This window comes from Rhinoraja longicauda, chromosome 8 (genome assembly GCF_053455715.1).
Source record: "Rhinoraja longicauda isolate Sanriku21f chromosome 8, sRhiLon1.1, whole genome shotgun sequence".
Taxonomy (NCBI): Eukaryota; Metazoa; Chordata; class Chondrichthyes; order Rajiformes; family Arhynchobatidae; genus Rhinoraja; species Rhinoraja longicauda.
Genome location: NC_135960.1, coordinates 1,307,118 through 1,553,575, shown reverse-complemented (window position 1 = coordinate 1,553,575; position 246,458 = coordinate 1,307,118). Strand labels below are relative to the sequence as shown.

At 45.7% G+C, this 246,458-nt stretch overlaps 3 protein-coding genes across 5 annotated transcripts; 2 read left to right on the top strand and 1 right to left on the bottom strand.

The window, feature by feature from the left end:
* Positions 1-6,198: 6,198 nt before the first annotated feature.
* Positions 6,199-20,382, top strand: LOC144596166 (uncharacterized). Its single transcript, XM_078404344.1, has 6 exons — positions 6,199-6,949; positions 8,756-8,926; positions 11,169-11,300; positions 13,287-13,459; positions 16,657-16,911; positions 19,919-20,382. Exons 1-6 carry the CDS (start codon positions 6,208-6,210, stop codon positions 20,117-20,119), a joined length of 1,674 nt encoding a protein of 557 aa, XP_078260470.1. The 5' UTR covers positions 6,199-6,207; the 3' UTR covers positions 20,120-20,382.
* A 15,114-nt stretch (positions 20,383-35,496) lies between these two features.
* Positions 35,497-200,176, bottom strand: abcb6a (ATP binding cassette subfamily B member 6 (LAN blood group) a). 2 transcript variants are annotated; one of them, XM_078403249.1, is made up of 20 exons: positions 200,102-200,176; positions 191,094-191,625; positions 178,017-178,154; positions 169,929-170,115; positions 161,479-161,571; positions 157,631-157,823; positions 156,716-156,837; positions 148,755-148,864; positions 140,096-140,161; positions 138,246-138,371; positions 137,261-137,337; positions 130,973-131,036; positions 128,946-129,031; positions 123,639-123,696; positions 121,137-121,241; positions 78,898-79,072; positions 77,472-77,584; positions 76,683-76,777; positions 48,269-48,337; positions 35,497-41,275 (listed from the first exon to the last, which is right to left on the bottom strand). In XM_078403249.1, the coding sequence occupies exons 2-20, from the start codon at positions 191,607-191,609 to the stop codon at positions 41,125-41,127; spliced, it is 2,544 nt and encodes an 847-aa protein (XP_078259375.1). In that variant the 5' UTR covers positions 191,610-191,625; positions 200,102-200,176; the 3' UTR covers positions 35,497-41,124. The 2 variants fall into 2 exon arrangements, with proteins under 2 accessions (XP_078259375.1, XP_078259374.1); XM_078403248.1 differs by lacking the exon at positions 200,102-200,176 and adding an exon at positions 198,880-199,131.
* Positions 200,177-210,905: 10,729 nt separating this feature from the next.
* On the top strand, positions 210,906-241,459 carry LOC144596165 (desmin-like). 2 transcript variants are annotated; one of them, XM_078404342.1, is made up of 9 exons: positions 210,906-211,624; positions 216,990-217,050; positions 224,434-224,529; positions 225,559-225,717; positions 228,371-228,457; positions 229,879-230,072; positions 236,281-236,315; positions 237,201-237,268; positions 241,209-241,459. In XM_078404342.1, the coding sequence occupies exons 1-9, from the start codon at positions 211,293-211,295 to the stop codon at positions 241,242-241,244; spliced, it is 1,068 nt and encodes a 355-aa protein (XP_078260468.1). In that variant the 5' UTR covers positions 210,906-211,292; the 3' UTR covers positions 241,245-241,459. The 2 variants fall into 2 exon arrangements, with proteins under 2 accessions (XP_078260468.1, XP_078260469.1); XM_078404343.1 differs by lacking the exon at positions 225,559-225,717.
* The last annotated feature ends 4,999 nt before the right edge of the window (positions 241,460-246,458 follow it).

The window sequence follows — 246,458 nt, the reverse complement described above, 5'->3', positions numbered from 1 at the left end:
TGACCCGCTGAGTTACTCCAGCATTTTGTGTCCAGTGCATTTGGGCAGCACAGTAACGCAACTGTAGAGTTGCTGCCTCACAACACCAACCTACAGCCTCTCAGTGCAAGGTAAAGTCTCACAAGAGATAGTCTCTTCAATCAGGTAGATACGGCTGAGTTTATTGTCACGTTCATCTCGAGTATTGTGTGCAGTTTTGGTCTCCTAATTCGAGGAAGGACGTCCTTGCTATTGAGGCAGTGCAGCGTAGGTTCACCAGGTTAATCCCCGGGATGGCGGGACTGTCACACGAGGAAAGATTGAAAAGACTAGGCTTGTATTCACTGGAGTTTAGAAGGATGAGAGGGGATCTTATAGAGACGTATAAAATTATAAATGGACTGGACAAGCTAGATGCAGGAAAAATGTTCCCAATGTTGGGGGAGTCCAGAACCAGAATAAAGAGGAGGCCATTTAAAACTGAGGTGAGAAAAAACTTTTTCACCCAGAGAGTTGTGAATCTGTGGAATTCTCTGCCACAGAGGGCAGTGGAGGCCGATTCACTGGATGGATTTAAAAGAGAGTTAGATAGAGCTCTAAAGGGCTAGTGGAATCAAGGGATATGGGGAGAAGGCAGGCACGGGTTACTGATTGTGGATGATCAGCCGTGATCACAATGAATGGCGGTGCTGGCTTGAAGGGCCGAATGGCCTCCTCCTGCACCTATTTTCTATGTTTCTATGTGTACAGTGAAAAGCTTTTTGTTGTGTGCTAACTCTCTACCATCTATATATTTATAATATATATTAATGATTCGGATGATGGAATTAGAAGTAACACTAGCAAGTTTGCAGATCACACAAAGCTAGGTGGCAGTGTGAACTGCGAAGAGGATGTTAGGAGGTTGCAGGGTGACGTACAGGTTGAGTGAGTGGGCAGATGCGTGGCAGTTGCAGTATAATGTAGATAAATGTGAGGTTATCCACCTTGGCGGCATAAACAAGGAGGCAGTGGCCAGCGGGTAGTCCTGTTGCCACAGCACCACCCTGCACCCTGTTAGGGAATAGAAACATTGAAAATAGGTGCAGCGGGAGGCCATTCGGCCCTTCGAGCCAGCACCGCCATTCATTGTGATCATGGCTGATCATCCACAATCAGTAACCCGTGCCTGCCTTCTCCCCATATCCCTTGATTCCACTAGCCCCTAGAGCTCTATGTAACTCTCTTTTAAATTCATCCAGTGAATTGGCCTCCACTGCCCTCTGTGGCAGAGAATTCCACAAATTCACAACTCTCTGGGTGAAAATGTTTTTTCCCACCTCAGTTTTAAATGGCCTTCCCTTTATTCTTAGACTGTGTGGCCCCTGGTTCTGGACTCCCCCAACATTGGGAACATTTTTCCTGCATCTAGCTTGTCCAGTCCTTTTATAATTTTAAACGTCTCTATAAGATCCCCTCTCATCCTTCTAAACTCCAGCGAATACAAGCCCAGTCTTTCCTCATATGACAGTCCCGTCATCCCGGGGATGTTTAGTGCAAGGTAAAGTCTCGTTTGGGCGGTCACGGTAGAGTTGCTGCCACACAGCATCAACCTACAGCCTCTTAGAGGGAATAACGTACAGTGCAAGACTGGAATTTAGAAGGATGAGAGGGGAAGATTATTGAGGGATTGGACACGTTAGAGGCAGGAAACATGTTCCCAATGTTGGGGGAGTCCAGAACAAGGGGCCACACAGTTTAAGAATAATGGGTAGGCCATTTAGAACGGAGATGAGGAAAAACCTTTCCACTCAGAGAGTATTGAATCTGTGGAATTCTCTGCCACAGAAGGCAGTGGAGGCCAGTTCTCTGGATGCTTTCAAGAGAGAGTTAGATAGAGCTCTTAACGATAGCGGAGTCAGGGGGTATGGGGAGAAGGCAGGAACGGGGTACTGATTGTGGATGATCAGCCGTGATCACGGTGAATGGCGTTGCTGGCTTGAAGGGCTGAATGGCCTCCTCCTGCACCTATCGTCTATTGTCTATAAGATAAAGTCTCATTCGAGATAGTCTCTTCAATGAGGTAGATACGGCTTAGTTTATTGTCACGTGTACCGAGGTACAGTGAAAAGCTTTTTGTTGCGTGCTAACTCCCTACTGTCTAACTATTCTACCATCTATAATCAGGCTTTACCTTGCCCTAAACGTTATTCCCTTATCGTGTACCTGCACACTGTGGACGGCTCGATTGTAACCATGTATTGTCTTTCCGCTGACTGGTTAGCGCGCAACACAAGCTTCTCACTGTACCACGGTACACGGGACAATGAACGAAACTATCTACCTCATTGGAGACCCTCGGACGATGTCTAATCAGACTTTACTGGCTTTAACTTGCACTCCCTGGAGCACCTGTTCAGCCTACGATGCCTCAGTAGAGCAGGCAAAATAATAAAAGATCCATCCCACCCCGGCCGGCCACCGTCTGTTTGTTCATCTGCCCTCTGGTCGACGTTTCAGGTCGATCAAATCCCGAACAAACAGACTTAAGAACAGTTTTTACCCCAGGGCCATACGAGAACTGAACACTACCTTTGCACTAGGCAACACCGTTAAAAAATCTTGTACCTAATATAATTGTATTTAATTGTATTTATGTATTTATTTGTTTTTGCATTTATTGCATATATGTTTGTACGCACCGTCAGGATTGGCTATTTTTTTAATTTCGTTGTACTCGTTGCAATGACAATAAATGAATATTATTATTATTATATTATTATTATAAACGTTATTCCCTTATGTGTAAGAAGGAACTAAAGATGCTGGTTTTAATGGAAGATATCCACAAAATGCTGTTTTGTGATGTTTCAGGTCGAGACACTTCTTCAGACAGAAGCAGCTTTTTGTGTCTATCTTCCCCTAATCCTGTATCTACACTGTGGACAGAATAAATGTAATGGTGTATTGTCTTTCCGCTGACTGGTTAGCGCGCAACAAAAGCTTTTCACTGTACCTTGGTGCACGGGACAATACACTAAATGATCTACCTCAATGGAGACCCTCGGACTATCTTTAATCAGACTTTCCCGGCTTTACCTTGCACGGAACGTTATTCCCTTATCATGTGTAGGATGAAACTACAGATGCTGATTGAAACTGAAGATAGACACAGAGTGCTGGAGTAACTCAGTGGGTCGGGCAGCATCTCTGGAGAGAAGGAATGGGTGACGTTTCGTGTCGAGACCCTTCTTCAGACTTTAGGCTATAGTTCAGACTTTAGTTTATTGAGTTTCAGTCTAGTTTATTGTCCCGTGTACCGAGGTACAGTGAACAGCTTGTGTTGCGCGCTAACCAGTCAGCGGAAAGACAATACATGATTACAATCGAGCCGTCCACAGTGTACAGATACTGGATAAAGGGAATAACGTTCAGTGCAAGGTAAAGCCGGCAAAGTCCGATCAAGGATAGTCCGAGGGTCTCCAATGAGGTGGATGGGAGGTCAGGACCGCTCTCTAGTTGGTGAGAGGACGGTTCAGTTGCCTGATAACAGCCGGGAAGAAACTGCCCCTGAATCTGGAGGTGTGCGTTTTCACACTTCTGTACCTCTTGCCCGATGGGAGAGGGGAGAAGAGGGAGTGACCGGGGTGAGACTGGTCCTTGATGATGCTGCTGGCCTTGCCGAGGCAGCGTGAGGTGTAGATGGAGTCACGGAATACAGAAATGGGGGTTGGTGGGGGGAAAGTCTACAGTATTATGACACAATAATGTCAATTCCAGTCAGTTAACGATATCAAACTGTAAATGGGTAAACCTTAGTCTAGTTTATCAATTTAGTTTAGAGATACAGTGCGGAAACAGGCCCTTCGGCCCACCGAGTCCACACCGACCAGCGATCCCCGCACACTAACACTATCCTACACACACTGGGGACAATTTACATTTACACCAAGCCAATTAACCTACAAACCTGCACGTCTTTGGAGTGCGGGAGAAAACCGGAGCGCCCGGAGAAAACCCACACAGGTCACGGGGAGAACGTACAAACTCCGTACAGACAGCGCCCGTAGTCGGGATGGAACCCGGGTCTCTGGCGCTGCATTCGCTGTAAGGCGGCAACTCTACCGCCGCGCCACCGTGACCGCCCTTATTTTAGTTTAGTTGAGTCTAGTTTATTGTGCCGTGTACCGAGGTACAGTGAACAGCTTGTGTTGCGCGCTAACCAGTCAGCGGAAAGACAATGCATGATTACAATCGAGCCGTCCACAGTGTACAGATACTGGATAAAGGGAATAACGTTCAGTGCAAGGTAAAGCCGGCAAAGTCCGATCAAGGATAGTCCGCGGGTCTCCAATGAGGTGGATGGGAGGTCAGGACCGCTCTCTGGTTGAGTTAGATGCAATGATCAGGAGAGACATTAGGTTGGATGCTGTAGAATCTGTAGGAAATAAACTGCAGATGCTGGTTAAAATCGAAGGTAGACACAAAATGCTGGAGTAACTGAGCGGGACAGGCAGCATCTCTGGAGAGAAGGAATGCGTGACGTTTCAGGTCGAGACCCGAAACGTCACCCATTCCTTCTCTCCAGAGATGCTGCCTGTCCCGCTCAGTTACTCCAGCATTTTGTCTCTACCTTTGCTGTAGAAACTGCATGTAGGAGTTGGATACAGTTCACCAAACAGCAGTGGTGAGGCTGGGGATAGCGGCAAACAAGAATAATACCAAATCGGTGCAGGAGGCCATTCAGCCCTTCGGCCCTTCGAGCCAGCACCGCCATTCATTGTGATCATGGCTGATCATCCACAATCAGTAACCCGTGCCTGCCTTCTCCCCATATCCCTTGATTCCACTAGCCCCTAGAGCTCTATCTAACTCTCTTTTAAATCCATCCGGTGAATCGGCCTCCACTGCCCTCTGTGGCAGAGAATTCCACAAATTCACAACTCTGGGTGAAAAAGATTTTTTCTCATCTCAGTTTTAAATGGCCTCCCCTTTATTCTTAGACTGTGTGCCCCCTGGTTCTGGACTCCCCCAACATTGGGAACATTTTTCCTGCATCTAGCTTGTCCAGTCCTTTTATAATTTTATATGTCTCTATAAGATCCCCTCTCATCCTTCTAAACTCCAGTGAATACAAGCCCAGTCTTTCCAGTCGTTGGGAACATTTTTCCTGTGTGTAACAAAGGTGCAACAGTTATCATGGGGGACTTTAATCTACATATCGATTGGGTTAACAAAATGATTCAGTTGTCTGATGACAGTATCATCCTACCACAACCAGAGGGCAGCACTGAGGAGGGTAAGATGGTGTCATGTGTGTGTGTGTGTGGCACCTCCTTGTCCACCCAATCTAGATGAAAGAATGGGTCGACTGGGCTTGTATTCACTGGAGTTTAGAAGGACGAGAGGGGATCTGATAGAAACATATAACATTCTTAAGGGATTGGACAGACTAGATGCAGGAAAAATGTCCCCCATGTTGGGGGAGTCCAGAACCAGAGGCCACACACAGATTAAGAATAAGGGGTCGGCCATTTGGGACTGAGATGAGGAAAAACCTTTTCACCCAGAGAGTTGTGAATCTGTGGAATTCTCTGCCACAGAACGGCAGTGGAGGCCGATTCACTGGATGTTTTCAAGAGTGAGCTAGATTTAGCTCTTAGGGAGAATGTAATCAAGGGATATGGGGACAAACGGGCTACTGATTTTGGATGATCAGCCAGGATCATATTGGCTCGAAGGGCTGAATGGCCTCCTCCTGCACCTATTTTCCGTTTCCATGTTTCATGTTTCTATGTTTCCATGTCTAAGTGTCTACGTGGATATGTGTCTATGTTTACATGCTTCTATGACGTGTCTATGACGTGTCTATGATGTGTCTGTCTATGACGTGTCTGTCAATGACGTGTCTATGATGTGTCTATGATGTGTCTATGTTTCTGTGTCTATGATGTGTCTGTTGTGTCTACGTGTGTCTATGGTGTGTCTATGTTTCTGTCTATGATGTTTCTACGTGTCTATGACGTGTCTATGACGTGTCTATGACGTGTCTATGACGTGTCTATGATGTGTCTATGATGTGTCTATGTTTCTATGAGTGTCTATGTGTGTCTATGATGTGTCTATGAGTGTCTATATGTGTCTGAGTGTCTATGAGTGTCATGGTGTGTCCATATGTGTCTATGCGTGTCCATGCCGTGTCCATATTTCCATGTTTCTATGTCCACTGCTCCAGGTGACCACGAGTGCATGACGTTGGCGTTGAAGAGCCGCTGTGAGAACGTGCTGAAGCGGCGAACCAGCCGTGCCGAGCGCCAGAACGCCCGGGGCCGCGGGAGGAAGAGGCCGGTGGGGCCGCGGGACGCCGGGAGACCGCGGAGAGAGAACGCCGGCACGGTGGGACCGGGACACACCGGGAGACCGCGGAGAGAGAGCGCCGGCACGGTGGGACCGGGACACACCGGGAGACCGCGGAGAGAGAACGCCGGCACGGTGGGACCGGGACGCACCGGGAGACCGCGGAGAGAGAGCGCCGGCACGGTGGGACCGGGACGCACCGGGAGACCGCGGAGAGAGAGCGCCGGCACGGTGGGACCGGGACGCACCGGGAGACCGTGGAGAGAGAACGCCGGCACGGTGGGACCGGGACGCACTGGGAGACCGCGGAGAGAGAGCGCCGGCACGGTGGGACCGGGACACACCGGGAGACCGCGGAGAGAGAGCGCCGGCACGGTGGGACCGGGACACACCGGGAGATCGTGGAGAGAGAACGCCGGCACGGTGGGGCCGGGACGCACCGGGAGACCGCGGAGAGAGAGCGCCGGCACGGTGGGGCCGGGACGCACCGGGAGACCGCGGAGAGAGAGCGCCGGCACGGTGGCGGAGAGGGCTCGGCGGGAGGACCGGCTGGTGGGCCTGTGTGAGATACACTTCGTGCCGCTGGTCGTGGGGCAGAGGGACGAGAACAAGGAGCAGCGGCTCCACTGTGTAGGTGGGTCCCTCACACCCAACCCTCTGAACCCATCTCCCCCCCAGCACACCACGCACCCACGCACACCAACGCACCCACGCACAAACGCACCAACGCATCAACGCACCAATGCACCCACGCACCCACGCACCAATGCACCCACGCACCAATGCACCCACGCGCACCAACGCACCCACGCACAAACGCACCCACGCACAAACGCACCAATGCATCTGTGTGGCTGCTGGGGCTTGTAGATGGATTTAGACACACACGAGCACACACACATTTACACACACACACAGATATAAACATACGCGCGCACACACACACAGATATACACACACAAACACAGATATACACACACAAACACAGATATATATACACACACACACAGATATATACATATATATACACACACACACACAGATATATACGCACACACACACACACACACACATATATACAAACAAACACACACACAGATATCTACATACACACACTCGCACACACAAATATATATACACACACACTCATATATATATATACATACATACACACACACACACAGATATATATACACACACACACAGATATATACATATATATACACACACACACACACACAGATATATACATATTACCACACACATATACATACACACACACACACAGATATATACGCGCACACACACACACACACACACACATATATACAAACAAACACACACACAGATATCTACATACACACACTCGCACACACAAATATATATACACACACACTCATATATATACAATATATATATACACATACAAATACAGAGAAGGGTCTCGACCCGAAACGCCACCCATTCCTTCCCTCCAGAGATGCTGCCCGACCCGCTGAGTTACTCCAGCCCTCCGTGTGTGTGTGTGTGTATTATCTGAATGGTGGCCGATTAGGAGAAGGGGAGATGCAACGGGACCTGGGTGTCGTGGTACACCAGTCATTGAAAGTAGGCATGCAGGTACAGCAGGCAGTGAAGAAAGTGAATGGTATGTTGGCATTCATAGCGAGGGGATTTGAGTTTAGGAGCAGGGAGGTTCTACTGCAGTTGTACAGGGCATTGGTGAGACCACACCTGGAGTATTGCGTACAGTTTTGGTCTCATAATCTGAGGATAGACATTCTTGCCATAGAGGGAGTACAGAGAAGGTTCACCAGATTGATTCCTGGGATGGCAGGACTTTCATATGATGAAAGACTGGATAGACTCGGCTTGTACTCGCTGGAATTTAGAAGATTGAGGAGGGATCTTATAGAAACTTACAAAATTCTTAAGGGGTTGGACAGGCTAGATGCGGGAAGATTGTTCCCGATGTTGGGGAAGTCCAGAACAAGAGGTCACAGTTTAAGGATAAGGGGGAAGTCATTTAGGACCGAGATGAGAAAGTTTTTTTTCACACAGAGAGTGGTGAATCTGTGGAATTCTCTGCCACAGAAGGTAGTTGAGGCCAGTTCATTGGCTATATTTAAGAGGGAGTTAGATGTGGCCCTTGTGGCTAAAGGGATCAGGGGGTATGGAGAGAAGGCAGGTACAGGTTACTGAGCTGGATGATCAGCCATGATCATATTGAATGGCGGTGCGTACAGGCTCGAAGGGCCGAATGGCCTACTCCTGCACCTATTTTCTATGTTTCTATGTGTCTGCCTTCGGTGTAAACCAGCGTCTGCAGTTCCTTTCCTACACACGCTCGTCTCCAAATGCGCAGGCCCTTCGGCCCGTCTCTGCTACCCCATCCCCCATGGTGGCCGCCCGGCAGTAACCGCCTGCCTTCTTGTTGCAGAACAGAAGGGTTTTGCCCCGTGCCCGCGGCCCCTGGCGATGGGCGGCCCCCATCCAGCCTCTGCCCACTGCGAGCTGAACAAGAACACGCAGCGCTGCCACCGACAGCAACTCTCCTCACGGCAATCATGCCGTGTGTACCAGACATGTGACCACGGCCTGCTGCTCTCCGGTCAGTGGGTGGGGGGGGGGGGCAGGGGGGAGGGGATGGGGGGAGAGGGGGAGAGATGGGGGGAGGGAGGAGGAAGGGGGGAGGGAGGGGGGAATGGGGGGAGAGAGGGGAGGGAAAGGGGGCAGGGAGGGAGGGGGAGAGAAAGAGGGGGAGTAAGGGAGAGGGGGGACGGGGAGAGGGAAGGGGGAGGGAGAGAGATGGGCAGAGAGATAAAAAAAGACAACGACCTGTCAGAGAGAGAGATCCTCATACGTTTCCCAGAGAGATGGAGAGAGGGGGAGAGATAGAGGGGGGGAGCAGAGGGGGGAGGGAGAGAGGGGTGTGAGTGAAAGGGTGAGAGGGCTCAGGAGGAAGATCAGGAGATCTTATAGAGGTGTACAAGATCATGAGAGGAATAGATCGGGTAGATGCACAGAGTCTCTTGCCCAGAGTAGGGGAATCGAGGACCAGAGGACATGGGTTCAAGGTGAAGGGGTAACCGAGGGGAAAAGATTTAATAGGAATCTGAGGGGTAACTTTTCCACACAGAAGGTGGTGGGTGTATGGAACGAGCAGCCAGAGGAGGTAGTTGAGGCTGGGACTATCTCAACGTTTAAGAAACAGTTGGACAGGTACATGGATAGGACAGGTTTGGAGGGATATGGACCAAACGCGGGCAGGTGGGACTAGTGTAGCTGGGACATTGTTGGCCGGTGTGGGCAAGTTGAGTCGAATGTTTATCCGAAATATTCCTCTCATGTACTTGCGTCTGCTCGCTGTGATCGGCTGGGTTTGGGTCACACGAGGGTTGCCAACTGTCCCGTATTAGCCGGGACATCCCGTATTTTGGGGAAAATTTGTTTGTCCCGTACGGGACCGCCCTTGTCCCGTACTAGGCCCGAGGGGGTGCTTTCGGCCCGGACGCTGTAGGCCCAGAGGCAGCTGCAGGCCCGGACACTGTAGGTCCGGACACTGTAGGTCCGGACGCTGTAGGCCACGACACTGCAGGCCCGGACACTGCAGGCCCGGACACTGCAGGCCCGGACGCTGTAGGCCCGGACGCTGCAGGCCCGGACACTGCAGGCCCGGACACTGCAGGCCCCGACACTGCAGGCCCCGACACTGCAGGCCCCGACACTGCAGGCCCCGACACTGCAGGCCCCGACACTGCCGGCCCCGACACTGCAGGCCCCGACACTGCAGGCCCCGACGCTGCAGGCCCGGACGCTGCAGGCCCCGACGCTGTAGGCCCGGACACTGCAGGCCCCGACACTGCAGGCCCCGACACTGCAGGCCCCGACACTGCAGGCCCCGACACTGCAGGCCCCGACACTGCAGGCCCCGACACTGCAGGCCCCGACACTGCAGGCCCCGACACTGCAGGCCCCGACACTGCAGGCCCCGACACTGCAGGCCCCGACACTGCAGGCCCCGACACTGCAGGCCCCGACACTGCAGGCCCCGACACTGCAGGCCCCGACACTGCAGGCCCGGACAGTGCAGGCCCGGACAGTGCAGGCCCGGACAGTGCAGGCCCGGACAGTGCAGGCCCGGACAGTGCAGGCCCGGACAGTGCAGGCCCCGACACTGCAGGCCCCGACACTGCAGGCCCCGACACTGCAGGCCCCGACACTGCAGGCCCCGACACTGCAGGCCCGGACACTGCAGGCCCGGACAGTGCAGGCCCGGACAGTGCAGGCCCGGACACTGCAGGCCCGGACACTGCAGGCCCGGACACTGCAGGCCCGGACACTGCAGGCCCGGACACTGCAGGCCCGGACACTGCAGGCCCGGACACTGCAGGCCCGGACACTGCAGGCCCGGACACTGCAGGCCCGGACACTGCAGGCCCGGGCACTGCAGGCCCGGACACTGCAGGCCCGGACACTACAGGCCCGGACACTGCAGGCCCGGACACTGCAGGCCCGGACACTGTAGGCCCGGACACTGCAGGCCCAGACACTCTCGGCCCGGAAAGTGTAGGCTAACGGAATGTGTTCGGGGTGCGGGGCTGAGTGCATTCGCCTAACGGTGGTTGCGTAGCAACCCGCCTCCCGGCCCGGGCGGCCACCATTGGTGGAGCGGGAGCACGTGGCCGCTGGCTGGGTGAGGTCACATGGGGCGCGGGGCGGTGACGTCACCTTGTCCCGTATTTGGGAGTGAGGAAGTTGGCAACCCTAGGCAGCAGGGCCAGAGGAAAGCCCCCTGTATGTAGCTCGGCCCTGCCTGACGCACGGTGCTAACTCCACTTGTTGGTTTCCAGGGGGTTGGAAGGAACACCTGACCAATCAGCAACACGTCAACAACCTGGTCCGTTTCCAGCGCATGCTCCGAACCAACGGCTTCCGATCCGAGAACATCAAGACCTTCTTCGCCGGAGACGGGCAACTTCCCGGTAACTGGAACACCGGCGCAGCATTCCCAACACACTCAGCACCCAGACAGTCTGAGGAAGGGTCTGGACCCGAAACGTCACCCATTCCTTCTCTCCAGAGATGCTGCCTGACCCGCTGAGTTACTCCAGCACTCTGTGAAACGTCACCTTCGAGCTAGCACCGCCATTCAATATGATCATTCCTGATCATCCAAAATCAGTACTACGTTCCTGCCTTCTCCCCATACCCCCTGACTCCGCTATCCTTAAGAGCTCTATCTAGCTCTCTCTTGAATGCATTCAGAGATTTAGCCTCCACTGCCTTCTGAGGCAGAGAATTCCACAGACTCACCACTCTCTGTGCGAAAAAATGTTTTCTCATCTCGGTCCTAAAAGACTTCCCTCTTATCCTTAAGCTGTGACCCCTGGTTCTGGACTCCCCCAACATCGGGAACAATCTTCCCGCATCTAGCCTCTCCAACCCCTTAAGAATTTTATATGTTTCTATAAGATCCCCCCTCAGTCTTCTAAATTCCAGCGAGTATAAGCCGAGTCTATCCAGTCTTTCTTCATATGAAAGTCCCGCCATCCCAGGGATCAATCTAGTGAACCTTCTCTGTACTCCCTCTAAGGCAAGAACGTCTTTCCTCAGATTAGGAGACCAAAACTGCACACAATACTCCAGGTGCGGTCTCACCAAGGCCCTGTACAACTGCAGTAGAACCTCCCTGCTCCTAAACTCAAATCCTCTTGCTATGAATGCCAACATACCATTCCTTCTCTCCATAGATGCCGCCTGACCCGATGAGTTACTCCAGCAATCTGTGAAACGTCACCTATCCATGTTCTCCACAGATGCTGCCTGACCCGCTGAGTTACTCCAGCACTCTGTGAAACGTCACCTATCCATGTTCTCCACAGATGCTGCCTGACCCGCTGAGTTACTCTAGCACTCTGTGAAACGTCACCTTCGAGCCAGCACCGCCATTCAATATGATCATGGCTGATCATCCAAAATCAGTACTACGTTCCTGCTTTCTCCCCATATCCCTTGATTCCGTTAGCCCTAAGAGCTAAATCTAACTCTCTCTTGAAAACATCCAGTGAATTGGCCTCCACTGCCTTCTGAGGCGGAGATTTCCACAGGTTCACAACTCTCTGAGTGAAAAAGTTTTTCCTCATCTCCGTTCTAAATGGCCTACCCCTTATTCGTAAACTGTGGCCCCTGGTTCTGGACTCCCCCAACATCGGGAACATGTTTCCTGCCTCTAACGTGTCCAACCCCTTAATAATCTTATATGTTTCGATAAGATCCCCTCTCATCCTTCTAAACTCCAGTGAATACAAGTCCATTCTTTCATCAAAGGTCATTCCCGCCATCTTGGGGATTAACCTGGTGAACCTACGCTGCACACCCTCAATAGCAAGGATGTCCTTCCTCAACTTAGGAGACCAAAAATGCACACAGTTTTGACAGGGACAGGCAGCATCTCTGGAGAGAAGGAATGGGTGACGTTTCGGGTCGAGACCCTTCTTCAGGTTCACCACCCTGACTTGGGCTACAATGGTTCTTTATTTGTCATGTGTAACGAGGTGCAGTGAAAGTCATTATTGTACACAGTTCAGTACAAGTATCAATTGTACATAAGCACAGATGCACCTGAGAGAAGCTTCTCAGATACTGTGTGCAGTTTTGGTCTCCTAATTTGAGTAAGGGCGTCCTTGCTATTGAGGCAGTGCAGCGTAGGTTCACCAGGTTAATCCATGGGATGGCGGGACTGTCATGAGGAAAGATTGGAAAGACCGGGCTTGTATTCACTGGAGTTTAGAAGGATGAGAGGGGGATCTTATCGAATCTGCGCGAGGATCGCCGAGCCTGCTAAGGAAGTGGAAGCGTTGGTGTTGCATTCTTGGTGGTTGCTTGAGTATGGCCAAGTTGCTGGTGATGTGTGCTCCTGGAATGTTTGATGCTTCCACAAACGTGATCTTTCTCCTTGTTCCTTGCAGTGGGCGAGGAGAACGAGGGGGTCTACCCAGCCACGGAGAAGGTGATGATTCGTAGCCATCTCTCCTACATCTGTCGAGCTACCAACTGTGCAGACTCCCTGGTCCTGTATCTCAACAGCCCCACCAGGAATGATGGCACCATGCTGCTGTGGGACGTCAACAACAACGGAATAGTAGGTCTCCACACTGAGCGAGTGGGAACCCTCCCTCACCCCTCTGGGTAGCGCAGCGGGTAGAGCTGCTGCCTCACAGCGGGTAGAGCTGCTGCCTCACAGCGCCGGAGACCCGGGTTCCATCCCGACTACGGGCGCCGTCTGTACAGAGTTTGTACGTTCTCCCCGTGACCTGCGAGGGTTTTCTCCGAGATTTTCGGTTTCCTCCCACACTCCAAAGACGTGCAGGTTTGTAGGTTAATTGGCTTGGTGCAAATGTGTAAATTGTCCCCAGTATGTGTAGGCTTGTGTTAATGTGTGCGGGGATCGCTGGTCGGCGCGGACCTGGTGGGCCGAAGGGCCTGTTTCCACGCTGTATCTCTAAACTAAACTCTGTCGGTCTGGGCTCAGACCACACTCCATCACAAAGCGTGATGGAAGGAACTGGTTTTATGCCAAAGACAGACACAAAATGCTGGAGTAACTCAGCGGGTCAGGCAGCATCTGTGGAGAACATGGATAGGTGACGTTTCACAGAGTGCTGGAGTAACTCAGCGGGTCAGGCAGCATCTGTGGAGAACATGGATAGGTGACGTTTCAGGTCGAGTCTCTTCTTCAGACTGTACTGTTCTATGTTTCTTATCTTGTTGACCCGTGCTTTGTTGGGGGGGGGGATCTTTCTCGGCAGGAGACATCAGTTATTGGTTCAATAGTGCTTTATTGTCACGTGTAGCCACGTACAGTGAAATCGTAGGAAACCGGAGCACCCGGAGAAAACCCACGCAGGTCATGTATCAACCCCGTACAGACAGCACCCGGGATCGAACCCGGGTCTCTGGCGCTGTGAGGCAGCGACTCTACCGCTGCGCAACCGTGCCGCCCCTAATGCCAGTGGGTGGGGGTGGGGGCAGATACGATAGTGGTGTGTAAGAGGCTTTTGGACAGGCACACGGATATGGAGGGAATGGAGGGGTATGGATCATGTGCGGGCAGGGGAGATTAGTTTAACAGCATCATGCTCAGCACGGACATTGTGGGCCGAAGGGCCTGTTCTTGTGCAGTACTGTTCCATGTGTAGAAAAGAACTGCAGATGTTGGTTTACACCAAAGATAGACACAGAGTGCTGGAGTAACTCAGCGGGTCAGGCAGCATCTGTGGAGAGAAGGAATGGGTGACGTTTTGGGTCGAGATCCCTCTTCAGACTGAGAGTCAGGGTAACATGAGATGTAGATGGTACTTAGGACAAATGAATGGGAGATATGCAGAAAGCAAGGATGATCAAAGAAATGTGGAGCCCACAAGGGTCCATTGTTGGTTGTGGGGTGGGTGATAATGTGTGAATGCAGACAGAGGAACTCAACATGTGCGTGCAGACTGTGGCTGTGTCTTCAGTCAGAGGGTGGTGAATCTGTGGGATTCTTTGCCACAGACGGCTGTGGAGGCCACAAGTCAGTGGGTATTTTTAAGGCAGAGATAGATAGATTGTTGATCAGTGCGGGTGTCAGGGGTTATGGGGAGAAGGCAGGAGAATGGGGTTAGAAACATAGAAACATAGAAAATAGGTGCAGGAGTAGGCCATTCGGCCCTTCGAGCCTGCACCGCCATTGAATATGATCATGGCTGATCATCCAACTCAGTATCCCGTACCTGCCTTTTCTCCATACCCCCTGATCCCTTTAGCCACAAGGGCCACATCTAACTCCCTCGTAAATATAGCCAATGAACTGGCCTCAACTACCTTCTGTGGCAGAGAATTCCACAGATTCACCACTCTCTGTGTGAAAAAAAACTTTCTCATCTCGGTCTTAAAAGACTTCCCCCTTATCCTTAAACTGTGACCCCTTGTTCTGGACTTCCCCAACATCAGGAACAATCTTCCTGCATCTAGCCTGTCCAACCCCTTAAGAATTTTGTAAGTTTCTATAAGATCCCCCCTCAATCTTCTAAATTCCAGTGAGTACAAGCCGAGTCTATCCAGTCTTTCTTCATATGAAAGTCCTGCCATCCCAGGGAGAGATAGATCAGCCATGATTGAATGGCGGAGTAGACTTGATGGGTCGAATGGCCTAATTCTACTCCTATCACTTATGACCCTATGACTGGCCTTCTCCCCATAACCCCTGACACCCGCACTGATCAAGAATCTATCTATCTCTGCCTTGAAAATACCCATTGACTTGTGGCCTCCACAGCCGTCTGTGGCAAAGAATCCCACAGATTCACCGCCCTCTGACTAAAGAAATTCCTCCTCATCTCCTTCCTAAAGGAACGTCCTTTAATTCTGAGGCTGTGCCCTCTGGTCCTAGACTCTCCCACTAGTGGAAACATCCTCCCCACATCCACTCTATCCAGGCCGCTCATTATTCGCAGAGTCACCTTTCCCCAAGTCTAAAGTAAAGACATGCCAGTATGCCCTCGAACCCCCTGTAGGAAATAAACTGCAGATGCTGGTTTAAATCAAAAAGCTGGAGTAACTCAGCGGGTCAGGCAGCTTCTCGGGAGAGAAGGAATGGGTGACGTTTGTGGTCTGAAGAAGGGTCTCGACCTGAAACTTCACCCATTCCTTCTCTCCCGAGATGCTGCCTGACCCCCTGAGTTACTGCAGCACTCTGTGAAACGTCACCTATTCATGTTCTCCAGAGATAATAGACAATAGGTGCAGGAGGAGGCCATTCTGCCCTTTGAGCCAGCATCACCATTCAATGTGATCATGGCTGATCATTCTCAATCTGTACCCAGTTCCTGCCTTCTCCCCATACCCCCTGACTCCGCTATCCTTAAGAGCTCTATCTAGCTCTCTCTTGAATGCATTCAGAAAATTGGCCTACACTGCCTTCTGAGGCAGAGAATTCCACAGATTTACAACTCTCTGACTGAAAACGTTTTTCCTCATCTCCGTTCTATATGAACCACTGAGTTACTCCAGCACTCTGTGAAACGTCACCTATCCATGTTCTCCAGAGATGCTGCCTGACCCACTGAGTTACTCCAGCACTCTGTGAAACGTCACCTATCCATGTTCTCCACAGATGCTGCCTGACCCGCTGAGTTACTCCAGCACTCTGTGAAACGTCACCTATCCATGTTCTCCACAGATGCTGCCTGACCCGCTGAGTTACTCTTGCATTTTGCGTCTGCCTTTCGCTCTCATCGAGCAGCAAGGATGGATGGCGAGTTGGGGTTGTGTGGGTGACTCTGTGCATGTCCAACTTCCCAGGCTGACCAGAAGGAGAAGTACTCAGTGGGCGAGCTGCTGACGGACCTGGAAGGATGCAAAGCCAACAGGGTCTTCATCTTCATCGACCAGAGTTACCCTGGGACACTGGTGAAGAGGCTGCGATCGTCCAACAAGCACCCCAACGTCGCCATCATCGGCAACAGCCAAGGCTCGGACTTCACCTGGGCCCCCAGCTTCACCGAGCTCTGGGCAGGACTTCAACCCAACCAATGCATCAGTGATTACATCCTCAAGGTCAGTTCATCAGCTCATAGTTTTCAAGAGAGAGTTAGATTTACATCTCAGGGCCAAGGGAATCTAGGGATATGGGGGAAAAGCAGGAACGGGTCGACTGGGCTTGTATTCACTGGAATTTGGAAGGATGAGAGGGGATCTTATAGAAACATATTAAATTCTTAAAGGATTGCACAGGCTAGAAGCAGGAAACATGTTCCCCATGTTGGAGGAGTCCAGAGCCAGGGGCCACACAGTTTAAGAATATGGGGTCGGCCATTTAGGACTGAGATGAGGAAAAACTTCTTCACCCAGAGAGTTGTGAATCTGTGGAATTCTCTGCCACAGAGGGCAGTGGAGGCCAATTCACTGGATGTTTTCAAGAGAGAGTTAGATTTAGCTCTTAGGCTAAAGGAATCAAGGGATATGGGGAGAAGGCAGGCACGGGTTACTGATTGTGGATGATCAGCCATGATCATATTGAATGGCGGTGCCGGCTCGAAGGGCCGAAGGGCCTCCTCCTGCACCTATATTCTATGTTTCTATGTTATAGGAGCAGTTTCAGTTTCAGTTTAGTTCATTGTCCCGTGTACCGAGGTACAGTGAACAGCTTGTGTTGCGCGCTAACCAGTCAGCGGAAAGACAATACATGATTACAATCGAGCCGTCCACAGCGTACAGATACTGGATAAAGGGAATAACGTTCAGTGCAAGGTAAAGCCAAGGATAGTCCGATCAAGGATAGTCCGAGGGTCTCCAATGAGGTGGATGGGAGGTCAGGACAGCTGTCTGGTTGTGGTCTAGCAGAATTAGGCCATTTGGCCCATCAAGTCTATCTCTCCCTCATTCTCCTGCCTTCTCCCCATAACCCCTGACACCCGCACTAATCAAGAATCTATCTATCTCTGCCTTAAAAATGTCCACTGACTTGTGGCTTCCACTTCCTTCCCCTCAGCCAACAATGATCCATTCTACATTTCCTTATCATCGTCAACATTGATCTGTTGTTTTCACACCTTACCATTCCATATCTCCAGAGTCCTTCTCCCCTGATTCAGTCTGAAGAAGGGTCTCGACCCGAAACGCCACCCATTCCATCTCATCAGAGATGCTGCCTGCCCCTCAGGCAACTGAACCATCCTACCACAACCAGAGAGCGGTCCTGACCTCCCATCTACCTCATTGGAGACCCACGGATTATCCTTGATTGGACTTTGCTGGCTTTACCTCGCACTAAACGTTATTCCCTTTACCCTGTATCTGTACACTGTGGGCGGCTCCAGTATGGAAACAGGCCCTTCGGCCCAACTTGCCCACACCGGCCAACATGTCCCAGCTACACTAGTCCCACCTGCCTGTCTTTGGCCCATAACCCTCCAAACCTGTCCTGTCCATTTGTTGTCCATGTGACAGTCCCAGCCTCAACTACCTCCTCCAGCAGCTCGTTCCACACACCCACCACCCTCTGTGTGGAAAAGTTACCCCTCAGATTCCTCATATTTCCCCTTCACCTTGAACCTATGTCCTCCGCTGACTGGTTAGCGCGCAACACAAGCTATTCACTGTACCTCGGGGCAACTCTGGGTGGATGCAGGAGACTCTGTGCATCTACCCGATCGACTGGGCTTGTATTCACTGGAATTTAGAAGGATGAGAGGGGATCTTATCGAAACATATAAGATTATTAAGGGGTTGGACACGTTAGAGGCAGGAAACATGTTCCCGATGTTGGGGGAGTCCAGAACCAGGGGCCACAGTTTACGAATAAGGGGTCGGCCATTTAGAACGGAGATGAGGAGAAACTTTTTCACTCAGAGAGTTGTGAACCTGTGGAAATCTCCGCCTCAGAAGGCAGTGGAGGCCAATTCTCTGGATGTTTTCAAGAGAGAGCTAGATAGAGCTCTTAAAGATAGCGGAGTCAGGGGGATTATGGGGAGAAGGCAGGAACGGGGTACTGATTGTGGATGATCAGCCATGATCACAATGAATGGTGGTGCTGGCTCGAAGGGCCGAATGGCCTCCTCCTGCACCTATTGTCTATTGTCTATAACTAAAGGGCCTGTTGCTGTGCTTTATTGTTCTACGTTTCATGTTGTAGTTTATATGGATTATCGGTCTCTCCTCTTGGGGCAGCAATGTACCACTGTACTCTAGTGATTTCTTAAGTTGTCCTTCTCTAGGCAGGCAAGGGGTTATTGATTGTGGACAATCAGCCATGATCACAGTGAATGGTGGTGTAAGAAAATAACTGCAGATGCTGGTACAAATCGAAGGTATTTATTTCACAAAATGCTGGAGTAACTCAGCAGGTCAGGCAGCATCTCGGGAGGGAAGGAATGGGTGACGTTTCAGGTCGAGACTCTTCTTCAGACTGATCAGTGAATGGTGGTGTTGGCTCGTAGGGCTGAATGGCCTCCTCCTGCACCTATTTTTCTGTGTTTCTAAACTGTATCTCTGATAGGGCGTGCAGCGTAGGTTTACTAGGTTAATTCCCGGAATGGCGGGACTATCATATGTTAAAAGACTGGAGCGACTAGGCTTGTATACACTGGAATTTAGAAGGATGAGAGGAGATCTTATCGAAACGTGTAAGATTATTAAGGGGTTGGACACGTTAGAGGTAGGAAACATGTTCCCAATGTTGGGGGAGTCCAGAACAAGGGGCCACAGTTTAAGAATAAGGGGTAGGCCATTTAGAACTGGGATGAGGAAAAACCTTTTCAGTCAGAGAGTTGTGAATCTGTGCAATTATCTGCCTCAGAAGGCAGTGGAGGCCAATTCTCTGAATGCATTCAAGAGAGAGCTAGATAGAGCTCTTAAGGATAGCAGAGTCAGGGGGTATGGGGAGAAGGCAGGAATGGGGTACTGATTGTGAATGATCAGCCATGATCACATTGAATGGTGGTGCTGGCTCGAAGGGTAGAATGGCCTCCTCCTGCACCTATTTTTCTGTGTTTCTAAACTGTATCTCTGATTGAGTTGTGGGACTTCATCCTGTAACCTTTACATTTTTGGTTTGATCTGGCAGAACTTTGCCTGGGCGGCTTCTTCGAGCGTCGGAGTAGTGGAAGCCACTCCCGGGCTGGTGAACAGCACAATCTACGGAGGCCCGTGCCGTAACAACCCACCCCTGACTCCGGAAGAGATGAAGAGGGAGTTTATGGGTTGCCAGAACCTGCCAACGGCAGTGTGGTACCAGACTGTGCAGAGAAAGGATCCCACACCTTAGCTGCTCCACATGGGCACAACACAGACTGTTGGTTCAGTGGGACAGGGGTCTGTCTCACAGAGAGCAAGACCTGTGGATATTTTAACCATCCCCTTCCGGGGACCGATTGTGCTAAAAGTTCAACTTTACTCTGAATGGAGCGGCCAGCGAGATCTCACTGCACAGATCTACGCCGATACCTTGTGTAGGGAGGAACTACAGACGCTGGTTTACAGCGAAGATAGTCACACAAAAACGGCTGACCCACTGAGTTTTAGTTTAGTTTAGAGTTTAGTTTAATTTAGAGATACAGCGCGGAAACAGGCCCTTCGGCCCACCGGGTCCGTGCCGCCCAGCGATCCCCGCACACTAACACTATCCCACACACACTGGGGACAATTTTTACATTTACCCAGCCAATTAACCTAAATACCGGCACGACTTTGGAGTGTGGGAGGAAACCGAAGATCTCGGAGAAAACCCACACAGGTCACGGGGAGAACGTACAAACTCCGTACAGACGGCGCCCGTAGTCAGGATGGAACCTGAGTCTCCGGCGTTGCATTTGCTGTAAGGCAGCAACTCTACCGCTGCGCCACCGTGCCGCCCGTTACAGGCCCTTCGGCCCACCGAGTCCGCACCGACCAGCGATCCCCGCACACTAACACTATCCTACTCACGCACACTAGAAACAATTATACCGAACCAATTAGCTTACAAACCCGCACGTCTTTGGAGTGTGGGAGGAAACCGGAGCGCCCGGAGAAAACCCACGCGGGTTACGGGGAGAACGTACAAACTCCGTACAGACAGCACCCGTAGTCGGGATGGAACCCGGGTCTCTGGCGCCGTGAGGCAGCAGCTCTACCCGCTGCACCACTGTGCCGCCCTGTCTTACTCCAGCTCTCGTGCCTGTGGTTATAGAGTGGTGGAGCGGGTAAACAAGGATCTTGTGCCTTGTTGAAGATCCCAGTATCTGCAGTCTCTTGACCCTCTCTCTGAATTCCAATTGAACATCAAGTGAGGAAATCTGCCTTTCATCCTCTCCTGGTGAATGTAGGCCCTGACTGTTGTACAGACCCTGAGATCACATCAGGACTAACCCCCCCCAGCACAACGACGGAGTACTCTTGAGAAAACCCATTGCTATGAATGCTTGGCAGTAACAAGCATAAAAAATATTAATTCTCTATCGTTCAAAAAAAAAAGTGCGGTCACGGTGGCGCAGCGGTAGAGTTGCCGCCTTACAGCGAATGCAGCGCCAGAGACCCAGGTTCCATCCCGACTACGGGCGCCGTCTGTACGGAGTTTGTACGTTCTCCCCGTGACCTGCGTGGGTTTTCTCCGAGATCTTCGGTTTCCTCCCACACTCCAAAGACGTGCAGGTTTGTAGGTTAATTGGCTGGGCAAATGTAAAAATGATCCCTAGTGGGTGTAGGATAGTGTTAGTGTACGGGGATCGCTGGTCGGCGCGGACCCGGTGGGCCGAAGGGCCTGTTTCCGCGCTTTATCTCTAAACTCTATCTCTATACTAAATCCAGTTATCCTTGTGGTAACCTCTCTGACATGTTCAAGCAGTTTTGTGCCCTGTATCCATCAAGGCTGATCTATCTCTCCCTCCTAACCCCATTCTCCTGCCTTCTCCCCATAACCCCTGACACCCGCACTGATCAAGAATCTATCTATCTCTGTCTTAAAAATACCCACTGACTTGTGGCCTCCACAGCCGTCTGTGGCAAAGAATCCCACAGATTCACCACCCTCTGACTAAAGAAATTCCTCCTCATCTCCTTCCTAAAGGAACGTCTTTTAATTCTGAGACTGTGCCCTCTGGTCCTAGATTTCTTAAATTAAATAAACCCGGAGGATTATATACAACTTGTATTTGCATTTCAGGTACTCTGAAGTTAATAAACAGACTTGCATAGATGATGTACCCACACGTACAGTACTCTCTGGATAGCTATTCACCCACAGGGTCATAGAGTGATACAGTGTGGAAACAGGCCCTTCAGCCCAACTTGCCCACACCGGTCAACATGCCCCATCTACACTAGTCCCACCTGCCTGCATTTGGTCCATATCCCTCCAAACCTGTCCTATCCATGTACCTGTCTAAATGTTAAACGTTGGGATAGTCCCAGCCTCAACTACCTCCTCTGGCAGCTCATTCTATACACCCACCACCCTTTGTATGAAAAAGTTACCCCTCAGATCCCTATTAAATCTTTTCCTCTTCACCATAAACCTATGTCCTCTGGTCCTCGATTCCCCTACTCTGGGCATCCACCCGATCTATTCCTCTCATCATTTTGTACACCTCTGTAAGATCAATTCTCACCCTCCTGCGCTCCATGGAATAGAGACCCAGCCTGCTCAACCTCTCGCTGGAGCTCAGGCCTTCGAATCCTGGCAACATCCTCGTAAATCTTCTCTGCGCCCTTTCCAGCTTGACAATATCTTTCCTATAACAGAACTGAACAAAATATTCTAAATGCCGCCTCACCAACGTCTTATACCACTGCAACATGACCTCCCAAGTTGTATACTTGACTCCACTGGTTGCAAGTAGATGTGAGCACAGTGGGTGTTAGGACTGTAAACAACTGTATGGGCGTGCATGGCCGATATACTTGGAGAGGAGTCCACCATGCAGTTAGGCTACTCTATTTATGCTAACTCTAGATGTTATTCATTGGATTGTAAGTGACTGTATATATTTATAATAAAATAACTTTTGTATGAAAAATAACAGTGAAGAGTATCATTCAGAAGAAACAACTTATGGTGAAGATGGGCACAAAATACTGGAGTAACTCGACACGCCAGGCAGCTTCTCTGGAGAAAAGGAATGGGGTGATGTTTCATAGAAACAGAGAAACATAGAAAATAGGTGCAGGAGGAGGCCATTTGGCCCTTTGAGCCAGCACCGCCATTCACTGTGATCAAGGCTGATCATCCACAATCAGTAACCCGTGCCTGCCTTCTCCCCATATCCCTTGATTCCGCTAGCCCCTAGAGCTCTATCTAACTCTCTTTTAAATTCATCCAGTGAATCGGCCTCCACTGCCCTCTGTGGCAGAGAATTCCACAGATTCACAACTCTCTGGGTGAAAAGGTTCCTTCTCACCTCAGTTTTAAATGGCCTCCCCTTTATTCTTAGACTGTGTGGCCCCTGGTTCTGGACTCCCCCAACATTGGGAACATTTTTCCTGCATCTAGCTTGTCCAGTCCTTTTATAATTTTATACGTTTTGAGTCGAGACCCTTTAGTTTATTTCAGAGATAAAGCGCGGGATCCGGGTCCCCACCGGGTCCGTGCCGCCCAGCGATCCCCGCACACTAACACTATCCTACACCCACCAGGGACAATTTTTACATTTACCAAGCCAATTAACCTACAAACCTGCACGTCTTTGGAGTGTGGGAGGAAACCGAAGATCTCGGAGAAAACCCACGTTGGTCAAGGGGAGAACGTACAAACTCCGTACAGACAGCACCCGTGGTAAGGATCAAACCCGAGTCTCCGGCGCTGCATTCGCTGTAAAGCCCACACGGTCATGGGGAGAATAGACAATAGACAATAGGTGCAGGAGGAGGCCATTCAGCCCTTCGAGGCAGCACCGCCATTCAATGTGATCATGGCTGATCATTCTCAATCAGTACCCCGCTCCTGCCTTCTCCCCATACCCTCTGACTCCGCTATCCTTAATAGACAATAGACAATAGGTGCAGGATTAGGCCATTCGGCCCTTCAAGCCAGCACCGCCATTCAATGTGATCATGGCTGATCAATCTCAATCAGTACCCCGTTCCTGCTTTCTCCCCATACCCCCTGACTCCGCTATCCTTAAGAGCTCTATCTAGCTCTCTCTTGAATGTATTCAGAGAATTGGCCTCCACTGCCCTCTGAGGCAAAGAATTCCACAGATTCACAACTCTCTGACTTAAAAACGTTTTTCCTCATCTCTGTTCTAAATGGCCTACCCCTTATTCTTAAACTGCGGCCCCTGGTTCTGGACTCCCCCAACATTGGGAACATGTTTCCTGCCTCTAACATGTCCAACCCTTTAATAATCTTATACGTTTCGATAAGATCCCCTCTCATCCTTCTAAATTCCAATGTATACAAGCCTAGTCGCTCCAGTCTTTCAACATACGACAGTCCCGCCATTCCGGGAATTAACCTAGTAAACCTACGCTGCACGCCCTCAATAGCAAGAATATCCTTCCTCAAATTTGGAGACCAAAACTGCACACAGTACTCCAGGTGCGGTCTCACTAGGGCCCTGTACAACTGCAGAAGGACCTCTTTGCTCCTATACTCAACTCCTCTTGTTATGAAGGCCAACATTCCATTGGCTTTCTTCACTGCCTGCTTCCTTTCAGTGACTGATGCACTAAGACACCCAGATCACGTTGTACGTCCCCTTTCCCTAACTTGACACCATTCAAATAATAATCTGCCTTCCTATTCTTACCACCGAAGTGGATAACCTCACACTTATCCACATTAAACTGCATCTGCCATGCATCCGCCCACTCACACAACCTGTCCAAGTCACCCTGCAACCTCATAGCATCTTCCTCACAGTTCACAGCTCTATCTAGCTCTCTCTTGAACGCATTCAGAGAATTGGCCTCCACTGCCTTCTGAGGCAGAGAATTCCACAGATTCACAACTCTCTGACTGAAAAAGTTTTTCCTCATCTCAGTTCTAAATGGCCTACCCCTTATTCTTAAACTGTGGCCCCTGGTTCTGGACTCCCCCAACATTGGGAAAATGTTTCCTGCCTCTAACGTGTCCTACCCCTTAATAATCTTATACGTTCCTCCCGTGGTGGGGGAGGGGGAGGGGATTTATTAAAGTTTCTGCTCGATGGCTCAGCGGCAGCTATTTACCACTATTTCTCTCGGAACCTCCAGCGACCTCTCGAGGAACCCTCGCGTACCGGGGAGCCACCGTTGGGAAACTCTGCTCGACAGCAAAGGTTTAAGGTGTCAATGGAATAACGCAAGATATTTATGACGAGCAATTTTTTCTGACCGCCAAAGCTCTCTCACTCCTTCAATTCCAGCTGCCAGCTTCATTGGTAGCGCACACAAAAGCTTTCCACTGTACCTCGGCAACCGTGACAATAAGCTGCACTAAACCGGAGAATCCTTTGTCGTTAAATACTGGAATCCTAAGCTGGACATTGTGCAGAGAACAGGAACAAGGATGTTGCCAGGACCCGAGGGCCTGAGCTATAGGGAAAAGTTAAACATGTGGTGCAGCGGTAGAACCACTGCCTCACAGCGCCAGAGACCCGGGTTCCATCCTGACTACGGGTGCTGTCTGTACAGAGTTTGTCATTCTCCCCGTGACCTGCGTGGGTTTTCTCCAGGTACTCCAGTTTCCTCCCACACTCTAAAGACCTACAGGTTTGTAGGTTAATTGGCTTGATATGAATGTAAAGTGTCCCTGGTGTGTGTAGGATAGTGTTAGTGTGCGGGGATCGCTGGTCGGTGCGGACTCGGTTGGCCGATGGGCCTGTTTCCGCGCTGTATCTCTAAACTAAACTAAGATTGGTGTGCAGGAAGGAACTGCAGATGCTGGTTTACACCAAAAATAGACACCAAACGCTGGAGTAACTCAGCGGGTCAGGCAGCATCTGTGGAGAACATGGATAGGTGACGTTTCACAGAGTGCTGGAGTAACTCAGCGGGTCAGGCAGCATCTGTGGAGAGAAGGAATGGGTGACGTTTCGGATCGCGACCCTTCTTCAGACTGCGATCCAGGGGAGAGGGAGACACAGAGATAAGGAAGTGTAAGGTGTGAAAACAAGACATGATCAAAAGAGATGTGGATCAAGGAAAATGTAGAATAGATCATTGTTAGCTAGGAAAAGGTGACAACAAAGCAAATTAAACTAAGATAAAATAAACTAAGGTTCGGTCTTTATTCCTTGGAGCACTGGAGGCTGAGGGGTGACCTTATCGAGGTGTATAAAATCATGAGTGGACTAAATGGAAGGAGGGACCTGCCGGGGGGCTGCTGAGAATGAAGAGGGTATCCGGCGTGGGCAGTCGCCAGCTGTCCTGTATTAGCCGGGACATCCTTCTAAATTCCATATGTTTCGATAAGATCCCCTCTCATCCTTCTAAATTCCAGTATATACAAGCCTAGCCAATCCAGTCTTTCAACATATGACAGTCCAGCCATTCCGGGAATTAACCTAGTAAACCTACGCTGCACGCCCTCAATAGCAAGAATATCCTTCCTCAAATTTGGAGACCAAAACTGCACACAGTACTCCAGATGCGGTCTCACGAGGGCCCTGTACAACTGCAGAAGGACCTCATTGATCCTATACTCAACTCCTCTTGTTATGAAGGCCAACATTCCATTGGCTTTCTTCACTGCCTGCTGCACCTGCATGCTTCCTTCCAGTGACTGATGCACTAGGACATCCAGATCTCGTTGTACGTCCCCTTTTCCTAACTTGGGACATTCTTTCCACACGGAGGGTGGTGGGTATTTGTAACGAGCTGTCAGAGGAGGTAGGTATAATAAAAGCTTTGAAAAGACAGTTGGGCAGGTACATGGAGAGGAAAGGTTTATTCATAATCATACGTTATTAGCCAAGTGTGTTTTGCAACATACGAGGAATTTCATTTGCCGTACAGTCATCCCAATAAAAAGCAACAGGACACACAAAATACATTTTAACATGAAACATAGAAACATAGAAAATAGGTGCAGGAGTAGGCCATTCGGCCCTTCGAGCCTGCACCGCCATTCAATGCGATCATGGCTGATCTTCCAGCTCATTAGCCTGTACCTGCCTTCTCTCCATACCCCCTGATCCCTTTAGCAAAAAGGGCCACATCTAACTCCCTCTTAAATATAGCCAATGAACTGGCCTCAACTACCTTCTGTGGCAGAGAATTCCACAGACTCACCACTCTCTGTGTGAAGAAATGTTTTCTCATCTCGGTCCTAAAAGACTTCCCCCTTATCCTTAAGCTGTGACCCCTGGTTCTGGACTTCCCCAACATCGGGAACAATCTTCCCGCATCTAGCCTGTCCAACCCATTTCAGAATTTTATATGTTTCTATAAGATCCCCCCTCAGTCTTCTAAATTCCAGCGAGTACAAGCCCAGTCTATCCAGTCTTTCCTCATATGAAAGTCCCGCCATTCCAGGGAACATCCATGAACCCATGAACATCCACCACAGTGACCCCTCCACATTCCTCACTGTGATGGAAGGTGAAAAGAAAGTTCAATCTCTTCCCTTCTTTGTCCTCCAGCGGTCGGGGGCCTCGAACCGTCCGTTGACGGGACGATCTTGCCTCCCGTAGCCGGCGGTCAAGCCTTCCTCGTCGGGGCGATCAAGCTCCCCCGCGTCGGGCGATCTTCCCCGGGTCGGGGCTTGTCAAACCTCGTGCGGCTTTAGGAGCTTCCCGACGTCGGTCTCAACCCGAGACTGCGATCTCCACGATGTTAAAGTCCACAGGCCGCGCGGTTAGAGCATACATCCCAGGCAAGGGATCGCAGGTAAGTCCAGGCCCCGCGGTGGGGCTCAAAGTCAGTCCCGGGCAAGGCCGCCAGATCCACAATGTTAGGCCCCAGAGCGACCGGAGATACAATCTGGAAAACAATCGCATCTCCAGCAAGGTAAGAGATTGGAAAAAGGTTTCCCCGACCCCCTCCCCCACCCCCCACATAAAACAAACCAGAAAACATTAACACAAACTTTTACATCTCACTAAAAATAACAACAAAAGACGAAAAGAACAGACAGACCGTTGGCGAGGCTGCCATCGCTGATGGCACCACCCGGTGGAAAATTTGCCAAACGTGGACTGGTGGGACTTGTGTAGATGGGGCATTTTGGTGGGCATGGACATTGGTGAGCATGGACATTGGCTGAAAGGCCAGTTTCCATGCTGTATGGCCCCAAGCTCTGGATTGAACTCTTTGAATCTCACCATCTCGTTATAAGTCACTCCATAAAACCTGCCGCTTTGATCAAACGTTTGTTCACCTGCACGCACATCCCCCTACTTGTCTGGCTCTGACCCCCCCCACCATTGAAGGGATCTACGGGAGTCGCTGCCTCAAAAAGGCAGCCAGCATCATCAGAGACCCACACCACCCTGGCCACACTCTCACTGACCCACACCACCCTGGCCACACTCTCACTGACCCACACCACCCTGGCCACACTCTCACTGACCCACACCACCCTGACCCACACTCTCACTGACCCACACCCCCCCCCCCACACTCTCACTGACCCACACTCTCACTGACCCACACCACCCTGGCCACACTCTCACTGACCCACACCACCCTGGCCACACTCTCACTGACCCACACCACCCTGGCCACACTCTCACTGACCCACACTCTCACTGACCACACTCTCACTGACCCACACCACCCTGGCCACACTCTCACTGACCCACACCACCCTGGCCACACTCTCATCTCGCCCCTGCCACCGGGGAGAAGTTACAGGAGCCTGAAAACTGTAACGTCCAGGTTCAGGAACAGCTTCTTCCCAACAGCCATCAGGCTGTTAAACACCACAACCTCAAATGAGCTCTGAACTACAATAGACTATTATTATTATTGTTATTATTATTCTAGTACTATTATTGTTTGTTTTCTGTGTGTACGTATATGTGCGTGTGTGCATGTGTACATGTATATATGATCAGCCTAAACATTATGTAAGAAAATGTAAGCCAAAACATTCTGATCACTGACAGGCGAAGTGAATAACTTTGATGATCTTGTTACAATGGCACCTGTCAAGGGGTGGGATATATTAGGCAGCAAGTGAACAGTCAGTTCTTGAAGTTGATGTGTTGGATGCAGGAGAAATGGGCAGGAGTAAAGACCTGAGCGACTTTGACAAGGGCCAAATTGTTCTGGCCAGACGACTGGGTCAGAGCATCTGTGAAACGGCAAGGCTTGTGGGGTGCTCCCGGTCAGCAGTGGTGAGTACCGACCGACCGACAGTGGTCCGAGGAGGGACAAACCACAAACCGGCGACAGGCAGGGTGTTGGGCGCCCAAGGCTCATCGATGCTTGAGGGCAACGAAGGCTATCCCGTCTGGTCCGAACCGACAGAAGGTCGACTGTGGCACAAGTCACAGAAAATGTTAATGGTGGTCACGGGAGGAATGTGTCACAACACACAGTGCATCGCACCCTGCTGCGTATGGGGCTGCACACGGAGGACCAACAGCATATTAGGCAGGTGGGCATAATGTTTCGGCTCATCAGGTCATAATAGACAATAGACAATAGACAATAGGTGCAGGAGGAGGCCATTCAGCCCTTCGAGCCAGCACCGCCATTCAATGCGATCATGGCTGATCACTCTCAATCAGTACCCCATTCCTGCCTTCTCCCCATACCCCCTCACTCCGCTATCCTTAAGAGCTCTAACTAGCTCTCTCTTGAAAGCATCCAACGAACTGGCCTCCACTGCCTTCTGAGGCAGAGAATTCCACACCTTCACCACTCTCTGACTGAAAAAGTTCTTCCTCATCTCCGTTCTAAATGGCCTACCCCTTATTCTTAAACTGTGGCCCCTTGTTCTGAACTCCCCCAACATTGGGAACATGTTTCCTGCCTCTAATGTGTCCAATCCCCTAATTATCTTATATGTTTCAATAAGACCCCCCCTCATCCTTCTAAATTCCAGTGTATACAAGCCTAATTGCTCCAGCCTTTCAACATACGACAGTCCCGCCATTCCGGGAATTAACCTAGTGAACCTACGCTGCACGCCCTCAATAGCAAGAATATCCTTCCTCAAATTTGGAGACCAAAACTGCACACAGTACTCCAGGTGCGGTCTCACCAGGGCCCGGTACAACTGTAGAAGGACCTCTTTGATCCTATACTCAACTCCTCTTGTTATGAAGGCCAACATTCCATTGGCTTTCTTCACTGCCTGCTGTACCTGCATGCTTCCTTTCAGTGACTGATGCACTAGGACACCCAGATCTCGTTGAACATCCCCTCTTCCTAACTTGACACCATTCAGATAATAATCTGCCTTTCTATTCTTACTTCCAAAGTGAATAACCTCACACTTATCTACATTAAACTGCATCTGCCATGTATCCGCCCATTCACACAACCTGTCCAAGTCACCCTGCAGCCTTATTGCATCTTCCTCACAATTCACACTACCACCCAGCTTAGTATCATCTGCAAATTTGCTAATGGTACTTTTAATCCCTTCATCTAAGTCATTAATGTATATCGTAAATAGCTGGGGTCCCAGCACCGAACCTTGCGGTACCCCACTGGTCACTGCCTGCCATTCCGAAAGGGACCCATTTATCCCCACTCTTTGCTTTCTGTCTGTCAACCAATTTTCTATCCATGTCAGTACCCTACCCCCAATACCATGGGCTCTAATTTTGCCCACTAATCTCCTATGTGGGACCTTGTCGAAGGCTTTCTGAAAGTCGAGGTATACCACATCCACTGACTCTCCCCTGTCAATTTTCCTAGTTACATCCTCAAAAAATTCCAGTAGTTGTGACCAGTAGGTATCAACCAGTTTTGGCTGATTGGTGTATGTGTGAGTGTGTCATTGTGTGTGTATATACTCACACTGAACTTTTTTTTCTCTCATTTATTATATTATTTACAGTGTACTATGTTTACATATTCGTGTAAGAAAATAACTGCAGATGCTGGTACAAATCGAAGGTGTTTATTTCACAAAATGCTGGAGTAACTCAGCAGGTCAGGCAGCATCTCAGGAGAGAATGAGATCCCAAGGGTCTCGACCCGAAACGTCACCCATTCCTTCTCTCCTGAGATGTTGCTTGACCTGCTGAGTTACTCCAGCATTTTGTGAAATAAATGTTTACATATTCTGTTGTGCTGCAGCAAGTAAGAATTGCATTGTTCTATCTGGGACATTTGACAATAAAACACTCTCTCTCCCTCTCTAGTTGTGACTCAGTACCAGATTCTATCTAACGACATTCCTACAAAGTGCCTTGGCATGATGCATTGAAACAACTTTCTTTGATCGCTGCCACTTGAATAGAAATATTTTGTTCTTCCAAGGCAGTCTGCTGGGATTATAATCATATCTTGCTAATTAATTCCAGGCAGCCCTTTATTCAAATGCTGTATGATCAACCCCAATTAGATAGAGCATCCTTCGTGCACAACTTTAGATCAGTTTAGTTTCGAGATACTGCTCAGAAACAGGCCCTTCGGCCCACCGAGCCCTCACCAACCAATGATCCCCGCACACTAACACTATCCTACACACACTAGGGGACAATTTACAATTTCACTGTAGCCAATAAACCTACAAACCTGCACGTCTTTGGACTGTGGGAGGAAACCGGAGCACCCGGAGAAAACCCATGCAGGTCACGGGGAGAACATACAAACTTCGTACAGACAGCGCCCGTAGTCAGGATGGAACCCGGGTCCCTGGCACTGTGAGGCAGCAGCTCTACCCGCTATATACCACCGTGCCGCCCAAGTTCTTGAAATTATACACGAGACTACCTTTAATCCCCCTCTAGAGCTGCTCTCAGAGCTATGATGCAGATAGGCAATGTTCTTTGGTTAATAAGTTGCAATAGAACATGAGGTCTAACAATAAACCACCCTCAGTTGAAACAAAAGGTTGGAAGAATTGACTAAAACTTACAGCATGGAAACAGGCCATTCGGCCCATCGAGTCAGCACCGCCCAGCGATCACAATTAACCAACAAACCCTCTTTGAGATGTGGGGACGAAGGTGCAGAACCTGGAAGAATCTCACTCGGTTACAGTGAGAATGTGCAAACTCTTAAAGGAAATGCCTTTAGAAAGATGAGAAGAAATCTCTTTAGTCAGAGGGTGGTGAATCTGTGGAATTCATCGCCACAGACGGCTGTGGAGGCCACAAGTCAGTGGATATTTCTAAGGCTGAGATAGATAGATTCTTGATTAGTGCGGGTGTCAGGGGTTATGTGGAGAAGGCAGGAGAATGGGGTTAGGAGGGAGAGATAGATCAGCCATGGTTGAATGGCGGAGTAGACTTGATGGGCCGAATAAGATTATTAAGGGGTTGGACACTTTAGAGGCAGGAAACATGTTCCCAATGTTGGGGGAGTCCAGAACCAGGGGCCACAGTTTAAGAATAAGGGGTAGGCCATTTAGAACAGAGATGAGGAAAAACCTTTTCAGTCAGAGAGTTGTAAAACTGTGGAATTCACTGCCTCAGAAGGCAGTGGAGGCCAAGTCTCTGAATGCATTCAAGAGAGAGCTAGATAGAGCTCTTAAAGATAGCGGAGTCAGGGGGTATGGGGAGAAGGCAGGAACGGGGTACTGATTGAGAATGATCAGCCATGATTACATTGAATGGTGGTGCTGGCTCGAAGGGCCGAATGGCCTAGTTCTGCACCTATTGTCTATTGTCTAAATGGCCTAATTGTGCTCCTAGAACTCTTACTGAAACGCAGAGTAACAGTCTGAGAGTCTGGTTCCAAGGATTCCCTTCCACAGCACAAACTCCCTCATTACAGAGAGTAAGTTGTGGAGCTGTATGGAATAATGAGGGGGCAATACGATTTAGGGCTCCAGCCGTGGATTGTCACCTTGTCGTGGTGGAGAAGCTTGTGTGATCCTGAGATCCTGAGAGCGATGCCGTCTGGAGCTACGCTCCTGGTAGGGTCACCCATGGCGGTAAGGTCGAGGGGGAAGGTCCTTGACAAAGAGCGATCCAACCAAGACCTCAACGGTCGAACAGGCGGAGGATGAAGGCTGACTTCAGTGGAGCGTCACAACGGCTGGGAAGGCGGATGGATGAAGGCTGCAGCAGAAAAGGGTCCCCGGTCGTCTTGGACTCCATGCCACTGGATCCTGACCCAGATCTGTCAAGGACCGTGTGGTGGCTGTCTGTGCACCAGTCTCCCCACGTTAAACAGGCGTCCTCACAAGAGGACAGTCATACCCGCTTCGAGTGACCGCCTATGATGATGGTGATGATGATGGGGCTCAAGCTAATGTTGATATTGGGGGAAGATAGACACAAAACGCTGGAGTAACTCTGTGGGTCTGGCAGCATCTCTGGAGAGGAATAGGTGATGCTTCTGATCGAGACCCTTCTTCAGATGATGGAGAATGGTTCCTTTGGCTGGAGGGAGTGGAACTGCAGGGAACGTCTCAGTTTAAGGTGTTAGTATTTAGTATTGAGGTGAATGGGCAAATTATCAATAGCGGTGAATCTTTTGAATTCTTCACCTCAATGTAAGGGCTCATTTGTCAAGCTTACTCCAAGATGCATGTTGACAACTCTCAGAATAGAAAGAAAAATCATGAGTGGAATAGATCATGTAGGTAGATGCACAGAGTCTCTTGCCCAGAGTAGGTGAATCGAGGACCAGAGGACATAGGTTCAAGATGAAGAGGAAAAGATTTAATAGGAATCTGAGGGGTAAATTTTTCTCACAAAGGGGGGTGGGTGTATGGAACGAGCTGCCTGAGGAGGTTTTTGAGGCTGGGACTAACCCAACATTTAAAAAAGTTAGACAGGTACGTGGATAGGACAGGTATGGAGGGATATGGACCAAGTGCAGGCAATTGGGGCTAATGTAGCTAGGACATGTTGGCCGGTGTGGGCAAGTTGGGCCAGTTTCCACGCTGCATCACTCTCTGACTCCATTAATGAATTGAAGGAATATGGAGATTGGGTGAGAAAGTGGCACTGAAATTGCAGATGGATCACAACCCCTTAGTCCTGCACCTTTCCCCTATGGAAGGCAGCTCAGATCAGCACACTAGATCCAATATTCAGTTGGTACTGTCGCTCAGCATCCTCAAATGTTTTGTTTCATTGGAGACTTGGTTCCTCTGGTGCTGATAAAGGCACTATGTTTTTTTCTGTAGAAACAAGGAACTACAGACGAAATATGTAGGAGTGAACAGCAGATGCTGGTTTACACCGAAGATAGACGCAAAATGCTGCAGTAACTCAGCGGGACAGGCATCTCTGGAGAGAAGGAATGGGTGACTTTTTGGGTCAAGACCCTTCTTCACAATCTGTAGGGTCTTGACCTGAAACGTCACCCATTCCTCTCCAGAGATGCTGCCTGACCCGCTGAGTTACTTCGGAGTAACATGGATTGGTGACGTTTCACAGAGTGCTGGAGTAACTCAGCAGGTCAGGCAGCATCTCTGGATAACATAGATTGGTGATGTTTCACAGAGTGCTGGAGTAACTCAGCGGGTCAGGCAGCATCTCTGGAGAACATGGATTGGTGACGTTTCACAGAGTGCTGGAGTAACTCAGCGGGTCAGGCAGCATCCCTGGAGAACATGGATAGGTGACATTTTGAGTCAGGAGTCCGAAGAAGGGTCCCGACCCAAAATGTCACCTATCAATGTTCTCCAGAGATGCTGCCTGACCTGCCAAGTTACTCCAGCACTTCGTGGTTTTCTCTACGTCAAAGTCATACAGTGTGGAAACAGACCCTTCGGCCCAACTTACCCATACCGACCATGTCCCATCTAAACTAGTCTCATCTGCCTACGTTTGGCCCATATCCCTCTAAACCTGTCCTATCCATATACCTGTCTAATTGCTTCTTAAATGTTGCGATAGTCCCTGCTTCAACTTCCCATCTGGCAGCTTGTTCCATACACCTTGTGTGAAAGTTACCCCTCAGATTCCCATTAAATCTTTTCCCCTTTACCTGAAAAAATCAAGACTCATTTACCCTCATGTTCTCAGCTGATCACTGAACAGATTCATGATCTATTTGTCAACCACAAAGTTCCTGCCCCAGGATAGACACAAAAAGCTGGAGTAACTCTGGGGCATCTCTGGAGAGAAGGAATGGGTGACGTTTCGGGTTGACTCCCTTGTTCAGATTGTTCCTGCCCCAGGGATGCCCTTCCATACATAGCTCAAACTCCTCACACTACAGAGAGAGAAAAAAAAGGTAGGATATCAGAAAAATAAGGGGAATGAACACTGGGCAGCTCGGTAGTGCAGCGATAGAGCTGCTGCTTTACAGCGCCAGAGACCCAGGTTCCATCCCGACCATGAGTGCTGTCTGTACGGAGTTTGTACGTTCTCCCCGTGACCGTATGGGATTTCTCCAGGTGCTTCGGTTTCCTCCCACACTCCGAAGACATACAGGTTTGTAGGTTAATTGGCTTGGTAGAAATGTAAAATTTCCCTTAGTGTGTGTGTCGGATAGTGTTAATGCGCTGGGATCGCTGATTGGCACGGACTCGGTAGGCCGAAGGGCCTGTTTCCACACTGTATCTCTAAAACTTCTGGGAGCTGATGTGGAAACCGTGAGTCGAATGGCCTCTTCAAAGTCGTAATAAGTGAATTCTTCCAACGTCTTTAAAACCTTTAACTTTATTCCTTTGTTACATTATGACTACATAATTGTTACATAAACAGTAGGAGCTCTATAACAAGCCAAGCCTGTATCGAATGATCCTAACCAGCTACATTAGATATTTTCCCTTCACAAAACTCAAAGGTATGAAGCTCTTCCATCTTCTGCACTGTCCTCCGTCCCCCTGGTGGAGGGGTAGACCTCACGGCCCTTGACAGCAGCACATTGCACTGGCTACAGCGCCTGGAGGGCATTACATAATGTCTGCTGCCTCAAACGCAAGAAGAAGATCTTCTGCTGTAGAGTTTAACTCCAGTGGTGGTATGTAGCTGTTGTACAGTGGGATTATTTAATCTACTGATTTTAAATACACCTTTGCTTTACTTCCCACGGGCACTTAGCAAAGAAGGAGTAGACACAAAGAGATGGAGTAACTCAGCAGGTCAGGCAGCATCTCTGGAGAACATGGATAGGTGACGTCTCGGGTCGAGACCCTTCTTCAGATCTTGGAGGTGTGTAGAGGAAACAACTCCTGAAGCATCAAAATACATTATTTATACTTAACCTGAGAAATAGCATATCACAAAGGAAAAAAACCCATGTGTACACAGGTAATCACCAATGCAACCAGTTTTCCAAATAAACTGATGTAAATTAAATAAAATATATACCCATAAACATGAAGCGTACTACACACGTAGAGTATGATTTACTTGGTTAGCACGCAAAATAAAGTTTTTCAGTGTATCCCGGTACCCGTGGCAACAATAAACCAATACCTCATGAGGTGGCCCAATGAGAAGCTTGGCTCATTTGAGAGATCGTTTCGCTGAACACCTACGCTCAGTCCGTCTTAACCTACTTGATCTCCCGGTGGCTCAGCACTTCAACTCCCCCTCCCATTCCCAATCTGACCTTTCTGTCCTGAGCCTCCTCCATTGTCAGAGTGAGGCCCAGCGCAAATTGGAGGAACAGCACCTCATATTTCGCTTGCGTAGCTTACACTCCAGCGGTATGAACATTGACTTCTCTAACTTCAGATAGTCCCTGCTTTCCCTCTCTATCCCCTCCCCCTTCCCAGTTCTCCCACTAGTCTTCCTGTCGCCAACTACATTCTATCTTTGTCCCACCCCCTCCCCTGACATTAGTTTGAAGAAGGGGCTCGACCCGAAACGTCACCCATTCCTTCTCACCTCATCAGTTACTCCAGCATTTTGGAGTCTACCTTGAGAAGCTTGGCTTGTTTGCTGGCACTGTGTATTTTGGGGCTGAAGGTTACGGGCCAATCCAAGATATGAGCGGGAGAGTGCTGTGTTGTTGAAGTGACTGCTATCAGATGCAACGATAAGCCGAGGATCCAAGTGCATTGGAGCCTGAAGATACTGAAGCTTCATCAGTAAACATCTCAGCGGAGTCAACAGCCCAGCGGAGGCAACAGCCCCTTGGCCAAGAATGACAAAGGTCCATACATTATGGGTTGGTGTCACACTCCTACGAGGAGCGGTTGTGCAGACTTTACCTATATTCTCAAGCAGTTGGAAAAAATGAAGTATATGTTGAAAACTGACCCTGATATATGAAAATTATGCATGTCTGGGGAAACAGTATATCAGAAAAATACATTTCTACAAACATTCAGCCATTTCCCGTTGAACTATATAAACTAAGTACAGTGACATACGCTGAAACAGTGATCTAACTGAGGCAAATGAATTTCTATTAGGGGAAATAGAAGGATGAGCGGGGACCTCAATGAAATAGTGAGGGGCCTGGACAGTGGATGTGGAGAGGATGTTTCCACTAGTGGGAGAGTCTAGGACCAGAGGGCACAGCCTCAGAATTAAAGGACGTTCCTTTAGGAAGGAGATGAGGAGGAATTTCTTTAGTCAGAGGGTGGTGAATCTGTGGAATTCTTTGCAATAGAAGGCTGTGGAGGCCAAGCCAATGGATATTTTTAAGGTGGAGATTGACAGATTCTTGATTAGTACGGATGCAATGAGGTGAAGTCAGGAGAATGGGGTTGAGAGGGAAAGATCGATCAGACATGATTGAATGGTGGAGTAGATGCGATAGGCCGAATGGCCAAATTCTGCTCCTACAACTGATGAACATGCCAATACTTCTAATGGATGGGGTGGCCAGAATTGGGGAAAGGGTGTCGAAAAAAGAGATGTCCAATCAGGACAGGGATGAGGAGAAATTCCTTGGATCAAAGAGTAGTGAGACTTTAGAATTTCCAGCCAACAGGCTTAGTCGCTGAGTATATCCAGTTCAGCACATTATTTTGTAAACCAGCATCTACAGTTCCTTGTTTCAAACTTTTTTAGACATATCCTAAACCCTCTGTTCTTGCAAAGTGGTACAGAGGTGAAAGATCAGTCTTAATCTAAATTGTGCAGCAGGCACAGGGGGCTAAATAGCCTTCCCCTGATCTATTTGTAACGTTCTTGTCAGCTGTCAGTGTACCTACTGGACAGCAAGTGCTAAGTGTTCCTGAGTGTTCTTATGGATCACTAAGAAATACCATGCCAACAGATTGTGACTTCCAGTCTCAGTCTGGTGTCTAGACTGCAATAGCTAGACGCTCACTATTGTACCAATGATAACATGGCTGATAAAATGTTAAACCCAGACCCCGTCTGGAGTCTTAGATGAATTTGTAAAATCAGGAATAGATCGGGTAGACGCACGGAATCTTTTGCCCAGAGTAGGGGAATTGAGGACCAGAGGACATAGGTTCAAGGTGAAGGGGAAAAGATTTAATAGGAATCCGAGGGGTAACTTTTTCACACAACGAGCTGCCGGAGGAGGTAGTTGAGGCTGGGACTATCACAACGTTTAAGAAACAGTTGGATAGGTACATGGATAGGACAGGTTTGGAGAGATAAGGACCAAGCGCAGGCAGGTGAGACTTGTGTAACTGGGACATATTGGCCAGTGTGGGCAAGTTGGGCCGAAGAATCTGTTTCCATGCTGTTTCACTCTATGACTCTATGAACTTAAAAGAAGCTACAGCCATTGCTCTAGTAGAAGAGAATTCCATTGTCTACTGAATGAATATTTAGCAACGATCACTAAAAACAGATGAACTAATCCTCATCTCATTAATGTGTATGGGAGCTAGCTGTGAAATAATTATCTGCTATGTTTGCTGCTTTACAACAATGGCATTTTAAAATATTCCACCGGAGCCAAGGGTTTTGGAGATGGGGAAAGGATGCAAACATATTTCTGCAATTTTTCTTGTTTAGTACAGGTGTCGGAGGTTATGGGGAGAAGGCAGGAGAAAGGGGTTAGGAGGGAGAGATAGATCAGCCATGATTGAATGGCGGAGTAGACTTGATGGGCCAAATGGCCTAATTCTACTCCTATTCCTTATGACCTAATACTGTCAATGTTATGCCACCAGTTTTTAAAGTTTTTAGCTTTTTAGTTTTTGAGATGCAGCGCGGAAACAGGCCCTTTGGCTTACCGAGTCCACGCCGACCAGCGACCCCCGCACATTAACACTACCTTAAGGACAATTTTACATTTACACCAAGCCAATTAACCTACAAACCTGCACGTCTTTGGAATTTGGGAAGAAACTGAAGATCTCGGGAGAAAACCCACGTGGTCACGGGGAGAACGTACAAACTCCGTACAGATGGCACCCGTGGTCGGGATCAAAACCGGGTCTCTAGCGCTGTAAGGCAGCAACTCTACCGCTGCATCACCGTGCCGCCAAGTTGTTCTTAGAACGGAGGGTTGCCAGTTCGTTCTCACCAGCTCTCAGAATGAGCTTCACTGCAAACCTTTGGCTCTTTGTTTTTTGTGAAAACCAATTTCTGATCAGGATCAGGAATACATGAACAGTATCAGGGGTGATCTTATAGAGTTGTGCAAGATCATGAGGGCAATAGATAGGGTGAATGCACAGAGTCTTTTACCTAAAGTTGGGGAATTTAAAAAAAAACAAAGGACACAGGTTTAATGTGAGAGGGGAAAGATTTAACAGGAACCTGAGGGGCACCTTTCACACACAGAAGGTGGGGGGGTGTATGGAACAAGCTGTCCGAGGAAGTAGTTGAGGTAGGTACTATCCCAATGTTTAAAAGATATTTGGACAGGTACATGGATAGGAAAGGTTTAGAGGATATGGGCCAAGTGCAAGCAGGTGGGACTTGTGTAGATGGGGCATCTTGGTCAGCCTGGGCAAGTTGGGCTGAAGGGCCCGTTTCACTCCATGACGTGAACCTGATGTTTCAGGTCTCGACCCAAAACATCACCCATTCCTTCTCTCCAGAGATGCTGCCTGCCCCACTGAGTTACTCCAGCATTTTGTGTCTACGTAGTATTATAGCAACTGCCCATTCTAATCCCCAGCCAATATTCTAACTTATTGACTTTCATAGAATTGAAATTTGGGTGAGCCAAGCAATGGGCTGATTGACTTTTAGGCTTTAGAGATACAGCACGTAAACAGGCCTTTAGTGCCGACCAGCGATTATCCTGTACACTAGCACTATCCTACACACTAGGGACAATTTACAAAAGTCAATTAACCTACAAACCTGTATGACTTTGGAGTGTGGGTGGAATCCGGAGCACCCTGAGAAAACCCATGCAGTCACAGGGAGAATGTACAAACTCCGTACAGACAGCACCCGTAGTCGGGATCGACCCCGGGTCTCTGGCGCTGTGAGGCAGTAACTCTACCGCTGCGCCACTTCAGCTGATGGCAAAATAAATTTCAGGCCTACAGAATCTGCCCCTCTTAATGGTAGCAACCACGAGAGAAGAATAAAGCCTCACACCTGAGAAACACTACCAGCCAAGGCCTTTGATGGGGCAGCTAAACAAGACACACATGTTCTTTTACTAGCCTGATGTCTGTGTGAAAGCACTTTCTGACAAGGTCACAGAAGATCAATGAAGCTGGATTCACAATCCTTTCCCCATGCCCAGGAATGCTGAGTAACAGGTTCCCTTCCCCGAGCTGAGATTAACCAAGTCAGCACACACACTGACGTTGGGGTGACTGCTTTTGGATAGTTTAGCTGGGCAGTGCATTAAGCACTTTAGTTTCAGACACCACTTGGTAAGGTATTCAATCATAATTACACGGTTTCAACAGAAGACAGCTCCTTGGCCTGTCCTTTGTGTCTTAGAGCTAGATAGAGCTCTTAAAGATAGCGGAGTCAAGGGATATGGGGAGAAGGCAGGAACGGGATATTGATTGTGGATGTTCAGCCATGATCACAGCGAATGGCGGTGCTGGCGTGAAGGGCCGAATAGCCTCCTCCTGCACCAATTGTCTTCTTACCACTTGCCATACTTTACAAACTTTCCAAGAAGCCTCTTCTCATAACGGACAAATACACATCCTAAGTCCAATCACGAAACACATGGGATAAATGTCTGAGTATACAAATTAAACGATAGAGCTTTAAACTACTTCCCAAAACCTATAAAGAAAATGATGTAATCAGTGGGATCTTTTCTTCCTCTTGGAGACCGATCGGTTTCTCTGGGAGTCTGTATCCACGTGATGAGTGTTCGGGTCAATCGTGTGACCCAGCGCGCTGAGCACACGGGCTCAGTACATTGACGGCATCGATGGTGAGATAACCTTGATCAGCTTGCTGTTGGGACGGCTGGCTTTCAGTCCTTCTTGCTGCTGGGTGGCTGCAGTTTCTCAGTGCTCCTGTCTTTGGCTTCAGTGTCAGATGATGAGTCTACTGTCTCCGACTGCTGCTGCTGTTTCATCCACATCTCAGCGTAAGCTCCCCCTTTAGCGAGCAGCTCCTCGTGTCTGAAACAGAATCGGAAAACTGTTTGCATGACGTTCATCTTTGATGATGATCTCTGATGATTCTGGCTGCCTTTTCAGAGACCCAAACCACCTGGCCACACACTCACTTCGCCCTTGCCATCGGGAAGAAGGTACAGGAGCTTAAAAACTGTAACGTTCAGGTTCAGGAACAACTGCTTCCCTGCAGCCATCAGGCTATTAAACACAACAACCTCACATAAGCTCTGAACCACAATAGACTGTTACTGTTATATTTTGCACTATTAGACAATAGACAATAGACAATAGGTGCAGGAGTAGGCCATTCGGCCCTTCGAGCCAGCCATAACTGCAGATGCTGGTTCAAATTGAAGGTATCACAAAATGCTGGAGGAACTCAGCGGGTCATCTCAGGAGAGAAGGAATGGGTGATGTTTCGGGTCGGGACCCTTCTTCAGACTGATGTCAGGGGATGGGGCGGGACAGAGATAGAATGTAGTGGGAGACAGGAAGACTGTGGGAGAACTAGGAAGGGGGAGGGACAGAGGAACTATCTGAAGTTTTGTTATTATTATGATATTTACAGAGTAATTTTATGGTATTTACAGTTTACATATCTGTTGTGCCACTGTATACGAATTTAACTGTTCCATTTCGGGACAAATATGACAATAAAACACTTGATTCCTGTGCAAAACACAAAGTGCTGCAGGAACTCAGTGTGTCAATAGACAATAGGTGCAGGAGTAGGCCATTCAGCCCTTCGAGCCAGCACCGCCATTCAATGCGATCATGGCTGATCACTCTCAATCAGTACCCCGTTCCTGCCTTCTCCCCATACCCCCTCACTCCGCTATCTTTAAGAGCTCTATCCAGCTCTCTTGAAAGCATCCAACGAACTGGCCTCCACTGCCTTCTGAGGCAGAGAATTCCACACCTTCACCACTCTCTGACTGAAAAAGTTCTTCCTCATCTCCGTTCTAAATGGCCTACCCCTTATTCTTAAACTGTGGCCCCTTGTTCTGGACTCCCCCAACATTGGGAACATGTTTCCTGCCTCTAATGTGTCCAATCCCCTAATTATCTTATATGTTTCAATAAGATCCCCTCTCATCCTTCTAAATTCCAGTGTATACAAGCCTAATTGCTCTAGCCTTTCAACATACGACAGTCCCGCCATTCCGGGAATTAACCTAGTGAACCTATGCTGCACGCCCTCAATAGCAAGAATATCCTTCCTCAAATTTGGAGACCAAAACTGCACACAGTACTCCAGGTGCGGTCTCACCAGGGCCCGGTACAACTGTAGAAGTACCTCTTTGCTCCTACACTCAACTCCTCTTGTTATAAAGGCAAACATTCCATTGGCTTTCTTCACTGCCTGCTGTACCTGCATGCTTCCTTTCAGTGACTGATGCACTAGGACACCCAGATCTCGTTGAACATCCCCTCTTCCTAACTTGACACCATTCAGATAATAATCTGCCTTTCTATTCTTACTTCCAAAGTGAATAACCTCACACTTATCTACATTAAACTGCATCTGCCATGTATCCGCCCACTCACACAACCTGTCCAAGTCACCCTACAGCCTTATTGCATCTTCCTCACAATTCACACTACCCCCCAGCTTAGTATCATCTGCAAATTTGCTAATGGTACTTTTAATCCCTTCATCTAAGTCATGCAGCATCTGTGGAGGGAATAGACAGAAGACAATTTGGTAGAGGTCAGTCTGAAGAAGGGTCTCGACTCCAAATGTTGTGTGTCAATCGCCTCCACAGCTGCTGCCTGACGTACTGAGTGCTACCAGTTGTTTTTTTATGCTCAAGATTCTAGCATCTGCAACTTCCTGCATTCTAATTATTTATAGTTCTTTAAAAATACTAATTACCGGCTTTGGAAGGTCAACCAGTTTTGAGACCATTTCAAATGTCTGAAGAAGGGTCTCGACCCGAAACATCACCCATTCCTTCCCTCCAGAGATGTTGCCTGACCCGCTGAGTTACTCCAGCATCTTGTGTCTACTTTCATTTCAAATTATACTTTAGATGAATCGAAAAATAATCTTGAGAAGTTAAAACTTCTGAGGAGTGGTTGCAAACGGGGAAGAGAACAAGGGAAAGAAAACATGAGTGTGTGAGAGATGTTTAACTAGAAGTAATTACTGAGGAGAGGGATGAAGAGGGTTCTCTCAGGCTCCAAGGCAATAGGTATCTCAGTCAATCCCATCAATGATGTTAAGCCAAGTGTGATGTTTACTTTCTGCACTATGTGCTAAAGCAAATACTAAACCCATTAAGGTGGTGAAGGGAAGGATAATGATCTGTCTGACGGAACAAGGGGCTGAGACAGGAAGAAACTAAATCCTCAATCTCAGGCAGGCCTTTCACAGCACCAGAAAACATATAATTCCTAAAACCATTCAGCAGAGATAGAGGCAAAGATGTTCAGCGGGGTCTTAGTTTAGTTTATTGTCACGTGCACCAAGATACAGTGAAAAGCTTTTGATTTGGGAGTCTAATTATGGTGTGAGGGGTAACCTCACTGGTAAGTCATTCAAGGAAGGAACAGGGAAAGCAATGGCAATAGTAATATTGGAGTCATGTAGAGTCATAGAATCATACAGCGTGGAAACAGGCCCAACTCACCCACACCGGCCAACATGTCCCAGCTACACTAGTCCCACCTGGCTGCATTTTGTCCATATCCCTCCAAACCTGTCCTATCCATGTACCTGTCTATGTTACTTTCCACTGGGGATGGATTTGTGAGGAGAATAAACTTGATCTAGGAAAATTAGTAAATTCTGAAAGAATTGAATCCCAGATACATGGCTCTAAGATCCCAATTAAAATACCAAAAACTCTCATTATTTTAAAGGTGAATTCCTCTTTAAGCTCTGCTCTCTGAAATTATATTGTCTGCAGCAGGAGAGACATTTGACGCGAGGGTTGCCAACTTTCTCACTCCCAAATAAAGGACAAGGTGATGTCACCGCCCCGCGCCCCACGTGACCTCACCCAGCCAGCGGCCACGTGCTCCCGCTCCACCAATGGCGGCCGCCCGGGCTGGGAGGCGGGTTGCTATGCAACCTCTGTTAGGCGAACACACTCCGTTAGCTTACAGTGTCCAGGTCTACAGCGGGCCCCGGGCCTATAGTGTCCGGGCCTACAGCGGCCCCATGGCGTATAGTGTCTGGGCCTACAGCGCCCCTCCCCCCCCACGGGCCCCGGGCCTAATACGGGACAAGGGCGGACCCGTACAGGACAAACCAATTTAGCCCAAAATACGGGCTGTCTCGGCTAATACTTGACAGTTGGCAACTCTATTTGCCGCACACAAGCATCCACTTGCCCTTCTTACTTTACCCTACCAGCACACCTTTCCATCTTGTTTTCCTCTCCTCCTCCATGTAAGAATTCCATTGTTCCATAGCGGGACATACAGTATAACAATCAAACAATCTTGACTATTTTTCCAAGTTCCCTTTAACTGTATTTGTGGCACTTGACTCAAATTTTCTGATGGGAGTATTATTGTTTCATATGTTGATAAAGTCTAGGAGAAGAATTAGGCCTTTCGGCCCATCAAGGGGCAGAGAGATCGGGGATATGAATGTATGGCTGAGGGGCTGGTGCAGGGAGCAGGGATTTAGATTTCTAGACCACTGGGATCTCTTCTGGAGTAGGGGTGACCTGTACAAAAGGGACGGATTACACCTTAACAGCAGGGGGACCAACATTCTGGCAGGTAGGTTTGCTAGTGCTACACGTGTGTCTTTAAACTAAGTAGTGGGGGGGAGGGGTTGACAAATTGGGAATATGAAGATGGAGTTAAAGGAGAAGCGAATACAGGAGAAATTGCAAAGGACTCTCGAATAAATGGGAAGGGAAGTTCTAGATGGGATAAGAGAGTACGGTCAGGGCCAATTGTGACCGGTGTGAGAGGGGAGGTGAATACCGAAGTTAAAGTGTTGTATTTAAATGCGCGAAGTATAAAAAATAAAGTGGATGAGCTTGAGGCTCAGTTAGACATTGGCAAGTATGATGTTGTGGGAATTACAGAGACATGGCTACAAGAGGACCAGGGCTGGGAACTGAATATTCAGGGGTACACAGCATATAGAATAGACAGACAGGTGGGCAGAGGGGGTGGGGTCGCTCTGTTGGTAAGGAATGATATTCACTCCCTTGCAAGGGGTGACATAGAATCAGGAGATGTAGAATCAGTATGGATAGAAATGAGGAATTGTAAGGGTAAAAAGACCCTAATGGGAGTTATCTACAGACCCTCAAACAGTAGCCTTGACATAGGGTGCAAGTTGAATCAAGAGCTAAAATTGGCATGTCGCAAATGTAATGCTACGGTGGTTATGGGAGATTTCAACATGCAGGTAGTCTGGGAAAATCAGGTTGGTAATGGACCCCAGGAAAGAGAGTTTGTGGAGTGCCTCCGAGATGGATTCTTAGAACAGCTTGTACTGGAGCCTACCAGGGAGAAGGCAATTCTGGATTTAGTGTTGTGTAATGAACCTGATCTGATAAGGGGAATCAAGGTAAAAGAGCCATTAGGAGGCAGTGATCACAATATGATAAGTTTTACTCCACAAATTGAGAGGGAGAAGGGAAAATCGGAAGTGTCAGTGTTACAGTACAGCAAAGGGGATTACGGAGGCATGAAGCAGGAGCTGGCCAGATTTGACTGGAAGGAGGCCCTAGCAGGGAAGACGGTGGAACAGCAATGGCAGGTATTCCTGGGAATAATGCAGAAGTTGCAGGATCAATTTATCCCAAAGAGGAGGAAAGATTCTAAGGGGAGTAAGAGGCACCCGTGGCTGACAAGGGAAGTCAAGGACAGCATAAAAATAAAAGGGAAGAGGTATAACATAGCAAAGAAGAGTGGGAAGCCAGAGGATTGGGACTCTTTTAAAGAGCAACAGAAGATAACTAAAAAGGCAATACGGGGAGAAAAGATGAGGTACGAGGGTAAACTAGCCAATAATATAAAGGAGGATAGTAAAAGCTTTTTTAGGTATGTGAAGAGGAAAAAAATAGTCAAGGCAAATGTGGGTCCCTTGAAGACAGAAGCAGGGGAATTTATTATGGGGAACAAGGAAATGGCAGACGAGTTGAACCGGTACTTTGGATCTATCTTCACTAAGGAATCTCCCAGATGTTCTAGTTTGCAACATCTCTAAGTTTGCGGATGACACGAAGCTGGGTGGCAGTGTTAGCTGCGAGGAGGATGCTAGGAGGCTGCAGAGTGACTTGGATAGATTAGGCGAGTGGGCAAATGCATGGCAGTTGCAATATAATGTGGATAAATGTGAGGTTATCCACTTTGGCGGCAAGAACAGGCAAGCAGAGTATTACCTGAATGGTGGCCGATTAGGAAAAGGGATGATGCAACGTGACCTGGGTGGCATGGTGCACCAGTCATTGAAAACAAGCGTGCAGGTGCAGCAGGCAGTGAAGAAAGCGAATGGTATGTTAGCATTCGTGGCAAAAGGATTTGAGTATAGGAGCAGGGAGGTTCTGCTGCAGTTGTACAGGGCCTTGATGAGACCGCACCTGGAGTATTGTGTACAGTTTTGGTCTCCTAATCTGAGGAAAGACATTCTAGCCTTAGAGGGAGTACAGAGAAGGTTCACCAGATTGATCCCTGGGATGGCAGGACATTCATATGAAGAAAGACTGGATAGACTAGGCTTATACTCGCTGGAATTTAGAAGACTGAGGGGGGATCTTATTGAAACATATAAAATTCTTAAGGGGTTGGAGAGGCTAGATGCGGGAAGATTGTTCCCGATGTTGGGGGAGTCCAGAACCAGGGGTCACAGCTTAAGGATAAGGGAGAAGTCTTTTAGGACCGAGATGAGAAAACATTTCTTCACACAGACAGTGGTTAGTCTGTGGAATTCTCTGCCACAGAAGGTAGTTGAGGCCAGTTCATTGGCTATATTTAAGAGGGAGTTAGATGTGGCCCTTGTGGCTAAAGGGATCAGGGGGTATGGAGAGAAGGCAGGTACAGGTTACTGAGCTGGATGATCAGCCATGATCATATTGAATGGCGGTGAAGGCTCGAAGGGCCGAATGGCCTACTCCTGCACCTATTTTTCTATGTTTCTATGTTTCTACACAGCCAATTACCTACAAACCTGTACGTCTTTGGAGAATAGTGAAAGGCTTGGGTAGAGTGGATGTGGAGAGGATGTTTCCAATAATGGGAGAGTGTAGGACTAGAGGTCATAGCCTCAGAATCAAAGGACGTTCTTTTCGGAAGGAGATGAAGAGAAATTTATTTAGTCAGAGGGTGGTGAATCTGTGTTATTCTTTGCCACAGACGGCTGTGGAGGCCAAGTCAGTGGATATTTTTAAGGCAGAGATAGATAGATTCTTGATTAGTACAGGTGTCAGAAGTTATGGGGAGAAGGCAGGAGAATGGGGTTGGGATGGAGAGATAGATCAGCCATGATTGAATGGCAGAGTAGACATGATGGGCTGAATGGCTTAATTCTACTCCTATTCCTTATGAGCTTCTGAGTGTGTGAGGAAACCGAAGATCCTGGAGAAACTGAAGCGGTCACAGGGAGATCGTACAAACACCATACAGACAGCACCCGTAGTCAGGATCGAACCCAGGTCTCTGGCGCTGTAAGGCAGCAACTCTACCGCTGCGTTACCGAGCCGCCCAGATGTGTTATGAAAGTGCAAGCAGATTTCCCATCAATTTGTCCAGAAAGATTACTACAAGACAAAATATTCCTGTTCTTGGGTCACATGTGTGATCAAAGAATATGTGGCTAGTTACTGTCTCTCCAATCTTTAATGCTACAGCCAGCAACAGCACCTTTGTGGAAGCCCTAGACTGATGAAAAGGTCTCTTCCTTGTCGTTAAATACTGTGTAAGACAAACAAATCCTTTTTTTTTAAAGCAGAACCGCAAAAAATAAAGCTCCCTCTAGGATTGAGGTTAAATGGGTGGGAAAGTCCCTGACAGTGGACCGCATACCTTCCTCTCTCCACTATCTGTCCGTCCCGAAGCACGAGGATCTGATCTGCGTGGATCACTGTTGACATTCTGAAAGAGAAGGAAATTGTTAAACCTCTCCGTTGGAATGCAGGGATGACAGCACTCTGCGCTGGCTATCCACAGAACTGTATCCAGCGCAAGTCAACATTCAGATACTGACTTGCAAAGCACGCTTTTCAACGACAGTCCCTTTGCAAGTTTTTAAGTAAGTTTTAGAAATTTGACCCCTTGATTTAGTTTAGTTTAGAGATACAGCGCAAAAACAGGCCCCTCGGCCCACCGGGTCTGCACCGACCAGCGATCCCTGCACATTAACACTATCCAACACCCATTAGGGACAATTTTTACATTTACCAAGCCAATTAACCTACAAACCTGCAAGTTTTTGGAGTGTGGGACGAAGCCGAAGATCTCGGAGAAAACCCACGCAGGTCACGAGGAGAACGTACAAACTCTGTACAGACAGCGCCCGTAGTCGGGATAGAACCCGTGTCTCCGGCGTTGCATTCACTGTGAGGAAGCAACTCTCCCGCTGTGCACCGTGACCGCCCTGAGGATGCTAGTGGGAGAGTCTAGGACCGGAATAACCATAGCCTCAGAATAAAACAACGTACATTTGGAGGAGAGATGAGGAGGAGTCTCTTTGGTTAGAGGGTGTTGTGTCTATGGAGTTCATTGCCACAGTTGGATGTGGAGGCAAATTCAATGGATATAGTTTAGGCAGAGATAGATAGATTCTTGATTAGTCTGGATGTCACGGGTTAAAGGCAGGAGAATGGGGTTAGGAGGGAGAGATAGATCAGCCATAATTGAATAGCGGAGTAGACTTGACGGGCCAAACGGCCTAATTCTGCTCCTATCATTTATGAACCTGACAATTTAAGACCATACCTACGTCTCCTACATATTTCAACAAGCAGAAATAGTTTCTATCTAACATTAGTTACCATTAATATTTTGAGAATGTCAATATATCCCCCCTTTCCAGTCCCGGCAACATTCTTGTGAACCTTTTCTGCATCCTTTCTAGATTTATCACATCCTTCCTATAGTTTGGCGACAAAACTGCTCACACTATTTCAACGTGCAGGAAGGAACTGCAGAGGCTGGTTTAAACCCAAGATAGACACCAAATGCTGGAGTAAATCAGCGGGTCAGGCAGCATCTCTGGAGAGAAGGAATGATATCATTGTTACTTTTTTGCATTTGTTCTACTTCTCTCTACATCACAGTCTATATCTCTTGTTTCCCTTTCCCCTGACTCTGAGGAATGGTCTTGACCCGAACCGTCACCCATTCCTTCTCTCCAGAGATGCTGCCTGTCTCGCTGAGTTACTCCAGCATTTTGTATCTATCTTCACACTATTTCAATGGTGGTCTCACCATTGAGCTGCAACACTCTTGAACTCAATGCCCTAACCGATGAAGGCCAGCATGCCACCACCCTACCTCTGTCTATTCTTTACCAACTCGTCTGGCAGTACATATTCTTTTTCTACATTTACCCTTTGTAAAACTCATGCTTATGATCACCCTGATTAAATTCCTCATAACCTTGTCTTATAAGGCTAACAACCATTCTTCAAACTCTCCATGTAAAAAAAATCACAGATTTTTGGTACACATCCAGTAGATCTCTTCTGCATGCTCTCTGAAGTTCTGACATACTTTCAAAAGTGTAGTGCTTGAGATTGGCCCCAACATTCCAACTGAGGTCACTGTAATGAAATATTAATTGCTTTCACTATCCACAACACTTCTGGACCTGCTGAATATTTACAGCATTTAGTTCTAATTGAGTTAGCAGCTGCAAATTCAAGGGGAGGTGCAGCGAGACCTGGGTGTCCTTGTACACCAATCACCGAAAGTTGGCGTGCAGGTACAGCAGGCAGTGAAGAAAGCTAACGTCATGTTGGCCTTCATAACGAGAGGATTTCAGTATAGGAGTAAAGAGGTTCTTCTGCAGTTGTATAGGGCCCTGGTAAGACCACATCTGGAGTATTGTGTACAGTTTTGGTCTCCTAATTTGAGAAAGGACATCCTTATAATTGAGGCAGTGCAGCGTAGGTTCACGAGATTGATCCCTGGGATGGCGGGACTGTCACATGAGGAAAGACTGGAAAGACTGGGCTTGTATTCGCTGGAGTTTAGAAGGATGAGAGGGGATCTTACAGAGATATATAAAATTATAAAAGGACTGGACAAGCTAGATGCAGGAAAAATGTTCCCAATGTTGGGCGAGTCCAGAACCAGGGGCCACACAGTCTAAGAATAAAGGGGAGGCCACTTAAAACTGAGGTGAGAAGGAACTTTTTCACCCAGAGAGTTGTGAATTTGTGGAATTCTCTGCCACAGAGGGCAGTGGAAGCCAAATCACTGGATGGATTTAAGAGAGAGTTAGGTAGAGCTCTAGGGGCTAGCGGAATCAAGGGATATGGGAAGAAGGCAGGCACGGGTTATTCATTATGGATGATCAGCCATGGTCACAATGAATGGCGGTGCTGGCTCGAAGGGCCGAATGGCCTCCTCCTGCACCTATTTTCTGTTTCTATGTTTCAAGTCAAGATTATTGTCATATGCACACCAATGGTGAGGTACATTTAGTTTTAATTTTTAGAGGTACAGCTTGGAAACAGGCCCTTCGGCCCACCAAGCCTGCGCAGACCAGTGATCGCCCGTACACTAGTTCTATCCTACACACTAGCAACAATTTACAGAAGCCAATTAACCTATAAACACTGCACATCTTTGGGATGTGGGAGGAAACCAGAGCACCCGGAGGAAACCCATGTGGTCACAGGGAGAACGTGAAAACTCTGTACCGACGGCACTCATGCTCAATCTAAAGAAGGGTCTCGACCCGAAATGTCACCCATTGCTTCTGTCCAGAGATGCTGCCTGATCCGCTGAGTTACTCCAGCATTTTGTGTCTGCCTTCGATTGAAACCAGCATCTGCAGTTCTTTCCTACACTCGTGGTCAGGATTGAACCCGGGTCTCTGGCGCTCTGAGTCCGCAACTCTACCGCATCACGACGGTGCAGTCCTGATACAATGAAAATCTTGCATGTAGCAGCACCACAGGCACATGGACACATAAACATGAATCATTCAAGATGGTGAAAAAAAACACTACGCAAAATAAAGGCATGAATCCAAAATGACACTATTAAAAGTACACGGTCATGCAAGAGGTGGCCCATAGTATACCATTGCCGCGGTAGGATTACGGTTATGTAGGTTGGTTCAAGAAGCTGATATTGCAGGAAAGTAGCTGTTCCTGAACTTGGTGGATAATTATAGAAATTAGAAACATAGAAAATAGGTGCAGGAGCAGGCCATTTAGCCCTTTGAGCCAGCACCACCATTCATTGTGATCATGGCTGATCATCCACAATCAGTAACCCGTGCCTGCCTTCTCCCCATATCCCTTGATTCCGCTAGCCCCTAGAGCTCTATCCAACTCTCTATTAAATTCATCCAGTGAATTGGTCTCCACTGCCTTCTGTGGCAGCAAATTCCATAAATTCACAACTCTCTGGGTGAAAAAGTTTTTTCTCACCTCAGTTTTAAATGGCCTTCTCTTTATTCTTAGACTGTGGCCCCCTGGTTCTGGACTTCCCCAACATTGGGAACATTTTCCCTGCATCTAGCTTATCCAGTACTTTTATAATTTTATACGTTTCTATAAGATCCCCTCTCATCCTTCTAAATTCCAGTGAATACATGCCCAGTCATTCCAATCTTTCCTCATATAGCTCCGCCATCCCGGGGATTAACCTGGTGAACCTACGCTGCACCTCCTCAATAGCAAGGATGTCCTTCCTCAAATTAGGAGACCAAAACTGCACACAATACTCCAGATGTGGTCTCACCAGGGCTCTGCATAACTGCAGAAGGACCTCTTTACTCCTATACTCAAATCCTCTCTTTATGAAGGCCAACATGCCATTAGCTTTCAGACTGAAGAAGGGTCTCGACCCGAAAAACGTCTCCCATTCCTTCTCTCCACAGATGCTGCCTGTCCCGCTGAGTTACTCCAGCATTTTGTGTCTACCTTCCACACTAGTTCCATTTTATTCCACTTTCGCATCTACTCCCTGCACACTAGGGGCAATTTACAGAAGCCAATTAACCCAGAAACCCGCAAGTCTTTGGGATGTGGGAGGAAACCGGAGCACCTGGACAAAATCCATGCGGTCACAGGGAGAATATGCAAGCTCCACACAGACAGCCCCCGGGGTCAGGGTGGAACACGGGTCTCCGGCACTGTGCGGCAGCAGCTTTACCACTGCTCCACTGCTCCAATTACAATAGACAATAGGTGCAGGAGGAGGCCATTCAGTCCTTCGAGCCGGCACCGCCATTCAATGCGATCATGGCTGATCACTCTCAATCAGTACCCCGTTCCTGCCTTCTCCCCATACCCCCTCACCCCGCTATCCTTAAGAGCTCTATCCAGCTCTCTCTTGAAAGCATCCAACGAACTGGCCTCCACTGCCTTCTGAGGCAGAGAATTCCACACCTTCACCACTCTCTGACTGAAAAAGTTCTTCCTCATCTCCGTTCTAAATGGCCTACCCCTTATTCTTAAACTGTGGTCCCTTGTTCTGGACTCCCCCAACATTGGGAACATGTTTCCTGCCTCTAATGTGTCCAATCCCCTAATTATCTTATATGTTTCAATAAGATCCCCCCTCATCCTTCTATATTCCAGTGTATACAAGCCTAATTGCTCTAGCCTTTCAACATACGACAGTCCCGCCATTCCGGGAATTAACCTAGTGAACCTATGCTGCACGCCCTCAATAGCAAGAATATCCTTCCTCAAATTTGGAGACCAAAACTGCACACAGTACTCCAGGTGCGGTCTCACCAGGGCCCGGTACAACAGTAGAAGGACCTCTTTGCTCCTATACTCAACTCCTCTTGTTATAAAGGCAAACATTCCATTGGCTTTCTTCACTGCCTGCTGTACCTGCATGCTTCCTTTCAGTGACTGATGCACTAGGACACCCAGATCTCGTTGAACATCCCCTCTTCCTAACTTGACACCATTCAGATAATAATCTGCCTTTCTATTCTTACTTCCAAAGTGAATAACCTCACACTTATCTACATTAAACTGCATCTGCCATGTATCCGCCCACTCACACAACCTGTCCAAGTCACCCTGCAGCCTTATTGCATCTTCCTCACAATTCACACTACCCCCCAGCTTAGTATCATCTGCAAATTTGCTAATGGTACTTTTAATCCCTTCATCTAAGTCATTAATGTATATCGTAAATAGCTGGGGTCCCAGCACCGAACCTTGCGGTACCCCACTGGTCACTGCCTGCCATTCCGAAAGGGACCCATTTATCCCCACTCTTTGCTTTCTGTCTGTCAACCAATTTTCTATCCATGTCAGTACCCTACCCCCAATACCATGTGCTCTAATTTTGCCCACTAATCTCCTATGTGGGACCTTGTCGAAGGCTTTCTGAAAGTCGAGGTACACCACATCCACTGACTCTCCCCTGTCAATTTTCCTAGTTACATCCTCAAAAAATTCCAGTAGATTTGTCAAGCATGATTTCCCCTTCGTAAATCCATGCTGACTCGGAACGATCCTGTTACTGCGATCCAAATGCTCAGCAATTTCGTCTTTTATAATTGTCTCCAGCATCTTCCCCACCACTGATGTCAGACTAACTGGTCTATTACTGATAACTTTTCATTCCATTTTCATCTTCTTTTGGATTTCACCTGATCCTTATTCTATTACGTTTATTTAATTTCCAAAATTGGTGAAATTTAAAATGATCCAGGATTTATAGAAGATGTCCCAGAAATTAACCACCATGTTACTGTATCTTTGAACGTGAGTATTTCAAGGCTCTCTCTCTACTCCTATACAGGTGCTCCCCACCTTACGATGCTTTGGCTTACGACATTTCAACTTTGCGATGGTGCAAACGGCAGTGACCTGTAGCAGGCCACAGCTCGCTTCTGACCACATGACCACGTGTATTCAATGCATTTCGACTTACGATATTTTCGGTTTCCGATGGGTTTCTCGGAACGAACCTGCTATCTTGTAAAAAATTTAAGAAGTGTGACCAAACTAAAACAGGCTTGCCGGCCTGAAGATCACGATTTGTTCATGTTTCAGCACTGTTTTGAAACATGTTTGGTTGGAAAGCACAGAAAATAAATCTGGGAAGAACTGGAGAATAGGAATGCTAATAATGTAATCCGGTGGCTCACACATTTAGTTTAGCTTTGTTTATTGTCACGTGTACCGAGGTACAGTGAATAGCTTTTGTTGCATGCTATTCAGTCAGCAGAAAAACAATACATGATTACAATCGAGCCATTTACAGTGTACAGATACACGATAAAGGGAATAACGTTTGATCATATGTATGACGTTTATTCTAAATATAATTCATGACAATAAGAAGCTATTATTAGTTTTACTGTTTGTTACATGCTAACCAGCCAGCAGAAAGACAATACATGATTACAATCGAGCCGGTCAGAGTTCAAATACGTCTTTCTACCCACATGGTGCTTCAATACTCCTGTTTATTTCATTCATTAAAAGCTCGAGGCATGTTTTAACTCCTGCATCTTTCTGACTGGATTGAAAATCACTGCACATTGAGAGCACAGAACACAACGTAACTAATCTTAGAAATGCCTTGAACAAAAGCAACTCAAGAGGGAGTCTGTCCAGTTAATTATCTTTCAATGGGGCTAAGGAGTGGGAGAGAATCATTTCTGGAATGCAGGGTATCCCTGCCAATCTCTGGGTCTTTGGTCTTTACTAAATGGCTGGTCCCAGAAGGTTATTTCTGCTGCGTTCCTCACTTCCCCTCCCCTTGATCATTTATTGCATTAATGCACTTACTGTTGAACTCTCTCAAATGCAAAGAGGCAATTAGCCTCACGTCTGAAGTGTTTACAGCCAGGGAAATTAACGCTTTTAGACTATTAGCTGATTGCTCTCTCTGGGACAATTTCCACTCCAGGAGGGTTCCCTAAGAAGCAAGGATTTAGCTCTGGCCTCACACACGACAAAAACACAAACAGGGAACTCAGGCTATAGCCAAGATCACTCGTTTAGAGTTTTCACAATGATGTACAACAAGCAGGATTTGTATCTCATTTGTAGGAAAACAACTGCAGATGCTGGTTTAAATCGAAGGTAGACACAAAGAGCTGGAGTAACTCAGCGGGACAGGCAGCATCTCGGAAGAGAAGAAATGGGTGACGTTTCCGGTCGAGACCCTTCTTCAGACTGATGCGGTCTAGACCCGAAACGTCACCGATTCCTTCTCTCCCGAGATGCTGCTTGACTCGATGAGTTACTCCAGCTTTTTGTGTCTACCTTTGTATCTCATTTATTACTTTAGTTTAGAGATATAACATGGAAACAGGCATTTTGGCCTACTGAGTCCGTGCCAACCAGCGATCCCCGCACATTAACACTGTTCTACACACTAGGGACAATTTTACATTTATACCAAGCCAATTAACCTACAAACCTGTACGTCTTTGGAGTGTGGGAGGAAACCGAAGATCTCGGAGAAAACCTCCCACGCAGGTCACGGGGTGAATGTAAAGACTATGTACAGTCAAGCACCCGTAGTCAGGATCGAACTGGCGCTGCAGTGCAAGACGTGGTCTGTGGTGTTCCAATGTCGAGGTAGAATTAGGGTTGTTTCAGGAACCTGATAATTGTAGGAAAGTAGCTGTTCCTGAACCTGGTCCATTGTTGGCTGTGGGGTAGGTAGGATTGCTAACTTTCTCACTCCCAAATAAGGGACGTCACCGCCCAGCGCCCCACGTGACCTCACCCAGCCAACGGCCACGTGCTCCTGTTCCACCAATGGCGGCCGCCTAGGCCGGGAGGTGGGTTGCTACACAACCTCTGTTAGGCAACGCCCGGGCCTCCGGACCTACAGCCTCCGGGCCTACAGCGGCCCCCGGGCCTACAGTGTCCGGGCCTACAGCGCCCCCTGGGCCTAATACGGGACAAGGGTGGTCCCGTACGGGACAAACCAATTTAGCCCAATGTACGGGATGTCCAGGCTAATAAGGGACAGTTGGCAACCCTAGAGGTAGGTGATAACAAGTATAACTGTGTAACTCGTTATCACCTACCCCATAGCCAACAATGGACCATTGTGCACTCCACCTTTCCTTGACCATCGATGCTTTTGGCAAATCTTTCATTCATTTAGTCATAAGAAATAGGAGTAAAATTAGGTAATTCGGGCCCATCAAGTCTACTCCGCATTCAATCATAGCTGATCTATCTCTCCCTCCTAACCCCATTCTCCTGCCTTCTCCCCATAACCCCTGACACCTGTATTAATCAAGAATCTGCCTTAAATATATCCACTGACTTGGCCTCCACAGCCTTCTGTGGCAAAGAATCCCACAGATTCACCAATCTCTGACTAAAGAAATTTCTCCTCATCTCCTTCCTAAAAGAAGGTCCTTTAATTCTGAGGCTGTGCCCTCTGGTCCTAGACTCTCCCACTAGTGGAAACATCCTCTCCACATCCACTCTATCCAGGCCGCTCACTATTCTAGATTTATTCTATTTATCTTCTATATCTCTCGTTTCCTTTTCTCTCGTCTGAAGAAGTGTCTCGACCCGAAATGTCACCTTTTCTTTTTCTCCACAGATACTGCCTGACCCGCTGAGTTCCTCCAGCTTTTTGTGTCTAAGCGCAGGCAATGTTTGACATGTTGGCAGTATTGCCTTTGAGTAAGGGAGGGAGGGGAGCATGGTTGATATTTCTTGCTGGTAATCTAGGGCATTGCTTCTGTTTCTCCCGCTGTGGATGCAACTTGACCTGCTGAGTGTTTCTTGCAATTATTTATTTTTCTTTCAGATTTACTGCAGATTTTTGCTGCATAATTTTTCTCCTTTGTTCATTTTTTTTACCCCTCGGCATCTTAAGTTTAAGAATGCTTTGTGAACCGAACATGTGAACACAATATAAGCGCTTACCAATTTTGCCATCATTAATTTGGAGCACACCTGAACATCATCTCAGTTCTATCAAATGCTTCTGAAACTCCTGATCCAACACAGAGTTCCGATTAAGGTCACTGATCTGAACCACGCATTCTGTTTCCCTCTCCACCTGCAGATTTTTAGCATCTACAGTTTATTGCTTCACACGCTACTGGAGCTCAGGCATGGCCTTGATATCTGAGCTAAGATTCCGTGCTCAGGTCTGTGGGTCGGGGCGGGAACCCACAACAAAGTGGTGGAGACTCGCGGTGACGGGGCCTTATGGTGATGAAGGCTCACGGCGCCAGCGAAGCCTCGTGGGTCGACTCGCGGTCGATGAGAGTGCCGGGGAACCGGCATGAGGGGGGGGGGGGGGGGGGGGGGAGAGGGGAACAACAACGTGGCCCCGGTGTGGCAGGACCGCCGTGAGGGAGGGGGAGAACAAAGGAGGATCCGATGTGGGGGAAGGGAGGAAGGAGAGAACGTAGCAGGATCCGGCGTACTTTGTAACTTTGTAAGCGCCATAGGCTGCCGCTATTTGTATACAGTGCCCTCCATAATGTTTGGGACAAAGACCCATCGTTTATTTATTTGCCTCTGTACTCCACAATTTGAGATTTGTAATAGGAAAAAAATCACATGTGGTTAAAGTGCACATTGTCAGATTTTAATAAAGGTTATTTTTATACATTTTGGTTTCACCATGTAGTGTTTATATACAAAGTCACCCCATTTCAGGGCACCATAATGTTTGGGACACAGCAATGTCATGTAAATGAAAGTAGTCATGTTTAGTATTTTGTTGCATATCCTTTGCATGCAATGACTGCTTGAAGTCTGCAATTCATGGACATCACCAGTTGCTGGGTGTCTTCTCTGGTGATGCTCTGCCAGGCCTGTATTGCAGCCATCTTTAGCTTATGCTTGTTTTGGGGGCTAGTCCCCTTCATTTTTATCTTCAGCATATAAAAGGCATGCTCAATTGGCTTCAGTTCGGGTGATTGACTTGGCCACTCAAGAATTGACCATTTTTTAGCTTTAAAAAACTCCTTTGTTGCTTTACCAGTATGTTTGGCATCATTGTCTTGCTGTAGAATGAACCGCCGGAGCATGAGTTTTGAGCTTGAGCAGATGGGATGTGTCTATACACTTCAGAATTCATTATTCTATTACCATCAGCAGTTAGACAATAGACAATAGGTGCAGGAGGAGGCCATTCGGCCCTTCGAGCCAGCACCGCCATTCGATGTGATCATGGCTGATCATTCTCAATCAGTACCCCGTTCTTGCCTTCTCCCCATACCCCCAGTTGTATCATCAATGAAGATAAGTGAGCCAGTACGTTCAGCAGCCATACATGCCCAGGCCATAACACCCCCACCACCGTGTTTCACAGATGAGGTGGTATGCTTCGGATCTTGGACAGTTCCTTCTCTCCTCCATACTTTGCTCTTGCTATCACTCTGATATAAGTTAATCTTTGTCTCATCTGTCCACAAGACCTTTTTCCAGAACTGTGGTTGCTCTTTTAAGTACTTCTTGGCAAACTGTAACGGGCCATCCTATTTTCGCGGCTAACCAGTGGTTTGCATCTTGCAGTGTAGCCTCTGTATTTTTGTTCATGAATTCTTCTGCGGACAGTGGTCATTGACAAATCCACACCTGACTCCTGAAGAGTGTTTCTGATCTGTCGTACAGGTGTTTGGGGATTTCTCTTTATTAGAGAGAGAATTCTTCTGTCATCAGCTGTGGAGGTCTTCCTTGGCCTATCAGTTCTTTTGCAATTAGTAAGCTCACCAGTGGTCTCTTTCTTCCTAATGATGTTCCAAACAGTTGATATTGGTAAACCTAAGGTTTGGCTGATGTCTCTAACAGTTTTATTCTTGATTCTCATTCTCATAATGACTTTGTTGACTTTCATTGGCACAACTTTGGTCCTCATGTTGAAAAACAGCAATAAAGTTTCCAAAGGTGATGGAAAGACTGGAGAAAAGACTAGGTGCTGAGAGCTCTCTTATACCTGCATTCGCAAACAGAGACAGCAGAAGCAGCTTCATAACTTCTGCTGCCTCAAACGCAAGAAGATTAAGGAGGCAATTAAACACACCTGAGCAATTAAACACACCTGTGAAGCCTTGTGCCCCAAACATTATGGTGCCCTGAAATGGGGGGACTAGGTATAAACACAGCTGTAATTTCTACATGGTGAAACCAAAATGTATAAAAATGGCGTTTAATAAAATCTGACAATGTGCACTTTAACCATGTGTGATTTTTTCCATTACAAATCTCAAATTGTGGAGTACAGTGGCAAATAAATAAATGATGGGTCTTTGTCCCAAACATTATGGAGGGAGCTGTACATTGAGCATGCAAGCAAAGAATTTCACTGTGCCTTGTCACGTGCCAATAACGTAGTCCATTCCATTCTGACTCTTGTCACTTACCTCGTGTCACAAGAAGCAGAATTTGTAAAGGTGCAAAGAGCCGTTCAGTACCATCAGCTACTGATACATAGGTTAAAAAAAACTTTTTTTCCTTTGCCAAGTAGACATGGAGAAAATGTAGCTCATTTAAAGAGGCAATATCCTTTGCAAATCTGCATCCCAGTATTTTGAGGATATCAAAGGTAGACACAAAAAGCTGGAGTGACTCAGCGGGTCAGGCACCTTTTCGGGAATGAAGGAATGGGTGACGTTTCGGGTGTCGACTGCCTGACCCGCTGAGTTACTCCAGCTTTTTGTGTCTACCTTCAATTTTAACCAGTATCTGCAGTTCTTTTCCTACACATTACGATGATATCAACTGGGTTCCTTAGTTGACGAGCTCTGTGGTTTTCTTGCACGCAGAACTTTTACACAGTGTGTAATGTGACTATGGTGGAGAGTCCTCTGGGGGCTAATGGTGTTTTTTTTCCCAATAACTAATTGCTATATGAACAAAGACTTGGAAGCCTGCAGTGGAATCCTTCCTGCCCTCTTTGTGATAACATTGTAAATACATATCCTGCTCTTTGATCGCCCACTAAATGTGTGTCTGTCAGATACTTTGATCCTCAACCCTACAGAGCTATAAAGCCGTGCCCCCACCCACTTTTTTGATGTGGGTAGGGTCCGTTTATGAGGAGTGTGTGTGAGATTGAGAAAGGAACAGCCAGGGCCCTGGCAATTGGCACAGGCGACAACCACTTCCCATCAGGCTTAAGTGAAATAGAAAAGATAATAGAAACCATTTTTAATGATTTGTGGCATAAAGATGTTTTCAATCGATTGATCTTTTTGAAGTGGAGAAGCCCCAGCTGGTGGGCGTGCCATGTGCCACATGCTCCACACACTGGTTTCCTGTTTTCAGCGGCTGCAAAGAATATGGAAATGGAAAGGCAGTTCTTGCAGAATGTCTTAAATGAAAGGCCTGGTGGGAGCTTGAAGCAGATTAAACGCTGCTGGAATCGTTTCTGTGAAAAGACCTTGGGATCCAGCTACAGGCAGTGTGTTCCTAATGGTGTGGATCAGAGGTAGCAATGATATGAGCTACCTGACCCTGCAGATGATGGCAACTAAGAAGAACAAATAGTGTCAATCCCATTCTGGGAGATCGGTCCTCGGCAGCAAGTGATTGCCAAAATATTTAATCTGCAAAAGGGTTATGATTAACTTGCAAAGGAACAACTTATTTGAGCAATGATCTATTCTACATTTTCCTTGATCTCCATCCCCTTTGTCTCATTTTCACACCTTACACTTCCTTATCTCTGTATCCCCCTCTCACTTGACTCAGTCTGAAGAAGAGTCTCGACCCGAAACGTCACCCTTTCCTTCTCTCTAGAGATGCCGTAGTTTAGAGATACAGCGCAGAAACAGGCCCTTCGGCCAACCCGGTCCGCGCCGACCAGCAATCCCCGCACATTAACACTATCGTACACACACTAAGGACAATTTTTACATTTACCAAGCCAATTAACCTACATACCTGTATGTCTTTGGAGTCAGGGAGGAAACCGAAGATCTCGGAGAAAACCCGTGCAGGTCACGGGGAGAACGTACAAACTCCGTACAGACAGCACCCGTAGTCGGGATGGAACCCGGGTCTCCGGCGTTGCATTTGCTGTAAGGCAGCAACTCTACCGCTGCGCCACCGTGTTCCTACACAACTTATTTTAAAATCTATATACCCATAGCTGATGTCACTGAGTGACTCCGTGCACAAACTCCATCTTTGTGTGACGTGACAAAAGTAACTGCCATGGCTCAGAGTCAGAAGGTTGGAGTTCGAGCCCACCACGTTTTTATTTCTAATGGGACCTCTTGGTTATCTCTCTTCAATATTACCAGAGATTAGGCTCACTTGCGATGTGCAAGTAAGTATATTATCTTTTAATTCTAATGAACCTTGTCATATTGACTCCACTTATACCTCACGCTGCCTCGGCAAGGTCAGCAGCATAATCAAGGACCCTGGCCATTAACTCTTCTCCCCTCTCCCATCAGGCAAAAGGTACAGAAGTGTGAAAACGCTCACCTCCAGATTCAGGGACAGTTTCTTCCCGGCTGTTACCAGGCAACTGAATCATTCTACCACAACCAGAGAGCAGTGCTGAACTACTATCCACCTCATTGGTGACCCTCGGACTATCCTTGATTGGACTTTGCTGGCTTAACCTTGCACTAAACGTCATTCCCTTTATCATGTATCTGTACACTGTAAACGGCTCGATTGTAAGCATGTATTGTCTCTCTGCTGATTGGATAGCACGCAACAAAAACTTTTCACTGTACTTCGGTACACATGACAATAAACTAAATTGAAATGTTTTCAGCTCAAAATGAAACATTCATTTTCCACAACAGCCTGCACAACCTCAAAATGTATCAGATTCAATAAGATGCTGCAGAGTGTAATTATTAGTAGAAACAACGAACTGCAGGTGCTGGTTTGCACAAAGTGCTGGAGTAACTCAGCGGGTCAGGCAGCATCTCTGGAGAACATGAATAGGTGATGTTTCACAGAGTGCTGGAGTAACTCAGTGGGTCAGGCAGCATCTCTGGGGAACATGGATAGGTGACGTTTCGGGTCGGGACTCTTCTTCAGACTGTTAGCACTTATCAGTGTTAGTTACGTAAGAAACAAGGCACACATTTGTACACAGCACAACATTATATTCTGTTTTGGTGCTGGTTGGGGAATAAATCATTTACTGATACCCTGTGTGAACCAAAGTGGATTTGATTAAAGATTATAATGTTATAAATCTTATGGGGAACATTAAAGAAATAGGAAAGGCAAAATAAACTAACTGAGGCAAAAGTCTTAAAAGGTGTTGGTTGTGTATTATAACAGCAGGAATCATGCCTCTCAATGGAATATAACTCTGGTCTGACAAAGTGCATCTATATTTAATTCACAAAATGCTGGAGTAACTCAGCGGGTCAGGCAGCATCTCAGGAGAGAATGGGTGACGTTTCGGGTTGAGACCCTTCTTCAGACCGCTCACTTTAAGGTGACAAATGAATTATTGTAAACAAAGTCTATCACAGGATTATTGATATGCAAGGTGGAAAGTTGCAAAGTAAAACATTTCTGGCATAAGATGTGGGGTAAATAAAAGGTAATATCGTCTACTCTTTTGTTGCTTTTTGCCGTTGATATTTAATGTGTGGCCTGATGAGTACTCTCAAAACTATTTTTAATAATAAAAACATAAATAGTTGGAAATACAGTATGGTAGTTTAAGCAGCAACAGAAACAAAGTTAACATTTCAGGTTGGTGACCACTTGGCAAGGTTTCAGAGGAAGGGGTGTGGGATTGGAGGAGAGGGCCAAGGAGTTCCTTAGAGATGGTGAATTGCTTTGGGGCTGAGAGATGTATTTGGTGATGCAAAATCTTGTTGAAGCTGTTTGACAAAGGGTCTTGCATCCGAAAAGTAATGAGCGAAAAGTGAAACATAGAAAAATAGGTGCAGGAGTAGGCCATTCGGCCCTTTTAGCCAGCACCACTATTCAATATGATCATGGCTGATCATCTAAAATCAGTATCCTGTTCCTGCTTTTACCCCATTTACCTTGATTCCGTTAGCCCTAAGAGCTAAATCTAATTCTCTCTTGAAAACATCCAGTGAATTGGCCTTCACTGCCTTCCGTGGCAGAGAATTCCACAGATTCACAATTCTCTGGGAGAAAAAGTTTTTTCCTCATCTCAGTCCTAAATGGCCTACCCTTATTCTTAAACTTCTCAAGACTCCAACACCGAGGACATTTTTCCTGTATCTAGCCTGTCTAATCCTTTAAGAATTTTATATGTGAACCTACGCTGCACTCCCTCAATAGCAAGAATGTCCTTCCCCAAATTAGGAGACCAAAATTGCACACAATACTCCAGGTGCGGTCTCACCAGGGTCCTGTACAACTGCAGTAGGACCTCCTTGCTCCTAAACTCAAATCCTCTCGCAATGAAGGCCAACATGCCATTGGCTTTCTTCACTGACTGCTGTATCTGCATGCTCACTTTCAGTGACTGATGTACAAGCACACCCAGGTCTTGTTGCACCTCCCCTTTTCTTAATCTGACACCATTCAGATAATAATCTGCCTTCCTGTTCTTGCCACTAAAGTGGATAACCTTACATTTATCCACATTAAACTGCATCTGCCATGCATCTGCCCACTCACCCAACCTATCCAAGTCACCCTGCAACCTCATAGCATCCTCCTCACAGCTCACACTGCCACCCAGCTTTGTGTCATCCGCAAACTTTGAGATGTTACATTTAATTCCCTCGTCTAAATCGTTAATATATATTGTAAATAACTGGGGTCCCAGCACCGAGCCTTGCGGCACCCCACTAGTCACTGCCTGCCATTCTGAAAAGGACCCGTTAATTCCTACTCTTTGCTTCCTGTCTGCCAACCAGTTCTCTATCCATGTCAATACCTTACTCCCAATACCATGTGCTCTAATTTTGCCCACTAATCTCTTGTGTGGGACCATGTCAAAGTCCAGATACACCACATCCACTGGCTCTTCCTTTTCCATTCTACTTGTTATATCCTCAAAAAATCCCAGAAGATTAGTCAAGCATGATGCAGGGTAATAAGTGTGAAGTGATAATGTACGAACTGATAAATGGATCAATGTAGAATTAATGTTGATGGTTCGTACACACTCAGTGGACCAAAGTGTCCGTACGAGTGCTAAATCTCTCTAGAAACACTAATTTACTGCAAACTCAATAAATATTGGGATTAAACCTTTTAGAGTCATTGAGTCATACAGCATGGAAACAGGCCCTGCTGCCCAACTTACCCACTACAGACAACATGGCCCAGCTACACTAGTCCCATCTGCCTACGTTTGGCCCATATCCCTCCAAACATGTCGTATCCATGTACCTGTCTAACTGTTTCTTAAATGTTGGGACAGTCCCTGCCTCAACTACCTCCCCCTGGCAGCTCGTTCCATACACCCACCACCCTCTGAGTGAAAATGTTACCCCTCAGATTCCTATTAAATCATTTCCCCTTCACCTCAAACCTATGTCCTCCGATCCTCGATTCATCTACTCTGTGCGTCTACCCGATCTATTCCCCTCATGATTTTATACACCTCTATAAGATCACCCCTCATCCTCTTGCGCTCCAAGGAATAGAGTCCCAGGCTACTCAACCTCTCCCTGTAGCTCACACCCTCCAGTCCTGGCAACATCCTTGTAAATTTTCTCTGTACCCTTTCCAGCTTGACAACATCTTTCCTATAACAGGGTACCCAGAACTGAACACAATTCTCTAAATGCGGCCTCACCAACATCTTAAAAGTCATAAAATTGTCACATCACCAACACGAGCCGTTCGGCCCATCATATCCACGATGATCCTTTTGCTTCTCCACATTAATCCCATTTGCTTTCATTGGTACCGTCGCTTTCCCACACCTTGCCTTCTTAACTGCCGGTCTGAATGTCTCCGGAACGTAGTGATGTCTTTCTGCTGACTGGTTAGCACACAACAAAAGCTTTTCACTGTACCTTGGTACACGTGACAATAAACTAAACTGATTGTATCTGACTCCACCACCTCCACAGGTGGCACTGAGGTGCAGCGGTAGAGCTAGTGTCTTACAGAGCCAGAGACCCGGGTTCCAACCTGTAGGACTGAGTGACAAAAGTTCAGTTTAGTTTAGAGATACAGCGCAGAAACTGGCTCTTCGGCCCACTGAGTCCGTGCCGACTAGCGATCACCCGTACACTAACACTATCCTACACACACTAGGGACAATTTACAATTTTACCAACGCCAATCAACCTACAAACCTGCAAGTCTTTGGAGTGTCAGTGGGTCAGGCAGCATCTGTGGAGAACATGGATAGGTGACGTTTCACAGAGTGCTGGAGTAACTCAGTGGGTCAGGCAGCATCTGTGGAGAACATGGATAGGTGATGTTTCACAGAGTGCTGGAGTAACTCAGCGGGTCAGGCAGCATCTCTGGAGAATATCGATAGGTGACGTTTCACAGAGTGCTGGTGTAACTCAGCGGGTCAGGCAGCATCATTGGAGAACATGGATAGGTGACGTTTCACAGAGTGCTGGAGTAACTCAGCGGGTCAGGCAGCATCTCTGGAGAACATGGATAGGTGACGTTTCACAGAGTGCTGGAGTAACTCAGCGGGTCAGGCAGCATCTCTGGAGATAGGTGACGTTTCACAGAGTGCTGGAGTAACTCAGCGGGTCAGACAGCATCTGTGGAGAACATGGATAGGTGACGTTTCACAGAATGCTGGAGTAACTCAGCGGGTCAGGCAGCATCTCTGGAGAACATGGATAGGTGACGTTTCACAGAGTGCTGGAGTAACTCAGCGGGTCAGGCAGCATCTCTGGAGAACATGGATAGGTGACGTTTCACAGAGTGCTGGAGTAACTCAGCGGGTCAGGCAGCATCTCTGGAGAACATGGATAGGTGACGTTTCACAGAGTGCTGGAGTAACTCAGCGGGTCAGGCAGCATCTGTGGAGAACATGGATAGGTGACGTTTCACAGAGTGCTGGAGTAACTCAGCGGGTCAGGCAGCATCTGTGGAGAACATGGATAGGTGACGTTTCACAGAGTGCTGGAGTAACTCAGTGGGTCAGGCAGCATCTGTGGAGAACATGGATAGGTGACGTTTCACAGAGTGCTGGAGTAACTCAGCGGGTCAGGCAGCATCTGTGGAGAACATGGATAGGTGACGTTTCACAGAGTGCTGGAGTAACTCAGCGGGTCAGGCAGCATCTCTGGAGAACATGGATAGGTGACGTTTCACAGAGTGCTGGAGTAACTCAGTGGGTCAGGCAGCATCTGTGGAGAACATGGATAGGTGACGTTTCAGAGTGCTGGAGTTACTCAGCGGGTCAGGCAGCATCTGTGGAGAACATGGATAGGTGACGTTTCACAGAGTGCTGGAGTAACTCAGCGGGTCAGGCAGCATCTGTGGAGAACATGGATAGGTGCTACTTCAAGTTGGGACATTTCTTCAGACCTCGCAATCGAACACCCGGCCATCATTTCCAAGATCTCAGCACCTCTGCCAATCTTGCCTGCACAGCTGCCAACCTGATATTTTCCCAGTCCCACAGTGCCCGCTCTTCCATGGATAACCAGTCGTTCGATCCCCCACCTGTAGGTTTAGTTTGCTTATTGTTACGTGTACCGAGGTACAGTGAAAAGCTTTTGTTGCGTGCTAACCTCCAGTTTAAATTCCATTTGGAATATTTTGGAGGACCAAGAACCAAGAAGAACTAACCAGTCAGTGGAAAGGCAATACATGATTACAATCGAGCCATTCACAGTGTGCAGACAAATGATGAGGGAATGAAGTTTAGTTCAAGGTAAAGCTAGTAAAGTCCGATCAAGGATAGTTCGAGGGTCTCCAATGAGGTAGATGGTAGTTTGGGAATGAGGTAGATAGTTGTTCAGGACCGCTGTAGGATGGTTCAGTTGCCTGATAACAGCTAGGAAGAAACTGTCCCTGAATCTGGAGGTCTCAATGCCCTCCAGTTCTTCCTTGTACAGAGACACAATCAGAGACTGTTGCTCTCTCCATAGATGCTGGCTGATCTGTTGAGTATTTTCAGTATTTTGTCTTTCTATTTCAGATGTTCATCATCTTCTCCTTTTGCTTTTATAATAACCAAGTAATTTATTTGAATGATTTGGTTTCAGGAATAAATATTTCATGGAGTCATACAGCATGAAAACAGGTCCTTTGACCCACCGAGTTGCGCTGATCATCAATCATCTGTTCACACTAGTTCTGGCATCCCATTGTCGCATTCACACCTATAACAATAGGGGCAATTTACAGAGGACCAATCAACCCACTGGCCTTGGGGATGTGGAGGAAACCGGAGCACCCGGATGAAACCCATGTAGTCACAGGGAGAATGTGCTATTCTCCACACAGACAGCACCCGAGATCATGATCGAACCCAAATCTCTGGCAGCGACTCTGGCAGTTGCACTACTATGTCTCTGCTAAATATTGGCCCAGGAATCAGACAGAAATGCCCTGGTTGTCTTCTAAACTGAGTGGAGAGAGCTTTTACATCGAGCGGCATGGCAGTGCAGTGGTAGAGTTGCTGCCTTACATCGCCAATGACTCGGGTTCAATCCTGACTACGGGTGCTGTCTGAACGTAGTTTGTACATTTTCCCTTTTCTCCGGGTGCTCTGATTTCCTCTCACACTTTAAGGCATACAGGTTTGTAGGTTCATTGGCTTTTGTAAATTGTCCCTAGTGTGTAGGATAGTCCTAGTGTATAGGTTGATCGCTGGTCGGCACAGACTCGGTGGGCCAAAGGGCCTGTTTCCATGATGTTTCTCTAACGTAAACGATCTCTCTGAGAGGTCCATTTAACACTTTATGCCATTTCCAATAATTTCACTCAATCAATTTGACAGTAATGTATCAACTTAAGGGTTGATATTTCTTGAATAAAACTTATGACATTCACAACTCACAAGTATGAATTCTGTGAAATGAGCCTTGGCTGATGTTTGTCCAGGTCAGATCAGAATCAAACCGAGCATATATATCTTTCCAAAAGCATTACTGATGATCTGGACAAGTACTTCACCCCAAAACTTCACCTTAACACAAATTCTGCATGATGTTTTCAAGACACTGACAGCAGGTTACGTATTTTGACAATGGTCTAGTCAAGGAGAAGTCTGGAACAATCTGATGTCAGAAACATCTGCTTCACACACGGTCAATTATGGCATGAAACAGTCGGCATCTTTCATCAGTCCTCATAATGTTGATTGGATCAATGTGGGGCGTGGCATGATCAAGGCAAACTGAAACAAACAATCCCATCTGGGTTAAACAGATGAAGCGAGGATGGACTACAACCTGCAGGTGTTTAGTTTAGGTTAGTTCAGAGACACAGCGTAGAAGCAGGCCCTTCGGCCCACCGAGTCCGTGGTGACCAGCGATCCCCGCACACTAACACTATCCTAAACACACTAGGGACAATTTACATTTATACCAAGCCAATTAGCCAACAAACCCATACGTCTTTGGAATGTGGAAGAAAGCCGGAGATCCTGGAGAAAACCCACGCAGGTCATGGGGCAAATATGCAAACTCCGCACAGTCAACGCCCGTAGTCAGGATCGAACCCGGGTCTCTGGCGCTGTAAGGCAGCAACTCTACTGCTACGTGCCGCCCTAACAAGGTCATAAACCGGCCCAGTTGGAACCCATGACTTTCTGGATACAGAATTGGCTATACAAATTGCAGAGGTCATTCCTGGGCTTAGTCTTGTTTCTAACAGTAAGGGACAGAGCAGCAACTGCAATATGTTTAATTAAGAGCTATCGTTCATTCAGGGGGTTCTAAACATTATCACCCACCTTGAACCACGAGTCAATGGTTGCATCACTGGACCACCAACATGATAGGAAAGGTTTAGAGAAATATGAGCCAAAAATGGGAGACCGACACAAAAAGCTGAAGTAACTCAATGGGTCAGGCAGCATCTCTGGGGAAAAGGAATGGGTGATGTTTTGGGTTGAGACCCTTCTTCAGTCTGATGACTTTTTATGTCTGTCTTCGGTTTAAACCAACATCTGCAGTTCCTCCCTACACAGGTAAATGGGACTAAGTTAGAAGCAGAAGAGGGATCTTGGTCATTTCTATACTAGTATCAGAAGAGCAAGTTGTGGGATTGTTGTAAATACAAAACTAATTCCCCAAAGCCTGCAAGGTAGGAGTCTGCCACTTTACCTATTGACTGATTAGTTGCATTTCATGGGGTGATCTTATAGAGGTGTATAAAATCATGAGAGGAATAGATCGGGTAGATGCACAAAGTCTCTTGCCCAGAGTGGGTGAATCGAGGACCAAAGGACATAGGTTTAGGGTGATGGGGAAAAGATTTAATAGGAATCAGAGGGGTAACTTTTTCACACAAAGGGTGGTGGGTGTGTGGAACAAGCTGCAGAGGAGGCAGTTGAGGCTGGGACTATCCCAACGTTTAAGAACAGTTCAACAGGTACATGGATAGGACAAGTTTGGAGGGATATGGGCCAAACGCAGGCAGGTGGGACTAGTGTAGCTGGGACATATTGGTCAGGTTGGGCTGAAGGGCCTGTTTCCACGCTGAATCACTCTATGACTCTAATGATCACGTGATGGAGCAGATCTCAATGCAGATCACATCCCAAGGACAAACAAAGTTTAGTCAATGTCCATTCAAGGAGGTTTTGACTTTTGAAACCATCTTTCATTTTGAAGCCAAGAACCACTGGAACTAAATGTTTCAATAGACAATAGACAATAGGTGCAGGAGTAGGCCATTCGGCCCTTCGAGCTAGCACCACCATTCAATGTGATCATGGCTGATCATTCTCAATCAGTACCCCGTTCCTGCCTTCTCCCCATACCCCCTGACTCCGCTATCCTTAAGAGCTCTATCTAGCTCTCTCTTGAATGCATTCAGAGAATTGGCCTCCACTGCATTCTATAGACAATAGACAATAGGTGCAGGAGTAGGCCATTCAGCCCTTCGAGCCAGCACCGCCATTCAATGCGATCATGGCTGATCACTCTCAATCAGTACCCCGTTCCTGCCTTCTCCCCATACCCCCTCACTCCGCTATCCTTAAGAGCTCTATCCAGCTCTCTCTTGAAAGCATCCAACGAACTGGCCTCCACTGCCTTCTGAGGCAGAGAATTCCACACCTTCACCACTCTCTGACTGAAAAAGTTCTTCCTCATCTCCGTTCTAAATGGCCTACCCCTTATTCTTAAACTGTGGCCCCTGGTTCTGGACTCCCCCAAAATTGGGAACATGTTTCCTGCCTCTAACGTGTCCAACCCTTTAATAATCTTATATGTTTCAATAAGATCCCCTCTCATCCTTCTAAATTCCAGTGTATACAAGCCTAGTCGCTCCAGTCTTTCAACATACGACAGTCCCGCCATTCCGGGAATTAACCCAGTAAACCTACGCTGCATGCACTCAATAGCAAGAATATCCTTCCTCAAATTTGGAGACCAAAATTGCACACAGTATTCCAGGTGCGGTCTCACTAGGGCCCTGTACAACTGCAGAAGGACCTCTTTGCTCCTTTACTCAACTCCTCTTGTTATGAAGGCCAACATTCCATTGACTTTCTTCACTGCCTGCTGTACCTGCATGCTTCCTTTCAGTGACTGATGCACTAGGACACCCGGATCTCGTTGTACGCCCCTTTTTCCTAACTTGACACCATTCAGATAATAATCTGCCTTCCTATTCTTACCACCAAAGTGGATAACCTCACACTTATCCACATTAAACTGCATCTGCCATGCATCCGCCCACTCACACAACCTGTCCAAGTCACCCTGCAACCTCATAGCATCTTCCTCACAGTTCACAATGCCACCCAGCTTTGTGTCATCTACAAATTTGCTAATGTTACTATTAATCCCTTCATCCAAGTCATTAATGTATATTGTAAATAGCTGCGGTCCCAGCACCGAGCCTTGCGGTATCCCACTAGTTACTGCCTGCCATTCCGAAAGGGACCCATTTATCCCCACTCTCTGCATTCTGTCTGCCAACCAATTTTCTATCCATGTCAGTACCATACCCCCAATACCATGTGCTCTAATTTTGCCCACTAATCTCCTAATGAGGCTTTCTGAAAGTCAAGGTACACCTCATCCACCGGCTCTCCCCTGTCCATTTTCCTAGTTACATCCTCAAAAAAGTCCAGAAGATTAGTCAAGCATGATTTCCCCTTCGTAAGTCCATGCTGACTCAGAACAATCCTGTTACTGCTATCCAAATGCTCCGCAATTTATTTTTTTATAATTGACTCCAGCATCTTCCCCACCACTAATGTCAGACTAACTGGTCTATAATTTCCTGTTTTCTTTCTCCCTCCTTTCTTAAAAAGTGGGATAACATTAGCTACCCTCCAATCCACAGGAACTGATCCTGAATCTATAGAACATTGGAAAATGATCACCAATGCGTCCATGATTTCTAGAGCCACCTCCTTAAGTACTCTGGGATGCAGACCATTAGGCCTGGGGATTTATCAGCCTTCAGTCCCATCAGTCTACCCAACACCATTTCCTGCCTAATGTTAATATCCTTCAGTTCCTCCGTCACCCTAGGATCTCTGGCCACTGGCACATCTGGGATATTGTTTGCATCTTCCTTAGTGAAGACAGATCCAAAATACTGGTTCAACTCGTCTGCCATTTCCTTGTTCCCCGTAATAAATTCCCCTGCTTCTGTCTTCAAGGGACCCACATTTGCCTTGACTATTTTTTTCCTCTTCACATATCTAAAAAAGCTTTTACTATCCTCCTTTATATTATTGGCCAGCTTACCCTCGTACCTCATCTTTTCTCCCCGTATTGCCTTTTTACTTATCTTCTGTTGCTCTTTAAAAGAGTTCCAATCCTCTGGCTTCCCACTCTTCTTTGCTATGTTATACTTATTCTCTTTTATGCTGTCCTCAACTTCCCTTGTCAGCCACGTGTGCCTCTTACTCCCCTTAGAATCTTTCCTCCTGTTTGGGATGAATTGATCCTGCAACTTCTGCATTATTCCCAGGAATACCTGCCATTGCTGTTCCACCGTCTTCCCTGCGAGGGTCTCCTTTCAGTCAATTCTGGCCAGCTCCTGCCTCATGCCTCTGTAATCCCCTTTGCTATACTGTAATACTGACACTTCCGATTTTCCCTTCTCCCTCTCAATTTGTAGATTAAAACTTATCATATTGTGATCACTGCCTCCTAATGGCTCTTTTACCTTGAGTTCCCTTATCAAATCAGGTTCATCACACAACACTAAATCCAGAATTGCCTTCTCCCTGGTAGGCTCCAGTACAAGCTGTTCTAAGAATCTATCTCGGAGGCACTCCACAAACTCCCTTTCCTGGGGTCCATTACCAACCTGATTCTCCCAGTCTACCTGCATGTTGAAATCTCCCATAACCACCGTAGCATTACATTTGTGACATGCCAATTTTAGCTCTTGATTCAACTTGCACCCTATGTCAAGGCTACTGTTTGGGGGCCTGGAGATAACTCCCATTAGGGTCTTTTTACCCTTACAATTCCTCATTTCTATCCATACTGATTCTACATCTCCTGATTCTATGTCACCCCTTGCAAGGGAGTAAATATCATTCCTTACCAACAGAGCGACCCCACCCCCTCTGCCCACCTGTCTGTCTTTTCGATAGGGCGTATACCCCTGAATATTCAGTTCCCAGCCCTGGTCCTCTTGCAGCCATGTCTCTGTAATTCCCACAACATCATACTTGCCAATGTCTAACTGAGCCTCAAGCTCATCCACTTTATTTTTTATACTTCGCGCATTTAAATACAACACTTTAACTTCGGTATTTACCTCCCCTCTCACACCGGTCACAATTGGCCCTGACCGTACTCTCTTATCCCATCTAGAACTTCCCTTCCCATTTATTCGAGAGTCCTTTGCAATTTCTCCTGTATTCGCTTCTCCTTTAACTCCATCTTCATATTCCCAATTTGTCAACCCCTCCCCCCCACTACTTAGTTTAAAGACAAACGTGTAGCACTAGCAAACCTACCTGCCAGAATGTTGGTCCCCCTGCTGTTAAGGTGTAACCCGTCCCTTTTGTACAGGTCACCCCTACTCCAGAAGAGATCCCAGTGGTCTAGAAATCTAAATCCCTGCTCCCTGCCCCAGCCCCTCAGCCATACATTCATATCCTCGATCTTTCTGTCCCTTGATGGGCTGAAAGGCCTAATTCTTCTCCTAGAATTTGTGAACATATGAAACAATAATACTCCCATCAGAAAATTTGAGTCAAGTGCCACAAATACAGTTAAAGGGAACTTGGAAAATTGTCAAGATTGTTTGATTGTTATACTGTATGTCCCGCTATGGAACAATGGAATTCTTACATGGAGGAGGAGAGGAAAACAAGATGGAAAGGTGTGCTGGTAGGGTAAAGTAAGAAGGGCAAGTGGATGCTTGTGTGCGGCAAATAGAGTTGCCAACTGTCCCGTATTAGCCGGGACAGCCCGTATTTTGGGCTAAATTGGTTTGTCCCGTACGGGGCCGCCCTTGTCCCGTATTAGGCCCGGGGCCCGGGGCTGTAGGCCCGGACACTATAGGCCAGGGGGCTGCTGTAGGCCCGGAAACTATAGGCCCGGGGGCTGCATGATCACAATGAAAGGCAGTGCTAGCTTGAAGGGCCAAATGGCCTTCTCTTGCACCAATTTTCTATCTTTCTATGTCAGAAATGTTAAGGAGCAGGGATTCTATCTCCCAAAAACCTAAAAAAACAGCTGATCGAGTCAATAGCACAATGCTATTTAAGGGAACTTGCTTTACACAAACCAACAGGCTGGTTCTTGGCTTTGACGGCCAGCAAAGCACTTTAGATGCTCAAAGGATGTGAAAAGTTCTATGAGATACAAGTTTAGTTCAGTTTAGTTGAGAGATAAAGTGCTGAAACAGGCCCATCGGCCCACCGGGTCGACCAGCGATCCCCACACAGTAACACTATCCTATACCCACTAGGGACAATTTTTACATTTACCAAGCCAATTAACTTACATACCTGCAAGTCTTTGGAGTGTGGGAGGAAACCGAAGATCTCGGAGAAAACCCACGCAGGTCACGGGGAGAACGTACAAACTCCGTACAGACAGCACCCGTAGTCGGGATTGAACCCAGGTCTCTGGCGCTGCATTCGCTGTAAGGCAGCAACTCTACCGCTGCGCCACCGTGAACGCCCATTTAGTTTAGTTTAGTTTAGAGATAAAGCATGGAAACAGGCCCATCGGCCCACGACGTCGACCAGCGGTCCCCACACACCTCTACACACACTAGGGACAATTTACAATTATACCAAGCCAATTATACTACATACTTCTATGGAGTGTGGGATGAAACTGGAGTTCCCGGAGAAATGCCATGCAGGTCACAGGGAGAGTGTACAAACTCTGATCAAAGTATCCACAGTCAGGATCAAACCCGGGTCTCTGGCGCTGTAAGGCAGCATCTCTACTGCTGCGCCACCGTGCTGCCCTGGTAATTATTCTTTTCAATTTTGAAACTTTAACAATGAACTCCAAACGATAGACCATCAGTGCTCACAAATGCCAGTTCTCCCAGCTTAGTGCCCATTCACACCACTGCAGTCTCCTTCATACCCTGACAGGTAAGGGAAAATTTAGATTCATTTTTCAGACAACTTAATTACAACGCTTACATTCAAATATTGATGACTTCATATTGCCCTGGACAGCTCCAACAGGTTATTTAATTTATTGATAATCTGAGCCACTTAATTACCCAGTAAACCAGTAAAAATTGTTGGTGATTTCTAAAAGTTAATTCACGTGAAATGACAGTTGGCTACAAATCCAACGTTTATTGCTTGGTCTTATGTAAACTGCCTTAAACAATGTCATTTGCTGAGCTGTTCAAAAGTTAGTTAATAACTTCATAAGTTCTAGGAGCAGAATCAGGCCATCAGCCAATCAAGTCTACTCCGCCTTTCAATCATGGCTGATCTATCTTTCCCTCTCAACTCCATTCTCCTGTAATCAGTCCTATCTTCTTCTTCTTAAGCCCTTTGCTCCTCTAGGGAGTATAGGCCATTGACAAATGTCCTCCACCTCACTTGGTTGTTGGCTGCCCTATCTTCAACTGTCTTCAACCCCATGCCCCATAACCTCTGACACCCTTACTATTCAAGTAGTGATTACAGTTAACAGTTAATAACATTCTCAGATTCTGCACTAATATGGTAATACATTTTAACATTTTAAAAAGATTATTCCAGATTTATTCAATGCTTCTAATAGGAACACCTGTCTCTGGATCATGACACCAAGAAAAGACACAAAGTGCTGGAGTAACTCAGCGGGTCAGGCAGCATCTCTGGAGAACATGGATAGGTGACGTTTCACAGAGTGCTGGAGTAACTCAGCGGGTCAGGCAGCATCTCTGGAGAACGTGGATAGATGACGTTTTGGGCCGGGACCCTTCTTCAGATTTAACTCACTGAGGTACTCCAGCACTTTGTGCCTTTTCTTGTAAACCGGCATCTGCGGTTCCTTATATCCACATGGCACTGAGAGTCTGGATTCTTAATCGAGTATGAAATCGTTTAAAATAGCTTAATTTCTAGCTATTACACTGTATGGTTTAAAAAAATAATTAATTGGTCCTGATGGGAACACTAGATTGTATTTTTAATATGTGCATTTGAAAATTCTGAGTAGGACTGGATGCACAATCAAAAAATGAAGAGTGATTTATTGTTTCACACCGGAGCTCCAGCAATAGACATAACATTTGGGCTTGGGTAGAAATATTGAAATCTTGTACAGGTGCTCCCTGCCTTATGATGCTCCGACTTACGATATTTTGACTTTGCAATGGTGCAAACAGCAATGTCCCGTAGCGAGCCGCAGCTCACTTCTGGCCACGTGATCGTGGGTTTTCAATGCATTTCATCTTACGATATTTTTGGTTTCCGATGGGTTTCTCGGAACGTAACCCCATCGTAAATTGAGGAGCGCGTGTACAGGTCCACCCACCGATAATCCGGACAAGATTACGAGAGTGCACTTGAAATCCCCCCAGAATGTGGTGCCTAGGCCGGGTGAGGCGGCCGATCATTGGGACCTCTGTGGCTAATCGGCGGGTTGAATTTGCCAACTGTGGCCGAGGCTCTGGGACTCTGGCTCAGCCGGAGCCGGCAGATCTGTACCCATGGCCGACTTCCATGGCCGACCTCGTCAGCCGGTTAGTCTGACAAAATGGATAATACAGCAAAGCTCAAGAGCCAAGGATGCCGGAAAATCGGTGGTGGATCATTTTTTTCCTGGAGTACTGACCTGTGAGCCACGATGATCGTAGTCCTGTTGACACACACTTTGGCAAGCGAGGCCTGAATGTTCCTTTCAGTTTGTGTGTCCAGAGCAGATGTGGCCTGCACAAACACAAGAAATGTGTACTGTCATAACAATGAAACAACAAAAATATTCATCAGAGTCATAGAATCAAACAGCGTGGAAACAGGCCCTTCAGCCCAACTTGCCCACACCGACCAACATGCCCCATCTGCACTAGTCCCACCTGCCCACACCGACCAACATGCCCCATCTACAATAGTCCCACCTGCCCACACCGACCAACATGCCCCATCTACACTAGTCCCACCTGCCCACACCGACCAACATGCCCCATCTACACTAGTCCCACCTGCCCACACCGACCAACATGCCCCATCTACATTAGTCCCACCTGCCCACACCGACCAACATGTCCCATCTACACTAGTCCCATCTGCCCACACCGACCAACATGCCCCATCTACACTAGTCCCACCTGCCTGTGTTTGCCCCATATCCCTCCAAACCTGTCCTATCCATGTACCCATCTAATTATTTCTTAAATAATGCAATAGTCCCTACCACAATTACCAATCTTTCCCCAACCTTAGTGAATCTCTCCTTTGTGAAACATTCTACCTTTCTAGCCTAGATTCATTCACGGTTAAGGCTGTGACACCTCTGTTAATTCGAGTGTGATTTGATACTGGGATTGGTCTGAATGTTCCAGACAATGTCTGTGCCTTTCATCTCTCAGACACTGAACAATTGGTGCTTTTCCTTCCTGCTTACCTCATCCAGAAGAATGATCTGAGGTGCCTTCAGGATTGTTCTGGCAATGGCCACTCGTTGTTTCTCTCCTCCGCTCAGCTTCAGACCTCTCTCGCCCACTAGTGTTTCGTAACCTGACGAAACAACAGACAAAGTCTGTAAATGTCTTTCAGGACATGGTGACCCATAACTTGCATCCAAAACATTCAAAGGGCTTCAGGATACCCAAGCAATCTTCACACAGAACAGTACAAAAACTTGCTTTAATATAGTGCCTATATAGGGTAGTAAAATGTCCCAGAGCACTTTATAGGAGCACAATCGAACAAAAATAAAATAACACCAAGACATAGAAAATGAAATACGTTTTCATGAGAGAGAGAAATTGCCAATATTTCTGCTCATCTTGACTGATAAAATTAAAGCTAGTTCTTGTTGTAGTCTTTAACACCGAAGAGTTTTAATCTAATCTATCCACTAAAATCATTCACTGCAAATTTTAGGATAGATTAGGTTAGATTTGTTTGACTCCTGAAACATATGTCTGGCCTGTCTTACAAAAAGGTAGGGTGCCGTGAAAACGCAGGGTCCAATGTAGAGCATTAGTGGGTGAGTGAATTGGTTGTCGTTAAATAGACGAAAACAGTCCTCAGGGAGAGATGGGTGTAGATAGGCAATCAAACCAGAGACCAGATTCAGGGACAGGTTCTTCCCAGCTGTTAACAAGCAACTGAACCATCCTATCACCAACCAGAGGTTGGTCCTCCAACAAGCTCATTGTCCTACAACAAGCTCATTGGTGACCCTCGGACTATCTTTAATCAGACTTTACTGGACATTATCTTGCACCAAAACTTATTCTCTTTATTCTGTATCTGTACACTGTGGACGGCTTGATTGTAATCATATATAGTCTATCCGCTGACCTGATAGCACGCAACAAAAAAGCTTTTCACTGTACCTCGGAACACCTGAAAATAAAATAAACTAAACCAGACTGCAAGTAAACATGCAGCAATCTAATGACTTTGGGGGTGTAAGAGGCCACTTCAAAAAACTTTCATACCTTCAATCAGTAGGTTTTAAAACCTGTAGGAGGAAACTGCAGATGCTGGTTTGCAAAGAAGATAGACACAAAAGGCTGGAGTAACTTAGCGGTAAAGGCAGCATCTCTGGAGAGAAGGAATGGGAGGAGGCATGCAAGGGTAAAAGAGCTCTCCTCAATCTTCAGATGGATAACTCTCTCTCGGTGTCTTCGTGTTCAGAATTAGAGTGAAGTCTGAAGAAGGGTCTCGATCCGAAACGTCTCCCATTCCTTCTCTCCAGAGACACTGCTATTTCCACTGAGTTACTCCAGCATTTTGTGTCTATCTTCGTGTCTATTTTTAAACCAGGTGCTTTCACAAATAATTTCCCGTATAAACCAAAGGAAAATGTAGCTCTGTACCTTCAGGGAATGTGATTATTTGTTCATGGATATCGGCAGCTCGAGAGGCTTCTTCCACTTCCTCGTCACTGGCAGTCACTCTGCCGTAGCGGATGTTGTTTCTAATGTTGTCATTGAAGAGGACGGTATCTTGGGGCACCACCCCGATGTGTGAACGCAGAGACTGCTGCTTCACCTGCGGAGGAAGTTCAGACATTCTCAGAAGAAATTTCAAGACCTGTGAGAGCATGAGACTGACCAAATATGGACTGCTTTTAATATGGAGTGCCATTCAAAGCAATTGTCCATAGTCTCCTTCATCATCATGGACATAGGATACATTTAGAGGGATATGGGCCAAACACAGGCAGGTAGGACTAGTGTAGATGGGGCAAGTTGGTCAGCATGGGTAAATTGCCACGGCCACGATGACGCAACGGTAGACTTGCTGCCTTACAGCGCTTGCAGCACCGAAGACCCGGGTTTGATACCGACTACGGGTGCTGTCTGTACAGAGTTTGCACGTTCTCCCTGTGTCCGCGGGGGTTTTCTCCGAGATCTTCGGTTTCCTCCCACACTCCAAAGACATACAGGTATGTAGGTTAATTGGCTTGGTGTATGTGTACATTGTCCCTAGTGTGTAGGATAGTGTTGGTGTGCTGGTCGGCGCGGTGGGCCGAAGGGCCTGTTTCCGCGCTGTATCTCTAAACTAAACTGAATTGGGCCGAATGGCCTATATCCATGCTGTATTGATATTTAATTACCTTTGTAAAGTAGACAGCCATTTTCCTACAGCAGCTTCCACAAGGATTTTTAATGATGGGAATCCCTTGTTTTGGAGCTGCACTGATTAGTGCGGGTGTCAAAGGTTATGGGGAGAAGGCAGGAGAATGGGGTTAGGAGGGAGAGATAGATCAGCCATGATTGAATGATGGAGTAGACTTGATAGGCCGAATGGCCTAATTCTGCTCCTATCACTTATGACCTTAAGAACGTATTGCTCCAGTAGAGCAGAATTATAACTGAAGTTTATAATGCGGCACAGAGGTGCGTTTTGCAGAGCCGCTGTCTCACAGCACCAGAGACCCGGGTTCAATCCTGACCTCGGGTCCTGTATGCGTGGAGTTTGCATGTTCTCACTGTGACCGCATGGGTTTCCTTTGGCTGCTCCAGTTTCCCCCACATTCCAAAGACATCCGGATTTATAGGTTAATTGGCCTGTGTTAGTTTGCGGAGATAAATGATAGAATCCGAAGGAATTGATAACAATATGGAGAGAATAAAGTTGGATTAGATTAGTAGAAACAAAGAACTGCAGATGCTGGTTAATACACAAAAGGACACAAAGTGCTGGAGTAACTCAGCAGGTCAGGCAGCATCTTTGAAGAACATGGATAGGTGACGTTTCGAGTCAAGACATCCCCTATCCATGTTCTCCAGAGATGCTGCCACACCTGCAGAGTTACTCCACCACTTTGCATCCTTTTGTGGGTTAGATTAGTGTTGTAGAATTAATGTATTGGGTGGCTGGTGGCCAACGTGGTTGGGCCTGTTTCTGTATTGTATCTCTATCCCTATAATACCTCGATAGATACAAGGAAAGAGCCAGCTCTGAGGCATTTCTTTCTTTTCGACCTGCCATCAAATAATAATGAAGGGTGCACATTACAAACCAGTGGAGGGTTGGGAGTGTGGACGAGAGTTTGTCAAATGAGGATCATGCCAAATAATTTAGTGTTGAATTGTACAGTTCTGCTTTTAAAAGGGCGGCACGGTAGCGCAGCGGTAGAGTTGCTGCTTTACAGCGAATGCAGCGCCGGAGACTCAGGTTCGATCCTGACTACGGGTGCTGCACTGTAAGGAGTTTGTACGTTCTCCCCGTGACCTGCGTGGGTTCCTCCCACACTCCAAAGACGTACAGGTATGTAGGTTAATTGGCTGGGTAAATGTAAAAATTGTCCCTAGTAGGTGTAGGATAGTGTTAATGTACGGGGATCGCTGGGCGGCACGGACTTGGTGGGCCGAAAAGGCCTGTTTCCGGCTGTATATATATGATATGATATGATATGATAAAATGAAAGGGCGCAGAGAAGATTTACGAGGATGTTGCCAGGACTAGAGGGTGTGAGCTATAGGGAGAAGTTGAGCAGGCTGGGTCTCTATTCCTTGGAGCACAGGTGGATGAGGGGTGATCTTATAGAGGTGTATAAAATCATGAGAGGAATAGATCGAGCAGATGCACAGAGTCTCTTGCCCTGAGTAGGTGATTCGAGAACCAGAGGACATAGGTTCAAGGTGAAGGGGAAAAGATTTCATAGGAATCTAAGGGGTAACATTTTCACACAAAGGGTGGTGGGTGTATGGAACGAGCTGCCGGAGGAGGTAATTGAGACAGGGACTATCGCAATGTTCAAGAAACATTTGGACAGGGACATGGATAGGACAGGTTTGGAGGGATATGGACCAAGCACAGGCAGGTGGGACTAGTGTCCACCATTCTGCTTTAGTTAAACATTTTGTTCAAGATGGCTGCGCCGTTGTGTTTGGCTGCCTGCCACTGTATGTTTCTTTTTTTTTTCCTAATCAGATGTGCAGCACTTTGGTCAACGTGGGTTGTTTTTAAATGTGCTATACAAATAAAATTGACTTGACTTGACTTGACATGTTGGCCGGTGTGGGCAAGTTGGGCCACATTTTATCACTCAATGACACAGGGAGTCACGGGGCAACCAGCTTTTATGAGAAAACGAAATAAACCTCAGAAAGTAACAGCAGGTTAGGACAGTAGAGCGGGATGAAGTGGGAAAGGACTTGTGTGGGCACAAACAGCGAGGGAGAGTCAGGAGTGTTTAATTGTCACTAGACGGGTGTGGACCCGTTGGGTCCTAACCTCTCCTGCGGGAGTGGCAACCACCGTTGGGTGCAAATCTCTCCTGCGGGCCCGGCAACCATCCCCCAACGGACGATCTGGTGGACCTGTTGCCGGCCGGGGAGTGTCCCCCAGGGCCATGGGCGGGCATGGGGGGAGAGGGAGCCACTCACCCCGGCCCCGGGTAGCCAGAGCGAGCCGTGGACCAGTTGGCAGCTCCTGCAGCGGCAGCTGTATGGCGACGGCCATCTTCTTTGACCCTCTGCCGCTGCACTGCACCACGGGCGGTAGGTCAGGCGCGGGGCACGCCGGTCCTCCCGTCCGGGGGGGGGGGGGGGGAGTGCATTTATTAAAGTTTATCAAGTTAATTGCTTTTAAAATGTAACAAAACTTGATCAATCGAGACCGCAAGGGAATGGTGAATAGGGTGGGCCCAAAATTATTGCACTATCTTGTACCGTTTTGGCTGTATTTCGGGTACGTACAACCAGACAACTGACAAACAAACAAACAAGATGAGAGTTTTAGTAATATAATAATAATTGATGGAATATATGCACTGTAAACAGAACCATGAAAAACTTATTTGCTGCAGCTTTACTGACCCATTAACACAACAAATAAAAATACATTAAATTATCAGTAATTCCACAAAACCAGACTGTGATAGTATGTAGTGTAAGCAAAACAAAGTTCATAGTAATTTAGTTTTGAGGTAGAGGTCTGGTTAGTGTTGTGTAGTTTTCAAGAGACTTATGATTGATGGGAAGAAGCTGTTCTGGTGGTAACGTTTCTTGGGCTCCTGTACCTTCTTCCTGATGGTAGCAGCGAGATGAGAGTGTGGCCAGGGTGGCGTGGGCCTTTGATGATAATAGCTGCTGCTGCCAAACAGCCAGTTTCAATACTTATAGTTCAATATGAATGATCTTTTTAAACACTTGCAATAAGAAAGATTGAACCCTGCTTATCGTTCGGTTGGTACTTGTACAGATTGAGTAGATTAGTTAACAAAATTTGCATTCCACAGTCTGTGAAGCAGTTCATTTAAAAATAATAATTAAAAAGAAATAGTGGAAGCATTTGCAGGAGCTTTGCAGCATATGGACATGGGTGTCAGGTATACGTCAAACACATGTGGCTCCTCATGAATGGCCATTTTGCACCGCTCCCCAAGATTAACATCAAGGAGCCAAAGTGTCAGATCAGTTCTTTTTTAAATAGCATCTCAAACCTTCCAGATGCTTGCAGCCGCTCACAGTTCTCTGATCAACCCCGTGCACCAGCGCGCCTCGGGCACAGGCACAGAGCTCTTGGTAATAAGTCCCAGGTGAGGGAAGGACATGAAAAGGATGGTAATCTGGGGACGGACTCTGGTCTACTCTCGTAGTCAGTGCAGCTTTAGTTTAGTTTAGTTTAGAGATACAGCGTGGAAACAGGCCCTTCGGCCCACCGAGACCGCGCTGACCTGCGATCCCCAAACATTAACACTACCCTACACGTAAGAGGGGCAATTTACATTAATACTAAGCCAATTAGCCTACAAACCTGTGTAGGAAAAAAAACTGCAGATGCTGGTTAAAATGTTGGTTCAGTCTGAAGAAGTGTCTCGACCCGAAACGTCACCAATTCTTTCCCTCCCGAGATGCTGCATGACCTGCTGAGTTACTCCAGCATTGTGTGTCAACCTACAAACCTGTACGTCTTTGGAGTGTGGGAGGAAACCAAAGATCTCAGAGAAAACCCATGCGGGAGAATTGAGAGAACGTAAACTCCGTACAGACAGCACCCGTAGTCTGAATCAAACCCGGGTCTCCAGCGCTGTAAGGCAGCAACTCTACTGCTGCGCCACCGTGCCACCCTCCAAAAGAAGAGAGGTCTGTGCAGTAGAGAATTCTTGCAGGCAAGGAGCTATGGTGTGGAATTCTCTGCCGCAGAAGGCAGTGGAGGCCAGTTCGTTGGATGCTTTCAAGAGAGAGCTGGATAGAGCTCTTAAGGATAGCGGAGTGAGGGGGTATGGGGAGAAGGCAGGAACGGGGTACTGATTGAGAGTGATCAGCCATGATCGCATTGAATGGCGGTGCTGGCTCCTGCACCTATTGTCTATTGTCTATTGTGATGGTACAAATAAAAGACAATATATATGTTACTTGGTGTGGGCATTCACAGGCTTCTTCCATGCTGCAGAGATTCTAAACTTATACAATTGTGTGCATCAACATTTAATTAAAAGAAAAGGAACCTTTCATTCTCCGCTAGTTTTCCCTGACATAGTTGCTTGCCCTTTCCCTCTCCTGAGACCGCTGACCTCTCCCTAATTTTTTTCTTCTTAGGCACTCTCTTGAGCTGCAATGAATAATTTGCTTCCATTACAGTCCTGTGAATTCTAAGCTGACTATTGAGTCTAATGCGGGATGCACAGAGTCTGCCATCATTGGAACAGGCACAAAATGCTGGAGTAACTCAGTAGGACAAGAAGCGGGACTCTGAGGAGGTTTACGAGAATGATCCCAGGAATGAGTGGGTTAACATATGATAAGCGTTTGATGGCACTGGGCCTGTACTCGCTGGAGTTTAGAAGGATGAGGGGGGACCTCATTGAAACTTACAGAATAATGAAAGGCCTGGATAGAGTGGATGTGGAGAGGATGTTTCCAATAGTGGGAAAGTCTACGAATAGAGGTCATAGCTTCAGAATTAAAGGACATTCCTTTAGGAAGGAGATGAGGAGGAATTTCATTAGTCAGAGGGCAGTGAATCTGTGGAATTCTTGGCGGAGTAGACTTGATGGTCCGAATGGCCTAATTCTGGTCCTATCACTTATGACCTTATGACACCTTCCCTGGTTGAGAATTAGCTCCAGAGATATTGAAAGTGAACCATGGTGTCCAGAGTCTAGTCACAGAAACATAAAAAATAGGTGCAGGAGGATCACATTTGGCCCTTCGAGCCAGCACCGCCATTCATTGTGATCATGGCTGATCATCCACAATCAGTAACCCGTGCCTGCCTTCTCCCCATTACCCTTGATTCCACTAGCCCCTAGAGTTCTATCTAACTCTCTTTTAAATTCATCCAGTGAATTTGCCTCCACTGCCTTCTGTTGCAGAGAATTCCACAAATTCACAACTCTCTGGGTGAAAAAGGTTTTTTCTCACTTCAGGTTTAAATGGCCTCCCCTTTATTCTTAGACTGTGGCCCCTGGTTCTGGACTCCCCCAACATTGGGAACATTTTTCCTGCATCTAGCTTGTCCAGTCCTTTCATAATTTTATACATCTCTATAAGATCCTCCCTCATCCTTCTAAACTCCACTGAATACAAGCCCAGCCTTTCCAATCTTTCCTCCTATGACAGTCCCGCCATCTCGGGGATTAACCTGGTGAACCTACGCTGCACTGCCTCAATAGCAAAGACGTCCTTCCTCAAATTAGGAGACCAAAACTGCACAATAGTACTCCAGATGTGGTCTCACCAGGGCCCTGTACAACTGCAGAGGGACCTCTTTTCTCCTATACTCAAATCCTCTCGTTATGAAGGCTAACATGCCATTAGCTTTCTTCACTGCCTGCTTTACCTGCATGCTTCCTTTCAGCTCTCAGTCAGAGATCTTGGCTGCCAGGATATTGTACAGTGGGGTGCAGGGAGGAACTGCAGATGCTGGTTTATACCGAAGAAGACACAAAGTGCTGGAATAACTCAGCGGGTCAGGCAGCATCTACGGAGAAAAAAAGGTGGATGACATTTCCGTTCGGAAGAAATGTTCCAACCCGAAACGTCACCCACCCTTTTCAGTGATGTCAAAATCTGATCCGCTGAGTTACTCTAGCACTTTACTTCTATCTACTGTCAGTGGGAGCAGGTTGGTTAAGTATCTTCCGGATGATTGATCTGAGGTACATTCTCTTATGTGACTCAGTGGCGGAATCAACAATGATTTAGAAACTTGGCTTCTGAGAACAAATGCACTTTCTAACGCATCATTTGTACACTGTAAATTGATGACCAAAGTTGCAGGAATTTTAAATCTGGAGAGGAAATGACGGGAGTCGAACAGTTTCCCCACGGATATTAGTTCCTTTCAAGTTGAAAGCTTGTGGAGGATGACGTAAAGTACTGTACAAAGAAAGACTAGGAAGTAGGTTGGTGTCAATGACAGGCTTGCTGGACGGCAGATTCAAATTAGATTAGGTTGTGGCAGATGTATCGATGAGGATCACAGCTGGAATATCATCAGAGTATCCTTCTCCATATTTTAACATGGCACAGAAAGAGGCCATTCAGCCCATTGAATCAATGCTGGCTCTCAGAGTTCTCCCATTTTCCCGTACTTATTTTTGTGGTAACCTATTCTCTCACACATGACCATTAATAGACCGATTCTCTCATCATCCACCTATACTAGACAAAGTTTATAGTTGCCAATTAATCGAACAACCAGCACCAAATCAAATTATATTTTGTGGCATCTGAAGAAGGGTCCCGACCCGAAACGTCACCTATTCATGTTCTTCCAATGTGCTGCCTGACCTGATGAGTTATTCCAGTACTTTGTGTCCTTTTCTGGATTCTAATATGTACAGTCTCATTTTGCATGTGCTATTTTGAAGACAGACAAATTTTATAATTTCGCATAATCAGTCCTACTTGAGAGATTTGAAATGGAAGGAGCCAGTGAACGGGCCTGATGTTGAGTAGATGCTATAAACAACTAGCTTCAAAACCTGCAGTCATTCCTGTGTTCACCTAGGCTTGGTGGTAGCACCCTCACTGTCAATCTGTCAGTATGCCAATTCCTAAAGCCCATCACCGCCTGCATTTGCTGAACTTTGTTTTCCACAGATGAGCCGTTATCACTGTAATCTCATCCAACATTGCAACATTTCAAGAACTCTCCGGCGCTTACACTCACCCTTCACATGACTGGTGGCAGACCTACCTCCAACTCGTCCGGGTCTAAACTTGGGAATTTATTCCCTAACCTTTCCAAAGTTTGTTTCGATCTTTTTTTTAAAAAAGGGAGGGAGAGAGAAAACGGGGAATTATAGACCAGTTAGCCTAACATCGGTAGTGGGGAAAATGCTAGAGTCAGTTATTAAAGATGTGATAGCATCACATTTGGAAAGTGGTGAAATCATCGGACAAAGTCAGCATGGATTTACCAAAGGCAAATCATGTCTGACGAATCTTATAGAATTTTTCGTGGATGTAACTAGTAGAGTGGATAAGGGAGAACCAGTCGATGTGTTATATCTGGACTTTCAGAAGACCTTCGACAAGGTCCCACATAGGAGATTGGTGTACAAACTTAAAGCACACGGTATTGAGGGTTCAGTGTTGAGGTGGATAGAAAATTGGTTGGCGGACAGGAAGCAAAGAGTAGGAATAAACGGGTCCTTTTCGGAATGGCAGGAAGTGACTAGTGGGGTACCGCAAGGCTCAGTGCTGGGACCCCAGTTATTTACAGTGTATATTAATGATTTGGACGAGGGAATTGAATGCAACATCTCTAAGTTTGCGGATGACACGAAGCTGGGTGGCAGTGTTAGCTGCGAGGAGGATGCTAGGAGGCTGCAGAGTGACTTGGATAGATTAGGTGAGTGGGCAAATGCATGGCAGATGCAATATAATGTGGATAAATGTGAGGTTATCCACTTTGGCGGCAAGAACAGGAAAGCAGAGTATTACCTGAATGGTGACCGATTGGGAGAAGGGGAGATGCAACGTGACCTGGGTGTCATGGTGCACCAGTCATTGAAAGCAAGCATGCAGGTGCAGCAGGCAGTGAAGAAAGCGAATGGTATGTTGGCATTCATAGCAAGAGGATTTGAGTTTAGGAGCAGGGAGGTTCTGCTGCAGTTGTACAGGGCCTTGGTGAGACCGCACCTGGAGTATTGTGTGCAGTTTTGGTCTCCTAACCTGAGGAAAGACGTTCTTGCCTTAGAGGGAGTACAGAGAAGGTTCACCAGATTGATCCCTGGGATGGCGGGACTTTCATATGAGGAAAGACTGGATAGACTGGGCTTGTACTCGCTGGAATTTAGAAGACTGAGGGGGGATCTTATAGAAACATATAAAATTCTTAAGGGGTTGGAGAGGCTAGATGCGGGAAGATTGTTCCCGATGTTGGGGGAGTCCAGAACCAGGGGTCACAGCTTAAGGATAAGGGGGAAGTCTTTTAGGACCGAGATGAGAAAACATTTCTTCACACAGAGAGTGGTGAGTCTGTGGAATTCTCTGCCACAGAAGGTAGTTGAGGCCAGTTCATTGGCTATATTTAAGAGGGAGTTAGATGTGGCCCTTTTTGCTAAAGGGACCAGGGGGTATGGAGAGAAGGCAGGTACAGGCTACTGAGCTGGATGATCAGCCATGATCATATTGAACGGCGGTGCAGGCTCGAAGGGCCGAATGGCCTACTCCTGCACCTATTTTCTATGTTTCTATGACCTTGCTTTTAACCCACCTTGAATGTCCTCTCTGCTCCTTTGGTTGAGTGTTACTATAACTGATCATCCTACAGTGAGGCACCTTGAGGAAAGTTTTACATTGCAACTTCTAGTAAGTTGTAAAATTTTCCCCAAATCAATGGCTTTCTTTGATCTTGTCAGAAACGTAGAAAATAGGTGCAGGAGGAGGCCATTTGGCCCTTCGAGCCAGCACCGCCATTCATTGTGATCATGGCTGATCATCCACAATCAGTAACCCATGCCTGCCTTCTCCCCATATCCTTTGATTCCACTAGCCCCCAGAGCTCTATCTAACTCCCTTTGAAATTCACCCAATGAATTGGCCTCCACTGCCCTCTGTGGCAGAGGATTCCACAAGCCTCTGGAACTTGTACAGCCTGACAGAAGAGCATTGTTTTTTCCTGCCTCAGCTTTCTGCTGTGCATCAGCTAATGACTGGCAAGTGGAAATGTGATAGTTCATTTTAAACCTATCCCTGGATAGAGCCAGCTAGACAGACGACACATTGGAAATGGTTTGGGTGATTGTTTTTTAATGCGGTTGATGTCCAGCAGGCATAAACTCTTATGAAATGCAACGTTTATAGCAAATAGAAGGGACGGCTCGTTGGTTTTAATTTCAATCAGCCAGGTGCACGGTGCCAAGAAGCACAGATGTTTCACGTGAAGGCAGGCCACTTTGTAGTTAATGAGATGGAGTAGCACTGAACAGATGGGAAATGAGAACTTGTTTCAACCTCTTCCAGGGTTCATCGAATAAAGGCAATGGGAGTGAGCCGTCAGCTCAGATCAATTCTTACACTTCAGGGGACCAGCAAGTCAATTGACAATAGGTGCAGGAGGAGGCCATTCAGCCCTTCGAGCCAGCACCGCCATTCACTGTGATCATGGCTGATCATCCACAATCAGTACCCTGTTCCTGCCTTCTCCCAATATCCCTTGACTCCGCTATCTTTAAGAGCTCTATCTAACTCTCTTGAAAGCATCCAGAGAATTGGCCTCCACTGCCTTCTGTGGCAGAGAATTCCACAATTCACAACTCTCTGCGTGAAAAAGTGTTTCCTCTTCTTCGTTCTAAATGTCCTACCTCTTATTCTTAAACTGTGGCCCCTGGTTATGGAATCCGCCAACATCGGGAACATGTTTCCTGCCTCTAACATGTCCAATCCCTTAATAATCTTATATGTTTCAATAAGATCCCCTCTCATCCTTCTAAATCCCAGTGTATACAAGCCCAGTCGCTCCATTCTTTCAACATATGACAGTCCGGCCATTTTGGGAATTAACCTGGTGAACCTACGCTGCACCCTCAATAGTAAGAATGTCCTTCCTCAAATTTGGAGACCAAAACTGCACACAATACTCCAGGTGTGGTCTCATTAAGGCCCTGTACAACTGCAGAAGGATCTCTTTGCACCTGATGATAGATAGTACAGCAGCAAAGAGAATCCAAGACCCATGTAGTGCTCCACAGGACTCAAGAAGGTTGGGTTAAATGAAAGAAATTAAATGACAATAACATTTTTGGCTCCAATGGTGCTCCTCTTGTTGATGGTTTGGTTTCGTTTAGAGATACACTGTGGAAACAGGCCCTTCCGCTCACCGAGTCCGCACCGACCAGCGATCCCCGCACACTAACCATATCCTACACACACTAGGGACAATTTACAATTTTACCGAAGCCAATTAGCCCACAAACCTGTACATCTTTGGAGTGTGGGGGGAAATCGGAGCACCCGGAGAAAAACCCACGCAGGTTTCGGGGAGAAAGTACAAACACGATTCAGACAGCACCCATAGTCAGGATATAACCCGGGTCAACTGCTGCGCCACCGTGCCGCCCGGATGGCTTGAACAAAAACATTTAATTTAATTTAAGAGTATGATTAATTGCAAATAAAATACTTGGAAGTGCTGGAAATAGCAATACAAGCCAGTAAGTGTCTGCTAAGCCTGCCAAAGGCACGGTGGGCTGAATTACCCCTTCAGGTACTATCTCTTTGCCAGGGAGGAGGTTGCAGCTTCTCAAATCTTACTTCAACAGACTGATGAAGGATGTTGACATTTCAGGTTAACATCTGCCCCTCTGATTTACAGGTAGAAGAATTGTACCAGCTATGAATGTTGAAAGTGCCCAAAAATCAAAGTATCCTTTGTCCCGTGCACAGTTTCCAAATGCCACTTTGGCTATGGACATATCTACACTTCTATCTCTCACCTGGATGGTCTGAGGGGCCTGAACCGCCTTGAATAGAGGCTCAACCACCTGCCCTCACCAACACCCTCACACATCTGGCTGAACTTATTCTCACATTGAACACATTTCTTCTTCAATTTCACTCACTCTCTCCAGATCAAAGGTGTAGCTGTGACAAATCACATTGGCCCAAGCTGTGCCGGTCTGTTTGTGGAATGTGTTTTTGTTTCACTTCTACTTCTGCCCCCTCCTTCAACTCTTCTGTAGGACTGCATTGGGGCTGGTCACATTACATTATCATGGTAATAGCTGCCAGCCCCCTCATACCCTGCTAAAATGGGGGATTATGAAAAGTGGTGGACACTGCCTGGTCCACACAAGACTGACCTCCCCACCACTGAAGGGATCCATAGGAGATGCTGCCTCAGAAAGGCAGTTAGCATCATCAAGGACCCACACCACCTTGGACACGCTCTCATTTCACTCCTGCCATTGGGAAGAATGTAGTCGAGTCTGAAAACTGTGACCACCAGATTCAGGAACAGCTTCTTCCCAACAACCATCAGGCTCTTGAACACCACAAACACCAACTAAACTATGAACTGTTTTGGTTGCAATAGGGACTCCAGGTTTTTGTTCTGCACATGTTTTATGCAAAAACAATATTGTTTTTTAAACATTTATTGATCTTTTCTTCTGTTATCTATGAATACTCAGTTTACAAACCTGTAATGCTGCTGCAAGTGCAAATTTACAACCCAACAGACTGCTGCTCCCGATGTTCAGTCATTTAAAAAGGGGATTGAGCAACTAGATCTCCTCAACTTGGTCAAAAAGGCCCACATCAAAACTTAATCACTACTCTCCTCACTCCGACCTGCACGAGATAACCACTTATGAGGTGTTTGCACAGTAATCAACCAGAACCAGGATTTCATTGTTCCGTTGTCGGTACATATGAAAATTAAACACTTTTGCCTCTCATTCTGCTCTGCCAATTGGGCGTCACGGTGGTGCAGCGGTAGAGTTGCTGCCTCACAGCGTTTGCTGTGCCGGAGACCCGGGTTCCATCCCGACTATGAGTGCTGTCTGTACGGAGTTTGTACGTTCTCCCCGTGACCTGCACGGGTTTTGTCCGAGATCTTCGGTTTCCTCCCATACTCCAAAGACATACAGGTTTGTAGGTTAATTGGCTTGATAAATGTAAAAATTGTCCCTAGTGGGTATAGGATAGTGTTAATGTGCGGGGATCGTTGGTCGGCGCAGACCCGGTGGGCTGAACGGGCCTGTTTCCGTGCTGTATCTCTAAACTGATGTTGGCCTCTTCCCTACTCTACCACCCTTTCAACTCTTTCATTGCTGACCATCAGGACAAAACTCCACCCAAATGTCTTTCATCTACCCCTGGCCTCGGTGTCCACTGCGACGTTTCATGGTGTAGTCGAGTAATGGAATCAATTACCTCAGACATACTGCGCTCCTCCCACCTCCCCCACTCTTCCTTCCCCAATTCTTTGATCTCTAGCAATCAACTTGGCTTCAGCCTGTGAGAATTACCTTTGATCTTATTATGCTTCCTGATGAGCTGCAATCCTGTGCTTTGAAGCATCGTGCTGGAAAGGTCATGCCATTGTCAGGGGCCTCGGGCTCCTCTGCTCCCACCCTCACCCACCCCCTCCCCAAATCCAATATGACAACACAAGACAGAGGCACACAAAGGCAACGCTACTCCTAGAGTTTTCTCCACATACAGTAAGATCAGAGCTGATTTCCCACCTAAATCCCACATTCTTCCCCAACTCTTGATTCCCTTGAGTTAAAAATCTATTGGTATTCGTTTATAATTGATTGTGGATGATCAGCCATGATCACAATGAATGGCGGTGCTGGCTTGAAGGGCTAAATGGCCTCCTCCTGCACCTATTTGCGAAGTTTCTATAATGATGCATGTTCTGAGATGCAGTGAAAAGCCTTGTTTGCGAGCTATCCAGTCAAATCAAACTGTCATCAAGCCATACACAAGTACAACAGGTAGTGTAAGAAAAATGCCAGAGTGCAGAATTTAGTGTGACAGTGATTCAGTGTTAAAGTTACAGAGAAAAAGTCCAAGGTCTACAATGAGATGGATTGGAAGATTAACTCTAGTTAATGGAAAGACCATTTAGAAGACTGATACAGAGGGGAAGAGGTTGTTCCTTAATCTTGTGGTACGTGCTTCCAAAGTTTTGTATTTTTACCCAACAAGAGAGCAGAGGACCGGTGGCCCTCACCTCGGTTGTCATGAAATGCTTTGAGAGGCTAGTCAAGAAGCACATCTGCGCCCTCCTTCCTCGCAACATGGACCCACTACAGTTCGCATACCCTCCGAACAGGTCCACGGATGATGCGGTCTCCCAGGTTCTACACACCGCTCTCTCTCATCTGGACAGCCAGGGGGGCTATGTGAGGATGCTGTTCATTGACTTTAGTTCAGCATTCAACACAATAGTCCCCAGCAGACTGGTTGAGAAGCTGCTGGAACTGGGGCTTAGCACCCCTCTGTGGGCCTGGGTCCTGGACTTTCTCACTGCCAGGCCCCAAGTGGTCAGGATGGGGGAACACACATCTAGCTCCCTCACCCTGAACATAGGATCCCCCCAGGGCTGCGTCCTTAGCCCCCTACTGTACTCCCTGTACACACATGACTGTGGGGCCAGGTTCAGCTCAAACTCCATCATCAAGTTTGCTGATGACACTGTGGTGGTGGGCCGGATCTCCAACAACGATGAGAAGGCCTACCGGGAGGAGGTGACTGATCTGGCACTCTGGTGTCAGGACAATAGCCTCCTCTTGAATGTCACTAAAACAAAGGAGCTGATTGTGGACTTCAGAAGGGCTAAACATCCAAGGACGTACACGCCACTGGAGATAAATGGGTCTATTGTGGATAGGGTGAGCAGTTTTAAATACTTGGGAGTCCGCATCGCAGAGGATCTGACGTGGGCAACGCACATTGCCGCACTGGTGGGTAAGGCTAAGCAGCGCCTTTACCACCTTAGACAACTGAGGAAATTCAGAGTGTCTCTGAGGATCCTTCATTGCTTCTACTCTGGGGCTGTAGAGAGCATCCTGTCCGGCAACATTACAGTCTGGTTTGGGAACAGCTCTGCCCAGGACAGGATGGCCCTGCAGAGAGTAGTGCGTTCGGCAGAACGCACCATGGGAACTACACTCGTCCCCCTGCAGGACCTATACATCAGGAGGTGCAGATCCAGAGCAAGCAAGATCATGAGGGACCCCTGCCACCCCAGTAACGGACTGTTCCAGATGCTACGATCAGGCAAACGCCTCCGCTGTCACGCTGTGAAAACGGAGAGGATGAGACGGAGCTTCTTCCCACAGGCCATCAGGACTGTCAACTTTTATAACCCCAGAGACTAAATTTTTGTCGACACTAATAGTAACTTATTAACTTTATTTATATGCTGTAACTGTAATTCTTTTTGTGCACAACCCGCAGGCATTGCCACTTTCATTTCACTGCACATCGTGTATGTGTATGTGACAAATAAATTTGACTTGACTTGACTTGAGAGAGCATTTCTCCAGATTCAGGCACAGTTTCTTCCCAGCAGTTATCAGGCAACTGAACATACCTCCCACCAGCTAGAGTGCGGTCCTGACCTCCCTCCCGTCGACCTCATTGGAGACCTTTGAACGGTCGTAACTGGACTTTATCTTGCACTAAATGATATACCTTTTATCCTCTATCTGTACACTGTGGAAGGCTTGATTATAATCATGTAAAGTCTTTATATTTGACTGGCTATCACGCAACAAAAAAGCTTTTCTCTGTACCTTGGTACATGTGACAATAATAAAGAAAACTAAAGAGAAGGAATGGTGAAAAAAATCAGAGAAAATCAGAGATATTTACAAAGCATGGCAATGAAGAAACTGCTCATGTCCAACCCCTTATCTTAGGACTAAGATCCTCTTGATCATCTCTTCTGCCTTTGTAGCACTCATTTGATCTCAGACAGAAATCAGCTATGACTCTTATTTTGTCAGATGGCTATGCAACTAGGTTTCTCCTTCAGAGATGCAGGTCATAAACCAGATTGGGCATCTGAATTTCAGGTTAGGCAGAGGTTCACTTGCGACCTCCTCCAACCTCATTTACTATATCCGTTGTTCAAGATGTGGACTCTTATACATCGGCGAGACCAAATGTAGATTGGGCCATCGTTTCGCTGAACACCTTCACTCAGTCCGCCTGAACCTACCTCATCTCCCAGTTGTCGGACACTTTAATTCTCCTTCCCATTCCTACACTGACCTTTCGGTCCTAGGTCTTCTCCATTGTCAGAGTGAGGCTAACCATAAATTGGAGGAACAGCATCTCATATTTCGCTTGGGCAGCTTAGAGCCCAGTGGTATGAATATTGATTTCTCTAACTTCAAGTAACCGGCATTCCCGCTCTCTCTATCCCCCCCCTACCCAAGTCGCACCAGTTTCTCGTTTTCACCCAACAAACAGCTAAGAACAGCCTGCTTCCTTTATCATCGTTACCTTTTTGCATATCTTTCACTCATTGTTCTTTATCTCTCTACATCATCGTCTATATCTCTCATTTCCCTTTTCCTTAACTAGTCTGAAGAAGGGTCTCGACCCGAAACGTCACCCATTCCTTCTCTCCAGAGATGTTGCCTGCCCACGGAGTTACTCCAGCTTTTTGTGTCTATCTTTGGTTTGAACCAGCATCTGCAGTTCCTTCCTACACTGGCCATCTGAAAGCTATATGTAAGAAGGAACTGCAGGTGCTGGTTTAAACTGAAGATGGACACTAAAAGCTGGAGCAACTCAGCGGGACAGGCAGCATCTCTGGAGAGAAGGAATGGGTGACGTTTCGGGTCGAGACCCTTCTTCAGACAATGTTATACTTTCATTAAAGTGAGACGTTTATGTCCTGTCAACTGGTTGTTAAGATCCATATCACTAAATAAGAATAAAAATTCAGGATTATACTTTTTACTCAACCGACCTGTTACTGGTATAGTCTGGGTAACTACAGTTCAATACATTTTGCTTGGCAAAAATCATCTGGGCTAAGACAAGTGTTATACACACATTGGAGCTTTCTTCTCTACATGAGAGCTGTGTTGCCCAGATGTGGAATCAGTATTCAAGTCCAACAATGGCTTATTAAGTGACATAAAAGAAAATATTGTATAAGGAAGATAGATACACACAAGCTGGAGTAACTCAGCGGGACAGGCAGCATCTCTGGAGAGAAGGATTGGGTGACGTTTCATGTCGAGACCCTTCTTCACCCATTCCTTATCTCCAGAGATGCCCGTCCCGCTGAGTTACTCCAGCTTTTTGTGTCTATCTTGGTTTAAACCAGCATCTGCAGTTCCTTCATATACATATTGTATTAGGAGTCTGGATTTGGATTGTATTAGGAGCCTGGATGAATAGTTGAGGAAAGATCAAGACTTCAGCCACCACGTGCATTCAAGATTTAGTGAGGGCTCATTGGGCAAAGGGCCTGTTTCCATCAATCTTTCAATCAATATTTCGATGGATACCTTCGTCCTGAAAAGTTATGCAGTTGGTCACAACTAATTTCACCTGATATTTTCATTTGATTTTACAAATAAAACTTGAAAATAAAGATAAGAACATCAAGGCTCTGTCAGTTTAAAAAACAAACCTATCTACAAACCACATATTCCACAAACACTATTCAACACAAACCACGGGTGCAAATGTTTATGCACCACATAAGCTTCCCCCTGTCCTACATTATCTCACCCCCTCAACATATCCTATTGCTTCCTCCCTCATGTTTATCCAGCTTCCGCTCATATGCATCTATGAATTTACTTCATCCTCCCCCTGTGGAGAGGAGTTCCACATTCTCACCACTATCTGAGGAAAAACTTCCTCCCGGAATTTGTTCTGGACTTATTTAGTGACACTTTCTATTTATCGGTTCACATACTGGCTTCCTTTTACATTTTTATTATCAACCTCTGTCAGATGTTGGTCACATCATCTCCTCAGTCTTCCCTTTTGCAGAGACAAATCCCCCTGCCAAGTTAATCAGCCTTACTTGTTCAGCTTTACATCTAAGTGCTTATATCATTCTGCTAATTTCCCCTGCTCCTTCTCCAGTGTCTCTGCATCCAAACATGTATATTTTAAGTGAAAATAAAAAAGAACTCAGCATTTCAGGCTGTGGAAGGAAACATAGAAAATAGGTGCAGGAGGAAGCCATTTGGCCCTTCGAGCCGGCACCACCATTCATTGTGATCATGGCTGATCATCCACAATCAGTAACCCGTGCCTGCCTTCTCCCCATATCCCTTGATCCCGCTAGCCCCTAGAGCTCTATCTAACTCTCTTTTAAATTAATCCAGTGAATTGGCCTCCACTGCCCTCTGTGGCAGAGAATTCCACAAATTCACAACTCTCTGGGTGAAAAAGTTTCTTCCTCAGTTTTAAATGGCCTCCCCTTTATTCTTAGACTGTGGCCCCTGGTTCTGGTTATGAGAAACAGTTAACTTTTCAGTCAGCGAAAGTATATAGTCGCATCGGAGGCAGTTCAAAAAACGATTCAGCAGGCTAATTGTTGGGATGAGAGGCTTGTCATCAAGAGAGGCTAAAAAGGTTAGAGTACGTATTGATTGGAGTTCAATGGAACGAGGGGTGATCTTATCGAAACAAACAAGCTCCTAAGGGAACACAATGGGATAGATGTCAAGTGCAGGAAGGAACTGCAGGTGCAGGTTTACACCGAAGATAGACACAAAATGCTGGAGTAACTCAGCGCGACAGGCAGCAACTCTAGAGAAAAGGAATAAGTGACGCTTCGGGTCAAGACCCTTCTTCAGATGTCAAGATGTTTCCACCAGTGGGTCAGAACAAACAAGGGGACATAGTTTCAAGAAACGGTAGAGTGCCCACCAGTAAAGTATGGAGTCAATCTTTATACCAAAGGACACAAAACATTTTCCTTCTTATGTAAGGAATCAGGACATTCACTGGGCACCTCACTCATGAATCAGATCAGTTGGACACACGTAACTTATGCTAGAAAGTGCTAAGTTCATGGTTCCAGATAGTTGATTAGACTTCACTCTAAAACATTTATTATCACTGAAATAAATACCGACACTCAATCGAACATTTAGATCAATGTGTAGGAAGGAATAGATGACGTTTCAGGTTGGAACCCTTCTTGCAGTCTGAAGTGGAATTCTGACCCGAAACATCATCTATTCCCTTTCTCCAGAGATGCTGCATGACCCGCTGAACTATTCCAGCATTTTGTGTCTGTCTTTGATTTAGATCAATGTGGTTGAGTCTGAAATACGACACATTAAACAATGGAGGCTGTATATCCATCTGACATTTGATATCAAATGTCGAGTAAAGGTTAAAAAAAAATCAGTTACCTGAGGCATTGTCACCACTCATGGGCTGTTCTCACGTTCATAAGTCACAGTTTAAGAATAAGGGGTCGGCCATTTAGAACGGAGATGAGGAAAACCTTTTTCATTCAGAAAGTTGTAAATCTGTGGAATTCTCTGCCTCAGAAGGCAGTGGAGGCCAATTCTTTGAATGCATTCAAGAGAGAGCTAGATAGAGCTCTTAAGGATAGCGGAGTCAGGGGGTTTGGGGAGAAGGCAGGAACGGGGTACTGATTGAGAAAGATCAGCCATGATCACATTGAATGGTGGTGCTGGCTCGAAGGGCCGAATGGCCTACTCCTGCACCTATTGTCTATAAGTCATAGGAGCAGAATTAAGCCATTTGGCCCATCAAGCCATTCAATCATGGCTGATCTCTCTTTCCCTCTGAACCCCGTTCTCCTGACTTCTCCCCATAACCATTACTAAACAAGAACCTATCAATCTCCAAATACTTGGCCCCCACATCCTTCACCGGACAGCTGTGGGAGCAGGGCCTCCAGCTCCATTGAACCCAAGAGACCATAGATGATTATTAAACCCCAGCTTCACAGGGTGGAAATATCAAAGATAGAGGGCACGACTTTATAGCCAGAGGGCAAAGTTTCATCATCGGCGGTCACTGGAAACGAGTATGACGGCCCTCTGTAAGGACGCCTGTGCGTGACTTTGTTTAACGTGGGGAGACTGGTGCACAGACAGCCACCACACGGTCCTTGACAGATCTGGGTCAGGATCCAGTGGCATGGAGTCCAAGACGTCGGGGACCCTTTTCTGCTGCAGCCTTCATCCATCCGCCTTCCCAGCCGTTGTGACGCTCCACTAAAGTCACCCATCATCCTCCCTCCGCCTGTTCCACCGTTGAGGTCTTGGTTGGATCGCTCTTTGTCAGGGACCCCCCCCCCCCCTCGACCTTACCGCCATGGGTGACCCTACCAGGAGCGTACTCCAGACGGCATCGCTCTCAGGATCTCAGGATCTCAGGATCACACAAGCTTCTCCACCACGACAAGGTTTAAAGGAGATATGCACATCTTTTACACAGTGGCAATTAAGATGCTTTACAACAGGCACTTGGATATGTTGGTAATGGAGGGATATGGATCATATGTGGGCAGATGAGATTAGATAATCCCAGCATTATGTTCAGCACTGACATTTTGGGCTGAAGAACCTGTACCTGTGCTGTACTCTTCTATGTGCTATGATTAATGTGGCCACAGGAATCATGTGAAGAAACACAATGTGCAAACAGGTTGAGCTCAATATAAAGCAACCCTGGAGATAAAAGGAACTGCAGATGCTAGAATCCTGAGCAAAACACAAAGGGCTGGAGGAAATCATCAGGTCAGGCAGCATCTGTGTACAAAGTGGAAGGGCGATGTTTCTGGACTGGACACTAAATTGCCTAGACTTTAGGCTATGTGAAGTCACACAAATGGCATGGTTTTGAAAGCCGTTCTGTCCAACAAATCTCTGTCAGCTCCTGGTTAATAATGTTCAGTCTCATTCTCCAATCTTTCCTCAGCAACCCTGCAAATGATCATCTTTCAGATACCTACTCAGTCCCCTTTTGAAGCCCTGTTTGATTCCGTTTCCACCTCCTTTCCTAACTCCTTTCTATGCATGTTTAAAATATCAATCAGTCGTAGTTTACTAGAACAGGTTCTTTTTCCTTAGCTGGGGAGATCACGAGGAGGTGGGTGGTGTTAGTCAGAGGAAAGAAGATGAAGAATTTCTTCATTAAGGGCTGTTTCTTTTGGAGCTATCCATCCTAAAATGGTTTGGATACTCAGTCATCTTAATCAATGGTAGAACAGACTGATGAAGTAGATTGGCCAACACCTTGTTCTATTTCTTAAACATATTATCTTCTTTACTTCCAGAATCTGTTCCATCTGTATTCACTCACTTGACAAATATGTACACAGTTTGAATTTGAAACTTGTTTGAAGTCTTATTCTGGCACAATGCTGTTCCCAATGTACTTTTCTTATTCCTACAGATTAAATCAAGAACTCAAGCACATTATCACGGAACTTTATATTATCTTTGTTATCGAATCAAATAACTTTTATGAAGCACAGCAGGTCAGGCAGCATCTGTGCAGGGAATGTGTGGATGGCATTCAGGTTGTGTCCCTGCCACAGACTGATGGAGTGGGAGAAGAGGGGGAGCAGTTCTTCCCCCCTACTCCATCAGTAATACAGATGGGACTGAGCCATATGGAACCCTACTGGTAACAGCCTTCCATTCACAGAAAGATCCAACTATTATCCTTTGCCGCAAGCCACTGCTCCAACTTCAGATTTAATCTACCACACTCCTTTGATCCAAGAGGAGTTGAGTAGAGGAGCAAAGAGGTCCTTCTGCAGTTGTACAGGGCCCTAGTGAGACCGCACCTGGAGTACTGTGTGCAGTCTTGGTCTCCAAATTTGAGGAAGGATATTCTTGCTATTGAGGGCGTGTAGCGTAGGTTTACTAGGTTAAGTCCCGGAATGGCGGGACTGTTGTATGTTGAAAGACTGGAGCGACTAGGCTTGTATACACTGGAATTTAGAAGGATGAGAGGAGATCTAATCGAAATGTATAAGATTATTAAGGGGTTGGACACGTTAGAGGCAGGAAACATGTTCCCAATGTTGGGGGAGTCCAGAACAAGGGGCCACAGTTTAAGAATAAGGGGTAGGCCATTTAGAACTGAGATGAGGAAAAACCTTTTCAGTCAGAGAGTTGTGAATCTGTGGAATTCTCTGCCTCAGAAGGCAGTGGAGGCCAATTCTCTGAATGCGTTCAAGAGAGAGCTAGATAGAGCTCTTAAGGATAGCGGAGTCAGGGGATATGGGGAGAAGGCACGAATGGGGTACTGATTGAGAATGATCAGCCATGATCACATTGAATGGCGGTGCTGGCTCGAAAGGCCGAATGGCCTCCTCCTGCACCTATTGTCTATTGTCAAAGTACTCTCACATATTTGACCAGGTTATAGTGCCAAAAGCTTTACTAAACTGCATACTGACTACATCTCCTCAAAAATGTTATTCAAGTTAACCTTCATTAACAAATCCCACAAATCTAAACTAACTGGCTTGTTGACTGGCCTCAGTCTGAAGAAGGGTCTCGACCTGAAACGTCACCTGTTCCTTTTCTCCAGAGATGCTGCCTGAGCCGTTGAGTTACTCCAGTTTTTTGTGTCTATCTTCGGTTTAAATCAGCAGTTCCTTCCTGCACACGTGGCTTGTAATTTATTTGGTTTATGAAATCTTTACTTTAAAACAGTATAAAATGAGTTGCCCTCAACTCCTCTAATTTCATTCCTGTAACGAGGTAGAAGTGAAAAATAAAGGTTAGAGCTTCTCCTTGCTTCTGTAGAAAGCCTGGTATATTTTGCCTCGGCATGGCAATTTTCAAAGATGTTGAATCCCTTGATTTTTCTTCCTTCACTTTATACCATCCAATATTTCATACTCTTCGAGCCACACAGCCCAGAAACTGACCCACTTGTCAATGCCAACCGAGGTGCCCCACCTAAGCTAGTCCCATTTGTCCACGTTTAGCCCATATCCGTCTAAACTTTTCCTATCCATGTAACTGTATAGGTGTCCTTTAAATGCTATAATAGTATCGGCTGCAAATATCTCCTCTGGCAGATCATTCCATACATCCACCATCTTCCGAGTGAAGAACAATGAAGAGTAATGAGTGAAAAGTGAAGTGTAATAAATGTGAAATGTAATAAAGAACTATACCCACCACCTTCTGAGTGAAAAAGTTGTCCTTCAGGTTCCTACTAAATCTATCCCCTTACTCCTTAAACCTATGTCCTCTGTTCTTGATTCCCCTACCCTGAGTGAAAGACTCTGTGCATTCACTTTATCTATTCCTCTTATGATTTTATACACCTCTATAAGAATACCCCTCAGTAGGGTTGCCAACTTCCTCACTCCCAAATAAGGGACAAGGTGACGTCACCGCCCCGCGCCCCACGTGACCTCACCCAGCCAGTGGCCACATGCTCCCGCTCCACCAATGGCGGCCACCCGGGCCGGGAGGCGGGTTGCTACACAACTTCCGTTAGGCGGCGCCCGGGCCTACACTGTCCGGGACTGCTGCGGCCCCCAGGCTAGAGTTTCAGGACCTACAGCGTCCGGGCCAACAACGCCCCCCACGGGACAAGGGCGGCCCTGTACGGGACAAACCAATTTAGCCCAAAATACGGGATGTCCCGGCTAGTGCGGGACAGTTGGCAACCCTACCCCTCATCCTCCTGCGCTCCAAGGAACAAAGTCCAAGCCTGCCCAACCTCTCCCTGCAGCTCAGGCCCTTGAGCGCTGACAACTTAACAGCAAGGTAATAATCTCCTATTTTGTGAAGCCATTTGCAGAGAAATTGTTGAGAACTTCACCCACATTCTCCATCCACCACCATACAGTTTATAATTTCGGCCCATACTGTTTCTTAGTCTGTGCCTTGCTGCTTATTTAATAATAAAACATCTTTGCATTTGATTGTACTCATTTGATTATACACAGTATATTTTCATAGTATTTTTTCTTTCCTAAATTCTCATTTAATCTAATTCTTATGTTGTCAGTACATCTGACAATTAAACACTCTTGACTCTAGACTCTCATCTTTTTGCAGCATTAAAAGATATCTATGAACTGGTTAGGATTTTGAGAAATGTTTGACATTTTTGCTCATTATATTGATATCAGTTTTTATTTCCAGTTTTAAAATACAATTGGAAATAAAAAGTAGATGATTCCAAATTTTCATCACTACATATATCTATAGCTATTAGTCCACATTTCCGTATAACCAAACTGTCTTCTGAACTACTGTTATTCTTTGCCTTCAATATTCATGCAATAATGTTTAAGCAGCTACTCATCGAACATCGAACAATACAACGCAGGAACAGGCCCTTCGCCCCACAATGTCCGTGTCAAACATGATGCCAAGTTGAACTAATCTCCTTTGCCTGCACATGATCCATATCCCACCATTCCCTGCTTAAAAAACTCTTTAACGTCACTATCCTAGGTGCCTCCACCATTATCCCTGGCATTATATTCCATCCTTAAGCTTTAGCCCAAACATTCTTATGTACACCAGTGGAGCAGTCTGAAGAAGGGTCTCGACCTGAATCGTCACCTATCCATGTTCCCCAGAGATGCTGCCTGACCTGCAGAGTTACTCAGCACTCAGTGAAACGTCACCTATCCATGTTCTCCACAGATGCTGCCTGATCCGCTGAGTTACTCCAGCACTCTGTGAAACGTCACCTATCCATGTTCTCCACAGATGCTGCCTGACCTGCAGAGTTACTCAGCACTCAGTGAAACGTCACCTATCCATGTTCTCCACAGATGCTGCCTGACCCGCTGAGTTACTCCAGCACTCTGTGAAACGTCACCTATCCATGTTCTCCAGAGATGCTGCCTGACCCACTGAGTTACTCCAGCACTTTGTGTCCTTTTACTTACACCAGTGTCAACATTACTGGGTAGAAGAGGATAAAAACAGGCAGAGGGTTTGAGACGCTCTGGGACGGAGCTTTGAGACTTCCACTGGTTTGTTATAAAAGGAGAAATACGCTGTAATGGAAAGATATTCAGCTGCACTCGACATTGAGCAATTTGTCTCAGCATCAAACTTCAGATTGAGTCAGTATGATGAAAGGGTATTGCTTGTTCAACTGTTTTCATTGAAGGAATAGACTCAGGATTGTAAATGGTAATAATTTGTTCACTTAGTGCAATCACTTTTACTAGCTTTTGCTTGAGACAGACATAAACAGTGCTCTTAGACAGACCCAAAACAATGATGTCTTTAGGAAATTTAAAATTGTTTGTGTCTGTGAGTTTCTCCTTTCAAGTCCCTAGCTACAGTAACAGATACCAGATAGTAAACATTTCCTCCAGGAAAGCTTTTCAAAAGGGGGGAAAAAAAGCATTTCACAGCACCAACTAATGCTCACATTCCTGTTGGTCTTTCATCTCCCAATAAATAAACCCACATTTTACATTAAAAAAACAGAAACACTAATGAAACACAACCAAACATAAGCAAACAATTAAACATCTGCAGAGAGAGAGCTGGGGAATAATTCTACCCCCACCATCACGCATTATCTCTAATGTTTGCAGAAGTGTTTTTAGTACTGTCAAGTAATAAGGCACCAATCTCAATCTGAAGAGGAAACATGGCACTATTTAGAGTCCCAGAGTCACAGCATGAAAACATGCCCTTCAACCTAACTTGTCCATGCCAACCAAGATCACCTCTAAACTGCTTTCACTTTCCTACATTTGCGCCCTATCCCTTTAAATCTTTCTTATACGAGTACCTAAAACTCTCATCTTGTATATTTGTGCGTTTGTGGTTAGATTTGTTCCCAAAATACAGCCAAAACGGTACACGATAGCGCAAAAATTTTAGGCCCACCTTGCTCACCATTGGCCTGCGGTTCAAATGGTGGTTATATTTTAAAAGTTATTAACTTTGTAAACTTTAAAAATGACTTTTTAAACTTTAATAAATGCCTTTTCCGCTTGGCGTGCCCAAGATGGCTGCCGGGGTCGGGACCCACCAAGTGACGGGAGTGGCGGCCAATGAGGGGGGGGTGAGGGGAGTGGAAGAGGCGGGACCGGACGGAGGTGAAATGGTAATCAGGAGAGGCTTGGACCCAACGGGTTCACTCGGGTTAGTGTCTATTAAATGTTGTTGTAGTACCTACCTCGAAAGCCTCTTCTGGCAGCTCGATCCATATACCCATCACCCTTTGTGTGAAAAAGCTGCCCTTCGGGTACCTATGAAATCTATCCTCTCTCTTTAAACCTACGCCCTCCAGTTATTGACTCTCCTACCCTGAAAAAACAGCTTTAAAAAAGGTATCTTTTAAATGCTGGCATTGTACCTTAGGTTTATTGTTGTCATGTGTACCAAGGCACGGTGAAAAGCTTTGTTTTACAGGCTATCCAAATAGATAAAATATACCAGACATAGATACAATCAGTCAAACTCAAGTACAATTGATAGAGCAAAGGGGAAGATACCAAGTGCAGAATATAGTTCTCAGCATTGTAGCGCATCAGTTCCTCAGACAGAGTCCAATGCACGCAATGGGGTAACCTAGAAACAGAAAAACGGTGCAGGAGGAGGCCATTTAGCCCTTCGAGCCAGCACCACCATTCATTATGATCATGGCTGATCATCCACAATCAGTAACCCGTGCCTGCTTTCTCCCCACATCCCTTGATTCCATTAGCCCCTAGAGCTCTATCTAACTCTACTTTAAATTCATCCAGTGAATTGGCCTCCACTGCCCTCTGTGGCAGAGAATTGCACAAAGTATTCCGCTGACCCAAATCTTACTGATAGTATCCACTATCCAGCTGATCCTACAGTTATATAAAATCTGTAGTGGTGAATTAGACAGTATCCTGGCTTTTGGAAGGACTGTTCAGAAACCTGACAACAGAGGGGAAGAAGCTATTGCTGATATGCACAAAATGCTGGAGTAATACAGCGGGACAGGCAACATCTCTCGAGAAAAGGAATGGGTTACATTTCGGGTCGAGACCCTTCTTCAGACTATTCCCGAGTCTGGTGATGCACGCTTTCAAGCTTCGTCTCTTCTGCCGGACGGGAGCAGGGAGAAGAAGAAATGACCGGGGTGGGACAAGTCTTTGATTAGATTGGCTAAATTTCCAAGGCAGCGTGAAGTACAGATTGGAGTCAATGGTGGGACTTCCTCCTCTACCTCAACTTCCTCATCTGGCAGCTCGTTCCATATGCCCACCACGAGTGAAAAGTTTCCCCCTCAGGTTCCTATTAAATCTTTCCCCTTAAACAAATGGTTCTCGACGTTTGGTTCTTGATTCCCCAACCCTGGGTAAAAGATTCTGTACGTTCATCCCATTTATTTTCCTCATGCGCCTTGCGACCGCTCTCCTGCTGCTGGTCGACATGATGGCCGCCCAGGGCCGGGGTGAGTGGCCCCCTTTCCCCCCTCGGCCCTGGGGGAGACTCCCCGGCTGCCACAGTCTTGGATATACCCTGGGAACTTGCTATGCGCTTTTGGAGTGGGGGGAGGGGAGGGTGCTAGACCAATGCAGGAGAGGTTTGGACCCAACGGATCCACGGGTCGTCTAGTGATTTTATATAACTGTAGTGTTGGAACAAATCGAAGGTATTTATTCACAAAGTGCTGGAGTAACTCAGCAGGTCAGGCAGCATCTCAGGAGAGAAGGAATGGGTGACGTTTCGGGTCGAGACCCTTCTTCAGACTGATGTCAGGGGGGCGGGACAAAGGAAGGATATAGGTGGAGACAGGAAGACAGTGGGAGATCTGGGAAGGGGGAGGGGAAGAGAGGGACAGAGGGACAGAGGAACTATCTAAAGTTGGAGGTCAATGTTCATACCACTGGGCTGTAAGCTGCCCAAGCGAAATATGAGGTGCTGTTCCTCCAATTTCGGGTGGACCTCACTATGGCACTGGAGGAGGCCCATGACAGAATTATATAACTGTAGGATTAGTAGGGTAGTGGATATGATTAGTAAGATTTGGGTCAGCAGAATACTGGATATGTATCTGAATCTGTGTCAGGATATACTCTTAAAAGAGAATAATATTCATTACCACACATAATTTCCCATTCTACGATTATCCATCCAATTTCCCATCCTAGGATCACAGCTATCCAAGTTCTTTTTGAACAAGTCATTGTCTTTATAGGAATAACATTAGCCAATTCATCCAGAATGAGGTCCCACAAATAGCAATGAGATAAATGGCAGTGCTATATAATATATATATAAAATACGGGTCAGGATACTAGGGACAGCATCAATGATATGGGGCACGAGTCAATGGAGATGCTGGAATCTCTTCCATAAAAACACAAAGTGCCAGGCCAGGCAGCACCATATAAAGGAACGGACAGATGATGTGTAGGAATGAACTGCAGATGCTGGTTTAAATTGAAGATCGACACAAAATGTTGGAGCAACTCAGCGGGTCAGGCAGCGTCTCTGGAGAGAAGGAATGGGTGACGTTTCGGGTCGAGACCCTTCTTCAGACTGTTGTCAGGGGAGTGGGAAGTACATAGATAATGGACAGATGATATTTCGGGTCTGAACTTTTCTTCAGACTGATGAACTGTGACATGGAATCTATCTATCGATGGAATGCAAGCGTTTATTTTAGTCGACAACTCCTGGAAATCTCAGCACAGTTCTGCCTCCAATATCCAATCTCATTTCCACTTGCAGTTTCTTGAAGTGTCCACGTCTGCATCGTGACCCTCCTGCATTGTGTGAATTGTGAACAACGGCTGGATTGTGTAAATAGTGAATAAATTCCAGCTCTTCATAATTATATTTTGCACTAACGGTTGTGAGAAATATTGGTGAAGTAGGCAATAAAATCCTCTCACGTCCATGCACCATTCGTGCTAATTTTCTAACCCACTCTTTTCTATCTGATCCCTATAAAAGGACTGAACAAGCTAGATGCAGGAAAAAAATTCCCAATATTGGGGGAGTCCAGAACCAGGGGCCACACAGACTAAGAATAAAGGGGTGGCCATTTAAAACTGAGGTGAGAAGAAACTTTTTCACCCAGAGAGTTGTGAATTTGTGGAATTCTCTTCCACAGAAGGCAGTGGAGGCCAATTCACTGGATGAATTTAAAAGAGAGTTAGATAGAGCTCTAGGGGCTAGTGGAATCAAGGGATATGGGGAGAAGGCAGGCACGGGTTACTGATTGTGGATGATCAGCCATGATCACAATGAATGGCGGTGCTGGCTCAAAGGGCCAAATGGTCTCCTCCTGCACCTATTTTCTATATTTCTATCTCTTCGTTACATTAGAGACAAGAGAATCTTAGAGTCAATTCAATAGTCAAGCGTCAAAAGTTTAATTCTTGTCAACAGAGCAATGAAATTCTACTTGCTGCAGCTTCAGAGGCCTGTAAAAGTCCAAGGCTTGAACATCTAAAGCTCTTTAGGGTTGAGTTTTTTAAATTCTCAAGCCTATGAGAACATAAATTTCTTTATACAACTGGCTGAAGTGTTATTTTCAGATCTCAGATTAGTTTATTGTCATACACAGCCGGGTTAATGAGATTCCTGATTCGCATGAAGCTCGGAAAGAGTATGCATGGTAATGACAAATGCACCAATGAATACGATGAGTGCAAAACAACAGAATGGTGCAAAGACAGTTGTGCATCTGAAGTAATGCAAAAATACAGCAAAAAATTGTGTGGTCTCTTCAGCTTGTGCAAACAGCTTCTGAGCATCCACCTTTCTAAGCCGTCTAAGAATTTTACATGTCTCAATAACAAACCCTTTCATTATTTTAAACTCCAGAAGGTAGAGAACGTTGCATAGGTGGAAGAGAAGGGAGCTACTGACCACCACGACATCATCCACTCTCAACTTTTGCCAAATGGCTGCCAATTACCCCACCTCCACTAGAACAAGAGAAAAAGCAACATTTCCCCAACCTCATCAGACAACAAAACAAGACTGTTAGAGACTGGGGCAATGCAGATTTTCCACAGACTATAGACTCCCAACAATTGACTTCATCTACACTTCACACTGCTTCAGGAAAGTAGCCAATATAATCAAAGACCTTTTCGACCCTGGTCAGTCCTTCTTCTCCTTACTCCTGTCAGGCAGAAGATACCGCAGCTTGAAAGTGCGCACCACCAGACTCAGGAACAGCTTCTTCCCCTCTGTTGTCAGACTTCTGAACAGTTCTACCCTTAGCTAGGGTACTGTCCAATTCTCCTCTACCCCATTATGGACATTTGCCTCTGCAACTATTGCCCCATAGTGCTGAGAACTATATTCAGCACTCTGTATCTTTCTTTTCACTCTATCTATTGTATTTGAGTTTGGCTTGATCACATATTTACATAATGTATCATCTGATTTGATGGGATAGCTTTTCACTGTACCTCAGTATCGTCATAATAATAATCCTTAATCTGAACTATTCACAATGGGGATACAACAATACCTTTATAACTCTGAGGGATAGGTTCTATGTTATGATAGAAGGTAGACACAAAATGCTGGAGTAACTCAGCGGGTCAGGCAGCATCTCTGGAGAGAAGGAATGGGTGACGTTTCAGGTCGAGACCCTTCTTCAGACTGAAGGGTCTCGACCGGAAACGTCACCCATTCCTTCTCTCCCGAGATGCTGCCTGTCCTGCTGAGTTACTCCAGCATTTTGTGTCTACCTTCGATTTTAACCAGCATTTGCAGTTGTTTTCCTACTCTGTGTTATGATAGTTGTACCTTTAAAATTATGAGGGACACACCGTCTAAAAGAGCAGAGGGAAGAGTTTTGAGGCGTAAACAGGAGTTGGATCAAGTGTTGAGGGGAAAAAAAAGATGCAAGGAAGAGCTGGGGAATGGGATTACTTGGACGGCTTGATCAAAGAGATGCTCCAGGCATGACGGGCTGAATGGAATCCTTGTGTGCTTCAATTCAATGGTATATGACATGGCTCAATAAAAAGGTTTAGAAGATTTTAAATCTATTCAGATTAGTGGGGAGTGACATGATTCTCAGCAAGATACCTTCACTGCAAGGTGTTGTCTTTGGTTAATTAAGTGCATGTTGTTAGGCACAAAAAGACAGGCCAATTCAAAGAGAAAATGCCTGAGGTTTGGAAGCAGATTAAATGGTCCCAACATTAAAAACACAAAGTCGCTCCAGTTACACATGTGGCAGCCTTTTATCCAAAGGCTAAACAAATAAAAGGATTGAATGCAGTTCACCAACTCACATCAGGACTTCCTGTGATCCCAACGCATAAACATCTGTGGACACATTCATCGGCACATTCATCCACGAGCTGCTGTTTAATCCTTGTCCGGACATCAAACGTTGGTGCAGTTTACATTATCATCTACAAACCCACTGAGTAAACAAGGAAACCACCAACTAGAACAGCTTCATCAATCGAATTAACCCTTTGATTACTAGAACATGACCATACTCAAGCACACAAACACAGTGCCACCACCTACCTCCCTCACCATCACCTCAGCATTTCTAATATTGTAACAGTGACAAAAATTAATGAACACTTTGTTGGCCCCAACATGACTTTCCACCATCCTGATATGATGCTGCATGGATAAGTTTTTCTTAGATACAAGGAACTGTAGATGCTGGTTTTCAAACAAAAACAAAATGCTAGGGCAACTCAGCAGGTCAGGCAGCATCTCTGGAGAATGTGGATAGCCAGTGTTTTGGGTCAGGGGAAGATTTTATTTTATTTTTCCACTCATGCACTGTGACCACTTTGCAGGCATTGCCTTTGAATCAGGAGAGCCTCTTTGAACCTTTCAAGCCACTTTCTTGATTTAAAAAAAAAATCGAAGACAAGCTTTGGTATGATCAACATATTGCACGGACAATCTGATCATAATGACTTCTTCTTTCATGTCCATCATCTATGTTTCCAATGTTGGGCCAGGCTCTTGCACAGTGGACAGCCTTCTCGTTTGCCACCGTTAGATCTTCCAGGCAGCATTGTTCACCAAGAAGTGGGCATCTTAGTAGGTGTGGCATAGATTGTACAGATGTTCCACATTCACATTCTGTGTCTGCCGCATCGTAATGACTATGTTAAGTCCAATTGTTGTATAGCACAATGTGGCACTTTGACCTTGCCCTTCACCAAAACCATCCCTCTACCCTTGTAATTCAAACCCTTCAGCTCAAATCATCCTGAAATCACCATTCATGACTTTGTTACAATTGAATTTTTATCTCACCTGCATCCACCTATCATTCCCAGGCTCTGTCCTGCCCTCACTTCCCTTCCCTCTGATCCCGACTCATAACAAAATAATGAAGATCATTGTTGGGGAAGTTCAAATGGTAGGAAATAGGCAGCAAAGTCTTGTTCATTCATACTCCCTATGTAATGGTTCTATTTTTTAAATGTTTTTTAAAATCCTGTTTTATATAAATAGACGTGGCTATTGTTGTTTGGTGATGGATAGGGATATATAACAATAGACAATAGGTGCAGAAGTAGGCCATTCGGCCCTTCGAGCCAGCACCGCCATTCAATGTGATCATGGCTGATCATTCTCAATCAGTACCCCGTTCCTGCCTTCTCCCCATACCCCCTAACAAGCAAAATGGATATGAAATGAATACACATGGCAACACGGTGACAATCTTTGAAGCTTGTCAATTGATGAAGCAAAGTTAAGAATGGATTTAGACTTCCAGGAGAGAATTGGTACGAGAAAAGTTAAATACTTCACAGAATCATTGAATTGGCTTTGGTCTTTTATCATCTTAAATAGGCCATAAAAATCTTTAAATCTTGCATTCTTGAATTTGTTGTGAAGAAGAGCTTCTATTTACTCTTGAGAATACTCATTATTTTGAGGTCCTCCATCACATCTCCTCACAGCCTTCTCTACTCAGTAGAACAATGACACCTTCTCCACCCTAGAACACAAATCCTTCACAGCACAACCATCGATTGTCCATCCAGTTTTCTTGTTTGCAGTTTCATGTATCTGCATTTTACTCCTCCAGCCTGGAACATGTCTACTTTACAGTTCTTCCCTCTTCTTTTCACCTCTAACCTTTGTCACTTAATCAACCCATCTGCCAAATCACCGCCTCCCCTCGCCTGTATCCACATATCACCGCCTCCCCTCGCCTGTATCCACATATCACCGCCTCCCCTCGCCTGTATCCACATATCACCGCCTCCCCTCGCCTGTATCCACATATCACCGCCTCCCCTCGCCTGTATCCACATATCACCGCCTCCCCTCGCCTGTATCCACATATCACCGCCTCCCCTCGCCTGTATCCACATATCACCGCCTCCCCTCGCCTGTATCCACATATCACCGCCTCCCCTCGCCTGTATCCACATATCACCGCCTCCCCTCGCCTGTATCCACATATCACCGCCTCCCCTCGCCTGTATCCACATATCACCGCCTCCCCTCGCCTGTATCCACATATCACCGCCTCCCCTCGCCTGTATCCACATATCACCGCCTCCCCTCGCCTGTATCCACATATCACCGCCTCCCCTCGCCTGTATCCACATATCACTTACCAGGCTTTGTCCCGCCTTACCTCTCTCTTTTCCAGCTTTCTTCCCCCACTCTAATCAATCTGAAGAAACAACCTGACTCAAGATGTCATCTGCCCATTCCCTCAACAGATGCTACCACACGCACCGCGTTCCTCCAGCACTTCTTACTTTGCTCAAGAATTCAGCATCTGCAGTTTCTTGTGTAACCATTCGGTAAATCTATCCCTTTCACAGGAAATCATATCCTTCTAAAATGCAGAGGTCAGAATTGGATAGCTAACAAATTCCACAAGATTTACCACAACTTCACTTTAGTATTCTGCATCCCTATTTACACAGACCAAAATCCCATGTACTTTTGAAATACTTGCTATCTTAAACGATCTATGTAAACATCCACAAGTCTCTCTTCCTTCCTCTAACATGCACATTCTCGCCAGTTGTCCTACCACAAAATGTCCTTAGACCACTAACCATTGTTCATCCTGGATATTTTTACTCCCAATCTCTTGTCCAGAGTATTGTCTGTTAACGTTGACATTTGCATCAATATTAACAAAAGATGAATACAGATGCTCCCCGACTTACGACGCTTCGACTTACGATATTTCGACTTTACGATGGTGCAAACGCTGGGCAACGGCAGCGAGCCGCAGCTCGTGTCCGGCCACGTGATCATGTGTATTAAATGCATTTTCCACTTGCGGTATTTTCGATTTACGATGGGCTTATCAGAACGTAACCCCGTCGTAAGTTGAGGAGCATCTGTATACTGGAGGCAGCAAAGTCATGACCGATTTTATTAAAGGAAACCTTTGGATAGTCTAAGGAAGACAAAACATCCATTCTCAACGGGATGTATTATTTTTTAATCCACAGTAATCACAAATGAAGAAACAAGGAACTGAAGATGCTTACTTACAAACAAAGACACAAAGTACTGGAGTAACTCAGCGGGTCAGGCAACATCTCTGGAGAAGGCGGATAAGCGACATTTCGGGTCAGACTGAAGATAGTCTGAAGGAGGGTCTCGACTCGACACATCACTATCCATGTTCACCGGAGAAATTGCCCGATCTGCTGCATTACTCCAGCACTTTGTGTCTTTTTTTTTGTGGTCACAAATTAAATTACTGAGGCCTTCAAAAGTCTATTTCCAGCTCCATTGTGTGCTGGTGGACTGGAGAGTGGCCAACTTGATACCATTGTTAAAAGAGGGAGACAGGACTAATCCTGGTAATTAAAGGAAAGCCAGTTTAACATCTGTGGTAGATAAAATTAGTTAATTAAAAATAAAATTACCATGTATCTAGTTAAACAACAAATAGATAGAAATAGCGAGCAGATTTCAAAAAGCGACATTTGTATTTAATAGAAATTAGTATGCAGCCACATGGAAATCTTTGAAGATGTAATTAATAGTCGCGGAGATCAGTGAAAGGCAGTATGTATGGACTTTATTAAAATTGTTGATAAGGTACCATGCAAGAGATTAGTGAAGATTATTGGGTGCAGAGTTGAAAAGCACATAATTGGTTAGAGGGGAGAATATAGATTAGAAGTTAAGAAGAAGCTTTTAGTGTGGTTTGAAGTGCATAACCACACTTCAGTTGAAGCTGAACCAGTTAATTTTTCAAAAAAGGTTTGTTACACACTCACCAAATTTGTATGCTATGCCCCATCGACGAAGCATAGATATGTTTTCTCAACTGGCTCTGCCACTTGCAAAGATATGTGTACACATGTCTCTGCTCATTTAACCCGTACAACATTGTATGCTTTAGAAGGAGACAAAGTGCTGGAGTAACTCAGCGAGTCAGGGCATCTCTGGAGAAAAAGGATGGGTGATGTTTTGGGGCAAAAAGAAAGTAGGGGTTTGACTGAAAGTAGGGGTTTGGAGTTGGGGGGTGGGGGGTGGGGAAGAGGTCAAGAGCTGGAGACGAGAAAAGACCAGGACCAATCTCAATTATCTAGTCACTTGTGCATGGTGATCTGGAATTAATCTCAAAATGTAAAGTGTTGAAATCTGCTGAAGCTAGGAAGGCAAGAATAATTGAAGGAATATTGTAATTGGACAAGAAATTGCTGAGGTACAGAATCACATACAATCTTGTCAATGGGCAGAGATGAGGCATTGTCTGACCCCGACTTTTTATTGCACAGGGTGGAAAATATGATCATTTTCAAAGATATGGAATGCAGGTGCAGTGAGTAATTAGGAAAATCAACAGAATATCAGAATATAGTTAGAGAAAATGTTTGGAAAATGTTTAGTTTAGTTTTAAGATACAACATGGAAACAAGTCCTTTGGCCCGTCGAGTCCATGCCGACCATCGATCACCCTTTCACACTGGTTCTATGCTAATCAACTTCCTACATACCAGAGGCAATTTACCGCGGTCAATAACCTACAAAGCTGCACGTCTTTGGGAGGTGGGAGGAAAATGGAGCACCCGGAGAAAACCCAAGCTGTCACAGGGAGAACATGCAAAGTCCACGCAGACAGCACCCAAAACGCATCTCTGGTACTTTCAGCCAGTAGATCTATCAGCTGCACCACTGTGCCACCCTTGATCCAGAACAGAACATTTCCTTGTCGATTCGGCAGAAAACAGACCCAGGCCAAAGGCAAATTGTAAATCTAAAAACTTCACAGGAATGCTTCTGTCCTGATCCTTCCTGTACAGACTAACAGGAGACAGTGAGGGAAGCTAGCGTGCCGATGGTGGAATGGACAAGGTCTCAGGCCAGATAGATCTGCGTTCAAGGAGTCTCATAGCACGGGGAATCTGAATGATATTAAATAGTAGAGACAGAGATGAAAGGGAGAGATTGGCCGGTCTAATATGTTCTGCGGGTAGCGTAATCTAGAACCATGCTGGTTGCCCCGGGCAAAAGTCTGGAAGTTATAATTTAATTACATCAGACACTGGTGACGCTACATCTGGATTACTGCGTCCAATATGCCTTCTTTAAAGATATGTTTTGGAAGCAGTTCAGAAGGTTTGCTAGACTAATACTCAGAATGGGCAAAACAACAAAATGTTGGACTAACTCAGCGGCCCAGGCAGCATCGGTGAAGGGAATAACTGATACCTGACCCACCGAGTTCCTCAAGCCTTTTGGTTTTTACAACTTCTGCAGTTTCTTGTGTCTCTCAGAAAGGTTTGGCCGTTTCATGAGGAAAGGTTAGGAACAGACTAGAGTTATGTTTATTGCAGTTCAGAAGAGTTGAGAGGGGACACATGCAAGATCCTGACAGGGTGGATGTGGAGAAAAAACTTCTTCTTTGGAAAATCTAGAATAATGGGACACTGTTTAATAATACGATATCACCTATTTGAGTCAAGGTGTGGTGATTTCTTTCCTTCGGGGGTTTGTGAGTTTTTGCAACTCTCAAAGTGCAGTGGCAGCACAGTCACTGAATATTTTTTAAGCAGAGGTAGATGAATTATTGATAAGCAAGGGAATAAAAGGTACGGCATATAGATGGGGATGCAGACTTGAGATGAGAAGTGGTTTGGCTATCCTGCTGGATAGGAAGATGAAGGGGACCCCATTGAAAAGAAGGACGTGTGGCGGCGCCTAACGGCTGCGGCTCCCTGGCAGTCTGTTTGTCCTTTGTCCTTTTTTTGTTTGTGTGTTGGTGTTGGGGTGTTTTGTTTTGGTTGTGTATGTGTGGGGGGTGTATGTGTGGGGGGGGTGTATGTGGGGGGGGGGGAAATCTTTCTTTTTTTAGGTCTCTTCCTCGGGGCGAGGCTTGGCCGCGGGGCCTTCCATCGCCCGGCGTGGCTCGGCCGCGGGACTGAACAGTGCCCGGTGCGGCTTGGCCGCAGGGCCTTCCATCACCCGGTGCAGCGCGGCCTTGGGACTGAACAGCGCCCGGTGCGGCCACGGGGCTTTCCATCGGCCGGCGCGGCTCGGCCGCGGGACTGAACAGCGCCCGGTGCGGCCGCGGGGCCTTCCATCGCCCGGTGCGGCGCGGCCACGGGACTGAACAGCACCCGGTGCGGCGCAGCCGCGGGACTGAACAGCGCCCGGTGCAGCTCGGCCACGTGGACTTTCCATCTCCTTGCGGGGGCTGTGCGGGTCGGTCGCCTCGGTAGGGGTCGAGTTGTCTGTACGTGGGAGGGGCATGGGGGGAAGAGAGAGGGGAAGTTTTTGGCCTCCATCACAGTGAGGGGGTGTTTGGAATCACTGTGATGGATGTTTGTGTTGGGGTTGTGTCTTGTGTTTTTTGTACTGCTGGCTAAGTAATCTCGTTCTGTACGAATGACAAATAAAGCTATTTTGGATTTGGATTTTTTTTTTTGGATTTTGGATACGGGGGACTTCATTGAAACATTACCGAATAGTGAAAGTCCTGGATGGAGTAGATGTGGGGAGGATGTTTCTGCTAGTGCGAGAGTCTCGGACCAGAGGGCACAGCCTCAAAATAAAAGGACGTATGTTTAGAAATGAGATGAAGAGGAATTTCTAGTCAGAGGGTGGGGAAGTTGTGGAATTCATTGCCACAGAAGGCTGTGGAGGCCAAGTCAATGGATATTTTTTAAGGTGGAGATTGATAGATTCTTGATTTGTATGGGTGTCAGGGGTTAAGGGGAGAAGGCAAGAGAATGGAGTTGAGAGGGAGAGATAGATCAGCCATGATTGAATGGCGGAGTAGACGTGATGGGCTGAATGGCCTAATTTTGTTCCTATAACATGAACACGAACCAAAATTAAGCAGATTTTACATGAATACTTTAAATATCAATGATGTCATTGCTGTTGTATATCTGTGGAATCGATAGTGTGAAACAGGGCAACTTATTCAGTTGTTAGCAGACTCAAGACATGCAAACCTCAAAGAATCCAATTACATTATTGTTGCCAGCTCCAAGTATCAGCTGTGGTCCAGTTAATAACACTTCTGCCTCTGATTGAGAAGGCTCTCAGTTCAACTTTCAGTCCATAAACTTCAGCTGATGCTTGAGCGCAGTTTCGAAATGGTGCCACATTAAGAATAAGGGGTCGGCCATTTAGGACTGAGATGAGGAAAAACTTTTTCACCCAGAGTGTTGTGAATCTGTGGAATTCTCTGCCACAGAAGGCAGTGGAAGCTAATTCACTGGATGTATTCAAGAGAGAGTTGGATTTAGCTCTTAGAGCTAACGGAATCGAGGGATATGGAGAGAAAGCAGGAACGAGGTACTGATTCTGGATGATCAGCCATGAACATATTGAATGGCGGTGCTGGCTCAAAGGGCCGAATAGCCTACTCCTGCACCCATTTTCTATGTTTCTATTTTCAGGGAAGTTGACTTTTAGTCAAAAGATTGATTGCATTGTTCTGAATTAGACCAGCCAATTTATCTCCAGAGACCTAGCCAATATTTATCCCTCCACCAATATAATAAAAATACTATTTGCCATCACTGTACTACTACTTGTGGGAGATGCACCATAGAAAGCATTTTATCGGGATGCATCACAGCACGGTTTGGGAACAGCTCCATCCAAGACCGCAAGAAATTGCAGTGGATTGTGGACGCAGCCCAGACCATCACACAAACCAAGCTCCCTTCTATTGACGAAGAGATATCGGAGGGCAGGAGGAAGAAGGGTCTCAACCCGAAACATCACCCATTCCTTCTCTCCAGAGATGCTGCCTGACCCGCTGAGTTACTCTAGCATCTTGTGTCAACCTCCCTTCTATTGACTCCATCTATACCTCACGCTGCCTCGGCAAGGCCAGCAGCATAATCAAGGACCAGTCTCACCCCGGTCACTCCCTCTTCTCCCCTCTCCCATCGGGCAAGAGGTACAGAAGTGTGAAAACGCACACCTTCAGATTCAGGGACAGTTTCTTCCCAGCTGTTATCAGGCAACTGAACCATCCTGCCACAACCAGAGAGCAGTGCTGAACTACTATCTACCTCTTTGATAACCTTTGGCCTATCCTTGTTCGGACTTTGCTGGCTTTACCTTGCACTAAACGTTATTCCCTTATTATGTATCTATACACTGTAAATGGATCGATTGTAATCATATATTGTCATTCTGCTGACTGGCTAGCAAGCAAAAAATTGAAACTGAAAAAATGTTGCACATAAATTCTCCACAGCAACAGAGCCTCCAAAGTATTTCATACAATGTAAAGTGCTTTGGAAAATCCTGAAAGGAATTTAAAAAGGTGCAATGGAAATTATTTTCCCTTAAACCAGCAAAATGGATAGAAGGGTAACGGATGGAAAGTGAAACAGAAGTGGTTCCCTGGTGTGTAATCTTGTGCCATGCCAATTTACAAGAGAAAATTATTTATTTCCTAACCCAGTGCTTAACCATTTCAAGAAACAGTGTAGAACCTAGGATGCCAACTGAATTTTAACTAGTAGACGCAGACAATACATTGACTCTTAATCTGGATAGGTCGCTGCACATACACAATGATGCCAATTCATGTACAACGCACAAGGCTAATGGTCAAAAATTGGAGCAGTTTTTAACTGGAAGATTGATCGCTACAAGATCCAGGCTATCTTCCTCAAAGAGTTTCCCTTCTCATCTCCTCCACTGTCCATGCCAACCCCACCCCATTTGTTCTCCTCAAAACTCCAAACTCATTAGTATCCCCTCTGCCTCACTATGCCCTCACCCACTGACCCCTCCAGTCATTATCTTCCATCCTATTCCTCAAACACTGCCCAACGTACAGCGACCAGCCAAAACATTATGCCCACCTGCCTAATATGCTGTTGGTCCTCCGTGTGCAGCCCCATACGCAGCAGGGTGCGATGCACTGTGTATTGTGACACATTCCTCCCGTGATCACCATTAACATTTTCTGTGACTTGTGCCACGGTCGACCTTCTGTCGGTTCGGACCAGACGGGATAGCCTTCGTTGCCCTTGCGCATCGATGAGCCTTGGGCGCCCAACACCCTGTCTGTCGCCGGTTTGTGGTTTGTCCCTCCTCGGACCACTGTCGGTAGGTACTCACCACTGCTGACCGGGAGCACCCCACAAGCCTTGCCATTTCAGAGATGCTCTGACCCAGTCGTCTGGCCATAACAATTTGGCCCTTGTCAAAGTCGCTCAGGTCTTTACTCCTGCCCATTTCTCCTGCATCCAACACATCAACTTCAAGATGCTGCCTGACCTGCTGAGTTACTCCAGCATTTTGTGAAATAAATACCTTCGATTTGTACCAGCATCTGCAGTTATTTTCTTACACTACCTGTTGCTCCACTGCGACTTTCTCCTCAAGGTATGTCTACTTTGAATAACTTCAAGAACTGACTTCACTTGCTGCCTAATATATCCCACCCCTTGATAGGTGCCATTGTAACAAGATAATCAATGTTATTCACTTCGCCTGTCAGTGGTCATAATGTTTTGGCTGATTGGTGTCTGTTCTGGAATGATGAAAGAATAGAGAAGAAAAGCCTTACTGGATCATTGCATGTGCGGGACCTGTTCCTCTGCTTCCAGTGCTTTGGGCATTGCACAATGGGAGAATGTTCTAGCATATTTTTCAGAATGTCCAGCTTGGCACGACTTGCAAGCACCAATTACTACAAGACCAAACTCTTGGCAAAAACAGTGGAACATCGGTTTTACCCAGACATTTCAACAAGCATTCTTTACGAGTTACAGATTTCGGCAAGATGTTCTTCTAAATGAAGATGCTCTTTCATTCATTTACTAAACTGTAAGAACATAAACAATAGAAACAGAAGTAGGTCTTATGATTCTTCCAGCCTGCCCTGCTTCTCAATAAGATTATGGATGATAGATACAAAATGCTGGAGTAACTCATTGGGACAGGTAGCATCTCTGGAGAAAAGGAATGGGTGACGTTTCAGGTCTAGACCCTACTGCAGTCTGAAAAAGGGTCTCGACCTGAAATGTCATCCATTCCTTCTCTCCAGAGATGCTGCCTGCCCCGCTGAGTTACTCCAGCTCTTTGTGTCTACCTTCGGTTTAAATCAGCATCTGCAGTTCCTTCCTATACAAGATTAGGAATGACGTGATTCTTGGTCTCATTTCCATTTTTCCGTCACCTAAATTCCAAACATCTGTCTTGGCCATGAATGTCTTCAATGGCGCAGCATCTAGAGTCTTTGGAGGCAGAGAATTTCAAACTTCAAGAAGAAATGTTCTCTTATCTCAGTCTTAAATGTCTTTTCCATTACAATGCCCATAGCTCTACACTTCTCCACTGTGGGAACCTTCCCCACAATATCTACACCATTAAGCTTCCTCACCATCTTGAATGACTCAGAGATCACCAGCTTAACGTTATTAGTCTTATTTTGTCTCGTAAATTAACCCGCTCAATCTACAAGTCTAGTAAAATACAGGGTGTAGGAATGTCCGGGGTGGGATAAGTCTTTGATCATGTTGGCTACTTTTCCAAGACAGTGTGAAGGGCGGCATGGTAGCACAGCGGTAGAATTGCTGCTTTACAGCGAATGCAGCGCCGGAGACTCAGGTTCGATCCTGACTACGGGTGCTGCACTGTAAGGAGTTTTGTACGTTCTCCCCGTGACCTGCGTGGGTTTTCTCCGAGATCTTCGGTTTCCTCCCACACTCCAAAGACGTACAGGTATGTAGGTTAATTGGCTGGGTAAATGTAAAAATTGTCCCTAGTGGGTGTAGGATAGTGTTAATGTACGGGGATCGCTGGGCGGCGTGGACTTGGTGGGCCGAAAAGGCCTGTTTCCGCGCTGTATATATATGATATGATAGATCATATCATATCATATCATATATATACAGCCGGAAACAGGCCTTTTCGGCTCACCAAGTCCGTGCCGCCCAGCGATCCCCGTACATTAACACTATCCTACACCCACTAGGGACAATTTTTACATTTACCCAGCCAATTAACCTACATACCTGTACGTCTTTGGAGTGTGGGAGGAAACCGAAGATCTCAGAGAAAACCCACGCAGGTCACGGGGAGAACGTACAAACTCCTTACAGTGCAGCACCCGTAGTCAGGATCGAACCTGAGTCTCCGGCGCTGCATTCGCTGTAAAGCAGCAACTCTACTGCTGCGCTACCGTGCCGCCCTCATGGAGTCAATAGTGGGAAGTCTGTTCTGTTCGATGGACTAGGCTACATCCACAACTCTGCAAAGTACTCTTACTTCTATTTCTTACTTTCTTATCCCATTTACCTTTGAGATGTCTTGGCCATCAATTTTAATGCAACCTCCCTTGATGTCATAAAACCGGAAGAGGAGACGGATGATAGTACTTTTCCCTGCGCCTGAGGGTCCAACCTGAACAAAATATAAGAAAGGAAATTTAGAATATACAGTATGTCCACAGCTATATCATCTATACTTACACGGTATGTCTCAGGTAATGCTTCTTAAACTCATTCACCCTTGAGTCTTTATCACAAAATTTCATTCACCCTCGACTAAATTTTCTTATGTTTTTTGGTAATTTTCATCTTATTCTCCCTTGTGTGTAATTTTATATATATTAAGTCATTCACCCTTCATGCACCCCTCTAGTTTCATTCACCCTTGGGTGAACCATTCACCAGTTTAAGAAGCACTGGTCTAAGGTATTTATAAACTGTTTAGTGTAAAAGCCAGCTTTTTCCATTAACTGGGCTGGCATGCCATGTTGCCATAATTATTTTCCATCTTTGAGTTAATTTTAACAAACTAAAACTTGTATGGACACAATTATTATTCATTCATCCATTCCCTGGAGAAACTTTCTCTAAATCCCTACAGGTTTGTGGTAATGATGGCAGTCCTGATGATTCTGACTGGTACACCAAGTATAAAGAGTTGAGTTAATTCAACTGATAGTAATTATCAGCACCAATGGTTATAAGGTGGTACTCCACTTGGTCAGCTATTGAAGGGCTTCTTCCATCAGGGGTGAGATCTCCTTCTACTGGGGTGGGGGTCATGCAAGGTTTACAACTACATGGAAGATTTCAGTTTGTGAATTTTTTAAATCACAAAATGATTTCACTGCCAGAATAAATCTTTTTTTTACAAGTAAATGGAGATGTCGTGAGGATAATCTGTATTACAATAAAAGAGGTGTTTGACATCTTAAAACATATGTGCAAGCAACAGGGTTGTCTTGGTGGGTGACTTTAACTTCCCCAATATTGGCTGGGAATTGCTCAGTGCTAAAGGCTGAGATGGGGTAGAATTAGTGAGGTGCATCCCAAGAGGGTTTCTTGAAACAGGATGTGGACTGTCCAACCAAGAAAGGAATATGTGTAGGCACTTTCCCCTGCAACCGCAGGAGATGCAACACCTGTCCCTTTACCTCCCCCCTCGACGCCATCCAAGGACCCAAGCAGTCTTTCCAGGTGAGGCAGAGGTTCACCTGCACCTCCTACAACCTCATCTACTGTATCCGCTATTCCAGGTGTCAACTTCTCTACATCGGCGAGACCAAGCGCAGGCTCGGCGATCGTTTCGCTGAACACCTCCGCTCAGTCCATCTTAACCTACCTGATCTCCCAGTGGCTCAGCACTTCAACTCCCCCTCCCATTCCCAATCTGACTTTTCTGTCCTGGGCCTCCTCCGTTGTCAGAGTGAGGCCCAGTGCAAATTGGAGGAACAGCACCTCATATTTCGCTTGGGTAGTTTACACCCCAGTGGTATGAACATTGACTTATCTAACTTCAGATAGTCCCTGCTTTCCCTCTCTTTTCCCTCTCCCTTCCCAGTTCTCCCACCAGTCTTCCTGTCTCTGACTACATCCTATCTTTGTCCCGCCCCCTCCCTTGACATCAGTCTGAAGAAGAGTCTCAATCCGAAATGTCACCCATTCCTTCTCTCCAGAGATGCTGCCTGACTCGCTGAGTTACTCCAGTATTTTGTGTCTAACTTAGATAAATATGAAGATAATTACAATAACTACAATAAGTACAATTCCTTCTCTCCTGAGATGCTGCCTGACCTGCTGAGTTACTCCAGCATTTTGTGAATAAATAACCCATTCCTTCTCTCCTGAGATGCTGCCGGACCTGCTGAGTTACTCCAGCATTTTGTGAATAAATACCCATTCCTTCTCTCCTGAGATGCTGCCTGACCTGCTGAGTTACTACAGCATTTTGTGAATAAATAACCCATTCCTTCTCTCCTGAGATGCTGCCTGACCTGCTGAGTTACTCCAGCATTTTGTGAATACCTTCGATTTGTACCAGCATCTGCAGTTATTTTCTTACAGTACAATAACAACATTTACGAGACATTTGGATAGGTACATGGATAGGAAAGGTTGAGAGGGATATGGGTCAAATGCTGGCAAATGGGACCAGCGTAGATAGGCATCTTGGTCAGCATGGGTAGTTGGCCTGAAGAGACAGTTTTTGTGCTGTATGATTACATAAAATTCTCGACCTTTAAGTTCGCCGATGATTTCGCTGTTGACTGGATCAACAACGATGAGACAAAAGATTGAGAATGTTCTTTTGATATAATCTTGCAGCATTCTTCTGCTTTGCACTTGCTGTTCTATTTATCTTTGTATCTGCCATTATTGTACGCATACTACACTGTTTACCCTGTGAGCTTCACATGAACAAGAAATTCCATTGCCCCCTGGTGTACATGACAATAAACCAGTCTGATCTGAATCAGTGTGGTGTGACTGGACCAAGTAATACATGGCTAGAACACTGCAGCAAACTCACCAGGGCCAGCGTGTGTCCAGGTTGAACGGTGAATGATATGCCTTTCAAGATTTCGCGACTGCAAGAGAAAAGAAACAAAATACAACTTGTATTCACAATGTTCGGCAAGTAAAATGAAGGATACGACCACTATTCAATGAACCTTGGGACTTGCAAACTTACAGGCAACTTACAAATGCTTCATTCAAGCCCATCATACCGTAGAAATGTTCTTTAATTGGCGAGATTAGAATAGGTTTAGGTTTATTATTGTCACATGTACCAAGGTACAGTGAAAAGCTTTGTTTTGCATGCTGTTCAAACAAATCAGAATACACCGAAGACACAAAATGCTGGTGTAACTCAGTGGGACAGGCAGCATCTCTGGATAGAAGGAATCTATCCAGAGATGCTGCCGGTCCCGCTGAGTTACTTCAGCATTTTGTGTCCATCTTCAGTGTAAACAAGCATTTGCAGTTCCTTCCTACATAAATCAGAGAACATCATACATGAATACAAGCAAGCCAAACACAAGTACAATAGATGGAGCAAAGTGAACAATACAGAGTGCAGAATATAGTTCTCAGCACTGTAGCACATCAGTTCAGGAGACAAAGTCTAATGTCCGCAATGAAGTAATGGAGATCGGAATGTATCCTTGTTTATGGATTGAAAATCATGTTCATTTCTGTGTAGGAAAGAACTGCAGATGCTGGTTTAAATAGAAGGTAGACACAAAATGCTGGAGTAACTCAGCGGGACAAGCAGCATCTCTGGAGAGAAGGAATTCAGTCTCGACCCAAAAGGTCACCCATTCCTTCTCTCCCGAGATGCTGCCTGAGCCGCTGAGTAACTCCAGCATTTTGTGTCTACCCATGTTCATTTCTGTATTGCTTCTCCTGTGAAACATTGCCCTAGAATAGGAACAGCAAAGTTTAGCAACGGCTCAATGGACCTTTACAATCATCTTCTGATATTGTTATGGTCATCAAATTGTATTATTGTTAACTTTTAATGTTTTCAATTTCAAACAATTGAGATGTTTAAATCTTTCAGTCAGAATCCCCTTTTTACACTAATCCCACAATAATCCTATTTTACTCTTCCCATGATCCAATCAAGTCTCCCCAAGAGCCAAATCTAACTCTCTCTTGAAAACATCCAGTGAATCAGCCTCCACTGCCGTCTGAGGCAGAGAATTCCACAGATTCACAGCTCTCTGCGTGAAAAAGGTTTTCCTCATCTCAGTCCTAAATGGCCTACCCCTTATTCTTAAACTGTGACCCCCGGTTCTGGACTCTCTCAACATCGGGAACATTTTTCCTGCATCTACCCTGTCCAATTCTCTAAGAATTTTATATCTTTCTATAAGATCCCCTTTCATCCTAAATTCCAGCGAATACAAGCCCAGTCGACCCATTCTTTCATCATATGTCGGTCCCGCCATCCCAGGAACCTACGCTGCACTCCCTCAAGAGCAATAATGTCCTTCCTCAAATTAGGAGACCAAAATTGCACACAACACTCCAGGTGCGGTCTCACCAGGGCCCTGTACAACTGCAGTAGGACCTCCTTGCTCCTAAACTCAAATCCTCTCACAATGAAGGCCACCATGCCATTAGCTTTCTTCACTGCCTGCTGTACCTGCATGCTTACTTTCAGTGACTGATGTACAAGCACACGCAGGTCTCGTTGCATCTCCCCTTCTCCTAATCTGACACCATTCAGATAATAATCTGCCTTCCTGTTCTTGCCACCAAAGTGGATAACCTCACATTTATCCACATTATACTGCATCTGCCCACTCACCCAACCTATCCAAGTCACCCTGCAGCCTCATGGCATCCTCCTCGCAGGTCACACTGCCACCCAGCTTTGTGTCATCTGCAAACTTGGAAATGTTACATTTAATTCCCTCGTCTAAATCGTTAATATATATTGTAAATAATTGGGGTCCCAGCATCGAGACTTGCGGCACCTCACTAGTCACTGCCTGCCATTCTGACAATAAAGTATTCATTCATTCACCCTTTGTGTGAAAAAGCTGCCCCTCAAGTTTCGATTAAATCTTTCCCCTCTCAACTTAAACCTCTGTCCTTGATACCCTTACCCTGGGTAAAAGACACTGGGCATTTACCCTGTCAATTCCCCTCATGATTTTATACACCTCTATAAGATCACCCCTCAGTCTCCTGAACACCAAGAAATAAAGTCCTAGCCTGCCCAACCTCTCCCTATAGCTTAGGCCCTCGGGTCTTGGCAACATCCTCGTAAATTTTCTCTGCATTCTTTTCAGCTTAATGATATAATGATTAATGCAATGTTGGCATAACAAATGGGATTAGTGTACATGAGCAAAGGCTGGGCATGGACGTGTACAACTGTACTGTACCATTCTATAAGGCTTTGGCTGCCTTTTTTCCTCTTATTGCTGAAAGTTCCTCTAGCCCCATAAACTTCCTGGGTATTAGGATTCCCAATATTCATCATCATCATATCATCATATATCTACAGCCGGAAACAGGCCTTTTCGGCCCTCCAAGTCCGTGCCGCCCAGTGATCCCCATACATTAACACTATCCTACACCCACTAGGGACAATTTTTACATTTACCCAGCCAATTAACCTACATACCTGCACGTCTTTGGAGTGTGGGAGGAAACCGAAGATCTCGGAGAAAACCCACGCAGGTCACGGGGAGAACGTACAAACTCCTTACAGTACAGCACCCGTAGTCAGGATCGAACCTGTGTCTCCGGTGCTGCATTCGCTGTAAAGCAGCAACTCTACCGCTGCGCTACCGTGCCTTGATCACGACAGAATTTTAACCCTTCTCCTTTGATGGCTCAGGTTTATAATTCTGAAATTACCACTTAAGAGTCAGAGTGATACAGCATGGAAACAGGCCCTTCGACCCAATTTGCCCACATCAGCCAGCATGCCCCAGCTACACTAGTCCCACCAGCCTGCGTTTGGTCCATATCCCTTCAAACCTGTCCTATCCATGTACCTATCTAACTATTTCTTAAATGTTGGGATAGTCCCTGCCCCAACTACCTCTTCTGGCAGCTTCATCTTAAACCTATGTCCTCTGGTCCTTGATTACCCTACTCTGGGCAAGAGACTCTGTGCGTCTACCCATTCTATTCCTCTCATGATTTTATACACCTCAATAAGATCACCCCGGATCCTCCTGTGCTCCAAGGAATAGAGTTCAAGCCTACTCAGCCTCTCCCTATAGCTCAGACCTCTAGCTCTAGCCCACATCTCCTTGTGAACACCCTCGTCTCTACTTGTCGCCCCATTCCAAACACGCTACCACTTTGATCAAATTTTCTGTAAGCTGCTCTAATTATCTCCTTATGTGGCTCGGCGCCAACATTTTTCAGTTGCTGTGTGAAGTGCCTTAAGAAGTTTGCTGCAGAAAGCATTGCTATTTCTTACCCTAGGGTCGAGGGCAAAGTGAAGCATCCTAATTACTATCTGGACTGACAACACTGCAAGCCTAGGTCAGGAAATGGGAGTGGGGGCTTCCATTAATTTGACTTCTTACGGGGCATTAAATAATTAAAAGGCTGAAAAGTTAAGTGGGATTCAGACTGCACGATAAGTACAAATAGTCAAAAACAAAATGGGAATTTGCTCTTCCGACTAGATCCAACTACAAGCTACAGATTCTCCCCGACAAAAGATGCTTCCACTTAAGATATTTCGACTATACAATGGTGCAAACGCTGGGCAATGGCAGCAACCCGTAGCTCGCTTACGGCCACGTGATCAGGTGTATTAAATGCATTTCCACATACGATATTATCGGTTTGCGATGGGTTTATCGGAACGTAACCCCATTGTAAGTTGAGGAGCACCTGTACAGTTCGATGCTCATCAATTCTGGTGTTGCCACTAGGAGGACATTGGAGCAGGCTACAAAAGCAAAACCAGATCATGTCTGGACTCTGTAGTTTGAGGAAATTAAAAGAAAGGCAAAGTAAAAAGAATCACATTTGCCATGTCAGAAGATACTGCTGTGATTTAGAATATTAGGAGCAGGAGTTGGTTACCCACAGCTGCCATTTAATTGGGTCATTGTTTATCTGCCACCTGCTGCTGCTCCATCTCCTTTGATATATTTTACTGAGAAAATAACATTCATAAATCTCAGTCTTGAAAGGTTCTATTGACCAATGTGATTTGCCTCCTCTTCTGGAGCAGAGTTCCAGATTTCCATTACTTTTAAAAGTGGAAAAAGTGCTTATCGGTTTCATTCTGGATCTATCAATCTCTGCCTTAAAAATATTAATTGACTTGGCCTCCAAAGCCTTCTGTGGCAATGAATTCCACAGATTAACCACCCAAAGATCAAATCTAACTAGCATTTTAAATACCTCAATTAGGTATATTCCATTAGTCAATGGAATATACATCCAAGTTTATTGTAAATATTACTACGTGTAGTTGGTGAGATCACTGTGTTCTGGTCACCCAGCTATAGGAAGGTCATTGAGTTGGAAAGAATATAACGAGATTCATTAGGATGTTACCTGGGGTTGAGTTATGGGGAGGGGTCAAGGAAAGAGCGTTCACGTCACGGCCCTGTTTCCACCACCACGCACAAGAAGCACAAGACGCAACTGTTTGAAGATGCTGAGAAGTGCGTTCAGCTCTGGCTGAACAATTTCTAATCTTGCGATGTGGATTCGATAAGAAGAAGTTATAGGGTCAGATTGGATAGGCTGAGAATTTTCTTCTTTGGAGGGTAGGGGTCTGGGGGTGACCTTATTGAGGTGTATAAGATCATGAGAGGCACAGATAAAGTGAACGCTCACAGTCTTTTTGCCAGGGCAGAGGATTCTAAGACCATAGGGTTAAGGTGAGAGGGGAGAGATTTAAGAGTGACCTCAGGGACTCTTTTTTCAGGCAGGTTAGTCCGGATCTGGAATGAGCTGCCAATGAATACAATTACAACATTTAAAAGATATTTGGACAGAACTATGGATAGAAAGGGTTTAGAGGGCAAGGAGCAAATGCAAGAAAATGGGACTTGCCTGGAATGTTAACTTGATTGGCATGGGCAAGATGGGCTGAAGGGCCTGTTTCAAAGCAGTACAGCAAAACTACAGCTTCAGCTACAACTACAGCTATGAAGGAATTTACTTCAGATGGGGTCTGATCAAGCTTTTAAATAGTTGAGGTGTAATTTCATCCCCATTGTATTCCAGACCACTTAGAGTAAAAAATAACATTCCATTAACTTTTGCAGACTATTTCTGATGCTGTTTTTGAGCATCTGTGACTCCTTGTCTTCATTCACATGATTAATGTACGTACCCATCCACGTAGCTGAAATAAACTTCGTCGAATTCCACCTTTCCGACGTTGAAGTCGAGATTTGCTGCATTGACGTCATCAGTAATCTGCAAGATATGTAGTAATCATTTTCAATTTACAGTTCTTTTGAAATATTATTCTCTATATCTGATGCTCTCTCCCGTCCGCCCAAATCCGTGCCTTCTCCAACTTAGCCAAATGGATGGTTTCTGTTGTGCACAATTCTCACCTCTTATAACAATTTAAAAGACATTTGGTGAGGTACATGGATAGGAAAGGTTTAAAGGATTATGGGCCAAACGTGGGCGGGGGGACTAGTGCAACTAGGGCATTTGTGGTCGGCATAGGCATGTTGGGCCGAAGGGCCTGTTTCCATGCTGTACGACTCTATGACTATGACTCAGAGTCATAGATTGATACAGTGTGGAAACAGGCCCTTCGGCCCAACTCACCCACACCGGCCAACAATGTCCCAGCTACCCTAGTCCCACATGCCTGCACTTGGTCCATAACCCTCCAAATCTGTCCTATCCATGTACCTGTCTAACTGTTTCTTAAATGATGGGATAGTCCCAGCCTCAACTACCTCCTCTGGCAGTTTGTTCCATACGCCCACCACCCTCTGTGTGAAAAAGTTACCTCTCGGATTCCTATTAAATCTTTTCCCCTTCACCTTGAACCCATGTCCTCTGGTCCTCGATTCCCCTACTCTGGGTAAAAGACTACATTATTTTGAGCTGCTCACTTTAAACTGGGTCAAAATGTGCAGCAAAGAATGCTCTAAATTTAAGATAGACACAAAGTGCTGAAGTAACTCAGTGTGTCAGGCAACAACTCTGGAGAAAAAAGATGGATAACGTTTCGGGTCGGGATCCTTTTTCAGACGCTGAAGAAAGGTCCGAAACGTCACCCATACTTTTCTCTACAAATTGAGAGGGAGAAGGGAAAATCGGAAGTGTCAGTATTACAGTATAGCAAAGGGGATTACAGAGGCATGAGGCAGGAGCTGGCCAGAATTGACTGGAAGGAGGCCCTAGCAGGGAAGACGGTGGAACAGCAATGGCAGGTATTCCTGGGAATAATGCAGAAGTTGCAGGATCAATTTATCCCAAAGAGGAGGAAAGATTCCAAGGGGAGTAAGAGGCACCCGTGACTGACAGGGGAAGTCAAGGACAGCATAAAAATAAAAGAGAAGAAGTACAACAAAGCAAAGAAGAGTGGGAAGCCAGAGGATTGGGACTCTTTTAAAGAGCAACAGAAGATGACTAAGAAGGCAATACGGGGAGAAAAGATGAGGTACGAGGGTAAACTAGCCAATAATATAAAGGAGGATAGTCTATTGTCTATTCCCCTGCCTTCTCCCCATAACTTCTGACACCTATACTATTCAAGAATCTATCGATCTCTGCCTTAAAAATATCTACTGACTTGGCCTCCACAGCCTATTGCGGCAAAGAATTCCACAGATTCACCACCCTCTGACTAAATAAATTTCTCCTCATCTCCTTCCTAAATGAAAGTCTTTTGAATCTGAGAGTCTAGGACCTCTAGTCCTATACTCTCCCACCAGTGGAAACATCCTCTCTACATCCACTCTATCCAAGCCCTTCACTATTCTGTATGTTTCAATGAGGTCCCCCACTTAGGTAGACACAAAGTACTGGAGTAACTCATCAGGACAGGCAGCATCTCTGAAGAGAAGGAATAGGTGACGTTTCGGGTCGAGATCCTTCTTTAATTATGTTAAGTTTTTTATGTATTGAATTTCTTTTTTTCATATTTGTTCATTATATTATCTATTGAGTATAAACCTGTTGTGCTGCTGCAAGTAAGAATTTCATTGTTCTGTTTCGGTACATATGACAATAATATAATCTTCATTCAAATTAGAAATATTAAAAAATGCAAATGCAGAAAACCTAAAACAAAATTAGAAAATATTGGAAATGCCTTGAAGGTCAGGCTGTATTTGTGTTACCTCTTAAAATCAGATTAATTTAAGATGGAAAAGAAATCAAACGACTCACCTCCTGATTCTCTTTGAATATATCAAACATATTCTCCATGTCTATGAATGAACGTTGGATCATCCTGGAGGATGATAACAGACAATTATACCATTGCAAAACCTCAAGGATCCATGTGAAAGAAGAAATTCAGTTTAATTTATTGTCACGTGTACCGAAGTATAGATGCTCCCCGCCTTACGATGCTTCGACTTACGATATTTCGACTTTGTGATGGTGCAAACGGCAACGACCCATAGTGAGCCGCAGCTCGCTTCTGACCACATGATCGGGTGTATTAAATGCATTTCGAATTACGATATTTTCGGTTTCCGATGGGTTTCTCGGAACGTAACTCCATCATAGGTTGAGGAGCACCTGTACAGTGAAAACCTTTGTTGAGTGCTAACCAGTCAGCGGAATGACGATACATGATTACAATCGAGCCATTCACAGTGTAGAGATATATGATAAGGAAATATGTTTAGTGCAAGGTAAAGGCAGTAAATCCAATCAAAGATAATCCAAGGGTCACCGTTAAGGTGGATAATGGTTCAGGACTGCCCTCCAGTTGTGGTAGGGTGGTTCAGTTGCCTGATAAAAGCTGGAAAGAAACTGTCCCTGAATCTGGAGGTGTGCGTTTTCACATTTCTATACCTTTTGCCTGATGGGAGAGGGGAGAAGAGGGAGTGACCGGGGTGAGACTGGTCCTTGATTATGCTGCTGGCCTTGCCGAGGCAGCATGAGGTATAAATGGAGTAGCTACCAAGATGGTCAACCTTTTGTGAGAGGGTTTGATACTCTCTCTCAACTGCAAGGCGCTCTGTGCAATAAGACCACTCCTCTCAACCTCGAATTAAGTTGCACTTACAAGCTCCTGTCATGCATCTGTTTACCACAAGAAGTAGCTGTACCATATAGAAGAGTATGACCAAGAAAGAAAGACACAGTTGCAGGACCGTTAAGACATACTTAAGCATTTTAGAACCAATATTTTTGGGAATGCAGTAATGTTGCTATGTGAAAAAGTAGTTAATTTGCGCACAGCAAACTTGCACAAAAGGCAATGAGATAAATGACCAGGCAAACAGCTATGAAATTTCAGCAGAGAGTTAAATCTTGGCCCCAGAACCAAGGACACTCCTGCTTCTCAAATAACACCACAAAGTCTTCGCTTCAACGGGGCCTTAGTTTATAATTTCAACTGAAAAATACCTCTGTCAATGTTGCACGAACTTGCCCCTCTACAGTGAGTAATGCAGTCATACAGCATTGTCCAACTTGTTTATGTGACCAAGATGCCTCACCTTAGTTAGACCCATTTGCCCCAGTTTGGGCAATATCCCTATAAACTTTGTACCTATCTAAATTATTATTTATCTACTTCAACCACTTCCATATGCTCGTTCCATATACCCACCACCGTCTGAGTGAAAAAGTTGCCCCTCAGGTTCCTATTGAATTTTTCCCCTCACACCTTACACTCATAGCCTCCAGCTGTTCGATTCCACAACCCTGGAAAAAAGACTGTGCATTCACCCTATCTATTCCCCTCATGTGGGAGAGTCTAGGATCAGAAGCCATAGCCTCAGAATAAAAGGACATACCTTTAAAAAGGAGACGAAGAGGAATCTCTTTGGTCAGAGGACGGTGAATCTGTGGAATTCATTGCATTCATTGCCACAGACGGCTGTGGAGGCCGTCAATGGATATTTTTACAGCAGGGACGAACAGATTCTTAATTATTAAGGATGTCAGGGGTTATGGGGAGAAGGCAGGAGAATAGGGTTGATAGTAAAAGATAGATCAGCCATGATTGAATGGTGGAGTAAACTCGATGGGACGAATAGCCTAATCCTGCTCCTAGAACAGATGGACGTACGATTTTAGACACCTATATGAGATCGACACAATGGAATTCTCTGCCTCAGAAGGCAGTGGAGACCAATTCTCTGAATGCATTCAAGAGATAGCTAGATAGAGCTCTTAAGGATAGCGGAGTCAGGGGGTATGGGGAGAAGGCTGGAACGGGGTACTGATTGAGAATGATCAGCCATGATCACATTGAATGGCGGTGCTGGCTTGAAGGGGCGAATGGCCACCTCCTGCACCTATTGTCTATTGGTGAGTGGTGGATGGTCTGGATGCTTAGTGGGGTCAATGGGGTGCTTTAACTGGAATGGTGTTAAACCTCTTGGGTGCTGTTTAAGCTGCACTCAACTAAGCAAGCATTACACTCCTAGCTACACCGGTTATACTTGGTCAGATGCAGCCTCAAAAATAAGTACAGTAACTACCTACAGATGCCGTAGTACAAATTAAAGCAGTAGAATTAAAGGACGTTCTTTTAGGAAGGAGATGAGGAGAAATTTCTTTAGTCAGAGGGTGGTGAATCTGTGGAATTCTTTGCCACAGACGGCTTGGAGGCCAAGTCATTGGATATTTTTAAGGCAGAGATACGTAGATTCTTGATTAGTTAATAGACAATAGACAATAAGTGCAGGAGAAGGCCATTCGGCCCTTCGAGCCAGCACCGCCATTCTTCATGGCTGATCATTCTCAATCAGTACCCCCTGACTCTGCTATCCTTAAGAGCTCTATCTAGCTCTCTCTTGAATGCATTCAGAGAATTGGCCTCCACTGCCTTCTGAGGCAGAGAATTCCACAGATTTACAACTCTCTGACTGAAAAAGTTTTTCCTCATCTCTGTTCTAAATGGCCGACCCCTTATTTTTAAACTGTGGCCCTTTGTTCTGGACTCCCCCAACATTGGGAACATGTTTCCTGCCTCTAACGTGTCCAACCCCTTAGTCGGAGGTTATGGGGAGAAGGCAGGAGAATGGGGTTAGGAGGGAGAGATAGATCAGCCATGATTGAATGGCAGAGTAGACGATGGGCCGAATGGCCTAATTCTACTGCCGTCAATTATGACCTCATGAGTACATTATCTGTACTACACCACCAAGATGAACTATGCAGTCTGCCAACCAGGTACCAACTGCGTCGGAGTCAATGATCACAGTTCCCATGCTGGTCTCTGGTTGTGATAGAGACCAGAAGGACAGATGGTGAACACATTTGCTTCTGAAACAACATCCCGTGGTTGCCACGGCGACCGGTTACATTGATGAAATAAACAAAATAAAAGCCCTCTCTGGGCTTGCGTCCCAATGTGTTTTACAGACTGCCGCAGTTCACCCCAGTGAAGGGATCAATTCATGCTACTTCTCACCATTTCTCCACTTTCCATACTGAGTTACAGTCAGTTGGGAGGTCACTGAGCTCACTGCAGATGGTGCAATGACTGGAATCCACATTAAGGGATTCGTGCCTGCACATTAGATTTTCACCGAAGATAGACACAGAGTGCTGGAGTAACTCTGCGAGATAGGCAGCATCTCTGGACAGAAGGAATGGGTGACGTTTCAGGTCGTGACTCTTCTTCAGACCGAGAGTCAGGGGAGCGGGAGACTCGAGATACGGACGGGTAAGGTGTGAAAAGGACAGATCAAAGAAGACTATAAGGAAATGTAGAATCATTGTTAGCTGAGGAGAAGGCATCCAATCAGTAAAATTAATCAGAGGTGCGTCGGAAGGAACTGCAGATGCTGGTTTAAACTGAAGATAGACAAAAAAAAACTGGAGTAACTCAGCGGGACACCAGCATCTCTGGAGAGAAGGAATGGGTGTCGTTTCGGGCAGTGACCCTTCTTCAGACAGTGAAACTAGTTGGAGAACTAGGGTGGGGGAAGGATGGAGAGAGAGGGAAAGAAAGGGGTACTTGAAATTTGAGAAATCAATATTAATACCCCAACGCGATTAAATTTTCACCACTGGTGCTCAAAACCTCTCTACCTCAACCCAGCCACAGGTAGGAGGAAGCCTCATAGCCCGCTGAAAAAAAATGCTTTCAGGTTTGTTCGATTCAGTTCAATTCAAATTGGGCGGCACGATGGCGCAACAGTAGAGTTGCTGCCTTACACCCCCAGAGATCCCGGTTTGATCCCGACCAGGTGCTGACTGTACAGTTTGTCCATTCTCCCCGTGAAAACCCCTGTGTGGGTTTTTTCCGGGAGCTCTGGTTTCCTCCCACACTCCAAAGATATTCAGAGTGATACAGTGTGGAAACAGGCCCTTCGGCCCAACTCGCCCCACACCAGCCAACAATGTCCCAGCTACACTAGTCCCCCTTGCCTGCGCTTGGTCCATAACCTTCCAAACCTGTCCTGTCCATGTACCTGTCTAATCGTTTCTTACATGATGGGATTGTCCCAGCCTCAACTACCTCCTCTGGCAGCTTGTTCCACACACCCACCCATACACCCACCACCCTCTGTGTGAAAAGGTTACCCCTCGGATTCCTATGAAATCATTTCCCCTTCACCTTGAACTTATGTCCTCTGATCCTCGATTCCCCTACTCTGGGCAAGAGACTCTGTGCATCTACCCGATCTATTCCTCTCATGATTTTGTACACCTCTATAAGATCTCCCCTCATCCTCCTGCACTTCATGGAATAGAGACCCAGCCTACTCAACCTCTCCCTATAGCTCACGCCCTCTAGTGCTGGCAACAGCCTCGTAAATCTTTTCTAAACCCTTTCAAGCTTGACAATATCTTTCCTATAATATGGTGCCCAGAACTCAACGCAATATTCTAAATGCGGTCTCACCAACGTCTTATACAACTGCAACATGACCTCCCAACTTCTATGTGTAGGAATAAAACGAAGGTAGCACAAATTGCTGGAGTAAGTCAGCAGGTCAGGCAGCATCTTAGTAGAGAAGGAATGGGTGACGTTTCCGGTCGAGACCCTTCTTCAATCTGAAGAAGGGTCTCGACCTGAAACGTCACCCATTCCTTCTCATCTGAAATGCTGCCTGACCCGCTGAGTTACTCCAGCATTTTGTGTCTACCTCCCAACTTCTATACTCAATACTCTGACTGATGAAGGCCAAAGTGCCAAAAGCCTTTTTGACCACCTTATCTACCTGATGCACTGGTTTGTAGGATAATTGGCTTCGGTAAATTGTCCCCAGTGTGAGTAGGATAGTGTTAGTGTGCGGGGATCGCTGGTCGGCGTGGACTTGGTGAGCCGAAGGGCTTGTTTCCACGCTGTACCTCTAAACTAAACTACAAGAGGCCACGTTGCACGCTCCTATTTTAGTTTGCTACATTCTTGTGAGTTATGCAGAATAACAAAAAGTATTAAAGCATAAAGCAAAACAGAAAGCAAAAGCATAAACCTTTAATGTGAGCGAGTACTTAGCTGTAGACACAAAATGCTGGAATAACTCAGCGGGTCAGGCAGCATCTTTGGAGAGAAGGAATGGGTGACGTTTCGGGTCGAGACCCTTCTTCAGACTGACTGCTTAGCTGTGCCTGGGGCAGTGGGAGTTGGCAGGGAGGTCACACTCAGCTGTGTCAGGGGGTTAACACAGAGATGGAGTGCACTGTGGAAATCTGGGCAGTGGGGGCAATGGTGAGAAACATGGCAAACACTCCCCCTTCTCCCCTCTCCCATTGGGCAAGTGTGAAAACGCACCATCTCCAAATACAGGGACAGTTTCTTTCCAGCTGTTATCAGGCAACTGAACCGTCCTACCACAACCAGAGAGCTGTCCTGAACTACCATCTATCTCATTCGTGACCTTCGGACTATTATTGATTGGACTTTACAGATACTCCCCGACTTACGATGCTTCGACTTACGATATTTCGACTTTGCGATGGTGCAAACGGCAGTGACCCGTAGCGAGCCGCAACTCGCTTCCCGCCACGTGTTCACGTGTATTCAATGCATTTCGGCTTACAAAATTTTCGGTTTCCGATGGGTTTCTCGGAATGTAACCCCATCGTAAGTTGAGGGCAGTGGAGGCCAATTCTCTGAATGCATTCAAGAGAGAGCTAGATAGAGTTCTTAAGGATAGCGGAGTCAGGGGGTATGGGGAGAAGGCAGGAACGGGGTACTGATTGAGAATGATCAGCCATGATCACATTGAATGGCGGTGCTGGCTCGAAGGGCCGAATGGCCTCCTCCTGCACCTATTGTCTATTGTCTACTGGCTTTATCTTGCACATTATTCCCTGATCATGTATCTGTACACTGTGAATGGCTTGATTGTAATCATGTATTGTCTTTCTGCTGACTGTTCAGCATGCAACAAAAGCTTTTCACTGTACCTCGGTACACGTGACAATAAACTAAACTGAACTGACGCAGTAAAACGCAATTGCAACAAAGGAAGAAGGTTCCCATAGGAAAGACTAGGGTTCCTGAGGTATAGGGCAATATCCAAGACCACTTACCTGTAATAGGTCCCAAACCAATTAAGTGGTGTGTACAGCTGAATGATGTAGGTTCCAAACAGGACAAAGTCACCGACCTGTGTAGAAAAAGAAAGGCAATCAGGTGCATTATTTAAAATGCTGAGAGACTTTTAATAACATGACCTGTGGGACTAAGCAAGTGAGTGCACAATGTTTTCTCAGATTAGGTGCGACAGGTCACGATGTACACAAAATAAATGTATAAAATACAAGTCTGTACTCCCGACCCTTCCACAGTTTAAGAATTAGAGGGGAATTGAGGAGAAATGTTCTCATCCAGGGAATGGCTAGGGTACCTGAACGGGTAGAAGGCGGCAGAAACTCACCACATACACTTGGTGAGTTGTTATCTCCAAGGCTACAGGCTGGAAGCTGGAGGATAGGATTAGTCAGTAGAGCTTTTACAGCTAGCATGATCATGATCATAGGTAGATAGACATACAGGTTTGTAGGTTAATTGGCTGGGCAAATGTAAAAGTTGTCCCTAGTGGGTGTACGATAGTGTTAATGTGCGGGGATCGCTGGGTGGTGCGGACCCGGTAGGCCGAAGGGCCTGTTTCCGCGCTGTATCTCTAAAAAAAAAAAAAGATACAAAATGCTGGAGTAACTCAGCGGGCCAGGCAGCATCTCTGGAGAGAAGGAATGGGTGACGTTTCGGGTCGAGACCCTTTTTAGTCTGAAGCAGGGTCTCGACCCAAAACATCACCCATTCCTTCTCTGCACAGATGCTGCCTCACCCGCTGAATTACTCCAGCATTTTGTATCTACCTTCGATTTTAACCAACATCTGCAGTTTTTTCCTGCACATGATCATGATCATTTGTATACATTGAGTATGCAAGCAAAGCATTTCACTGTGCCTAGTCACACGTGACAATAAAGTATTCCGTTCCCCTCCATGAGGGGTGGAAGGGCTTGCGTCTATGCCACATATTTCCATGACTGGCAGGAAGGTGCTACTTACCCGAAACCTTTTCTCTGTGACAAAGTAGGCGCAGAGCAGGGATCCAGCTAGCAGCCCAAGACTAATGATCACGTTCTGACTTTGGTTTAAAAGTGGGAGACTTGCAGCAGTTTTCCACTCTGCTACCTAAAGAGGAGTAACATCGAAAGGTATGAGCAGCAGATTCAGGTTCACAATCCAGAATGAGTGAATCGAACATGCTATATTCAAACTCACACAGTGATAATCAGGCACTTGGATCATTTTCTTTATCCATAATTAGTCTACTCATCTCTCAGCTACCTCAACTACATTGAGAGTCATACAGCACAGAAACAGGCCCATCGGCCCAACTTTCTTTCCTATGCCGACCAAGATGCCCCATCTACACTAGTCCCACCTGCCCGTGCTTGGCCTACATCTCTCTAAACCTTTGCTACCCATGTACCTCTCCAAATGTCTTTTTGGAGACCTGCCTCAACCAGCTCCACTGGCAGCTCGTCCACATATTTACCTCCCTCTGAGTGAAAAGGTTGAATCGTTTTAATCGCTGAATCTTTTGCCCCTCACCTTAAACCTATGATTCCCTACTCTGGGTAAAAGTGTGCATTCACCCTATCTATTCCCCTCATGATTATATATACCTCTATAGGATCAGCCCTCAGCCTTCTGGACTCCAAGGAATAAAGTCTTAGCCTGCTCAACCTCTCACTATTACTCAGGCCCTCAAGTCCTGGCAACACCCTTGTAAATATTCTCTGCAGTCTTTCCAGCTTAACATCTTTTCTATAGCAGGATGACCAAAACTGAACATAATATAGTTCATATCCAAATATCCAGGCAGATTATGCTCAATGTTTGTCCTCCAGGGTAGAAAATTCCAAAGTTCCCTGCCTTCCAAGTTAAAAAGTTTAATCTCTTCTCAACCCTATATGGCCAAATCCTTTTCCTGAGACTATGCAGCTGGCCTGAGCTTTCCATTCTGTAGAAGCATTCCTAATTTGAGGAAGAACAGCCTTGCTATTGAGACAGTGCAGCGTAGGTTCACAAGGTTAATCCCTGGGATGGCGAGACTGTCAAATGAGGAAAAATTGGAAAGACTGGGCTTGTAGTCACTGGAGTTTAGAAGGATGAGAGGGGATGTTATTGAAACATATAAAATTATAAAAAGGACTGGACAAGCTAGATGCAGGAAAAATGTTCCCAATGTTGGGGGAATCCAGAACCAGGGGCCACAGTCTAAGTACAAAGCAGAGGCCATTTAAAACTGAGGTGAGAAAAAACTTTTTCATCCAGAAAGTTGTGAATTTGTGGAATTCTCCGCCACAGAGGGCAGTGGAGGTCAATTCACTGGATGAATTTAAAAGAAAGATAGATAAGAGTTCTAGGGGCTAGTGGAATCAAGGGGTATGGGGAGAAGGCACGCACGGGTTACTGATTGTGGATGATCAGCCATGATCACAATGAATTGCGGTGCTGGCTCGAAGGGCCGAATGGCCTCCTCCTGCACCTATTTTCTATGTTTCTATCCCTCTGTGGAAGCAACCTTTCTGCTGGGAATTTTGTCGTCCTTTATATGTGGCAGCATGCGCTGGTATGGCGTACTGGCATCTCTAAACACTATATTGATGGACAGGGGCCAATAGTGGACTGGTACTATTTGGCTACAAAAAAAGCACTGCGTCCAGATTCAATAATTTCTCAATTTTCAACACAGATCCAACCCATATGATGGAAGCAATGTAATCCTCCATACCAGGAGCTGGTCGAAGTGCAGATCTGAGGGCAAGAACGTTGTGGCATTATCAAGAGTTAAATCAATGAAAGAGTTGAACCATTTTGCAGATTTACCACGATTCTGATGTTCTTACCTGATACTTCAGGATGGCATCATTATAACGGTTCACCTCGTAACTCTCAGCATTGTAGTATTTTACCTGGAGGATAAGGAAGATACTGTGGCGTCAGCAGTGCACGTTAGATAAAATGAGGTCCACACTAGTAAAGGGAAATTCAAATGCCTTTGACAGACAACAAAATGCTGGATTAACTCAGCGGGTCAGGCAGCATCTCTGGAGGGAAGGAATGGGTGATGTTTCGGGTCGAGACCCTTCATCAGACTGAGAGTCAGGGGAGAGAGAGTCGAGAGATACGGACGGGTAAGGTGTGAAAACAACAGTTCAAAGCAGATGGTGATAAGAAAAAGTAGAATGGTTCAATGTTAGCTGAGGGGAAGGTGACAACAAGGTATACAATCAGTAATGTTTAATCTGGAGGACATTAGAACTAGTCGGAGAACTAGGATAGGGGAGGTACAGAGAGAGAGGGAAAGCAAGGGTTATTTGAAGTTAGAGAAAGTTAGAGAGCCCTTCCACACCGTGAAGGGCGGTCACGGTGGCGCAATGGTAGAGTTGCTGCCTTATCAATGGTAGCGAATGCAGCGCCGGAGACCTGGGTTCAATCCTGACTATGGGTGCTGTCTGTACGGAGTTTGTACGTTCTCCCCGTGACCTGCGTGGGTTTTCTCCAAGATCTTCGGTTTCCTCCCACACTCCAAAGATTCACAGGTTTGTAGGTCAATTGGCTTGGTAAAATGTAAAAGTTTTCCCGAGTGGGTACAGGATAGTGTTGATGTGCGGGGATCTCTGATCGGCGCAGACCCGGTGTGCCGAAAGGGTCTGTTTCCGCACTGTATCTCTAAACTAAACTAAATCAATAGTATCACAAAATGTTGGAGTAACTCAGCTGGTTAGGCAGCATCTCAGGAGAGAAGGAATGGGTGACGTTTAGGGTCGAGCCCTTCTTCAGACTGATGGATGAGACCCTTCTTCAGACTGAATCAATATTCATTAAACTAAATCAATATTCATTTGGTTGATGCTGTCAGGTGTATTTGTAAAGTAATATTCAGCACTCCAAAATGTCATGGTGTGTGTGTGTCCAGGGTGAGAAAGAAGGAGAAGGAAAATTACCATGGGTTCATGCAGAGCCTTATCTCACTAACGTAATGTTCCCATTCTTCAAACATGGAATAATTCCCAGAATAAGTCAATTGTCAAATAGGCAAATCAGGCATAGAACGTTTGCATACAAACAATGTGCGGACTAACCAGTTAAATCCAAGAATATATTAAAAGAAGAATGCGAAACAGGATATGGAATGGTGAACGGTGATTCGGTACTCCTAGCCAGAGCTACATCAGGCATACAGTATAATGTTCAGCAAACATACTGGAGGTCTTTAGAATGCAACAGGGTGGATATTGGATTTGCAGAAAGCTTTCAAGAAGATGCCACAAGAATCACAGCATACGAGTACACAGGATTGGGACAAAATGATGGCACGTTTCGAAGATTGGCTAACTTATGGAAAACAGAACTGGAGTAAGTGGTTCATTTTTGCATTGACTATCAGTAAGGTGCCGTGGGAATCAATGTTGGGGTTCCAATTATCTAAAAGACTTGGTTGAAGGTCCGAATGTACTGTAGCCAGATTTACTAATGCTAAAACTAGATAGGTTAGCAAGTTGGGAAGAGGATATAAAGAGCCTGAAAAGGAATGAGGAATAATTAAGTTGTCTTCCATTCCTTCAACACGCACCACTCTACTGATAATTCCATTGGATTGCTTCTTAAAAGGGCCGAGAAAGACCTTCTCAATGTCAGAACTTCCCAAAGGTCTTTTACAGCCAATTAAATGAGGACAAGAGTGTGAGTGTACGGATTCTAGGGCCAGGAGTATTGTAACTGATCAATACCCTGTGATGTTGGGCAGCACGGTGGCGCAGTGGTAGAGTTGCTGCCTTACAGAGCTTGCAGCGCCGGAGACCCGGGTTCAATCCCGACTACGGGTACTGTCTGTACGGAGTTTTTGTACGTTCTTCCCGTGATCGCGTGGTTTTTTTTAGTTAGATAGAGCTCTAGGGGCTAGTGGAATCAAGGGATATGGGGAGAAGGCAAGCACGGGTTACAGATTGTGGATGATCAGCCATGATCACAGTGAATGGCGGTGCTGGCTCGAAGGGCCGAATGGCCTCCTCCTGCACCTATTTTCTAGGTTTCTATGTTATAGTCCTTGTGCAGAAACTTCATGATTTTGCAAGAAAGCTTCATAAAGTCACAGAGTGACACGGCGTAGAAACAGGCCCTTCGGCCCAATTTGTCAACACCGGCCAACATGCCCCATCTACACTAGTCCCACCTGCCTGTGTTTGGTCCATATCCCTCGAAACCTGTCCTATCCATGTACCTGTCCAAATGTTTCCTAAACATTGCAATAGTACCTGCCTCAACTACCTCTTCCGGCAGCTTGATCCATACATCTACTTTGCGTGAAAAAGTTACCCCTCAGATTGCCCTACTCTGGGCAAGAGACTCTTGTGTGTCTTCCCGATCTGTTCCTCTCGTGATTTTGTACATCTCTAAAAGATCTTACGCTACAAGGAATAGAGTCCTAGTCTGCTCAACCTCTCCCTATAGCTCAGGCCCTCGAGTCCTGGCAACATCCTTGTAAATCTTCTCTGCAATCTTTCGAGCTCGAGTTCAATTCACTTCAGTTTAGTTTATTGCCACATGTACCGAGGTACAGTGAAAAGCTTTTGGTGTGTGCTAACCAGTCAGCAGAAAAACAATACATGATTGCAATCGATGCATTTACAGTGTATAGATACATGATAAGGGAAAGACACCATCTTTCCTCTAACATGGTGCCCAAAACTGAACACGGATCTCTAAATGCGGCCTCACCAGCATCTTATACAAGTGCAACATGACCTCCCAACTTCATTGTTGCAATATCACTCCAATGCAACACATGCCACTTGGGCTAAATGATTCATCTGTTCTGTGCAATCCATTAGCAGAAAGAGCTACTTTCAAACTATAGTGCACCAGATGCGAGCAAATAATCCTGCTTTACCTGAACAGTACTATTTAAACCCAAATATGCTTTGATGTCTACTTGTATCCAGTAGCAGAGCAAAAGGTTTCTTGGGAAAATGTGAGGAGGAGGAGGTGGCAAACGTCAAAACCTTTGATGACTTTCCAGAATGCTGCAAGGCACAGGGTTGGAGTTTCTGAGGTAAAAACACGTTGCACTGTCTTCAACTCATCACGTCCTGCAGCTTGTAAAATACAAGTCCGTATTAATCTAACTCACTTCTTCCCAACAGAAGGCAGCAATGTGTGAGAATTACTTGTTCTATCTGGAACATATGACAATAAATCACTCTTGACAGTTATTTAGGATGGCCTCAATTGACCAAATCCCATGAAAACTGTAAGCAATCTTTATCCTAATGTATCCATTTGCAATTTTTTAATCAAAACATCAAGTCCTGTAACATGAGAGGAAACAAGTTTAAGGTATCGTCTTTATGGGGACTGGCAGGACTTAGTTCATGTCACAAGTTGCCTGGAGTGCTGATCAGACCACCTTGAAGAAGGGTCTCGACCCGAAACGTCACCCATTCCTTCTCTCCAGAGAGGCTGCCTGACCCGCTGAGTTACTCCAGCATTTTGTGAGACCACCTTTGGAGTATTGTGAGCAATTTTGGGCCCCATATCTGAGGGGGGATGTGCTGGCATTGGAGAGGGTCCAGAGGATGTTTACAAGAATAATCTTAGGAATGAGTGGGTTAACATATGATGAGCGTTTGACAGCACTGAGCCTGTACTCGCTGGAGTTTAGAAGGATGAGGGAAGACCTCACTGAAACTTACCAAATAGTGAGCGGCCTGGATAGAGTGGATGCAGAGAGGATGTTTCCACTAGTGGGAGAGTCTAGGACCCGAGAGCACAGCCTCAGAATTAAAGGACGTACCTTTAGAATGGAGATGAGGAGGAATTCCTTTAGTGGGAGGGTGGTAAATCAGTGGAATTCATTGCCACAGAAGACTTGTGGAGGCCAAGTCAATGGATATTTTTAAAGCGAAGTTTGATGGATTCTTGATTGGTAATGATGTCAAAGGTTATGGGGAGAAGACAGGAAAATGGGGTTGAGAGGGATTGGCAGATCAGCCATGATTGAATGGCGGAGTAGACTTGATAGCCAAATGGCCTAATTCTGCTTATTTATGAACTTATGAGTGTCAACATGTTGCTCCTACTTTTTAACCATTGCCCAGTGAAGAGCAATTTTACAGCCAGTAGGCTTTGAGCACTATTTTGGTCTCCTAAGTTGATGAAGGACGTCCTTGCTATTGAGGCAGTGCAGCGAGATTGATCACTGGCATGGCGGGAGTCATATGAGGAAAGATTGGAAAGACTGGACTTTTATTCACTGTAGTTTAGAAGGATGAGAGGGGATCTTATAGAGACATATAAAAAGACTGTACAAGCTGGAATAAAGGGGAGGCCATTTAAAACTGAGGTGAGAAGAAACTTTTTCACCCAGAGAGTTGTGAATTTGTGGAATTCTCTGCCACAGAAAACAGTGGAGGCCAATTCACTGGATGAATTTAAAAGAGAGTTAGATAGAGCTCTAGGGGCTAGTAGAATGAAAGGATATGGGGAGAAGGCAGGAACGGGTTACTGATTGTGGATGATCAGCCATGATCACAATGAATGGCAGTGCTGGCTCGAAGGGCCAAATGGCCTCCTCCTGCGCCTATTTTCTATGTTTCTATGTTTCTATTCCAGAGGCTAGTGTTGGCATTCTAATGCAATAAAGGAACCGGTAACTTCTAGAAGTACCTGCTTTTGGAAATGACTTGGAATTAGTTATCCAGTTGAGTGGGCATAAATAAAACCTGCCATATCTGATGAACAGGGAAATTCTCCCTGAAGATCTTGCAAAAGGTGCAGAAGTGTGAAACACACCTCCAGATTTCTTCCCAGCGACTATCAGGCAACTGAGTCATCAAGTCTCGGACATGGTAGTGAGCAACACAAGGGGCCCCACAGGGGAAAGTCCTCTCACCCTTCCTGTTCACCATCTACACCTCAGACTTCAGATATAACCCAGACTCCTGCCACCTGCAGAGATTTTCGGATGACTCTGCAATTGTGGGCTTCATCAGTGAGGGGAGGGATGTTGAATACAGAGGTAAAGTCAATGACTTTGTTTAGTGGTGTGGGCTGAATCACCTGCAGCTCAACACCGACAAGACTAAGGAGTTAGTGGTGGACTTTAGGAGGAGAGGAACACCCGTCTCCATCAATGGTGTGGATGTGTAGTTTACCAAGGAGTACAAATACCTGGGAGTGTACCTGGACAGTAAACTGGACTGGTCCAGGAATGCTGTGGCCCTGTACAAGAAGGGACAGAGCTGGCTGTACTTTTTGAAAAGGTTCCGTTCCCTCAACATCTGCAGTAAGATACTACAGATGTTCCATCAATTGCTGGTAGCCAGTGCCATCTTCTTCGCTGTCATGTGATGGGGCAGCAGAGCGAAGGCCGCGGATGCCAACAAGATTAACAAACTCATCAGGAATGCTGATGACTTAGACGAAGGGATTAAAAGTACCATTAGCAAATTTGCAGATGATACTAAGCTGGGGGGTAGTGTGAATTGTGAGGAAGATGCAATAAGGCTGCAGGGTGACTTGGACAGGTTGTGTGAGTGGGCGGATACATGGCAGATGCAGTTTAATGTAGATAAGTGTGAGGTTATTCACTTTGGAAGTAAGAATAGAAAGGCAGATTATTATCTGAATAGTGTCAAGTTAGGAGGAGGGGGAGTTCAACGAGATCTGGGTGTCCTAGTGCATCAGTCAATGAAAGGAAGCATGCAGGTACAGCAGGCAGTGAAGAAAGCCAATGGAATGTTGGCCTTCGTAACAAGAGGAGTTGAGTATAGGAGCAAAGAGGTCCTTCTACAGTTGTACCGGGCCCTGGTGAGACCGCACCTGGAGTACTGTGTGCAGTTTTGGTCTCCAAATTTGAGGAAGGATATTCTTGCTATGGAGGGCGTGCAGCGTAGATTCACTAGGTTAATTCCCGGAATGGCGGGACTGTCGTATGTTGAAAGGCTGGAGCGATTGGGCTTGTATACACTGGAATTTAGAAGGATGAGGGGGGGATCTTATTGAAACATATAAGATAATTAGGGGATTGGACACATTAGAGGCAGGAAACATGTTCCCAATGTTGGGGGAGTCCAGAACAAGGGGCCACAGTTTAAGAATAAGGGGTAGGCCATTTAGAACGGAGATGAGGAAGAACTTTTTCAGTCAGAGAGTGGTGAAGGTGTGGAATTCTCTGCCTCAGAAGGCAGTGGAGGCCAGTTCGTTGGATGCTTTCAAGAGAGAGCTGGATAGAGCTCTTAAGGATAGCGGAGTGAGGAGGTATGGGGAGAAGGCAGGAACGGGGTACTGATTGAGAGTGATCAGCCATGATCGCATTGAATGGCGGTGCTGGCTCGAAGGGCTGAATGGCCTACTCCTGCACCTATTGTCTATTGTCTATTGTCTATTGCTGGTTCCGTCCTGGGGGCGGAGTTGAATTCATGGGAGGTGGTCTTGGAGCCTAGAATGCTCCTCGTCTGTGGAGCATCCTGGACAATACAGCTCACCCCCTCCATGACACACTGGTCAACTTGAGGAGTACCATCAGCAACAGACTGGTTCCACCAAGATGCAGTACAGAACGCTACAGGAGATCCTTCTTCCCTGTGGCTATCAAACTGTACAACCCCTCCCCCTTCTATCCTAGGGTAGACTGACTCCCCTTCCCCCCTCCCCCCCTATGTTACACATTCCCAATCCTTTCATTCGTCACTTTAATTTCATATTTCACGTATCTTGGTGATTTATGACTGTTGGTAGATCAATTTCCCTCCTGGGATAAATAGAGTTCTATCGTATCGTATCGTATCCTACCACAACCAGGGAGCAGTGCTGTGAACACTGTGAATGGCTCGATTGTAATCATGTATTGTCTTTCTGCCTTCTGCAAGTGTGGGGACCCAACACAGACAGTGGAGCACATAGTCACCAGTTGCCCCAAATACTGGCCACCGAATGGTGAACGAGGTCTGATTGACCTGGACGATGACAGGTTGGCCTGGCTCACCTCAAGGAGCTGCAGGTCTAAAAGACATACGACAGAAGAAGAAGTCTTTCTGCTGACTGGATAGAACACAACAAAAGCTTCTCACTGTACCTCGGTACACATGACAATAAACAAAACTGAAATATTTAATCCCCAATTACCATGCATAAAAACAAACTTAACTGATTATTATTACTATGCTGGTATATTCAGAGCAGCACGGTGGTGCAGCGGTAGAGTTACTGTCTTACTGCACTTACAGAGCCAGAGACGCGGGTTCCATCCCGACTATGGGTGCTGTCTGTACGGAGTTTGTACATTCTCCCGTGACCTACATGGGTTTTCTCCGAGATCTTCGGTTTCCTCCCACATTCCAAAGACGTACAGGTTTGTAGGTTAATTGGCTTTGTATAAATGTAAATTGTTCCTAGTGTGTGTGTAGGATAGTGTTAATGTGTGGGAATTGCTGGTTGGTGCGGACTCGTGGATTGAAGGGCCTGTTTCCGCGCTCTATATCTAAACTAAATATGCTGGTATGCTTGTTGTGGTGGTTTCTGCAGACAAGTCCTTCATTGGCTGTGAAACACTTTGGGTGATCGAGGCTGGGAGAGGTAGAAACAGACACGATTTTATTTCCTTAGTGAATGAGGTAAAATTGAAGCACTGCTACAATCAATAGAAACAAGGAACTGCAGATGATAGTTTACCAAGGAAAGATACAAAATGCTGGAGTAAGAGTGGGTTTGGCAGCATCCCTAGAGAACATGGATGAGTGACATTTCAGGCCAGGACCTTTCTTCAGGGATGCTGTTTGACCCACTGAGTTACTCCAGCATTTTGTGTCTTTCACCACTGCATTCAGATCACTATGAATTAGTCAAGACTGAACAAAGGTTAAAAGAAAAATCAAACCTTTGGGAAGATAATCTATCACATCACTCTCCTCTCTTTCTTCATCAATCACATGACATCTCCCCTCTCCCCACCCACCACCTGGGGAGAGGGGAGATGTCATGTGATTGATGAAGAAAGAGAGGAGAGTGATGTGATAGATTACTCTATCACGTAGAGTAATCTATCACATTATTCTATGTGTCGAGTACGTAGAGCACCTTGCTATCTCTTTGTTAGCAAGTTGCTATATCTTTGTTAGCTATTTGTCCCAGCTAACAATTACAATTATATCCCTCCATTTGCTGTCCCCTTCAAAACAATCTTTCATTTGCCTGTCAATTTTAGTTTAGTTTAGAGAAACAGCGCAGAAACAGACCCTTCGGCCTACCAAGTCCATGCTGACCAGTGATCCCCGCACACTAATACTATCCAACATACACAATTTACAGTTATACAAAGCCAATTAATCTACAAACCTTGACGTCCTTGGAGTGTGGGAGGAAACCGGAGCACTCAAAGAAAACCCACACAGGACATAGGGAGAATGTACAAACCACGTACAGTCAGCACCTGTAGTCAGAATCAAACCCAGGTCTCTGTAAGGCAGCAACTCTACATCTTCAACTTCAGAAAATCAATGTTACCGTTTCAAAGTTGAGCAAAGAGTCAACGGCCTTCGACTTTGCCTCGTTGTCCCTGGTATTCATTTCTCTCCTGTACTTTGTTCTCCATTCAGTTATCAGAATTGTTGTGGCTGTGAACCAACGGTACAACAACAGCATGAAACAGTGATCCAACTTACGTAAATACATTCTGCAAGCCCAGAGTCATTGCACGAGTGGAAATTGGGGCAGCAATCTCAATTGCCTACTATTCACAGCAGGGAAAAGCACTCTCGTCAAATTGCTCACATTCTTTATCTGGTGTCTTTGTTCATTTTTTGGTACTTTCTTTCGGAAGGTTAGTGATGTTGAAAAGAGTGCATTAAAGATACACCGATCAGCCAAAACATTATGACCTGATGAGCCAAAACATTATGCCCACCTGCCTACTATGCTGTTGGTCCTCCGAGTGCAGCCCCATACGTAGCAGGGTGCGATGCACTGTGTATTGTGCCACATTCCTCCCGTGACCACCATTAATATTGTCTGTGACTTGTGCCACAGTAGACCTTCTGTCGGTTCGGACCAGACGGGATAGCCTTCGTTGCCCTCGCGCATCGATGAGCCTTGGGCGCCCAACACCCTGTCGCCGGTTTGTCCCTCCTCGGACCACTGTCGGTCGGTACTCACCACTGCTGACCGGGAGCACCCCACAAGCCTTGCCATTTCAGAGATGCTCTGACCCAGTCGTCTGGCCATAACAATTTGGCCCTTGTCAAAGTCGCTCAGGTCTTTAGTCCTGCCCATTTCTCCTGCATCCAACACATCAACTTCAAGGACTGACTGTTCACTTGCAGCTTAATATATCCCACCCCTTGAGAGGTGCAATTGTAAAAAGATCATCAATGTTATTCACTTCGCCTGTCAGTGATCATAATGTTTTGGCTGATCGGTGTTTACCATAATATCAAGAAGGTCTTCAGTTATTGGAATGGCTGGAGAAGCAGAGGAGGTTAGATTTGCAGCAGATTTGACAGAGATACGGTATTTAAAACCACGATCTGTGTAAGCGAATAAATAGTCATGAAGTCGTACAACAAGGAAACAGATTCATCAATGCCGACCAAGATGCCCTATTTGCCCGTGTTTGGCCCGTATCCTTCTAAGCATTTCCCGTTCCATCTAACTATCTAACTACCCAAGTGTGTTTTAAATGTGTAAGAAGAAACTGCAGATACGGGTTTAAACTGAAGATAGACACAAAAAGCTGGAGTAACTCAACGGGACAGGCGGCATCTCTGGAGAGAAGGATTGGGTGAGGTTTCGGGGTCGAGACCATTCCTAAGATATCTGCAGGCAGACTGTGAGAGCTAAACAAATATTACTGCACTGAAGAAGGGTCTCAACCTGAAACGTCACCCATTCTTCGCTTCAGAGATGCTGTCTGTTTCGCTGAGTTACTCCAGCATTTTGTGTCTACCCAAGAATATTGGTACACATGACAATAAAAAAAAACATACCTATTCCAATAAAAATAAAACTGCTTGAGGAACTCTGTGGATCGGTCAACATTTGAAGGAGGGGAATGTACACGTGTTTGAGTTTCAAACCCTTCTTCAGACTGATTGTTTAATTACTCGTGATTCTAACAACGACACTCACTTGCAATGTGTCTTTTACATAGAATTTCAAACTGTTGTTCAGAAGGTCCTGACCCAAAATGTTTTCTGTACATCCATCCATAGCTGCTGTCTGACTTGCTGAGGTCCTCCAGGACTTTGTTTTTTGTAGAAAAAAAGTGAAATGGCTAGACATGTTTGTTCTTCACTTAGTTTTTTCAAATTAAGACAATGTTCCTGCATTCAAATTTTCCCTCAGTGGGAAAATATTCTCAACATAAACTCTCAAGTACCCTTAAAAAAATTGTAGGTTTCATTGAGATCATCTGTCATTTCTTTTACAGAACACAAAGTGTTGGAATAACTCAGCAGGTCAGACACCATCTCTGGAGGACATGGATAGCCACTCAGGCCAGCTGAATGACTCCAGCCTTCCGTGTTCTACGCACGATTCCAGCATCTGCAGTTTCTTATGTGCCATTTCTTTTGAACAGATTGAGCATTTAGTCAACAATTACTCTTTTGTCCTATGATTAGATAGGTAGGAGAACTAACTGGATCTGTCTTTCTACTCTAACAATTTCCACGTTTCTACAGCTTACAGAAGCCAAGTCACGCTCTCATTCACTTCTCATTCGCTACTATAAACAATGCAGTGAAGTGTCAGCTTACTTCTCTTGCAATGACTCTCCTGACAATCAGCTCTTTGATATAAGACATTACAAACACAGGAAAGTGTGGCTGGGCACAACCCCCTCAATTACCTACTGTGGGGAACATGTCACATTCTCCGGTTTCAGCCCTTTGTCAATAAGAGGTGAAATGGTTCTCTTTCATGTTTCCTGAATCTCAGACATTAAAGACAAACAGCTGGCCTTTCTAACAAAGGCAGTGATGTTCGATTACATGGAAAAGCCCTAGAGTTTGCTCTTTAGGCTTCATCTGAGCAGGCACTCTCCCAAGAACACAGGATTTAATTATCATCAGAAAGCATTTTTTCCGCTCTTAAGAGTGACTTACTGATGTAAGATGAGACCACTTTAAAGGCCGGAGATTCCATTGTGACAGACAGTCAAAACACAAATCAATTCAGCATCACATGCCCTTAACGAACAGGAACTGTTACTATCTACAATCACTTAAAGTGGCGCAGTCTTCTTCTTCCAGGAACTATTCTTCCTCATCAAACATCCCCGCAACAGATGGATTAAAAGTAGAGTGAAACTTCCTCCAAACTATCCTGTCAAACACTCCCAAAGCCGATTGGTACTTCAAATTACCCGAAACATCCGTTCTTTCCTCCACACGTGGATGCAGTGTGGTTCAATTTACAAAATGCATTGCAATTACTCACCTACCCTATTCTATCAGCCTTTTAAACCTGTGACATCCACCACCAAAGAGGACAAGAATACATGGGAACGCTAATACCTGCATTTGGGCGGCACGGTGGCGCAGCGGTAGAGTTGCTGCCTTACAGCGAATGCAACACCGGAGACTCAGGTTCGATCCTGACTACGGGTGTGTAAGATTTGAGAAGTTTTCCCTCATTCGGAAAGCAACACCAAACCAAAGAGCTGCAGTTTGGACATTTTAAACGAGAGACTGGGGCTGATAGCGGAGAAAGGCTGCGGTCAGTTTACCAAGGGATGTTACAATCTGTGGGTCCTAAAATGGCCGCAGGACCTCGTGACCAGCCACAAAAAGCAAAAACCTTACAGCCTAGTCTCTAGGTTTCTGCAAAGCCACGGCCAGAACAATGGATGGGTATTGGCCATGCAGAAACCTACGAAACCAGGTCGAAGTCCAGACACTGGGGCGCTGACATCAGCACACTCACAATGCCCCAAGCCGACCTACACAGTTAATCTCGTTAAGGGGGCACAATAGCCCATAGAACATTACCTTGTAGGTGATGGGAAACCAGTTAAACCCATCACCTCGCAACGAAATACCAATTAACACCGTCTGGCCATCCCCGGTACCCCCGGACATAAGCGCAGATCAGAGAGAAAACTCATACATATCTTTTAAACAAAGAGATCCCAAGATCTGGCGGGAGATAGGACGGGTCAGAATAGTATAACTGGCCACGACTTTTGGGTTTTAAACTCAACAAGTCAAACGGATGCAGGAGGAAGAAAAGACAGGGAAGTCAAACGGATGCAGGAGGAAGAAAAGACAGGCAAGAAGAAGCGAAGTGCAAGAGAGAGGAACCGGCACGCAACTCGAGAAGAAATACTGCAAGAGAACCTGCAAGGAACGCAAGAAACGGAAGGAAGAAACTCAGGGGACAAGCACGACCCTCACGGAAAGCAGCGGAGAAGCAGCACGAACAGCCAATAACCCCAGTAATAGCCCCATGGTGAGCATGTACTCCGATCCTGCATATCCTGGACATAGTTTAGTGTAGAGGGGAGGGTGGTTTGAATAAACGTGGGTGTGTAAAGGAATATGTGTTGGTCAATTTTGCGATGTGTCATACGTTCCCCATCTTACAGTCTTGTAGAACTGTGCGTTTTAGAATTCATAGTCAAAAGTATTCATGTAATTTGGTATGTGTCTTATAGATATGTCTTATAGAACTGTATAAGTATTCATGGACAATAGTCCCAAGCGCTCAATAAAAGCCTTTTCCATTTAAATCCTGGTCTTCAAATCTGGTCTGGTTGAATTTTCTGCACTATAAACGCTCCTGCATCTAAGTCCAGTGTCTAGAACCGTAGGGGGTGAGTGGGTCGAACCACTCACGGGGAACCAGTGTGCGCGGCCTGGTCAAGGGATCAGAGCAAGGCACGGGGACCTTAGGTCGGGCGAAAGCTCGGCGCAGAAACCCCTTACAGGTGCTGTCTGTACGGAGTTTGTACGTTCTCCCCGTGACCTGCGTGGGTTTTCTCCGAGATCTTCGGTTTCCTCCCACACTCCAAAGACGTACAGGTTTGTAGATTCATTGGCTGGGCAAATGTAAAAATTGTCCCTAGTGGGTATAGGATAGTGTTAGTGTGCGGGGATCGCTGAGCGGCGCGGACCCGGTGGGCCGAAGGGCCTGTTTCTGCGCTGTATCTCTAAAATAAAAAATAAAAATCTTCCCATCCAAGCCTCACACACCATCCTGACCTGGAAATATATCACTGTTCTAACATTGGCATTGAGTCTAAACCACGGATCCCTCTCCCGGTCACTCCCTCTACATCCCTCTCCCATCACGCACGAGGAACAGAGGTTTGAAACATGCATCTGCAGATTCAGGGACAGTTTCTTCTCAGCTGTTATCAGGCAACTGAACCATCCTACCACCAACTAGAGAGCAGCCTGGCCTCCCATCTACCTCATTGAAGACCCTTGGACTATCTTTAATCAGACTTTATCTTGCACTAAACCTTATACCCTTTATCCTGTATCTGTACACTGCGGATGGCTTGATTGTAATCGTGTATAGTCTTTTTGTTGACTGGATAGCATACAACAAAAATGGTTTTCAATGTAACTCGGTCCATGTGACTATAATAAACTAAACTAAGAAAGACTGTGGTGGTGAAAATCAACGGCTCTCTATCACCTTCCCAAGAGCAATTTGAGAAGGGCAACAAATGCTTAGTTCAGTTTAGTTTAGTTTATTATCACGTGTACCGAGGTTGCCTGCTAACCAGTCAGCGAAGACAACACATGATTACAATCGAGCCATTCATAGAGTATAGATAGGTGATAAGGGAATAATGTTTAGTGCAAGATAAAGCCAGTAAAGTCTGAACAAAGATAGTCCGAGGGTCTCCAATGAGGTAGATGATAGGTCAGGACCGCTCTGTAGTTGTTCGTAGGACGGTTCAGTCGCCTAATAACAGCTGGGAAGAAACTGTCCCTGAATCTGGAGGTGTGCGTTTTCACACTTCTGTGCCTCTTGCCTGATGGGAGAGGGGAGAAGAGGGAGTGACCGGGGTGCGACTCGTCCATGATTATGCTGCTGGCCTTGCCGAGGCAGCGTGAGGTGTAGATGGAGGCGATGGAAGGAAGGTTGGTTTGTGTGAAGGTCTGGACTGGATCCACAATTCTCTGCAATTTCTTGCGGTCTTGGGTGGAGCTGTTCCCAAACTGTGCTGGCCTTACCAGCAGCACTAAGATCTTGAAAAATGAACAAGTGAAGCAAAGCTCCCTCAACAATACCCCATTATATTGGTGTTGGTTTATAATTGTCACGTGAACTGAGGTACAGTAAAAAGCATTTGTTTGTGTGCTATCCTATTAAATCAAAGAATTCTCTGCATGAGTACAATCAAGTATAAAAGTGTAGGAAGGAACTGCAGATGCTGGTTTAACCAAAGATAGACACAAAAAGCTGGAGTAACTCAGCGGGACAGGCAGCATCTCTGGAGAGAAGGAATTGGTGACGTTTCGGGTCTCGATCTGAGACGTCACCCATTACTTCAGCTTTTTGTCTATCACAAGTATAAAAGGTAATGCAAAGAGAAAAATACCACAGTGTAGAATAGTTTTGCAGCATTGTAGTGTAAAAGTTTGAGAGAAAAAGTCCAGCTCTGAAATGCAGCTGGTTGGAAGATCCAGTCTACCCTCGAATTTCTGGCTGGACTATTCAGTCGGCTGAAGACAGATGAGGGGAACATGTTCCTGAATCTGGTGGCCCGTGCTTTAAAGCTTTTGTATTTTCTGCCCAATGGGAAAGGTGAGAAGAGACAATGATCAGTCCGAAAAAACTCCTTGATTATGTTGGCTGCTTTCCCAAGGCAGCGTGACGCATAGATGGAGTTGATGGTGGGGAGTCTGGTCTGTGTGATGGACTAGACTACATCCACAACACTACAATTTCTTGCGATCCTGGGCAAACCTGTTCTAAACCCAAGTTTGTGATGCATCACAGTGGTTTGCTTTCTACTGTGCATCAGTCAAAGCCCAGATTTCCAGGGTGGAAATGCAAGTTCAACGTAAGGAACAAGAAGGGCGGCATGGGGGCGCAGCAGTAGAGTGCTGCTTTACAGCGAATGCAGCACTGGAGACCCCGTTCGATCCCGACGAAGGGCCAAATAGCCTACTTCTGCCTACAGATCTACAATATTGTCTATTGTACGGAGTTTGTACGTTCTCCATGTGACCTGCATGGGTTTTCTCCGAGATCTTCAGTTTCCTCCCACACTCCAAAGACGTACAGGTTTGTAGGTTAATTGGCTTGGTAAATGTAAAAATTGTCTCTGGTGTGTGTAGGATTGTGTTAATATGCGTGGACCACTGGTCGGCGCGGACCCGGTGGGCCGAAGGGCCTGTTTCCGCGCTGTAACTCTAAACTAAACCAAACTAAAGAAGCCGTATTTTCATTAAATCCATTGTTCAATTCCATGTGTAGAAGGGCAGAGCCTCCCAGCTAATGCATTATTTCTATTTACTATAGCTGGTGTGCCCATGGTTTCAATTTGTTGGTTGCCTGCTAATCACTGCAGCGTTTTAGGCTGTGCCCCATTAGGATCTCGGTATTTTTTAGGGTGCTTCTATCCCTATGGATAGGTTACATTAAACCCTGATGTGCTCAGGCAGAGGACATTCTAAAATCATGCAGCTTTTTAAGTTGCTGCAAAAAACCTTGCCTGAGAAAAAAGTAGCTTACCATATTTGTGTAAGTAATAATTGCAGATGCTGATTTAAACCGAAGATAGACACAAAATGCTGGAGTAACTCTGCGGGACAGACAGCATCTCTGGAGAGAAGGAATGGGTGACGTTTCGGGTAGAGACACTTCTTCAGTATGAAGGGTGAAATGACACCCATTCCTTCTATCCAGAGATGCTGCCTGTCCCATTGATTTAGTCCATTATTTTAGTCTATCACAGCTAACCATTAGTTACTGTCAGCCCATGCTTTAAATAGCCTGACGTCTCTCAGAGTAATTGAGATGTCCAGCACAGAAACTCATTAGTCCACCACCACCATGTCAACCTTTTTGCCCATCCATACAAACCCCAGTTGCCTGCATTAGGAGCATGTCCTTTTATATCTTGCCTATTTCATTGTATGTCTAAATGTCTCTTAAACACAGTAATTACATCTGATAACTCAAGGTAGGAAAACGTGTGTTTTTGGTTTAAAACTTATTTGCAGTGCACTTCCTCCGGCAGCATGTTCCAGATCTCAAACATTATCAGTGTAAAATATTGTCCCTAAGATCCACTTTAAACCTCCTTCCTCTCACTTTAAAACCATGCCCTCTTGTTTTTGACACTCCTACCACGAGGATTAGATTTTATCCAGGTTTAGATTAACACCATAAACGCCTCTCATAATGTTATACATTTATCTATCTTACAGAGACTTTTTAAACCATTGATAGCAGTCAACACTCAAGAAGGTATAAAGGAAAAATGTATAGGATAGGATACTTACTCAAGTAGAGCACCATGCATATAAAGACAATGAGTCCAAACCAGGCATTGAAATATGTACTGAAGTAAATGATGGCGATGACAATATCAGCAATCGTTGGGACGATGTTGAAAATAATGTAGCTGGAAAATAAAGTTTATTTATTAAATCAAGCAAAATTACAACCATTAAATCAAAAGCACAAACTGCTGGAAATAGTCAGTAAATTAGAAAGCGTTTGTGAAGAGAAAAACAAAGGTGTTCATTGCCTGAATAACGTTTGGATTAAGTTCCTGTATTAATAAACACTGGCTTCTGACCAGCAACAATCTTGAAACTTAGAAACCTGTGGCATTTTGTGCATAACTGCTGACATTTGCCAGGACTCGAGTGTCTGAGCTATTGGGAGAGGTTGAGTAAGCTGGGACTCTACTCTTTGGAGCGCAGGATGATGAGGGGTGATCTTATAGAGGTATATTAAATAATGAGAGGAATAGATCAGGCACAGTGTCAGGAATAGATAGCACAGTATCTTGCCCAGAGTAGGGGAATCGAGGACCAGAGGACATAGGTTTAAGGTGAAGGGGAATAGATTTAATAGGAATCTGAGGGGTAACTTTTTCACACAAAGTATGGTGGGTGTATAGAACGAGCTGCTAGAGGAGGTAATTGAGTCAGGGACTATCAAAACATTTAAGAAACAATTGGACAGGTACATGGATAGGACAGGTTTGGAGGAATATGTGCCAAACACAGGAAGGTGGGACTAGTGTAGCTGGAACATGTTGGCTGCTGTGGGCAAGTTGGGCCGAAAGGTCTGTTTCCATGTTGTATGACTCTATTTACCAGCCAAATCTATGCGAATAATGCTAGACATATAAATCCTGGCAGAACCATACAAATTGCTGAAGAATACACTTGCATTATCTTCAGTACCTCAGCAAGGTGTTAATACTGTTGGTGCCACGGTCCACACTGCAAAGGACTTCACCAGTCTTCCTGCCAAGGTGCCAGCGAAGAGAAAGGGAATGAAGGTGAGCAAAAAGACTGATCTGAACCTGTCGGCTGGTGAATTGTTGGACTTTAATCCACATAAAGGACCGTATGTTGTTTACAAATCCAGATGCCCCTGAACAGAAACAAATAGAAGTTATGCATAAACTACAATACATTCCAAATTTATCCGGTATTTATGTACCAAGAATTCTAATGCAACCAACAAAAATCTTTTGAGTCTGAAGAAGGGTCTCCAAAACGTCACCCATTCCTTCTCTCCTGAGATGCTGCCTGACCCGCTGAGTTACTCCAGCTTTTTGTGTCTATCTTCGGGTTAAACCAACATCCGCAGTCCCTTGCTACATAAAAATCTTCTGAAGTATGTTAACAGTGAACTTCATTTCAAATTTTACACAAAGTGTGAAAGATATTTTTAATTTATAGGCAGGGCTGTGCAGTTTTAGGCTGATTATTAGCTCTTTGCTCTGTGAGGATTTGGCACTTCCTGTGATGGTAATTACAGTCATTCACCTGATTTACTTTTGCTGGTATTTTACATTGTACTGTTTGGCCTTAAAATGTAGAATTGTAGAGTAAAACATTGTAATTTAAGAGGGTAAGGAGGTGACTATATATACCAAAGGCAGACACAAAATGCAGGAGTAACTCAGCGGGTCAGGCAGCATCTCAGGAGAGAAGGGATGGGTGACGTTTCGGGTCGAGACCCTTCTTCAGACTGATGTCAGGAGAGGGGGCGGGACAAAGATAGAATGTAGTCGGAGACAGGAAGACTAGTGGGAGAATTGGGAAGGGGGAGGGGATAGAGAGGGAAAGCAGGGACTATCTGAAGTTAGAGAAGTCAATGTTCATACCGCTGGGGTGTAAACTACCCAAGTGAAATATGAGGTGCTGTTCCTCCAATTTGCGCTGGGCCTCACTCTGACAACAGAGGAGGCCCAGGACAGAAAGGTCAGATTGGGAATGGGAGGGGGAGTTGAAGTGCTGAGGCACCGGGAGATCAGGTAGATTAAGACGGACTGATCGGAGGTGTTCAGCGAAACGATCGCCGAGCCTGCGCTTGGTCTCACCGATGTAAAGAAGTTGACACCTGGAACAGCATTCATATATATTGTGATATCATGAGAGGTAGAGTCATAGAGGGGAGATACATTTCCTCCCGGTGGGTGCAACAAGGACTACAAACCATCATGGCTGCCAGCAAAAGACTACAAAACCCATAGTCAGCAGGGCTGCCTGCCCTGCTGACACTGATTGCTGCTGACACTGATTGCTGCTGACACTGATTGCTGCTGACACTGATTGCTGCTGACACTGATTGCTGCTGACACTGATTGCTGCCCAGCTGAACCAGATGAGCTGATTGCCTCAGTGAGAGAGCTAAAAGGGAAGGGAAGCAGTGTATTTAAAGAGAGAGACAATGACTGGAGCAGAGAGGGAGAGAAGCAGTGTTTGAGTTATATCTTTGTAAGAAGGCAGCAAGCTAGAGTTTTGATTTAACTACCTGTTTTGGTTTTGTGTACCTGTCTGCAAACAATTACGTTTACCTGTTTTTGGAAAAGACTAAATATATGGAATTTAAATTTGAAAACAAGAACTTTTCTGTCGTCATTTCCGGCACCCACACCTCCCAACCTTCAAGAGAAAAGCTCCCGACCTCTCAAGACATCACAATATATATAGTTAGTCTATATACACCAATTTATTTGCAGGTTTACACAAAGAATACTAGCATATGATGTATGGGTAAAAAAAATATTAATTGTCATGCAAGCAGTACATTCAAATAAACAGCAACCCGCATTGTCCGTGGAAGCTGGGTACATGAGAGGATTCTGTACTGGATCGACTGGGCTTGTATTCACTGCAATTTAGAAGGATGAGAGGGGATCTTATAGAAACATGTAAAATTCCTAAGAGATTGAGCAGGCTAGATGCAGAAAAAATGTTCCCGATGTCGGGGAGTTCAGAACCAGAGGTCACAGTTTAAGAATAAAGGGTAGTCCATTTAGGACTGAGATGAGGAAAACCTTTTCACCCAGAGAGTTGTGAATCTGCGGAATTTTCTGCCCCAGAAGGCCGATTCACTGGATGTTTGCAAGAGAGAGAGAGTTAGATAGAGCTCTTAGGGCTAACGGAATCAAGGGATATTGGGAGAAAGCAGGACCTCCCACAACTATCTCGACCATACTTCTTCCCACCCTGCTTCCTGGAAAGACTCTATCCCCTACTCCCAATTCCTCAGTCTACATCTGTGCCCAAGATGAGGTGCTCCATACTAGAACATCCGAGATGTCCTCGTTCTTTAGGGAATGGGGGTTCCGCTCTCCCATCATAGATGAGGCTCTCACTCGTGTCCCCTAGTTGCAACAGAGACAGAGTCCCCCTAGTCCTTACCTTCCACTCCATCAGCCCTCGCATATAACACATAATCCTCTAAAATCTCCGCCACCTCCAACGGGATCCCACCATTAGCCACATTTTCCCATCCCCACCCTTCCGCCGAGACTATTCCCTCCGCAACTCACTGGTTAACTCATCCCTTCCAACCCAAACCACTCCTTCCCCAGGTACCTTCCCTGCAACCACTGAAGATGCAACACTTGTCGCTATATCTCCTCCCTCGACTCTGTCCAGGGACCCCAACAGTCCTTTCAGGTAAGGCAGTGGTTCACTTGCACATCCTCCAACCTAATCTACTGTAGCCGTTGTTCAAGATGTGGACTCTTATACATCGGCAAGACCAAATGCAGACTTCGCGATCGTTTCACGGAGCAACTTCGCTCAGTCCGCGTGAACCAACCTGATCTCCCGGTTGCTGGACACTTTAATTCTCCTTCCCATTTCTACACAGACCTTTCTGTCCTCTGTCTCCTGCATTGTCAGAGTGAGGCTAAATGCAAATTGGAGGAACAGCATCTCATATTTCACTTGGGGAGCTTACAGCCCAGTGGTATAAATATTGATTTCTTTCACTTCAGGTAGCCCCGGCATTCTCTCTCTCTCTCTCTCTTTCTCTCCCCCACCCAAGTTGCATTAGCTTCTCATTTTCCCCCTACAAACAGCTTACAATAGCCTGTTTCCTTTATCTTCATTACTTTTTTGCATATCTTTCATTCTTTGTTCTTTATCTCATCACATCACCGTCTATATGTGTAGGAAAATAACTGCAGATGCTTGTTCAAATTGAAGGTAGACACAAAATGCTGGAGTAACTCAGCAGGTCAGGCAGCATCTCAGGAGAGAAGGAATGGGTGACGTTCCTTCGAGACCCTTTTGCAGACTTCAGTCTGAAGAAGGGTCTCGACACGAAACGTCACCCATTCCTTCTCTCCTGAGATGCTGCCTGACCCGTGAGTTACTCCAGCATTTTGTGTCTACCTTCACCGTCTATATGCCTCGTTTCCCTTATCCCTAGTCAGTCTGAAGAAGGGTCACGACCTGAAACGTCACCCGTTCCTTCTCTCCAGAGATGCTGCCTGTTCCGTTTCGGATTGAGATGCTGACTGACCCGCTGAGTTACTCCAGCTGTTTGTGTCTATCTTCAATTTATGCCAGCATTTGCAGTTCCTTCACTTGACTCAAAGCCTTTACAAAAACTTGTTTGTTTTAAACAAAATAAACAAAGTCAAAGAGGAAGATTCCAGAGCACCACAATTTTCAGTGAGAGACATTGACAGTATTTGTTATATTCAACAGATTCAAATTTATGTTTCTTCGTATTGAATCAAATAACAAAACTTAAAATTCACTCCAGGTCAACCTCTTACCTGTACCACCTCCCTGCAGGAATTTGAGGAAGACATACAAGCAAACAGTCTTGGCTAGGGTCTTCCATGGGGCTTCATCACTCAGTTCATTCACTGTGTAATAAAAGAGGTGTACATTAGTACAGTGATGCTAGGGGGGCCCGGCGTGGGGGGGGACTGAGAACTAAGGGGACCGGCGTGGGAGGGCTGCCAAGAACAAAGGGGGAGTTAGTTGGTGGTGGATCCAAGAAGGGATGAGAACATTTTGTAACTTGGTCGGCGCCTTTGTGGCGACTCTTTTATGTACTTTGTGTGCATAATCAGATTTTCACTACACCTAGCTAGGTTCAAGTGATGATAAAGTATCATCATCTACATCCTAATTTGAGGAAGGACATCCTTGCTATTGAGGCAGTGCAGCGTAGGTTCACCAGGTTAATCCCCGGGATGGCGGGACTGTCATATGAGGAAACATTGGAAAGACTGGGCTTGTATTCACTGGAGTTTAGAAGGATGAGAGGGGATCTTATACAGACGTATAAAATTATAAAAGGACTGGACAAGCTAGATGCAGAAAAAATGTTCCCAATGTTGGGGGAGTCCAGAACCAGGGGCCACCAGGGGCCATTTAAAACTGAGATGAGAAAAAACTTTTTGTCTCAGAGAGTTGTGGAATTCTCTGCCACAGAAGGCAGTGGAGACCAATTCACTGGATGAATTTAAAGGAGAGTTAGATAAAGCTCTAGGGGCTAGCAGAATCGAGGGATATGGGGAAAAGGCAGGCACGGGTTACTGATTGTGGATGATCAGCCATGATCACAATGAATGGCGGATCTGGCTCGAAGGGCAGAATGGCCTCCTCCTGCACCTAATTGGAACTCCCTGCTCGAGGAAGTGGTGGCGTTAGATACCCCTAAGAGACATTTAGACCGTCACTTAACTAGGCAAGATCTAGAATGAAACAGAACTTAAGCGGGCAAATGGGATTAGTGTTGATGGGCAAAAAGGTCGGCATGGATGTGGTGGGCCGAAGGAGCCCTTTCTGTGCTGTACAACTTTGTGACTGTAATGAGTGAAGTCATTGTTAACTGTGAAATCAGTCCAAGCTGCATTCTGAAAGCTGATCCTGAATAATTTGTGCATGGCTTTTCACATGGATACCAATTGTACTTGCCTCTCCCATCCAGTTCTTGAGACATCAAACATCTTGATTGTGGGATTTCTCAAGCTATTGCAGCAGTGGTTACACTGACTCTGTCAGGCTCAAAGGAAACTCATTGATTTTGTTCTTTTAAAAAAAAACAAAATGCTTGTTGCTTGCCCTCTTTCCCCCTTATTCCCTGAACCGGTTTCGAAGGATGTCAAAAGAGCCTGTGAGCTCCTCCTGATGAGAAATGTGTTGGCGCCACATTAAAGAGATGGAGTTAAATGCCATCTTTTGAACACTTGATGACCTGTGGGGCTGAGGTCAGCTTTCTTGCCAGTTAAGATTAGAGGCAGTGCTCATTTAACAAAAGCAATGCCAAGCTGGTTTCCTGGCTGAGACAGCGCTCCTATTGTCCGCTTGTGTAAACCAGTGCCAAAGGGAGATTGCCGAGGATTGGAGACTGACGGGGGATGTGTTTTCACTTTTTGTTTCTCAGTCTGCAGCTGCAATGAAAGGGAGCAATGGCTTCGGAGGATGGAATGAAGTTCTGAGCGATTGTCTGGAGCTGAGAGAGGGACTCACCATTTTATTTTGGGGGTGGGAAGAAAGTAGAAGATTGTTTCTTCAGAGCAACATTCTTGACACTGCAAGAATTGTACTAATAGGACCCGCTGAGTTACTCCAGCACTCTGTGAAATGTCACCTATCCATGTTCTCCAGAGATGCTACCTGACCCGCTGAGTTACTCCAGCACTTTGTGAAACGTCACCTATCCATGTTCTCCACAGATGCTGCCTGACCCGCTGAGTTACTCCAGCACTCTGTGAAATGTCATCTATCCATGTTCTCCAGAGATAGACAATAGACAATAGGTGCAGGAGTAGGCCATTCGGCCCTTCGAGCCAGCACCGCTATTCAATGTGATCATGGCTGATCATTCACAATCAGTTCCTGCCTTCTCCCCATATCCCTTGACTCCGCTATCCTTAAGAGCTCTATCCAGCTCTCTCTTGAAAGCATCCAGAGAATTGGCCTCGACTGCCTTTTGAGACAGAGAATTCCACAGATTTACAACTCTGACTGAAAAAGTTTTCCTCATTTCCGTTCTAAATGGCCTACCCCTTATTCTTAAACTGTGGCCCCTGGTTCTGGACTCCCGCAACATTGGGAACATGTTTCCTGCCTCTAACATGTCCAATCCCTTAATAATCTTATATGTTTCAATAAGATCCCCTCTCATCCTTCTAAATTCCAGCGTATACAAGATAATCGCTCCAGTCTTTCAACATACGACAGCCCCGCCATTCCGGGAATTAACCTAATGAATCTACGCTGCATGCCCTCAATAGCAAGAATGTCCTTCCTCAAATATGGAGACCAAAACTGCACGCAGTACTCCAGGTGCAGTCTCACTAGGGCCCTGTACAACTGCAGAAGGACCTCTTTGCTCCTATACTCAACTCCTTTTGTTCTGAAGGCCAACATTCCATTGGCTTTCTTCACTGCCTGCTGTACCTGCATGCTTCCTTTCAGTGACTGATGCACTAGGACACCCAGATCTCGTTGTACATCCCCTGTTCCTAACTTGACACCATTCAGATAATACTCTGCCTTCCTATTCTATTTCAGGTCTCAACATCTGTACTTTGTTGATTTTTACCTGAAACAGATGACCTGTTGATTTGTTGCTAAATGAGGGATTTTGCCAGCTGGTAATTCCTACGTGACAAGTTACTTTCATTACCCTCATTAACCTGTAAAAGTGGTTTGGAGTGTCCTCTGGTTTAGTTTAGAGATACAGCACGGAAACAGGCCCTTCGGCCCACCGGGTCCGTGCCGACCAGCGATCCCCGCGCATTAACACTATCCTACACCCACTGGGGACAATTTTTACATTTACCAAGCCAATTAACCTACAAACCTGTAGTGTGGGTGGAAACCAAAGATCTCGGAGAAAACCCACGCAGATCACGTACAAACTCCGTACAGACAGTACCCGTAGTCGGGATCGAACCCAGGTCTCCGGCGCTGCATTCGCTGTAAGGCAGCAACTCTACCGCTGCACCACCGTGACCGGGTTGTGACAGGAGCTACTAAAATGCTAAATTCCGTTCTATATCTGTTATAAACATACTGTTTTACATTACCAAGTTTATGTGGTTTAAATTTTGCTAATTGTTGCGGAAAGATTCAGGCTTTGCAAGTATAACATGCAGCTCTTTTGCAGCAGAGCAATTTTTGGTGCTGAAGGATAGCTTCTTGCTGAATCACTTGTGCTAAAACATGAATTTGACTACGCAAGACTGCCCTCTCCTGACTGAGACAGAAGTGCAGCCATAAGGATCCCCAACACTGCCTCTCCGCCACAGGGGAGGGAAATGGGAAGGGTTTATTGTGACAGATTACACAGAACAGAATACACTGATCAACCAAAACATTATGACCTGATGAGCCAAAACATTATGCCCACCTGCCTAATATGCTGTTGGTCCTCCGTGTGCAGCCTCATATGCAGCAGGGTGCGATGCACTATGTATTGTGACACATTCCTCCCGTGACCACTATTAACATTTTCTGTGACGTGCCACAGTCGACCTTCTGTCGGTTCAGACCAGACGGGATAGCCTTCGTTGCCCTCGCGCATCGATGAGCCTTGGGCACCCAACACCCTGTCGCTGGTTTGTGGTTTGTCCCTCCTCGGACCACTGTCAGTAGGTACTCACCACTGCTGACCGGGAGCACCCCACAAGCCTTGCCGTTTCAGAGATGCTCTGACCCAATCGTCTGCCATAACAATTTGGCCCTTGTCAAAGTCGCTCAAGTCTTTACTCCTGCCCATTTTTCCTGCATCCTCCACATCAACTTCAAGAACTGACTGTTCACTTGCTGCCTAATATATCCCACCCCTTGACAGGTGCCATTGTAACAAGATAATCAATGTTATTCACTTCACCTGTCAGTGGTCATAATGTTTTGGCTGATCAGTATATGATTTACAGCCGAGAAAATGGACATTGAGCCCGAATTATCCATGCCAAAGTATTTTCTCCAGCAGCAGCTTCCTTCTGTCCTCTCTCATCTCAGCTCATCAAATCCCTTTCTCCTGATTATTAAGTTTCAGTGCATCCAAGTTACTTGGGTCAAGCAGTGTCTGTGGATGCAAGTTCAAGCCCATTTCTAAACAAGGCAGCTTCTCCACAAATCCCTACTGAAAGCAAAATGACTTGCACTGCTATGGCACTTTTAACAAACACAAGATTTTCCATTTATTTATTTTCCTCTGTACTCCACAATTTGAGATTTGTAATAGAAAAAAAATCACATGTGGTTGAAGTGCACATTGTCAGATTTAATAAAGGCTATTTTTATACATTTTGGTTTCACCATGTAGAAATTACAACAGTGTTTATATAAATAGTCCCCCCATTTCAGGGCACCATAATGTTTGGGACACAGCCATGTCATGTAAATGAAAGGAGTCATGTTAAGTTTTTTTTTGCATATCCTTTGCATGCAATGACTGATTGAAGTCTACGATTCATGGACATCACCAGTTGCTGGGTGTCTTCTTTGGTGATCAGACCTCCCAACATTTCATTTTACTAATTCATAATTTTGATGTCGAAAATTCAGAATTTTATATCAAAATTCATAATACAATGCAATGCAACTTTTCAGCAAAAAAAGTATGCACGCCAAATGCGCATATGAGTGGAGCTACATTCATGTGTGAAAAACGACGATTATTTTCAACAGTCTGTAGTTCTTGGACTACATGTACAATGTCAGGCCTATCATGAGTATATTCTGCGATTTATAGATAGATTATTGAACAGAGATACTTTTTACAACACAAAGAAAATTTTGTTTTGTTTTGTTTTTCCTATTTTCCTTCAATTCTCTTGGTATTGAATAAAAGAACAATGGTCATAAAATGTATGACTAAGTTATGAAGAAAGAATTTCATTTAAAACTGCACATACCTAATTTCATTGAAATACTTGCCCCAGTGGTCAACAGCAAATCACAACGGTCCAAGTCCCCCCCACCCCCCCTCCCCATCCCTTGTCCCCCCCACCCCCCCTCCCCATCCCTTGTCCCCCCCATCCCCCCTCCCCATCCCTTGTCCCCCCCACCCCCCCTCCCCATCCCTTGTCCCCCCCACCCCCACTCCCCCCACTCCCACTCTACCCCCACCCCTCCCCTCCCCCCACTCCCCTCTCCCACTCTACCCCCACTCCCTCCCACCCCTCCCCTCCTTTACCCCCACCTCTACTCCCCCCTCCCCTCCCCCTCCCCTCCCCCACTCCCCTCCCCCCCCCACTCCCCTCCCCTCCCCACCCCCACTCACCCCCCCTCCCCATCCCTTGTCCCCCCCACCCCCCCTCCCCATCCCTTGTCCCCCCCACCCCCTCCCCCGACTCCCACTCTACCCCCACCCCTCCCCTCCCCCCACTCCCCTCTCCCACTCTACCCCCACTCCCTCCCACCCCTCCCCTCCTTTACCCCCACCTCTACTCCCCCACTCCCCTCCCCCCCCACTCACCCCCCACCCCCACTCCCTTCCTCCGCCTCCCACCCTCACTCCCCTCCCCCCCGGCCCCACTACCCCCTCCCCTTCCCCTTCCCCTCCCATGCCCCCCACCCCCATCCCCTCTCAACATCAACGGGCCTCACACTATGCAGCGAGGCGAGGCCAGGCGAGCGGCCAGGCGAGCGGTGAGTCGAGGCCAGGCGAGCGGCCAGGTGAGCGGTGAGTCGAGGCCAGGCGAGCGGCGAGGCGAGCGGTGAGTCTAGGCCAGGCGAGCGGCGAGGCGAGCGGTGAGTCGAGGCCAGGCGAGCGGTGAGTCGAGGCCAGGCGAGCGGCGAGGCCAGCGACGAATCGAGGCGAGGCGCGGGGCGAGGACAGGCCATGCGAGCGGCGAGGCGAGCGGTGGGTCGAGGCCAGGCGAGCGGCGAGGTCAGGCCAGGGGCAGGGCGAGCGGTGAGTCGAGGACAGGCGAGCGGCGAGGCCAGACCAGGCGAGGCCAGGTGTGCGGTGAGACGAGGCGTGGCGAGCGGCGAGTCGAGGCCAGGCGAGCAGCGAGGCGAGGGGCGTGTCCAGGTGAGCAGTGAGGCGAGAGTCCAGGTGAGCGGCGAGGCAAGGGACGAGTCCAGGTGAGCGGCGAGGCAAGGGACGAGTCCAGGTGAGCTGCGAGGCAAGGGGCGAGTCCAGGTGAGCGGCGAGGCGAGGGGCGAGTCCAGGTGAGCAGCGAGGCCAGGGGGCGAGCAGCGAGTTGAGGCCAGGCAAGGCGAGGGGCGAGTTGAGGCCAGGCGAGTAGTGAGGCAAGGCCAGGCAAGACGAGCGACGAGTCGAATCGAGGCGAGGGGCGCGTCGAGGTGAGCCCAGGCGAGCGGCAGGGCGGGGCAAGGCGAGCAGCGAGGTATGTGTTTTGCAGAAAAATGTGAGGCGAAATCGGAATGGCGGAAATGAAATAAGAAAGCGGAAACTTTCCACCAAATTCGGAAGGGTTGGGAGGTCTGGCTGATGCTCTGCCAGGCCTGTATTGCAGCCATCTTTAGCTTTTGCTTGTTTTGGCGGCTGGTCCCCTTCAGTTTTCTCTTCAGCATATAAAAGTCATGCTCAATTGGGTTCAGATCGGGTGATTGGCTTGGCCACTCATGAATTGACCATTTTTTAGCTTTGAAAAACTCCTTTGTTCCTTTAGCAGTATGTTTGGGATCATTGTCTTGCTGTAGAATGAACCACCGGCCAATGAGTTTTGAGCCATTTGTTTGAACTTAAGCAGATACTTGTGTCTGTACACTTCAGGATTCATTATACTACTACCATCAGCAGTTGTATCATCAATGAAGATAAGTGAGCCAGTACCTTCAGCAGCCATACATGCCCAGGCCATAACACCCCCACCACCATTTCACAGATGAGGTGGTATGCTTCGGATTTTGGGCAGTTCCTTCTCTCCTCCATACTTTGTTCTTGCCATCACTCTGATATAAGTTAATCTTTGTCTCATCTGTCCACAAGACCTTTTTCCAGAACTGTGGTTGCTCTTTTAAGTACTTCTTGGCAAACTGTAACCTGGCCATCCTATTTTTGCGGCTAACCAGTGGTTTGCATCTTGTAGTGTAGCCTCTGTATTTCTGTTCATGAACTCTTCTGTGGACAGTGGTCATTGACAAATCCACACCTGAATCCTGAAGAGTGTTTCTGATCTGTCGGACAGGTGTTTGGGGATTTTTCGTTATTATAGAGAAAAAAAAGTATGCACGCCAAATGCGCGTACGCATTGCGCTACATTCATGTGTGAAAAACTGCTATTATTTCCAACAGTCTGTAGTTCTTGGACTACATGTACAATGTCAGGCCTATCATGAGTATATTCTGCTACTTATAGAAAGGTTATTGAACAGAGATACTTTTTACAACACAAATAATTTTTTTATTTTTTTTTTCTCTATTTTGCTTTTTCCTTACACATCCCAATTCTCGGTATTGAATAAAAGAACAATGGTCATAAAATGACTAAGTTATGAAGAAAGAGTTTCATTTAAAACTGCACATACCTAATTTAATTGAAAACATACTTGCTCCAGTGGTGTTCAACAGCAAATCACAACGGTCCATGTCCCCCCCACCACCCTCCCCCCACCCCTACTCCCCCCCACTACTCTCCCCCCACCCCCCTACTCCCACTCTAACCCCACTCCTCCCCCCCTTTCCCACCTCCACTCTCCCCTACCCTCCCCCCTACTCCCACTCCCCCCCCCCTTTCCCCCACCTCCATTCCCACCCACTCCCCCTCCTCCCACTCCCCTCCGACCCCCACTCCTCTCCCCAACGTGCAAACTCCACATAGACAGGGCGCTGTGAGACAGCAGCTCCACTGGCTGCTCCACTGTACATGTCTACTCGATGTCTACTCTTATTAAATTGTTTCATGATTTTATATGTAGGAAAAAAGACTGCAGATGCTGGTTTAAGTCAAAGGTAGACACAAAATGCTGGAGTAACTCAGCGGGTCAGGCAGCATCTCTGGGGAGAAGGAATAGGTGACATTTGGGGACGAGACCCTTCTTCAGACTGATGTCTGGGGAGAGGGTGGGACAAAGATAGGATGGAGTAGTGTTATTTTAAAATAAGGCTGTAACGTAACAAAATGTGGAAAAAGTGAAGGGGTCTGAATACTTTCTGAATGCAATGTATTGTAGAAATTATTTTCATCCTTAGTGTTTCCATCTCATCCCCTTTCACACTTCTGCCTTGAACGACCACCAAAGTCAGATTTTCAGAGGGGTTTGTGCATTGCAAAAAAAAACTTACCTATGTTTTTATAGTAAATCGGCACGAAAACATTGATGACTCTTTCTACTGCAAGCAGCAAAAGACAAAACAGAACGAAGGCCTGCAGCAAGATGTTTCCTTTGGGCCACATGTACGGCACAAGCAATTGCACCTTCTTATAGAAATCCTTCCATGTAGATTGGTTACCGTTCTGATTTAAGAGAGGCTGGAAGAAAAAGATAAAATGTTCAGATATTTAAAACTGAAGAACCAAAATTGAACAATAGGCTTACCCGATTGTTTAACGGGATGAGAGTGCTAACCAATAAGTGACATTGGTGACTATCCAATAAATGGTTATTTTCCCAAGTTTAGAACTGAGACTTAATTGGCAATGAAACATATTGGTGAAATAATTAAAGTGAAATTATTTTCTTTACTGACCGAGTGGTTAGAATCAGGAATGCAATGCCCTGGGGAATCTTAGAGGCAGAATGATATCCTTGCATTCAAATACACAGCTAAGTAGAGAGGGTAAGGGATTGGACCAGTGGATGTATTAACTCGATGTGCAGTAAAACCTTGCTCTGCTGCAATACTGCTGGAGTAAAGTAGTGGGTCAGTTAGCATCTGTGGAGGGAATGCACAGGCGACGTGGGAGAGTCTAGAACCAGAGGGCACAGCCTCAGAATTAAAGGATGTTCTTTTAGGAAAGAGATGAGGAGAAATTTATTTAGTCAGAGGGTGGTGAACCTGTGGATTCATTGGCATAGAAGGCTGTGGAGGCCGTCAGTGGATATTTTTAAGCAGAGATAGATAGATTCTTGATTAGTACAGGTGTCAGGGGTTATGGGGAGAAGGCAGGAGAATGGGGTTAGGAGGGAGAGAGTAGACTTGATGGGCCGAATAGCCTAATTCTACTTCTATTCCTTATAACCTTATGACATCGGGTTGGGTCCCTTCTTCAGACTCACAATTCCACCACCTGTTGTTTCAAGCGTCTCCAGCCTTTCTGTAAATCTTTCTTTTATCAAAACAAATTCCTGAGTTTAACTGGATACGTGCTATGGCGGTTTCCCCTGGCTAGGCGATCTAAAATTTGGGGTCACAAACTAAATAAGAGGGTGGGCATTTAAGAACGAGATGAAGAAAACAAAATTCCATACAGAGCAGAGTCATAGAGTGAAAGAGCATGTAAACAGGCCCTTCAGCCCATCTTAGGTCCGTGGCAACTAAGATGCCCCATCTAAGCTAGTTCCTCATGACCATGTGGGGCCTTATCCCGCGGCCTTTCCTATCCATGCAACTGTCCAAATGTCTTTTAAATGTTGTTATTGTACCTGCTTCACCTACCTGCTCCGGCAGCTCAAACCCTGGCAGAGGGCTACGATTCTTTGAAATTTTCTACTTAGAGATTTGTGGATATTCAAAGAGGCTAATCCTTCAATCTACATCCTAATCCTGGTGTAATATACACTAAATAAGAATTGCAAATTTCTTTTCCTTAAAGATATCAGTGAAACAGATGGATTTTCATTGTGAATTGATAGAATTACTTGAATTTAAATGTTCCAACTGTCATGATAGGATTCAAACTATCAGCTTCAGATCATCAGTGCAGTTCCTCTGGGTAACAACCCTAATATCAACCACAAGATTTAAAATTTACCTTCATATGTTTGAGAAGAGGACAGTCTCAGGAACCGGGAAACAAGCTTAAGTCCAGTAAAGGAAAAATGCAGGAGTTAGCTAATTTACAGCTGGGGCACTGAAACTTCCCCAATGAGTCAAAGCATTCGACCAATTGAGTGAACAAATGATCTACGCAATCTTTCCTAGTCCGTCTCCCTTGAATCTTCCGAGCCTAACCTTGCTCCCTGGGCTTGAAGAAAAGCACCATGATCTTTCCCTCCTCTGGTAGTCTTACGACGCCACACAGGAAGAATTTCTCTCAGAGAAGAAACGTTGCTCACTGCAGCCGGAAAAGTAATGTTTCCGGAGGCGCCTGATTGTTGAGAAGCACAATGCCAGCTACCAGTAGTTTTGCACACTCAGCTGCAAAAATGCTTTGTGGGGTTGGACGGCTCTGGATTAACTAGCTTGCAAATTTACAAATCCTCTCTACATCCACAACCCTCATCATTAAAATGAACAGGAACCCTGAGAGTACATAAAAACAAGGTGATCGACTCATAGCCTAGGACAAGAGGCCATACCTCAGGATAAAAGGACGTACCTTTAGAAATGAGATAAGGAAGAATTTCTTTAGTCAGAGTGTGGTGAATCTGTGGAATTTAATGCCACAGACAGCAGCGGACACTGTCAATGGATATTTTTAAGGTGGAGATTGATTAGTACGGGTGTCAGGAGTTACGGGGAAAAGGCAGGAGAATGTGGTTGAGAGGGAAAGATAGACCAGCCATAATTGAATAGCGGAGTAGACTTGATGGGCCGAATGGCCTAATTCTGCTCCTAGAACTTATGAACATAGACTACAGCACAGGACGAGGCCCCTCGGCTCACAGTGTCACATAGAACATTATGCCAGGTTAGAATAATCTCCTCTGCCTACACATGATCCGTGTTCGAACACTGTACCACGTGTGACAATAAACTAAACTGAAACATTCCCAGCATATCCATGTACCTATCCAAAAGTCTCTTAAACATCACTTTCATATTTGATTCAACTACCACCACCCTGGCAGTGCGTTCCAGGGACCCACTACACTCTGTGTAAAAGATTTGCTTGGCACATTTTTTTTGTCTTGCCTCCTTATGTTTTTTTGTGTATGTGGGGGAATTTTCCTTTTTGCTAAAACGTTTTATACAAGATCTGCCTCTATAACTCTCCTTAACTTTGTCAGCGTCGTAGGTGGCCGCTATTTGTATACATTGGATATGCAAGCAAAGAATTTCACTGTGCCTTGTCATATGTGACAATAAAGTATTCCATTCCGTTCCAGCTCTTCATCAGAACCCAGCTGGATGCTTTGATCATGTATGATAGACACAAAATGCTGGAGTAACTCAGCAGGACAGGCAACATCTCTGGATAGAATTAATGGGTGTTTCGAGACCCGAAATGTCACCCATTCTTTCTATTCAGACTTGCTGCCTGTCCTGCTGAGTTACTCCAGCATTTTGTGTCTATCTTCGGTGTAAACCAGCATCTGCAGTTCCTTCCTACACATTTTGTCTGCTTTGATCATGTCACCGTTTATCTTTCATTTTCTTCCACCTCTCTTCATGAAACGACTTAAGGCAGCTTGCTTTGCTCAGCTGAGAAACATCTTTTCCTGCACTTAAATGCAAACTACCAAGCAAAAGGGAAACTAAAGCAAAAAGCAAATATTCTAAAATGCAATAGTAATGGGAGAGGCTGACCAGCAGAGGTCCCTCGTTACTCCACAATCTGCCTGAGCACTGACAAGATAAACCATCCAATCTGACTTTCCCAAACTGTTTCATTTAAACTTTAAATTGTATTTAATTTGAAGAGGGCTCAATAATCTAAAAAACATAGCACAAAAAGTAAGGAAATTTGTGTTTGGTAGATTATTTCTTTGTTGTAACAATGCTTCTTGGCAATAAATCTTATACCGTTGGAAAGCCTGTTTATTTCCCTTTTAAATGGTGCCACATTTGTAAGGAACATGCATTTGTGGGATGAGCAGCAGAGCTGAGTATGTGGGTTGCGCCCATGAAAAATCTGCGAAATCTTCTCTGCCAATGCCAAACAGCTTATTCTGCCATTGACTCTTGTTCGGTATTGTTTGGTGGATTGGATGATTGAAGTCTGAAGAAACAAGACATATTGGCAATTTAACAATTTATTCATTTAATAAACAGGAGCCTCAGTAGCTTGTGGAAGAACCATACACAGCCACAACAGCCTGGCACCTCCTCCTCATGCTGGTCACCAGCCTGGTCACACACTGTTGTGGGATGGCATCCCATTCTTCAACCAGCATTTGTCGCAAGTCAGCCAACGTGGTTGTGTTGGTCACTCTGGCACGAACAGCACGCCCAAGCTGATCCCACAAGTGTTCAATGGGGTTGAGGTCAGGACTGCTGGCAGGCCATTCCATCCTCTCCACTCCCAAATTCTGGAGATAGTCTCTGAGAAACCCTGCTCTGTGGGGGTGAGCATTGTCATCTTGGAGGATAGAGTTCGGTCCCAGACTGTGGAGATATGGGATTGCCACTGGTTGCAGAATCTCATCTCGATATCTCTCTGCATTGAGATTGCCTCCAATGATGACAAGCCTCGTTTTTCCAGTGAGGGAGATGCCGCCCCATACCATCACACTGCCTCCACCAAAAGATGTTACTCTATCGGTGCAGCAATCAGCATAGCTTTCTCCACGTCTTCTCCACACTTTGACCCTATGATCCAACTGCCGTAGGCAGAATCTGGACATCGCTGAACATAACGTTCCTCCACATGTTCAGGTTCCAGTGCACGTGTTGCCGACACCAGCGCAAACGGGTCTGACGGTGAAGGGCAGTCATGGCAGGCCTCCTGGCAGCCCTATGAGACCGGAGATCGGCTGCGTGCAGTCTGTTCCGAATTGTCTGGGCAGAGAGCCGTCGGCCATATCGTCCTGCAAACCTTGACTGTAAATCTGTAGAAGACAGCCTACGGTTCCTAAGTGCTGACAGGGTGAGGAAACGGTCTTCTTCGGGTGTCGTCTTCTTGGGACGCCCACTTCGCGGCCTGTCTCTGACATCCCCCGTTATATGGAACTTGGCCTTCACTTTGGAGATGGTACTAAGGCTCACTCCAAATAATGCCGCAACTTGGTTTTGCGGAACACCAGCTTGAAGTTGCCCTATCGCACGGGCCCTATCCAGATCAGTCAAACGTGGCATGCCGATTCTTGGAGCAGACACCTACTGACCACTGTAGCAGGGCCCATGCTCACAGATGCTGCCAATCAGGTGCCAATCAGGCACCTGATTGTCAGCACCTGGGGGTACCAGAAGCTCAAAACAAGAGTCAATAGCAACAGCAGAATAAGCTGTTTGGCATTGGCAGAGAAGATTTGGCAGATTTTTCATGGGCGCAACCCATATACTCAGCTCTGCTGCTCATCCCACAAATGCATGTTCCTTACAAATGTGGCACCATTTAAAAGGGAAATAAACAGGCTTTCCAATGGTATAAGATTTATTGCCAAGAAGCATTGTTACAACAAAGAAATAATCTACCAAACACAAATTTCCTTACTTTTTGTGCTATGTTTAGTTTCATCTCATACCACCAACAATTACTGGTGGTATGAGATGAGGCAGTTGGGTGTATGGAACAAGCTGCCAGAGGAGGTAGTTGAGGCTGGGACTATCCCATTGTTTAAGAAACAGTTGGATAGGTACATGGATAGGACAGGTTTGGAGGGATATGGACCAAACGCACGCAAGTGGGATTAGGGTAGCTGGGACATTGTTGGCCAGTGTGGGTGAGTTGGGCCAAAGGGCCTATTTCCACACTGTATCAATCTATTGCTCTACTGAAAAACATCTACCTGAGATATTTAATTAAACCATTCTAACACTTTTGTATCACTTTTGCCTCAGTAAGTAAAGCTCTGAATGTTGCAATTTCCAGCCTTATTCTGGGGAGTTGAACATAATTTAGGTTGACGATCCCATAACTGCTGTGAGGGTGACCATCTTTCAATGAAATGTTGGGTAGCACAGTGACACAGCTGGTAAAGCTGCTGCCTTATAGCGCCAGAGATGCAGAAACCTAAACACGGTGTCACGGTGTGCAAGCCTCTCTGTACTTTCACCATAGTTCCATATTTATCCAATTCACTTTGAAGACTGCTATCCACGTTGCATACAATATCACCTACCTTTGTGTTACTGATAAATCAGGACAGGTGGTTTTCTAACCCATCTTCTAAAAGGTTATTATGTAAGCTGAATGGTGCAAGCCCTGACACAATTTCACCACTAGTCACACCCTGCCACTTAGAACATCTAAAAGCATTTATAGACACCTATAAAATATTAAGAAAGAAAGAATACTTAATTGGAACCCAACTCCATTTTCTGCCTCCAACTCAAATAACTATACACTCAATCTTGAGAAACAAATTAATTATCCTAGTTGACGGCCCAGTGAAAACCTGAGGGAGTGCTGGAATATTAGGTATCTTTCATCAAAAGAAATATTGATGAAAGGTCCTATCGTTCTGTTTAAGTATACACCGATCAGCCAAAACATTATGACCTGATGAGCCAAGACATTATGACCACCTGCCTAATATGCTGTTGGTCCTCCGTGTGCAGCCCCATACGCAGCAGGGTGCGATGCACTGTGTATTGTGACACATTCCTCCCGTGACCACCATTAACATTTTCTGTGACTTGTGCCACAGTAGACCTTTTGTCGGTTCGGACCAGACGGGATAGCCTTCGTTGCCCTCGCGCATCGATGAGCCGTGGGCGCCCAACACCCTGTCGCCGGTTTGTGGTTTGTCCCTCCTCGGACCACTGTCGGTCGGTACTCACCACTGCTGACCGGGAGCACCCCACAAGCCTTGCCGTTTCAGAGATGCTCTGACCCAGTCGTCTGGCCATAACAATTTGGCCCATGTCAAAGTTGCTCAGGTCTTTACTCCTGCCCATTTCTCCTGCATCCAACACATCAACTTCAAGAACTGACTGTTCACTTGCTGCCTAATATATCCCACCCCTTGACAGGTGCCATTGTAACAAGATCATCAATGTTATTCACTTCGCCTGTCAGTGGTCATAATGTTTTGGCTGATCAGTGTAGGTTGAAAGCTGTAATGGATAATTGCTACTCTGCAAGAATGGAGTGAGCTTGTATTTCATATTTTATTTACCCTATAAAGGAGACAGTTATTGGTCTGAAGAAAGGTCCCAACCTGAAACATCTTCTGTCCATTTCCCGCCAGAGATGCTGGCTAACCCTCTGAGTTCCTCCAGGTTTTTGTGTCTATCTTCGGTTTAAACCAGCATCTTCTGCTCCTTCTTACACATTTAATTGGACATTACTGGCTTTATCTTGCACTAAACGTTACTATCGGGGCATTCCCTTTATCATGTATCTGTACACTGTGAATGGCTCAATTGTAATCATGTATTGTCTTTCCGCTGACTGGTTAGCAAGCAACAAAAGCTTCTCACTGTACTTCATTACACATGACAATAAACTAAACTCAACAAAACTCAACATCTGCAGTCTCTTGTGTCTCCAGGCAGTTAATGGTGTTTTTTGAAAATATTTTTTTTCAAGTGCAACGTCACTATATAGTTACACCACGATAATGTTCAGACACGTGACGTCTCACAACACACTACTGTTATAATAATAATATATTCCTTTATTCGTCCCACACCGGGGAAATTTACAGTGTTACAGCAGCAAAGTGGATAGCAAGAGAGTAAGAGATCATTCATTATAAATAAAAGATACATAAACTGTTATCAGTTTCCGTGTGTTCTTAGCTGTTATTGTTGACTCGTCTGCTTGGAGCAGCGCTAGTTGTGCAGTCTCGCAGCAGCGGGAAGGAAGGACCTCCTATTTCTCTCCTTCACTCACTTGGGGTGAAGGAGTCTGTCACTGAAGGAGCTACTCAGTGCAGTGACAGTGTCCTGCATGGGGTGGGAGTCGTTGTCCAGCAGCGATGTTAACTTTGCCATCATCCTCCTCTCTCCCACCACCTGCACTGAGTCGAGGGGGCAACTCAGGACAGAGCTGACTAGCTTGTCGAGTCTCTTCCCTTCCGCCACTGAGATGCTGCTGCTCCAGCAGACCACTCCATAGAAAATGGCTGATGCAACCACCTTGTTGTAGAAGGTCCTTAGGAGTGCCCCCTGCACTCCAAAGGACCTGAGTCTCCTTAGCAGATAGAGGTTATTTGACATTGATAGTAATATAAACAGTTTCTAAACTCCCCCAGTATTTCAAAAAGATATTAAACTAAGAACCTCCCTTTCTTTTCAGATAAAAAGCAGAAAATCCCATTTATTACCCAATTGTTATTCTTCAGCTAATATCTTGTATTAATGCATGCAAAAGCACTGCTTTGTTCCAAGATTTTGAATAATGCTATGTAAATCCAAGCTCTCTTTTAATTATTCACATACCTCATTGCATTCAACATCTCGTTCATCCTCATTAATGATCACCATATAGGGTCTTCGAGGCAAACCTGGTGCTTTCAATCCAAGGGCAAACAACAGAAACGTACAGACATATCGTACCATCCACAGACCAAAGTGTACCTAGAAAGCAGAAATACTGTCAGGCACTAATCAACATACGATTACACGAATGGTCAATAGTCATCTGAAAAGATAGTGCAGTAACATTTGTGTAGGAAGGAACTGCAGATGCTGGTTTAAACCGAAGATAGACACAAAAAGCTGGTGTAACTCAGCGAAACAGGCAGCATCTCTGGAGAGAAGGAATGGGTGACGTTTCGGGTCGAGACCCTTCTTCAGTGCAGTAACAATTGTTTAGCTCTCACAGTTTGCCTGCACATATCTGAAGAAGGGTCTCGACCCGAAACGTCACCCAATCCTTCTCTCCAGAGATGATGCCTGTCCCGCTGAGTTACTCCAGCATTTTGTGTCTACCTTGCACATATACTTTGTCTTCTATAGAGGTTCTATAATACAGCATATCATTCACCCTATAAATCAAAAACAAGCTCAAGAAACAAATAATATTAGCTAATGCTGCTATCAAATGAACAACATGATACAAACTTTTACGTACAGCTCAAAATTGGCAGAGCAGTTTGAGAAAAAAGGGATTGACCATAGAGGCATAGAGTTTAAAAGCATGGGAGCTATGATGGATTTTTATAAAAGATCGGTTATTTTCTCCTGAGGCGCTTAATATTATGAAAGATTTTGATCAAATGGATGAAGAGAAAATATTTACACCCATGGGAAAGGACATACTGAGAACACAGCAATACAAGATGGTCACTGAGAAATAAAATGAGGAACGCAAAAAATTATTTATCTTAAGAATGATGGTTAAACAACAAAACTGTGACAGCTGTGAAAGCTTTACTGTGAGTGCAGATGAATATTAAACAAACAAAGAACAAACAGTATAGCACAAGAACAGGCCATTCGCCCCACAATGTCTGTGCTGAACATGATGCCAATATGTTGTGTGAGTGGGCGGATGCATGGCAGATGCAGTTTAATGTGGATAAGCTTGAGGTTATCCACTTTGGTGGTAAGAATAGGAAGGCAGATTATTATCTGAATGGTGTCAAGTTAGGAAAAGGGGACGTACAACGAGATCTGGGTGTCCTAGTGCATCAGTCACTGAAAGGAAGCATGCAGGTACAGCTGGCAGTGAAGAAAGCCAATGGAATGTTGGCCTTCATAACAAGAGGAGTTGAGTATAGGAACAAAGAGGTCATTCTGCAGTTGTACAGGGCTCTAGTGAGACCGCACCTGGAGTACTGAGTGCAGTTTTGGTCTCCAGATTTGAGGAAGGATATTCTTGCTATTGAGGGCATGCAGCGTAGGTTTACTAGGTTAATTCCCGGAATGGCGGGACTGTCGTATGTTGAAAGACTGGAGCAACTAGGCTTGTATACACAGGAATTTAGAAGGATGAGAGCGGATCTTATCAAAACATATAAGATTATTAAGGGGTTGGACACGTTAGAGGCAGGAAACATGTTCCCAATGTTGGGGGAGTCCAGAACCAGGGGCCACAGTTTAAGAATAAGGGGTAGGTCATTTAGAATGGAGATGAGGAAAAACTTTTTCAGTCAGAGTTGTAAATCTGTGGAATTCTCTGCCTCAGAAGGCAGTGGAGGCCAATTCTCTGAATGCATTCAAGAGAGATCTAGATAGAGCTCTTAATGATAGCGGAGTCAGGGGATATGGGGAGAAGGCAGAAACAGGGTACTGATTGAGAATGATCAGCCATGATCACATAGAATGGTGGTGCTGGCTCGAAGGGTCGAATGGCCTCCTCCTGCACCTATTGTCTATCATCCCTTATCTACCTGCGCATAATCCATATCCCTCCATTCCCTGAACACGAGCATTGGGAGAGGAACGACCGTGCGGGGGTCATGGCAGTGTGCTAGGAGCGGGGCCTTCCAGTGAAGGACTTACCCTGGACCATGCTGAGAGTAATATTGCACACCATGGATCTGCACTATTAATCACACGTTAATCTAACACCATTCCTCACTCCATGGAAGCTGCCAAACCTGCTGAGTAACCTTAATTCATTTTCTCCCTCTTCATAAATGCTCGCTAACCCACAGCATATTTCCAATGCAAAACTTTGATTTCATTACAAACTATTTTATTTCAGATACCTTGTATTTTCTTTTAGGACTACTGACCTCACTCTTCTCTTCATCAGCTCACTGCTTGCCCATTTCCTCCAGATTTTAGTCTCTCCCCAGTCTAATCATACATCACTTTTGCCTCACATCATCAGGGAAAGACTGGCCCTTCTTCTAAGCTGCATTTCAAAGTGGAGTCAATGTGAACAAGTTGTATGAACCTTATGAACTTATGAGAATATGAACTTGAGATAGAGATCAAGTTACTTTCTATAACTACTCCTACAAAACGGATGTCCATGCCTGGTTCTAGAGACCTGCAAAGAGGAACACTTGTGTACCAAAAAAAGGCAGGTTGTCCTAGAATACTGAAATTTCTCGAGGAACAGCTCAAGACTTTGCAAAAAATTTGCTGTGTCACAGAAATCCATGAAAAAACAACTTGCAGTAATAATACTGGACAGTAGCCAAGTAACGAAGGCATGTATGAGACATTGTCTGGCATACCCTTGCCTGCATTATATTCAGTAAGCAGCTATTTAGATCTTTTATAAAATTACCTGTTTGGAAATGTTAATTCTCAAAATAAATTGCTATTGAGTTGCTATCAAATGGAACGGAATACAATAAAACACTAATAATCCACTATCTGCAGAGAAGATTCAATGGCTCACTAGTGCTCCTGTTGTCTTTGTTTCTACTTTTGGATATTGAGGGAATCAAGGAATATACAGCTAGTATACAATACTAACCAAAAGATTGGTAGATTATGCTGTGTCTAATGCGGGTCCCTTGAAGGCAGATACGGGTGAAATTATTATGGGTAACAAGGAAATGGCAGAAGGGTTGAACAGGTACTTCGGATCTGTCTTCACTAAGGAAGACACAAACAATCTCCCAGATGTACTGGAGGACAGAGGATCTAGGGGGGTAGAGGAACTGAAAGAAATTTTCATTAGGCGAGAAATAGTATTGGGTAGACTAATGGGACTGAAGGATGATAAATCCCCTGAGCCTGATGGTCTGCATCCCAGGGTCCTCAGGGAGGTGGCTCTAGAAATAGTGGATGCATTGGTGATCATTTCCCAATGTTCAATAGATTCAGGAGCAGTTCCTGTGGATTGGAGGATAGCTAATGTTATCCAAATTTTCAAGAAAGGAGCGAGAGAGAAAACGGGGAATTACAGACCAGTTAGCCTGACTTCGGTGGTGGGAAAGATGCTGGAGTCAATTATTAAAGAGGTAATAAGGGTGCATTTGGATAGCAATAAAAGGATAAGTCCAAGTCAGCATGGATTTATGAAAGGGAAATCATGCTTGACTAATCTTCTGGAATTTTTTGAGGACGTGACAAGTAAAATGGATGAAGGGGAGCCAGTGGATGTAGTGTATCTAGACTTCCAGACAGCCTTTGATAAGGTCCCGCACGGGAGATTGGTGACTAAAGTTAGAGCACATGGTATTGGGGGTAGGGTGTTGACATGGATAGTCGTTGGCAGACAGGAAGCAAAGAGTAGGAGTGAAATGGTCCTTTTCAGAATGGCAGGCAGTGGCGAGTGGAGTGCTGCAAGGCCTGGTGTTGGGGCCGCAACTCTTTACCATATATATTAATGATTTGGAAGAGGGAATTAGAAGCAACACTAGCAAGTTTGCGGATGACACAAAGCTGGGTGACAGTGTAAACTGTGAAGAGGATGTTAAGAGGTTACAGGGTGACCTGGACAGGTTGAGTGAGTGGGCAGATGCGTGGCAGATGCAGTATAATATAGATAAATGTGAGGTTATCCACTTTGGCGGCAGAAACAAGGAGGCAGATTATTATCTTAATGGAGTTAGGTTAGGTAAGGGGGAGGTGCAGCGAAACCTGGGTGTCCTTGTGCACCAGTCATTGAAAGTTGGCGTGCAGGTACAGCAGGTACAGCAACTGGCCCGGATTTCAGTATAGGAGTAAAGAGGTTCTTCTGCAGTTGTATAGGGCCCTGGTAAGACCACATCTGGAGTATTGTGTACAATTTTGGTCTCCTAATTTGAGGAAGGACATCCTTGTAATTGAGGCAGTGCAGCGTAGGTTCACGAGATTGATCCCTGGGATGGCGGGACTGACATATGAGGAAAGATTGAAAAGAATAGGCTTGTATTCACTGTAGTTTAGAAGGATGAGAGGGGATCTTATAGAAACATATAAAATTATAAAAGGACTGGACAAGCTAGATGCAGGAAAAATGTTCCCAATGTTGGGCGAGTCCAGAACCAGGGGCCACAGTCTTAGAATAAAGGTGAGGCTATTTAAAACTGAGGTGAGAAAAAACTTTTTCACCCAGAGTTGTGAATTTGTGGAATTCTCTGCGACAGAGTGCAGTGGAAGCTAAATCACTGGATGGATTTAAGAGAGAGTTAGATAGAGCTCTAGGGGCTAGTGGAATCAAGGGATATGGGGAGAAGGCAGGCACGGGTTATTGATTGGGGACGATCAGCCATGATCACAATGAATGGTGGTGCTGGCTCGAAGGGCCAAATGGCCTCCTCCTGCACCTATGTTCTATGTTTCTATGTTTCTATGCCTATTTCTATTTTTGTTTCTTCCGTTCAGTTAGATCAGCCTTCCTGAGGGTGAACCCACAGAAAGCAACTGGCCCGGAAGGAGTCCCTTGACCAGCCACGTTGAAGCAATGGCCAAGAAAGCACACCACTGCCTCTACTTCCTTAGAAGGCTTAGAATGTTTGGCATGTCCTCACCAACTTCTACAGAAAACATTTTATCGGGATGCATCACAGCATGGTTTGGAAACAGCTCCATCCAATACCGCAAGAACTTGCAGAGAGTTGTGGACTTAGCCCAGACCGTCACACAAACCAAACTCCCTTCCATTGACTCCATCTACACTTCATGCGGCCACCAACATAATCAAGGACTAGTCTCACCCCGGTCATTCCCTCTTCTCCCCTCTTTCCATCAGGCAAGAGGTACAGAAGTTTGAAAATGTATTCCTCCAGATTCAGGGATAGTTTCTTCCAAGCTATTAACAGGCAACTGAATCGTCCTCTCGCCAACTAGAGAGCGGTCTCAATCTCCCACCAAATCATTGGAGACCTGCAAACTATCTTTAACCGGAAGTGGCGGCGCCTAACGGCTGCGGCTCGCTAGCAGTCTGTTCGTCTTTTTTTCCTTTTTTTTTTTTTGTGTGTCGGTGTTGGGATGGTTTTTGGTTTTTTTTGGTTGTGTATATGTGGGGGGTGGTGGTGTGGGTGTGGGTGGGTGGGGGAAACCTTTCTCTTTTAGGGCTCTTCCTCATGGCACGGGGTGCGGCTCGGCCGCGGGGCCTAACATCGCCCGGTGCGGCTCGGCCGCGGGGCTTTTCATCGGTGGTGCGGCCTCGGCCGCGGGACTTAGCTGCGCACGGCTCGGCCGCGGGACTTTACATCACCCGGTGCGGCTTGGCCGCGGGACTTTGCATCGCCCGGTGCGGCTCGGCCGCGGGACTTTACATCGCTGGTGCGGCTCGGCCGCGGGGCCTAACATCGCCCGGTGCGGCTCGGCCGCGGTACTTAGCTGCGCACGGCTCGGCCGCGGGACTTTACATCGCCCGGTGCGGCTCGGCCGCGGGACTTTACATCGCCCGGTGCAGCTCGGCCGCTGGACTTTTCATCGCTGGTGCGGCTCGGCCGCGGGACTTTTCATCGCTGGTGCGGCTCGGCCGCGGGACTTAGCTGCGCAAGGCTCGGTCGCGGGGCCTTCCATCGCCCGGTCGGCCGCGAGACGTTTCAGCGCCCCCTGCGGCTCGGCCGCGGGGACTGTGCGGGTCGGTCGGGGACGAGCTGTCTGTCCGTGGGGAAGAGAGTGGAAGTTTTGTTGCCTCCATCACAGTGAGGGGGTGTTTGGAGTCACTGTGATGGACGTTTGTGTTGGGGTTATGTGTCTTGTGTTCTTTTTTGTGTATGACTGCTATGTAGTTTCGTTCGGTACCTCGGTACCGAATGACAAATAAAGCTCTGTTACTAGATTCTACTTTGCACTAAATGATATACCCTTTATCCTATATCTGTACACTGTGGACGGCTTGATTGTAATCATACATAGTCTTTTCACAGACTGGATAGCACGAAACAAAAAGCTTTTCACTGTACCTTGTTGCATATGACAATAATAAATTAATAAACTAAACTGCTCTTATTCTCTTTGTCCAAGCTTTTCACTCCTCTGCTCTTTCAATACCTCCTTTCCAAGTACATTTTAAATTTCCTAAACAGATTAATGCAAGTAACAATAATTTAAAAACATATGAACACTATGAGTTTCAACAATTGTGATTCAACAATTCTAGTTGAATGTAACTACAATAAAATTACATCATCGATGCTGGGATAATAATGCTGAATCATTATATAATAATGCTGAATCATTGTACGTGCCCTAAAAAGTTTGTTAAGCAATCAAAAGCACATCATCAGATTGTTTCAGAGATTGCACAATTGTACATTGCTCAGGAAGGGCTTTGGACAACACAACACAGGTCAAAGACTAAAATATTTGGTACTGTATGCATATAGCCTTGTTCTTTTCTTTTATGAAAGTTCTTCATTCCAAACTCAGGTCAATTTGATCAACAACACTCATACCTCCAGATTCTTGAAGGTAAAACAATCCTTCATTGTAATGATACTAAAGAGTTTTTTGACCGATTGACTGATTCTGTAAAAGGTAAACAATAAATTCTTCTTCAAATCAGCATCTTTATCTAATTGCTTTAGACCTTTAAAAAACATTAAGATGAAGATGCTGTATAGCCAATTTTCAAAATTCTGCCTTTAGCTCTTCACTAATATTCATTTACATCTTACTCCTTCATACCAGAGACTTCTGAAGAAGGGTCTCGACCCGAAACGCCACCCATTCCTTCTCTCCAGAGATGCTGCCTGTCCTGCTGAGTTACTCCAGCATTTTGTGTCTACATACGATCAGAAGACTGAAGTTCATTTCTCCTGTGGCCCTTAAAATTATGGAAGATTTTGATCAAATGGATGAAGAAAAATTATGTTGGAAACGGTACTAAGTAAAAGATGAGGAACTTGAGGAAGGACGTTCTTGCTATTGAAGGAGTGCAGCGTAGGTTCACAAGGTTAATTCCTGGAATGGTGGGAGTGTTGTACGTTGAAAGACTGGAGCGACTGGGCTTGTATACTCTGGAATTTAGAAGAATGAGAGGGGATCTTATTGAAACATACAAGATCATTAAGGGATTGGACACGCGAGAGGCAGGAAACATGTTCCCGATCTTGGGGGAGTCCCGAACCAGGGGCCACAGTTGAAGAATAAGGGGTAGGCCATTTAGAACAGAGATGAAGAAGAACGTTTTCACTCAGAGTTGTGAATCGGTGCAATTCTCTGCCTCAGAAGGCAGTGGAGGCCAATTCTCTGGATGTTTTCAAGAGAGAGTTAGATGCTCTTAATGATAGAGGAGTTAGGGGATATGGGGAGAAGGCAGGATTGTGCACGATCAGCCATGATTATGGTGAATGGCGGTGCTGACTCGAAGGGCCGAATGGCCTACTCCTGCACCTATTGTCTATCGTCTATTGTCTATGACACAAAGTGTTGGAGTAACTTAGCGGGTCAGACAACATCTCCGGAGAACGTGGATAGGTGACGTTTTGGGTCTGGACCCTTCTTCAGACTGATTTTTGTTTTAGATTTAGAGATACAGCGCGGAAACAGGCCCTTCGGCCCACCGAGTCCGCGCCGCCCAGCGATCCCCGCACATTAACACTATCCTACACACACTAGGGACAATTTTTACATTTACCCAGTCAATTAACCTACATACCTGTATGTCTTTGGAATGAGGGAGGAAACCGAAGATCTCGGAGAAAACCCACGCAGGTCACGGGGAGAATGTACAAACTCCGTACAGACGGCGCCCGTAGTCAGGATTGAACCCGAGTCTCCGGCGCTGCATTCGCTGTAAGGCAGATTGTGGGAGGGAGGCCAATGGGGGAGGTGCCGTTGTAATTTGGCAGGCTGAGGGCAGGGGTTAGCTCTCAGACACCTCCTCAGACCTACCCCTCGACTATGATCCAGACAAACACCAGGCCATTATCTATCAGACTGTCTCTGATCTCTTCACATCTGGCAATCTCCCCTCCAGCACAGCCACCAACCTTATCGTTCCCAGCCATGCACCACCTGCTTTGATCTCCATCCCAAAATCCACAACAGACCCATTGTTTCTGCCTGCTCCTGCCCCACAGAACTCATCTCCAAATACCTTGAATGCATTCTATCCCCCCTTGTCCATTCCCTTCTGACCTACATTCAAGACATCTCACATGTCCTTCAACAACTTGTATAAGAAGATAACTGCAGATGCTGGTACAAATCGAAGGTATTTATTCACAAAATGCTGGAGTAACTCAGCAGGTCAGGCAGCATCTCGGGAGAGAAGGAATGGGTGACGTTTCGGGTCGAGACCCTTCAACAACTTTATATTTCTAGGCCCCCATTGCCTCATCTTCACCATGGTGGAGTCAGTCCCGTCCCTTTACACCTTCATCCCCTCAAGGCCCTCCATTTTTTCTTTGAACAGAGATACAATCAATTTCCCTATAATACCATCCTCCGCTTGGCAGCACACCCTCACCCTCAACAACTTCTCTTTTGACTACTCTCATATTTTTCAAATTAAAGCAGTAGCCTTGGGAACTCGCATGGACCCCATCAATGCCTGTATTTTTGTTAGTTACATCCAACAGCTCTTTTTTAGTCTAGAGATACAGCGCGAAAACAGGCCCTTCGACCAGCGATCCCCACATATTAACACCCACTCGGGACAATTTTTACATTTACCAAGCAAATTTACCTACAAACCTGTACGTCTTTGGAGTGTGGGAGGAAACCGAAGATCTCGCAGAAAACCCCCGCAGATCACGGGGAGAACGTACAAACTCCATACAGACAGCGCCCATAGTTGGAAACAAATCCGGGTCTCTGGCGCAGCATTTGCTGTAAGGCAGCAACTCTACCGCTGCGCCACCATGCCACCATTCCTTGTTCCAAATATACACCAAACTTTTCTCTGCTGCATCGATGTCTGCATCGGGGCTGCATCCTACACATGTGCAGAACTCATCGATTTCATTACCTTCACCACTAACTTCCACCCTGCCATCAGATTCACTTGGATTATGGCCTCCTGTACATCAGCGAGACCAAACCTACACTCAGCGACCGTTTCACTGAACACTTACGATTGGCTCACCGTGGCCTGCTGGAGCTTCCTGTTGCTAACCATATTAACTCCTCTTCCCATTCCCACATTGACCTTTCCGTCCTGGGCCTCCCCCATTGCCAGAGTGAGGCCACACGCAACCAAGAGGACCATCGTGCAAATCCCGTTCGGGGGCTTACAACCCAACGGTGTGAACATTGGATTTTCCACTTTTAGGTAACCTAAACCCCGCCCTCTTCCCCCCTTCGTCCTCCGCACTCTCTCCCCTATTCCCCACCTGGACTAGCATCTATTTCTACCCTCCCCTTCCCCCTACATTCCATATTCTAGCTCCACAATTTGTAACCCTTCTATCCTTTTTTCTCAAACCTTCTGTCTTTTCACCTCTGGCCTTTGTCCAACAATCTGCTATCAACCCCCCCAACCCCCCCCCAATCTGTATCCACCTATCACTTGCCATGTGTTGTACCACGCCAACCTCTCTTCCAGCTTTCTTCCCCTCAACCTGCTCCCCCCACCACAATCAGTCCGAGGAAGGGTCCTGACCCAAAATGTCACCTGTCCATATTCTCCAAAGATGTTGCGTGACCCACTGAGTTACTCCAGCACTTTGTCTTTTTTGTAAACTAGCATCTGCAGTTCCTTGTTTCTACTAAATAAAAGATCGTCCTTTATTTTAGTGGCGGAGCAGTATCCAGACTAGACCTATTTCTGTTTTGTTTCTTCTTTGTCCTAGGTCGTCACTCCTCTGCTCTTTCAACAGATCTCTTTTTTTAAGTACATATTCAATTTACTGAATAGATTAACGCAAGTTGCAATAATTTTTAATTATACAAAAGTTATGAGTTGAGACAACCGGGATTCAGCAATTCTAGTTGAATGTCACTACAATAAACTTAAATCAGAGATACGGGGATGATTATGATAATGCTGAATTATTGCATGTGCCCCGAAAGACAATAGACAATAGGTTCAGGAGTAGGCCATTCGGCCCTTCGAGCCAGCACCACCATTCAATGTGATCATGACTGATCATTCACAATCAGTACCCCGTTCCTGCCTTCTCCCCATACCCCCTGACTCTGCTGTCTTTAAGAGCTCTATCTAGCTCCCTCTTGAAAGCATCTAGAGAATTGGCCTCCACTGCCTTCTGTGGCAGAGAATTCCACAGTTTCACAACTCTCTGGGTGAAAACGTTTTTCCTCATCTCCGTTCTAAATGGCCTACCCCTTATTCTTAAACTGTGGCCCCTGGTTCTGGACTCCTCCAACATCGGGAACATGTTTCCTGCCTCTAACGTGTCCAATTCCTTAATAATCTTATATGTTTCAATAAGATCCCCTCTCATCCTTCTAAATTCCAGTGTATACAAGCCTAGCCGTTCCAGTCTTCAGGTTGGTTATTAGAAAGGTTGGTTAAGTAAACAAAAGCACACCGTCAGAAGGTTGCTGAGATTATACAACACTACATTGCACAGGAAGGGCTTGTGAAATAGTAAATAATGCCACACAAGATGCATAGCCTTGTTCTTCTCCCATATGAAAAGTGCTTCATTCCAAACTCAGGTCAATCTAATTAGCTATATGCATACCTCCATCTTCTTGATAATTAAATAACCCTTCACTGTACTGATATTAAAATTGTTTAACAAAAACATTGTTCTGTAAAAGGCAGACACAAAATCCTGGAGTAACTCAGCGGGACAGGCAACATCTCTGGATAGAAGGAACGGGTGAAGTTTCGGGTCGAGACCCTTCTTCAGACCACAAAGGAATAGAGCATTCCTTCTATCCAGGGTTGCTGCCTGTCCCGCTGAGTTACTCCAGCATTTTGAGTCTATCTTCAATGTAAACCAGCATCTGCAGTTCCTTCCTACACATGTAAAAGGTAGACAATAAAATCTACTTCAAATCAGTGCTTTAAATCTGATTGCTTTAGATCTTGAAAACCCATCAAGATGTGTGCATACAATAGGTGTGACTGAGCCCCCCAAAATTTGCCTTTCGCCCTTCACTAATATTCAATTAGTTCTTACTCTTTCATTCAATCATCCAGAGACACAGGGTCATAAGAACATGTGAACGAGAAGCAGGAGCAGGCTGCCCCTCGAGTCTGGTCAAGTTAACAGATGATCTTTCACCCCAGCACCATTTTTTTGCAATCACCCAGTGTCCTTAACATTGAAAATGTTATTTGATCTTTATGGAAAAGTACAGCAGAGGAACGAGCCCTTTGGTCTACAATGTTTTTCTTTAAACGTTGCCCCTTGCACCTTAAAGCTATGCCCTTAGTATTTGATATTTCCACCACTGGAAAAATAAACATAGAAAATAGGTACAGGAGGCCATTTGGCCCTTCGAGCCAGCACCGCCATTCATTGTGATTATGGCTAATCATCCACAATCAGTAACCTGTGCCTGCCTTCTCCACATATCCCTTGATTCCACTTGTCCCTAGAGCTCTATCTAACTCTCTTTTAAATTCATCCAGTGAATTGGCCTCCACTGCCTTCAGTGGCAGAGAATTCCACAAATTCACAACTCTCTGGGTGAAAACGTTTTTTTTCACCTCGGGTTTAAATGCCCCCTTTATTCTTAGACTGTGGACCCTGGTTCTGGAATCCCTCAACATTGGGAACATTTTTCCTGCATCTAGCTTATCCAGTCCGTTTATAATTTTATATGTTTCTATAAGATCCCCTCTCATCCTTCTAAATTCCAGTGTACAAGCCCAGTCTTTCCCATCTTTCCTCATATGACAATCCCGCCATCCCGGGGATTAACCTGGTGAACCTACGCTGCACTGCCTCAATAGCAAGGATGTCCTTCCTCAAATTAGGAGACCAAATTAAGATTCTGACTGTCTACCCTATCTGTGCCTCTCAAAATTGTATGTACCTCTGTAAGGTCTCCCCTCAACCTTTGGCACTCCAGAGAAAATAATCCAAGTCTGCCCAAACTTTCCTTATAGCTAATAATACCCAGGCATCCATTCTGAAGAAGGTGGAGAGCAAAGGGGGAACCGGCGCAGCATACTTTGTAACTTTGTCAGCGCCATTTATGTGGTCACTATTTGCATACCTTGGGTATGCAAACAAAGCGTTTGCATGTGACAATAAAGTATTCCATTCCATTCATTCCATTAAAACTTTTAATCTTCCAGGTCTTTAGGATAGCAGTGGCACATTTCAGTACTTTAAAATAATAAGCACCACAAGCACATTGGATCCTCCAGCTACTTATAGGAAATCCTTGGATTTCACTCCCCAAGCCATTCTACCCCTCATCCTCCAATTAGAAATTCCCTCTCCAAATACATCATACTTTCGAAGGCCTGTTCCCACATAAACCCAAACTAAATACATCACCTTTTCAGTTTAATGTTCCAACATAATCCCAAGCAAAATACGTCACATTTTTGGGGGACTGTTCTCACAGATCACCAAACTTGTATTATATCAATTGATAGATGGGCATGGACCCATTGGGTGCAAATCTCTCCTTCGGGCCCAGCAACCCTCCGTGGTCATAATAAACCCGCCATTGGTCATAATAAATACCCAAATTACAGGTATGTCACCAGTTACTCTTGTGTGGATCTGTGAAAACTTCATTTTAAACATTTAATGAACCTTTACCTCCATATTAAGTGATATTTCCAGAACCTACCTTCTGGTCAGTATTGTCCAGGGCCCACCACCATAGAGGACTTTTCCATGACACAAAAGCCAGATTCTCCGCTGCAAATCCCAGAGCCCAGAAAAGTAGTAGAATGGTACCGTGACCACGTGTTCTGTCGCGCACCATCACCCTTCTGCGCTCCAAATGTAGCAGAAAGATGGTACATGCCCATCCGATGAGAGATAGGCAAGAATATACAATCATGTATCCATAGATGGTGTCCAAGCTGAAGACCTGCCAGAGGATGTAGGTTCCAAACTGCAGCAGCAGGATTATTGTCAGAAGCAGCTGAAGGTGGAACAGACGAGAACGAGGTACATGCTTTGGCTCCATGGTGGTACCATATATATTGTAACATGCGCACTGCAGTGCACCAAGGAAGAAGACAATGCTCAAAAGTACCGTTGAAACAAGTGTGAAATAAAAACATGGGAATAGTCCTTGATGAATCCATATTTCTGACAAGGATGCGTTGCCTTCACAGTAACCTTCCAGAATAACCATTGTTTCGAACACACGGCTGTAAAATAAAACAAATTCAAAGTGTAAGAAATTAACAATTATAATTGCAGAAGTTAACAAAAACATAATGCGTATAATACCAACTCATAAGCATGTATTCATAATTTGAGGAAGGATATTCTTGCTATTGAGGGCGTGCAGCGTAGGTTTACTAGGTTAATTCCCGGAATGGCGGGACTGTCATATGTTGAAAGACTGGAGCGACTAGGCTTGTATACACTGGAATTTAGAAGGATGAGAGGGGATCTTATCGAAACGTATAATGTTATTAAGGGGTTGGACACGTTAGAGGCAGGAAACATGTTCCCAATGTTGGGGGAGTCCAGAACAAGGGGCCACAGTTTAAGAATAAGGGGTAGGCCATTTAGAACTGAGATGAGGAAAAACCTTTTCAGTCAGAGAGTTGTGAATCTGTGGAATTCTCTGCCTCAGAAGGCAGTGGAGGCCAATTCTCTGAATGCATTCAAGAGAGAGCTGGATAGAGCTCTTAAGGATAGCGGAGTCAGGGGGTATGGGGAGAAGGCAGGAACGGGGTACTGATTGAGAATGATCAGCCATGATCACATTGAATGGTGGTGCTGGCTCGAAGGGCCGAATGGCCTCCTCCTGCACCTATTGTCTACTGGTGAACGAATATACTTTGCATGCTATTACTGCCTAACCAACTATTTGTCAATAATATGTTTAATAACACTAAGTGCAGGCCGATTAGTTTTTTAGTTTAAAGTAGACACAAAATGCTGGAGTAACTCAGCGGGCCAAGCAGCATCTCCAGAGAGAAGGAACGGGTGACGTTTCGGGTCGAGACCCTTCTTTAAACTTTTTTAGTTTAGTTTAGTTTAGTTTAGAGATACAGCGCGGAAACAGGCCCTTCGATCCAACAAGTCCGTGCCGACCAGCGATCTCCACATACGAACACTGTCCTACACACACTAGGGACAATTTACATTTATGCCTTTGGTGTGTGGGAAGAACCCGGAGCTTCCCGGAGAAAACCCACGCAGGTCACAGGGAGAATGTACAAACTCAGTACAGACAACACCCGTAGTCTGGATCGAACCTGGGTCTCTGCTGCTGTAAGGTAGCAACTCTACCGCTGCGCCACCGTGCTGCCCTAATTGCACAAAACCTAAAACAATGAATAAAAGCAATGAATTTCAATAACATAAGAAATAGGTCAGTTAGCTCCTAAAATCCCTTTCCACTGTTCAGTTAGATCATGGTTGAACTTTTACGTTCTTTTCAATTCAAATGTTCTACCCTTCGGGCTGCTTGTTCCCAGAAATTGACTGATCTCAGCCTTGGTCTATAACCATTTAAATGAATATTCACTGCCAGCTAGGGAAACTGAATTAACAACCCTGAGTGAAGTCATTTTTCATCTCAGTCCAAAACCACCAAATCCCTTATCCAAAAACTACATCCAGCTAATAGTAACAACCTTGCTACATCTGATCAACAACACCTAACACCACCTCCCCCCCACCCCCCCCCCCCACCCCTGTCCCCGTTCACCTCTATCCCTCCTCCGGTATTACATTTCCTCTTCTTTTGTCTCCTTTTCACATCTAACCTTTGTCACTTACCTTACCCTACCCCTCCGCTCCCATATACCCATTACTTTTCAGGCTTTGTCCTGCCCTGCCTCTCATTTCCAGCTTTCTACCTAGTACTACAATGTCTAAAGAGGCTCAACCCGAGGCTACCTGATCCACTGAGTTCCTCTAGCATCTACAATTCCTTTCTCTCCAACAATAAAAATTAACATGCCCCAAAAGATTACTTCCTGCTCTTCAAAAATCTACAGAATAAAATATAAACTCATTCTATTCAATCCCCACCGGTCAACTTGTCCAGTGAAACACCTTTGCACGTTGTTCAACTATGAGTGGTAGAATCTGGAGGCAGTGATGGGAAAATCAGAAGAATAAAATGGGATTAGCGTAATAGCGTAAAAGACCTGGGTGTCCTTGCACACCAGTTACTGAAAGTAAGAGTGCAGGTACAGCAGACAGTGAAGACAGCTAATGGCATGTTGGCCTTCATAACAAGAGGATTTGAGTACAGGAGTAAAGAGGTCCTTCTGCTGTTGTACAGGGCCCCGGTGAGACCACACCTGGAGCACTGTGTGCAGTTTTGGTCTCCTAATTTAAAGAAGGACATCCTTGCTATTGAGGGAGTGCAGCGTAGGTTCACCAGGTTAATCCCTGGGATGGCGGGACTGTCATATGAGGAAAGATTGGAAAGACTGGGCTTGTATTCACTGGAGTTTAGATGGATGAGAGGGGGTCTTATAGAGAAGTATAAAATTATAAAAGGTCTGTTGTGAATCTGTGGAATTCTGTGCCTCAGAAGGCAGTGGAGGCCAATTCTCTGAATGAATTCAAGAGAGAGCTGCATAAAGCTCTTAAGGATAGCGGAGTCAGGGGGTATGGGGAGAAGGCAGGAACGGGATACTGATTGAGAATGATCAGCCATGATCACATTGAATAGCGGTGCTGGCTCGAAGGGCCGAATGGCCTCCTCCTGCACCTATTGTCTATTGACTGGACAAACTAGATGCAGGAAAAATGTTCCCAATGTTGGGGGAGTCCAGAACCAGGGGCCACAATTTAAGAATAAGGGGTAGGCCATTTAGAACAAAGACAAGGAAAAACTTTTTCACCCAGAGTTGTGAATCTGTGGAATTCTCTGCCTCAGAAGGCAGTGGAGGCCAATTCTCTGGATGCTTTCAAGAGAGAGCTAGATAAAGCTCTTAAAGATAGCAGAGTCAGGGGGTATGGAGAGAAGGCAGGAACAGGGTACTGATTGTGGATGATCAGCCATTATCACAGTGAATGACGGTGCTGGGCCGAATGGCCTCCTCCTGCACCTATTGTTTATTGTCTATAATAAAATGGGATTAGCGTAATTGGATGCTTGATCGTCAACACAGACTCATTGTGGAGAACACGCTGGTTCCATGCTGTACGATATTATTCAATAACGTCCAATTTTATTTTAATGAACTTATTTTGCTAGTTCCTTTTGCTACTTTGTGCTGCCTGGTCTGAAAAATAAAAAAGCCCCTAAGATTATTACGAAAAATTTCTTTAGTCAGAGGGTGGTGAATCTGTGGAATTTATTGCCACAAAAGGCTGTGGAAGCCAAGTCAGTGGATATTTTTAAGGCAGGGATAGATAGATTCTTGATTAGTATGGGTGTCAGGGGTTATGGGGAGAAGGCAGGAGAATGGTGTTTGGAGGGAGATTTGATAGGCCGAATGGGCTAATTCTGCTACTATCACTTGAACTTAGAACGTATTATTACATTAGATGAACACCTGATGGCATAGAACATAAAGTAGTACAGCACACGAACAGGCCCTTTGGCCCATAACCCATATCCTTCCAATTCCTGCATATCCACTGGCATATTCAAAAGTATTTTAAATGCCACGATTTGCTTCGACCACCAACCCAGTAGCTTGTTCCTAACAATTGTTTTCCATTCATTCTATGATTCCTCTCATGAGGCCCGTAAATTAATTCCTCTGGTGTTTCTGCATAGTGGTTCCACACTTTGAAAAAAGTGAACACATGGACTGCCGTTGTTAACAACAAATCAAGGGCGCAGCTGAAATGCGGGTGAAAAGGGGGGGTGGGTGATAAGTGATGGGATAGTCAAGGATGGAGTTAAAGGGAAACAGAGTAAAGGGATAGTTAATGACCCCAGAATTAACGGGAAAGAAAGCTCACAAACGGATAGGAGAGTATGGCCAAGTGTAATAGGGATCGATGTGAAGGGTGAGATGAGAAAGGAATTAAAAGTATTGTATATGAATGTGCGAAGTATAAGAAGTAAAGTAGATGAGCTTGAGTTAGAGGCTCAGTTAGAGGTTGGTAGATATGACATTGTGGCGATTACAGAGACGTGGCTGCAGGAGGATCGGGCCTGGGAACTTAATATTCAGGGTTATACATCCTATAGAAAGGACAGGCAGGTGGGCGGAGGCGGTGGGGTAGCTCTGCTGGTGAGGGATGAAATTCAGTCCCTTGCGAGGGAAGACATAGGGACTGACGAGGTAGAGTCACTGTGGATTGAGTTGAGGAATTGTAAAGGCAAGAAGACACTAATTGGTGTTATCTACAGTCCCCCAAATAGTAGCCCGGATGTAGGGTGTAAGATACAGCAGGAATTAAAACTGGCATGTAAGAAAGGTAATGCCACTGTGGTGACGGGCGATTTCAATATGCAGATAGACTGGGAAAATCAGGTTGGTTTTGGACCCCAAGAAAGAGAGTTTGTAGAGTGCCTCCGAGATGGATTTTTAGAGCAGCTTGTAATGGAGCCTACCAGAGAAAAGGCAATTCTGGATTTAGTGTTGTCGAATGAACCAGGTTTGATAAGAGAACTCGAGGTAAAGGAACCTCTTGGAGGTTGATCATAATATGATTAGTTTTAATCTGCAATGTTGTTTTGAAGGAGAAGGTTAAATCGGAAGTGTCAGTGTTGCAGTTGAACAAAGGGGACTGTGAAGGCATGAGAGAGGAGCTGGCCAAGGTAGACTGGAAAGGAATCCTAGCAGGATTGACGGTGGAACAGCAATGGCAGGCATTTCTGGGCATAATCCGGAAGACGCAGGATCATTTCATTCCAAAAAGGAAGAAAGATTCTAAGGGGAGAAGGAGGCAACCGTGGCTGACAAGGGAAGTTAGGGATGGAATAAATCTAAAAGAAAAGATGTATAACACAGCAAAGAGCAGCCGGAAGCCAGAGGATTGGGAAACTTTCATAGGACAACAGGAGGTAACAAAACGGGCAATACGGGCTGAAAAGATGAAGTACAAGGGGAAGCTGGCCAAGAATATAAAGGACAGTAAAAGCTTCTTTAGATATGTTAAGAGAAAAAGAGTAGCAAAGTCAAATGTGGGTCCCTTGAAGGCAGACACGGGTGAAATTATTATGGGTAACAAGGAAATGGCAGAAGAGTTGAACAGGTACTTCGGATCTGTCTTCACTAAGGAAGACACAAACAATCTCCCAGATGTACTGGAGGACAGAGGATCTAGGGGGGTAGAGGAACTGAAATAAATGTTCATTAGGCAAGAAATAGTATTGGGTAGACTAATGGGACTGAAGGATGATAAATCCCCAGGGCCTGATGGTCTGCGTCCCAGGATCCTCAGGGAGGTGGCTCTAGAAATAGTGGACGCATTGGTGATCATTTTCCAATGTTCAATAGATTCGGGATCAGTTCCTGTGGATTGGAGGATAACTAATGTTATCCCACTTTTCAAGAAAGGAGCGAGAGAGAAAACGGGGAATTACAGACCAGTTAGCCTGATTTCGGTGGTGGGAAAGATGCTGGAGTCAATTATTAAAGAGGTAATAAGGGTGCATTTGGATAGCAATAAAAGGATAAGTCCAAGTCAGCATGGATTTATGAAAGGGAAATCATGCTTGACTAATCTTCTGGAATTGTTTGAGGACGTGATAAGTAAAATGGATGAAGGGGAGCCAGTGGAATTGAGTGTATCTAGACTTTCAGCAAGCCTTTGATAAGGTCCCGCATGGGAGATTGGTGACTAAAATTAGAGCACATGGTAATGGGGGTAGGGGGTTGACATGGATAGAAAATTGGTTGGCAGACAGGAAGCAAAGAGTAGGAGTAAACGGGTCCTTTTCAGAATGGCAGGGAGTGGCGAGTGGAGTGCCGCAAGGCTCGGTGTTGGGGCCACAACTGTTTACCATATATATTAATGATTTGGAAGAGGGAATTAGAAGCAACACTAACAAGTTTGCGGATGACACAAAGCTGGGTGGCAGTGTAAACTGTGAAGAGGATGTTAGGAGGTTGCGGGGTGACCTGGACAGGTTGAGTGAGTGGGCAGATGCATGGCAGATGCAGTATAATATAGATAAATGTGAGGTTATCCACTTTGGCGGCAGAAACAAGGAGGCAGATTATTATCTCAATGGAGTTAGGTTGGGTAAGGGGGAGGTGCAGCGAGACCTGGGTGTCCTTGTTCACCAGTCACTGAAAGTTGGCGTACAGGTACAGCAGGCAGTGAAGAAAGCTAATGGAATGTTGGCCTTCATAACAAGAGGATTTCAGTATAGGAGTAAAGAGGTTCTTCTGCAGTTGTATAGGGCCCTGGTGGGACCACATCTGGAGTATTGTGTACAGTTTGGGTCTCCCAATTTGAGGAAGGACATCCTTGTAATTGAGGCAGTGCAGCGTAGGTTCACGAGATTGATCCCTGGGATGGCAGGACTGACATATGAGGAAAGATTGAAAAGACTAGGCTTGTATTCACTGGAGTTTAGAAGGATGAGAGGGGATCTTATAGAAACATATAAAATTATAAATGACTGGACAAGCTAGATGCAGGAAAAATTTCCCAATGTTGGGTGAGTCCAGAACCAGGGGCCACAGTCTTAGAATAAAGGGGAGGCCATTTAAAACTGAAAGGAGAAGAAATGTTTTCACCCAGAGAGTTGTGAATTTGTGGAATTCTCTGCCAGAGAGCAGTGGAAGCCAAATCACTGGATGGATTTAAGAGAGAGTTAGATAGAACTCTAGGGGCTGGTGGAATCAAGGGATATGGGAAGAAGGCAGGCATGGGGTATTGATTGGGGACAATCAGCCATGATCACAATGAATGGCGGTGCTGGCTCGAAGGGCCGAATGGCCTTCTCCTGCACCTATTTTCTATGTTTCATGTTTCTATGCAACATAAAGATTGGGAGGGCCACATACCCGAGATCAGATACAGTCAGGGCAGGGTGGGGCAGGCAGTATATGTTTATCTGGGTTAACAGACAGCATTGATAAATGTACAAAATAGAAAGGCATCCATCCATCACAAGGCTTCCCACAGGACATTCCTACATTTGGTCTCATAGCTTTGCTAACTTTATTGCAATACCACTTGCCGTTTTTAAGTTATATAACACCCCATACATGGTACACGCTGTCCGTGTCATGAACAGCTGAACCAAACAGCAGTCCATGCTCTCACAAACAGGCGTATACCGAAACCAATGCAGTTTGCTGTAAGCTTAAGATCAATCTCTTTGATTTCATAACTGCAGAGGCACTCATTACTTGAAATAAACTGAGGGGAATACAACTAAGCAGCTTCAGAAGGGTCTCGACCCGAAACGTCACCCATTCCTTCTCTCCAGAGATGCTGCCTGACCCGCTGAGTTACTCCAGCTTCATTAACCTTGTTCTCCCCCCTACCTTCAACACACACGTTTCGCTCACGTTATATTTCCCGCTCCGAAGACTTGGTGGGGGTAAATGCCGAAACAATGCCACCCCAAAGCGGTCCTCTATGACCGGCACTTCAGCCAGCTGCCACTTCGTCTTCAATGCAACGCTTAATGTCTTGCTTCAATCGCCCTTTGAATTCTACGTATTCTACGGCGGCTCAGTCTCTCGTTTACCGACGCTCTCTCAACTTTTCCTGCATCCTTGTGCTCCACTGTTTCACAGGATTATTGTAGTGCCACTAAAATAAGCTTCCGACCTGCAACGCGTAACTTTAAAAAAACACTGTACGTAGCGACGCCTTCGGCGCTTAAACTGTTCCACCCACTAAATGTTCGCTTAAGCGGGTATTGTCGAGTCATCGGGCATAGAAGGCCGGGTCTCTTTTTGCCGACCAGGTCCAAGCCGACTTAACGCTGGCAAATGAAGCGGGCGACATACTAAATGAGTGTTTTGCATTGATATTCACAAGAAGGACATGGAAGGTAGTGAGATCAGGGAGGGTATGCTGATGATTTAGACTAGAGCAATGAGCGATATCAAGAAGGAGGTATGTAGGAAGGAACTACAGATGCTGGTTTACACCGAAGATATACACACATTCTGGAGTAACTCGGTGGGACAGGCACATCTCGGGAGAGAAGGAATGGGTAACGTTTAGGGTCGAGACCCTTCAGAAATCTGAAGAAGCGAGATACCTAACTCGCTTATTCTCCAGACTCGTGAGGAAGGGTCTCGACCCGAAACGTCACCCATTCCTTCTCTCCCGAGATGCTGCCTGACCCGCTGAGTTACTTCTTGTGTCCACCTTCGATTTAAACCAGCATCTGCAGTTTTTCCCCCCCTAGAATTTGAAGTTAGGTGGGCAGGAACAGTTTCCCGTTGCAAATTTAGTTGTGGCTGTCACACACATTCTGCATCCACTTATTTAGATGATACGTGCTCGTCCCACAGCCCAAAATTGCACAAATGCGCATGGATTTGCCCAGTAACACATAAAACAAAAGAAATAACAAAGTCAATCATATGTTAATTCAAATTGGGTCCTGTAAGCATGTCCATTACATACTGGTACAAGTTACAATGCAAAAGAAAATCGTCACGATCTCGCTCACTCACCGAAGCATAAAGCAATAAAACACATAAAACGATCGTAGTTTTGTACAAATTAACCATAAATACACCTAATTACGTTTTGAAAGCAGTATTTTCTTACCTCGAAGAAGCAAAACTGGAAAATACAGATGAAACGCAGGTCTGTATACATGCAGCAGCTCAGCTGGCGAGAATGTTTAGCACAAGTGACCTATGACCTGCACATGCTCGGTTGAGATTCCGAACTCGCTTATTGCAGGGGGCAATAGACAATAGGTGCAGGAGGAGGGCATTCGGCCCATCGAACCAGCACCGCCATTCAATGTGATCATGGCTGATCATTCTCAGTCAGTACCCCGTTCCTGCCTTCTCCCCATACCCCCTGACTCCGCTATCCTTAAGAGCTCTATCCAGCTCTCTCTTGAATGCATTCAGAGAATTGGCCTCCACTGCCTTCTGAGGCAGAGAATTCCACAGATTTACAACTCTCTGACTGAAAAAGGTTTTTCCTCATCTCAGTTCTAAATGGCCTACTCCTTATTCTTAAACTGTGGCCCCTGGTTCTGGACTCCCCCAACATTGGGAACATGTTTCCTGCCTCTAACGTGTCCAACCCCTTAATAATCTTATACGTTTCGATAAGATCTCCTCTCATCCTTCTAAATTCCAGTGTATACAAGCCTAGTCGCTCCAGTCTTTCAACATATGATAGTCCCGCCATTCCAGGAATTAACCTAGTAAACCTATACTGCACGCCCTCAATAGCAAGAATATCCTTCCTCAAATTTGGAGACCAAAACTGAACATAGTACTCCAGGTGCGGTCTCACTAGAGCCCTGTACAACTGCAGAAGGACCTCTTTGCTCCTATACTCAACTCCTCTTGTTATGAAGGCCAACATTCCATTGGCTTTCTTCACTGCCTGCTGTACCTGCATGCTTCCTTTCAGTGACTGATGCACTAGGACACCCAGATCTCGTTGTACGTCCCCTGTTCCTAACTTGACACCATTCAGATAATACTCTGCCTTCCTATTCTTACCACCAAAGTGGATAACCTCACACTTATCCACATTAAACTGCATCTGCCATGCATCCGCCCACTCACACAACCTGTCCAAGTCACCCTGCAACCTCATAGCATCTTCCTCACAGTTCACAATACCACCCAGCTTTGTATCATCTGCAAATTTGCTAATGGTACTTTTAATCCCTTCATCCAAGTCATTAATGTCTATTGTAAATAGCTGCGGTCCCAGCACCGAGCCTTGCGGTACCCCACTAGTTACTGCCTGCCATTCTGAAAGGGACCCATTTATCCCCACTCTTTGCTTTCTGCCTGTCAACCAATTTTCTATCCATGTCAGTACCCTATCTCCAATACCATGTGCTCTAATTTTGCCCACTAATCTTCTATGTGGAACCTTGTCAAATGCTTTCTGAAAGTCAAGGTACACCACATCCACCGGTTCTCCCCTGTCAATTTTCCTGGTTGCATCCTCAAAGAATTCCAGATTAGTCAAGCATGATTTCCCCTTCGTAAATCCATGCTGACTCGGAACAATCCTGTTACTACTATCCAAATGCTCCGCAATTTCGTCTTTTATAATTGACTCCAGCATCTTCCCCACCACTGATGTCAGACTAACTGGTCTATAATTTCCTGTTTTCTCTCTCCCTCCTTTCTTAAAAAGTGGGACAACATTAACTACCCTCCAATCCACAGGAACTGATCCTGAATCTATGGAACATTGGAAAATGATCACCAATGCGTCCACAATTTCTAGCGCCACCTCCTTAAGTACTCTGGGATGCAGACCATCAGGCCCTGGGGATTTATCAGCCTTCAGTCACATCAGTAACCCAACACCATTTCCTGCCTAATGTGGATTTCCTTCAGTTCCTCCGTCACCCTAGGATCTCTGGCCACTAGAACATCTGGGAGATTGCTTGTATCTTCCTTAGTGCAGACAGATCCAAAGTACCGGTTCAACTCGTCTGCCATTTCCTTGTTTCCCATAATAAATTCCCCCGCTTCTGTCTTCAAGGGACCCACATTTGCCTTGACTATTTTTTTCCTCTTTACATACCTAAAAAAGCTTTTACTATCCTCCTTTATATTATTGGCTAGTTTACCCTCGTACCTCATCTTTTCTCCCCGTATTGCCTTCTTAGTCATCTTCTGTTGCTCTTTAAAAGAGTCCCAATCCTCTGGCTTCCCACTCTTCTTTGCTTTGTTGTACTTCTGCTCTTTTATTTTTATGCTGTCCTTGACTTCCCTTGTCAGCCACGGGTGTCTCTTACTCCCCTTGGAATCTTTCCTCCTCTTTGGGATAAATTGATCCTGCAACTTCTGCATTATTCCCAGGAATACCTGCCATTGCTGTTCCACCATCTTCCCTGCGAGGGCCTCCTTCCAGTCAATTCTGTCCAGCTCCTGCCTCATGCCTCTGTAATCCTCTTTGCTGTACTGTAATACTGACACTTCCGATTTTCCCTTCTCCCTCTCAATTTGTAGAGTAAAACTTATCATATTGTGATCACTGCATCCTAATGGCTCTTTTACCTCGAGTCCCCTTATCAGATCAGGTTCATTACACAACACTAAATCCAGAATTGCCTTCTCCCTAGTAGGCTCCAGTACAAGCTGTTCTAAGAATCCATCTCGGAGACACTCCACAAACTCTCTTTCCTGGGGTCCATTACCAACCTGATTTTCCCAGTCTACCTGCATGTTGAAATCTCCCACAACCACCGTAGCATTACATTTGCAACATGCCAATTTTAGCTCCTTATTCAACTTGCACCCTATGTCGAGGCTACTGTTTGGGGGCCTGTAGATAACTCCCATTAGGGTCTTTTTACCCTTACAATTTCTCATTTCTACCCATACTGATTCTACATCTCCTGATTCTATGTCACCCCTTGCAAGGGAGTGAATATCATTCCTCACCAACAGAGCGACCCCATCCCCTCTGCCCACCTGTCTGTCTCTTCTATATGTTGTGTACCCCTGAATATTCAGTTCCCAGCCCTGGTCCTCTTGTAGCCATGTCTCAGTGATTCCCACAACATCATACTTGCCAATGTCTAACTGAGCCTCAAGCTCATCCACTTTATTTCTTATACTTCACGCATTTAAATACAACACTTTAATTTCCGTATTCACCTCCCCTCTCACACCGGTCACAATTGGCCCTGACCTTACTCCCTTATCCCTTTTAGAACTTCCCTCCCCATTCATTCGAGAGTCCTTTGCAATTTCTCCTGTATTTGCTTCCCCTTTAACTCCATCTCCATATTCCCAGTTTGTCAAACCCTCCCCCCCACTACTTAGTTTAAAGCCACACTTGTAGCACTAGCAAACCTACCTGCCAGAATGTTGGTCCCCCTGCTGTTAAGGTGTAACCAGTTATATCTCCTTTAACCACAGACGTGCTCCCAGAGGATTGGAGAATAGCCAATGGTGTACCTGCTTAGAGGTGCACCAGAAAATTATAGGCCGGTGAACCTTAGCAGTGGTGAATTGTCTGAGAAAATTTTGAACGATAGGATCAGGAAAAGCAGACTTATTAGGTATAGTCAGCATTGCTTTGTGTGGGGAGGTGATATTTTATAAACTTCATTGGGCAGTTTGACCAAGGTGATTGATGAGGATGTTGCATTCATGGACTTTAATAAAACTTTCAACAAAATCCCTCATGGTAGGCTGACCCGGAAAATTAAGGCACATCGGATCCATGGTTATTCTTACTGAAGTCCGTAACCAGTGGCTTTCTGCAAAGATCAATGAGGGACCTCTGTTATTTGTTCACACAAAGTGCATCATCTTACTTACCTATATACTAAAACTCTTGTTTGTTCGCTTATTCCTGAACTACAGCCGAAACGGTACACGATAGCGTGACAATTTTGGGCCCACCTTGCTCACCGTCGTCCTATGGAAGAAATTTAATTGAAATTGGTGTTATATGTTTAAAGAGAGAGAGGGGAGGTGGGGAGGGAGTGGGGGGGAGATGGGAGGGGGAGGAGAGGGTGCTGCACCAATGCAGGAGTAGTTTGGGCCCAACTAGTCAGTTGGTCTAGTCAGGATTAAAATTTTCCTGCCATTGCTCTCCCAACCCCCCGCCTAATCAGCTAATCAATATCATCCTGCAGCCTGACACCCACCTTCTCACAAAATCATCAATGTCCACGTCATATGCACATTTACTGATCATGCATTCATATCTACATTAATGTCCATCTCATTAATGTGTATAAAATAGTAGTAGTTTCTACAAAAATCCCCGTGGCTTGATCAACTGGTCAACAGGGCTGAAGAATGGCTAATGGAGTTCAATGCAGATAAGTGTAAAGTATTGCATTTTGGGAAGTCAAACCAGGGCAGGACCTTCACAGTGAATGGTAGGGTTCTGGGGAGTATTGTAGTGCAGAGCGATCTGAGAGTATAAATGCATAGTTCCCTAAACGTGGCATCACAGGTAGATAGGGTGGTAAAGAAGTCTTTTGGTACATTGGCCTTCAACAGTCAGGGTATTGAGTATAGATTTATTCACAAAATGCTGGAGTAACTCAGCAGGTTAGGCAGCATCTCGGGAGAGAAGGAATGGGTGACGTTTCGGGTCGAGACCCTTCTTCAGATTGAGTATTGAGTATAGACTGAGTATTGAGTATAGAAGTTGGGACTTTCTGTTACAAGTTGTACAAGATGTTTTAGTGAGGCCACATTTGGAGTACCGTGTTCAGTTTTGGTCACCCTACTATAGGAAGGATATCATTAAGCTGGAAAGAGTGCAGAGAAGATTTACGAGGATGATGCCAGGATTTGAGCTGTAGAGAGAGTTTGGGTAAGCTAGAACTTTATTCCTTGGAGCAAGAGGATGAGGGGTGATCGTGTCGAGTTGTTTAAAATCATGAGGGAAATTAACATGTTGAATGCACAGGGTCTTTTACCCAAGGTAGGGGAATCAAGAACCAGAGGACATAGGTTTAAGGTTAGAGGGAGAAGATTGAATAGGAACCTGTGTGGCAACCTTTTTACTCAGAGTAGTGAGAATATGGAATGAGTTGCCAGAGGAGGTAGTTGAGGCAGGTCTCCAAAAAGACATTTGGATGGGCGAGGTTTTGAGGGATATGGACCAAATGGTGGCAAATGGGACTGGTTTAAATAGGGCATCTTGGTCAAAAGGGACGAGTTGGTCAGAAGCGTCTTTCTGCGCTATATGACTATACTTTCGGTCATAGGATTCCAATCACAAAAGCAACCCTTCCACATCACTCTGCTTCCTGAAGAAGGGTCTCGACCCGAAACATCACCCATTCCTTCTCTCCTGAGATGCTGCCTGACCCGCTGAGTTACTCCAGCATTTTGTGTCTATCTTCCACATCACTCTTTGCTTCCTGTTCCCAAGCAACGTGGATTCAATTTGTTAATATGTCCTGGATCCCACGTGGCCCAGTTTCCCCTTATGATTTTGTCCTAAGCTTTCCTGAAGTCTATGTAGACTATATCAACTACACTGCCCTCATCAATACATTTTATCACCATTGGGGGAAAATGTGATCAAGTTGAAAGTATACCTCCCCAACAAACCCCAGCTAACTTAGATTAATCCCCATATTTCCAAGTGTATCCTGTCCCTCAGGATGTTTTCCAATACTTCCCCTAGCATTGCTGTTAGAATTACATAGAAACATAGAAAATAGGTGCAGGAGGCCATTTGGCCCTTCGAGTCAGCACAGCCATTCATTGTGATCATGGCTGATCATCCACAATCAGTAACCTGTGCCTGCCTTCTCCCCATATCCCTTTATCCCACTAGCCCCCAGAGCTTTAAGTAACTCCCTTTTAAATTCATCCAGTGAATTGACTTCCACTGCCTTCTGTGGCAGAGAATTCCACAAATTCACAACTCTCTGGGTGAAAAAGTTTCTTCTCCCCTCAGTTTTAAATGGCCTCCTCTTTATTCTTAGACTGTGCCCCCTGGTTGTGGACTCCCCCAACATTTATCTCACCTATGGCCTCTGGCTCCACAAACAGATTTTGTTCTATAAATACACTGCAACATTTGGGAAGTTCCCTAATTTTGAGGCCACTCTCTGACTTCCTAACTTCTTTTTTTTAAGAACCCTTTACACTTTCTTTACTCCCAAAGGCCTTTCCCTGTTTTTGGTTCTCTATACCAGCCATATGCTCTTTTTTGTTAAACTTAATTAAAATTTTATTTATCTTAACTTCCATGGTTCCATCCTTTCACCCTTATGGGACATGTGGACCCTAAATTCTCATTATTTCAACTTTGAATTACTCCTTCTTGACTGGTTAGACCTACTGCAACTACCTATTCCCGATCTACTTTTGCCAGGACTTGTCTTAAAATATCACTTAGAATCCCACTCACCATCAACAACACCACAGTCACATCTGTGGAGTCATTTAAGTTGGAACCATCATCTCCAGTGAGCTTAAATGGGAGGCCACCATCAACTCCACAGCCAAAAAAGGTCCAACAGAGGATGTACTTTCTGCGGCAGCTGAGGAAACACAATCTGCCACAGGCAATGATGGTCCAGTTTTATACTGCCATCGTAGAGTCTGTCCTCACCTTCTCTATTTATTCACAAAATGCTGGAGTAACTCAGCAGGTCAGGCAGCATCTCGGGAGAGAGGAATGGGTGACGTTTCAGGTCGAGACCCTTCTTCAGACTGATGTCGGGGGTGGGACAAAGGAAGGATATAGGTGGAGACAGGAAGATAGAGGGAGCTCTGGGAAGGAGGAGGGGAAGGGAGGGACAGAGGAGCTATCTGAAGTTGGAGAAGTCGACGTTTATACCACCGGGCTGCAAACTGCCCAGGCGAAATATGAGGTGCTGCTCCTCCAATTTACGGCGGGCCTCACTATGGCACTGGAGGAGGCCCATGACAGAGAGGTCAGACTGGGAATGGGAGGGGGAGTTAAAGTGCTGGGCCACCGGGAGATCAGTTGCGTTAATGCGGACCGAGCGCAGGTGTTCAGCGAAGCGATCGCCGAGCCTGCGCTTGGTTTCGCCGATATAGATAAGTTGACATCTAGAGCAGCGGATGCAATAGATGAGGTTGGAGGAGGTGCAGGTGAACCTCTGTCTCACCTGGAAAGAATGTTTGGGTCCTTTGATGGAGTTGAGGGGGGAGGTAAAGGGACAGGTGTTGCATCTCGTGCGGTTGCAAGGGAAAGTGCCCGGGGTTAGGGTGGTTTGGGTAGGAAGGGACGAGTGGACCAGGGAGTTGCGGAGGGAACGGTCTCTGCGGAACGCAGAGAGAGGAGGGGATGGGAAGATATGGCCAGTGGTGGGGTCCTGTTGTAGGTGACGGAAATGTTGGTGGATGATATGTTGGATCCGCTGGCTGGTGGGGTGGAAGGTGAGAACGAGGGGGATCCTGTCCTTGTTGCGAGTGGGGGGATGGGGAGCAAGAGCGGAGCTGCGGGATGTAGAAGAGACCCTAGTGAGAGCCTCATCTATAATGGAGGAGGGGAAGCCCCGTTTTCTGAAAAACGAGGACATCTCGGAAGCCCTAGTCTGAAACACCTCATCCCGGGCGCAGATGCGGCGTAGACGGAGGAATTGGGAGTAGGGGATAGACTTTTTGCAGGGGACCGGGTGGGAAGAAGTGTAGTCCAGATAGCTGTGCGAGTCGGTGGGCTTGTAATAAATGTCCGTCACTAGTTTTTCTCCTGTGATGGAGATGGTGAGGTCCAGAAACGGGAGGGAGATGTCAGAGATAGTCCAGGTATATTTAAGGGCAGGATGGAAATTGGAGGTGAAGTGTATAAAGTCAGTGAGTTCTGCATGGGTGCAAGAGGTAGCACCAATGCAGTCGTCGATGTAGCGGAGGTAGAGTTCGGGGATGGGGCCAGTGTACGTCTGGAACAGGGATTGTTCGACGTACCCGACAAAGAGGCAGGCGTAGCTAGGGCCCATGCGAGTGCCCATAGCTACGCCTCTGGTTTGGAGGAAGTGGGAGGAGTCAAAGGAGAAGTTGTTGAGGGTAAGAACCAGCTCTGCTAGGCGGAGGAGAGTGTTGGTCGATGGGGATTGGCTGGTTCTACGGTCGAGGAAGAAACGGAGGGCTTCGAGACCATCCTTGTGGGGGATGGAAGTGTAGAGTGACTGGACATCCATGGTGAAAATGAGGGAGTGGGGGCCGGGGAACTGGAAGTTATCCAGGAGATGGAGAGTGTGTGAGGTGTCTTGGACGTAGGTGGGGAGGGATTTGACCAGGGGGGATAGGATGGAGTCGAGGTAGGTAGAGATGGTGAGGTCCAGAAACGGGAGGGAGATGTCAGAGATAGTCCAGTGGTGAGGTCCACTTCTCACCTTCTCTATCATGGTCTGGTTTGGCTCAGCAACCAAGCATGACATCCGGAGGCTGCAGCGCATCGTTCAATCAGCCGAAAAAGGCAACCTTCCCCCATTGATGAACTGTACACTGCAAGGGCTAGGAAGTGAGCGGGTAAAATCATCTCTGACCCCTCTCACCCTGGCCACAAACTCTTTGAAGCACTTCCCTCTGCAAGGCAACTCCAGACTGTCAAATCCACCACAGCCAGACATAAAAACAGCTTTTTTTCCCACGAGCAGTAGCTCTACTCGACAGCCAAAAGTCTGTGGCTCCTTTTGCTCTGGTATTTTATTTCATTCTTCACATGTTTAAATTATAATGTTTTATTTTTAATTATCTACTGTATATCGTGTTGCTACTTGCGAGCAAAGCACCAAGGCAAATTCCTTTTATGTATACAAAGCCTGATGGTCTGCATCCCAGAGTATTCAAGGAGGTGGCTCTAGAAATGGTGAACGCATTGGTGATCATTTTCCAACATTCGATAGATTCAGGATCAGTTCCTGTGGATTGGAGGGTAGCTAATGTTATCCCACTTTTCAAGAAAGGAGCGAGAGAGAAAGCGGGAAATTATAGACCAGTTACCCTGACATCGGTGGTGGGGAAGATGCTGAAGTCAATTATTAAAGAGGTATTAACAGCACATTTGGATAGCAGTAAAAGGATTGGTCCAAGTCAGCATGGATTTATGAAGGTGAAATCCTGCTTGACTAATCTTTTGGATTTTTTTGAGGATGTGACACGTAAAATAGATGAAGGAGAGCCAGTGGATGTAGTGTATCTAGACTTTCAGAAAGCCTTTGATAAGGTCCCACACGGGAGATTAGTGAGCAAAATTAGAGCACATGGTATTGGGGGTAGGGTATTGACATGGATAGAGAATTGGTTGGCAGACAGGAAGCAAAGAGTAGGAATAAATAGGTCCTTTTCAGAATGGCAGGCAGTGGCGAGTGGAGTGCCGCAAGGCTCGGTGCTGGGGCTGCAACTATTTACAATATATATTAATGATTTGGATGATGGAATTAGAAGTAACACTAGCAAGTTTGCAGATCACACAAAGCTAGGTGGCAGTGTGAACTGCGAAGAGGATGTTAGGAGGTTGCAGGGTGACGGATAGGTAGAGTGAGTGGGCAGATGCGTGGCAGTTGCAGTATAATGTAGATAAATGTGAGGTTATCCACTTGGGCGGCAAAAACAAGGAGGCAGATTATTATAATGGTGTTAGATTAGGTTAAGGGAAAGTGCAACAAGACCTCGGTGTCCTTGTACACCAGTCACTGAAAGTAAGCGTGTAGGTATAGCAGGCAGTGAAGAAAGCTAATGGCATGTTGGCCTTCATAACGAGAGGATTTGAGTGTAGGAGTAAAGAGGTCCTTCTGCAGTTGTATAGACAATAAGTGCAGGAGTAGGCCATTCAGCCCTTCAAGCCAGCACCTGGTGAAACCACATCTGGAGTATTGTCTGCAGTTTTGGTCTCCTAATTTGAGGAAGGTCATCCTTGCTATTAAGGCAGTGCAGCATAGATTCACGAGGTTAATCCCCGGGATGGCTGGACTGCCATATGAAGAAAGATTGTAAAGACTGGGCTTGTACTTACTGGAATTTAGAAGGATGAGAGGGAATCTTATAGAAACTTATAAATTTGTAAAAGGACTGGACAAGCTAGATGCAGGAAAAATGTTCCCAATGTTGATGGAGTCCCAAACCAGGGGCCACAGTCGAAGAATAAATGGGAGGCCATTTAAAAATGAGGTGCAAAGAAACATTTTCACCCAGAGTTGTGAATTTGTGGAATTCTCTGACACAGAAGGAAGTGGAGGCCAATTCACTGGATGAATTAAAAAGAGTTAGATAGAGCTCTAGGGGCTAACGGAATCAAGGGATATGGGGAGAAGGCAGGCACGGGTTACTGATTGTGGACGATCAGCCATGATTACAATGAATGGTGGTGCTGGCTCGAAGGGCCGAATGGCCTCCTCCTCCTGCACCTATTTTCTATGGCTGTACATACTTGGCTAATAAAATGTATTCAATTTCAATTCAATTCAGATTCACCTCATCGCCATCCTAAACTTAACCTGACCGACTGGAGAGATTAAAAACTTTTTTTTCGAACTGACGCACCGCTACTGCATTAATCCCAGCAAGAATTCCCGTTCCCGAGCCCATCCCGCACCGAAGACAACGACGACGACGACTATGATCCTGCCGGCGTCGAAAGCGCGGGCGGGCAGGCGAACGGCCGGAGGACATAAAGCGCGCCAAAGCCAAGGGGAGCGCACATGCGCGTGCTGGTGCTGCTGATGGTGGTGATGATGAGGGGGGTAGTAGTGCGCGTGCGCGGGGTGGTGCTGCTGATGGCGATGATGGGGAGGGGGTAGTGCGCGTGCGCGGGGTGGTGCTGCCGATGAGGGGGGGGAGTGCAGTGGTGCGCGTGCGCGGTGCTGCTGATGGCGATGAGGAGGGAGAGGGGGGTAGTAGTGCGCGTGCGCGGGGTGGTGCTGGGGAGAGGCGAGAGGGGTAGTAGTGCGCTTGCGCAGAGAGGGAGAGCGCGGTTGGCCGCACCGCAGAGGGAGAGGTTGGGCGGCGCCCGGGCCCCCTAGTGCGCACGCGCGCGCGCGCGGGTGGGTGGGGGAGGGGCCGCCGGTTGGGAGCACGTGGGTCGATTGTTTGTCGTTGAATCCCCCTCCCGGGGTGTGGGCGTGGCGAATGACGTAGACGGTGAGGGACGAGCGCGTGGGGTTTTAACCGCCGTCGACGGACGAAAGTAAACAGACGGCGTCGAGGAGAGCAAGAGGGCATACGCGGTTTTGCTTTGATTATTTACCTCCCTTCCCCACCCGAGCAGGCCAGGCCGCTTCCCTCCACCTCGAGCCGAGAAGCAGAATCGTCCCCTCCCCGCGGAGGAAGGGGCGACGCCGGCCGCGACCATGCACTCCAGTTGCCAGCAGCGGCCCGTCGCCAGTTACCCCGACAAGGCGGGCGAGCAGGTGGAAAAGGAGCTGCACGATGGCCTGGAGGAAGGCAAAGAGCGCTTCAAGGACCTCAATGACCGCTTCGCCAAGTACATCAACAACACCATCCTCAGCCTCATGCGCCGCAACAAGGAGCTGCTGGCCGAGCTGAAGACCGCCGAGAGGGACGAGACGACCCGCTCCGAGGCCATCTTCCAGAAGGCCAGGAGCGACATCAAGTGCCGGCTGGAGGAGCAGCAGAAGGAGCTCAACTGCCTCAAGGCGGACAAGGAGAAGTACAAGAAGAGGTTAGAGCTTGCAGCCACTGGCCCCAAACATAACAGCCAACTTCTGACCTCTCCCAGCTGCCCCTTCATCAGTCAGGGTATTCTAATGCAGGACCTAGGCAGTGAATGGCAAGGTCGCGTAGTATGTTGTAGAGCAAGGGGATCTGGGTTTACAGGCACTTGGTTCACTGAAAGTGCTGTTGCAGGTCGATAGTGTGGCGAGGAAGTGGGCAACACAATTGTGCACTGGAAGAGCTACTGCCTTACAACGCCAGAGACTCTGATTTGATCCTGACTATGGGTATTGTTTGTATGAAGTTTGCATCTTCTCTCTGTGACTGGTGGGTTTTCTCTGGGTGCTCTGGTTTCCTCCCACATCCCAAAGATGTGAAGGTTTGTAGGTTAATTGGCTTCTGTAAATTGTCCTGAGAGTCTAGGATAGAACAAGTGTTAGGGTTAATGTTGGTTGTAGACTTGATGGGCAGAAGGGCCTGTTTCCACGCTATTTCTTTCCACTACATATAATAACAACTACAGCATGGAAACAGGCCTGTCCGGCCCTACCAGTCCACGCCGACCATTCTCCCTGACCTAGTCTCATCTACCTGCACTCAGACCATAACCCTCTAATCCCCTCTTATCCATATACCTATCCAATTTACTCTTAAATAATAAAATCGAGCCAGCCTCCACCACTTCCACCGGAAGCCCATTCCATACAGCCACAACCCTCTGAGTAAAGAAGTTCCCCCTCATGTTACCCCTAAACCTTTGTCCCTCAATTCTGAAGCTATGTCCCCTTGGGCTTTTAGCATGCTGGCCTTCATTAGACTGTACTGAGTATAGAGGTTGGGATGTTGTGTCACAATTGTACAAGATGTTGGTGATTACAAGGAATTGCAGATGCTGGTTTACAAAAAATATATAAAATGCTGGAATAACTCAGTGAGTCAGGCAGTAATTCTGGAGAACATGGGGATAGGTGATGTTTTGGGTTGGGAACCTTTTTCAGACTTGTGTTGGTGAGGCTGCTTTTATAGTAATATATTTGGTGTTGGTCACCCTAATATATTGCAGTGAATACATGTTAGGTTGTTGCCAGGGCCTGAGGTATAGGGAGAGATTGGGCAAGGACTTTCCTCCTTGGAGTGCTGTAGGATGAAGGGTGATCATGCAGAGGTGTCCATGAGGGAAATAGATGGGTTGAACGCAGTCTTTATCCTGGGATAGGGGAGCCAAGAACCAGAGGGCATGGTTTAAAGTGAGATGGGAAAGATTTAATGGGAACCTGAGGGGTATATGGAATGAGCTGTAAGAGTTAAAACAGCATTTAAAACACTTTAGACAGGAAATGTTTGGATGAATATGGGACTAGCATCTAGGTTAGCATGAATGAGTCGAGTCAAAGGGCCTTTTTTTCATGCTGTTAATCTTTCTATTAACTACTGACCTGACTTCCACCTCAAACAATGACCACATATCTAAGGTATCACAAAATGCTGGAGTAACTCAGCGGGTCAGGCAGCATCTCTGGAGAGAAGGAATAGGTGACGTTTTTGGGTCGAGACCCTTCTTCAGACTGAAGAACTTGACCACATATCTAATCTACTCCATTCAATCCTTAATCACTGAGCCCAAGATTGAACACCTTCCATGATGTTCCACAGGCTCTAAACATGAATTCCTCCAAACTATTACCCTCTGATCTCAACTTCTAATCATTGATCCCTAACCATAACCTCCGAGCAGGGAATTAAGCATGCACCTTTGAGGTGTTCCTCTCTTAATGGGCAGGGAGGAGGAAGTATTCTTGTCTATTGTACTGATTCAACTGCATAGTCAAACAGAACTACTTGGATAGAACTAGTGAATGGGGATTAATGGTTGGTGGGCCAAAGGGCCTGTTTCTACCCTGTATCTTTCAATCAATTGGAGCCTAGTTCCTTGAGTGTGATGATCAGTTTGGAGAGGATGATGGTGTTGAATGCCAGGCTGAACATTGCTCAACAGATTGGTGATGTACGTGTTATTGTCCAACTCATTCCGTACAGAGTGGCGAACCAGTGAGACTGCTTATGTTGTCACAGAAGGCAGATTAGAGTGGGTCCAGAGCCTTGTCAAGACAGGAGCGAATGTCCTTTCTAGACAATCTCTTGAAGCACTTCATAAAGGACAAGCGCCACTGATTGTTAGTCATTGAGGGCTGCCACCTTGTTCTTCTTGGGCTTCAGTGATATGGATCTTCTGAAACAGGTGGAGACCTTGGTCTGTAGTAGTGAGTGGCTGAAGAAGTTGCAAAAACACCAAATAGTGGTATGTGCAGGTTTTAAGAAACTGGCCAAGTACATAGTTGGGGTCAGACACTTTCCAAGGGCACACGTGATGATGGACCTTCTGATGTCGCCCACAGAGACTGACATCACAGTGCGTTGGGGACTGTGGGGTTTGTGAAAATATATCATTGTTCTCCCTTTTGAAGTGAGCGCATAAGATATTGAGCTTGTCTGGGTGTGATGCATCGCTCCCACTTGAGCTACTAGGTTTCACCTTGTCAGGAGTGATGGCATGCGAGCCCTGCCACAGCTGCCAGACACAATCTGATCCTCCACCTGCTGGAATACCTGGATCCCAGCCATAATGGTGCTTGCTTAGTGATTGGGGCTTGCCTCTCCAGACACAGTTGGCTAACTTGGGACATGGAACTTCATCCTTATTAAACTTTCACATAGGTGTATGGCATTGGTAAGGATACATTACCCTAGATGTGGTCTCACCTGTCCCTTGAAGAGTTGCAGTAAGACTTCCCTGCTTTTATATTCCAAGCCTCTTGAAGTAAGAGACAACTATTCATTAGACTTCCTGATTACTTCCTGACTAACTTTGTGTTTGAGCATTAGGATCCCTAAACCCTTTTCTTGTACAGTATTCTTTTGCAGTTTTTCTCCATTTAATTATTATTCTTTTTTTGCCCCAAAATAAACAACATATTTTTCCATATTTTACTTCACCTGCAACTATTTGCACACTCATTTGACCTACCAATATCTCTTTGTAAATTATATTCTCTTCCCACCTATTTATGTTGTGGTTCCAGCTGCATGTGCGGTGCTGGTTACTGGTTTCTGACTTGAAAATTACCCCTTTAATTCTACTCGCTGTTTCCTGCCCGTTAGCCAATCTTCTGTACATGAGCGCTCTCATCTTGTTACTTAACCATTTGTGAGGCACCTTGTGGAATGCCTTCTGGAAGTTAAATGCAATACATGTTCTGGCCCCTTAGTGTTCAGATTTGATTTCCCTGCTATAGGAAGGATGTCATTAAGGTAGAGAGGATGTTGAGCATCTGCAGTTCTTTCCTACACGTATTAGGATAGGTACATGGATAAGAAAGGTTGATGGGTATATGGGTCAAACGTGAGACTAGTGTAAATGGAGCATCTTGGTTGGCATGGGCAGGTTGAGTTGAGGGACCAGTTTCAATGCTGTATAACTCTGTCAAGCTGTTCACCTTAAGAAGTCTTGAGCTTGGTTTAGTTTAGAGATACAGTGCGGAAACAAGCACTTTGGCCCACCGAGACCGCGCTGACCAGTGATCCCCATACACTAGCACTATCCTACACACTAGGGACAATTTAGAAAAGCCAATTAACCTACAAACCTGTACATCTTCGGAATATGGGAGGAAACCAGAGCACCCGGAGAAAGCCCATGTGGCCACACAGAAAACTTACAAACTCTGTACAAACAGCATCCATATTAAGGATTGAGCCTAGATCTCTGATGCTGGAAGGCAGCAACTCAACCGCTGCACCACCGTGCTGCTGAAACGTTGTCTATCCATTCCCTCCATAGATGCTGCCTGACCCACTGAGTTCCTCCACCACATTGTTTTGCTCAATTCCAGCAAGTGCAGTTCCTCGTGCTTTTGTCCTTTTCTCACTTTTCCAATACTGCTGAAGGGTACATGAACTGAAATGTCGATTCTGTGTCTCTCCTGATTCTCGACCTGTGAGTGTATCTGCGTTCTATATTTTTGTTTTGGATATTTAGCATCTGCAAACATTTGCACTGAGATAAGCAATGATAACAAATAAATTGGATGGAAGATTTCATTTTCCATCTCTAGCACTATCACGGACTGATTGGCTGAGTCCACATCCATTGTGACACGCTGCATTTGGTTAGCTGGTGCCAAAATCAACATGAGGGGAAGGTTTATTTAACATGATATCCCTACTATAAGTGACGCATCTTTCATGATCTCTGTAGTAGTAGTGTAGTCCTTGCACTGACATTGTCTCATCTTCATCCTAGGAATACCTTCCATATGTTAGTGGCACCCCACCACAGTAAATCAATTAAATTCAGAATAAATTGAACATTTCAATACTTGACTCCCCTTCCCATTCCAATACAGCCTTTTTGTCCTGGGCCTCCTCCATTACCAGAGTGAGGCACATTCTTATCTGCCACTCGTGCAGTTCCTTGTGTCTCCATAAGATACTCTGAGTCCTTTGTCATGGACTTCAATCATTAAACCCTGGCTTCATTCATCATTGAAGAGGAGCATTCCAGAAGCAGTAGCACATACACAGAAAGTGGTGCTTGGCCCTGGTAAAGTTACAGTTCAGAACCATGTGCATTGTAATCAGTTGAAACTCTGCTGGAGATAGAACTAATGACCCCACATTAATAGATCAAATCAAGTCTGCAATGCTGCTATATTCCGTTTTGAATAATGGCAGCTGTGTGTTGATATGCCAGGAATATTCACATTTCAATATGCCCTCCAAGTTCTTGTATTACTAATCACAGCCAATATCTTCACTTTGGTAAACGTAGTGCTCGGACAATGGAAACTCTTTATTATGAAATTCCTAGGCTGTATGTGAATAAGAAGTTATTTTGCTGAGTCTTTCTTTAGAAAGTACTACAGTCAAAACCCCCAGGTAGACACAAAATGCTGGAGTAACTCACAGGCAGTATCTCTGGCGAGAAGGAATGGATGACGTTTTGGGTCGAGACCCTTCTTCAGACTCTGTCCTGTCGTATTTAATACTGTATGGACCATGATGATCAATTGGCAGTGTTAATTAATTGCCTGGCCCCAAATCTTTGCTTTAATATTATTTGATATGAAAAATCAAAATAAAACTTAACTGGTAATTTGAAATAACGAGTAGCCAAGCACAATCGGAAAGCAGGAAATACTTTGCAGGTCAAGTGGCATTGGTGAAGAGAGAAACTAAGTTAATGTCTCAGTTTGGTGACATTGTGGGGAAAAGTCATTGATCTGCAAAAACACTTTTTCTCCACTTTTTCTGTTTTTGTTTCAGATTTCCCGCACTTGCAGTATTTTGCTTTTGTAACTTTATTCTTTTTGCAGATTGGAAAAAGAAATTCAACTAAGAAAGGAGGTAGAAAAAGATTATGAAGATTTAAGAAAGGCAAGTGCACCCCTTAATACCTTGTGGTTGTTAATGATTTTACATAGGAAATGAATATTTAACAATGTTCCATCACCTACAACGGGACCCCACTACTGGCCACATCTTCCCATCCCCTCCCCTTTATGTGTTCCGCAGAGACCGTTCTCCCTGGTCCACTCGTCCCTTCGTAACCACCCCATCCCTGGGCACTTTCCCCTGCAACCGTAGGAGATGCAACACCTGTCCCTTTACCGCCCCACCTCAACTCCATCCAAGGATCCAAACAGTCTTTCCAGGTGAAACAGGTTCACCTGCACCTCCTCCAACATCATCTATTGTATCCGCTGCTCTGGATGTCAACTTCTTTACATCGGCGAAACCAAACGTAGGTTCAGCGATCGTTTCGCTCAACACCTTCGCTCAGTCCGCCTTAACCAACCTGATCTCCCGGTGGCTGAGCACTTCAACTCCCACTCCCAGTCTGACCTTTCTGTCATGGGCCTCCTCCAGTGCCATAGTGAGGCACACCGGAAATTGGAGGAACATCACCTCATATTTCGCTTGGGCAGCTTGCAGCCCAGCGGTCTGAACATTGACTTCTCCAACTTTAGATTGTTCCTCTGTCCCTCTCTTCCCCTCCCCCATCCTGTTCTCCCTCTATCTTCCTGTCTCCAACTATATTCTTCCTTTGTCCTGCCCCCCGACATCAGTCTGAAGAAGGGTCTCGACCCGAAACGTCACCCATTCCTTCTCTCCTGAGATGCTGCCTGACCTGCCGAGTTACTCCAGCATTTTGTGAAATAAATACCTTCGATTTGTACCAGCATCTGCAGTTATTTTCTTACATTTAACAATGTCTTATCTTCCGCAAGCCATTTGCTATCCCATTTCTGACAATGAGATTTGATGTTATGACATTAATATTTAATTTACTCTAAATCTTATTTGTGACTGGGCAGCCAATATAAATATTTTGCTGTTAATTTGCATTATTGAAACATCAAAAGATTATTTTAAATGTAAATAATGTCCAGGTATGATGAATTTTCAAAATAGTACAGTGTATTTCAGACGGTGAAGAGATATAACTAATATTGCTTTAATTGTCTTAAACTTGAATTGAATACTTTATCTGAGTACTTTAATTGAAAACTTGACTTCTTCATGTCCCTTGGTATTGACCTGGGACACACCTGAACTCTACTTTAACACCATGTCCTCATTAAACTTATCCCATCACTTCTGTCCTTTGAAATGTAAAGTCTGTCATCTGAGAGCTGGCAAAGTTCTTAAATCACTTCCATGACCTTGATTCACTTTACCTTGGTGGTGGTAATTGGTAATTCTACCAATTATTTACATTTGGTCCTAGGATGTAGACATTTGGAACTGTAGATGCTGGTTTACAAACCAAAAGTGCTGGATTGACTCTGAGTCAAGCTGCATCTCTGGAAGACATGGGTATGTAAGGTCACCTATCCATGCCTTATAAAGATGCTGCTTGATCAGCTGAGTTACTTCAGCACTTTGCTTTTGTGCTCCTATGACATTGGATGTGCTGTAGTGATCAATTGGCAGTGTTACTTAATTAATTGTGTGGCCCAGAATCATATCTGTGTTATTGTTCTGCTGAGTATTGTGTCTGAGTGCTGAATATTGACATTTGGACTATCAATAATGATGTTTCTTCATCACCTGCCTTTTCATTGCTACCTACACATTTTCCCACCAGGCATAGTTTTCAGAACAAATTTTGCTGGGTTCTTGAGCTATGGGGCAATGGTAGATAATGTATGGACAGAGACACGAGGAGCTGCAGATGCTGGAACCTTGAGCACAACATAAAGTGCTGCAGGAACTCGGCAGGACGGGCAGCATCTGTGGAGGGAATAATGGACAGGTGACGTTTTGGGTGGAACCTTTCTTCATTTCACTCCCCCTGATTTTAGCAGGGGGAGAAAGGTGGAGTTTGTACGTTCTCCCTGTAAGCATGTGGGTTTTCTCTGGGTGCTCGGTTTTCCTCTCACACTCCAAACACATGCAGGTTTGTAGGTCAATTGATTTCTGCAAACTGCCCCCTAATGTGTAGGATATACGAATCTGGGATAACATGGATCTAGTGAATGGGTGATCATTGGTCAGTACAGACTCGGTGAGCCAAAGGATCTGTTTGCACACTATCTCTAAACTAAACATAATTGTATCAATGGGGGGAGAGAGTTTTGGACTCGCAGTAACAGTTATTTCTTGCACAGAAACTTTAAAAACAAAGGACTGTTTAATAGCTACGTGTTTATTTTTGATACTGCTAAAAATGTTGGATGGTTGTATGTTACATAGTTTACGAGTATCCTTGCACAAGTGTCAGGGTGGAAAGTTGTTTTCCTCAAGACTGCTTTCTTTTGTGCTTGTCCATTTCAAATGAAGTGGTTCTCTACTTTGTGATAAAATTGTATTGTAACCGATGCAGCTCGTATCATACAAAAGGTGATCCCTAATTCATCAACCAATGTGTTTTGGAAATGCTAACTTAACTACCTGTACATAGAGTCATGAGGGGCATAGATATGCTGTTGGTCAGTTTTTCCAGGGTAGCTGAATCTTAAAACTAGATGGCATGGATTTAAGATGACACTCTGAGGGAGGTGGGTATAGAATGGGCTGCCAGGGGAAGTGGTAATTGCAGGTACACTTGCCTTGTTTTTATTTAAAATAAATATTTGGATAGGTACAAGGATAGGAAAGGTTTAGAGATATGGGGCAAACGCAGGCAAATGGGATTGGCTTAGATAGGCACCGTGGTCAACACAGACAAGTTTGGCCAAGGGTCTTGTTTCCGTGCTGAATGGCTGTTTAGAATACCTGGCTGGTGAAAGCAGACTCATTAGGTAAGCAAAATTCTGAGAGGCATAGGTCGGATAGGTGATGTGGAGGTGTCTTTTAGAGGGTTAGATTTAAAGGTTGATTTTAAAGGTATCCTGAGGAAGTTTATTTTCACTCTGGGCAGATTGTATTGAAATCTTAATTGTTGGCACCAGGTACACTCACATTTAGAACATGGAAAAGTACTGCACAGCAACACATCCTTCAGCCCACAATAACTCTTCCTTTTTAAGACGTTATTAGATGATCCCTTGAAACATTTTGGTGTAGAAAGCTTTGCACCAGGTACAGGGAACTGGTTTTAATATCGATAGGAACTTGAAGCCTGGTCCAGACACAGTAGGCTAAAGAACCTGTTTCTATGCTCTTTGATTCTACTAGTCTTTGACAATCAGAGATTGGTTCTGCTGTGATGAATGACTAGATTTCCCCAAAGCCTTCCCATCATCTTCACGAACTGTCAGGAATATTACTTGGAAGATGGACACAAAAAGCTGGAGTAACTCAGCGGGTCAGACAGCATCTCTGGAGAAGAGGGGTCATTTCAGATTGAAGAAGGGTATCAAACCGAGACGACACCAATTCCTTTTCTCCAGAGATGTTATCTGACCCGCTGAGTTACTACAGCTTTTTGTGTCTATCTTCAGTGTAAACCAGCATCTACAGTTCCTTCCTACATAAGAATGTAACTTGTCTGGATAACTGCAGCTTCAGCAAGGAAAACGTAATATCACTTGGAATAAGGAGGATCTACAAATGCTGTCTTTACCTCTGTATCGTACATGTCTGAATCTCTTCGGGGTTTTCTTTGGAAGCACCTGCCAAATGTGGAATTCTTCCATCTGGGACATTAGCTACTCACCTAGCAAGTACACCTAGTCAAATTCCACCGTGATTGGAAAATTCATCCCTATTCCTGCATTATCACCAGATTGGATTCCTGGAGCTTCCTGTGTGGCTGGAAGACGAGTACCTCCTTCAAGGACTGCAGCTAATCAGGATGTTAGCTTGCTATCTTTCCAAGAACACTGGGAATGACCCATATAAATACTTGCAGTGTCCCTGTGCCTTGAGTATTAAAAACTGTCCACCCAGTCATCTTATTCCCTCTGTGCTGAACATCTCCCATTTATTTACTTTAAATGGAACATTGCAGATGAATATCTAAGTCTTATTTATTCATCTAGCAAATTAATCCTATTGGCATCAGCTGTTCACTTTTGTATTACCTGAGATAGAGAAAAGAAACTGCAGATGCTGGCTTACCAAGGAAAAGCACAATATGCTGGGGAAACTCAGCGAGTCAAGCAGCACCCCTGGAGAACGTAGATAGGTGACGTTTCCGGTCAAGTCAAATTTATCAAGTCAAGTCAAATTTATTTGTCACATACACATACTCGATGTGCAGTGAAATGAAAGTGGCAATGCCTGCGGGTTGTGCACAAAAATAATTACAGTTACAGCATATAAATAAAGTTAATAAGTTACTAAACATAGCACAAAAAGTGTCGACAAAAATTTAGTCTCTGGGGTTATCAAAGTTGACAGTCCTGATGGCCTGTGGGAAGAAGCTCCGTCTCATCCTCTCCGTTTTCACAGCGTGACAGCGGAGGCGTTTGCCTGACCGTAGCATCTGGAACAGTCCGTTACTGGGGTGGCAGGGGTCCCTCATGATCTTGCTTGCTCTGGATCTGCACCTCCTGATGTATAGGTCCTGCAGGGGGACGAGTGTAGTTCCCATGGTGCGAACGGGACCCTTCTTCAGACTGAAGCAGGATTGAGACTTGAAATCTCACCAATCCATATTCTCCAGAGATGCTGCCTGACACCCAGAGTTACTCCAGCACTTTGTGTCTTTTCTTTGTATGACCTGACTTCCATGTGTCTTTTGCTGTCCTACCACTTGTGCACTTTGACAGATGTTTGCAGGGGAGGGTAAAATGGTCTTTTCAAAAAGCTTTGAATACCTCGGAGATCAGGAATCCTTGCTTTAGACTGCATCCTTTGCCACATTAGGCTGATTAAGTGAGACACAAAAAGCTGGAGTAACTCAGTGGGACAAGTGGATGGATTGCTCTCATCCCAAGATCAAATTGCACTCCACAGAACAACTAAAATTCCCCTGGAGAAATGCCTCCAGTCCCAGTAATCTGATGGCTGGTGGAGTGTCATCACCTTGTATCATGGATGTTATGGTGCAGCTGTACAAAATGGTAATTGGCTGCACTTAGAGTGAGCAGATCTCCATCTTGCAGGAAGGATGCATTAAATAATAGTGTACAAGAGATTGACCAGGATGTTTAGGGAAAAAACCCACAGATGCTGGTTTAAATCTAAGGTAGACACAATGCTGGAGTAACTCAGCGGGTCAGGCAGCATCTCGGGAGAGAAGGAATGGGTGGCATTTCGGGTCGAGACCCATGTTCAGTCTGAAGAAGGGTCTCGACCCGAAACGTCACCCATTCTATCTCTCCCAAGATGCTGCCTGACCCGCTGAGTTACTCCAGCATTTTGTGTCTATCTTCACCAGGATGTTGCATGGAATGGAAGGCTTTACCTAGAAGGGTTAGATTGGAAAGGTAGGTATGGGGAACTGCAGATAATTGTTTACAAGCAAAAAAACACCTGTATCAACCTATTGCCTGCCTCGCTTTGTGCTGCCCTCCTCTCTTCCAGCTTTCTCCGCTGCAATCAGTCTGAAGAAGGGTCCCAACCCAAAATGTCACCTATCCCCAGAGATGCTGCCTGACCTGCTGAGTTACTCCAGCACTCTGTGAAACGTCACCTATCCATGTTCTCCAGCGATGCTGCCTGACCCGTTGAGTTGCTCCAGCATTTTATCCTTTATATCGGAAAGGCTGGATTTATTCTTATCGGAACATTTGAAGCTGGTCTATGATCTTCTAGAAGTTTGTGAATCCTATGAGGGACATTATTGATAGTATTGTAGCGACTTCGATCCCAACCATCGAGTCGTCTCCCTTAGTACTTCATGAAAGGCGTGGAGTGATCATTCTTGGCACAAACAACAACAGAGATCTTCACAACGTTTTACTTTAATTAGTCGTTTAGTTTAGTTTAGAGATACAGCACGGAAACAGGCCCTTTCGGCCCACCTGGTCCGCGCCGACCAGCGATCCCTGCACATTAACACTATCCTACTATACCCACAAGGGTCAATTTTTACATTTACCAAGCCGATTAACCTACATACCTGTACGTCTTTGGAGTGTGGGAGGAAACCGAAGATCACGGAGAAAACCCACGCAGGTCACGGGGAGAACATACAAACTCCTTGATGGCACCTGTAGTCGGGATCGAACCCGGGTCTCCGGCGCTGTACTCGCTGTAAGGCAGCAGCTCTACCGCTGCGCCACCGTGCCGCTACTTATTGAAGTAGTGATACAAACAGATCAGTATTTCTCCTGTTATAGATTTGGTAAGAAGTGTATCTTGCCAAGCTCCTTATGTCTGAAGCATTACGTCAGTGCATTCCCAATTATACTCTTAATTCTGGCTCCTCCCAGTCCATATATGCACATCTGCCCATATATGTATTCATCTCATGACAACCCCCCAAGTGTCCAAAAATAATACAGCAAGATACAAAATAATATAATATGCTAAGACGGCTAGTGGCACAAATGGCTCCTTCAGATAGTATTGTGGGGATGTTTTAAACTAGAGGGCTTTAAGTGTAAGATGAGAGGGGAGAAATTTAAAAGCAACCCAAGTGGTAAGTTTTTCACACAGATGGCATCAGGTAGTCCCGGGTAGCTGGGGAAATTGTGGTAATGAAGTCTGAGTTTGAATTTAGTGTGTTATCTCCAACTTGTGGGAATGAACTACTCGCCATGTGCAAGCACACTTCCAGTGCTGTCAAATGTAGCTTTCAATGGGTTCCTCAACCACCTGCATATTGCATTTTTAATTGATTAGTAAAAGTTGCTAATAGTGTTCACGAAATGGGTTTGGGGATGGATTAAGTTGGTATAGGAGAATCAGGGATGCAATTGGATTGGGAAAGATGGGTCAGAAACAGGATGGGGACATGAAAGGATGGAATAGTTTAGAGAAGATGCAATTGGATTAGGGCATTAAAGAAAGACGTGATTGATTTGGGGAAATGAGAATTATGTTCAGGGTCGAGAGAAAATGGAAAGCAAACTGTACATAGAATCTTTGGTATCCATGCTACATGATCCAAGCATAACACTCAATGGCCACAAATCAAGAAGAAATTCCCTTAAGTAGTGCTTTCTTTAGTCTGCTCTTTATGTGGGTAGCCCACACCTTTGGCAAATGAATTTTGCTCAAATGTGGCAGACTGTTTTTGTAAAAGGATTGATGTTAGATTACATTTTGAGCATTGTACCACCTGAGAGAATTTCTTGGTCGTGTTTATAATCAATCTCAATTTCTGCATTTTCCAAAATCATAAATTTACCCTAGTGCTGTTTCTGTTTTTGTCTTTTTTTCTAGTTGAAGTGAACTGATACTATAAAATTATACTTTCAGAAAACGGATGAAACCAATGTGGCAGCAGATAAACTTCAACGTAAGGTGAAACTTATGGAAATACAACTAGCACAACTGGAAGACATACGTGATCAAGTGAGTACCATTAAGAAAGTTGTTTTACCTGCTGCATTTTGAAAGGACCAATTCTGAAATGTATAATGCTTTGTCCTCAGTTTTAAAAAAAAACTAGGAACCAAACGATATCACGATTTTATATTTTTATAAAGATTTTCAAATTGTTCCTCAGTGTTTTTAAAGCTAAAGACAAAGTTAAAGATATTATATAGTTGCAAACAAAGTGTTGTTAGCAGCTTCCTTGGAGCAAAAAGGACAGTCTGAAGAAAAAACCCGCCCACAAATCTCCTTTAAATATTGCCTTTTTCACAAAGTTATCTCCTCCAGTCTTTTACACTTCCTCCCTGGGAAAAGTGGTTCTGATTGTCCTATCTTTGCCTCTCATAATTTTATATAATTCTATCGAGTCCAAAGTAATTACTTGTTTTAAGCAGAAACTAGATTTTTTTTTAACATTGCGGAAAATGATAAATGGGATGACTGTCAAGTTTAGCTGGCTGTCAAGGACCTTAATCTAGTTTAGTTTACAGATCCAGAGTGGAAACGAGCCCTTTGGCCTCTGGACCAGCTCCTTTTCGTGATACCAAAGCACTGATCAGCAAATTGGCGGAAAGCGATACACTAGTTCTATCCCACACCTAATTTATACAAGCTAATTAACATAAAACAAACTGCACATCTCTGGAATGTGAGAGGAAACAGGAGCACCCGGAGAAAATCCACGCGGTCGTAGGGAGAACTCTGTACAGACTTCACCCACAGTTTGGATTGAACCCTGGTCTCTGTCACTGTATGGCAGCAACTCTACTGCTGCGCCATTGTGTCATCCCATTATTATGAAAATGTAGGAAAATAACTGCTGATGCTGGTACAAATCGAAGGTATCACAAAAAGCTGGAATAATTCAGTGGGTCAGGCAGCATCTCTGGATAGAAGGAATGGATGACGTTTCGGGTCGAGACCCTTCAGACTGAGAGTCTACTGTGATTGTAATGAAAATTGGTTCATGAGTTGAGATGTGCTGAGCAGCCCTTTCTCCTTTTACAGGAACGTGTTTATTGGCAGAAGAAGGTGGACCACATACAAAACCTTGAACAGGGAGATACACACAGAGCAGATCTAGAACAAGCTCTTAAAGAGATTCATGCTGAGTATGAACAGCTTGCCAAGAGAAATAAAGATGATATGGACAAATATAAGCAGAAGGTATATATATATATATAAAAATGCATTATAATTATTGTTGTGTCACTAAATATAGGAAAACACATTTTGCAGTTATTGGCTATCAATAAATAATTAAATATGATCCTACTGAAATAAAATATGAACTCAATAACTTGCGTCCTCATCTAACGTATACCAGAGCCATATTAGAATGAATTAGACAGATTATACCAGCTACAAAACAATAACCTCTAAACAAACGGAAACTTAATGAAAAGGACACCAAGATTCGGCTGCATTTGCTCTATTGGTTTAGTTTAGAGATACTGCACGGAAACAGGCCCTTCGGCCCACCGAGTCCATGCCGACCAGTGATCCCTGCATAGTAACACTACTCTACACACACGAGGGACAATTCACACTTGTACCACGCCAATTAACCTACGAATCTGTATGTCTGGAGTATGGGATGAAAACAACGATCTCTAAGAAAACCCACATTGTAACAGAGTTCCATCCATGCAGGGTCCCGACCCAAAGCAGCGACCAGCCTTCTGCCCCCACAGATGCTGCTTGACCTACTGAGTTCCTCCAGCAGTTTATTTTCTGCCTTAGCTGATGTGAGATGGGCATTACAAAGCAGTAGAAATTGGGGCAATGATTTCTACAAAGAAAAGGCTACACAGTGAAACCCACCAAACTGAGCTGCTGCACAAGTAGATTGGTAACCGGTCACAGTCGGAATGAGAGGCCAAACCTTGATACTTCAGTGAGCAAACTTTATAGAGACAGCATGGAAACATGACCTCTTGCCCACCGAGTCCGCACTGACACACGATCACCAGTTCACATGCTGTCACAGGGAGAGCGTACAAACTCCATGCAGTCAGCACCTGGAGTCTGGTTCAAACCTGGGTGTCTGACGCTGTGAGGCAACACGGGTGGCACAGTGGCACAGCAGTAGAGCTACTACCTTACAGGACCAGTGCCCTGGGTTTGATCCTGACTGCAGGTTCTGTCTGTACGGAGTTTGTACGTTCTCCCTGTGACATGCATGGGTTTTCACTGAGATCTTCGGTTTCTTCCCACACTCAAAAGACGTATAGGTTTGTAGGTTAATTGGCTTGGTATTAATGTAAATTGTTCCTAGTGTGTGTAGGGTAGTGTTGGTATGCGGGGATTGCAGGTCGGTGTGGACTCGAAGGGCCTGTTTCCGCACTGTATCTCTAAACTAAAACTAAGTTAAACTCTACTGCTGCACCACTGCTCCACCCATATACAGATGGCAATTTTATGTGTATTGGCAAAGATGTACTTGGGTCAGTGTATCACACATTTAATGCAGGTAGACACAAAATACTGGAGTATCTCAGCGGGACTGGCAGTATCTCTGGAGAGAAGGAATGGGTGAGGTTTTGGGTCGAGACCCTCCTTCAGACGTCACCCATTCCTTCTCTCCAGAGATGCTGCCTGTCCCACTGAGTTACTCCAGCATTTTGAATGAATGAATAAGTTTATTGGCCAAGTATGCATATACAAGGAATGTGCCTTGGTGCTCCGCTCACAAATGACAACACAAACATACAGTTAACAATTAAGAATAAAGCATAAACATATCAAAACAATAAGGATACACCATTACGGTCTAAACATGTGGGTAAAAATAAACCAGAGCAAAAAAGAGACTACAGGCTTTGGTTATTGAGTAGAACTATCACTCGTGGGAAAAAAAGCTGTTTTTATGTCTGGCTGTGGCTGCTTTGACAGTCCGGAGTCGCCTTCCAGAGGGAAGTGCTTCGAAGAGTTTGTGGCCAGGGTGAGAGGGGTCAGAGATGATCTTGCCCGCTCGCTTCCTGGCCCTTGCAGTGTACAGTTCGTCAATGGGGGGAAGGTTGCAGCCAACAACCTTCTCAACTGATCGAGCGATCAGTTGCAGCCTCTGGATGTCGTGCTTGGTGGCTGAGCCAAACCAGGCCATGATGGAGAAGGTGAGGACGGACTCAATGATAGCAGTATATAATTGGACCATCATTGCCTGTGGCAGATTGTGTTTCTTCAGTTGCCGCAGGAAGTACATCCTCTCTGTTGGGCCTTTTTGACTGGAGTCGATGGTGGCCCCCCATTTAAGGTTCCTGGAGATGATGGTTCCAAGGAACTTAAATGACTCCACAGATGTGACTATGCTGTTGTTGATGGTGAGTGGGGGGAGGGGAGGGGGATCTCTTCAAAAGTCTATGATTAGTTCCACTGTCTTGAGAGCATTGAGCTCCAGGTTGTTGCAATGACACCAGGACGCCAGATGTGTCACTTCCCATCTGTAGGCAGATTCCTCCCCATCCTGGATCAGTCCAATCAGGGTAGTGTCATCCGCAAACTTGAGGAGCTTCACAGATGAGTCTGTGGAGGTGTAGTCGTTGGTGTAGAGAGAGTAAAGGAGAGGAGAGTACGCAGCCTTGCGGTGCTCCTATGCTGAGGGTCTGCGGGTACGAGATGTGCTTTCCCAGTCTCGCATGTTGCTTCCTGTCCGTCAGGAAGTTGATGATCCACTGACAGAGGGGTTCAGGCGCAGTCAGCTGGGAGAGACATTTTGTGTCTACCTTTGATTTAAACCAGCATCTGCAATTCTTTCCTGCACACATTTAATGCACCTTTCAAGGCACGCATGTCTAAATTACTTTAATCACTTTTACAGTTTGAAGATACAAATTCCAAAGCTTTGGAAAATGCCAAGAGGGAACTTGAATGCTATCGCAAGGAGGTGAATGAGCTAAAATTAAAAGTAAGTATCTTCCTTTTATTTTAATTATATATATATATATATATTATATCAGGCTTATTTTCTTAAGCTTAAAGGTAGAAACCCTACTGCAACATAGTCATATAGAATGGCATCTACCCCTTTGGCCCAACATGCCCATGGTGGCCAAGATGCCCATCTCCACTAGTCCCACCTACATGCGTTTGGTCTATATCCTTCTAAACCTTTCCTATACATGTACTTGCCAAGAATATTGCACTAGTACATGTGTCAACTTCCTCCTCTGGCAGCTCATTCCATACACCCACCACCTGTGCTCCATGGAATAAAGTCCTAGCCTGCTAAACCACTCCCTCAGCTATAAAAATAGTATCTTAAGAGCTACTTTATTGACCAAGTTTTTGATGCAGTGTCAATTTTGTTTAATGATACTCGTCTAGAGCATTCTGGATTTGCTTTGCTATTTTAAAGAGACTATAAAACATGTCATTTTTGCTTTTAGAGTGATAGTGTGGAAACAGGCCCTTCGGCCCAACCTGCCCACAACAATGCCCCAGCTACCCTAGTCCCACTTGCCTGCGCTTGGCCCATAATTCTCCAAACCTGTCCTATCCATGTACCTGTCCAACTGTTTCGTAAACAATGGGATAGTCCCAGCCTCAACTACCTCCTCTGGCAGCTCGTTCCATACACCCACCACCCTCTGTGTGGAAAAGTTACCCCTCGGATTCCTATTCACCTTTTCCCCTTCACCTTGAACCTATGTCCTCTGGTCCTTAATTTCCCTACTCTGGGTAAAAGACACTGTGCATCTACCCAATCTATTCCTCTCATGATTTTTTAAGACTTCGATCTGTCCAGATTCCACCTAACCATGGAGCATCACCTTATGTTTCACGGGCAGCTCACAACCCAGCAGTGTGAACGTAGATTCCTCTAATTTCAAATAACTCCTGCATTCCTTTCCCTCCATGCTAGTCGTCCTACCTGTTCCACTAGTCGCATCCTTGTGTCCCTCTTTTTTATCACACCTTCCCCGGCCAACAATGGGCCATTGTGGGCTCCATCCTTCCTGAGGTCATCTGTTGTCGGCCCTGACTTGTTTAGGCTTTTTCTCGCCTCCAGTTTATTTCTTCCTGCCCCACATCTACGTTCAGGCTGAGGAAGGGTTCCAACCCAAAATGTCATCTATTTTTCTCCAGAGAAGCTGCCTGACCTGCAGAGTTATTCCAGCATTTGTGTCTACCTTCAGTATAGACCAGCATCTGCAGTTCCTTCCAAATCGTGCATCCATATTGGGTTTTTTGTCATTGCCACTTAATTAAACAGTTGAGTGAAATTAATGTCCTGTTTTTACTGCCTAGTTCAGTAAATTGTGATAATCACATGGCTGTTTTAACATGTTCACAACTGGTGTATTTGAAAATGTTGTTTTCTCAAAGGATGAACTAATGAAGAACTCGCTTATAGAAAAGGACAAAGATATATACAGACAGAAAGAGTGCAGTAAAGTACTGGAAAGAAAGATTGTCCGTCACACAAATGAATTTCAGGAGCTATTAAACGTAAGGACGCAGCTTGAGCAAGAGATTGCTACTTACAAAAATTTACTCGGCCAAGTGGAAAAGAAAGCAAGGTCAGTATTGTTTGACAGATGTAGAAAATTACATTACCTGGAATTGATGTTGTTGTTTTCTTCAAAACTTGTGAAAGGAATTTTGTGCGAAGTGACACAGACACGCTGAGCACGTGTCAGAAGCTGCTGAACAGACTCTGGAGATGGAGGAGGTTGTGAATCTTCAGGAATGTCTATCCCAGAGAGCAGTGGAATCTGAATCATTGAGTGTGTCCGTGGCTGAGGCAGATTGACTTTTGGACCACAGAAGTTACTAGAAACAGGCGGGGAAGTGAGATTGAAAGCCAAAACCAAATCATTGGTAATCATACTGAAATATGAGGCAGGCTCAAGGTAATATGACCTTTTTCCATCTAGAAAACAACCCACATCTCCTTAAATCCAATTGGCCAGGTTGACTGTATCCCATGTGATCTAATCTTCCAGACCATCGGTACCTTGTCAAAGGCTTTGCTAAAGGCCATGTAGACAACATCTACTGTAGTTCTCATCAATCTTGGTCACTGCTTCAAAAAATGCAATAACATTTCATGTGCTCAAAGGATCATCAGTTTTTCTCTTTCCAAATGCACATAGATTCTGTCACTCAGAAACCCTTCCAATAACCTATCCACCACTCATGTCGGGCATACAAAGTCTGTTATTCCAAGGCTTTTGCTTGCAGCCTTTCTTAAAAAACAATATTGGACATCCTCTAATCTTCTGGTACCTCTGCCATAGTCTATGGCTTTGCTAGGGTCCTGCAATTTCTTCCCTGGCTTTCCACAATATCCTGGAATTATCTATCTTTATTTATACTTCCATCACCTCCAGCACAGATGCGCAGCGGTAGAGTTGCTGCCTTACAGCGCCAGAGACCCAGGTGGGACTGCCCCCCATGCTCAGTACGGCTCCAACAAAGCCAGTCTCAACCATATCCAAGTCCATTGCCAATCAAAAACCAAAATATGTAGATGCATGAAATCTGAAATTGTTTAAACAGACATGGCTGGATTACTCAGCACAACGGGAGGCATTTGTGGAGTGAGAAAGAGAATGAATGTTCCTGGTCGGAGACCACTTGAACTAGCAATGCATATCCTTCGTAAGATAGAGCACATCAACTATTTGAAATTAGGTTCAAGAGTGGAGGGGAGGGTTAAAAATCAGAAGATAAATGTCTTTGCAATGTTTGGGTTCTGAGATATCCCAGCTCTGGACCTCCTTACAACATAGTCCATACCGCATAGAACAGCATAGGACCAGGTTCTTTGGCACACAATTTCCATGCTGTACATGATTCCAAGTCAACTAATCTCCTCTGTCTGCACATGATCTATAATCCATCTTTACCATGCATAACAGTGTGCCTATCTAGCAGCGGTAGAGTTGCTGCCACACAGCGCCAGAAACCCGGGTTTGGTCCTGACTACGGGTGCTGTCTGTACAGAGTTTGTACGTTCTCCCCGTGACCTCGTCGGTTTTCTCTGGTTTTCTCCCACTCTCCAAAAGATGTACAGGTTTGTAGTTTAATTGGCTTCGGTTAAAAAAAAATATTGTCCCCAGTGTGTAGGATATTGCTAGTGTACGGGGATTGCTAGTTGGCATGGGCCGAAGGGCCTGTTTCCACACTGTATCTCAAAATCAAATTAAACTAAACACAAATGCAGAGAACTGGACTTGTCACAAATTTCTTCACCCCGTACACTTGCCCCAATTTAGAGAGTCATGAAGAACAGTGTTGCTCACCTGACAATCAGCTACTTGTAGTATTTGGAGTCTCGTGATCTATATCAATCTTTTTTGCATTTATTTTTCAAGTGCTGCCAGGTACAGTGACTTATGGAGCCCATTCACATTTATAATTAATCCATTGACATTTTGTACCACTTGCAACATTGGAGGCCATTTGGTCCATTGTGGAATGAACCAGATTTGATAAGGGAACTCAAGGTAAAAGAGCCATTAGGATGTAGTGATCATAATATGGTCAGTTTTAATCTACAATTTGAGAGGGAGAAGGGAAAATCGGAAGTGTCAGTATTGCAGTTAAGCAAGGGGGACTATGGAGGCATGAGAGAGGAGCAGGCCAGAGTTGACTGGAAAGATACCCCAGCAGGGAAGACGGTGGAACAACAATGGCAGGTATTTCTGGGAATAATACAGAAGGTGCAGGATCAGTTCATTCCAAAGAGGAAGAAAGATTCTAAGGGGAGTAAGAGGCTACCGTGGCTGACAAGGGAAGTCAAGGACAGTATAAAAATAAAGGAGAAGTGTAACATAACAAAGATGAGCGGGAAGCCAAAGGATTGGGACTCTTTTAAAGAGCAACAGAAGATAGCTCCTCTGTCCCTCCCTTCCCCTCCTCCTTCCCAGATCTCCCTCTATCTTCCTGTCTCCACCTATATCCTTCCTTTGTCCCACCCCCGACATCAGTCTGAAGAAGGGTCTCGACCCGAAACGTCACCCATTCCTTCTCTCCCGAGATGCTGCCTGACCTGCTGAGTTACTCCAGCATTTTGTGAATAAATCGATTTGTACCAGCATCTGCAGTTATTTTCTTATATATAACTAAAGGCAATACAGGAAGGAAAGATGAGGTACGAAGATAAGCTAGCCAAGAATACAAAGGTGGATAGTAAAAGCTTCTTTAGGTGCATGAAGAGGAAAAAAATAGTTAAGACAAATGTGGGTCCCTTGAAGACAGAAGCATGTGAATGAACAATGGGGAACATTGCAGGTGAATTTATTCACTGAGGAAGACACCAACAATCTCCCAGATGTACTAGTGGACAGAGGTCTTGGGTTGACAGAGGAACTGAAGGAAATTCATATTAGGCTGGAAATGGTGTTGGGTAGACTGATGGGACTGAAGGCTGATAAATCCCCAGGGCCTGATGGTCTGCATCCCAGGGTACTTAAGGAAGTGGCTCTAGAAATCGTGGACGCATTGGTGATCATTTTCCAATGTTCTATAGATTCAGGATCAGTTCCTGTGGATTGGAGGGTAGCTAATGTCCCACTTTTTAAGAAAGGAGCGAGAGAGAAAATAGGAAATTATAGACCAGTTAGTCTGACATCAGTGATGGGGAAGATGCTGGAGTCAATTATAAAAGACGAAATTACGGAGCATTTGGATAGTAGTAACAGGATTGTTCCGAGTCAGCATGGATTTACGAAGGGGAAATCATGCTTGACTAATATTCTGGAATTTTTTGAGATGTAACTAGGAAAATGGACAAGGGAGAGCCAGTGGATGTGGTGTACCTTGACTTTCAGAAAGCCTTTGATAAGGTCTCACATAGGAGATTAGTGGGTAGGATTAGAGCACATGGTTTTGGGGGTAGGGTACTGACATGGATAGAAAATTGGTTGGCAGGCAGGAAACAAAGAGTAGGGATAAATGGGTCCCTTTCAGAATGGCAGGCAGTAACTAGTGGGGTACCGCAAGGCTCAGTGCTGGGACCGCAGCTAGTTACAATATACATTAATGACTTGGATAAAGGGATTAAAAGTAACATTAGCAAATTTGCAGATGACACAAAGCTGGGTGGCAGTGTGAACTGTGAGGAAGATGCTCTGAGGATGCAGGGTGACTTGAACAGGTTGTGTGAGTGGGCAGATGCATGGCAGATACAGTTTAATGTGGATAAATGTGAGGTTATCCATTTTGGTGGGAAGAACAGGAAAGCAGATCACTATCTGAATGGTGTCAAGTTAGGAAGTGGGGAAGTACAAAGAGATTTGGGTGTCCTTGTTCATCAGTCACTTAAAGTTAGCATGCAGGTACAGCAGGCAGTGAAGAAAGCTAATGGCATGTTGGCCTTTATGGCAAGAGGAGTTGAGTATAGGAGCAAAGAGGTCCTTCTGCAGTTGTACTGGGCCCTAGTGAGACTGCACCTGGAGTACTGTGTGCAGTTTTGGTCTCCAAATTTGAGGAAGGATATTCTTGCTATTATGGGCGTGCAGCGTAGGTTTACTAGGTTAATTCCCGGAATGGCGGGAGTGTCATATGTTGAAAGACTGGAGCGACTAGGCTTGTATACGCTGGAATTTAGAAGGATGAGAGGGGATCTTATTGAAACATATAAGATTATTAAGGGATTGGACACGTTAGAGGCAAGAAACATGTTCCCAATGTTGGGTGAGTCCAGAACCAGGGGCCACAGTTTAAGAATAAGTAGGCCATTTAGACGGAGATGAGGAGAAACGTTTTCAGTCAGAGTTGTAAATCTGTGGAATTCTCTGCCTCAGAAGGCAGTGGAGGCCAATTCTCTGGATGCTTTCAAGAGAGAGCTAGATAGAGCTCTTAAATATAGTAGAGTCAGGGGGTATGGGGAGAAGGCAGGAACGGGGTACTGATTGTGAATGATCAGCCATGATCACATTGTGTAGGAAAATAACTGCAGATGCTGATACAAATCGAAGGTATCACAAAATGCTGGAGTAACTCAGCAGGTCAGGCAGCATCTCTGGAGAGAAGGAATGGGTGACATTTCGGGTCGAGACCCTTCTTCGGACTGATGTCAGGGGGGGTGGGACAAAGAAAGGATATAGGTGGAGGCAGGAAGATAGTGGGAGAACTGGGAAGGAACTATCTAAAGTTAGAAGTCAATGTTCATACCGCTGGGCTGTAAGCTGCCCAAGCGAAATAGAGTCATAGAGTCCTACAGCACAGAAAGAGGCCCTTCGGCCCATCGTGTCCGCGCCGCCCGTTACCAAAACAGTCTAATTTTAATCCCTTTTTCCCGCATTTGGACCATAGCCCTGAATGTTGTAGCATTTCAAGTGCCCATCCAAATGCCTCTTAAACGTTGTGAGTGTTCCCCCAATTTGCGGTGGTCCTCACTATGACACTGGAGGAGGCCCATGACAGAAAGGTCAGACTGGGAGGGGGAATTGAATGCTCAGCCACCGGGAGATCAGGTTGGTTACATCGAATGGCTCGAAGGGCCAACTGGCCTACTCTTGCATCTATTGTCTATTGCTCCATTGAGTCCATATTGACTGTCAGAGGTAGACACAATGCTGGAGTAACAGTGGGACAGGCAGCATCTCTGGAGGGAAGGAATGGGTGATGTTTCGGGTTGAGACCCTTCTTCAGACTGATGTCAGGGGAGTGGGTGGGACAGAGATAGAATGTAGTCTGACACAGTCAGACTGGTGAGAGAACTGGGAAGGGGGAGGAGATGGCGAGAGAGAGAGAGAGAGAGAGAGAGGGAAAGCAAGGGCCATTTGAAGTTAGAGAAGTCAATGTTCATACCGCTGGGGTGTAAGCTACCCAAGCGAAATATGAGGTGCTGTTCCTCCAATCTCAGGACTGATCTCTAGTTGTTGGTAGGATGGTTGCATTGCTTGATAACAACTGGGAAGAAACTTTGTTTTTTAGATTTAGAGATACAGCGTGGAAATAGGCCCTTCGGCCCACCGGGTCCGCGCCGCCCAGCAATCCCCGCACATTAACACTGTCCTACACACACTAGGGACAATTTTTACATTTGCCCAGCCAATTAACCTACATACCTGTACGTCTTTGGAGTGTGGGAGGAAACCGAAGATCTCAGAGAAAACCCACGCAGGTCACGGGGACAACGTACAAACTCCGTACAGATGGCGCCCGTAGTCAGGATCGAACCTGAGTCTCCGGCGCTGCATTCGCTGTAAGGCAGCAACTCTACCGCTGCGCCACCGTGCCGCCCTTTTTTAATTGTGACGGTGACTCATTTAAAATTTTGCTGTTACAAGTTGAATAGCTTACTTACATTACTGTTATTGTCTTGGGGTTTTTTTGAAGTTGCAAGTAAATTCTAGTCCCAGTACTCGAACTGTTACGGCTCCTGTCCAAGGCTGAAAATGGGAAGTGGCCTGATGGCTTCTGCCCCAGATAAGGAAATGAGTGCAGTTATACAGTTTGCCCCTTGAAAATTTGCTAGAGTTACTTATGGTGAAATGAAGAAACCATTTAAAGAAGAAAACCATAATCTAGAATTAGTAGGAAATAAAGCTGCAAACGCTGGTTTAAATCAAAGGTAAACACAAAATGTTGGAGTAACTCAGTGGGTCAGGGAGCATCTCTGGAGAGAAGCAATGAGAGACATCTTGACCTGAAACATCACCCATTCCTGACCCGCTGAGTTACTCCTGACCCGCTGAGTGTCTACCTAGAATTAGTAGCTTAACATTTTATAAAATTAAAATAAATAACAATTACTCTGGTATTACTTTGCAGGGACTACTCAACTCAGCCATCTATCACTGATAAAGGTACGTGCTAAAAATCAATTTGTTAATATTGTTTTTATTATGCTAACTTTGTGTTTCTTCTTTGAGCTACATATTTCTGGAATTAGCCCAGATTCCAGTTAGGTTGTGAGGCAAATTTAGCAAGAGACATTGATCATTGAGTCCGTTAGTGAAGACATCCACGTTAGGCAGTATGGCTCTCATGACCATCATCTTATTATATTGCTCACTAAACCCAAGGATGGGTTTAGCTTTAACCCCACTGCAACAAAACATATCTGAGGCATCCAGCACAGGAACTGGCCCATTGGCACATCATGTTATTATGCTGATTTATTTACCCAATTACACATCCCATTTGTCCACATTGGGTCAAGTTTATTGTCATATGCACAATGAGATACAGGTACAAGAGGTGCCAGAGGAGGTAGTTGAGGCAGGAGCTGTTGCAACATTTAAGAAATAATTAGACAGGTACATGGAAAGGGCAGGTTTAGATTGATACATGGGGCAAACGCGGGCAGGTGGGACTAGTGTAGATTGGACATGTTGGTCGCTGTTGACAAGTTGGGCCAAAGGGCCCGTTTCCATGCTATATCAATCTACAAAGAAAATCTTGCTTGCAGCTGCATCACCAGCACACGGCACACAGAATCTTACTGGTATATAAATTATACATACAATTTTTTTAAGAAAGTAGACCAAACAAAAAACAAAAGCATTGCACTTTGTCAAAGAATTTCTACATCCCTTAATTGTCACAGATCTTCTTCACGCAATACTTTTGAAATCCAGAAGCATCTAGATTGATTATTGTACAAGTTAACTGTCTGAATTCTAAATTTAGATATTTCAATACTCTGAAATGTGTTTTACTTAACCAATTAATAATTGCTTTTCCTGTAGAAGAGGATAGAAGAGACACTAATGAGACATGCATAATCTCTTCATCCGATGAAGACAAGGAATCTGAGGTAATATTAAAATTATATAAATTTACACCTGTGGAGTAAGATGTCTGTTAAACTGCAGGTACTGAAAGACACCAGTCAGTCACAGTGGTGGCTAAAGCTTGGCATAGACTTCAAAGTAGCTATGCATCTGAGTGTGAGAAGATGCTTCCAATTATTGAGCAGGAAAGCTAACATTCACAGTGTATACCAGAGAGGATACATTTGTCAAACATGCTGGCATTAGTTTTGATTTATAGTCATTTAATTCTTAATGATACTCTCTTAATCTATAGATCACTGCACATTCAGCAGGGCTTGAGAAAACTGGATATTTATGTTAATTTTTATGTAGTTGTGTGTCTTGTTGCTTTTTTTAGTATGACAATAAACTAACCTTGAAACCTTAAACTTTACTTTAGGTAATTGAGTATTTAAGTAAAGGTATTTAAAGTAGTAAAAGACTAGTTCCAGCCATTCTATTTCTTGTAGAAACAAGGAACTGCAGATGCTGTTAAATACACAAGGACAAAGTGCTGGAGTAACTCAGCTGGTCAAGCAGCATCTCTGGAAAACATTGATAGTTTGAGTTTGGTTACATTTGGATAGGTGACGTTTTTCGTGTCTAGAAAAAGGGTCTTGACCCGAAACGTCATCTATCCATGTTCTCCAGAGATGCTTCCTGTCCCGCTGTATTACTCCAGCTCTTGGTCTTTAAAATTTTTTATATTTCTTGTAAAGAGTAAAATACACAAGATGGAATTACTGAACCTGCTGGGTACATCTGAGCTAATCAGAAGCATATCAGGTGGAGATGCAAGGAAATGCAGATGCTGGAATCTGGAACAAAAAACGAAATGCTGGAGGAACATGGAACAGGGGGAAAGAAAAATATGGGAGTTGGGGGTGGGAGAGGAGTGTAAGGAGGAGGGTGACTAGAGTCATGGGAAGGCCTGAATAGAGTGGATGTGGAGAGGATGTTTCCACCTGTGGGAGAGTCTAGGACCAGAGGGAATGGCCTCAGACTAAAAGGACGTACCATTAGAAAGGAGATCAGGAGGAATTTCTTTAGTCGGAGGGTGGTGAATCTGTGGAATTAATTGCCACAGACGGGTGTGAAGACCAAGTCAGTGGCTAATTTTGAGGCAGAGATTGACATATTCTTGATCGGTATGGGTGTCGGGGGTTACAGGGAGAAGGCAGGAGGATGGGGTTGAGTGGGAAAGATAGATTGGCAATGATTGAATGGCAGAGTCGACTTGGGCTAAATGGCCGTATTCTGCTGCTATAACATAATCCTATGGGGGTAGGAGATGTATGTACAGGGCAAGGGGGGGCTAGAGGGCTATTACTTGAAAGTGGAGAATTCCGTGTTCATATCATTGGGTTGTAAGCTTCAGGGTAGTGTAGGAACAGGCACCTCTTCCCATTTCATAGAAACATAGAAAATAGGTGCAGGAGGAGGCCATTTGGCCCTTTGAGCCAGCACCATCATTCATTGTGATCATGGCTGATAATCAACAATCAGTAACCCATGCCTGCCTTCTCCCCATATCCCTTGATTCCACTAGCCCCTAGAGCTCTATATAACTCTCTTTCAAATTCATCCAGTGAATTGGCCTCCACTGCCTTCTGTGGCAGAGAATTCCACACATTCATAACTCTCTGGGTGAAAAAGTTTCTTCTCACCTCAGTTTTAAATGGCCTCCCCTTTATTCTTAGGCTGTGTGGCCCCTGGGTTCTGGACTCACCCAACATTGGGAACGTTTTTCCTGTATCTAGCTTGTCCAGTCCTTTCTTAATTTTGTACATCTCTATAAGATCCCCTCTCGTCCTTCTAAACTCCAGTGAATACAAGCCCAGTCTTTCCAACCTTTCCTCGTATGCCATCCCGGGGATTAACCTGGTAAACCTACGTTGCACTGCCTCAATAGCAATTTCACTTCAACATGTGCAGCTAGTGATGGAAAGAGATAGTGAAGCAGATGTTTAGACAGCACGGGAAAAAATGCAATCCCATGTTCTTGCTGTGTTTCCAACCTACTTGAGCCCCCACCTGGAAACGTGCTGATTTTGCAGTATTTCCATCCTTTCCCAAAGGTTAATTTTAAATAGGGATTTACCACTTAACAATTAAGTTTCTTTTTACAGATTCAATGAGCTCGAACATCACAAGACATAAGGCCATAAGGCGCAGGAGCAGAATTAGGCAATTCGGCCCATTTAGTCTGCTCAGCCATTCAATCATGGCTAGCCTATTTTTCCCATCAATCCCCATTCTCCTACCTTCTCCCTATAACATTTGATGCCCCATTTGACTCAAGATGGATCAGCTATGAATGAATGGAGTAGACTTGATGGGCCGAATAGCCCAAATCTGCTCCTATCACTTTGGAACATGAGCTCAACCATTGGGAAACAAATCACATTCAAATCAGGAAATAATCAACTTAAGCTGGTGCCTCCACACAAGCCTCCTTCCCCACCCGCCCTTCCCCACCCGCCCTTCCCCACCCGCCCTTCCCCACCCGCCCTTCCCCACCCGTCCTTCCCCACCCATCCTTCCCCTTGCCTACTCCTTGGCAAAAATTGCTAAGTTACAATTGTAGAAACAAAGAACTGCAGATGCTGCTTTACACCAAAGTGCTGGAGTAATTCAGCGGGTCAGGCAGCCGGGTGGGTGACATTTCGGGTCGGGACCCTTCTGCAGACTAAAAAAGGGTCCTGTCCCAAAAGGAAGGTATCACAAAATGCAGGAGGAGAGAAGGAATGGGTGACGTTTTGGGTTGAGACCCTTCTTCAGACTGACCCAAAATATCACCCATCCTTTTTCTCCAGAGATGCTACCTGACCCGCTGAGTTATACCTGCACTTTGTGTCTTATCTCACATCCCAATTATAATCTTGGCCAATTTGCTATTCTCTACCATTCACTCGGAGCTGAATGAACCCGGTATGAAGGTCTCTAAAGACTTGATCAAATATCCTGGATTGCACTTAAATATTCAGTTTCTCTATGGGGCACTGTTACAGTGTGTGCTATCTATTGTAACTACTATCCACTGTAACTCATCAAGGCTTCTTCAGCTCAAGCTCTTAAACTTGCAACCTTTATTGGGCAGAAGGGCAATGGGGGTTACTAGCACCAAAAGACATCCTCCCATCACGTGGTCTCCTGACCTCAAATTTATTTGTTGCCCCTGAAGAATAAAAATTGTGCAAACTTCTTCAAAAACAGCCTTCAGCGCATGTCGACAAAGCACATTTAGCTAAATCCCTGTTACCTTCCCTTAGATCAATTAACAAAGGGTGAGAAATGCTGACTTGCCCCACAAAACTAATCTGTAAAAAAGATACAGGTGCTCCTCAGCTTATGATGGGTTCCGTTCAGAGAAACCCATCGGAATCCGAAAATATCGTATGTTGAAATGCATTTAATACAGGTGATCACGTGGCCGGAAGCGTTCGGCGGCTCGCTACGGGTCACTGCCATTTTCACCATCGCAAAGTCGAAATATCGCAAGTGGAAGCATCGTAAGCCGGGGAGCACCTGTATTGGAATTAATTTAGAGGGTAGCATAGCAGTAGAGCTGCAGTTCACGGCACCAGAGTCCTGGGTTCCATCCTGACTACAGGTGCTATCGGTACGAACCACATCTTTTCCTCTGGTTTGCTCCTGCATCCCAAGGCGAGCAGGTTAATTGGCCTTAGTGGGCAGGGAGTGGATGTGTAAATGGCATAACTAGTGTGAACGGGCGATTGATGGTCGGCGTGGACCCGGTGGGCTGAAGGGCCTGTTTCCATACAGAATCTCTAATCTAAACAAAAGACTGAGGGAGCATTCAAATGTCAAAGTTATTTTGGATAAGATGCTGCGTGCAGGCATAGAATCAAAGACATTTGGAAATAGATTGAAAATGTACACTGTTACTAATAATTTCTTCAATCCAATTATCTTCTGCAGGAAAATGAGGATTTGTGTGCCCTTGATCAAGACTAAAATAGACTGTAGAAAATGAACTGGCCACAGACCCGAGTCACATCAATTCCACGCTCTTAGTTACATTGTGTGAGGAGAGCTCTGACCTTTAACACAACATCAGAAAATCCACCTGTTGCACTTTTAGATTACTTGAACCAATGTGAGTTACAGACCACTAATTCTGATATTAGGCACAAATTACACCTGTATATTGTCTGGGAAATAAATCTTAATGGAAGTGCCTTTTGAGTTTTATTGTTGATGCAAACTGCAAATACATGATTGATATTTAGTACACTTGCTTATGTAGTTATAGTTTTGAATAATGGACACTATGCACACTTAACCAAAAATTAAAGTTCGGAACACCCTGTTTCTGGGGTAAATGCAGCCACACATTCTCGTTTGGCAGAACATAGAACAGTCTAGCGCAGGAAGAGGCCCTTCAGCCCACCATGTCTGTACTGACCATGGTGCTAATTACAAGTAATCCCATCTGTTTATTTTAATTTATTGTCATGTGTACTGGGATACAGTGAAACGCGCTTGTTGCATGCCAACCAGTCAGTGGAAAGACTATACATGATTACAATCAAGCCGTGTACAAAGAAGTGATAAGGGAATAACGTTTAGTGCAAGGTAAAGCCAGTAAAGTCTGGTTAAAGATAGTCCGAGGGTCTCTAATGAGGTAGATAGTTCAGAACTTCTCTTTAGTTGTGGTACAATGGTTCAGTTACCTGATAACAGCTGAGAAGAAACTGCCCCTGAATCTGGAGGTGTGCATTTTCACACTTCTGTACACCCTTGCCCGATGGGAGAGGGGAGAAAAGGATTGACCGGGGTGAGACTGGTCCTTGATTATGCTGCTGGCCTTGCCAAGGCAGCGTGAGGTGTAGATGGAGTCAATGGAAGGGAGGTTGGTTTGTGTGATGATCTGGGCTGCATCCTGAGTATTCTGCAGCCGAGGTATTCCACTCTTTTCGCACCTCTACAGATTTCTGGCCTTTGTAAGGCAGATTCTTAATTTAGCAAATGTCCTTTCATTTATGCCAGAAGACATGGGTCAAGAACAGTAAGAGCAAAAGCTTGTATAAACTGTACTGCCCCTTAGAATCAGATCTGATCATTAATAAGATTGTGTAGAAATAAGGAACTGCAGATGCTGTCTTACAAATGAAGACGCAAAATGCTGGAGTAACTCAGCGGGTCAGGCAGCATCTGGCGAACATGGATAGGTGACGTCTCACAGAGTACTGGAGTAACTCAATGGGTCAGGCAGCATCTGTGGAGAACATGGATAGGTGACGTTTCGGGTAGTGACCTTTCTCAATGCGTCTGAAGGGTCTTGACCCAAAACGTCAACTATTCATGTTCTGAGATGCTGCCTGACCTGCTGAGTTACTCCATTTTGTCTTCATTAATTACATCAGGGCTGAACTGACCTTTCAGTCGGTCTCCTCGACCCTTGATTTACCTCTAGTCAAAAGATCTACCTTGGAATATGCATCACAACACCATGCCTTTACTCTGCAGGGTAAAACATTTCAATGATTTCATTTGCTTCCGAAAAAGAGATTGTCTCAGTCAAAAGCAACAGTTTGTCGTGAGACTCTAGATTCCCCCATCAGTGGAAACATAATCTCATCGTCTACCCTTTATTTCTTTGCTACCCCCCCATCCCATATTGCGTGCATCTCAATAGGATCAGTTCTCATTCTTCCAAAGATGCACACAAAATGCTGGAGTAACTCAGCGGGACAGGCAGCATCTCTGGGTAGAAAGGATGGGTCGAGACCCTTCAGACTAAGAGTCAGGGTTGAGGGAGAGACTGAGAAAAGGGAGGACAAGATGTGAAGAGGAGACATCAAGGTGGACGGAGATCAAGGAAAATGTAGAAGCATACGAAGATCAGAGGACAGTCGGACTGGTCAGAGAGGGGGGGAGGGATGGGGGAGTGAGTGGGAGGGGTGGGGGAGGGATGGAGAGAGAGGGAAAGCAAAGGTTACGAAGTCTGAGGTCAATATTGATACAGATGGGATGATAGCTGCCCAAGTGAAATATGAGGTGATAATATATTCCTTTATTCGTCCCACACCGGGGAAATGTTCATCCAATTTGCATTGGGCCTCACTCTTTGACAGTGGAGGAGGCCCAGGGCAGAAAGGTCAGATTGGGAAAGTCAGAGGGGGAGTTAACGTGTTTAGCAACTGGGAGATCGTGTAGGTTTAGGCGGACTGAGCGGAGGAGTTCAGCGAAACAATCGCCAAGCCTGCACTTGGTCTCGCCGATAGATATTCTTCCAACGTAGATACAAAATGCTGGAGTAACCCAGCGGGTCAGGCAGCATCTCGGGGGAGAAGGAATGGGTGACATTTTGGGTCGAGACCCTTCTTCAGACTTCCAAACTCTTCGAAACTCCATTTTGCAAAATCTCACCATGTAAAGCAATCCCTTCTCATCCTAGGAATCAATTCTGTTAACTTTCTCGGTATTCCTTCCAAAATTAAGTAATCTCTATTCAATAAGGAAAGCAAAAATGCTGTTCTCAGAGTGCACGTCTCCCAGATTTCAGCACCACGACAAGAGGGGATTAAGTTTTAAATAGCTTCCTCGTTTTCTACAACCACGTTAGTAGTTGTTAATTTCCAGCCAATTTTTCACAGGATTGGAAAACAGTTCAACACAGGGTACAGAGAAGATTTACGAGGATGTCGCCAGGGCTAGAGGGTCTGAACTATAGGGAGAGGTTGAAGAGGCTGGGACTCTATCCCTTAGACTCGCTGGAGTTTAGAAGAATGAGGGGGGGGCCTCATTGAAACTGATCCTCGCACAATAGTGAGCGGCTTGGGTAGAGTGGATGTGGAGAGGATGTTTCCACTAGTGGGAGAGTCTAGGACTAGAGGGCACAGCCTCAGAATTCTATTAGGAAGGAGATGAGGAGGAATTTCTTTAGTCAGAGGGTGGTGAATCTGTGGAATTCTTTGCCACAGACGGCTGTGGAGGCCAAGTCAGGGGATATTTTTAAGGCAGAGACAGATAGATTCTTGATTAGTACGGGTGTCAGAGGTAATGAGCTAATGTACGGGGTGATTGCTGGTCAGCGTGGACATGCTGTGCGTATAAGGTAAAAGTTACGTTCATTATTGTTGCGTGTTCAGTGAAAAGCTTTAGTTTGCGTGCTATCCAATCAAATCAGATAACGTATATAATTTTGGGCGGTCACAGTGGCGCAGCGGTAGAGTTGCTGCCTTACAGCGAATGCAGCGGTGGAGACCCGGGTTCGGTCCTGACCAAGGGTGCTGTCTGTACGGAGTTTGCACGTTCTCCCCGTGACCTGCGTGGGTTTTCTCTGGTTTCCTCCCACACCAAAGACGTACAGGATTGCAGGTTAATTGGCTTGGTAAATATATCTTTTAATGTCCCTTGCGTGAGTAGGATGGTGTTAATGTGCGGGGATCGCTGGTCGGTGTGGATCCGGTGGGCCGAAGGGCCTGTTTCTGTGCTGTATCTCTAAAGTAAACTAAATCAACCCAACCCAAACACCAGTACAAATGGGAGAGCGAAAGGAAAGTTTTGGAATGTGTGACGTGGTTCTCAGCATTGTAACGCACCAGTTCTAGAGACAAAGTCCAATGTTCACAGTGAAGGTAGTAGGCTAGAGAATCAGGCTGATAACAAGTCTGATAACAGTGGGGGAAAAGCTTTTTGTGAGTCTGGTGGTACATTGTTTCAAGCTTCTGTATCTTCTACCCAACTACAAGACTGAGCTTGTATTCACTGGAGTTTAGAAGGATGAGAGGGGATCTTATAAAGACATATAAAATTATAAAAAGACTGGACAAGCTAGATGCAGGAAAAATGTTCCTAATGTTGGGGGAGTCCAGAACCAGGGGCCACACAGTCTAAGAATCAAGGGGAGGCCATTGAAATCTGAGGTGAGAAGAAACTTTTTCACCCAGAGAGTTGTGAATTTGTGGAATTCTCTGCCACAGAGGGCAGTGGAGGCCAATTCACTAGATGAATTTAAAAGAGTTAGATAGAGCTCTAGGGGCTAGTGGAATCAAGGGATATGGGGAGAAGGCAGGCGCAGGTTACTGATTGTGGATGATCAGCCATGATCACAATGAATGGCGGTGCTGGCCCGAAGGGCCGAATGGCCTCCTCCTGCACCTATTGTCTATGTTTCTATGGAGAGGGGAGAAGAAGGAATGACCAGGGTGTGAAAGGTTGTGAAATACGTTGACTGTTTTCTAGAGGCTGCATGGTGCAGATGAAGGATAAGTTTAGTTTATTGTCACGTATACCGAGGTACACTGAAAAGCCTTTTTGTTGCGTGTTCTCCAGTCAGTAAAGATAGTCTGAGGGTCTCCAACGATGTACATAGTAGGTCAGGACTGCTCTCTAGTTGGTGATAGGATAGTTTAGTTGCCTAATAACAACTGGGATTACGCAGTCCCTTAATCTGGAGGTGTGCGTTTTCACACATCTGTGCCTCTTTGCTGATGGGAGAGGGGAGAAGAGGGAGTGACCGACCGGGGTGAGACTGGTCCTTGATGATGCTGCTGGCCTTGCCGAGGCAGCGTGAGGTGTAGATGGAGTCAGTAGAAGGTAGATTGGTTTGTGTGATGGTCTGGGCTGCGTCCACAATTCGCTGCAATATCTTGCCGTCTTGGATGGAGCTGTTCCCAAACCAAGCTGCGATGCATCCCGATAAAATGCATCCTGTAGGGTGCATCTGCAGAAGTTGGTGAGAGTTGGTGGGACATGCTGAACTTTCTAAGCCTTTGAAAGAAGTAGTAGAGGTGTTAGTGTACTTTCTTGACCATTGCTTCAATATGGCTGGTCCAACACAATGGTGCCAGTAGAGGCGATGGTGGGGAGTGTGGTGCGTGTGATGGACTGGGCTACATCTACAATGGTGGGGAGTGTGGTGGACTGGGCTACATCTACAATGGTGGGGAGTGTGATGTGTGTGATGGGCTGGGCTACATCTACAATGGTGGGGAGTGTGGTGTGTGTGATGGACTAGGCAACCTCCACAACTCTGCAATTTCTTGTGGTTTTGGGCAGAGCTGTTCCCAAACCAAGCTGTGATGCATCCCAACAGCATGCTTCCAACGGTGCACCGTTCAGTAACATTACAATCGTTCTGATCAGAGGACTCTACTCCACGTGAGACTACGGTACTGACAACAGCAACAGTACTGTAAGAAAATAACTGGGTCCACTGTT

Coding starts and splice junctions, on each gene's coding strand:
- LOC144596165 (XM_078404342.1), top strand. CDS start 211,293: ATGCACTCCAGTTGCCAGCAGCGGCCCGTCGCCAGTTACCCCGACAAG. Junction 211,625..216,989: donor AAGGAGAAGTACAAGAAGAG/GTTAGAGCTTGC, acceptor TTCTTTTTGCAG/ATTGGAAAAAGAAATTCAAC. Junction 217,051..224,433: donor ATTATGAAGATTTAAGAAAG/GCAAGTGCACCC, acceptor TTATACTTTCAG/AAAACGGATGAAACCAATGT.
- abcb6a (XM_078403249.1), bottom strand. CDS start 191,609: ATGGTTATTCTGGAAGGTTACTGTGAAGGCAACGCATCCTTGTCAGAA. Junction 170,116..178,016: donor GAGATGTTGAATGCAATGAG/GTATGTGAATAA, acceptor TTTTTCTTCCAG/CCTCTCTTAAATCAGAACGG. Junction 77,585..78,897: donor AATAATCACATTCCCTGAAG/GTACAGAGCTAC, acceptor TTGTTTCGTCAG/GTTACGAAACACTAGTGGGC.
- LOC144596166 (XM_078404344.1), top strand. CDS start 6,208: ATGACGTTGGCGTTGAAGAGCCGCTGTGAGAACGTGCTGAAGCGGCGA. Junction 6,950..8,755: donor GCAGCGGCTCCACTGTGTAG/GTGGGTCCCTCA, acceptor TTCTTGTTGCAG/AACAGAAGGGTTTTGCCCCG. Junction 8,927..11,168: donor CCACGGCCTGCTGCTCTCCG/GTCAGTGGGTGG, acceptor GTTGGTTTCCAG/GGGGTTGGAAGGAACACCTG.